Here is a 288,358-nt window from a genome sequence, read left to right on the forward strand (position 1 = left end):
CACCTCAACATTCTACACGAGGTCTCCCTCGCCAGGTCCACGGAGGGCACCAGAAGCCCTAGGTCCGGTAGCGCACCGGAAGAGGCAACACCTGTCTACTACCTAGACCCAGCCCGGAGCAGCGGCTCCAAGGTCCTACTGAAGGTGGTGAAGGTCCGACTTCACCACAACAACGCTGTGTACGACACGTACGCCGTTCTAGACGACGGGTCGGAACGGACCATCCTTCTCCAGGGGGCAGTGCGCCAGTTGGGGCTCCAAGGGACTGCGGAGAAGCTGACTCTGCGCACGATACGTCGCGACCTTAAAGAGGTCACCGGGGCGAGAATCAACTTCTCTATCTCCCCGGCGGGGCGGCCGTCGGACAGATATCGGCTTCGGAATGTCTTCACCGCAGACCAGCTAGCGCTCTCCCGCTACGACTACCCCCTGGAGAGATTACGCGCAAGATATTCCCACCTACGGCGAGTAGACCTACATCCGATAGAAGGAGCGGAGCCAACCCTTCTCATCGGCTCGGACAACGCTGAACTGATCGTGTCGCTCCGTCCTCCGCTGAGAGGACCACGAGGCTGCCCGATGGCTGTTAAGACTGCGCTTGGGTGGGCCCTCCAAGGCGCTACCGAGGGGAGAGATAGAGACGGGAGAGCTACGTCATCCCTCCATGTCCGAACCGAAGAAGCAAACCAACCAACCGGACCGCCTGGAGTGGAATCTATTGCTGCCAGTGCACCTGGAACAGTTAGTACCACAAATGGTTCACCACAGGATGACCAACCAAAGAAGAAGCCTCTGTGGACAGAGCATAAGTCTCTGGATGGGAAGACCTACTTCTACAACACAGAGACTAAACAGTCCTCATGGGAGAAACCAGACGACCTGAAATCTCCTGCTGAGCAAATGTTGTCTAAGTGCCCGTGGAAGGAGTACAAGTCTGACACGGGAAAGCCTTACTACTACAACTCCCAGACTAAGGAGTCCCGGTGGACCAAGCCCAAAGAGCTGGAAGATCTGGAAGCGATGATCAAAGCGGAGGAGAATGGGACGGTAGACGCTGCAGCTCCTGGCACCGCCCCCGTCCCCACTCTTCAGGTTGATCCTGCTGCTACCATGGCGACCATGATGGACATGGAGGCCATGGCGGCAACAGCTGTTGCCGAGGAACACCTGCAGGTGGCCATGCACCCTCACGTGGCCGAGGTCAGCATTGACGCACCCGTCAACTCCGTCGAGTACACGTCAGCCATGGAAGTCTCAGCCAGTATTGTAGACGCCTCCAAGGAGGAAAGGCCGGAGTTGGCGAAGAAAACGTACAAGTGGAACCCAAAAGAGGAGGCCAAGCAGGCCTTCAAAGAGCTTCTGAAGGAGAAGGGTGTTTCATCCAACGCGTCATGGGAGCAAGCCATGAGAATGATCATCAACGACCCACGCTACAGCGCCCTGCCCAAGCTGAGTGAGAAGAAGCAAGCGTTTAAGGCCTACAAGGCTAAGAAGGAGAAGGAACAAGCCAAGCAGCTCAGGAAGAGGAACTGGGAGGCGCTGAAGAGCATTCTGGACAACATGGCCAACGTCACCTACCGCACCACCTGGTCCGAGGCCCAGCAGTACCTGCTGGACAACCCCACCTTCGCTGAGTACGAGGAGCTGCAGAACATGGACAAGGAAGACGCTCTGATCTGCTTCGAGGAGCACATCCGCGCCCTGGAGAAGGAGGAGAAGCAGAAGACTCTGCTGAGGGAGAGAGACAACTTGTCCGAAGGTGCCGTGGTACTGGTGATCGACCAGTCCCTTCCACGCGCCGCCTGGCAGACAGGCAGAGTGACCAAGGTCCTGCCGGGTCCGGATGGAAGGGTGCGGACGGCCATCGTGGACGTTGGTGGTCGCACTTACACCCGACCTGTGGCACGCCTGATTGAGCTCCCTCAAAGTACGAAGGACACTATCACCTCCTACCTCACGCTGCTAGAGCAGCCTAGCCAGTGTGCCTTCCCTAGTTAACTGAAACCGAGGGTTTCATGGGGCGGCTGTTGTGAAGGCCCACAGTTTAGAGCCAGTTTAGTTTCCCCAAACCAGCCCTATTTTGCCCCAGTTATTTCCTTTGTTATTTTCTATACTATTCATATACGTTTCGTGAAGTGTATGTATTGTTATTGTAATGTTTATGTATATGTTTGATGACGTGGTATATCCGGGGTGTGTCCGTGACCCGGATGCTAGGTTCGGTGGTGTATATATAGGAACGGAAGTGCTCAGTGTGTCAGTGTGTGATGAGAATCAGAACGAGAGAGACCAAACGAGAGAGAGTAACGAGAAGTCAATCTAAGATGGCGGATTCAGTAACACGCACACCGTGCAGCAGCTGAAGACGCCAGGAAAGTGATTATTGCGTTTACCACTGTAGCCCAGTTTAGTTGTGTCCCCGTTAGACAGCCTTGCCAGCAGCCGGCTGTTAACGTTGGACCACGCGAGACGCCAAACTGGACAGAATCGTCGCCTCCACGAGCGGACTGCGACCGAACGCTGACTCCATCGGAGCTTCGACGTGGACCACCGGACCTGGGCCCTTCACCTCGTCGTGGACCACGAAGAAGGCCCTTTCCCTCCGCGTTGCTACGTCACCCCCCCCCTTTTGTCTGCTACCTTCCTCGACGCACATGCCATCCGACCAGGCCTCAACGCGCACCACAGTCCGGGACTATAAGCCTGTTCAGGCCAGATACTATGAGTGAGTGAGTGTGTGTGTGGCCGGCGGGGAGGGAGTGTATATATCGGGGGATGTATACATCAGTTATGTAAATAAATGTGTTTGTTCATATGTGATACCGTTACCGTGTGTTAGTTGTTTGTATGCTAATGCTAATTCCAAGGCTAATGCTAATGCTAATTCCAAGGCTAATGCTAATGCTAATTCCAAGGCTAATGCTAATGCTAATTCCAATGTTAATGCTAATGCTAATTCCCATGCTAATGCTAACGATAGTAACTGCTAGTCTAACGGTTTGCTGGCGCCCCCTGCCTGTATCCTCCTACACTGCCTATTTAGCTTAGAGTTAGTTAGATAACCAGCCCCTTCCTAAATTCTACAGTCCTTTTAGCTACTCCCTGGTTACACTAACTAAAAAATTGAAACATTTTAAAAATAACACCACACAGGCATTAATAAACACCTAATGGATCAGATTTTGACAGAAATTGAGATAGAACCTTATAATTCTAACGTCACGACTAGAGGATCCAGCAATGGGAAGCTTGTTCTGCCTCTTTCGAGAACTAATGCTTTACGGAGAACGTTTATTTATAGATCATCTGGAATAACCTGCCAACAAACCTCTGCTGCATTTATAGTAAAACACATTTTTTAAAAAGAAAGAATCTTAACCCTCTATGGCACGCATTATGAATCCAGTTGGGAAAAAAATGTTTGGAGTGTTTTTTTGTCTTAGAATAGACCAAATAAACATAATCTAAAGACATTTTCAATAAAGATTTTTTGGGGGGTACTTTTTGGTGTGCGTTGCCTTGAGGCAACACTGTGCCATAATGGTCAGTCAAAGTCAGTCAAAGTCAGCTTTATTGTTAATCTAATATATGTACAGACATACAGAGGGCTGAAATTGCATTTCCCTCTCATGCACGGTGCATAGTAAACAAAAACAATAAATAACAATATAATACGACAAGATTAGACATAACTATCTATACAAAACATACTAGATAAAAGATTTTAAATGTGCGGTACAATGTACAGGGGTGGAATACAATAGACAATAGTGCAATAGTGCAATAGTGGTAATTGGCTCAGTATAATAGAGTAAAGTGGCTAAAGTACATGCATGTAAGTAATGGTAAGTAATGGCATGGAGAGTGCCCCCGAGAGGCGCCCGAGAGGTGCCCCAAGAGAGGCACGCCTGCCCCCTGACAGGTGCGCCTGACCAGTGTCATGGTGTCATGGTGAATCCATAATGGTACGGTGTTGCCTCAAGGCAACATTTGCAACTTACCATAATGGTACGGTGTTGCCTCAAGGCAACATTTGCATTTTAACAAGTTTCCATTACTTAATTAGCAAATAAAGTAAATTAAACTATTAGAAAGTAAGCTTTACTTACCTATTATTGTGAATAATTTTTTTTCAAGGTTGAAAAAGGCCAGGAAAATATGTTTTTAATCGATTTTTGTGGACAGAAATGTCTAAGCTAATTCTTGTGGGAAGGTCTGGAAGAAAGGGATGCTGCATGGCCTCCAGAGAGACATGTGACAAATTCAAACACTGCTATTGGTTCCTTATGGTCCTGCCTATTTTTCTAAGTATTGCATCATAACTGGGGATGCATTGTGTGAATGTAAAAGGCCAATAATGGGTATGTTGCCTAGAGGCAACAAGGTGCCATAGAGGGTTAAATCCTGCTTCACTGGTTGTGCTGTTTTGTAAGGTGTGTTTTGTCTTACATGTCATTTTCGGCAAATACATATTACTGAACGGGCCTACCGGGCCCAGGCCCAGGGGCCACAGAGATCAGGGGGCCCTTTGCATTTCTTGTCGCAGGGATGCTGGTAGAAAATGTCCTACTGTAACTGGGACAAATGAGATTCCTTATATGAACGTAAAAAAACTATTTTGAATATACTTTTGAATATACTATTTTGAACAATTTTATAGGGGCCCACGTCTTGCAAAAAAAGAGAAGCTTGTGTGGGCTACATAGTTTCTATAGCCTACTCAGATTCTAATGCGAATACAGGCTACATTCCCATTATTAATGAGTAGGCTATAGAAACTAGACACTAGAGGGCGCCATTAAAGTTTGTGTACTGGGGACAGGTCACGAGGTCACACTGGTGCAGGTCGCGAGGTCAATGTCATTAACAATGAACTTGAGACTGACAACGCACAGGTAAAATGGAGCACCGTCACACATTAAGTGGAGCAGCTAAACGAAAGATAAAAAAAAGAAAAAGAAGCAAAACAATCTGATATTTTACATCATGTTCCTCGAATTTCAAATGTTTTCAAGAATATTAAAACAAATGAAGAGAACAACATTAGGGTTGCGGGGGAGGCTGACGAGCCCATCGTGGGAGATGAGCAACAGCCAGAGCCAGTCAGCAGCACTGCTAGTGCTAGCGCGAATGCTGCACCACCAGGGCAACTGTTGGCGCTGGCGAGTGAGGAAGAGGTGCAGGCCGGTGCTCAAGAGGCCAAACGGCAACGCGTGTCGCCTCCGCCGCCTGGTTTGAGGCTTGGTTTGAAACCGTAACTGACCCAAGCTTTGTGGGAGATCACTCAAAGTAAGCGGGCCAAGGTGGCCGGTTCTAATTGACAGAGGAGTTAAAGTGTTCCAGAATCGGCGTGCAAATGATCTAGCGTCTGTAAGGGATAGTGGGGGATTGGTGGCAAATCCAGAGTATTAACAAATGAACAGCTGAAATGCATTTTTTGCCCAATGGCCAAGTGGTTGACAGAGAGTGGATTACGTATTCCCCATCCACAGGAAATATGTATTGTTTTGCATGCAAGCTGTTGTCCACTAAGTCACATGCTGCATTCGTTACTGGCTATTGTGACTGTCTGGAAACACCCAGAGCGAATCGGCGAGCACGAGAGAAGTGAAGAACATCGAGCCTGCATGCTTGCCCTGCATCAGAGAATCACATGTGCCACCGTGGACGCCGACCTTATGAAGCAAATCGATGTTGAGAGGCAATATTGGAGAGAGGTGCTTAGGAGAGTTGTCTCCGTCATCGAGTTCTTAGGGGAGAGGGGTCTCGCATTTAGGGGGCGTGATGAATTGCTAGATTCCCCACACAATGGAAACTACTTGGGCATCTTAGAATTGTTTTCACAATTATGACCCGTTCTTGGCTGAGCATATAAGAAAGTTTGGACAAAAGGGAAGGGGCAGTGTTTCATATTTATCCTCAACAATTTGCGAACAATGTATAGAACAAATGGGAGAGAAAACTAAACAAGCCATTACAAAGGAATTACATGATGCTAAGTATTTCTCTGTAATAGTCGACTCGACGCCCGATTTATCCCATGTAGATCAGCTTACCTTTATATTCAGATTTGTGAGCAAAACAGGCCATGAAGTGGAACGCTTTCTAGGATTTGAAAGTTCACAGAAATATGAGCAAATGCCCTCAATTGCAATGTCACCATAGCTTTCAAATATTGCCTGTATTCATACATTCTGTAACACATTATGTTTATTTTACAGATAAACGGTTCAGTTATTTGTTGAGAGGTAGCAGTTTGATGTCTGTATTTGCTTAAATAAATCATTACATCTCTACAGTCATTATTATCCTTCATTCTCTAAAACAATATCTGTCTTAAAATCTATAAATAATTTCAACTTCATAATCTACCATACTTCTCTACATATCGCTACAGTACAAAATAACAGTGGTTTCCCTTCATTGCAAGTCAGCTGGCTCTGCAGAGTCTCCCTTTTCAATAATAATATACGCAAAATCACTATACGAAACCCTACAATGATGAACAACAAACATTTAAAAACACACAAGTGAAAGTCCAGCTTTGACAAATGCATTGTGCGTGCCGCTTTGCGACCTAGGAGTTGTCAAATGGCCGACTCCTCAAATCGGAATGTACCGGACTCTATATTAGCAAATGTCAGAGCACTTCGCTTGGCTACATCGGGTAAAGGCTTCAATAAGACACTGTGGATAGCCTGGCTACGATTTGTTAAAAGGGCATTTTACTTGCTGCACCCATGGTGGTAAGAGTACGGTTTGATTCCAATAGATAACTAGAGCATCCGGTTCCCTTGGTATCACAGTAGTGGAGTATCTGTGCTGCCTACTGTTGCTGCATTCGTAAATTCGCTCTGGAAATCTGATATGCACTCATGGAATGCCTCTTGTCCAAGCAAATTACCCCCTTTATGATGTTGAACCCAGTGTGCGCTTCGGTGCTCTCAGAGTGAATTTACGAACGCACCCTGAGTATAGTCCCATGAGATATGACGCAGGACGGTTGAGTGTCTTCTTCCCAAATCCTGTCAGGTCAAGCAGGTGCCATGCTACTACAGTAGGTGCCATGCTTCACCACCCAGGATGATGGACTGTGTTGCTGGTCAACAAGCCATGAATAGCCTCCTCAAAAAAGGGAGGCTGGTGGAGGCAGGAATCAGAGGACAAGCTCATTGTAATGCATGAAATGGAAAGAGGAATGGTATACAACACAGGAATGGTATCAAACACGTCTTTTAGGGGTGTGGGTGGAGGGGGTTGGTATCAAACATGTGTTCGATACCACTCCTCATTCCATACCATACACCACTCCTCATTCCATACATTACCATTTCCTCATTATTTCTACTTCTACCAGCCTCCCCTGCTCCTCAACCACAACTTGAAGTCTGAGTTCAAACTGAATTGATACAACTCGAGTTTTTAGAAAAACCAATGCCAGTGTGCCTCAATGCAAGTTCACATCTATAGTCCAGTGGAAAGTTGGATTCATGTACCTTCTTATCGAGACCTGAATGGGCATTGAGAAACCCATAGAAAGTTTCAGTAGGCTCTATATTCCTCTGTTAAAGCCTCAATGGATTCACACATGTACCATTATACCACCAACAACACACTCTGAAGCTGTTGAATTTACACTCTTGGGACTGCAGTACCATTCCAGATACACAAACAGACAGAGAGAGAGAGACACACAAACAATTCTAAAACCCACAAAGAGACCGTCCCCCAATTCTGTAACACCATGCATCAAATCTGACCCCGCCCCCAAAACCATGCCTGGCTGCAAGGGGAGAGTTATAAGCTGAGCTTTGTGGGATGTCTCAGGAGAAACAGTACAGGGGGGTAGTAGATGTCTCAGGAGAAACAGTACAGGGGGGTAGTAGATGTCTCAGGAGAAACAGTACAGGGGGGTAGTAGATATCTCAGGAGAAACAGTACAGGGGGGTAGTATGTCTCAGGAGAAACAGTACAGGGGGGTAGTAGATGTCTCAGGAGAAACAGTACAGGGGGGTAGTAGATGTCTCAGGAGAAACAGTACAGGGGGGTAGTAGATATCTCAGGAGAAACAGTACAGGGGGGTAGTAGATGTATCAGGAGGGACAGTTAAGGTTGTACCCTGAAGAGATGGGTCTTCAGTCTCCGGTGGAAGATTGGGAGTGATTCAATTAAGTTTTATTTTTGTTCACTAGACTTCACACATAACATTACAGAAGATAATAAATCAATATAAGAAGAAAATGCTGTGAGTCATCATACCCACAAGTATGGCCCTGTAACTACATTCACCTACAGGAAGACACCAAGATAAATAATGATTTTGATTATTCTGATCACAAAGACCATTACTTTTTAGGATTCTCTCTCTATGGACATTTGTTACCTATACTTTTTAAGAAATTATTTCTAAGAACTGAAACATTATTCGTCACCCATATTTGTATGACTCATACTAGACGTATGGTAATTGATACACATGAGTGAACTTTAAACTATGAAGGTAACTGTAGGGGTTTTAACTCTGCCAGAGACTTCTCTCCCTCTGTCTTTAATACTGAGAAATGCATAAGTGGTAAATAATCTGATCTAATCAGAAGCAGAGGAACAGGGGAACATGTACTTTAGTAGCCATGCTGCACATCTCAACAACCACAATGCATTGCGAGTAGCATAATAGATATAAACATTCCTTATGTTAGAAAGCACCCTTATAGGGGGCGGCTGTGGCGCAGGAGGTAGAGCCGCCGTCTAATGATCACAAGGTTGGCAGATTGGCGGGTCGAGCCCTGGCTACATGGCCACATGTCGAAGTGTCCTTGGGCAAGACACTGAACCCCAAAATTGCTCCCAGTGAGCGGGCCAGCGCCTTGCATGGCAGCTTGTCGCCATTGGTGTGTGAATGGGTGAATGAGAGTCTGTTGTAAAGCGCTTTGGAGCAGCAAAAAAAGGGTGTTTACCATTTATAGAATGGAATTACAGCAGGTAAACCACACGAATGCATTATACAGTAATCTAATGTAATAATGAAATAATTAATGCAACGCAATGGAATGAATGTATAAAGGTATGGATGGACACAACAATGGTGCATGGTCACAGTTGCTGTTCACAGAGCTGTAGACCTCTCATCCACACTGGTGGTCTGTGAGTAGACAGACCCAGTGGCTCTGTCCTGGGGCAGGTGGGTCGTCACGAGCTGACACACACTGCACGGTGCTCTGTTCAGCAGTCTTCTGAGGTGTCTTCTGAACTTCTGCCCTACAAACTCATAGATGACGGGGTTGAGGCAGCTGTGGAAGTAGGCGATGGCCTCTGTGGCCTGCAGCGCAACACTGATGGATTTGCTGGTCGCACAGCTTGAGTAGATGCCCCATAACTCCAAGGCCTTGAAAAATGCAGCCACATTGTACGGAATCCAACAGCAGAAAAATCAGTAGTTTTCCACTTCTGGCTGCTTTCATCGTAGTCAGGGGCACAAAATGTTTCATGGTCGTATGTCTGTGCTTTAAGATACAGTACCTCTGGTAATGAGGCCAGGAGACCAGCTACCCAGATCATGATGGATGCGACAAGCCCGTAAGTGCGTATTCTGGCTCTAATGGCAAACACAGCATGGACTATGGCCAGGTACCTATCTACACTCATCAGGGTTACGAAGAAGATCCCACTGTAGAAGCCAACATGATAGGCAGAGAGGACGGCTTTGCACATGAAGTCACCAAACACCCACTGGTCCCTGGCATGGTGAGCCAGGAAGGGGAGGGAACAGAGCAGGAGCATGTCAGAGACGGCCAGGTTCAGCAGACACACGTCCGTCATGCTACGCAGTCTCACCCCCACCAGGATGACCCAGAGAACTAGAGAGTTTCCCAGAGACCCCAGCACAAAGAACAGGGAGTACAACACAGGCAGAAATCGAGCTCCATGTTGTTCATAATCGCAATGTCCATTGTTGGTGGAATTGTCATAATAATCATAATTATCATAATTTTCAGTGGTTTCTCCATAGGTTCCTGTAGTATTTAAGCTGCAGAAGATACACAGTTGAGCATTAGCATAAGAAATGATGAATTAGTATTTATAGTGCAGTGATATCCCCAGTATGTCATAATGATGATCTGATACGCTGGTGATTCATAAGGATTGTGATCAGGATATTGCATCAGCGGCCTTCCCATACTGCAGTGTATGGGAACCATAATGATGTTAGTTCATGACATAATGGGATTTTCTAAAAGAAGCAGGTGGGTACCCTATTGTTTCCATGCTACAACACTCATTTCATTTTTATAGGCCTCATTCTGATTTTAATGATGAATACATTAGTGAAAAAATATATAATTATTCAAATATATTGAGAGAAAGGCCTCACCTTGCCATGTTGTGAGCTGGATAGTCAGTGGTATTCATCCTTGAAATTCTGCAATGATGAGATGGTAAATAACAGTAAATGGATCTGTTATGACAGCTCAACAGATGTGCATGACTGTATTGTTTCCATTGCAATATGGATGCCGAAGCCTGCAGAGATAGATTTTAATGAACCATTGAAATGACGCAAATTTGCGAAACTCTCCCCACCCCTAACCCATTTTAAGTCGGGACTGAGCTGTTTATGAGCCGTTCAACACTAGGTCTTTGGTTTGCCATTTCCTGGGGCACTGTCGAAGTATTTGATGTGTATTTGTGTGCGTGTGCTTGTGGGTAGACCACAGCTGCAGACTTGTGGACCATAGCCTACCGGATGTATAGTATGCCCTGTATCTGAGGGTCTGCATGCAAACGTGCCTAATGAGTGCTCAAATATAATGACAACTCCATGTTTTGCCTTGCAAGATTGTTCTTCATAATCTTAGCCATCTGGTATGACATGCTACTATGCATAGTTGTTGTTGATACAGTGAACCAAAATCCAATTATTATGTTATTATAACCTTCTGTACCACCAATTTCACATGAAATGTAACTGAGAGCATTTGTATTACTGCTGAATATAATGTATTGAGGGCTTTTCAATGGGACTGGCATTGGAATACACACTTGTATCAACGGCCACTTCCTATGTTTAATGTGGTTGTCATTGTATGTTGGTTGCAGACATAAAACATGAGGGAAATAGTTAAAAGTTCCATGTGAAGATGGTTGTTGTGTAGCTGAAGCTAGTAAGTATTAGCAATCAGACACAGAAGCAGAGGAACAGGGGAATAGGTACTTTAGTAGCCATGCTGTTGTTCGATTCTAGTAGGGTTAAATGCTATATTCTAATCAGCCTGGTTGTAAAGCAGGCCATGCTAACCCATCGCTAGTTCAAACAGACCGTAGTAGACTTTAAACAACAAAGAGACACGGATTCAATCATGATTATTATTTACTTGCAAGGAGGATGAATCTAAAGGCCTCTCCTGCGAGAGACCCCCAGATTCACACTAATCTCTCCTCCTGAGAGCCAGTCTTTTATTCTCATACAGAATGGAAAGGAGGAGGCAGTTTGTGATCCTATCAGTCACCTAGATGGTCAAGAGGGCCGTCCCCTGTGATGTCACTATGGCCTTAAGTCAGGGGGCTATTGCACAACATTGCACAACACTCAGGGGGCTATTGCACAACATTGCACAACACTCCCCTACAGCATATATACAGGCCCCTATCATATACAATCTATGCATCGAAGTGGACGCCCAGCTGGGACTGAAGATAAGGAGTGGACAATGGGTGAGGAAAAGTTCATACACAGAGCCCAGAGTACAGGCTGTACAAAGTTCACACAGTAATACACAGAGCCCAGAGTACAGGCTGTACAAAGTTCACACAGTGATACACAGAATTATACAGAGTATCCTCTTTACAACATTTAACATTATGAAAACATCGTCTTAACCCTAACAGCTGTACATTTCAACAACCACAATGCATTGCCTATAGCATATACTGTATAGCTTGTCAGATGATCATTATTAAATACTGCTGATATCACTGCACTATGAATACTAACTTATCATTTCTTATTGGCTAATGCTCAACTTTGTATCTTCTGCAGCTTAAATATTACAGAAACCTTCGGCAATACCACTGAAAATGATGATATAATTATATTATGACATTGATGGACTTTGCGTGTATGAACAATACGGAGAAAACAACATTTTTTTCTTATTATTATAAATCACTGTATTTTCCAAATTAGAAATCAAAACATTGTACAACTCTTTTTTTTTTTTTTTTTACACATTGAGAATCCTCTTCACTTCAAAACATAGTCAGACAGTCTACTGGGTGTTCGCTTGATCCTTTGCGGCCTGTCTGGCACGCCTGTCTGTATTTGTGTGTCATAGTTATGTTCGGCTTGTGGACTCTGATTATCAGTGGCGTGTGTGTGTTCTTCTGTTGCCTCTCTGATTTCTGTGTCCTCAGTTTCCTGTGTGTCCTCCTCTTCTTGGAATGTCCCTTGTTTCAGACCTTTTCCTTCGTATCTCTTAACAAAGGTGGTGTTCCTCGAATACTGTGCTCCTGTTGGCGATTCCACTACCACTTTGTTTCCGGCCCTACTGATGATCTTGTGTGGTGTTGCGTTGAATGTGGTAGAGAACTTGTCAGTTTTGTCCTGTTTCAGGAGAACAGTGTCACCGACACCGACCTCTGACTGTTGTGCTCCTCTGCGTGTATCAGCATACAGCTTACTCTTTGCCTTCTGCTCAGCGTCACGGTCACACACTTCCTGATCTGTGTTCACTTCAATCAGTTCCGGTAGCTTTCCTCTCATCTTTCGGTTGAAAAGCAGTTCGGCAGGGCTTTTACCTGTGGAGGGATGGATGATGCTCCTGTAGATTGTCACATATTTTCTCAGTTCCTTTTTCCAATCCAGTCCCTCTGATTGAGCAATCCGAATCCTCTTCATCAGTGACGCGTTCTGACGCTCAACTTCTCCGTTGGCCTGAGTGTATTTCGGTGTGGTTTTGATGTGTGTGATGCCGTTTTCCTCACAGTACAGTCTAAATTGTTCAGATCTGAACTGGGGTCCATTGTCAGTCTTGATTGTGACTGGCAGTCCATGTCGACTGAATATTGACTCCAGACTGTCTATGACCTTTTCTGATGTGGTTGTGGTCATGACGTCATATTCATAATACCGGCTGAAATAGTCTACTACCACTAAAATGGAGTGGTTGGACGGGAGAGGCCCCAGTAGGTCAATGGCGACATCCCGCCAGGGTCCATCAGGTAGCGGTGTGGGTCTCAGCGGTTCAGGTGGGTCAGGTCTAGCCACTATCTGACATCCGTGGCAGGCTTTACAGTGTCTCTCAGCAGCCCTATCCATGCCAGGCCACCACACTTTAGTCCTGAGATGCTGCTTTGTTCCCACTATACCCAGATGTCCTTCGTGGGCTAGTGCAAGTGCCCGCGTCCGCAAGGCCTGTGGCAACACTATGCGTGTGCCTCTCAGAACAAGGTATCCTACTGTGCATAGCTCGCCTGCAACGACAGCATATGGTTTGCACTTTTCAAAGTGTCCAGTCGCTATGGCTTCGCGTACCTCCTGAAGCTCAGGGTCAGCGGCGGATGCCTCCTCCACTTCTCAGGTGGTGAGTGCTCTCGGTGTTGCGTTCACCGCCACAAACCTCACATACTCATCGGCTCCATGCTTGTGCTTGGCCTGTTTCACACTGCTTGACAGGAGTCTTGATAGCGAATCAGCGATGTTGCTCTTCCCTGCTATGTGGACCATTTTGAATTCGTAAGGCTGTAGCCTAAGAACCCATCGTTCTATCCGCGCACAGGGTTTGGAACGGGGACCATAGATCACTTCTAGTGGTTTGTGATCTGTGACTAGATCAAACTGTCTCCCATACAGGTATGGATGAAGTCTCTCGCAGGCCCAAACTAGACCTAGTGCCTCTTGCTCTGTCTGCGAGTATCTCCGTTCACAGTCTGTCAGGCGGCGGCTCACGTAGCACACAGGAACGTTGATTCCTTTCTGGTTCTGCACCAGGACTGCACCTAATCCTACAGGGCTTGCATCAGCTATTACCTGCGTCGGCGCGTCCTTGTCGAAATAAGCAAGGGTGGTCGCTCTGGCGAGCGCTGTTTTAAGAGCACTGAATGCTTGCTTCTGGTCTGGCCCGAATATGAATGGCGTGTCCTTCCTTGTCAGGCGTCTCAGTGGCTCTGACATTGTAGCAAACTGAGGGATAAATCTGCTGCTGTATCCGACCAGCCCCAGGAAACTACGCACCTCCGTGTCGCTCTCTGGCTCCCGTGCTTCTGTCACAGCTCGCACCCTCTCTTCTGTTGGACCAATGCCCTTCTCTGACAACAGAATTCCCATGAAAATTAGTCTGTCCATGTTGAACTGACACTTCTCTGGATTTAGTGTCAATCCTGCTTCTCTGAGTCTCGCCATAACGGCGTGCAGTCGTTTGTCGTGCATGGCTTGGTCACGTGCATGTATGATCACGTCATCGGATATGTTTTCAACCCCTTCAATTCCAGCCAAGGTATTGGCTATCTCGTGCTGGTATTGCTCGCTAGCAGATGACACACAGAACAACAGTCTTTTGTACCTGTACACGCCGTTGTGCACAGCGAACGTGGTGATCTCACGCGATTCAGGAGTCAGTTCGAGTTGGTGGTAGCCCCACTTCAAGTCTAACTTGCTGAATATGGTCGAGCCATTCATCCCTTGGAGTAGCTCATCCACAGTGGGGATTGGGAAGCGTTCCCTCACTATGGCTTCGTTGGCCCGTCTCATATCCAGGCAGAGTCGGACATCGTTTCCAGGTTTTGGGACAATTACGACCGGATTCACCCACCCATTCAATAATGTCTAAATTCTCCAATTCTTTTATTCTGGACTCTACTGCCCCCCGGAGGTGAAATGGAATTCGCCTGAGTGGCTGGGCTACTGGTTTAACCTCTGGGTTAATGTGTAGACTAACTTGTCTTGTTTTTAGTTTCCCGACTCCACTGAACACTTCAGGGTATTGTTGTTGGAGTGTTTGCTTTGTCTCTGTGACAGCAGCAACGTCGGCACCTATTCTCAGGACGCCCAGTCTCATCGCTGTGTCTTTTCCCAGCAGTGGTTCACCTTTCCCCCTGATTACAATGAATTCTGCATGTTCAGTTTTGTTTCCTATTGACACATTACATGTAAAGGCACCCTTGACAGTTAATGGTTCACTGGAACAATATGAGTACAATTTCCTCTCTGTCTTAGGGACATAGGAATGATACTTAATGTGTTCTGCTTTCACATTTTCCCACACATTTTCTCCTATCACATTGATTGTTGCGCCAGAGTCAATGAGCATTTTCATATTCACTCCTCCCACACAGAAATCTAGTCTCTCTGATAGGGCTGCAACAACGAATCGATGAAATAGATAAAAATCGATAATGAAATTCGTTGGCGACGAATTCCATTATCGATTCGTCGGGTCTTGTTCCATAACAAACCTACTTCCTGTGTCTTGCGGAGCTGTCTCGTGAGTAACGTGCAGTACCGGAGTCCAACAGAGAGGCAGCAGCTGCGCGACATTAGCCTGCGTACTGCGTAGCCTGCCCTAAAGAAGAAGTGATCTCAATCAGTGCCAGGTGTGCCGCGGCGGCTCCATTTAAATCATGGCGGAGAAAACTGCTCGAACGAAGACGTCCAAGGTGTGGGAGCACTTCGCTTTAAAAGCTCCAGAAAAATGTGTTTGCTGCAACATATGCAAAACCGACCTTTAATGGCACGGGAGCACAACGGTGATGCGAGAATACCTCAAAAGAAAGCACGTGACAGTGATGGATGAAGACGGCTCAGCAGGGTAAGTTATATACGTTGCGTTTTGAAGTGAGGATCGTTCGTTTCACTGGCACAGCTGTAAGGCTGTTAGTTCTTCTCGTTTATCTAATAGATTCTCCCTCTTAATGACCTATTGTATTTTTAGCTTGCTATTCGCATTCTATGCCTTCAGCACCGGAGTATGCTCATAGTCACTTGTATTAGTAAGGAGGAGACGCACTTGTGAGGTCTGGCGAAGCGTCAGCTAAATGACTAATGTAATGCGATAGCCAGTGAGTGTTTGCTCGCATTCATGAATTCAACATTGCATGCTATACAACAAACTAAAACAATGCATGCATTGAGTTTTAAAATATGCTATATTATGCATACGCATACTGTCTCATTTCAGAAAAAACCAACTCCCCATGACTGGCTACTTGACTGGGAATAAAGCTCCATGCACACCACAGCAAGCAGCTTATTTGACACTATCTGTCCTCAAGATGATAGTGACTGACATGAGGCCACTATCAATGGTGGAAGATAACGGCTTCAGAGAAATGGTCAAGACCCTCCACCCTGGTTACACTACCCTCAAGGTAGGGTTTCTAACTTTTAACTTTTACATTTTTTCATTTTCAAATTTTTTCTCTGTAGCACTTTGAGATTTGTTTAGAATGTAAAGTGCATTACAAATACATTTATTATTATTATTATTTAGGACCCATTTTACCAAGCTGATGGAGAAGAAATATGAAGAGACATCCCAGGAAGTGAAGATTGCAATAAAGGCCAACAAAAGCAAAATTGCTCTCACCACTGATGTGTGGACAAGTGTAGCCACTGAAGCATACCTCGGCATCACATGTCATTACATCAAAGATGATTGGAAGATGGAGTCAATTTGCCTCACCACCATGCCACTGCATGACAGACACACTGCATCCAACATTGCAGAGTGGTTGGAGGAGGCAGTAACCACCAGGTTTGAAATTCCTCCTAGCAAAATCATCGCCATTGTGCATGACAATGGAGCCAATGTTGTGGCGGCAGCTAACATACTGGAGGAGAAGCATGGGTGGATGTCCGTACGGTGCACTGGCCATACCTTGCAACTCGTGATCAATTCTGCATTGAAGCACCCAAGCATTGACAAAGCTATTGGGGCTGCAAGGTGTCTGGTGGAGCATTTTAAAAGAAGCGAGCTAGCCTGCACTAACAGCGAACACGAAACAGCAACAAATGGCCGCACCTGAGCACAGGCTTGTCCAGGACATAAGCACAAGATGGAACTGCACGTTCTACATGATAAGCCGACTGCTTGAGCAAAGGTGGCCTGTCACAGCAACGCTGTCGGACTCATCTGTCACTCAGAGGGGCAAAAGGTACCTGGATTTGAAACCAGAACAGTGGAACCTGCTGGGAGAGCTTTCCACAGCCCTTGAGCCTTTTGAATGCGCCACAGTTTTCATGAGTGGGGAGAAGTACATCACCATCTCTGCAGTACCTCCACTTGTGAAGGGGTTGTTGAAGTCCACCCAGAGTGCAACCATCGAGTCAGCTCTGGTGCAGGCTTTCCAACGCACTGCTACAGAGCAGCTCCAACAGCGATGGCAGAGGGAGACTTCTTTCTCAGGCACGGCACCAAACACAGTGATCCTCTCCACTGCCCTGGACCCGAGGTTCAAGAGACTTACGTTTTTAACACCTGAAGAAGTCCTGAATGTGCAAAGCAAAGTCCAAACACTGGCACTCTTAGTGAGAAGGGAGATGATGGATGAGAAGCAGCAGCAGCAGGAGCAGCATGACAGTCTCAGCGACCAAACCCTCAGCGACCAAACCGCAACATAGCTTGAGCTAGTCTTAGCCAGGAGCATGTGGACATGCTAACCTTTCTGCATTGCAATGCAAAGTTCCTGTAGAAAGAGGAGAGTGGATTAGACAGACTTGAGGTTCAAGTTGTGCAGTTGAGACTGTTGAAATTGTTCGTTGAAAGCACTTTGAAAACCACTGAGACACAAGAACACTTTATTTTTATTTTTAAACTAGCATTTTCTTGTTCTAGCTAGAGTTCAACTACGTTCAACTACTTCTATTGAAACAATCTAGGTTGTTAAACCTATTTGATGTAGCAAAGCCTTTTTTATTTATATTTATTATTTTTTATTTATTTTGCACATAAAAGAAATCTGTTCTTTTCATTTTTGTCCGATTAATCGATTATTAAAATGATCGTTAGTTGCAGCCCTACTCTCTGACATGTGATTGTCATTAATGGCAAATGCAAAGTCTTCCTCTGCTTCTACATTGTTAACTTTCTGTTTCACTTTCTCGCCTTTAGTGCGGCACACCTTTGCAAAATGATCTTTACCCTGACACTTGTGGCATGTCACGGCGCGTGCGGGGCATTCTGGATCTCGGCCAATGTGATCAGAATTTCCACATCTGTAACACTTTCCATCACTTATTTTTTTATTTTTTTTCCCCCCCCCAGATTTTATCCCTTTTTCACCCAATTTGGTATCCAATTGAACCCAACCTAGCATCCAATTATCCCCTGCCTATTGCGTAGGATCCGCCGCACGACCCCGTGGCCGGCAGCCCCAGAGGAGACCGCCAGGCAGACTAGCTGACTGGCTCCTCGAGCCCAGCACCGTTATTCTGGCACCCCGGGGCGCTGTTGCGCGACGGATCCTTGTCCGGAAATAGTCCTATACCGCCCTCTGGAGCGGCCGCTCAATATGCCGCTCCCTGTGTGCCTCTGCCATATCCGGATCTGGCGAGACCGGGATTCGATCCCAGTCCCCGGTGGGCAGCTTGCACTAGTGGCTAGTGCTTAGACCGCTACGCCACCGCGGGGCCACTTTCTATTGTCTCTGTTCGGTTTACCTTTCTCGTTCCAGTTTTGCCATCCCTTTTTTCCATTGTGATCAACTCGGTTAACAGTCTCCGAAGTAGCTCTGGTCGTTGTGCATGACATGTCCGCCATTTGCTCCTCGATGCTCTCACAACGAGCAGCTATTTCCATTGAAACTGCTAATGTCAATCCACGACCCTCTTCCAAAAGCTTCCTACGCAGATACTCTGATGTTCCTTTGCTTAGAATTGCATCCCTTATCTGGTTATCAGAATCTCCCCCATATCCACAGTCTCTCACAGCTTGTCTCAGGCGTGTAGCAAATTGCTGCACTGTCTCACCTGGTTTCTGGTGCATCTTTTGAAACGCGTACCTTGCTAGCGCTGTGTTGACTTGGGGCACGAAGTAGGCGTTCAAAGCCTCGACCGTCTTCATGTAGTCCGTTGCATCACCGTTGTCCGGTAAAGTTGAAAAAACATCCTGAACGTCTGGTCCAGCTAGATGTAGTAATAGTGCACGTCTCCTTTGCTTTGTAGTATTAGGTGAATCGTCATCCAAGATGAGCCCTTTTCCGTCCGCATATAGCTCGAACAATGTTAGCCAACGCTTCCATCTCGGACCTAGCGTGGCTGGCTCTGTGTATAAGTACGAACAACATGCTGAACATAACACTATTAGCTTAATGTAACACAGTACAACCCTCTGGACTGGAACACAACAGCGCCTCCAACAGGCGGTCGGTGGCAGTGCAGGTAGATGGCTCCTCTCCCAGACACAACAACTTGTGGAACTGAGCCTTTGGAAGCCCACTCAAGATCCTGGAACACACACTGAGCTATTTCAACATTGTCCTCATTGTTGCTATTATCCTAGCTTATCCTAGCTTATCCCATGTTGAAGAAGTGGTGAGTAATGTCCTTAGGTATGATGGTCAGATAGTAGCAGTGTGTGTGTGACATAATACCACATCTGACAGGTGTGTGTGTGTTTAAATGAATGACAGCGTACCAGTCGTAGAAGTCTTCTGTCTTCTGGAGCGTTTGGACCCACTGACCGATGTACCACATTCTGACCACGTTGCCGGTAGCAACCGGCTCCTCACTGTCACCCTCGACGACGTTCCCCTCTATCGACTTCTCTGGGACGTCCTCGTAGCACAGGAAGTAGCTGCTCGGGAAACACACACGAGGTGAGAACCCGTCTGACTATTCTGAGATCTGAAGATCTTTCACATGCATGTGGTCCTAAAATATTCTTAACCCTAATATCATACACTGCCTAATACCACCATCTAATAATTACACTAGTCCAGCAAACTGAATTTAAACAGTTTGAGGTTTTAATCATGTCATTATTCTCTCTCTCTAAATGGAACTCTCCTTTGAGCTTCACTCACTAGTCTGTAGTGAACGCTCCCGCTTTCCCTGCCACTGGCATGTCCTCCATCTCTCTCTCCGTCTGTCCGACTGTCCCCCCTCCCTCTGTCTCCTGCTGCTGCTGCTGCTGCTGCGGTGGTCTCTCTTGGGGTCTCTTCACGTTCCAGCGCATGCGTTTGTACAGGCCGGTGTTCACCCCCGCCAGGTACAGGGTCGGCTGGCAGTAGCGGAATATGGAGATCGTCGTACTGCCTATCTGACATTGGCCTATGAAGAAGTATGAGATGCTGGAATGGACAGAGATGGAGAGAGGGATCAATAAATGGTTGATGAGGGATAGGGGAGGGATGAATGTGACGAAGGAGAAATTAAATGAGGTAATGATTATTGTTATTATTCATCTTTACATTGACAGTGAATGAATGAATGAATGAATGAATGAATGAATGAATGGTCTTTATTGTCATTGCTACAGTACAGGTACCAAACAACGAAATTTAGGAGGGGTGGCTCCCCTGGTGTTAGGAAAGAAAAAAAATAACTTTTTAAAAAAATCACAAGAAGGGAAGGAGCTGGTTTACATAAATAAAGGCTATGTACACTATCCACTATACTATACTGTACAGATAGACGACTAGGGTTGTCATATTGCACAATCGTGTTATTGCACATTTATTTAAAGTGTCGCAGTTTGCAGGCTTGAAATGTACACATTTGTGCCTCAGCACTGCACCTGATTTTTTCAGTCCAGCAGCTGCCATCAATGTGGCTCACTGAGACCAAGATGTCTTTTTCAGGGGTGCACTGCTTACTTAAGTAAGTGAGTGTGTGTGTGTGTGTGTGTGTGTGTGTGTGTGTACCTTTCTGGATGAGACTCATCCAGAGAGAAGACGTTGTAGCTGCCGTAGGTCAGTATAAGACGCTCCAGGCAAGTGCACAGCTTTTGAGAGAAGTCTAGCAGCTGCATGGACAACAAACATTCACCAGACACAAAATCACTCAATACAGAGCGCTTTCTCAGTAATTCTCTTTCGCTGCCTTAATCTCTCCCTATAAAGCTGTCAAACGTGTGTGTGTGTGTGTGTGTGTGTGTGTGTGTGTGTGTGTGTGTGTGTGTGTGTGTGTGTGTGTGTGTGTGTGTGTGTGAGTGTGTGAGTGTGTGTGTGTGTGTGTGTGTGTGTGGAGGGGGGGTTCAGTGGCAGTGGACGTAGAAATGTCTCATTGGAGGACAAGTTCATTGTAATGCACATCCGTGATTGATACCATTCCTTATTCAATCCCATGTGTTACAATGACCCGGTCCCGCGCATATTATGCCTCCACCAGCATCCAAAGGTGTGTAGTTTCTTACTCGAGAGCGTATGTAAGTGTGCTGGGGCAGGGAGCTGCGCGCGGTGGACTCCAGGTAGCTGAAGAGGGGCTTACAAACGTGCAGGAACGTAGGCACCACGCGGGCAAAGCACTCATTCTGCAGATAGTCACCTCTGTACACGGAACAGACGCACACGCACGCACACGCACGCACGCACACACACACACACACACACACACACACACACACTCACTTATTGTATTATGAATAGCCTTTCTGACAAATAAATAAAACATTTAAACAGTGGAGTATCATTATCTAACTTCCCCCCGTTCATTGACCCCCTACCTGCACACCAGGAGTCTCTGAAAGTTCTCAGCCTTATTCAGGAGGTACTTGAACAGCCGTTCGATGGATCGCAGTTCATCATCCATCATCTTCATCTTCTCCTGCCAGGAGTCACATGACTCCTCTTTGCAGACACAGGGTATATACAGGAATCTGGAGGTTAATAGGCTAGGTGCACGATCTCACTACTTCCTGAAAGGCAACTGGTATGAACATATCCTGTCTCACTCTATTGGTTTAATTGATTAATCAGCTGTGTGGTAAACCGTTGGAACACACAGTGCACAGCTGATTAATCAATTAAACCAATAGAGTGAGACAGGATATGTTCATACCAGTTGCCTTTCAGGAAGTAGTGAGATCGTGCACCTAGCCTATTTCAATACCTTTCTAAGACTTTTTAAAGACCTTGTCAATACTTTTCCAGACCTCACCGCCACTTGGAGCTGTAACCGTTGACATCAGTGACACCTTTAACTTAACAGTTTTAGTTTGCAATAGACTAGACCACTATCATACAACACAATGTCCGGTTCATCTTTGTTTTTTAATAAAACTAATACATTCACGAACTTTTACTAAAAGTTCAAACTCTTTGGACAGTCTAATTCAGAAAAATACCCACAAAATTCAAAAGACAAAATACTTTTTAAATACTTATTAAGGGTCTTGATTTTCCCAAAATTGATTTATCAACTTTTAATACTTTTCAAGACACCGCGGATACCCTGAGAGGATACCCTGCGCCAAAGCCACATGTCCACCTGGATAGCTACAAATGCATGTGGGCAGTTAGCTTTGCTCTCTCAAGCCACTTTCCCTGCTACGGAAATATGCAATAGGTGTTATCTACATTTGAAGGTTAATTAAAGCAGCTATGATTTTAGACTGATTCACCTGTTTTAATCACAATGTCTGGTAATACTTCAGACATTGTCAACGTGTCCTCCTGCGCCATGCTTTCCTCGGAGGCCTTCACTGTACGGTGGCCGACAAGGGCAAACGCGCTGCAAAGACCGAATGCATTCTCCTAAATGCATTCGGTATTTGTAGCGCGTTTGCCCTTGTCGGCCACCGTATCACTGACTTTGCGGTCAACTCCATCATCTCGGATGAGACCTCGATATCCATCTGCGTTTCTCAAAGCTAGCAGCAAGCCAGATACATTGCCGACAAAACAAGCCTACAATGTAAAAAAAAAAAAGGGAAAAAAGAGTTCTGCTGAATAGTTGAACCTACAGTGCACAGAATGTATAGTTAGTTAGCTACTTTAGGTTGTTTATAAATGATTTGCTCGCCAACAGTGCACGCGTTCGGTTGGTGTAACCATCTCGACAGTTTGAGCCAATCACCAGTCTTGGCCTGCGCCTGCGCCTTTCTCTATGGTACTCTATTCCACTCATTGCTGTGTTAGTGACTGATGATGGATAGATGATTCACTTACTTTGTCAAATGTATTTGCTATAAGTCGCTTTGGAATAAGGTTTGCTAAATGCCAAACATATAAATGTTAACTTAATTGAAAACATTTAATGTTAGGTTGCGCTGCTATGGCTTTTTAGGTCACTGAGGTAGCAATAGCTGTGGTTGCATGCAAAATAGCTTCTGCTCTCACTCTAAGGAAAGCACACAGGATTTCACACCTGATAAGACAGAGGATGTAGAACATGTATATATACATGTATACATACTGCATATCTACAGGATATTGCATCAGATACATACTGCATATCTACAGGATATTGCATCAATGGGCCTCTCATACTGAATCGTATGGGAATCATAATGATGTTAGTTCACGACATAATGGGGTTTTCTAAAAGAAGCAGTTGGCTACCTATTGTTTTCACATACTCAGTTCATTCTTCTAACTCTCATCAAAAAATGTATGATGAAAAAAAATATTATGAGAGGGTCAGTGTAATGGATCTGGTATGATACAGAGACCTCAACAGATGTTCCCTTCATTACAATGTGCAAACTGAATCCTGCAGATATTTTAGGGGCCTTTCAAGCCACAAAGAGTTTGGGTGGGGACTTTGGCTTGACACTTCGTGACGTTAGAATTATAAGGTTCTATCTCCATTTTTGTAAAAATTTAGTTTTTTACATAATCTGATCCATTAGGTGTTTATTAATGCCTGTGTGGTGTTATTTTTTAAATGTTGACATTGTTAGTAATTAATAAAATACAAAGGTTCCATCTCACAAAACATAATGGAATGGAATTTTGAAGCTCAATATCTCTGAACTGCCCTAAACGGAGATATAACCTTATAATTCTAAGCTCACGACTTCCTGATGCTCAAAGATTTTAATTAGGTATGGACAGAAACCAGGACCGCAGCTGCTGTCTTGTCCACTTTCAAGGACGCATGCCCTTTCCATGAGGGGATGCATGCAAATGTGCATGACTTGTGATCAAATAATGATGAAGAATTGTATTTTGTATTTTTCACACCACCAGCAAGATCTGGTTTAACATGCAACTGTCTAGCTGTTGTTAATTATTACATGAATGTCGTTTGGGATGTTTGTTTAGCCAAATCTTGCTTGTGCAACTTCATTCCTAGTCATAACAACAATTTTAGCAGAAGTGCAACAGGAAGCATAGAGGAGTAGTGGTGGTCTAGGGCAGTGGTTCTCAAAACCTCTCCACGGGGACCCCCAGCCGCTCCACGTATTTGATCTGTTCCACCACCAGCACACCTGATTCAACTAATCAAATACAAAGCAAGTATGTGTTGGTGGTGGAATAGATCAAATATGTGGAGCGGCTGGGGGTCCCAGAGGAGAGGTTTGAGAACCACTGGTCTAGTGGATAGAGAGTTGGACTGGTGTTCGGAAGGTTGTGAGTTCATATCCCGCCTGAAACACTACCACTCGTGTGCCCTTGACTAAGGCACTTAGCCCTCAGTTACTCCAGGGGGAATGTCCCTGTAATTCATTTGTAATTGTAAATCACTTTGGATTAAAAGCGTAAGAAATGTATATATAAAAAATAAAAAAACGAGCATTCATGACTGCTGATTTCTGTGTATTGAGTCTTTGCAATGGTATTGACACTGGGCTGGACTTTTAGGGTTACTGTTAGGGGCAGAGCACACGGTGTATGGTCTATGTGATGGATTATTCATCGTTCCGTCATTTAATAATAATAATAATAATAATAATACATTTTATTTGTAAAAGCACTTTACATAAGAAATCTCAAAGTGCTACAATTAAAAACAAGAAGATAAAACAATAAACATTAAAAGGCAAAAAAAGGCTCTATTAAAAAGGTAGGCTTTAAGGCCTCGTTTAAAAGCATCCACAGACTGTGATGCCCTTAGGTGGTCAGGGAGAGCATTCCACAGCCTGGGAGCAGCCGAGCAGAAGGCCCGATCTCCCATGGTGCGGAGCTTGGTCCTGGGGGTCTTGAGGAGGTTGGTGGCAGTAGAACGGAGGGTGCGTGAGGAGGTCTGAGGGGTATGGAGGAGTACCTTGAGGTAGGGGGGGGGGGGGGCAGTTCCATGAATGCACTGGTGGGTGAGGAGGGAGACCTTGAATTCAATTCTGAGGGAGACGGGGAGCCAGTGAAGTGATTTGAGGTTGGGGGTGATGTGTCTATTTAAAGAAAGGTGGATGTCCACACTTCAAACATTGGCGGTAGGATCAGGAGAACGCTGCTCCATTTGTCACTGCTCCTAGAAGCTACACGTGGTCACATGACTACCATGCTGGAGGCTGCTGAGGCACAGACAAGCAGGAAATCCTGTGCGTGCTGCACACTCGTGGTGTTTCTATGGCAACTCACCTTTACAGAGCAATGTGGTTACCGTAGCAATTGTATATGCCTCTGCATATGCATGACTGCATTCTTATTCTTAATGCCATATTCAGAGAATATGGTTATTACTGATTCAATTCACATTGTTTAACAAATGTAATATAATCTATGAAGATGAATGTCAGTCAGACAGTATATCAGGCCGACAGTATTGTCAGAAAGATCAAAGTCTCTTACAAAATGTTTTTTTGTGGACAGATGACATTCACTCTCTTGACTCTCATTACTCCTTTTAGATGTTGGGGTTTATCTGGGTCATTAGTTAGTGTTTTGTTTGTCTTGTAAGTCTGTGAAACAATGGCTTACAGAGATACCACATACTGTATTTCCTGTTTAAACTACAGACGTTCATATCTGAATGAATGAATGAATGGTCTTTATTGTCATTGATATAGTACAGGTACCAAACAACGAAATTTGGGAGGGGGGGCTCCTGTGGTGCTAGGAAAAAAAAAACTAAAAACAAGAAGGGAAAAGAGCTGGTTTACATAAATAAAGGCTATGTACACTATCCACTATACTATACTATACAAATAAAACACTGTGCTATACTCTATGCTATGCTATACCTATTCTAACATTTCCTATCTCTGAACCTTATGTACCCGAGGGTTGTCATATTGCACATAGTGTTATTGCACATTCATTTAAAGTGTCGCAGTTTGCAGGTTTGAAATGTTCACAGTTGTGTTTCAGTATTACACTTGATTTCAATCTAGTAGCTGCCATCAATGTGTCTAGATTGTCCAGGGCCTAGAAATATCTGAATGAAGTGTTCTTTCTCTAGTCTAGGGAAGAGGGCATGATCTTTTTGACAACATGTTTCTTGCAGTACTCACATGCAATTATAGTTGCACGTCAGGATATTTTCCATTAGAGACATTTGCAGGTTGGTGGTTCGTGCTGTATCATGATACCCCATTTGAATAAATTATAGTATCTTCTGAGCTGGATAGGTGAACACAGATTTCTATCTGTTAAAGCACCTGGTATTTTTGTCTCCAATTGTGATTTTGAGTGTGGACACCCCCAATGGTGTTGCCCTGCTGAATGTGCAGTGTGGAAAACAAACTGTCTGAATACTGGTCACAGCGACTCACAAGATATGCATACAAACATGTTGTCTCTGTTTACATTTACGTTTACATTTTTGGCATTTAGCAGACGACTTATTCCAAAGCGACTTACAATCAATACATTTGAATACTAAGCAAGTGAAACATCAATCCACCAGTCGTAGCAGGAAGAGTAATCCAGCTCAGGCCCGGGGCCATTGATAGAAGGAAAAACCTTCTTCTATCACCTTCTTCTAAACTTTTTTTTTCTTTCTTTCTTTTTTACACTGGAGAAACAGAGAAACAGTACAAGGGGGGAAATATACGTTTTTAGGGACACAGTAGAGGGGAAAGCGGGTGTCTTTAGGAGACGCAGTGCTGAGGGGCAGAAGATGTCTCAGGAGGAGCAGTTAAGGTGTAATCTGAAGAAATGGGTCTTCAGTCTACGACGGAAGATGGGTAGTGACTCTGCAGTTCTGACAGCCGTGGGAAGCTCATTCCACCAGCGGGGAGCCAGTGTTGTGAAGAGACGTGATCGGGCAGCACGACTGCCGTGTAGAGGTGGTGGGGCCAGTCACTGTGTGTGTATGTGTGTGTTTGTGGGTGTGGGTGTGTGATATGTATGCTTTTCTACTCACAATTAAAATAGGGAAAAAAGTACACTCAAAATTGTTTGTTACATTTTAATTTGTAAGCCATCATAGAGCAACTGCATTTGTTGCTTACATTTAAAGAATTGTTATGTCATGATGTTATGTGCAAAAGATCTATACAATAATGCGTGCATACAATTGGAATAGTCCCTCTGAAAAAGTAGAATGGGGAAGCTGTGACACCAGCCAGTGTTTTCATCAACCTGTTGCCTCAGTTTGTTTTACATATTCTGAAACTACAGATTGTAAGCTTTCAAATGATGTGTCATACATTGAAATCGGAAAGAAATTGAAGACGACAGGCATATTTGAATGTTGGTACACCTCAAACACAGAATGGGAGAAAAGTGACTAATGAAACCGCAGCAACAAGTATCTCAAATATTTGTTTGAGCAAGGCAGAAACAGCTCAACTCATCCTAAACACCAGGTGTTAAACCAAGTGATCTGTAAATGCTGTCTTCAGATTGAGTTTTGTAAGCAAAATGTTATCAGAAGTGTTATCAACACTGGAAGCATGTGTCCTTCAACAATACAATCACACAGTTGTGTTGGATGTCTCGTTTTCGGAAGTTCTGCTGTGGATTACTGCGTGTCTGTTGAGGTGTTTACAAAGTGAATACCTAGAGAACATATTGCTTAAACACTTCCTGAACTTTTCTCCTACAAAAGCGTAGATGACTGGGTTTATACAGCAGTGAGCCAGTGCAATGGACTCCGTCACGCCTAAAGCTGTGTCGACCTGCAGTGAAACCTCACAGTCGCTGTTGTTGATATCAAACATCTGCAGGGTCTTGAGGAAGACCACTATGTTGTAAGGCACCCAGCAGACTACAAACACACACACGATGGCCAGGATCAGTTTCATCGCCCTGTCCTTTTTGGAGTTCCTTGACCTCTGTAACACGGCAAGAATGCTGATGTAACAGTACCCCATGACGGGCAGACAGAGGAAGAGTCCCACTACATTCTCGCCGAAGTTCTGGAACAATTTCCATGTCCTCTCGGTGTTCTCGGGGTAGATCTTCTGGCAGCTCGTGCTGCCGTCCTCCTCCCACACACCTGCGAAGATGGCCTCGGGGAGCGCCGCTCCGATGGACCCCGCCCAGATGACGGCGCTCGCCACCGCTCCGTAACGCAGCGTCCTGGCCCTCCTGGCTGATATGGCGTGTACGATGGCCAGGTAGCGGTCCACACTCATGAGTGTCACAAAGAGAGTGCCGCTGTAGAAGCCCACCTGGTAGACAACAATCATCAACTTACACGGGCTGTCCCCCACCAGCTCATGCCCCTGGCTGTAGTAACCCCAGAGAGGCAAGGACAGGACCAAGAGCAGGTCAGAGAGAGCCAGGTTCAGGAGACACACATCTGTCATGCTCTTCAGTTTGATGTATTTGAGGAGGACCCAGAGCACCATGATGTTGCCTGGCAGCCCAAGGCAGAACAACAGATAGAAGAGTATAGGTTGGAAGCTGGAACCCTGTGATAAGCTGGTGCCTGTACTGCAGGGGCTGGTGGAGCTGTAGTCGTAATCATATTCTCTGCTGTCGTAGGCCTCGGTTGGGTTCATCTTGCTAAAAAAAAAATATATATATAATAATTAGTAACGAAAGGTGAGCACATCCTATAATGTTAAATGGTGAGGAAAGAAACTCACTTATTTTCTTCATAGATTAGATATACTGATCTATCCAATCCAATAGACAATGGATTGTTCTATTTCCCATAAATCTGTTCTGTACTTTTCCATCAATGCATCATACTGTGGTTTAATTACTGCTTTATGAAGGCACAATCTCTCAGTGGTAATCTGCATCCTACAGTATATCTTTTATGAATCTATGTTTCCATTGAATGGAATCCTTGAAACATCACAAGAAACTGAGAGAAAAAAACGTGTCATTCAACACGTCTAAACAGTCCGTGGGAATTCACCCAATTTGCATGTTATACCAATAACATTTTGAAATGCAGTATTCTTGGAAAAGGTTATATATGTCCTTATCACACAAAGATCTTTAGGATAAAAAAAAGTGATCCTATATGGTTATCTAGTCTTTATCATGTGTAATAACTTTCCAATTTTGAACTTATGAACTTGTATTAAAATCATGCTTAAATGTCTTTCTTTATTTTAAATTGCTTTAAGTTTCGGAACCCAGAATATCGAGTCTGACTACAATGAGTCTAGTATGCATTCATAGAAAACCTTATGCCCCAAACCTTTTATTCTAACCAGAATCAAACCATCAAGACCACATGTGTGATACACACCACCCGTTGTGAACATTGACACCCCTTCTTTCGACCCCTATTTCCTGTGACTGACACCCATTCACACAGTACACACAGTGTGAATGTGTGTGATGTCGTCGTCACAGGTACAGGTTTACAGGTTACAGATTTCAACGCAGATATAAAGAGAAAATGTACATTATTTACCCCAATCTTTAACACAACCTCTTCTCGTTATCTTCCTTCTGATGATATTGTATGTTGTCTCAACCCGAGGCCACTATACTTGTGCTTTCTCCTCTGTCTACTATTGGTGTCGCAATTCCTGTAACTCATTTCTTGTAAAGGTGTGCTGTGCAGAGATGAGCAGACTGAGGTGTGAGTGTGGTTTCCTGTCAGAAGCCCATATCTAATCATTCTGGAAGGGAATTAAGTGGGGGTTATACAGTAGTATTTCAATTGGTGGCATTCAACTAATATTGAACTCATTTTGAAAGATTAGCAGATAATGCAGGACTGTTATGTTTTCTCTTTTTCTCTGAGTGTCAAAAAGTGATACAATCTATAGGAGTCTGATAGCAGCATATTACTTGTATGAGTTTACACAAGCATCATCAGTATCTTAAGCAGTATATTACTATTTTATCGCACTGCATGGAGGTGTTGGAGGTATTGTTGTGGTCTAGTAAGTGCATGCTTCTCTCAATCAGATAAAGGTTTGCATCAACAACAAAAGACCGGGTTGTCTTCAGAGTAGTTCAAGCCACTACTTTTTTAGACAAGAAAAAAAAGCATTTCCTGTGATACTTGTCATATCGTGACGTTAGGATTATAAGGTTCTATCTCAATTTTTGTCAAAAAAAGTTTTTTACATAATCTGATCCATCAGGTGTTTATTAATGCCTGTGTGGTGTTATTTTTAAAAATGTTAAGTTTATGTTTAAAATTTTTGAGTTAGTAATTCATACAATATAAAGGTTCCATCTCACAAAACATAATGGAATGTAAAAACTTTGATGCTCAATATCTCTGAACTACCCTAAACGGATATAGAACCGTATAATTCTAAGCTCACGATATGTTGTATCAGTCCTATAACAGCATTAATTAGGCATTATGTCAGAATCAAGAGATACTGCATTGGTGATTGTAATTTAGTAATTTCCATGGTCATCTGAAACTCATTCCTTTATTTTAAGGTGGCTGTCAGTGTCAACAACATGAATCACATACTGGAAGTTACAGTATAAGATATGCTTATAATTTCAGTCATGATTTGTGGGAATGCCTGGTACCATTCATCATCAGGTCTCTAGTCATTCGGTGTATAGGACAAGTAAGAGTGAAAACATGTAGGTGACAGTTTTAGCAGCAGGCACCAGAGTTACAGTATAGGCTGTGTTTGGCTAACGCTAAGCAACAAAAGAAATGAGGAACAGCTAAGTTCATTTTGTGGTTCCACTGTCTCAAGACTATGTTTAATGAAACACTTATTATGAGGTCATTTTTTGAGATGTTTCTGTATTCATGTGCAAAAAGAAGAAGTTGTTGTTGTTTATTCAAAGGTGTGAAACTAGAACCTGAACCGTTACAAACAAAACTTCAGCTTGTTCCTAAGATATGAGAGTATTTGCGGCACATTATTGGGGTACAGGAAAAGGTATGTCACTGAAAAACAACTTTATTGCAATTTACAAATGAATGCACTTTGAATACAGAGAGTATCCCACAAACAAACAATTAAAGAAAAAAAAAAAGGGGGACAAATGGTGTGGCTATCACCATGACAACCCTCTCTAATGTGTTGTGTATTTTCATACCAGCAGTCTCAGCTTTAAAAGGTGTGAAACAGGAAGCAGCATATGACATTTCGTGAGCTTAGAATTCTAAGGTTCTATCTCCGTTTAGGGCAGTTCAGAGATATTGAGCGTCAAAGTTTTTACATTCCATTATGTTTTGTGAGTTGGAACCTTTGTATTTTATGAATTACTAACTCAAAAATGTCAACATTTTAAAAATAACACCACACAGGCATTAATAAACACCTAATGGATCAGATTATGTAAAAAACTAAATTTTGACAAAAATGGAGATAGAACCTTATAATTCTAACGTCACGATTTGCTCAGAAATCCAATGCAGCTTTGTTGTTATTTGTTAAATAGCAGAGGCCCAAGCAAGTGTCAATCACATTTTGAGAAGAAAACTATGTTAGCCTACATGCAAATTCAACAGATGAAAAGGTGAAGAATGTTTTCCTACCAGTTAAAACAGGTACACTGATATTTACATAATCATTCATTCTCTATGTCTTACACTATGCCTGAGATTACAGTAATATATTCTCAGGTACATCTGGCATTGAAGCATGCAAATATACAAAATGTCTACAAATAACTTTACAAATTAACTCTAAGCATTCATTAGCAGTAGCACTCATTGCTAGGGTGCAGCGCCATAATTGTTTCCTTTTGAGAATTCCCCCTGGCAACAACAGTCTTTCTCTTAAATGTTTTGTGATCTGTTTTAAATGGTCCTCAGAGTTTACTTATTTTTTTCCCTACAGGATGCTACAGGATTCTTGTAGAGGTTTTTTCAGAGGATCTGTTGGAATACGCTGAGCATCTTCGCTCAGACAACTCACTGGAAAGATGTCTGGGAAAGCACATAGGCATCCATTTCCTCAGTAGCTTCATGACGAGTGTCATGAATTTCTGTCCAGCAAAGGCATAGATAATTGGATTCAAGCAGCAGTGTGTAAATGCTATCACTTCTGTCCACTGCATAGCCAGATCTATCTTTTGTAATACCATACAGTCAGTGAAATACAACTGATATTGCAGATAACGTAGAAAAATGACAACATTGTATGGGGCCCAGAAGCAGAAAAAGACAGCTACTATAACCAATATCAGTTTGATGACCCTATGCTTCTTTGTGCTTTTGATATTCACTAAAGTCGAAATGATCCTGGAATAGCAAATCACCATGACGCAAAGCGGGAATAGGAGGCCCAAGACATTCATTTCCAAATACACAAACTCTCTCCACAAGGTATCAACAGGATACTCTTGTTTACATGTAAACCCAGATCCATTTTTCCCTTCATCGGTCAGTGTGAAGACGATTGTGGGAAGAGCGGCACCCATGCTGAGGGCCCACACAATCATAGACAGAGCTATCCCACACCGGACTGACCTGTGCCTGGCCATGGTATGAGTATGAATTATGACCACATAGCGGTCCAAAGTCATGATCACCATGAAGAAGATGCTGCCATAGAAACCCAGGACATACAATCCTGTCACCAGCCGGCACATGAAGTCCCCAAAGACCCATTCTGCTGTGGCGGCATAGTGAGACAAGAAAGGCAGAGAGATGACAAACAGAAGGTCTGACATGGACAGGTTGAAGAGGCATATGTCTGTCATGTTGCTCTTGTGGCGGTACTTCACCAGGACACACACCACCAGGCCATTACCGATGAACCCGATGATGAAGACCAAGCTGTAAAGAGTGGGGAGGAATACCCGTCCAAACTCCTTCACGTTACCATTGTTGCATAGTTGGCCTGCTTGGCCATCAAGCGTATCTTCATTATAGTAGTCTTCATAATTATATGTTGTACTCTCTGCAGAAAGTAAAAATAGTTGTATTATTTTTGTTTAGCCTTACAGGTGCATCTCAAAAAATGGGAATATTGTGGAAAAGTTCATTATTTTCCGTAATTTAATTCAAAAATTGAAACTTTTATATATTCTAGAATCTAGAATCTAGATTCATTACACATGAAGTGAAATATTAACTTTTTTGTTTTAATGTTGACGATTATGGCTAACAGCTCATGAAAATCCAATATCTCAAAATATTCGAATATTACATAAGACAAAAAAAGGATTTATAAAATATATACATACTAATATGTTGAGATACTGGATGTTTGACTTTCATGAGCTGTAAGCCGTAATCATCAACATTAAAACAAAAAAGGCTTGAAATATTTCATTTCATGTGTAATGAATCTAGAATATATTAAAGTTTCACTTTTTGAGTTAAATTACAGAAACTAATGCACTTTTCCATGATATTCAATTGGTTTGAGATGCACCTGTATTAAGTCATCTTTGTGTCCCTGGATCAATACTAGATGTATTTTACTAGCAAGTCAGCACAATAAATAAGTCATAAAGATTACTGGGCTGCTCTGACACCTACAGGTGTATGCAATATTTCTGCCTTCAGACATGAAAACAAGTCCTCACAAGTTAAGTATTAAAATCAGAATTGAAATTAAAAGGCTATACTTATACTACTCCATACATACAATAATTCATTGTTGTTCATCTTTCTACAGTATCATATCATTTGGACATGACTTGTTAAATCTATTCATAAATCAATATGTGTTTCTCTTAAGAGAAGAAGAATAGTAAAAGCCTAATAAGGATATATTTTAGAATTTAGTGTAGGTTTCCTCTTCTCCTGTTTTGTATCAGAATATGTACTCACCTGACATAGACATGATCAGTAATCAGTGGCTCTTTGGTGTTGTCTTTCTTAATGTAAGAATCGTCAACCCGGTTGTTGGATTTTGATTGGCTTAGGGGTGGAAAAAGTTTTATGTCTTTGTCTGCAACAAACCGAAAAACCTCAAACATTTCCTGTTTGGGGCTTTCTTTCTTCTTTTAGGAAATATCCCGCTGGGACCGTACTGAAACATATGCACTGACTGCAATGTAAGTCGCGTTGGATAAAAGCGTCAGTTAGATGGCATTATTATCATTATTATTATTATTATTATTGTTGTTATTATTATTGTTGTTGTTGTTACGAATGAACTACCTTCTGAGTATTACTATACTGTCGCTGCAAGTTCATAGATCATAAAAGTCACATTTCATACACATTTTCTCTAGACTCACGTGTTTCCCTCCACTACTGTATATATCCTGAAATGGTCATAGATATTAATCTCTCAGACAGCATCAATAGAGTTTGCACATGTAGCAATATTGTATTCATTCATGTGTTCCCTGTTTAAGTTTAATGAAGCAGCAGCTATGCCTGGGGTCCACAACACACATGACCCAGTCCAGAACATTACTGACTGGAAAGACCCAGTACAGAACATTACTGACTGTATAGACCCAGTACAGAACATTACTGACTGTATAGACAAGTGGACTCATTGACTTGTTTGTGCATGTGGGTGTGCAAAACAGATAATTTCCCCTTGGGGATGAATACAAGTATATCTTCTTCTTCAGATATAACCCTCTAATTGGCAGTGGTTTTACTCCATACTGTGAAGTGTGCGTAGTATGTGATGGATAGTAACAGAGTGACCCCTTGTGGTAAGAGATTAGTCCTATAACTTACTACTTTAAGTAACTTGACTTTTGAGTGATTACAGTAGTATGGCTGATGACTGGAATGCTGGAATGCATAGCGACAGGCTACAGATCACCCTGGACAAGGACGGGCACCTGGACAACTTTGTCATCCACCTTATTGAGGTCAAAGACACACAGGTGAGATTTGCTTTGTTTTAATTTTAACTACCAAGGACAAAACGACCCCCACCCCCGAGCAGAAGTTTGACTTTTATGGTTGTTGTTGAGAATTTCAAGTTCACCAAACACCCAACAAATGTGATGTGGTCTTCTTGTAAAGCATCTTCCCCAAACACTGGGGGAAAAGGAATAGCTTTTGCTCTTTAAAGCAATACTATGTGTGTTGTTATTTTATCAACTTATTATTTGCCAAACCTGTTACACTGTTTTTGTTACAACTGTAAGACTGTTCTTCACTTGGCTGGATGTTGTGAAGGGGTTTTTCTTTACTATGTAAACTAAAGGATCCTGTGATCATCCACCACTCTTGTCTTCCGTGGTGCCAAGCTCACCAGTGCGTTCTTTCTTTCTCAGAATGTACCAAACAGTTAATTTGGCCACTCCTAATGTTCCCTCTATCTCTCTGATGGATTTGTGGGTTGTTTTTGTAAGTATGGCCTGTTTCATTTGCATTGAGAGGTCCGTTGACTGCATGTTGTGCGTATACAGCAACGGCTTCCAAATGCAAATTCCACACTTGGAATCAACTCAGACCTTTTACCTGCTTAATTGATAAAGAAATAATGAAGGAATAGCCCACACTGGCCCATGAAACAGCTTTTGAGTCAATTGTCCAATTACTTTTGGTCCCTTGAAAAATAGGGAGCTACATATTAAAGAGCTGTAATTCCTAAACCCTTCCTTCAATTTGGATGTGAATACCCTTACCCTAAAGCTGAGAGTCTGCACTTTAAGCCCATATTAATTATCTAACTAGCTTGAAGATGTTTTGGTAAACAGTTAAAATAACACATATTCTGTCTGTGTCCAAATATATATGGACCTAACTGTATATACTCTCGCTTGTACAACTACATAAACTGGGCTAGTATCATCATAGCCAGGCTACTAGCAATTCCTATCTATTAGCCCAGCTAGCCAGAGCCCCAAATCCATAAATTCCATCCCTGAATATGCTTAGAGCTATTAATCTGGAATCTACAGTTGTCAGTAGTGATGTGAAAGCTTGCTCTATTGTGGTGAAATACATGAGATATGTTTAGCATGTGAAGTGTCATTTACTTAGAGATACAGAAAAGGATTTGGAATAACCAATTTCATAAATTGAAAGAGTCACAGCGAGAATCAATTGTAACCATATACAAAAAAAGTGATGTCCAATTTGCTTAGCACTCATCTGGGCTCACTATTCCTTTAAATGAAGTTCAATTGAACGCCACACCCACTGCACTGGATTGTTGAGGTTATGAATGCCACACCCACTGCACTGGATTGTTGAGGTTATGAACGCCACACCCACTGCACTGGATTGTTGAGGTTATGAATGCCACACCCACTGCAGCATTGAGGGCAGGTGACTGCCCTATATAATCAGCATAATTTACTCAGAAGGCATTATGTTCAAGGTGAGTAAGCTAGAATGTCTGTGTTGTGCTGTAGAATAATAAAAGCAAGTAGGCCATGCTGCTGTCACTAACACAACTGAATTACTCTTAAAAAATAGTTGACCTCATGTGATTTGTGTGACATTTGTTTCAGGGTGTTGTTTAGCAAACATTCATTTCAAAGAAGAACGTCCATTGCCAACTGCTGAACGATGGTAAGTATACCTCCTTGAACTGATTAATCTTTGTTTGAAATGTAAGGTGCATTTCTTTCTGAAGTTCTGCTTGCACACTAACACAGTATTTGGATCCTCAATTAATTCAGTTTTACATGGTGAGCCCCACCATGCCTATCACAGTAATCCTGTTGGTACACAATTTAGATAAATGGTAGCTGGTACAGAATGACAACGATTTGACTTGTTAGTCTAAGATTAAGTGTTTTTCTTAACAGAGGGAGTGCATCTCTGTACACATCGGCCAAGCAGGTGTCCAAATGGGCAATGCATGCTGGGAGTTGTATTGCCTGGAACATGGTATCCAGCCAGATGGGACAGTCCATGCAGGCTCTGGTGCTGTTGCATTGGCTGACTCATCATTTGGAACCTTCTTCAGTGAGACTGGAAGTGGGAAATATGTTCCCAGGTCTGTTTTTGTTGATCTGGAGCCTACAGTTGTTGGTAAGGATTTGCAATCTTGCCCTACACTGGTAGATGGTTCATAGACCTGAAATGACACTGCATTACATGTAGTCTGTGTTTGTAGCATGTGAAGCTTAACTTCTCTTGTGTGGTACTCCAATGACTAGTTGCCTTGATTTATTTTCTGCATATATTTCATTGTGACTGCTTTTCTAGATGAGATCCGGAATGGACCCTACCGTCAGCTATATCACCCTGAACAGCTCATCAATGGCAAGGAGGATGCTGCCAACAACTACGCCCGTGGCCATTACACCATCGGCAAGGAAATTGTGGACTCTGTGTTGGACAGAATGCGTAAAATGGTAAGGCTCTACAAAAGTGATGTGGTACATGTATCATTATTGCTAATCCATCTTCTTTAGCCATTTCTTTGGCGTCTCTGCAAGGAAGTAAACCTCTGTTGAATTGGGTGTGACTTGTTTCCAGTCTGACCAGTGCACCGGACTCCAAGGGTTCCTCATCTTCCGCAGCTTTGGCGGTGGGACGGGTTCTGGATTCGCTTCTCTGTTGATGGAGCGCCTGTCTGTGGACTATGGGAAGAAGTCCAAGCTGGAATTCTCAATCTATCCAGCTCCCCAGGTGTCCACAGCAGTGGTGGAGCCCTACAACTCCATCCTGACCACCCACACCACCCTGGAGCACTCCGACTGTGCCTTCATGGTGGACAATGAGGCCATCTTTGACATTTGCAAGCGTAACCTTGGAGTGGACCGGCCCTCTTATGGAAACCTCAACCGCCTCATCGCCCAGATTGTCTCCTCAATCACCGCCTCCCTACGTTTTGACGGAGCGCTGAATGTAGACTTGACCGAATTCCAGACTAATCTGGTGCCTTATCCCCGTATCCACTTCCCCTTGGTAACTTATGCTCCCATCATCTCGTCAGAAAAGGCCTACCATGAGCAGCTATCTGTCCCTGAGATCACCAATGCCTGCTTTGAGGTAGACAACCAGATGGTGAAGTGCGACCCTAGGCGGGGCAAGTACATGGCATGCTGCCTGCTGTACCGCGGTGACGTTGTGCCCAAGGATGTCAATGCCTCCATTGCTGCCATCAAGAACCGCCGCTCTATCCAGTTTGTGGACTGGTGCCCCACTGGGTTCAAGGTGGGCATCAACTACCAGCCGCCCACAGTGGTGCCAGGGGGAGACCTGGCCAAGGTGCAGAGGGCTGTGTGCATGCTGAGCAACACCACTGCCATAGCGGAGGCTTGGGCAAGACTGGACCATAAGTTTGACCTGATGTATGCCAAGAGGGCCTTCGTACACTGGTATGTGGGTGAGGGCATGGAGGAAGGGGAGTTCTCTGAGGCCAGAGAAGACATGGCTGCCCTGGAGAAGGACTATGAGGAGGTGGGGCTGGACTCTGGTGACGGCTGTGAAGATGATGAGGAAGAATATTAAACCCTGTCCCAGTGTTCAGTGTTTATACTTGTTCTCAGCAATCCCGTGTCTAAACCTTTTATTAATAAATCCAGAAGAATTTGCACTTCATTGGTTTGTTCATCCATTCAAAGCATACAAATGTTTGGTTGCATCTGTCCAAGTTTCCTTAAAAAACAACAACAACTAAAAGCTACGAAGCAGGGCTTACTTAAGATTGTGTAGCTACTAGGTTTTGTGGATTGACATGTACTGAATACATGTACTGACATGTACTGAATTGAACACCTTCTACGCCCGGTTCGACGAGGGGCGAACGGAGGTAACCACAACACAGACACCACTCTCTCCAGCTCTCAGCAGCCTCACCCTCACAGAGCACGAGGTGAGACGCGTACTGAAGGCGGTGGACCCCAGGAAAGCCTCGGGGCCGGATGGCGTCCTGGGACGGGTGCTGAGAGACTGCGCCGACCAGCTGGCCGGGGTTTTCACCAACATCTTTAACCAGTCCCTGTCCCAGGCCACCGTCCCACCCTGCCTGAAAACCTCAACTATCATCCCAGTCCCGAAGAAAAGCACGGTGAGCTGCCTAAACGACTACCGCCCGGTGGCACTCACACCAATCATCATGAAGTGCTTCGAGAAACTAGTCCGGGCCCACATACTCACACGCCTCCCGCCCAACCTGGATCCATACCAGTTCGCCTACAGAGCCCACAGGTCCACAGAGGACGCCATAGCGACGACTCTCCACGCCACTCTATCCCACCTGGAGAGGGGAAACAGCTACGCGAGACTGCTCTTCGTGGACTTCAGCTCCGCCTTTAACACCATCCTTCCAGACAGGCTAGTGACCAAACTACTAGACCTGGGTCTATCACACTCTATATGTGCGTGGATCAAGGACTTCCTGACCAACCGCCCCCAGAGGGTGCGGGTGGGCCCCCACACCTCCACAGCCCTCAGCCTCAGCACTGGGTCACCCCAGGGCTGCGTGCTAAGCCCCATCCTCTACAACCTCTACACCCACGACTTCACCCCCATCCACCCCAGCAACTACATCGTAAAGTTTGCAGACGACACCACCGTGGTGGGATGTATCTCGGGGGGGGACGAGGCGGCGTACAGGGATGAGGTAGAGCAATTGAGCAAGCTGTGCAAGGTAAACAACCTGCTGCTAAACAAGTCAAAGACCCAGGAACTCATCGTAGACTACAGGAGGAAAAAGTCCGAGATCCTGCCCCTGCTCATCGACGGAGAGAGCGTAGAGATGGTCTCAAACCTCCGTTTCCTGGGACACATCATACGGGATGACCTGGCCTGGAAGGACAACACTAAAGGCACCATCAAGAGGGCACAACAGCGGCTATACACCCTGAGATGCCTCAAGAAACAACACAGCAAGAAGGAGATGCTGGTGGCCTTCTACCACGGCGCAGTGGAGAGCATCCTCACCTTCGGCATCTCCAACTGGTACCACAGCTGCACGGCAGCGGAGAGAAACGATCTACAGAGAGTCGTGAGAACAGCACAGGGGATCACCGGCGCCACCCTCCCCTCTCTGGAGGAGCTGTACGAAACACGCTGTCTCAGGAGGGCCTCCAAGATCTCCAAGGACCCGACCCACCCTGGGCACGAACACTTTGTCAAGCTGCCCTCGAACAGGAGGTACAGGACCCCGGCCGCTAGGACAAACAGACTGAAGGACAGCTTCTACCACAGGGCCGTCAAGGCCCTGAACACAGAAAAGGCCTAAGTTCTGGGCCCAGGACAAGTCCGGACGGATTGTAATGGCAGCTAGTGCTGAGGCACAAACATGTACATTTTCAAGCCTGCAAACTGTGACACTTTAAAAAAATGTGAAAAAATACTTTCTTGTGCAATATGACAACCCTAGTTGACTATCTGTGCAGTATAGTACAGTGGATTGTGTACATAGCCTCTATTGATGTAAACCAGCTCCTTATCTTCTTGTGATTTTATGCATCTATGCTTTTTCCAAAATGTGTTTCTTTTTCCTTTCTTAAACACCAGGGGAGCCTCCCCTCCTAAATTTCGTTGTTTGGTACCTGTACTGTAACAATGACAAATAAAGTCTATCTATCTATCTATCTACTGTAGCACAAGACGGGTGTAGGTATTGACATGACTAGCATGACTGCAAGTAATCTAACCTTGTTGAGACACGGCTTTCTTTGTTTGGAAAGTCTGGCCAAGTCCTTGGCAGAAAGCAGCTACTAAAGGGTGGAGACACATTTTGAACAAAATATCTTGCATGAGTGACACTAAAAAAAAACAGGTTTTCTATCCTTCAATAGCAGAACATCAGATGTGCTAGAAATGCACCATACATTATTTATAAAAATAATTCTGAGTGGGACAGTCCCACTCATGTTTTTCATTTTATTGGACAGATATAGTGACACAGGAAAGTAAGGAGAGGGCATGTCAGCAGGGCATGGGCGTTCGAACCCAAGGCAAATGTGCACTGTAGACTGCGGTACTAGGCCACTACCATGTTTAAACAAAGATTGATCTGTTTTGTTCACTATATTTACCATAGTTCCGCAGTTGGGAATAGATGGGTTCTCTGTATTGGGGGGCTTAAACAGAACAGTTTGTCACAAAGTTTGACAAACGCAGATCAATGCAGTTATATTGGTAATGGTGGCATAGCCTACTTACTTACATTGAAGAAACATGCGTAAATTATGTTGACTATATATTGCCCTCACTATTGCCGCCGCAAGGTTTGGCGCCTCCCCTATGACATGCAGTATACTGTGCATTGAGTCAATTGCCCTGACTTTGACATGCCATGCACAGGGATAGTCTGTCTGTAGGTCTACCCCCTATCTGTCAATCTACATCCTGTCTGTAGATCTACCCCGTGTCTGTCAATCTCACTCCATTTATGGTTATGGGGACATATCTGTAGGAACACGCCCCATTGCTGCTTGCGGTTATATTTATTATTATTATTATTATTGTTGTTGTTGTTGTTGTTACGAATGAACTACCTTCTGAGTATTACTATACTGTTGCTGCAACTTCCTGTACTCACAGTAGGAGGTACTGTGAAATGATCATAAGTCACATTTCATACACATTTTCTCTAGACTCACGTGTTTCGAGGGAAATACACTACTGTATATATCCTGAAATGGTCATAGGAAAATAATCTCTCAGACAGCATCAATAGAGTTTGCACATGTAGCAATATTGTATTCATTAATTTGTTCCCTGTTTAAGTTGAATGAAGCATCGACGATGCCTGGGGTCCACAACACACATGACCCAGTCCAGAACATTACTGACTGTATAGACCCAGTACAGAACATGACTGACTGTATAGACCCAGTACAGAACATTACTGACTGTATATAGACCCACTCCCAGTACAGAACATTACTGACTGTATAGACCCAGTACAGAACATTACTGACTGTATAGACAAGTGGACTCATTGACTTGTTTGTGCATGTGGGTGTGCAAAACAGATCATTTCCCCTTGGGGATGAATACAAGTATATCTTCTTCTTCAGATATAACGCACTAATTGGCAGTGGTTTTACTCCATACTGTGAAGTGTGTGTGGTATGTGATGGATAGTAACAGAGTGACCTCTTGTGGTAAGAGATTAGTCCTATAACTTACTACTTTAAGTAACTTGACTTTTGAGTGATTACAGTAGTATGGCTGATGACTTGAATGCTGGAATGCATAGCAGTGCTTGAATTTTACTGAGATCATTCCAACAACTCATACTGTATGTATATATTCTCATGCTTGTTTGTTCGTGTGTCTACAGTCTCTGGACTTACCACTGGATAATAGGACTGTTTCACAGGACATCACGAAGCACTATTGTGAAAAATAAATAAATAAATAAAATAAAACTAAATAAAGCTGCTAGGAATGATGGCCACAACATGTGTATGGTAAACTGATTCTAGATCACCGCCTAGGAGTAATCTCACTTCGCTCCAGCGGTAAGGGCGAAGTTTTCCTGAATAATTATCGCAAAGTATGCTGGGAGCAGTAGTTTAAATTCAAATAGTGGAATTTCCAATAGGATAGAGCAATTTAAAGTGATTCGTTTGTTTAGATTCCTATTGTATTATTCCTATTTTATGTTCACGTATAGTTTAATGTAAAACGTATTTCATTTGATGCTAAACTCAACTGTCATCATACGTCGCTTTGTTGAGACTTCAATATTAGTAGCGATATTACGCCTTTGAATAAGTTTAAAATATGAGTCTATCACACATTTGTAATTTAGTGTTGTGTTCATGCAGTAATTTTCTGATACTGTGTATTTAAGGAATTATAATATTATATGTATACATTAATATTTCAGTCAAAAGCGGTCCTCTGTACCGCTCGCCAGCTGGTGCTGGCAATGAATTCCCAGGGTGCGTTCGTAAAATTGCACTAAGAGCGCCGGAGCGCACACTGGGTTCAAACGTAATAAAGAGACCAGGTAATTTGATTGGACAAGAGGCATTCCATGAGTGCTGATCAGATTTCCAGAACGTGTTTACGAACGCCCAATGTGCATGATTGACAGTAGGGTGCTGACGAAGGCGGGCTGGGACTGAAACAGGGACAACGGCAAACGCACGGATTATTCTGAAGTCTCCTCTTTGCAATACATGGGACTTGAGTAACTATGTTTGAGTCGACTAAGTAAGTAGTTATTTTAGCACTGTGCGTGACAGTTTATTTGGTCATTTGACATGACATTTAATTTCTCTGCGCTTTTTTGTTGTGAAGTAGACAACAGTTGTTAGGACATGCAAATGACAGTGTCAATTTGAGCAGTGCCATTTTCGTATGGACCTGTTATATCTATGTGAAATACAAATAAGACATTTATTGTTTTCCTAAATAATAAATCAATTATAATTAGTTTCATAATATAGGGAGTTATTGTAAGCACCGAAATACACATTTTGACCTGCTCCTACTTGATTTGGATATCAATGGGGTTAGATGTCAGTGGAGTCCTTGTTGACAGGACGAAAGGGAAATATCGAGGATAACATTTAAATACAAGGACAGAGCCGCATTCAGAGTATGATGGACTTCGGAGAAGTTAACGCCGCGACAAAGCCTCCAATAGGGTAAGTATGAGAAATCTCCCTGAATGCAATGTTGTTCACGAGTAATAAACTACTCAAACAATTCAGTAATGATCATGTTTTATTTGATCCGCGAATATGATTCGATAATAATCATGATGAATGAACGCAGATTATGTAAACATGACCTCAATGTTTATATAAAGATAAAGAGACATTGAAAATGCCTTATTGCCACCTGCCAAATGAAAATGTAAAATGTGTCATGAATTGTGTGCGTCTATTGAAAGTAGCCTTGCATTCTCACTTTTTTATGGAGCTGTCACTTCAAAAGCTGGAGCCTACTGTAGCCTACTGTATTGACAGGGAGAGAATTCCAGTGGAGTTGAATTCTATGGAAAAGACTTGCATGACCCCCGATGGGGAAACAACGGTGGGCCACTCCACAAAAGTAGCTTTTGTCCAGCGCCAGTAGCTGAATTTCTACTGTCTCTGTAGTTCTTTTGTCACCTCTATTGTTGACTCAATATGCTGCTGCTCCTTCCAGTTTACTGTCTCTGGCAGCTGGAAATGTCAGCTGTACAACTTAGTGGTGGTGAGATACACTGTTGTTGTACTGTACAGTGTTTCAGCACTTTCAAACTATTGACAGTCATGATAGTTTGCATTACAATGTGTCTTGTTGATGTGAATTGGAGGCTATCAATGTATCTTTCTTCCACATTGTCCTCTGGTAATATTATGATCTACAGAAATCATCAAACGTGAAAACGTCTCCCCAACGTGACATAGTAGTGGTATTATTCTCTCTTCCTGGTGCCATTGTTGAACATGTGGAATTGGTTTGGAAGTCCATGTGCCGTTATTACAATAAACAAAATCCTTTGTATTTTACACCAAGGCCATGCATCTCCTCCCTGGAGGCTTTTAATCACACCCTATGACATGCAGAAAGCACATGATGAATCAGGGTTATTTAAAGACAGCAGTTGCTGAACATTCTCTCTGCTATCTGCCTGTCCAACAGGAGCCCAACGCTACCATTTACTGTAGGTATCATTTCCTTGTTAAATCCACACTTCTAGCCTCTCCTAGCCTTTATCATGCTAGCCTATTATTGTTCACTTTAGTGCCTTCTGGCAATGGAACGCTCCAAAGCACCAGTTCGGGACATTTCTGCCCTGAAATTACTATGACAACAACTGCTATTGTCATGGGTGTTTCTTTTGTTAATAAGTCTGCGTCATCGCAGAGGGAGTAGTGGCTTTACTACCTGATGAGGTTAACATGAAACAGAGCTCATAAAACACTCCCAGTGAAGAAAGACCCCCCGCCTCTGAGGGGATAAAATGCTCACGTTTGTATCTGGGTGACCAGCTTTTGAAATCTGAGCAGGCAATTTTCAGGGAGCTACAAAAGCAGTATGTGGTTTCAAAGTGATGGTGGGCTTGGTGAAATGAAGCCTTGTTGCCACACTGGCAGTCTGTAATTAATGACTGAGACACCAACCTGCTTGTTAGTGTCGTGTATTCTTATTGATTATGAATCAAAGAACAGTTAGTTTAAGACACTTTAATTAGTTACAGGCAGATTCATACATTACATGCGTTCTCCATGGACATCAGGGTGGGAAGAGAGCGCTCTGCCTCTGTCTCTCCCCCTTCCCTTTCAGAGGGGAGGGGCCAGCGTGTGTGTGTGTCTTTGCCCAACCCCCAGGTCTCTGATAGCTGGTCATCTGTGTCCCTGCATGCCCTGGCATGTGTGTGTGTCTAAAACATACCACATATTCATACATAGATCATACATACTACAGAAATATACTACACATCCCCCCTCGGACCACCCAGAGGGTGTTCCGAAACTAAACTACCATAAAACAAAAACAAAAACACAAAACCCCACAAAACATCCCCAAAAAAAAAAAAAAAATTCTGTTTTTTTTTTTTTTTAAATAAAATTAAAAATTAAAAAATAAACAACAACAGACAGAAAAACTACACCAACACACAACACAAGAAGCACAATAACACAGACCAACCCAGGACCAGTATCAGGAACCAAAGATATCATAAACAAAAAATAGAAAACAACCAATAATAAAAAGAATTTTGAAAATAACAATCACAATTAAACTAAACACAGTTTATCATGCACAAATCAATACAGAAACTTCCAACGACCGATGTTTCCTTTGTCCTTGAAGCGTCGGGGTCAGAGGTTACTAGCACTTGTACCCAGTTGGAGAACAGCCTTTACCGCTGTCTCAGATTGATATCCTTTCCCAGTCAGGAGCTTTCCATTTTCGTTGCGCTAGGAACAGAACCTCTCTCCTAGCTTTGTATAACCCCCACATCACTTCTCAACTGACCTCAATCACACGATATAGAAACAAACAAACAATACACAAATAATGACATTCAGTTATCATAACACATAATTCTCCAACAGTAAGCATAGGACAAAGGGAATGCATTAATGCATAGATCTTCACCTCAGGTGAGGACTAGTCTTCTGAAAAGTTCATTAACGTGGACTGAGTGACTGATTTTCCAAAAACAGTCAATGAGGCCCTGCCTCCTAAGAAAGTCAAAAATCATGTCTGCTATAATAGGTGCTCCTATCTTGGCAAAATAAGTTTCCCATGCCCCTAAGACCGTTTCCAGCCATGCTATCATCTGCTGTCCATTCCCGTCGTTCCCTTTGATCTGCTGCTTCACTACCCTATTCATAGTCTTTAATCTTTTCCTAACTGGTCGTCGTCCGTCAGTGTCATTGAGGTTAAGGCAGCCGCCTGGTCCCCTCCCACGCTGATCAAGGTCTGGGGAGTCGCCCTCAGCATCATCTGAAGCATGGTGCAGGCACTCGCCAGCATCCCCAGTAGCACAGGTGTCCAGGCTTTGGACACCCCCAGGCTGGACCTCCAGACTGTCAACACTCTCTGCTTCGTTGGTTTCTGGTTCATTGGCATCTGGACAGCTTTCCGCTGTCCCCTCGGTTTCAGGCACTGCCGGTAATGTCACTGGCTGTAACACTGGCATTGCCACTGGCTCTGGCAACACCACAGCATCTCCTCGTAGCTCCTCCTTCTCAGGTTCTCTGGGGACCTCGGCACCTGTTGGCACAACATCCTGCCTACTCTGTACATCCACCCCCCTGTCCACCACCCGTGGCCCTATTGGGGTAGGGATATGCCCAGACACCACTGGTGTACCCACTCTGATGTTGTTTCTCCAACAGACCCCACATTGACCTAAAGCATGGTCAATCTGTTCCATCAAATATGGACTCCAAAACCCATATTTCTTGGTGATCTTGCGTCTTACCTCCCCCCTAGCCACATGTGCTAATCCATGAGCTTCCTGTATTAACATGCCTAATAAATCTGAGGGTGCTACAACCAACCCCTCATGATTCCTCCACAGACCTGTGTCATCCTGACTTGCCCCCCTTGCTAGCCAAACGCTCTTGTCTAACGTAGGTACTCTACTCTGTAACATCAATAAATCCTCAAGTGTGACCATGCCCTGTAATTGCTTTTCATGTGTGACCAGAAGACCTTTACCTGCCTTGTCTGCTCCTGTAATGGCTTTGGCTGCATCCTCTGCAGCCCTGTTACCTTGTGTGACATGTGATGAGTCAGACCTGTGTGTGGCACACTTCACTATAGCTAATTCCTTTGGCTTCATCATGGCTTGTAACAGCTTCATGATCTGTGCGTGATGCTGTATAGGCGTACCATCAGTTCTCTTAAAACCCCGCCCCCTCCATACAGCTCCATTAAAATGACAAACATTATGTGCATAGGCAGAGTCGGTGTACACTGTCACTCTCCGTCCGGTTCCCAAGTTGCATGCTTCCGTGAGGGCAATCAATTCAGCCAACTGAGCCGAGCAAGGCTGAGGAACTGCCTCAGCCTGTTCTACAATAAACTTTGAATTCTGTGCTTTAACTAAGGAATACCCAGCGCACAACGTTTCTCCTACCCCGTAACAAGACCCATCAACCCAATATTCTATATCAGCTCCCTTTAAAGGCAAAGCTTGTAGGTCTGTTCTATGCTTAATCACTTTGGCTGTCGATGGAACCTGAGCACCGCTGTCAGGTGTGCATTTTACTGTACAGTTCAATTGGCATAGAGCATCTCTCCCTAGCAGCCCTGTTGGCGTGTGTTCTGACACAAGTGTTGACAGAGTTGCTCTCTGTCCCTTGTACTCTAAGTCTACAAGCTCAGTTGTAGGAATCAGCTGTTTAATTCCCTCAAATCCGATTGTCTTCACATATTCTCTAGACATAGGGAGGTGCGTGGCGCCTTCAGGCTTCTTTGTCACCACCAGCTGGCACCTCCCACTCGGATCTTCCGGGCACCCCTATAGGCCAGCTGCTGGGCCTCCGTAAGGGTTCATCACTCCTGGAGCAGGTGTAGTAGGGGGCCAATATCCTCCTCCTTGGCTCCCCCCTGCGCCCCCCTGGGGCCTGTTGCAGCAGGCACAGGCTAGATGTCCATTCTGGTCGCATTGGCATAGTTCTAGCACCTCCTTCCCTGCTGCTGTCCATCCCCCTGGTGGTGGTCCTTGGCCAGGCTGTGTGTACATCTGGCATGGAACCGCTTGCACCCCTGGTGGCCCTTGTGGGTATGGATACCCCCCTTGTGGCCCCTGTGGGTAGGACTGGTAAGTAGCAGGATACCCCCCTTGTGGCCCCTGTGAGTAGGACTGGTAAGTAGCAGTCTGCACTCCAGGTGGCTGTTGCTGTGGGGCTAAAGCCTGCACTCCCTCTATGTTCCTCTCGTTTTCAGTCAATTGCAAATGAGTCAATATTCTGAGGGATTCTTCGTCTCGTGCCTTCTGTATCTGAATGTTCTTTCGATATAACTCAACTTGATGAGATACGTGGTCTATATAAACAGCTTTGTTCATGTGTCGTAGCCCCACCACTTCTGCTAGCTTATCCTTAACTGGGGTAGGAAGCCCTTCTTGTATTTTTTCCCTGATTATGGATTTTTCTAAGGGGTTATCTTCAGCGTCTTTCCCTGTCACACTTCTCCATTGAGAGTGCATACGGGCAATATAACCCCTGGGATTCTCATCCCCCCCCAGTGGCTTCACAATGATATTGTCTGGGTGAATGTGAGTAGGGTAGGTCTCTCTGATTGCTTTCCACAGCCTGCCTCTGTTTGCTGCGAAGAGCTCTGGATCATAAACTGATGTATTGATATATCTATGAAGTCCTGCCTTCATCAATATTTCCTGCATTGTATCCAATCCTGCAATAAAAGCTAAGAGTCTTTTCAGGTCTCCCATCGCGACCTGCGTTCCTATCAGTATCACATCGACCTCTCGCGTCCACGAATGTCCTCCCTCTTGAAGAACTGGGAGTTTCTCGATCACTTCAGACAAATCTGTATGATGCCACGGATGATATTCCATCTTGTTACCCCGAATCAGCACTGGACAGTTCTTTAATGTATTTGATGACATTCGGTGACAATCTCCCTCTTTCTCCGGGCGTCTTCTCCCACCTTTCCTTTCGGCTGTGGCTATCATCTTCCTGACCTGCGCGTGGTAGCCTCCATCTGCATTGTCGTCATCACTTGAGTCTGCACTGCCATCTTCGCTGTCATCTTCCTCGTCACTCCTGTCGTCCCCTTTTCCCCTTGGCTCCTTCTTCTTCTTCTGGGAATGATCCTCCAGTGCCTTAGCATATGGAGGGGGACTGGGGGCAGGACACTGAGCTATTTTCTGTCCCTCTACCTTAAATAGATCTAAAATAGCTAACTCTAACTTGCGTTTCTCTGATCTAATCTTTCCTCTTTGATGTGCTTTGTGCCCATTGATAAGTATTTCCAATGTTGCAATTAATTGTAAATTAATGCTGCCCTCTTTCGGCCACGGCTGTTCAATGTATGCCCAACGGCTATTCCATTTCGTAGACATTTTGCTAATTTCCCTAACAAGAGGATTCATTTTTTCCACTACAGCCATAGGGGATAACGTAGCCAACATTCCACGATGTTCACTAATATCTTTTAACAGCTTCGTGGAATTCGACCCCATTCTACTTGTTCAATATGCTGACAATATTCTATATTAGATAAGGTGTACGCTTCTTACAACCCACCTTATTTTGTCTTGTTTGCTAAACAAATGCTAGTCCAATATAACTGTATTGACCATCCCCACAAAAACCCTGCAACTTCAGAATAACAGACTTGCCTCTTGTGTATGTCAGTGCAGTATTAACTTAAATCTAATAGCTGTGTAAGTACTTTATACTTAAATGTGTTTCCTAATTGTTTATGAATGTGTCACTTAATTACTCATTCAATACTAATTACAGTTCTGGTCAACACAATTATTAAATCACAAAAGCTGGTCACACCTAAGTATTCACCGATCCACAAAAACCCTTTTACTGCTCAACTATCAAATATGTACTATTCTGCTATTCCTTAATCAAACACTGTGGAAATGACCTAACTAAAATAAAATATGTAAATTACAAATATTAATTACAACCTGTAAATAAATCGACTTGCTATTTGGAAAAGAATGAATGATTAGTTAGAATTATTCATTGACACTCCATTGATGCAAACCTGTGAAGTCATTCAGCTATTTATCAAAATATCAAAAAAGGAATGATTATCATTAGATTATCACAAAACAATTGATCAAAGTTCTGTGAAAACAGAGAAATAAAATGATCTGAATAATTAATTCAATCAATTTGTAATTAACTAAATTAATTAAATACATTACAATCATTCATAACCATCTATTTATTAATGTATCGGACTGTTTCATCGACCTCAGCTGTATCTCCCTGAGGATTTAGTGTTTTAAAATGTATTGTCGTATTTCGACCAGCAGATGGAGCTGTGCTCCGGCTAACGCGCATCGATTGCGCATGCGCCAACTCTTAGCCAAGGCTATGAATGTTTTAACCGTAACTCTAAACTATTTAAAACACCCCAATGATCAACTCACTATCCTTCTATCTCCAAATTACTACACAACCTATGTGAAATGATCCGTAAGAAATAAGGAATGTAATTAATCAGTCAGGTTCCTTTCCAAAGGAATGCTTTCCAAAGGAGTGCCTGTTTGCAGAGGCAAGAAGAGGGGGGCTACAACCCGTCTCCCCTGAAAAATCACCGCGTGTTTGTAGCCTGCTCCAAAACAATCTCTCCAACACAACTTGTTTTCATAAACGATTACTTTTCACGACACAGCAACATCAAGACTATCTTTCAATCCAGCCCAACTACTATTTATCTCATTCAAATATTCTACGTTCACGTTTCCCTCACAAAGATGGCCTCTGTGTGTGTCCCTTCTCAAGGACAAAGAAAAATGGCGTCTAAGAATGGACTCTCCGACACACTGCAAATGGCCGCCCACACAACGGCGTCCTCTCACACAGACAAAGAGTAATGGCGTCCACAGCTCTGCTCATATGTTCTTCACTGCTACAATAATGCTCTTTCACATATCTTACAAAATAGACTTCATAATCCACCCACACTCCAACACATAAACACAACCTCACCGAATCTTACACAGACACACACACGATATTCCAATACCGTACAAACAAATCACATACCATCAAACGCTATATTTTACAAAAAACGGGCTTCCAAGTCCGGCTCTCACCACCCACCCATCAGATTATGATTATGAAAAGTTTGCTTCTATTCCAACAAGATTACCGTTACACAGATTCTTTTGACTATAACTTATCTGAGATTTACAGTTTATTTTAAACACACCAATCGACTAGAGAGAGATTTCTGCAGAAAATCTACCTTTTCCGTCGAATTGAAGAGTCCGCACAATACTGTAAATTAAGTTATATTAAACTCCTGGCTAGCTCGCCATTTACTGTCGTGTATTCTTATTGATTATGAATCAAAGAACAGTTAGTTTAAGACACTTTAATTAGTTACAGGCAGATTCATACATTACATGCGTTCTCCATGGACATCAGGGTGGGAAGAGAGCGCTCTGCCTCTGTCTCTCCCCCTTCCCTTTCAGAGGGGAGGGGCCAGCGTGTGTGTGTGTCTTTGCCCAACCCCCAGGTCTCTGATAGCTGGTCATCTGTGTCCCTGCATGCCCTGGCATGTGTGTGTGTCTAAAACATACCACATATTCATACATAGATCATACATACTACAGAAATATACTACATTAGCTCATTTCTTTAACTCAAAGACCATAAAAGCTTCATAGAGTTTCATGTTATGTGTTAGTATACAGATGTCATGGCATTATTATGATTCGTTATTATATATAATATATATATATAATACAAAAATAGTCCCACTTTATCTTTTGGTATCATTTCAGATGTTATTGTCAACAATAAACATGTGCATGTCATAAACACCAGTATCTATTGACCTGCTGAACTATACTATAACTGCCTTGAGAAGTTGACTTCTCTATTTGCGTTTGCTCTTTTGTGTGAAATTGAACACTGTGTGTTTAGGGGCTTTGAGCAGTTGTAGTCCTGGATCTAAACGTCTGGAGTGTAGGGCAGTGTTAATTATCAGCCTGGTGTTTTTTTCCCCCTAGCCCATTTCTTTATTACACATGCCTGGACCTGTGGTTGTTAAAAGTGGGCTAAAGTGGCATCTATGGGTATAATCCATATTGTCTCCTCACTGATGTGGTGTCTATTCCCAGTTTCATTAGTCTGCCTCAGTTATATGTGAAAACCCAAATGCATAGACTGCTTAGATGAGGGCAAAATGCAACTCAAATAAACTGCTTTCGGTTTGTAGCTAAGTCGGTAGAGCATGGCACGAATTTAGGTTTTAGGAACACACAGGTCATGCCCTATAGATGCAGACAGTGTTGTCCAATTAGATTGCAGTATTCTACACATAAAGCGTGTGCGTCTAGGTCCTCGTCCACGTGAGTCCTCCTGACACAAGTATAGCCTACACATTTCGGGGACCTGTTTTTGCCTCACCAGTGCCAGGAAACTAGGTTAGAATTCTAGACATTTTAGAAATGTTCTGTTGAGTAACTTTAATGTATATGATATTGTAGGCCTACATATTTCTAAATAGAGTGTCGAATGTTTAAGTTTTAATTTTATTACAGCTTCTGTCAGCATGCTTGTTGTTCAGTTGCTCAAACAGGTGGCCTTTATTATGAAAAGCTTGGCGTCAGTGCCTTGAGTGTAGGTTACTCATGTACGAGCCACCATCTTTACTCGGTTTTCATGAACGGTCATTTGTTGTCTGACTGCGCACCTTATCACACCTTGTCCCCTTGCCTCTCTGTTTCTGTTCCTTGGTAATGTTACCTAAAATACGCTCATCTGATAGTGTTATCCATCTGCTCCACTCCTGCTTGTGTCGCAGGCAGAGGTTGAGGTGCCTCCCAGCCCCATCCTGGCCTCAGAGTCTGACACACCCATGCAGTTCACTGTATTTATGGCCTTGTTCAAGTTTGATGGTTTGTGGTCCATGATTACTGCTCACTTAGCAGTTGCGTTTGTGTGTTGGCCACTAGCCCTGCATAACTGAAAATATCAAATCTGAATTTAAATAATTCAAATTACTTTTTTCATGATAGAAACTATTCAAGCCTTGTGAAAGATGAGAGACACGGTATATATTATTGGCAGCAGTACGTATGGCTGAGAATATCTCTATGTTATTAGGGATCCAGTTTAAAAATACCTGCCTGCCTGACACTAGTCTTTAAAAATAGTTTTGCCACAAGCAGTAGCTCAAATGCTTCTGAACTCTTCAATGCAGCTCCACTCAATTTGGGATTATCTCCTTGTGTCACTATTTACACAACTAGAACTTAACTAAGCTTAGTTGTAGAGCAACACTTTGAGCATTTGGGTGGGTGAAAGTTTGAATGTACTCTGTGCTTAAGTCACATCATTTCTTCTAGAACCATCTGCTGTGTTTAAGGATGGTTGAGAAGTCAACGTGAAGTGCGACATGAACACATTTTGTAATGATTACTTCAGCAACCCCTCACTGCCACTCCATGTCCTGTCCTGGTGGAGCTGTGGGCCTGTTTGAACACATGTTGTGCAGAACCTATTTTTGAACGTCCGCTGTCGGACTGCTGTCTGAAGACTGTGGTATGTGGGTGTGTGGGTGAATACACACTGTGTACAGTTGAGACCAGCTCCAGTGATGAAACCTGTATTGGCAATGAGAATATTGGAGTCATTTTTGTATACTGGTTTAGATAGTGGTGAACGCTATTCCCTCTCACAGTCACGCAGTTAGTTCATATTCAGAAGAAGAAGAAACTCTCACAAATTCACATGATCTCCCATCTTGTCAGTGACACCAAGTATATCCAGACACGTCATTGCCTTCTTATTACATCTTTGTCCTTTGGTAATTAGGTTTGAATAAATGTGGCCTACATGGTGTGAGCATCTTTGAGATGTAGTCACAGTGGCAGTTGTACTGATGCCGAGCTTCTGCTAGAGGGGGAACAGTAATGGCACATGATAAGTGTTTCTCTGCCTCCTCTGCAGCTGGAGTTCTCTTAATTGATGGAACTGCTGAGGGAATATGGGACAAGCTAATTGTTTGTTTCCTGCTGTTCCCTCCCTACTGCTCTCTTAACCTGTGGGATTTTCTCCCATCTGGGATGCTCTGTGTATAGCTGGTGTATCGGGCAGGCTATGTACAGTACGGCTTAGTACTCCTGTGTGTTAACACACCTGCGACCAGCCAGAGATCCTCAGGTTATTGGATGGGAGATTGGGGACAACTGTTTTTAGTATTGAAAGTATGATCTATGACCAACCAGAGGGACACAGTCCAGTGCAAAGGTGGACAGGTCTTTTTGTGAAATGCTTGATTTAGGCTAGTGAGAGTTGGGATTAGACAGTAGACACACATGTTCCAAGCAGTCAGTGGATAGCTGCAGCGATATGTGATGCTAGGAATTAGCCTATTAACTGAGTGCAGGACCATCTGGCTTGAAAGACTTTTGGTCCCCTCAATCCCATGCATTTTTAAAGGTCAGGGGAGACCAAGTCCACGTGGGTTTGCTTTTCATATGAATACCTTTGAAATTGCTTTAGAATACTGTTGCTTTTCATGTGGTGTTTCTAATTGGTTCGTATACATGTTTTATGTTGAGGTTACGGTCTTTCATCATTTGAGTGAATATGGAGGCTGTTGGATCTGTTTGTGATCTTGACTGTCATCTAGACATTTCTCCTCCTCCTCAGTAAAACATGTGATTCAGAATATAAAGAACTCAAACCCTATGGGCCGGTTTCACAGACAAGGCTTAAGCCTAGTCCTGGACTAAATCACACTTTCAATGTAAAATCTCCATTGAAGATGCTTTTTAGTCCAGGATTAGGCTTAAGCCTTGTCTGTGAAACTGGCCCTATGAGTGTTACATTATGTATGTGTCATTGGTCACACTTAGACCGTTCCTGAGTCATCGAGCTAGCATGAGAAGATGAGTAGGCTGTCCCTGGCCTGCGGTGACGGGAGGAGGGGGTGGTTTGTTACAGTACGAGATGCCTCACTTAACTCTCCCTCAGGTGGGTGTTACAGAGAAGGCTTGTGGGATTCTCTTCATTTCTTTCTCTGTTGGAGCTCAGTAATTGGCCCCAGAAGGCTGTGTTCACTGGTTGAGACCAAGAAGAGCTGTGTTCACTGGTTTCCCTCAGATGTGACTGTGTGTGTGTGTGTGTGTCGCGGTGGTGGGTGCAGTAGTCCGGTCCCAGCAGCTTCTGGGCGGTCAGAGAGCGTAGAGTATTCTGAGCATGGCGTGCGGCGGGCATGTAATGCTAGAACGTGGCATTTGGGAAGAAGCGGGCCGGCCGCGGGGAGCGTCTGATGTTTGAGTCGGAGCGCTCTGGAACACCCTGGCACGCCCTCTAACCCACAGGCCCACTGGTGGCTCACTGGCTAAAATTAGTATCTAAAAGGGGACATTTTTTATATCTATACAAAAACCCACTTCTTAGACCATAAGCTCTAGTATAAACATTAGGAGAACCCCGCAAGGAAATGGAAACATATTTATGGGATTGACTTTTTTATTGACCTACTGTAGTGTATTACTGGTGTAACAGAGTTGGGAATGTATGTTGAGTTGTGGTGAATGTGGATGAGTTTCGCTGTGCTTGAGCAGCCCTGGTTGTTGTTAGAGCCCCCTTTGGAGTTTGGGTGTACTGCAGGTCTGCGCGTTCTTTTGTCCTTTTGTTGTTGCCATACCCAGAGTGGTAGCGCCAGAATACGACTACCATCTGAATAGATTTGCAAGAATTACAGACACCAGAGGAAGACTTGTGTTTTATATGTCTTCCATACAGATGAATAAAAGTGGTTGAAAGAAGTTTGCCTCCTGTTTGACCATCGTGACACTTGACTAAAACGTATTTGACTCTCCCTGTTTCTGTATGACTTTGCTGGTCAGAGAGGTAGGCTAGGCCTACGGATGAGAGTGTGTTGTTGTATCTCTCAGAGGGCAGGCGGAGCGTCAGAGGGCCCACCAAACCCCTGCCCTCTGAGCCGTAAAACAGGGTGGGGTTTACCAGTTGACTGGTTTGTAATGTGAGAGTGGAGGGGGCATATGCTGAATTAGGAAAGCTCATGCCTAGCAACTGCAAACAAAATGCCTGTGTGGGGTCGGATGTCCCTGGATACGACTTGGTCATTCACTTTTCGCTCTGTAACTTCTATCATAAATTTGCAGCTGCTACGAAATAGAAAGAAAGACTCTCTCTCCTGAAGGTGTAAATATAGGTTGCTATGAGAGCAGTAGGGCCCAGAGAGCACGCTGTGTTGTGGCTCTGGTGAGTGGCTGAGGGTCGGGGTATTCACGGTCTGTCCAACACACAATAGAGCGGACAATTCAAGTGACTACCGACAGGAATCACGTTGGTTCTAACGTGTGTGAGGGAGAAAGGAGGTCTCGAGAAGACGATTCGTTCTTTCAACTGGATTCTTTTAAACTCGAGGGGATGCACATTTGTGATGGCGGCTGGTGAAACCGGGAACAAGTCGGCAACCAATCAAATTGTTCAATTGCCAATTGTTTCACCCGCTGCTATCACATTTGTACGGAAGAGTATTAGGGCCACCAATTTGAGGTTTTTTTTTCTCCCGAAAGGGGGGGGGGTTGGGGTTATATTCTGAGTTTAAAGTCAGAATTTCTGAGATTAAAGTCAGAAATTCTGAGAAAAAAGTCTGAATTTCTGAGATAAAAAGTCAGAATTTCTGAGATTAAAGTCAGAGTTTCTGAGAAAAAAGTCAGAATTTCTGAGATGAAACGTCAGAATTTCTGAGATTAAAGTCAGAATTTCTGAGAAAAAAGTCAGAATTTCTGAGATAAAAAGTTTGAGGGCCGGTTTCAGAGACAAGGCTTAAGCCTAGTCCTGGACTAAATCACACTTTCAATGTAAAATCTCCATTGAAGATGTTTTTTAATCTAGGACTAGGCTTAAGCCTTGTCTGTGAAACCGGCCCTGAATGTATTAGTGTTTATTGGTCCTACTGGTTAAAATGAATGACATGAATGCTCTTATCAAGTTATACTTTGGAATTGGCTTTAGTAATAAGGACATTCTTTGTCTATTGGCACAAAATCACCTTATTATAACAAGTATTCGTACTTTGAAGCGACGTTGTCGCGAACTGGGTCTTTAGGCTACAGAAGGAGAAATCACTCAGATTTAAATGAGGTAATAGCCTTTGCCCTTTGTGCAGGAGGAACTATCAGGAAGTGGCCAAATCCAAGGCTATCGTTGGATGCATCTTCGTGCCATTCGAATGGGATTCGTGGTGCAACAAGATGTGATACGACAGATTATCAAATTAATTGACCCATGTTATGTGCCCCTATCAGTTCGCAGCCTCTCTGGACATCCTCCAACACAATGCTTTGAATATAATATCCAGCTATGACTTTCGGGGCGTTGTTTGTAGTGTACGCTTCCATCAATACCACATAACGACTATAGCCATCAATGCAACCATTGATCCCATTGATACCATTGATTCCATTGATTCCATACGGCTTCAGTTTGTCGTAAGAGTCCTATGAGTGCATTAGGACCTCAGGTAGAGTGCTGCCATCGCCGCAGACGATGTGTCCGTCCACACCTTGAGGGTCAATTAATTTGATAATCTGTCGTATCACATTTTGTTTCACCACGAATCCCATTCGAATGGCACGAAGATGCATCCAACGATAGCCTTGCATTTGGCCACTTCCTGAAAGTAAAAAAAAGTTCGTGGCCTTAATACTCTTCCGTACATTTGTTTAGTTTTTTTTTTTTTTTTTTTTAAATCTACATAGCAACTCTCTCAACAAGCAATGTCCATGTCCACTCACTTATGTTGGTGGGTTTTTTCGTAGTTGAATTGAATATTTATATCCGAATATTAGCTACTATTCATTGACACTATTGTGAGAAAAATGTTTTAGGCTAACATTTAACGGTGAGGGTAACTACAACCACGGTCAACAGAACGTAATAAATAATGACAGGATTTTCTTGTGGCCTGATAAAGGTGGGATTGTTTTGGGCTTTGGTGTTCAGTGCCAATGGTCTTTGCTGTGTGCAGTCATGTCACACTCTCCAGCACTGGGACACCTTCCAACTAAAGTTTTGATCAATAGTGGTTCTGTTGTGGGTTTAACGATCCCTAATGAGAGATGGCCAAAGATTTCCTTTCAGAGATTCTTAAAGCAGATCAAGTTGAGTTCTACTGAGAAAAGGGGCAATGTACAGGACAGTCAATCCTCTTGTATTCATTTGGAATCATTCTGAAGAAATGATTGGCTGTTGTGGGTTGACTGTATCTTGTTTTGGGGGATTGCTGCTAAATATTCTTTCTTAATATCCCGTACTATTCCTGTATGGTAGATAGATATACGTTGGATCCTAGTTCCTAGTAGTATGTTAGGTATACTACTATGTTAGCACACTACAGTGCAAATGACTGTTGGAGAAAAAAATAGGTCACTGTTAGTGTGCTATCTGTCAGTAGGAAATGCAAAGTGTCTGTTAGGTAGAGGATAGAGCTCCCATTGTCTCAGTAATCCCATTGTGTTTAATAGGACAAGGACAGGTGTCTCTCAGTCTCTAGATTCAACTCTTCACATGACATGGTGAACACTTATTTCCATGAGTTTAAAACCTCCTTCTTCCCCCCCCCCCCCCCATTTTTAAACAGCAGACTGTGATATACTCAGACCCAGACAGGAACATTCATTTTTCCATGACTTTTTTTGGGCCAGGAGAAATACCTCAATACCTCAAAACCCATTGCCACTCATCACTTTTTCCTTGCAGTTCCCTCTGTTTGCTGTCGACCGGCTAGCTAGCTTACCCTCTTTACTTTGTTGTTGCTGCTACACTACTATAGAGAGACTTATCGATACTGTGTGAACTTGAGAGGGTGGCAGAGCGCTGAGGGTTTGATTTATTCTAACTGGGTAGCAGCAGAGAGCACAGTCTTATTTGGGTCATGGAATGTGAAAAGCCCCATAGAGACACTAAGCTCTTAATCAGGCTAACACAAGCATAGGGCCTAAACAGCTAGGTTAGTGTTAACATAGTACTCCTCCCTAATTACTGTGTGTGTCTGTGGGGTGGGGTGGGGAGCAGGGGGTTAGGGACTTTCTTACCACAACACTGGCCTGTCTCCTGCCATTGCTGTGCGGGCGTGGATGCCGTGGTGTAAGTTTAGTCTCTGTGTCTGTCTGAATTACTCATCAAGCTCATGATTGAGGATGACACTGCAACTGTCACAGAGAGTGGGAGGAGTCCAGGTCTTTGCACAGCTCACACAAGGGGACTCAAATGCACGGTCCTGATGTGTTAATTTACAGTAGCTCTTTTAAGTCGGTCTCAGTGATGAAACCAGGAGTCATTGTGTATTGTTATACAGGTGAAGTAAAAAAAAAAACCTTCATGGAGTTAGCCTACATACTTTGAAGAGATAGGATCATCAAGGACTTGATTGTCATTGGTTAGAGAAAACTCAAGGATTTGTTTCAATTGTGAAAACAAAAAACATAATATCCCAAGTCGGGTCACAAACCATCCAATGAAGTGGAGAGAGCACGGAAAAAGGTCCATTTGTAACCCAGTCACTGTGGAAGCTGCTCTTACTGCCCTCCTGTGCCAGCTCAGTGACTGAGTTTTCACTCTCTTCTCTCTCTCTCTCTCTCTCTCTCTCTCTCTCTCTCTCTCTGGGAGACTGGGCCTTCCCTAAAGGCCTCTTTGTGTGAGGTGTGCTGGCTGACTGTCCTGGGACAGAGACACGGCCACACTACAGTCTCTGTCTGGACCGGAGGTGTACAAGCTGTCAGCAAATATCAAACACACAGCCAGCCACACAAGAGGAGTGCCCAGCCCCAACCATTCATACCATTCTGCCATACACCAGTTTTGATCTTGGATGGAAGTCCTTTCAGTTCCTTTTCTGCCTTTCTTCGCAGCGAATGGTTAGATATTAAAGAAACAGTTTTGTTTTTGCACTATTGCATAATGAGTCAATGACAGTATTGCTCTCGGTGGTAACGGATACCGGACTTTGCTGTTAATGATTAACCATGACAAGGTTAGAGTCCACACACTATGGTATGTGTCCCGTGCATTCCTGCTGTCTGCCGCACAGAACAAGGTGTCTTCAAGACTCCTAGACAATACACTGTCAGTGCGGCCCAGGCCTTGGAAGGATTTACAAAAACTGGTTGATATAATCAACACGCCAAGGACTGATTTGACGTGAGTGAGACAGTTTTACTCAAATGCTAATATTTGCTTGGAGGGAGAGAAAGGGTTCATTGAAAGGCTTTGAATAGAATAGCCATTAATCATTGTTAGCTGTATATTAAAGTCAACAATAGTGTGTGCTGAGACAGAGCTACGGTGTGTTTTGACACATGTCAAACGCATAAAGAGCCTGGGTTAGATGATTCACAATATTTTCTCAAAGGTTTTCAGGGTACTGCACAAAATATGTCAAAGTGACAATTATCTTTTAGAGTTGTTTAAAAATGAAAAGCTGAAATGTCTTGAGACGATAAGTATTCACCCCCTTTGCTGTTACACTCCAACGATTAGCTCAAAATGCAAAAACGTCTTCAACAGGTCACTGAAGTGTTGAATTGGGTCCATAATGAGTGCAAGGCTAATAGTTAAGACCATAGATAAGACAGAAGACACACACGTCTACATGGAGAGCATGCTGGTTATCTTTGTTGATGTTTGATAATGAAGGCTCATCGTTTGAGATTTGATTGGAACAAAGTCACAGTGTCACCCTGACAACCAATAAACAGCCTTTGCATATCTGCAGACTCTGTTATGTAATCCTGGAAGACAGAAAGGCGTTAATATTCTAGTTGACTTTGAGGTACGGAAGCAGTTGTTTGTTACTTTCCTAACATTTGTCTGACTGTCGCTGCCTCTTTGAATCACTGTGACCGGTCAACAGTCCAGTCAAGACCAGTCAAGAAAACAAACGCATCCTTCATTTCTCTGTTGGTCTCTGTCACACAGGAGGAGAATGAAGTCCCGAGCCCCTCCACCGCCCCCGGCCCCCGAGCCTGCCCCACGCAGGATCTTCCGTAACGCAGTGCCAGATGGAGGAGGGCAGGGCAGCATGGACACCAAGGAGAACATCCTGCGGCCCAACGTGGACCTCCACATCACTCTGCCACAGGGCTACCAGACCACCAGCACTGTGGATGGGAGGTGAGAGAGACCACACACACACACACACACACCTTCCTCCTTGCATCCCAGACTTTACAATTGAGTATATGCAATATTCAGAAGCATGTCTGGCTCTGCAAGACTCCAAGCTAACTAATATCTATGGGTTGGTTGCCTATTATTAGAAGTGGATACAACTTCCATGGAAACTCACTGCTCTGGTCATTCTTCACTGGATAATCAAATTCTCTGGATTTCGCCTGGTCCATGATGACTGGACGCTGGGGTTTGTTTGGCGAAGAGAAAAGTGCAAGTAGAGTGTTGTTGAATGGTTCATAACTGTTAAGGTACAAGGAATACATCCCAATCAATGATACATTGATATACTTTGCATTATGATGAAGAACCGGTGTCAATATCCTCTTTAGCTTACCAAGGAAGGAATGAAGTTGTCTATTGAAATATGCATTTTTCTCCCTACCGTTGCCATTTTATCTCAGAGTCTAGAGTCCCTCCAGGCAGACAGAGCCTTGGTGTTTTCGGGGTCTGTTTGGGTGTGTCAGGGGGGCCTTTTCAAGGTTCCCGCTCTCAGTCACTCAGCAGCAGCATTGTGTGTGTGTGTGTGTGTGTGTGTGTGTGTGTGTGTGTGTGTGTGCGTGTGTGTGTGTGTGTATGTGTGTGTATGTGTGTGTGTCTGTGTGTGTGTGTCTGTGTGTGTGTCTGTGTCTGTGTCTGTGTCTGTGTCTGTGTCTGTGTCTGTGTCTGTGTGTGTGTGTGTGTGTGTGTGTGTGTGTGTGTGTGTGTGTGTGTGTGTGTGTGTGTGTGTGAAGCTGACCTGTCGGCACTCTCTGGCCTTAATGAGTGTCTGTCTTGTTGGAGCAGAGAATCAAGGCCACCCCTCATGCAGCAGAACAAGGGGCTCTGTTAATGACCGGCATGTGGATAACTCACTTGTCTCTCTCGGCTCTCTCACAGTGAGGTCGGAACAGTAAGTACTAGTCAACCAAAAATAGGACGAGGGTCATCCCAGTTATCTTTTCCGTTCCCCCCCCAGAGCAATGAACATTGTTGGCGTTTGTCACTTGTTGTTTTATGGGACGACATTTCTGCTGCCTCAGTACCTGATAAAGCTGGAGAAGGTGTTATACAGCTCTGATAAACACCTGGTTGACGTATGCAGAGGACAGCTAGAAACCTTCCCCGTTCATCAAATTCATTGACCCTGATGCAGTGAAGTACAGATAAATGCTGTCGTCACAATTGTTTTAACGTTTATTCTCAATGTCAAAACGCCAAAAGCTTTGTCTCGAAAATCTCTTGTTGATGTGTTAGTCATGAGGTTTTAGAAGGCCTTTTCCCAGCAAGCAACAGAAGGAGGCAACCGTATAGGATGTATATATATATATATAATAGGTTTCTCTCAGGTTTGACAGTTGCCCCTCTTGCACCTGATCAGTTCTCATGCCATGTCACATGGGACTTCATACGATCCAAACACACAATACTAAGATATCATATCCTAGGATCCAACATTTTATTTCTATGATTAGACCAGAACAGTCTCAGCTGCACCTACATTTGCCATACTAGAAAAGAATGAATCCAAACATTTGTCACAGAGGTCAAACCGTTCAATTAGCTTCGATTTCAAAACTTGCCGGCGTATATCATTCCGTAAGCCGAGCGGTTCTCTGTGCGCCATGCAGTGTAATTACAGGTCTTCCTATTGGAGCTAAAGGAGGTAACCCTATCTGTCACTGTGTCGTGCTCTGACGAGCATGCCTGCCTGCCTGCCTCCTGACTGCTTTCTCCTCTCTCTCCTCTCTCTCCTTCTCCTACTCCTCTCAGCAAAGCGCTCATGGACCTGCTGGTGGACCTGTGCAGCCAGTACCACCTGAACCCGGCCTACAACACCCTGGAGCTGCTGTCCTCCGAGGGCTTGCCCTTACCCTTCAAGCCCAACGCCCTGCTGGGCACCCTGGACGTGGCCTGTGTCCTCATCAAGGAGAAAGTGTGGGAGGAGAAAGTGGTGCGCAAGCCGCCGCCTAAAGTGCCAGAGGTGAGTCCCTGGTCCTGGCTCTCTCTCTGTGTTCGTTTTTTTTTAAACGGTTTTGTTTTTGTCTTACTGACAATTGATAATGAATTGGGATTATTCAGAATAGAGAATTGGAGAATGTTATGTTTGCTGTGTGATTGTTGTGTGACATTTTTTTGGAAACATCAGTTTGATCTGGGCCTTTTGGCTACTGAGGTTGTGTGCAGGGTAGGGAGTGTTTTAGATCCAGTGATACTGTGTTCTGCATGCATTGAACCTTTGTTTGGTTGAATATGAAACACTATTTAACTGTGTCATGGCCCTTCTCTACATTTGGACACTGAATGACTGCAGCAGGAAAGGCCAGTAAAGCCTCAAAGGGCTAATGCTAAGGTAAGGCAGGTGTGGTAGCCTACGAGGCAGCGACAAGGCTGTTACAGGTTGCTGTCGGAGTGCCTTTTCTCTCTGTCTCCAGTGTCTCCTGGTCTCCTCCTCCTACGGTGTGAATTTTTCATGAGTGCCTTACCTTTAGTTACCATGCATTATTTCTACTCTATTCTCAGGGCTGACTGGCCTGTTTTCTCCCTTTGACCCCTGGAGGCTAGCCACCGTCTGACACAGTCTCACTCTGTTCTCTCTCTGCATTGACGTTGGACGTTCAACTTGAATAACTGACAATTCTGTACTGAGCTGTTAATGTGGCCGTAATATATATATATTATTTTTTTTTGGTATGGATATGTATAATTATTATTATAAAATACGTTTGCATTTGATCATTTGTTGATGGAACAAAAATGCAGTAAACTCGTATCAGTCCAGTGCAATGTCCTCGTAAGACGCTTCAGTAACTATCTGAATGCACTTCAAGGGCATTAAAAGCCTTCAGATTTGTACAGGACCCTTGATTCCTAAAGGGGTTGACATTTTCAGTCAAAGTTTATCGTGAAGCCTCCCGCATCCTGTATCAGTGTGGGACTACCGGGCCTCTGTGATAAGGGCAAGCAGAACAGAGTGGATGCTCTCTGTGTTCTTCATAACAAAACACCTCGGCCCCTCTTAACGCTGGCACTCTCCTGGTGATCCCTCTCCATGGGTACACCATACACCCTGGGACCGGCTGGGCTTTGGCTGCGCACACACAGGCTCTCTCTGTGAGGCCCCGAGCCTCAGTTACCTCAGAGTACAGTACCGTCTTCAATGCCCACACACCAGGTCTGCCCAGCCCTGTCCACAAATCGTGAGCTTAGAATTATAAGGTTCTATCTCCGTTTAGGGTAGTTCAGAGATATTGAGCGTCAACGTTTTTACATTCCATTATGTTTTGTGAGATGAAACCTTTGTATTTTATGAATTACTAACTAAACATTTTCAACATTTTAAAAATAACACCACACAGGCATTAATAAGCATCTAATGGATCAGATTATGTAAAAAAACTCAATTTTGACCAAAAAGACGTTCTTTTAGGGAAAAGATGAACTTAAAAAAAAAATGTAAGTGAAGGGGAAATAACTATGGTATTTACTAATAATGACTTAGTAATTAAAGTATCTTTTTTTTTTTTTTACAAATGTATTCGTCGCATGACCCTTTCTGTCTATATCTTGACCCTTTCTTTTTCCTTTACACCACTCTCATTTCTCAAGTCCCGTTTCATTCCGTCATTTCTTTGGGCCAGGAGATTTTCCTGATTCAGGTTAACTGACCAATTGACATGGTCCCCTAAAAAAATCCTCCTGGCCCTTATGTGATTGCCAATATCCACAGGCCCCTAAATGCCCTCTTTTCTCCCCATGAAAGAAAACGGTGCGTCTGGTGGTGAACTACCACAGGAGCCAGAAGACGGTGGTGAGGGTGAACCCCCTGGCGCCCCTGGAGAGCCTGGTGCCAGCCATCTGTGAGAAGTGTGAGTTTAAGTCTGCCCATGTCCTGCTGCTGAAGGACAACGTCAGCAACCACGAGCTGGAGCTGGACAAGTCTCTGACCCAGCTGGGCATCAGAGAGCTCTACGTGCTGGACCAGACGCTGGGTAAACGACGTCCTATACCTCTCACAACAACATAACTGTATGTTATCTTCCGTTGTTTCCTTCAACCTGTGTCATCATCGCCAAAGAAACTGTCAATTTCTCAATCGTTGCAATGAATGGTACTGCAAGAGGCTTCTTCTTTCTGTTACGCTGCCCTTGAAAAACGATAATAAGCACTCACACATGAGTGTGTTGTTGTTGGTTCAAAGTAACATTCACTTCACAAGGCATTACTGTATAAGTGTGTGCTGTACTGTTCTATCTGGAAATAGAAGTCAGTGAGGGACGGCATGCTCATTTTTATCAGGGGTGGTACTGCAGAATAATTAAAACGTGAGTTTGTGTTTACATTTTTGCTTAAATGAGCTTTGATAAGCACATGCCTTTCAGGGTGTGTACTCTGCCCAAGAGAGGCCATAATGGTTAACCATTAGAACATGATGTAACCTACTGAGATGTAACGATGCTTTAACTAGGGGGGCCACACCCCTCCCTTCTCTCCGGCTATTGTCATATATATGGTAGCGTTAGTTAAAGATATTCTATATCTTGATTTATGATTGACCTATGATCTACGAGGGCCCTTTCATTTAATGGTGTTGAAATGATGTGATTGTTTCCAGTTCTCCAACCTAAAATGGCTTCTGCACCCGCTCTTAATTACTCAGGTATTCCTCTGTCTGCAGCGGTCACCAGCGGCCATAGTGTCTCCACCCCGTAGTTTAACTTTTTGGTGTATTTATATTAACCCTGCTCCGTCCTCCCATCACTCCATCCCCCCCCCCGTGGGATATGCTTGCTTGCTTGTTTGTTTGTTTGTTAGCTACTTATCTTAGATTGTAAGATACATGGGTTGTTGTTGTTGTTGTTGTTGTTGTTGTTGCATTCTAATGTGTCATTTATCATTCTGACTCTTAGTTTCATTTCAATATAGGATATCTAAGCCCCATCTCAACATTTACTGTAAGCAAGAACTGCCTTAGTAAGTTCAGATTGTACATCTGTTTTGCCATAAGTGTGATGTAGAATACTGCTTACCAGTGATAACCTTCAGGCGTACAGTGTATTGTCAACAGGGGCTGTTCATTAAACCTATTTGGAGCTTCAATAACACAGTCGATGCAGTTATATTGGAAAAGTGTAGTTGTAGCGCCATCTACTGTTGGGATGATCGGCCATAGTGCATTCAGTACAGTAGGTCATAGAGGCTATGGTTTGTTGTTTTATGTGAGCGTTCTAGGTTTCACTGTATGCATGGGCTGCATCATTTATACCTTACATGACATGCGTAATATAATGTAGGTTTATAGTTGCTTGGTGTGGTGTTTAACCCATTGGTGCATCTGGCCAATAACTTGAATGAAACCTTTCATATGAATGAATTGATAGAGATCCAAATGTTTCACTTTGGAGTGAGCTGAAATGTCTTGCCCATGTCCGTTGGTAGAATCCATCCGTTCCCACTCGTCCAGCATCAGTGGGTCTGAGAAGAAAGGCCTCCTGGGATTCCTCAAGTTCAACAGAAGGAGATCAAAGGTAAGAGACACAATACACTGTCAGTATGTCTCCTTTTGGAGAATTTGACTTGGCTAATTGTGTGCTCGAAAAATACTAATAAGTTGAAATGCAGTAAAAGGCTCCGACTATATCTGTATATACCGGTAGTATACATACAGTATTACCTACATTATGGTAGGTATACATGGTACAGTAAGAATAATGCAAAATTGATGTGTTCTGTTATACCTTGGTATGAATGAGTAAAGGAAAGTTCCCATGTAAGATACACATGTAGTCCCTGGCCTCAACTAACTAACATCTGATGGCTTTCAATGAAAATGACCACTCACGTTACTGTTAGTCTCATACCATGCTAACGGGCTGTAATGATGCTGCTGAACTGTATACAGTCAGATAACTGCATGCTTTGTAGTTGCATTCTTCCATATTGCATGTTAGTTGTGCGTTCCATTTCAGACTGAAGAGCAGGACATGGATGATCTTGATGATAATGTAATACAAAATACTGAAAAGTGCTCAAATGTAAGTACTAACCCTCTTCTGAAATGGCAGGATGGTAATAATTGACATCTTGCATATTGATTTACTTTTTCTTTTAATACTCACCTCTCGCTTTTGAAAAAAATACAATAGAACGTTAAGAATAATAATCATCTTAGAAATCATGCTTTGCAACACATTTTTCTAATGGTATGTCAGATTTCATTCATAAATGTGTTCTTGATTAGAAATGAGCAACACCTCAGTTGATTATGTTGGTTGGACGGCTCACCTTCCACTAGATGGCAGAAGTGACAAACTGATTCTAGATAATTTGCCATCTAGAGAATGTAACGTTTTTGCAGTAAGCCAATCTGAGTTATTCATTATGTGTCCTTTTTTATCAGCTTTAAACAGTGACACTTGTTGGGAAATGTATCATTTAATGAAATACATAATAATAATGGAGCTGGAAAAAGTATGCAGTGGAATTCTTTTTTGTTTTATTTTGTTTTATGAAAAACATTGTGAAGAATTCCACTTATTCCAACATATATATATATATATATATATATATATATATATATATATATATATATATATATGTTACGGTACATGTGGGAATACGGTACATGTGGGAAAACTAGGGTTAGGGTTAGGTTCTACGTCCACTTGGTACATGCTGGCATGTCTAACCCTACCCCTAACCCTAACCCTACCCCTAATCCTAACCCTAACCTTAACCGTAGCACCCTAGCACCTAACCCTAACCCTAGTTTTCCCACATGTACCGTATTCCCACATGTACCGTATATGTTACGGTACATGTGGGAAAACGGTACATGTGGGAAAACTAGGGTACGGGTTAGGTGCTAGGGTTAAGGTTAGGGTTAGGGTTAGGGGTAGGGTTAGGGTTAGGGTTAAGGTTAGGGTTAGGGTTAGACATGCCAGCATGTACCAAGTCACCCTAGCACCTAACCCTAACCCTAGTTTTCCCACATGTACCGTATTCCCACATGTACCGTAACATATACAGTATATATATATTAATTGTGCTAATGCTAGAATAGATTTGATTTCCGGAGAGTATTTGACAGTATGGTAGACATTGTCCAGGACTACCTAGTAGAAATGTTATTATCTGTTTTACAAGATTACAGATTCATTTATTGCGGCCATCTGTGATTCCCTTCAAATCAGTATGGCTGTTTTATTGGATTTCCCTTCCCATGAGCCCTTGGTGGAGCTCTCCAGTTCATTTGAGTCCTCTCCCCTCCCTGCTCATGTGTCCTGGTGTCTCCTGCTCTTACCCGCCGCCTCATTTATCATGGTGAAACAGTGGCTGCCCGCAAGACTCTCACTCACTATCATCAAAGCACCGGGATCCTACCTGCCTCATTATGGCTCATACAGCTGGAAAGATAGGCAGAGGACGTATGTTAGGCCTTTCTGTTTATCTACAGTATTGCATTGACAAGCGAAAAGATGAAGTCTTGTGAGGAATTTGTATTTATCTCTTTCATATACTGAATCTGAGGTGCTTATGAAGCATCAGACATTACTGTTTTATCAGCTGAGTTTTGAGTAGGTTGCGGATCAACGCAAGAAGAGACAAGACTATCAGGCCTGCTGTGTACAAAGATGTTTGTACGTCTTGTCCTGAATGAACATATTTTAGGCATTGTACCAGATCACAAGAACTAGGTGGTGCCTATAATTCATCAGACAGTCATTTCGTTTTTGCTGAAATTCTCAAGTAGTAGTGAACTTCAGTCCATTTCCACCATGGATACACATGGGAGATTGATATTGCAGTTTCTTCTTGGAGTCAGGGTGCAATTGCTGAAGTTCAGGTGAACCTTTTCAAACTTTAGATAACAAAGAGCCAACAGCTTTTTTTTTGGGCTCCCCGCTGCGCGTGATTTCAGATTATATAATGCATTCTGGCAGTTCCTGCTTTGAACATTCCGTTCCAACAGCTGAGTAGAGAACACAGTCTCATTTAATTCTCCAATTGAAAAATCTCCCTCTAAATTTGGAACGTGTGTTAGTTTTGGTCTTTCAGAATTGAGCATACAGTGAGTGGATGAACAGAACCCTCTGAGAGAGTGATAATATTAACTGTTTACCCACGCTAATTTTCGTGTGAGAGGGTCGGCCACGAACACATGAGCGCAGTGTGAAAAGTTCATCAGGAAAGGCTGGCTCGCCGCCAAGAATCACTCCAGCTCAAGGCTGTCTGAGAGTGCTTTCTTTTAGTCAGCTCGGATTTTCTCAGCCCATGGCTTAGGACCAACCAGCAGAGGAGTGTTTGGAGTTGTTAGAGAGGAATGTTTGCTGACTGTACAGTTATATGTAGCCTACTATATATAGGAGCATCTTAGAAGGGAAGAGTGCAAAAGCTAACTAGTAAAAGTAAATGCTACTTTGACTGGTCATGTACAGTACTGTAGTGAGGTGCACATTATTCAAACCAATTAAGATACTTGTGAAAGGTCTTATCAGTAATATTGTTCGATTGTATTTTTGCTTTACAGTAGCTCTTTCTGCTTATTCAAGCTTAGGAAATCATTTGGCAACTCAAGTCCCCCTCAGAGCATCACTCTCCCCGGTAGGCAAGACTGGCCAGTCCCTGGTGTGCTCTGCACCCCTTCCCTGCCCTCTCACTGACCGTACTTCCATCCTCTGGCCTTCCTGCACATTGTTCCGTTCACTCGGAGATGAGCGCTTGCTTCTTCACAAATAAACTCTTAAGGACTAAAACTTAATGTTCACTTATTACTTGACCTCTTTCTTCGATTCCCATGCCCAGGAATGGTCTGCAACAATTAATCTGGCTTAATGCACACTCCTTTAGTCTTAATGCACACTCTTTTAGTCTTAATGCACACTCTTTTAGTCTTAATGCACACTCTTTTAGTCTTAATGCACACTCTTTTAGTTTTAATGCACACTCTTTCTTAAAGTTTCAGTAAAGTGAACCGTTATCTTTGCTGTACAGAGTTGTCAGGCTGAGAAGTCCAGGCAGTCCCAGTGGCTCCTTTAGATATTCAACTATACTTTGATCAGTCTTTGATCAGTCTTTGATCAGTTCCCATAACTCAGCATCCCCCCCCCCCCCCACAAACGCACACACACACACACACACACACACACACTCCCCACCCACCACCCCCTGCTCAGCCCGACATCATTGTATTTGCAAGCAATCTGGGCTGAATAGCAATTAGGATGACTGCAGCTGTCACAACGTGTCACAAAGCGTTCTGATTGGACTGTAGCCTTAAAGCTACTTCCTAACGACGTCCTCCTTCAAGACAGTCCACCTTTTCCAATGTCCCAATTCTCCCACTTTCATACTGTAACAAGAGAATGAGGATTGAGATTCAGCTGTGGGCAGAACCAAACCATGCCACCCTTCAGGAGGGACCCTTGACCTTTCCACTGTCAACCATATCCACCCCAATCAGCCATATCCACCATATCCACCGTATCCACCCCAATCAGCCATATCCACCATATCAACCATATCCACCCCAATCAACCATATCCACCATATCCACCCCAATCAACCATATCCACCATATCCACCATATCCACCATATCAACCATATCCACCATATCCACCCCAATCAACCATATCCACCCCAATCAACCATATCCACCATATCCACCATATCCACCATATCCACCATATCCACCATATCAACCATATCCACCATATCAACCATATCCACTCCAATCAAGGAGCGTGTTTCACCTCTTTCTGAGACCAGACTCAAATTAGTCAGTTACCTGACATTTAAATACCACATTTAAGCTCTGTTCTTTTGTTTGTGAGGGTGTTTTGAATGTGTGTGTGTGTGTGTGTTTGTGTGTGTCTGCATGTGTGTGTACACATGTGTACACATGTAAGGGGGTGGTGGTAGCCTAGAGGTTAGAGAGGCCGGCAAGCAATCGGAAGGTCGTTGGTTCGATCCCCACCTCAGGAGAGAGCTGCATGTGCCCTTGAGCAAGACACATAACCCCTAATTGTTCCAGGGGCGCCGACCAGGGCTGACCCTGTGCCTAGAGCAAAAAATACCACATTCCAACAATTGATTGACAAGTTGATTGCATGGGAAATAAAAAAAACATGATTATTATGACATGTGCGTGGTACTGTATCCCTTTATATGTGTGTGTGTGTGTGTGTGACATTAACCCTCCTCTGGTGTGTTTCCAGGGCCTGTCCACCGTGTCCATCTGTGCAGAGGACCGCCCTAGCACCCTGGGCCAGTCCCAGTCGGTCATGAACATCTCCAGGATGTCCCCCAAAGTGGAGCCCAAGAAGAGAAGGGCGCCAGCACCCCCAGCCCCCACCCCATACGGGACTCAGTACTCTGGGGAGGCCTACCAGGTGAGAAGGCTACAACACAATCAACAATGATGCTCTACTGTCTGACTACTCTCTCTCTCTCTCTCTCTCTCTCTGATTCAAATCCAAGCCTTTGGATCCAAGATGTTCTTGAATACTTAAGGGGGTAATGGTAAGCTTTGTTTGGATCAGCTATAAACCACATCAGAGAGAAGTGCATTGTAATCTAATTGTGGCGCTAATGAGGTAGAGGTGGATTATGGGCTATGTTGTTTTCTTGTGGACTTCCTTCCTACTGTAGATAATTTGGTTTGTTTTGAGCCGTGTGTTCCTAGTGACTGTTGCTAACCGGAAAACACTGGTTAATAGTCAGAGCTATGGGACCGTGTATACTGAAAAATGTATGCACTTACTGATTAGATTCAACTTTATTGTCATCGCAGAGTACAAGTACAACCCAACGAAATGCAGTTTAGCATCCAACCAGAAGTGCAAATAGTGATATAAGGTCATGATAGAAATAGAACAAGAGGTAGAAAGGTAACTATGTAATATACAGTATGTGCAGAGGTAGTATTGTAAACATCAGTATAGTTGAGAGGTATATACAGTTATGCGCTATATACAGTTATGAGATATGTAGTAGCTAGTAGTGAGGTAGTTTATGTACAGTATCTAATGAATGAATGAATGAATGAATGAATGAATGAATGGTCTTTATTGTCATTGCTATAGTACAGGTACCAAACAACGAAATTTAGGAGGGGTGGCTCCCCTGGTGCTAGGAAAGAAAAAAGAAACTAAAAAAACAAGAAGGGAAGGAGCTGGTTTACATAAATAAAGGCTATGTACACTATCCACTATACTATACTGTACAGATAGACGACTAGGGTTGTCATATTGCACATAGTGTTATTGCACATTCATTTAAAGTGTCGCAGTTTGCAGGCTTGAAATGTACATATTTGTGCCTCAGCACTACACCTGATTTTTTCAGTCCAGCAGCTGCCATCAATCCGTCCAGACTGTCCAGGGCCCAGAACCTAGGTCTTTTCTGTGTTCAGGGCCTGGATGGCCCTGGGGTAGTCTGTTTGTCCTTGTGGCCATGGTCCTGTACCGCCTTTTCGAGGGCAGCCGGGCAAAGTGTTCGTACCCAGGGTGGGTTGGGTCTCTGGAGATCTTGGAGGCCTTCCTGAGACAGCGTGTGTTGTACAGCTCTTCCAGAGAGGGGAGGGGGGCGCCGGTGATCTTCTGGGCTGTTCTCACGACTCTCTGTAGCGCATTTCTCTCCGCGGTTGTGCAGCTGGAGAACCAGAAGTATAAAAGAAGCTATGTCAGGAGACATGTGCAACGTGAAATATACAGTGTTTTACTGCAGTGTAAGTCGCTTTGGATAGAAGCATCAGCTAAATACCGTATATATATATATATATATATAATATTATTATAGAATGGTTCCAAATACCTGACTCAGTGCCTGCCCCCCCTCGTGTACTTCTCACTCTGTCACCTGATCGTGATTTGACGCGTGTATACATGTCGTGGCTCCCTCGTTCACCTCTCTGTTGTGATATCCCGGGGCGTTACACAGAGAGAGAGAGAGAGAGAGAGAGAGAGAGAGAGAGAGAGAGAGAGAGAGAGAGACGCTCTGTTCAGAAACATGACACTCAGGACACCTTTATCATTGGGGTTGACTTGATAAGCGCGCGGCGGCGTCTACACGGCGAGCAGCAGATGAGTCAGGGCGGACGTGTTTTGGAGAAGACCGCGTGTCGAGGCGCGTCGTGACGCCTACAGTCACAGTGACGGCGGCCTCGTGTGACCGGCGGGGGAGGAGGAGGTAGGTTCATCCTTCAGATGAGGACAGCTGCCCTGCCCTGAGGGGCTCGACTCTCTTATTTTTGGGCCTCCCTTTCTTGGAGCTGAGCTCTTTAAAGGGTTCGGTTAATGACGAGAGTACGATTGACCATTGTTGATAGAGCTTTGTCGTTGTGGCATATTCCAGCAGGCCTGGTTTACGGGGTAAGAACGAACAGCTACTATGCGCTCCGGGTTTAGACACAGTTTGATGCGACACCAAAAACAGAGCGCGAGTGACATGAAACGTAAGCGTGTGTAATGCTTTGAACCTAAACACGCTCTGTTGGCAGCCATGGAAGAATTTGGCTTTTTTCTCAACAAACCTCTGGTTACCTAGTGTGACCAGCTCTTTGTGTGTGTAGGTACAGCATCTGTAGGCCTACTCCTGGAAAAACTCTCACTTCAGAGCTCTGACAATGGAGTCATTGGCCTACCTGTACATTATGTATTGGGGTTATATAAAAGGTCATGTGTAAAAATGTCCTTTGTCATAACGTGTAGAGTAGTTCTGCACTTTCGTCTGTGTCAGTGTCCACCTGCGGACGCCTCGTTTCACCATGCAGGAGAGGGAAACATCAGGGCTCAGGCTGATGCATTCCTGCGTCGGATGTATTTTGGTGCGCTGCAACATCAAATATGTATTAGCGGAGTGTCATATTTCCAGATGCAGTCAGGCAGGAAATCTGCTTGACAGGCTCTTTTCTGCCAGTGTTACTGTAGCTGTAGAAGGATGGAGCCCAGCCCCCGGGTGAGGGTTCAACAAAGGACTGAAGAGATTGAAAAAAGTCAACATTCAAGTTCCGATCAATTATTGAACAGTGTCTCTCATAATAAGGGGACCATAAATAAACCATGACTGCTGCGGAGAGAGGGGAGCTTGCCCGGGGCGGGAAGAGAGAGCGTAGTGATCGGTTTACAAGACAGACGAATTAGGTGTTCCTGGGCTTTTCTCGATCATAACCGGTCTTCGTTACTGCCGATTAAACGCTCAATAAACGTGTCCGTCGTAGACAAGTGCGTCATTCCTCCCCCCTCCCCGCAGCTCCTCTCCTCCCCTTTATTCACTTTTATTCTGCTTATGTCCTCTTTGTCTGCTCCGTCCCCTAGCCCTGCAGCAGGGCTCACAGTGATGTATCGACTCCTGGCTCTGCTTTCAGGGTGAACCTGCCAAGTCGGTCCCTGAGCAGCGTACTCTCTCCGTCCTGTCGGGGGAATAGCAGCGCTACTAAAGATCTGTCCGGGGTCTCCCCCTGCCTCGGCGGAGAGGCCAGCGTCCGGCCGTGATTGATCGAGATGAGCTAGCATTAGGCCCTCATAAAGCATTCCTCAGGGGTATATGTAAGATTCAGCCGCACGAGGAGTTTTGTCTTTCAAAGCCATCCGTCATTGACGTCTCTCGTAACAGCAGTATATTCCATCCTCCTTAATGCATGCGGTAGTCAGTTTAGTCTGTATCGCAAAGACGCAGGTTGTCTGTTAACAGTCTCAGTAGGAGATGGATTCTTCGTACGGGACGGAACGTCGTTCCTGCATTGATTCACGTTAGTTTCAGTCGTCGTCGTGACCCCTTGTTCAACTGAACTAGGTTGTGTCTTCTTGGGAAACCTCCGGCTCCACTTTGAGGAGCAGTTTTGGGAGTACTTCACGTTCTGTAATGTCACACATTTCACACAACCACGTCTGTGCGGTGCCCTTTGATGGGGCAGCTCGTGACGGGAGTCCTATGTTTGCCATCTCCCCTCAGTGACCATGTCTCTGTACTTCCAGTCCACTCGATGACAAACCTCCACTTATTTTAATGACAGTAATGCCTGCTATAAATACCATATCACACCAGACCAGTAACAGGTTGTTATGTTTTCCTCACGCCGAAACTCGCTACTGAATTTACGACTGGGCAACGCTGCGGATGTTTAAACGAGACACGAGTCTATGGGAGAGCGCGCTAAAAATAAACGGGAAAACAAGGAAGCGCAGCCCTACTGGGAGGCGTGTGTGTGTGCAGAGGCAGGTTGTTTACAGGGAGGACATCTCTCCATCACACTCCTCTCTCCTTACCAAGAAAACATTGTGTTCTCAGGAACAAAGGAAGAGGCCCCCGCTGCCAAACAAACAGCCCTCTGAAACTGCGTAGGGTCTACTGAGTGTGTGTGTGTGTGTGTGTGTGTGTGTGTGTGTGTGTGTGTGTGTGTGTGCGTGCGTGCGTGCGTGCGTGTGTGTGTGTGTGTGAGTGTGTGTGTGAGTGTGTGTGTGTTTTAAATACATGGTATGAATGTACATTGTACGTGTATGATATACAGTATACTCTCATTTTGTTGTGGTGGATAACAGTTCAACAGAGGTCAACCACAGAACTCTTTTGTTTTTCTCCAACTGAGTTAGCCTCAGCACACATACTGCGTCTCAACATACTGATGGATCTGCATCCCGGCATTCTCTCTCTCTCTCTCTTGGAAAATATTTGGTTTTGTAGTTTTTTAAAATGTATTTGAACCTTAGTCCATTACCTAATGTGCACATCATAGTATATATTTAATTGGAATCACACTATCATTGTAATGATTTATAGAGAATGCCTTGTGTTGAAAGAAGGACTCAAAACATTGTGATGGTACTTTGTATGTGTGGAAATTCATCTCTCCTCTGCAGTCACAGTAACCTTACCACTACCACTGATTCTAGATTTGACTTTTGACTCATATTCACTACAACTGGCACAGTGTTCAGTTCATCCATGATCAGGTAGTTCATCATGATCAGGTAGTTCATCCATATTCACAGACAAAACCTCCTACTACTCTAGTCTACATAGTCAGTGTAGGACAGGTAGTTTTGCTTTGTGTGTGTGTGTGTGTGTGTGTGTGTGTGTGTGTTAGTGTGTCTGCGTTCTGTGTGTGTGTGTGTCTCTGTTCTGTGTGTGTGTGTGTGTGTGTGTGTGTGTGTGTCTCTGTTCTGTGTCTGTGTGTGTGTGTGTTTGCGCGCATGTGTGTGTTCGTGTGTGTGTTGCATGCGTGTGTGTGTGTGTGTGTGTGTGTCTCTGTTCTGTGTCTGTGTGTGTGTGTGTGTTTGCGCGCATGTGTGTGTTCGTGTGTGTGTTGCATGCGTGTGTGTGTGTGTGTGTGTGTGTGTGTGTGTGGTCCGACCCTAAAGAGTGAGTAAGTTGTGCCAGCTCCGGAGCCGTGTTCAGTGCTGCTTAGTAATTAAATAGCTGGAGCTTTGGCAGGGGACTACCTCAAATCCATTAGAGAGCCAGCATTCCTTCAAGATTAGGGGAAAAAACATATATAAATATTTTACTGAGTGATAGCATTGAGTGGGGAATCAGCGTATTTTGTGATTTGATGCAGTCTCTTAAGAGGAGCGAGATGCAGGAGAGGAGAAGGCTTGTGTAAGTGGCAGGCTAGACCGACTAGTCTGAGAGCAGCAGTTTGGGCATGGCTTACGGAAAATCACCCCAGGCTTGAAATCGCTATAAACGGAGCAACAAGCCATAACAAATGAATGTCAAATCCTTTTTTTGTATCTTAAAAGTAGGGGGGAATGTTCACACAATGTCCTCGCCCGAGAAGCGGAACTTGTTGTTTAAAAAAAAAAAAGGGGGGGGGGGGGATATAGTTTACTCTAATAACATTAAGCAATTGTCGGTTCGAGTCGTAAACACCAGGTACAATTCAATCAGGGAGCTCCTTGAACCGTTCATGCAACCCCGCCATTGTCCCTTCCCTTGTCTTCCCCTGGCATACCGTCGTATGTGGGGCAAAGTTGAAGCCGTAATGGATGACTGACTTGAGTATGAAGATGGATGTGTGTGTGTGACTGCTCCGCTGTGCAGTGAAACTCAACACTGCAGCCTAGTGCTGTGCCTCACACACACTGTAATTGGCCATTCTCTCTGTGCTCCGTGCTAGCCTGGTGTATTAGAGGGTTAACATACCATGTGAATTGATTGTGTCGCCCGGCGATGGATTACAGGTTATGGGGGTTAAGTGAGAGCAGTGTGCTGTGGGATTTAGCGGTGCGATGGGTCTGGGAACATAATATTACTGTACGCAGAAAAAATTAGACTGAAGCTTCCAATAGCGGATTTTTATAAGCTCTTGTCAATCAATCGCCCTCCTCATTATTCTCCTAGATTGGAGGCACCGCCAACAACAGAAACGTCAATTATACGAAGGCAAACTTTGGAGCGTGATGAACACTTATCACTATGACACGGGGCCCCTGGCATGGGCCGGACGCCCACCCAGGTCGCCTGTTATCCACCGCCGTGACTAATCATCAGTTGTTTTGACGGTAGTGATGGGACAGAGGGATTGTATCAGGTCACCCTTACTGCTCTAATGGGGGGACGCAAGAGGAAGCGGGGTCGGGGGGGAGGGGAGGGGGGCGGGGGGTCAAAATGTGTCAATGGAGATATCAATATGGGCACAGTAATAGCGGTGCAACTGTCCCTGCAGTTGGAGGTCAGAGGGCGTCACCATTTCAACAGTTGGGTGGAGGGGGACAGTACAGAACAGTACTTAGGGGGGCAAACGAGTGCCAAAACCAATAAGGATGCGTTGACCCAGTTACATTGTGCTCCAGCGCCACATACTCCGCTCCCCTTGAGTTCAATGTGTTTTTCACCTCTGTCCTACATTTGGCATGCGTGCAAACAACATACACACACACAGACACACACACACGAACAGTGATTTGGGCTGACGTAAACATATGCTCATCTGTTCGTCACGACTTCGCTTCGATCGTTGGTGTTTCATGCAGATGAGATGTTTTGACGAGTGCAAACAAGCACGTCCTTCCTTGCGCAGGTGTGAGGAGGTGAGACAGTCCAGGGGTGATGGGACACCCCCTCCCCAGACCCTCCTCAGGCGTCTTTAGATCCACGGAAGAAAAGTGTCTTTATTCTGTTCCCCTACACTTAACGCACAGTACAGTGCCAAGAAAAATATGATGAGTACCCCTGCAGTTTTCTGGGGGGATTTTGCATTGGAGTTTTTTTTGTTTTTGGGTTTTTTCCCGATCAATTCAGACAATGTTCCCAATACTTTGTGTAAGTGTAAATGTTGACAATAACAATAACAATAATAATTAAAAAAAATAAAAAGATGGCTGTGAATTAGTATGTGAACCCTTGAGTCAGGACTTGTTGAATGCTCCTTTGTGAGCAATTACTGCTCCGACTTTTCACAAGCCTCTACCAACATTGCACACCAGACTAGACAATATTCATCCTGTTTCCTTGGTGAATTGCCCAATCTTTATCTAGTTGGTTGGTGATTGTTGATGGACAGTAATCTTCTAGTATCTCCAAATGTTGGTTTATGGTTTATATCTTGGTTTATGTTTTAACTGTAAATGGGACACTCGCGCTCATTCAATCTCTTTGTGTTAAGCCATGGACTTGCTGCTTGTGTATTTGAAGTGTTCCCCGAGGTTTCTCTCTCAGTGGTTAACACCTTTCACCCCTTAGATTTTGTCGCTGCTTTGCTTTAGCCATTTCCCTCTCAATCCTGACCTCTTCAGTCCTGTGTGTGTGTGTGTGTGTGTGTGTGTGTGTGTGTGTGTGTGTGTGTGTGTGTGTGTGTGTGTGTGTGTGTGTGTGTGTGTGCGTGCGTGCGTGCGTGCGTGCGTGTGTGTGTGTGTGTGTGTTGACATGCATCCCCCTACCAGGACACTGCCATCATCCTTCTTGAAGTTAGGGTTGATGCTGACTGGGTGATGCACATTGTTAGATTTGCCTCTGATTTAAAGCTTTCAGAAGAAAATATGTTTAGTTTTTTTGGCAGTATCACTCAAATGATGTGTGGCAAACTCATTGCAGGAATGGGAAGAATTCTTATTTTTTTCAGTCATGGTTTAAATCTAGCTGCTGTCATATTATAGGCCAGTTTTGAGGAGTGACTGGGATGTTGTTTGACCAAAGAGCCACAGACCTCAAATATTAAGATGGGAGAAAGCTATCCATTAGTTTTAACATTTGAGGTCTGTGGCTCTTTCAAAGTCAGCATTGGTCTCACGGCAACACACCTACATGTTTATATTATTCTCCAGCTGTTCACCTGGGAGGAATGGCATGACCTAGTGTGCACTTTCCCCTTTTTAATGATAGACAGCCTTTCAGAAAGATTCGCATATATGAAGAAATAATGTGAAGCACTATTTTTGTCCACAGATGGAGACAGTCCAACTGTTCTGTAACTTGGTAGTTTAATTTGAGTGCTTTGTACTCATATTGGTTTGCCATTGCCAAGTGTTCACATACTTACTCACATTATAAGTGATCAGTTATTCATTTTTAACTATTTCTATACATGTTCTAACACCATTCTTGTTTCACTTTGAAACAGTGTGGAGTAGATTGTGTAGATCAGTTTAAAATAACACAATTAAACGCATTTACATTTTTCTACTGGATAGGGGTTCACATACATTTTTCTCAGCACGCAGTATATTAAAACAATTCAGTTACAGAGTGGATCACAGTACTGTAGTTTTCTTTGACTGATTCAATCTGACAGGCAAAGCCATACCGTATAATCCGCTGAAATGTTTGTGAACTGTCGGCAATCAAATAAAAAAATCACTTTGATCCAGGTTGGCATTTTCCAAGAAGGTAACAATGAGCCATATGAGCATCATATCATGAGTGTTCTTTTAGAACGTGTGTTCTATCTTTTATTGAATGTCAAGGGGCACAACGTGAGCAGCATCAAACATGTATGTAGGCCTATTCGGTTGTTAAGTCGTGATGTGTTTCCGGGTCCAAAGTTGGCTGAGGCGCTCTCTTCGAAATGCTTTTCCGAGGCTCAAAGACGCTGACAAATATGGGAAAAACGGGAAAGTGCTGTGTCCCTTCTTGTATGAATAGATCCCAGTCTAAAAAACGATTGAACTGTCATTCTACCGCTGTAGTACACTGGTACTTAACAACCGAATAGTGTTATACACAACTGTATTCACCTGTCTACTTCCTCTTTGTCTTTCAGGTGAGCCCTGGTTCCCCCAGATCAGACAGCCAGCTGAGGAAGAGGAAGGCTCCTGCACCCCCGCCTACCCCCACCTCCGTCACACCAGCCCCCGACACCCCGGACAGCACAGACGCTCCTGACACCCCCATCGCCAGCTCTCCGGCCCCCAGCACCACTGATCCCAGCCTCCCCGGCGCTGAGGACTCTGGCTCTGAGCTCAGCCACAGCACCGAGGACTCGGCCGGCTCCGTCTGCAGCAGCAGCAGCAGCAGTGTGGTCGCCACCACCGCCCCCTCCGCCCCCAGCAGCACGGCAGGGGAGGCAGAGGCTGCTGGGAGCACCACGTCCGAGGACACGGAGTCCGCCCTCGACCTGAAGCTGGAGGAGATGGAGAACAACCGACACAGCGCCATAGGTACTGTCACCTGTCACTATCAGTAGTATCCATAGGTACTGTCACGTGTCACTATCAGTAGTATCCATAGGTACTGTCACGTGTCACTATCAGTAGTATCCATAGGTACTGTCACGTGTCACTATCAGTAGTATCCATAGGTACTGTCACGTGTCACTATCAGTAGTATCCATAGGTACTGTAATGTGTCACTATCAGTAGAATCCATAGGTACTGTAATGTGTCACTATCAGTAGTATCCATAGGTACTGTCACGTGTCACTATCAGTAGTATCCATAGGTACTGTCACGTGTCACTATCAGTACGTAGTATCCATAGGTACTGTCACGTGTCACTATCAGTAGTATCCATAGGTACTGTAATGTGTCACACTATCAGTAGTATCCATAGGTACTGTAATGTGTCACTATCAGTAGTATCCATAGGTACTGTCACATGTCACTATCAGTAGTATCCATAGGTACTGTAATGTGTCACTATTAGTAGTATCCATAGCTGTATCATTTGTGTTCATGTCCATGTTTGAATCCGGAGGCAAGCCTATGCTATTTCCCCTTTTCGCTTTTTACCTTTCGATAGCCCCGTTATGTGACGAAAGTTGTTCATTTGACTGTGTGCTGTGGTTCAAATCCGCCATTCACCGTTTCATTCCAGATTCATCACTGAAAGCGTGAATGTTCTCTTCCCCCCACTGAGAGAAAATGGAAACGTTTGCCGCCCCATATATTTCTAAAAAGAACAAAAGGTTACCTGTAAATCGCTGGCCCCAAAGTCCTGAACCTTCTGAGCAGCGAGTGAGTGTGTTTCCCTCTGGCCGGAGCGCAGGTCGGCATTCACATGCCCTGACTCTCTCTGTCCTCATCACAGCAGCCTTAACACAACAGGCTCCCCTGAGAGCCTGAGCGGGGTCTAGCACTAGTGATGATACCCGCGTTGGACTGTTAGCCTAGCTGGTATGGACCACAACACAGCGTAAGCTAAAGAAAGTCTTTGGGCTGCTAGTACTAACAGCCTGCAGGGGAGCCTCTCTGCAGCACTGCAGTCCCTAATTGCATACCTTGCAATTTTGTAAAGTCATTCCTCAGAAGAACCAGGTGAAATAGCAAGGCCCCCTCTGAGCGTATCCAGTGTGTCACACCAGTATGGCAGACTGAACAAACACAACCCAGAGGCCTTGTGAAGGCCGGGGCCTCCCTGGGCCCCCCTGGCCCCCCCTAGCCCACAGATCACCTGTCAGACCCCCGCGCTGCTGCCTCACTCTCACTCCCCTGAACCTCAACCCCAATCAGAAGAGGATTGTGTGGAGTTAGAAGATTGTGTGTGTGTGTGTGTGTGTGTGTGTGTGTGTGTGCGTGTGTGCGTGTGTGTGTGCGTGTGTGTGTGTGTGTGTGTGTGTGCGTGCGTGTGTGTGTGTGTGTCTGGAGGCTGGGCCCTTCTCGTCAAACATTTCGAGGTTTTTTTTGCAGGGTGAAAGGAGTTGACACCCTCGGGTGAGAATTAGTAATTTTCTACCCCTACAGGTTGAAGCCCATCCTCAGTAGAAGTTCCTCTTCTGACAACAGTCTGCTTTTGTGGGTCAGATAATCACAGTAAAAAGGAGATTATTACCCAATAATCTCTTACCAAGCCTTTTTTTGGGGGGGGGCTTTTGCTCCATCCATTATGAGAGAATTCTTTGGGAGTGGAGTTAGGTTAGCCTAGGCTAGTTAGGTTAGCCTAGGTAGGTTAGGTTAGCCTAGGTAGGTTAGGTTAGCCTAGGCTAGTTAGGTTAGCCTGGTTAGGTTAGGTTAGCCTAGGCTAGTTAGGTTAGCCTAGGCTAGTTAGGTTAGCCTAGGCTAGTTAGGTTAGCCTAGCCTGGTTAGGTTAGCCTAGGCACCCAGACGTTGGTAGTGCAGAATAATATCAATCGAGCATGATCCTGAGAAAGGTGATTCCACTATCCGTATTTCACATTGTCCCCCCATTGATATAGATAATGTCAGTGCTTCACCCTACAGTAATCCACCCCACCCATCTAACCAGGGAAAGCTTCCACCAGAGCTGCATCGATTTCTTTACCCCTCAACATCGTTCTGGGACCGGGATGAAGTGGACACGATTTATTTCTCTGGGAGAGGATGAAAAAAGGCTGAGGGATGAAGTGGTTAGTGCAGTGGACACACTCTAGCAGACAGCAGAGGGGGGGGGGTGATTTACGACTGTGGGAGTGCCTCTGCTGCTCCCTAGACACTCTGCTGAACAAGGCTGCTTCTACTGCTGCTGGGGGAGACCTAGGCTGTACAACCACCAGGCAGAGGAACTAAAGCTACCCCAATACATTACGCAGTATATCTTGAACTGGAAGTTGCAGGCCAATATTTACCCACTGTCTTCCACATGTAAGATAGATAGCTTCTATTCAGATTGTATATGATAAGATAGAAGTCTACTTGGAATTGTAAGTAGTTCAAATGTCATTCATTGATGGGTTTGTATTAGATGGAAAATAGTTCCGTTATGATTTTATTGGCTATAAGAAATTAGTCATATTTCCCTTTGTGTGACATTAGAACCACACAGCTGATGACACTGTTAGTTCTGGGTCCAATATATTAATTAGTTACATGCTGCTGCTGAATCGATTCTTTTGATGTCTGACTTTCTATGTGGTTCCTCCCTTCTTAAAGCAGTGGGAATGAGATAAATCAATGTGTCATTGTTAATGAATGAGTAAAGAGAAGTTGAACTTTTGGTTGAACTATCGTCTAAAATTGTCCGAGACCACTAATGTATCATTTCTATGTAAAGCCACGGAGACAGACTATTGTATTGCATCATCAATTATGAACGATGCGCTATAGGGTTTTTTCAAATGCTAATAGGTAGACATAGTTAAAAACCCCCATGGTGTAAAAAAAATAAGCATTGTTTACGTTCTATAATGTATGTGAGAGCGGTTGTGGAGATCCTCTTGTAGCCCTGTTAGCAGGAGTGGCGCATACAAAGCCTGTCTCTTATCTTATCAGGCATCTCACGTGGTACAGTGCTCCTCTGTGCTCCTCTGAGCTCTCTCCTGAAAGAGATCTGGGCGTCTGCCGGCTCTGCTTCTCCTCTCTCACACCGTAGCGGAGAAAAACTGTTTCCTCAAAACTCTCAAATGTATATATATATATTTATTTATTTTTCTTTTGAGCCCTACTCGTTGTTTCGAGGTCTCTGTGACAGAGAGAAAGGCTGAAATGAAACCTTTCAACCCACTCAGCAGGGGCGTCTCAGACCATCACTGCAGCAGAGTGCATGTGCGTGTGTGTGTGTGTGTGTGTGTGTGTGTGTGTGTGTGTGTGTGTGTGTGCGTGTGTGTGTGTGTGCGTGTGTGTGTGTGTGTGTGTGTGTGTGTGTGTGTGTGCCCTAGAGGCAATATCAACAACGTTGTCCCTTTTTTCAACGACTGCAGTCCTCAGTGTTTCAAAATGATTCTTTTTTTCTTTTCTTTTTTTTTAATCCCTTCAGGTCGTCTGTCTATAAGCTTCTCCCAAGGCTTCTCTTACGGGCTGTGTTTTCTTATCATACGTCTTTGCCTTATCTGATGTGTGTGTTGACAATGGGGAATCTATCATCTTAATCTTGCTGTATTTAAGTCCCGTAGATACATCTTTCTATGGCGCTGTCATTCGCCGAGCCGTTCATCATCGAAGGGCCCCGGCTCTAGGCGTCACTCCCCCTCTCACACAGATCCATTCCATCACCTGCTGAGTAAGGGATGCACACTCTGACATATTACTCACATCGCTCAGACCCTTGTCATGACATCACCCTTTTACACCCACAGCCATTTGTCACCCAAAGGCGGCGGCGTTGTCAGCCTCAGAGTCTGGCCCTGTATACAGATGAAGCCTTGAAGTTGTTCTGACTTTACTGTTCAGCTTCGGTACACACAGTATGTGATCACCAACGGGAGACATAAAAAAACTAATCTCCAATAGGAAATTCAAGATGAGATGCTTTTTGAATAGCACAAAGCATTAGACATGGAGTTGTTGTTGTTGTTGTTGTTTGGGGAGGGGCAGGGTGAGATTGGATTGTCTACTGCTACGAAGTGATGATGGCATTTTGGCCAGTGGTGCCTGGAGCTTTGTGGAGGCCTCTTTACGCCCTCTCCTGCTCTGGCGTAGCTCTGATCTTATCTGGCCCTGCTCGCTGCCTAGATAAGCTTTTAAGGCTTTTACACAGGACTCTCTACAGTACGTGTCTGCTAAGTCACAACAGAAATAATACAACCAAATATTGGTATTGGATAGAAGAGAGAAAATGAAATACTCTCATCCATGTTATCACTGATATGCGATTGTATTCATATGTCCATGCAGGCCATTTTGTTGTTTGTTCATTGTTGTAATGTGTGTGTGTGTCGATGAACTGAAGCGAAAGTGATCCTGCATCGTTTTAGGTTTCGTTTCGCCTGCTCTCTGCAAAGTCAAGGTTGTGATTCATTTGTGGGATTTTTGTTTGTTTCAAGTGGCGATGAGGTTTCTCACTGCGTCACATGTTGTTGCTCAACAGAACTACTCATAACCCATGACTCATAACCCGTAACTCATAACCCTTTTGATCTCCCCTTCTAACTACCGTTGCCCAATGCATCCTTCTGTTTAGGTACTGATCGTCAAGTGCCACTCAAACCTCGCCGAACCCCGACACGGGAACCCCGACACCAGTTAGTCGTCCCCCCTCCCCCGTCGTCCCCTCCCCCTCCCTCAGCCCCAGATTCCCTGGATACGTCTCCAGAGAGCCACATGGAGGGGCCTCCTCCTCAGTGTAGGTCTCACAGACAGCCCACCTCCGCCACTCTGCAGCAGCTCTCCTTCTAACTCTTCCATCAACTCTTCGCCTTTTCCAGCAAAGTTTTTGTTTTTCTTTCTGAACTTCACAGTTGTTGAATGTTGAGATGTCTTTCTCTTAACTGGAGTGATGTGTGTGTGTGTGTGTGCGTGCGTCCGTGCGTGCGTGCATGCGTGTGTGTGTGTGTGCGTGTGCGTGCGTGCGTGCGTGTGTGTGTGTGCGTGTGTGCGTGTGTGTGTGTGTGTGTGTGTGTGTGTGCGTGCGTGCGTGTGTGTGTGTGTGTTACTGTGTTCCCTTCTTAATGTGTATTACTACTCATGTGGAAATTCTCTTCAAGCTTATCTCCTGCAGTCAGTTTGAACAGCGTGAGTGTGAGGGCACCTTTGTAGCAGACAGAGAGGCTGTCTGGGCTTGCTGGAACAGGTCAGGTCAGGTGTGGTGTGACGGCAGTGTTGATCAACATAAGAGACTTTTTTTCCCTCTCTTGATTTTCTCCCCAGCTGTCTGTAGGTGTTGAATTGTGTGTTTTCTACCGACAGGGATTTTGCTCCTTTTGTCTTGTAGTCTTTGGGCTCTAGGTCAAACCTCCTTTACCCTGTCTGTCGTATTCTCCTGTCATTCTCTCATGTCTTCCTCTCTCTCTGCCTCTCCCCTCCACAGTCTACTGCTGTGCCCCTGTCCGTCTACGTCCCAAGCGCAAGTGACAAGACTCCTCTGTGTCCAGCCCCTGGTCTGCCCTCCTCTCGCTGTTCCTCTACAGTGCTCATCTCCTCCTTCGCTTCTTCCATACCTCCATCTCCCCCATCTGGATCTCTACTCCTTTTCTACTTCTCCTCTCCTGTTTTTTCGGAGCTGACCCTTGAACTCTTGTCTCACTCTTCTACACTTTCAAATCCCCCTCTAACGTGAAATGTGTCGCCTAATTTTTTCTTTCTTTGTTGTTTAAGGTTGTTTTTATAAATGTCTGTATATAAGCCGTTTTGTATTTCAGCTTGATGTTAGTGGGCGTTGAGCAGAGAGGAAAGTGCTGGGCTGTAGCATGTGTGAGGGCTGAGGGGGACGGGATGTCCAAATGAGATAACCGTATAGATGTATTGAGTGTGGAATGATGGATGGGGACACTTAGAAAGAAGGGTATGAGGAAAGCCATATGATACTGTATCTACAAATCAATGATTTAATGGTATAGGTTCCTACGGTTGGTGTTTGGAAGGGTTAGAAACCAGAAACCTCTGCATGCTTCTGGTTTTCTCCATTAGGGAGTAGAGCAATCAATCAATGTCAGGTTTTATGTGGTGTTTCGCCCTTTTACAGTACATGTATATTAGATGAACTGTCTCCTGAGTGGCTAGGATCAGTGGTTTGGAGAAAAGCAGCTTCACTGCAACATTACGGATACAGTTTAAGGTAGAGAAAGATAGAAGGCACTTTTACTCTTGTTTACATTTGTTTTTAGCTTTGAAGCTTTAAATGTGAGGGGAAACTACCCTCTGTAGCAGTATTGACTAATGCAACCCTCTTAAGTGCCCTTGTCAATAGCAGCCTTCATATGGAAGTTTGTACCCACACAGATAGCACTTTGAATTACGTGCTAAATCGCTTTGGCCTCTAAGAATGGAAATTGATAGACCTACAGTATTATAATGTATCATTTGAAATTAAAGATTTTAAAGACCTTTTGGTGTTTTTTGGGGGGTGTTTTTTGACTTTCCATTGATGTGGAAATTGTTTGTGACCGGGGCTTTGTTTGTTTATTTGTTAAGTGTGATGTGACTAGATGTGTGTGTGAGAGTGACTAGATGTGATTTGTGTGGGAGAATATGAGGCACAAGCAAACAGTCACAGTCTGCCTGGGCCGGGAAGGAGTCTTTGATTTGGTTTGTGAATGAGTGTTTGTGATGGGGCAAGTATGAGTTCATGTTTGTGTAAGATTATGTTTTGGATAGGACAAGTGTGCATGGGATTGCGGTTATGTGTGAGAGTGTTTTTGGTATAGGGCGAGTGTTTGACTGTGATTAGGGTTCTGTGTGTGCTGGCTGTGGCTGCAGCTGGCATGACTAACCCAGTGCTGGGAAAGGGTTGGGAGGGCGGCCTGTGAGTCACTGGATCTCCAGGAACAGGCCTCTCCTCACCATTAGGGCTCTGCCGAAAGCTGACATGCCGTCAGAGAAGCACAGACACACACACACACACACACACACACACACACACACACACACACACATCCATCCTCTCACTGGAGACAGGGCCAAGGTTGCTCACGGGTTAGGTAGCTTTAAAGCATCTCTAATGACTTCTCTGTGATGTGCTCTGCATGCTGGCTGGAATACTGTAAGCCTAACAAATGGTACATTGACTTTTATTTTCCTTCTTTTGGCTTGGAGATGAGTGAGATCAGTGGGAAGTCATACAATCTAAATGTGCACTGCACTCTAAAGCTAAGGGTGGGCGACCAAAGATGAAGTTATATGATGATACATGTCAGAATCTGGGAAACGTTGAGTGCCGCATCATTACTGTAAACGTTTGTTTAAGTATGACCAATTCTGTACCCACATCAACAAAGCTGTTTCGTCTAGAAGGTTTGGGCGGTTTCCAATTTTTTATATCGTTAAACCGTCCCCAAATTGAAGCGCGGTTTACTGTTTTACCGTGGGATTCAAAATCACATTGTAGGGCTTTGACGGAGCTGACAATTTCAAACGATGAATTCAAATGATTTGATTGGCTAGTGAAAGGTGGACCGACGCCCTATCCTTTTACGCGAAACCTGCTCAAACACTTTCTACGAGCAGTGCTGAAAAATGCGCTGAAAATAAATCAATAAAAACAGTGCTCAAAACACATTCGGGCTCGTAATGAGACTGTCGGGACAAATTCGACTACGTATGGGAAACTGCACTCAGCCAAGTACAAAGTCCATATATATATAAGCAGACATTGCGCAGCAGATTTTTTTTTATGACGGTATTGACGGAATTGGTTTTGACACCGTGGCTATTTTCAAAGACCGCGGTTTACGGTATTGACGTAATACCGCCCAACCTTACGTGACACGTCCTTTTTTGACAGGTGATTTATCTGACAAATTACGTTGTTTACTAAAAGTCCTGTCATCACTTTCATAGCATCTTCAACCACACAGACAGTAGTGCTGGACAAACACTCTTAAGGCCTTTGTTATATATAGAAATTTAGGACGGTTTTATGATGGTATTGACAAAAGAAAAACGGTATACCGCATAACCGCCCAGACGCGAACTTCCTCACATACAGTTTGTGTTTTTGTGTGTGTGTGTGTGTGTGTGTGTGTGTGTGTGTGTGAGTGTCAGAATGAATATCGAAACTAATATTATATACTACATTTTCAATAACGCCACCTCTTCCTCGGCCTGCCTCCTTTCTTATTCCCTCTTTTCTTCCCTCTGTCTCTCACGCATGCCATCCTGTTTAACTATGATGCTTCCTTGTTTGAAAGTATATACTTTGATTAACAACAAGACAGAACGTTAACTCGTGTTAATGCTTCAGCTAATTTGACAACCATGTGACTATGTGTCAATGCTAACGATGATACTAATGTATCCCCCCCGCCTCCACTCTTGTTTGGCCTCAGCTTGGCTGCACTCTCCGAAGGAGTCGGAGGCCCGCCAGACCCCAGACCAGGAGGCGGAGACTCTGTCCACGGGGAGCAGCAGCAGCTTCCCTGACCAGGGTTACGCCGCCTCAGAGGGCATGGCGGAGGACTCAGGCCTGGTGGGCTCCCCCTCAGATGTCCCCCACCCCACCTCTCCTGACGGGAGCCTCTCTGCCCACCCCCTCACTCAGCCCAAGGACTGCTCCAGTGACAGCGACGAGGGCTGTGCCACCTGGGGCTCCGGACACAGGTACTACCTCCCCACACCCCTCCCTCCCACCTCCCTCCCTCCCTCCCTCCCTCCATCTCATTGGCTCACAGACCGCGGTCGCAGTTCAGACTTCATTCAAGTTCAAGTGAAAATGTAAGGCATTCATTCATTGGTTGTACTTCTTGGCTTTTGGTTGAAATCGACTACTCTGATGGTTGGGAACCCTGCGTATTGTGGTTTGCACATGCTTTAGTGATATAATGTCATTGGTGTTTTACATTATACTGCCGTGACATTACTGGCGGTATCTGTCATCATCCATTAGCTAGTGTAATTAAACAACTTCAACAACAATAATATTGTTAATTATTCTGTGGGTATGTGGTGCTGCTGTGTTGATCCTATTGAAGTACGTAAAAAAGAGTCTAGTCAAAGACTAGAGCACGGGTGGCCCAGTCAATCAATGAGGCTTGATCCTGCCTATGATTTACCAACTCTAACCTCACTCCCAGTCTGCATCACATTTCTCAGCATTCAGTCATCTATCTCACATCTCACACACACTACACACCGGCTGGTTTTTAAAGGCCCTATTTTATTGTGCCAAAAGTGCTAACTGACTGCAGTCCACATGTGTTTGAGCTGAGGGGCTGCCAACGCCTGCTGCGTCACGTAGAAGCTGGCCTCGTAGTGAGAGCTTAGGGACGCTTCTGGGTTCTCACGCTTCCAGGAAAAGCCATATTACCGTTTTTCCTCGAAATCATGTTAAAGAAAATAGCCTTGTCCAAGACTGTAGGATTCAAATCCTCTTCTAGTTGGTTTGACCTCTTTAGCAAGGATAAGCCATTCTTTTTTTTCCGATTTTGTCACAGAGTATGAGAATGCTCAGTTGAATTATGAATAAATATTTCAAGGACAGACTAAATTTAACTTTCAGGTAACTTAAAAGTTATCTTTTTAACAAAAGTTGTCTTTTTAAGTACAAGTACAGTACTCCAAGACTGATGCAGATGTATCCTCTTCTTTCTTAGACACAGCAGTGCTATCGACCTTAAGGACAAATCAGGCAAAGCACAGGACAGCTTTGAGGAGGACCCAGAGCTCACCGCTCAGCTCAATCAGACTCTTGCTGACCTGGAGGCTGATCTAGCAGGTAAGGTTTAGGTAGAAGGCTGGATAATACAATGCATACACAGTCACACTCCCCTGTGTTATAAAGCTCTTATTACCCTAGGAACAATACCCAAGGAACAATATTTCGGGTTATTAACACAGGAATAAGGACTGTTCCCTGTTCTATTTGTGTCACACTAATTACTCTTATGTACAATGTAATCACTAAATTACTATGTAACAACAGGTCAAATACCTTATTGTTAATATAGTAGTTACTGTGTTATTACACAGATATAAGGGCAACATAATGTAAAGTGTTAACAAATAGTGGTAAAAAAAATGTTGTATTATCAATAAACAGAATAACTCATAGTGATATTCACACATGGTATTCACATGTGTGATTGTTTATCCCTGTTCATTAGATATTAGTCACATAGATGCTGTCCCTGTGTCTGTGGTGGACATGGATGTGCCAGTGACTGCCATAGATGAAGTCCTGGACGACTATGGACAGAGCGTGACCGCTAATGAAGCAGCCCTACCGAGCAGCACTCCACCAACACACAGCAAACTGCAGAGCCGCGGTTCTTCGCCGAGCGGTGAGGTACCGAACCAGAACAACAACGCCCGCACGTCCGACGGCCAGAAGAAAGCCAGCGCGCATCGCCTCAGTTCACAAGAGAAGAAGAAGAAGCTTGCCAAAAGCACAGAGAAAGAGGAGAAACACACCACGGTCTCCCCAACAAAAACCAAGACCGAGACTAAACCCCTTCCTGTCCGCGGCACTCTCGGTGTCCCAGAACGCACCGGCTGCCCTCTGCCTACCAGCCACAGCACAGAGTCTGCAGAGGAAGAGGAGACCCCCGCATACAGAGGCCACACGCCGACGACACAAGGCAAAATCACCCACATTCCGGTCTCCCGATTCGGTACGAAGACGTTCACCGTTACCCCTCCCAAACCCGCCGTGACCCAGACACAGCCCCAGAAAGCAGCCATCCCTCCGACCACAGGTGCCATTAAAATCGACGAACAGGGTAACATGGTGAAAGTGGGCACCGCCCGGAATAAGTTTGGCGGTTCCTCCGAGTCTCTCGAGTCGCCGCTCCTGGGGAAAGCCAAAGCCTTCTGGAGCTCAACGGAGAAGCAGGACGCTCTTGCGTTCACCACCACCGCCCGAGGATCCGTCACCAAGGCCAGGGAGACCGAGGTCCCGAGAACCACTGCTCCTCCTGAACCTGCAGAGAAGGCCACACCTAAAGAAGCCGTTAAAGACGTTGTCGAAGTAACTAAGGTGGAACCCTTACAAGTAGAGAGCAAGGCTCCTGTTCCAGAGCCCACACAGCAGCCTATGAAACCCCTCCCTGTCTTCTCAGAGCAGAAGAGAGACCTGTCCTTCCTCAAGCCACAAAGGAGAACATCCAGTCAGTATGTGGCCTCTGCCATCACGAAATATGCTGTCAAGACCTCAGCCAAAGCTGATCATAACATTCAAGAGATACACGAGTCATCTGTCTCTATGAAAAAGGGATCTGGCAGCTATGGCTATCAAAGCGAGGGTCAATCCATACGTGTGCATCCATTCCAGTCATCTCACACATCTACAAGTGTGTCTGGGAAGAAGGAGAGCAGTTCTGGGTCTCATCCCGCTGGTCCTAAAAGGTCTATGAGTTACCCTGACTACATGACAGAGAAGCAGCTAGGCTCTGCTCAGTCGAAGCCACAAGGCAGAGGTGGCTGTGGTAGCACTCTGCAACCCGGCTCAAAGTCGTTCGACTCTGATACAGCCAATGCTAGGCACGCGCCCAGCAGCACCAGCCAGCCACAGAAGACCCTTCCACCTCCACACTCCCCTACGAAACAGGTACCTGTCTTGAAGCCCTCTCAGGATCTGCCTCCCGCACATAGTACTAGAGAGATGACCCGTCCGGCGCTGGCCAAGAAGCCAGAGCCAGCAGCAGTCACCAACGTCCTCCCCGAGCCCAACCAGGTCACGTTGTTCGGGCCCGTGAAGAAGTTCAAGCCTGTGATCCTGAAGTCGGTCAATAAGGAGACGACGCTGCATAGCACGCTGATGGAGGCCATTCAGTCTGGTGATCAGAAGAGGCTCAGAAAGGTGAGAGCACAGAGACGGTATATCTAGTAAAGTGTTCTTGTATGTCTACGGGGGAGAGTTTATCATGCAGTAGCTTCTAAGATTTCGTTTTTGACAAACGTTGTGGGAGGAGGTAGAGTCAGTGTCTTGTTTCTGATTTTTCTGGTTTATTCCCCCCCCCCTCCCCTAGACATCTGACTCAAGTGCAAGCACTTGGAAGAAACCATCCTTTGTTGAGGAGGAAAATGAACATTCTGCATTACTGTCAGCCATCAGAGCACAAAGTAACAAAGAAAGACTAAAGAAGGTAGGTTTAACCCAAGAGTCAGATAGGGTTATATAGTAGCTTCTCCAAGGTGATGTGTATGTTTTAAATGTATAGCTGTCGGCACAGAGAACCCGTTGCTTGAGTAAATAGCTCATTTCAGGAGGATGAGCATGCACTGTGTTTTGTAAGAATATTCTATTTTCATTCTCCTTGAATGTGATGTGGTTTGTTTTCATGTAAGGGCCCAAGTGAAATGAGAGAAGGAAATGTGCACTTGTATTGAGGCCCTACTGCGGTGAGCTCTAAAATGTCCCTGCCCAGCTCACCAGAAGGAATTTCAGGAATGTGCTTTACTAAATCAGGTTTTCTGTGTTAAAACTATTGAATTTGGTCTTATAAAAAAGATTGGTCTATCTCAGAATGATAAAGTCTGATAAAATTATCCATTCTATTCATATTACTAGCGGAGGTTAGATTTCAGGTTAGCTCGATTCAGGCTAGTCACAGCATATAGCTTAACTCACAGATGAAAAGCTTTTTTGAAATGCTTTAGACCTTTGTTATGCCGTCTAGTAAATCTGTGAGGTAATGGCATTAGATGAGTGATGTTGTAGGTGTCTGTATGGGTGTGAAAGCAAGCATGCCAGTGTCTGCGTGTCTGGTCTGCTATTGTTCCCCTGTGTACGCTCCGCAGACCAAATCCCAAGCCGCAGACGACCTTGAAAAGTGCAAGAAGATTGAAGTGGAGAGCAGTGCTCAGTGTGACACCATGCCTCCCCCTCCCTCATTTGTGCCGCCACTGCCACCTCTTCCACCCGCCATGGTCCCTCCACCTCCTCCCCCTCCCTCCACCCAGCCAAAGCCGACTGCAGTGCTTGGGTCTGGGGGGAACCCGGCTATGGCCCGGGAGGCTATGATGGAAGCCATCCGCTCTGGATCCGCAGCTGAGCGCCTGAAGAAGGTATATATATTGTACAGCATCCACACTTCCAAAGTATCAACACCCCCCAAAGAGTGCTGGTATTATTGTTTGGGGGTGTAGTCATCTTATTACATTACTGGTTGTTAATTCAGGTTCTCAAACCACAAAATATAGCAAATTGTATCTTTCAATTTCAATGTCTATACTGAGCATTGAGGAGACTAGAGACTACCAGAAATGCTCTTCCCTGCACCTACATGAGAACTGTGGAGCGTACCACCCATTTGCTTTCTGTCATAACATGTCTGTGACGGGACAAGACACTCCTGGGAAACACTCCAGTATTCTGTCACGTAGTTCAGCTACGCTAAGCTTGAGCAATTCAACTGAGCTGATAAAACAATCTTTAAAAGTATTCTACTGACATGACCTAAACTAAGTTAATAACATTGACAACATTATTATGGTATTAGCGGTTTTACGACTTAGCTTGGTGGTACAGTAGCATCACTGTAGGCGTTATGCATTGGTGTAAAAAAAATATATAATAAAAGAAAATAAAGATGGGAGCAAAATTAACACTTGTTTTCATGTCTTCTATTTTCTCAGGTCACTGCTGCACCAAAAACAATTCAAGTGAATGGCAGACTTGGTACTATACACGCAACATCATCATCACTCTCACAAGGACAATGAAGAGTCTTTCACAATGATGAACACATCCTGCAAACCATCTGATTGGAACCCAGTAGTAGCCAAACGACACATGTGTAATCGTTCACTTTAATTTATCACTGTTCTTATGTATCTTGTAATGTGTACTTGAATAGTTGTTATAACTGGAAAGAAAGAAATCTGTACAAAGCATGTGCCAATAATGTTTGTGTTGCTGTGCAATGAAAGCAATAATTTATTAGCTGCTCTTGCTTACAATGATCTGAAGAGATGAATGATGGTTATTCTTTTTTTGGTACTGTATGTTTTTTTTTTTTTTTTTTTTAACACTGTTCAATATGAAATTGATGCCTCATGCTGTCTTACTGTCAGTGTTATATTTGATTATTACACTTTTGCTGTATATATTCCATGTGATAGGGTGCAATCAGTTACCCCTGCCAATCATTACAACAACATTTGGCTGTAAGGGATTCCCTAGGTGGTGACTAGTTAATTTTGCTCAACTCTAGCCCTCATTTATGCTGCTGTTAAACATCTTTAGACCTTTATATTTTATTATATGATCTACCGCGCCTTTTAATATTATATTTCATATATTTACAGAGAGATTATGACTAACATATCATTACTGGACATTTCAAAGCATTTTTGAAGCATTGATGTTATATATCTGTTGGTGGATATCACCATGACTTATGAGATTAGTTTATTGATTCATATCTTTACGAGTAATAAACATTATTTGCTGTTGTACTCCATTTTCAGAAAAGTTTCTTAACAGTAGATCAATCAATGGACCACTATGATCTGAGCCTATAAAATGTCATGCCATTGTTAGAAGTAGTGAGTGAGACAAAAGAAGAGAACAGTTCAGAGTAGATATGATAATATATTTATTATTAATGAAGAAGTATCAATATTCTACTATTATAAGGACTGAATGACAGACCTAAAAAGCCCAAGTTCTAGGTGCGCATTCGCTGCTACGTTTTGGTAGCGTCTGATACTGTTAGCAGTAATAGTCATACTGATCAAAAGAGTGACTAGGACATTACCTATGCTATGGAGTGATCCACACAATGGTGAATCAATTTGATTTCCCAAGGCAAATATTGTACCTTAAAAGTGGGGCTGTAGGATTCTAGACTGGTCTCTCAAAAGATAGCTGTATGAATTGTATGGTTGTTTGTTGGCTGGCTTAATGTTCCTAGGTAGAAAGTTGTATATTTTGTAAACTACAGAGACATTTTTACAGTAATAGACTGTTCAAAATGGGAATTAATAGAATTATAGTAATCAAATAATTTTGTGTGAGTTTTATAAGCTATTGCCTTTTAAGTGCACATTGTTTTGGAAGCATTGCGCAACTATTTTATTTTATCTGCCTAATTTTTGGTCCAATAAATGATTTTTGTAATCATCTAAGAGTTCATTTTCCTTTTATGTGTCTCTATCCCACATTTATCTTGATGGATTATTTCTCTTATATGTGGTTGTTTACTGTGATTCTTGTTGTCCTTGAACATGGGAACACCACAGAGTTCGTTCTTATATGCCACCAGCACTCGTTAAGAGAGGATTGCCACATCAGAAGCTCTCAAACTATTCTGAGCTGACCTTGACCATGACTCACCCTGTGGTCATAGCATGTGTTCATATCTCACATAACTTCACTCTAACTGTATGCCTGACCGATTCAGTTCCCCCTCAGATGCCCTGTAAATGGCTCCATTGGTTCTGAAACTGGAAGCTTGAGCACAACATGTCTTATGTCACATTATTTCAGTCTCGCCAAAATGTGCTTTCCATTGATTGGCCTAGGCTCTCAAAGGCTGCACCCACATAAAGTGAGTGGATTTGGTGGTTCAGTTTCTGGGTATTTTTCTGTCTGCCCTTGGATTCAGATTGCTCCATATACAGAGGGTAATCCCCTCCACACTGAAGGGCTATAAATTCTTCTGGCCCACAGCCCTTCTGTTGGTCAGAATTCTTGCTCATTTGTGGGCATTCTGATCTGCGTTACGAAACTGCAGCAAGAGTGTTTGGTTCCAAACCATCGGAACCGTTCATGCAGAAAAACAAATCTCTGAATCAAGAATTACCAGCACATGTCACCACATAGTACAAGGTACTGAATTTACTATTTCAGCCCCGCCTTTACCCTAAATAGCCTATGAGAGGGAGGGTTGATACCTTTAGAGTATTTTCTTGTGTTTTGTTAGGATGGGTCCTGATACGTATGTTGCACATTCCTGTAATGAAGTGTAGATTAATACAGCTTTTCCTTATTCTATACTGCCGGGACTAAAGTTGTGATCATTTCTGAAACTACTTGCGAAGGTCTAGGCAGGCCTGATCACATTATCAACAGGTTCTAGTGGGAAAAGTAGGTGAAAGTCTTTGAAACAGAGTAAATAGATGTTAATAGCAGGAGGTATGTCTACATTGTCTATGCGTGATAATGTAGACACTCACTCAGAAAATCGATTCATATCAAACATGTGCTGCCTTGAATATCCAATGAGGTAAATCACCATATTTGTGCAATTCACATGTCCCCCTTCGAGTCAGAGAAACCATGTTCACATGGGACTAATGCATTAATAATGTCAAACGCAGGAGATTCTCCGTGTGACGTGATGAGTTTGTGCACAAAGCCCTTTTATACTATGGAAAGGCAGGCAGGGTCACAGTATGGAACCACTGTTGTTCTCAGCGTCCAGACACAGAAGGTTCAGGTTCTCACTATTAACAGACAGACTCACTCTCAACCCAGCTGGAGAAAGTTCCAGACTTATGACCTTTTGCACTTCAGACTCCAAATAGGCTTTTTCCCATGGGTTGAGTTAATTGAGTTAATATTTGAGGCATATAAAAAATTGTGAAATCAGATGTTCTCCCATGACACATATTTCAGGGCATACAGAAAGGTTATGACAAAGAGGTCTGGTGATGTGGTGATTCTCACATTTAGTCAGTATCATCATCAGTTGAATAATTATGTCTTACCCAAAATGAAACAAAGGCTTGCTCTCACTGTATAGGCTATGGTATGATAATGTCTCTCACTGTATATGGTATGATAACACTGTATAATATGGTATGATAATGACAATTCGAGAAGGTAAGAGCACCATCCAGAGATTCCACAAATCTGCAAAGATGGGTGCTTGGGGGCATGTAGTCCTATTGCCACATACTGCTCGTGTGTGTGTGTGTGTGTGTGTGTGTGTGTGTGTGTGTGTGTGTGTTTGTGTGTGTGTGTGTGTGTGTGTGTGGGGGGGGGGGGCAAGGTAACCATAGAGCATTGCACTCTTGGTTTGCACTCTTGGTTTAACCCTAAACAACAAAAACAACAACAACAGCTTGCTCACATTTGGTCATTGGTCAGGTACAAATATTGGCAATATTGAAATTATTTTTCAGGCATATAGTCGACTATGTGAATGCTTGCTTTATAGTTTCAAAGGGCAATTGGAACATTTAATCTCCATTAATACCTGCAATTATGGGTGGCTCTCTTGCCCAATAATACATTTGCCCCAGTTTCACAGCAGTGCAGGCTATTGAGAGAAATGGTTTTATGGCAGCATGGTGCTGTTATTGCAGGGATATCTTCCCTGCTCTGCTCAGCTGATCAGTCTGAGGACATTTGAGGTGGGCGGAGTCAGTGGAGAGGGAGGAGTCGTCCCGTGTGTGTGTTTGAGGAGTCAGCTGAGAGACGGGCTGTGGTGGTCGCTGCTGCTGAGAGACGGGCTGTGGTGGTCGTAGCTTGCTTGTCCTCCACGGGAATGTTGACCACTGGAGCCTGAGCAAGAAAAAAAGCAACGCTGTTGCGCTACAACAATAAGTCAAGCGTTTCCCCTCCTCGTGAGCAAGGTTGTCTTCGATACCGCTTTTTGGTTGATTTCCAGCAGCAGAAATCTGGACCTACGGTGAGTTAGTCTCCTATTCCAAAAACAAGATTAGCTGTGATTTGACCTGTGCTGTGGTTTAGAGATACTTTTAACATGACTCCACACAAGAGAGTAAAGAACGCAAAAGTTGAGTCTGGCTGTGTGGTTGTACTACTACTACTACTACTGCTGTGTGAGACTGGAACACAACACAACACATGGGGGGCTGGAGGGGGTCGCTCACCCCCAAAGTACAGGTTGGTAGATCTTGACGCGCGTTGTGAAGCGTAACTCTCCAATGATGAATCAAAACTGATTGATTCATATGAAATGTGATAGTTAGTTAGTGGGTAAAACAAGCGTGTTGATTAGCCACATGGCTGGGGAGTGCGTGCTCTGCTGCGGGGGTCTCTGGAGGACCAGAAGGAGTATGTTATTCTATAGTGGACCGGCCACGGGGATCTCCTAGTAGCCTACTACTTGAAGTACTAGTCCCTAAATAAATAAATGTTACGCATGTCAGACTTTGTCAGTTAGCCTAGGGCTATGTGGTACCTTGTGTACAAATATTGCATAACACTTTGACTTTCTATCCAACTATTATTCGACCCCCCCCCCCCACCACAAGACACCTCCTTTAAATGGTTCCAACATGCCGAATGCATGTTTTAAGTTGTAAGATTGTGTGAACTGCTTAAGAATTGCGCTGAATCTGCGCAAATCAACCTATCCATTATGTTCGATTTGTAGGTGCATATCAAATCCACAGCGTATGTATTTATTTTTATTCAATCCGTTTAACGTCCCTGTGATGAACAAGTGGACTGTTGGAAGTGGCACCGACCGGTCTTCGTGTCTCCCTCTCTCCCCCTGGCAGCGTTTGCTTTGGGGGTGGGGAAAGGCGTTTTCCCCCAGGCTACTCTCGACTCGTGTAGTGAACCGTGGAGATGGCTTAGATCACTAAGCTCAGAATGAATGGCGAAGGAAATCTTGATGTTGTATTATTTTATTTTTTTTTACCTGGATAGGGATGCGATAGAATAATTGATTTGCCCAGATTCAGCGCAATTCTTAAGCAGTTCACACACAATCTTACAACTTAAACATGCATTCGGCATGTTGGAACCATTTAAAAGGAGGTGTCTTGTGGTGATAATGATATGGGGCCTACTACATTAAACTATTTAGAAGTTGAGGGAATGTTTCAAGTGAAGTATTGCAACCTGAAACATTGCCAGGCACATTCATGGTAGCCTAGGCTGGGTACATGTATCCCCCTTCTGCTATTTCAAGGTCATGCTCTGTTGGCTCTGACATGATAGACAGAGGATGAGTTTAGGAATAAGACAGTCAGCCCAAAGAGCTGCTGAGTTCACATAATATCACAGAGAAACCAGCTCACTCGCCTATTAAAGCTGCATATATACATTAAACAACAACAAAGCACTTTGTTAACAGTAAAGAGTTGAGGGGTGGGGCTGGAGAAATGGAACCACTCTCAATGTCATAGAACTGTGGACACAAGGACCGTCCACCCATGAGTTCAACATTGCCATGTTTTGAAGCATGTTTGTTGGCAATTGCGTTGTTTACAAAGAATGGAGTAAAACAAGCTTATATTTTGGATTCTGATGAGGCACCGTAGTTATACTTGAAGCTCATGAGACATTAATATGTAATATACATTTGGGAACTTAGCAGTGGACTCACCTCTCTACATTCTGAGTAAGTAAGATTTCTAGTTAAGCCTGGACTACTGATAGTGGATACTGGATACCTGTATTGTTTATTAGTGATGGTGTTGTAACTGTCTGTTTTAAAAGACAAAGCCTTCAGAGTAATTCTAGTGAAACCATTAGTTTCTGGACCCAAGTAGGTGCTTTGCAAGTAGGAGGAGCCTTCTATCTCCTCTATATATTGAATAGACCAGGGGCCATTGGGCTAATACATTTGGGAACTTAGTATGTACCAATTACAGATTTCCCTTTTAAGAGACTGACTAACTATTAGTTTTGTGATCTTTTGGATTCTATCCCATCATCAGCTTTATATTTGTTGTACCAAGTAGTGTATGCTTGGTGGTTATCATTGGATCTGTGAATCGAGTTAACTGGTACATTATTATCTCTGTCCGAACTTTGTATCCTGAGAGACCCTCAGAACGAATAGAACATACTTCCACTTAAAATATGAGAAATGTAGCTAATGTTCATTGGCTAGTGGTAATTAATCTTTCTCAGGCCCTAAGCAGCATTCCATTCTGCCTTGCGTCAGTTTGCAGTCATTCAACACTCACCATACAGTACTAATACCCCCTCGCTGACGTCAGCTCCTGATGACGCCATTTACGCAAGGCTGGGATGATGCGGAGTTGAAGTCACAGTCACTGTCTTTTACCAATAGTGTTCTCTCCCTCCCAGGGGATGTCAAATAGCTATCTTATTCAGTCAATTCACTTTTAGGTTTACACAAAGTTGTCCGCTTCAGAAAACCCTCCTAGTCGTTTTAAAGGTGTTGAATGGTTCAGACCACTTACAACCAGAACCTTAGTGTGATTCCATGTAGGTTAACTAGTTCTACACATGAACAATTCTAGTTACACATTTCCTTTCATTACAATGCAATCAATGTTTTTTTTTAAAGTTGTTGTACATCATCTGAGGTTAGCATTTAAGTAAGTAAGTGAGTAATTACATTCTGGTTACTTAAGTAGTTATAGAGTAACTGTTTGGCATGCTTATGCGACACTCCCCACCTTCCTTCCACCCCTGACCTAGAATGCAGAGTGATGCAAGGATTGTCTAAACCACAGGCTGGTAGATTCAGTTTCTCAATGTCTGGAGCCGGTCCAAACTTGGCTGGAACCTAACACAGAGGAACAGAAATGCTGCCTTTATGAAGCAGGTAACCCAACACCCCTGGCTTTATGAAGCAGGTAACCCAACACCCCTGCCTTTATGAAGCTGGTAACCCAACACCCCTGGCTTTATGAAGCAGGTAACCCAACACCCCTGGCTTTATGAAGCAGGCCAGGTAACCCAACACCCCTGCCTTTTATGAAGCAGGTAACCCAACACCCCTGCCGTTATGAAGCAGGTAACCCAACACCCCTGCCTTTATGAAGCAGGTAACCCAACACCCCTGCCTTTATGAAGCAGGTAACCCAACACCCCTGGCTTTATGAAGCAGGTAACCCAACACCCCTGCCGGAATGGCTGTGTTGCAGGAGTGTGGTGCATGGCATGGCAATGGGCCAGAAATTCTCACTCAGTCACTACCAGCTGGAGTCTGTGTTGTAAAATGTAAAACAAACCAGTGTAAGTTGGCTTTGCAAGATGTGTTCACTAAAACAAAATGGTTTTGAGGGACGTATTCCCCGGGTGAAACTTCTGAACAATAGAGACATTTTGTGCGAATAGAGAATGTCTTTATTATGTCTTTATTGCCACCGGAACATCATTAGTATTCTGTCTTGAGAGTTTAATGAGACATTTAGCCATATCTGTATTTATCATTGTACCACCTTAGTGGTGAGTAGATTATCTTGGTGCTTAACAGGAATATTGTGTTAGTGTAAGTCTTTGGTAAAAAAATCATACTATTTCTGGTGGAGTGTGAGTATTATTATTATTTTTTTAAGCAAAAGAATACTGCCAAATGTTGAACAACGGTAATGTTAAGATTGTAAATCATCAGATGTGGGCTGTAATGAACACAATCAACAACTAGGCTACATCTTGACAAAAAAATTGCACATGAATGCCTAGGTACCTTCCTAAAAACATTTATACTGTTAGGGCTTTGATGTAGTCTCTGCTATACCGTTTGCCGCCACAAGGTGGCTGGCTGCAGTGCACTTCATTGATTTTTCATCTTATGTTAGATGAAGCACTCAGTGCATGCCTAATTTCTTTGTTGTAAATCACGTTGAGCTTCATTTCTTGTATGAAAGGTGCTATAATTTTAGTTTTATTTTTACTTTTTTTTTTACACAAAAGCTTACTATTATTATTATCAGATTATTTATTTTTTTACGACAGCAGCGTGGGGTTTTGAACTCGACGACATGTTTATCCTCACATCCGTTTGATGCTGAGATGGCCACGTACATTTGAAGTATTTCCATCTTTGGCTGTCACCTTTTTCATGCAAATCTTGCACACAGCCTGGTCAAGATTTGCTGGCTCTCCCTTGTTATTCCACCAGAACCCAAAATGCTACCAAATTGCAGCAGGAGTTGCTTTTTTTTAGGGACCATCTCGCTTCTGTTTTTTTAAAACTCTCCCTTCTGAGGAGAAGCTGTCACGTAACACGCGATTAGGATCGCTTCTAAATAGTTAGCCTAGTCTTTTTTTTACAGGTTATTTATTTGACAAATTACATTGTTTACAAAAAGTTCTGTCATCACTTTCATAGCATCTGCAGATAGCGATGCTGGAGAAACACTCTTAAGGCGTTTATTAGTACACACCAGAACTTCTTTTATGACTGTATTGAAACGGACACCGTTGCTATTTTCAGAAACCACGGTAGGCTATACGGTATTGCAGTATTATATCCAAACCCCTCTAGTTAATTTCCATCCAGCTTTATGGTCTTGTCTGTGCTTTGGTTGATGCTCATAGCCTTGGATTTTGACATGTTAATGTTGTGTCCTGCGGTGGTAGCCAGTTTCAAGGTTTGGTGTGTCTGTGTGTGTGTGTGTGTGCGTGAGTGCGTGTGTGTGTGTGTGACAGAGAGAGAGATATCAGGATTATGTCATCAGCAAAGTCTAGATCTTCTATTTAAGATCCGAGTGTCTGTACGTTTTGTATAGTTGTATTTTGCAATATTAATGTATGGTTGTATGGCACAAAATCACACACACCTAGACTTGCCCCACGGCACACCGTTTGGGAACCACTGGTCTACTGTATTCCAAGGTTTTGACCTTTTGTGGTTTCCGTCGTTATTGACTCAACTGTCATGAGAAAGAGGAAGGGGGACAGCAGGCAGCCCTGTTGAACCTCTGTGTTTAAAGCTGTTGGTGAGTTGTCCTCTATTACTTTGCTAGATGAATATAGGTATAGGAAAAACTAGGGATGCACTATATTATCGGCACCGATATTTATCGGCCCGATAATGGGAAATTAATGTTTATCGGTTTTTATCGGTTTTATAAAATTTTAGCTGATATAGAGCCGATAATATGAAGCCGGAAATATTTCTGCTTCCGGTTGTCGCGTTCATGCTGCTGCGCCTGCTTACAGCCACGCAGTGTATAGACGAGAGCGAAACATGAGAGCTTCCCCGGTGTGGACATTCTTCACAGTTTCTGAGGCAGATAGCGCGTTTGCAATTTGCAACACATGTTCGACAAAAGTTCGGAGAGGAGGGCAAAGGTCTACGAGTTACAACACAACGACACATCTTGTAGCGGGTAGATAGTAATATCCCTCCCCTGGCCCCTCTGTTTTCCCTTGATAGCTGACAAGCTAACGGGTGAAGTAGCGAGGCCTGCTAGCAGCTAGCCTACAACCCCTAGCCAGCAATGGCTAACGTTGAGGCTAGCGGACCTAGCACAGCTAGCGGACCTAGCACAGCTAGCGGACCTAGCACAGCCGATACGTCAATGGCTAGCTGGGACACCCACTCTAAGTGCGCAGCGTGTCTAGCGGACCTAGCACAGCTAGCGGACCTAGCACAGCTAGCGGACCTAGCACAGCCGAGACGTCAATGGCTAGCTGGGGCACCCACTCTAAGTGCGCAGCGTGTCTAGCGGACCTAGCACAGCTAGCGGACCTAGCACAGCCGAGACGTCAATGGCTAGCTGGGACACCCACTCTAAGTGCGCAGCGTGTCTGGGATTAATCCACGCCCAGGCCGCTGTTATCTCTACCGATGAGTGTATCCACTGTGCAGTGTTCCCCAAGAAACTTCTCCGCTGACGGCTAAGTCGCATGGCTAGCCTGTCGGGAGAAGATCCGCTTCTGTGGGGCAGCCGAAACGCTGCCATCACAGTCTAACGCGGACATGTCTCCAGGTTTACCGACACCATGCTGGGCGGACTTAGTGCCACATAGCCCTGACATCGGTTTCCCGGTACTGGGTGACAAAGGAATTGACAGCTTTACCGCTGCTCGCTATGACCCTAGGAGAGACTCGGACAATGATGAGGGAGGGTCGCACAACGCATCTAATTACTCTTAGGTGAGCCTTTTTTGTTTTCATAAAAGGAGGCCAGATCTTGGCTAAAAAAAGCATTGTGCACTGTCTATAACAGATTCTGTTTGTTAGAGGAAATAATAAATGAACATTTGAAGAGTCAGAAGTGTTCTCTTTGTTGTGTTAACAATAGTGATGTAAGTTAGATTTGGTGAGATCACTATGGAATATTAAATCATCAATCTTTGCTCACTACATAGCCTTTCTTACCTTCAGGTGTGCATGAACTACAGGTTATCAACTGTGAAATTATATCTGAATGGTCTTTATTGTCATTGATATAGTACAGGTACCAAACAACGACATTTGGGAGGGGGGGCTCCCCTGGTGCTAGGAAAAAATAATAATAATATCGGTTATCATATCGGTTATCGGCCACGAGAAGCGGGTAAATATCGGTATCGGTATCGGTTGGAAAAAATGCATATCGTGCATAGGGGTGGGACGATTAGAAAATGTCATGTCACGATTATCGTGGGCAAAATAATCGCGATCCACGATATTATCGCGAGAATAAAAAAATAATAATAAAAAAAATAAAATAATCTTGACAAAAATAAAAATCTTTAATAAAATCTTAAATAAGGTAATGATAAATTATAAGGTATCACTGCATAAATAAAGGAAAAAAATACTGTCAAACAAAACTTGAACACTGACACTTTTCTGTCATCAAACTGAGTGCTAGCCTTGTGGCTTAGAGACTTGAAAGCTTCAAGATAGGTTAAAGTGCAAAAATGTCAACATGTTCACTTTTTCTGCCTTTAGCTGTGCTCGGAGAGGTGTGAGTATGTGCCCACTGGCACTAAACACTCTCTCTGAAGGAACACTAGTTGCAGGTATGCATAGAAGCCTGCGTGCAACCCTGGAAAGGTGAGGCAATGGACACGGGGCCGATGCAGCCATGGTGAGAAGGCTAGCATACGTTAGTGACTGACTGACAAGGCTGACTTGACAGTCACGTTACCCATGCAGGCTGAACAATCGCACGAGACAAATTTCTGGGAGGATATTCGCGCGCGGCTCATGTGAGAAATCTCAATTATATTACTATTTATTTATAACATACGATTATTACATCCTCCCTCTCGCCAGTTTGGGGCAACATAGACTTCTCCCCTGGTGCCACGGATAGGGGTTTCAAGCGGTGGGACAGCAAAGGGATGGTTACTATCGGACATTTATATGATACGGAAATACTACTTTCATTTGACCAATTATGTAAGAAATATGACCTACCACGAAATGAGTTTTTCAGATACCTTCAGATACGAAGTTTTTTAAATAGCCAAAAAGACACTGGCCTCTGTCACCAACCCTCTCCGCTGGAGGAGATAGTCTCTGCTGGAAAGACGAGAGGCATTCTGGGGCTTGGGTATAGAGCACTTTCGAAATATGATAAAGGCAAACCTGCATTTACGCCCAAAGACTGGAATAATGACCTGAACATTAATACTGATGCAGCAACTTGGTCACTAATATGGCAATCGGCAAACGACATCTCAATCTGTAATAGGACGAAGGAAACGCAATTTAGACTACTACAACGTTTGCAGATTACTCCCCAACTTAGACATAAAATGGATCATAACAAATCGGAAATGTGTACAAAGTGTATTACCGAGGTTGGGAGCTTTGTTCATTGTGTTTGGACTTGTAGATATATAGATGATTACTGGAAAGGTATAGTGGATAAAATTCATCTAATTCTAGATGTTACATTGGATAAGGACCCCATGTGTCTATTGTTTGGGTTGCCAGACAAACAACTTAAAAGTATGCATTCCAAAAGACTTCTGTGTATCCTCACTTTTTGTGCAAGGAAAAATATATTGCTGAAATGGATAGACTGCAAACCGCCTACAATAGCTGGATGGCACAAGGTAATTTTTGATATGATTCCTATGGAATGTCTGACATATAGGTATAAGTGTAAGATAAAGACATTCTATAAGATTTGGTCTCCGTTCTTAGATTATATTGGTACCAGACTGGCTGCCATTGTAATGAAAGGTTTGGTGGATTACACTCAAGAAAGTACACAAGACTAATGTGTAACAGATCTACAATGTATAGGTCACAATATTATTTACTGTGCTGGTGTTGTGCTGCCGCTGTGTTTAGGACTGTAAGACATGGATGCTGTCTCCGATGGGGGTGATCCCCCCATATATTATGGCATTTGTTGTCATTTTCTTTTCTGTTTATTTCTGATATGTGACATGGCCTCCTCCCCCCCTGTTTTTTTGTTTTTGTTTTGTTTTGTTTGTCTTTGTTTTTTGTTTGTTAGTTTGTTTAAAAAAAAAAAAAGAGAAAGAACATTTTCTGTTATTGTTTATGGACAACTGCATAACAAAGTGCAAAACTAGTTTTCTACTATTAATGGGACAATAACCTCCCCCACGGATACTAGTTGTTGTTGTTATGTCCTGTTGTGTACATGTCTCTGTGAAACTCAATAAAAATATTAACAACAACCAAAAAAAACACACATAGGTCACATACATTAATACATACAATAAAAACAGACAGATCAAATCATGATACAGGTGATGGTACTCCTGCTGGGCATTGCTGCCTGACGCACCTCCAACAGTGCCTTTAGAACAGGTGTGCTGTGACACCTCACTGAACACCTATGTGGGCCTAACTGGGTCATCAGCTGGGGACCACCAGTCAGACAAAGCAGTGTTTATAAAATGTAGTGCCTAAAAAGTCCAGTCATTTAAAAATAATAATATAAAAAAAATAAAAAAACGATTATGACGATTATTCAACTAATTAAAATTCTCCACAATAAAGTTATCGCGGGTGTTTTTATCGCGATTAACGATAAACACGATAATCGTCCCATCCCTAAGATTCGTGCATCCCTAGGAAAAACTGTTGGGTGATGGTTATGAACTTCTTGGGAATGCCATAGTGTGCCATCAGTTTCCACAAGGTTTCATGGTCCAGACATTCAAATGCTTTTTGGAGGTCGGTGAGTAAGGTGTAGTACTGTGTTCCATTCCAGGGTCTGTTCAATGAGGTTGGCGATGTGGTCAGCGGATGATCTAACTTGTCGGAACCCTGCTTGTTGGTCTCTGAGTTCTTTGTCCAGTCCTTTTGAAAGCCTTTCCAGGATGATCAATAACATTATCTGACCCAGATAAATGCGTGATGCATAGTTGTTGCAATTTCTAAGGTTTCCTTTTTTGGGAAGCTTTAATCGTCTGTCCAAAGAGTTAGTCAGGGTTCCCACGGGTCCTTGAAATCCTTGAAAGTTTGTGAATTTGAGAAAAAGAAATCAAAGTCTTAAAAGTTTTAGAAAATAGACATGGGTCATTGAAGGTGCTTGAATTCCCCTCTCTCGCTCTCTCTCTCCAAAAAAATATGTATTCAAAAATGTTTTACTTAGCTCGTCAACTAAATAAGTCTCTGTATTGCTTAACCTTACACATATTTCACAATATATTGTTTTGCTGTGCTGTGGCAAGAGACCATCTAGTGTTCACACATTCAAGCCTCTCTTTTTAATTGTTGTCTGTGAGTGGATAGTTCCTATTATATAAATTCTCATCTAGATCTGTCTCAAACGATGCTGTATTGGGTCCTTGAATTTGAGGGAATTGAGTCTTGAAAGTCCTTGGAAGGTGCTTGAATTTGATGTTTCAGAAGGTGTGGGAACCATGGTTAGTGTATTATGTGGGTTACTTTCTCAAGGTCTGTCCTCCTGATGGATTCTGAAGGTGTTCCGTCAGGTCATGGGGCTTTGCAGGATCTGTGGTCTAGGGTTAGTTCCTCCACCAAATGGTTGGAACCTGTTTGAAAGATACATCTGGAATTGTTTTTGTATGTTTTGATCTTGGAGTAGGCTGACATTGTATCTTAAACCGATTTGTCGTTGCTGTGTCTGGGAATGTCTTGAGTGTTAACCTGGGTTTCCTGTTCAGCCTCTCTTGTAGGTGCATCACACTGGATGATGGTGATTTTTCTTTTTTTGTGAAAAACCTTCTGAGGCGAGTGAGTTTACTACCGTACTCCCCATTCCATTAGGGACTTGACTGCTTCCCTTGATAGTATTAGGCTATACCTACTTCTTGTGTGTGTGTGTGTGTGTGTGTGTGTGTGTGTGTGTGTGTGTGTGTGTGTGTACGTGTGTGTGTAAGGGTTGATTTGTTTGTGACCTGAATATTATTTGTCTCTCCTCTTTAAAGCTGTGTTTTCCTTGCTTGAGTCCATCTTCTGTCACTGAGCCCTGTCATTATGTAAGGTCTCCCTATGCCTTTACTGTTCTGATGGCTCCATGACAGTGGAAAAAACACAGAGGGGTTACCAACAATGACTATCACTCAATTATTGTAATGACATTATTATCTTTTAATTACATTATGAAGTAGGTCCAGTAGAAGTCTTAATAGAAGCTGAAATAGCGTAGCCCACCCTGGTAGCAAGCTTGTGCACAAGTACAACAGCTCCCAACCCATTCATTATGCAGATTGCATAAGGCCATTTCTTGCAGCCCAATGAAATCCTCATCCAATTAGTGATTGTCCATGTTTCCAAAAGACTTTCTCAGAGACTGCTGCTATTCAGCCTTCCCCATGACATCAGTCTCTCTACTTTACGCTGCTGCGCCCAAATAATGAAGCTGCCAATTAATGAATAATCAACATGTGCAACAAGCACATCCACTGAGGTGTGACCACAATTTGATCAAGTGATAAAATAGATTCATGACAGAGATGCAGTGTTCATTCATAGCGGCCCACAGACCAAAGCCATACTGTACTGTAGAAATTCAGTTTTTTTTCTTCTTTTTGAAATGTGATAGTTGTCTTTTTTTCTTGTCAATCTTTTGATATGCATTAATTTGCCTAATGAATGTTTGATGCAAACTTGCCCTGATTTCAGCCACTGTTTGTCTGTCCTAATATAGGTTTGCTTATACTGTGCACAACTAAATTAATCTCTCTACGAACTGCTCTCTCAATCCATTTTTGATATCCTTTCAGTGCTTCTCTAACACTAACCCTTTCAAAGAAAAAAAGAAAGATTTTTTTTTAGAGAGGCTGTCACAAACCAAAATCCTCGTGGTAGGATGAATGTTACTTGACAGACTGTGTCTTCCTTGACATAGCCTATAGCCTATGTTCTTCCTTGACATCGAAATTGAAGCAAATAGTGTTCCAAGAGCTTGATAGTCAAGAGAGACTTTGGCAACGCTGCTAAAGATCAGCCTGGCCACCATCGCTGCCGGCACCACAGCTCTGAATCTCTGTGTGTCTGTGCATGTAAGTGTCAGTTGGAGGTGACTTGTGTAAAAATTAAACACTTGGGTGTGGGAGCTGCTAGTATGTATGTATGTTTCTCTCACAGCTGCCATAAACATCATGCTTGGAGAATTGTAGCTGCTTTGACTCTGGCATTTTGTCAATTGGATTGGATACATACAGGGAGGACTGTAATTGATTAGGCTATGCTGGTTACTGCATGAATGTGTTAAAATAAACACGTTCAACAAGCATTATTCTGTATGGTATCCATGTTGTGTACCAAACATACTTCAACAACTCACACAAGCACTACCTGGTTCGTTTTTCTCCACCTTCATGGCCTGACAACAGTATCTGTCCTCCTGACTCCTGTCATGCACCTTTACCTTCACGGGGGTCAAGGTACGACACTTCAACCTGTCTTGCTAATGCCCGTAAGCCCATAGACTGCTGTGGGGAGATCCCTGCCGGCCTAGATTAACCTCCCTAAGCATCAGGCTGCAGAGGGAAGAATAATGCCCGAGAACTACACATTAACCACAGAGGTCACTCAAAAAGAAGCCCTCCTCTCTCTTTGTCAGTTGGCTGAACTTCAGTTAGGCCTAAGTGTTGTCAGTAAGTATTCTAGCTGGACCCTTACTCCAATGTATAGTCTAACAGCAGCCAGTTAGTTCAAATAGGCACCGTTGACATCCCTCTCACAGTTTGTGCCATGATCAGCACTTGTATGCACTTAACTGAACTCTCATCAGATCTCCAGCCTGTTGGATCTCTGCCACTTGTTGAAGTAGGACCCAGATTATGTTGGGAGGCTGGGCTGGAAAGAGGGGCATCGTCATGTCAGGCAGTGCTATTTCATGAGTCATGCCACCACTCCTATTTCAGCTGGACGTTTTATAGCCTAGACTACATAATGTGTTATCCTCCTTTAAATGCATCATTGTTTTCGATCACACAGCTATCCACAAACTGATGTCATTGCTGCTCTCGTAGCATTCGACAACCATTGGAATATAATTGTGCTGTCGGTTCCTAGTTGCCTCAGAACGGAGTCTAGAGACAACACAGAGGTCCCTGTATACACGGCCCTTAGAAGCAGAAGAAAGAGCCATTCTGATTCAGCATGAGGAGGAGGAGGCGGCGGCCCATGGTTAGGCTGGGACAGGGGGTGGTGTCTCGGGGAGCCTCTAGGAGAGGAACAGCCCATAAATATGCGTAGTGTTACTGCCCCGCTCCCTAGCTGCCGCCCGCCTGTCCCAATCTGGCCCAGCAGCACAGAGCTCCACAGCTGGACAGGACTGCACATTCCAGTGCCCCATGCACTGCCAGAAGGCCTTCTCATCATTGCTCTTTGGCCTACAAATCAATGCATGCCATTCAGGGCTTTCCCCCCCCCTTTTTTGCCCACTACCATATGTGGAAAAAATTTGCTCTCAGCATTCCAAAGAGGACTGTGCGCTTTGTCTAGTGATCATCTGTGGTATTGAGGATATGATCTGCAGGCCACACCAGGCTCAGAGACTGGCCTCTGTCTAATGCGCAACACAACAGGCCAGAACTCAAGTATCCAGCGTACAGTAAAAGGCTTTTAGTTTTATTTCAACACACTTATTGAACAACACACTTATTATGTTCAGCCACTTTGTTCTGATGGGTCGTGAGTTTGCCTCACTCTTGATTACCACAAGGAGTGTCTTTCAATGCATTGTACTCCACCTTGTATCTTTATCTCTTGTAGAGACCTTGAGATGATTGACTTAAAGGAGACCCTGAGGGTTTCTTCACTAACTGGATCTACTCGTGTCTTTTCCAGAGAAGACAATGAGAGCAGTTAGTCTGCAATTGATCTTCAGATAGCTCTTGGAGTCATGCTAGTTTCCCACTCAAGGCTCAGACTGCAAGAGACACCTGATATTGTGGTAATAGTTGATTGTATTTGGTCCATCTAAGAATATGTCAACTATACTCATTGCAACAATCATATCTTTACACCAATCATACCATGTTCATAGATACTTGAATCTATGAGCTCTACAAATCTGGAGCTTTTCGGCATGCTTCTCCCAGGGTAGGAGGAGACTGACTTGTCTATGAGTACGCTGCACAGGTTGCTGTTATGATTCTGGACGCCCAGAACTATAAATAACCAAACTATTTTGAAGTGTGCCCCAATTAGGAAGGGAGGAGAATTTATAGCTCTGTGAATGCTGTGCAGCTGGGCAGTGAAAGGAGGGACGATAGACAAGTCCAGAGAACCCACCCAATTCCGTTTCCAAGACACATTTGGCAGGACCCACAAGACATTTTTGATTTCTGCTTTAGTTGGCTCAGATATGTGAGGTTAAAAGTTTAATATTTCCACTTGCCACTTGCGCTGTCTTTGTGACATATTCTAGGAATGTATTATCAACGGAAACTCTTTATAATAACACATTTAATAGCTAATAGTGGATACGTATACGAAGTGTAACATTTAATAGATACAAAAACCATTAATAGAGGAGTACTCCAGAATGTATGTCTATAAACATCCCTAAGCGTTATTTACAACATTTACAGTCATTTTACATTTACAATGATAAAATGACTGTAAAGCTGTGGTAGAACCTAGCTTATGAACACTGATCAAGTGGTGTTGGCTTCTAAGGTCTGCTGCTTAACCCCAGTATTTGACCCCACGGCTTTATCCCCGACATGCAAAAGACAAGATCACTTCGGGGAACTGTTACAGTTTCAATTAGGATTTACTTTATATAGCCGGTGCTCATGGTGATCCCTGGCCTTTTGCCTCTTCACTGGTGTTAATCACACTGGGATATTAAAGCTGGCCCCTCGAGTGTAAGCACAGATGAACCTCTTACCACAATGACCAAGCAAGCCGGCCCTCCACAAGCGTGTTCAGTAGTTAAGTCAGCTCAGTAAGATCAACATGTTTGTGGTCACGTCATTATTGGGCTGTTGCTTTCTTTAACCAAGGTAAGGACAGGCCTTCTTTGGTAGCTGCCCTGTGACTATACAGTATGTTCAACTGTAGACAAGAAAGCAAGACCCACAGACATACTTTAACGGTAAAATGCAGGAAAACAAAAATTCCCAGTACTTTTTCTTTCAGCCCTGTTCACACAGGCCTTGATTTACTGTGATTGTCTATCATCATTCAAAGTAACTTGTTTACCAGATAAACAAGTCAGCTCTTACAGGAGCTAGTTAGTTGCTACTGTACTGAAGGGAAAAAACTAACGAAGACTGCTGGAAAGCTTGGAGGATGATTTACATTTGTACATTTTTGGCATTCACCAGACGCCTTTATCTAAAGTGACTTACAACAACAGACATTTGTCTAAGTGAATCATCTATCCATCAGTCATCACAAGAAGAAGTAATCTATGCTCGGGCCAGAGGCCATTGGCAATCAAAATGCTCTAAAAAATATTTATAGTAGAGAAACTCTACAAAGGAGTAGAGGGGACGGAGAGGTTCCAGGAGGGACAGTTAATGTGTAGCCTGAAGAGATGGGTCTTCAATCTACGGCGGAAGATAGGGAGTGACTAGGGAGCAGTCCTGACAGCAGTGGGAAACTCGCTTCACCAGCAGGGCACCATGACGGTGAAAAGTTGTGACCGGGTAGCACGACTAGTGATGCTCCGATCTGATCGGCGCCGATCGGTATCGGCCGATATGGCCTTGATCGGTTTTGATCGGAGTTCTCAAAACGGCCGATCAGTTTACAAAATAGCGTCGCCAGTCTGGAAATATTACACAGTGTCGGAAAGAGACAACAAATATGCCGTTTGTAATGTCTGCTCAAAATAAATACCTCGGGGAGGAACGCACGCAAGGTCTTTCAATACCACGAATATCATACGGCATTTGCTGCGTTCGTCGATTCGCTCAGAGAGCGCCGAAGCGCACACTGGGCTCGACGTCATAAAGGGACCGAGTGCTTTGATTGGACGAGAGGGGTTCCACGAGTGCTGGTCAGAGTTCCAGCGCGACTTCACGAGCGTAGTGTAGGTAGTGTTCAGCGACGTCATGTGACCCCGCGAGCAGGATGTCACTTGGCCCATAATAACAACTATTAGCGCGTGAGTTTTAGGTCTTCCTCTGTGCACCTTGCACAAGTGTAGATAGCGAGCGACTTTTCAGCAGAGCAGGACATATTTTAGATGATAAGAGGAACAGGCTGAGTGCCAAAAACGCTGAGATGCTTGTATTTCTCAAGGCTAATCTGCCAGTGATGCTGCTTAATCAGAAGTAAGGTTTGAGTCTGAAATCTCCTTAGGTGCAATTTTTTTTTTTTATTGATTATTGCTGACTTGCTGTCTTATCTCCTCCTAAATATGATTTGAAACTGACTGACTTGAAACAGTATTTTATATTTGGCTATAGCCTGTTTATGTTGCAGTTTAGTTTGGGTATGTTTATTGTTCCTCAGGAAAGCTACAGTATAAGCTCTCTAAGAGCCCCTAGTTCCTCTCATTCGAGTGGAATGTTGCACATTTGATGTGACAGTGTACATTTTATTTATTATGATTTTTATTTTCACATTTTATTTGTTTTTCCTGAAGTAAGCTACAGGTGGTTGTGAATTCAATAAAACAGATGGTCGTCAATTCATGATACTTTCTCATCTCCTAATTTCATTTGAATACTTAATATACAATGTCAATGGTGTTAAGAATAATTAAAAACATAAATAATGCTACACAATAAATAGAATGCTTCAATTGCCATTTTCGACGCTGTGATCGGTGATCGGTGATATCGGATCGGCAGATCACTGATTCCAGTGATCGGTGATCGGTGATCGGCACCAAAAACCCTGATCGGAGCATCTCTAAGCACGACTGCTGCATCCCTGTAGAGGCGGTGGTGCCAGTCGACAAGCAGAGGTGGAAGAGCGCAGTGAACAGGCAGGTGTTTGGGGGCTAACCATTACTAACATGTGGGAGGGGGCAGTTCCCTTTACTACCCAGTAGGTGAGCACCAGGGCCTGAATCCGATGCGAGCTGCTACTGGGAGCCAGTGAAGGGTGCGAAGGAAAAGGGTAACTTGGGAGAATCTACGGAGGTTGAACACCAGACAGGTGGCAGCATTCTAGATGAGCTGCAGAGGTCTGATGGAGGAGACGGGGAGCCCGACCATGAGTGCGTTACAGTAGTCAAGGCGGTAGATGACCAGTGTCTGGACGAAGAGTTGAGCTGCTTCTCTGGTGAGGAATGGACATATCCTTCTGCTGTTGTAGAGTAAGAATCTGCAGGAGCGTGCTGTCGCTGTGATGTCACTGTGATGTCACTGTGCTGTCACTGTGATGTTCGCCACACAGGATAAGTGGTTGTTGAGGATCACTCTAAGGTTCTTGGCTGTCTGGGAGGAGGTCACCGTAGAGTTCTCTACTGTGACGGAGAAGTCTTAGAGAGGGCAGGCTTTGCCAGGGAAGGAGAGTAGCTCAGTCTTGTTAAAGTTGAGCTTGAGGTGGTTGGCTGACATCCAAGCAGAAATGTCTGCAAGACACGCAGAGAGTCAGAGGGATGTCACCTGTGAGTCAGAGGGAGGGGAAAGACAGGAATTGTGAGTGTCGTCTGCGTAGCAGTGGTAGGAGAAACCATGTGAGGAAATTACTGAGCCAAGACATTTGGTATAGAGGGAGAACACTAAGCCCAATTTATACTTCTGCGTAAAATCGACAGCGTAGGCTACGGCGTAGGTTGACGCGCACCTCTCCAAAAATGTAACTACGCGGCAGTGCCTACGCAACCGTAAGCACTGTGATTGGTCCGCTTGGTAGCACATGATTCCGATATGATTCCGACTCTCTCGTCGGCCAAAATGCGGAAGCCATGACAGAAATGTCATTTACTATTTCTGTAATTACTTATTAATAAAGATTCGAAAAAATTATGACGACCATCGTATTATCTTAGTTTAATGTCATTTCAATGCATCATATAACTTTTATTTACAACAAGCATAAAAAAAAAAACTATTATGCCGCTTTGAGTACACCGTTCCAACGGAGCGCCCTATGGAAGCGTCAGGCACAGCCTTCCTATAAGGAGCGCGATTCACATTTATGAGATGTACAATCCTGTTTATTTAGAAATAAATGATTACCGGTAGTTACAGGGAGCCCCATGGTTGTTCGTTTGGTTTAAAATATATTTATGATAGACATATTTCAGTGTTTCCTCCAGGATTTTTCACATTAGTGGCGGGTGGTGAGTTTTCATGCATGGCGCGCATTTTTTTCGCGCTCAAAACAAAGACGTAATTTCACCAAAAACTAGAAGGTGGCAACATATTAAAATAGAGGTTAAGTCATTAAAGCCGAGCAGGTGATTTTATATAGAAGGTGATCAAATACCAAGATATCCTACAGCTGCAGCAGAACATGCGGAACGCGCATACAGCACTGAACATCGGTTACCGTATAATATATGTGACTGACAGATACGCCCAAGACACTGACACACACAGAAAGATCATCAGCTCATCGAATATGAGGTACACGAGAGATAATCAGCTCATCGAATATGAAGTACACAAGAGTAGAGTACACATGGAACCGGGAACGCGCATACAGCACTGAACAACATCCGTAGAATATAAACTTGTGACTGACAGTCACATACATACATACACACACACACACACACACACAATGAAAGATCATCAGCTCATCAATACGAAGTAGGCCTACATGAGAGTACACGCACAAAACCGACTAACGTTACTCACTAACTGTTTACACAAGTAAAATCACAGTGTGACAGATTCGGTAAACAACCAACAGCAAGGTAATGCATCAGCTGAGTTAAAGAAAACCAATTCTTACCTTTAATGACAGCGACATGAACCCTGTTTACCCGTACCTCCGCCGTTCTGTTCGTGATGATTTTAGAGGCAATAGATTATTTTTGCCCCGCGCATTTTGCCCTGTAATTAGACCATGCGACCACACCTTGTGTCTCTTATTGTCCAAATGTTCCCTGAATTTTAGCTGCATGTTTTTCCAGCATGTAAATCCGTTGTCAATAAAAATTCGACTCCCCTTCTTTCCCCCTGCCAATACTGTGTCGTTTATGACATTTACCAACGTTTATGCTATGAATAGTTCGAAGCTAGCGTTAGGTGCGAGGCTGCTCGGTTAACCCATTAGCGGGAACATTATTTGTTTCACAAAATAGGCTGATTTAGTTGACCATGAACATCAGAGACTACATTACGAATGTTCATTAAAATACTTGTATACTGAGCACTGGTATAAGAACATGAACCAGAGAACAGCAGTAAATGCAATAACCCACAGTCGTCGCTGATGATGTTGCATTTTTGATTAGGATACAGGATTAAAGGCACCGGCGATGGGCGGAGAGAGAGAGGAGAGTGATTTCCTGAAATCCAAATGTCCCGCGAAATTCGGACCAATCACAAAACTGTTTTGCAAGCGCGTTGCCTCGCGCCGCGCGCCTGTTGAGAGCGATTCAGTCTCGATTGCAGTGCGAACACAAACGACGAGGTTAATTGCAACATTGTAACATATATTTACTACACCCTAAATCATAACGAAATGTAGGTCTGGAAGCGGCCTAAATCTAGCTTCAATCTGCTTTTTTTCTGTTCTCCGGTCATAATAACTGAATGAATTAGTGGCGGAGAAAATTAATTTGTGGCGGCCCGCTACGAATTAATGCATATAGAGGAAACACTGTATTTAATGTAAAGTTATCTATAAGAACTATGATTGGTCCGCTTAGTTGCGTCACATTCCGAATGCGGAAGCCATGACAGAAATGTCATTTACCTTTTCTGTAATTACTTATTAATAAAGATTTGATTTTATATGTTAACCATCGTATTATCTTAGTTTAATGTCATTTCAATGCATTATGGACATTTTCTTTACAACAAGCATAACAAGAAAAATCGCGATTATGCCACTATGAGTACACCGATCAACGCGACGCAGAAGTATACATTGGGAGACCTCTTGCGTAGGCGTGCATAAATTCGACGCAGAAGTATAAATTGGGCTTTAGGGCCCTAGGACGGAGCCCAGGGGGACCCCAGTGGTGAGGGCTCGTGGGGATGACAGCGATCCTCTCCACATCACCTTGTAAGAGCGACCAGCCAGGTAGGATGCAAACCAGGAGAGTGCTGAGCCAGGTGGAAGGCAGCAGACAGGTCCAGGACAATGAGAACTGAGGAGAGGGAGGGAGCTCGAGCAGAGTGGAGGGCCTCCATGACAGCAAGGAGAGCAGTCTCAGTAGAGTGCCCAGTCTTAAAGCCAGATTGGTGAGGGTCAAGGAGGTTTTTCTGAAGGAGATAGTGAGGCAGTTGGTTAATACAGCTTTTTTAAGGGTTTTAGATGAGGAAGGAGAGAAGGGATACTGGTATGTAATGGGTCAGTTGGTTTCTTGAAGAGGCTTGACTCTGGCTCTGGGACGGGTGGTAGCAGTGTTGGCGAGAGGTGGAGAGAAGGAACTGCTCATGTCATCAACCCTCTTTTCAAAGTAGGTGACAAATGTAACTACGGTGATGCATGTTTATTTTGTTTAAGGAAAATATTCAATAATCACTCTCAGTGAAATGTTATTACTCTGAGAGTCCATGAGTGAGACACAAACAATCTGTATGGTGCTCTTAAGTGAGATCTGAACGTAAACATGTCACAGCCTTAGAATGTAGAGTAGGTGTTATTTTGTCCAATGTATTGGCTCAATTTACTGATCAACTTTTTACCGGGACCCCATGACTAGGTCTGCCACAAGATTTAGAGGTACGCCCAACCCCAGGTCAGTTTACCCAGACAACAGTAACAGTAAATGACTGGGACATGCCTCTGTGTAAACATGGCTTCTGAGAAAGAAACAGAGCTGAGCCTCAGGGAAGAGCCCTACCTCTACAAGCCACACTTTAGAAACGTTAGACTTGAAATCCCAGAGATAGATAGATAGAGGAAATACGTCTCCTTTAATGAGAGCAAAGTAGAAGACAATACCTTTTAATAGTAAAGCTACGTTCTCACAGGGCTGTAAATACAGTCTGTGATTAAGATGTCTATTGTTAAAGCTCCGTTTGAAGTTACATTCTCGTTCATGCAAGCTTGAGCAAATGTTCTCTTAATTAGTACAGATGCAGTGCCACTGGCACACTGTGTTCTAAAGTCCCCTTTTCTATTTGATCTATGCTTGGCTAATTGCACGGTTAGGGTCATAGGTCATTAAGTTTCACTATTCTGTTCAAGTGGAAGTAGTGAAATCAAAGGCTCTGTAATCCCTCTGTTGGAATTACTTTGATTCTGAGTGGGAATGATTAAACATAGGTATATGTTTTTCGTCAATATCTCATGTAATGCCAAACCCCCCCCCCAGGCACAGAATAAGAGCTTGACCTCCAAAGTATGCTATGCCTTTCCCACAACTCACAGCTAGGCCTACTTGCTGTGAGAAGTATTAAGCTCTGCCTGTGGCGTCTTTCCAAACAGATGAACTCAATTTGTGTTTTATCTTGTAATGTATGCATTCTGATTATTTGTTGTACACAATGCACAAGGTAACTGAACCGTACCCTCTCAATGCCAGTGAGGCTACACACACACACACACACACACACACACACACACACACACACACACACACACACACACACACAGACAGTAACAGACAAGAACACACACACACACACACACACACACACACACATATACTCACACACACACACACACACACACACACACACACACATACATACATACATACATACATACTTTAGGGTCGGGCGGTTTTACGATTAAACCGTAAACCGCGGTCTAAAAAAATAGCAACGCTTTGTCAATACAGTCATAAAACCGTCATAAATTGCTATATATAATAAACGCCTTAAGAGTGTTTGTCCAGCAACACTGTCTGTGTGGTTGAAGATGCTATGAAAGTGATGACAGAACCTTTTGTAAACAATGTCATTTGTCAAAAAAGTCATCCCTCCTTCCCTCCACTTCCTCTTCCATTCACACGTGGCTTCTGCTCAGAGCATGTGTGCATCGTGCGTGCCTGTTTACAACTGTCAATAAACCTTCCAAAACGTTAACGTTCTAGCTACGTTCTGTACACTGTAATTCTCTCCGATCTACGAGTGACATTGGATTACTATTTTGTCCTATTGTTTTACAATTGTTTTACAATTGTTTTACAATTGTTTTACATTTTACACCTGAGGACCTAACAACCAGTGAATTATACTAAACCTGAAGCAATGGAGACAGAGTCAAGTACTGTGACTATAACACAGCTGCGTGAGAAGAAAATGTTCTCTAAAGAGCTGTTGGAACAAGCTAGAAGAACTTTCTAAGCATAATGAGCGAGGCAAACAACAAGAGACTTTACCGTGCGTGGCCAGACCGTTACATTTCATTCCGTTTGGTTGACAGATGCCGGAGAATTAATGTCATGTCCTTGCACTATTCTTTTTCTCCCGCTGTATTTGCACTCAAGCTTTATATTTGTGGCTTTATAGATGTTGTTAACGTTTGCTATTCTGTGTCTGATGTTGATCCGAGAATAAAACTGGAACATGCATCACATTTTTGTTGTTGTAGGAAAATAATAATGATACAGTAATGATACCGTAAACCTTTAATTTGGGGACGGTTTAACGGTTTTTAAAAAATCGATACTGCCCAACCCTAACATACATAAATCCATACACTACCGTTCAAAAATTTGGGGTCACTTAGAAATGTCCTTATTTTTGAAAGAAAAGCACTGTTTTTTTTCAATGAAGATAACATTAAATTAATCAGAAATACACTCTATACATTGTTAATGTGGAAAATGACTATTCTAGCTGCAAACATCTGGTTTTTAATGGAATATCTACATAGGTGTATAGAGGCCCATTTCCAGCACCTGTCACTCCAGTGTTCTAATGGTACATTGTGTTTGCTAATCGCGTTAAAAAACTAATGGATGATTCGAAAACCTTGAAAACCCTTGTGCAATTACGTTAGCACAGCTGAAAACGAATTTGCTGGTTAGAGAAGTTGTACAAATGGCCTTCCTTTGAGCTAGTTCAGTATCTGGAGCATCACATTTGTGGGTTCAATTATACTCTCAAAATGGCCAGAAAAAGAGAACTTTCATATGAAACTTGACAGTCTATTCTTGTTCTTAGAAATGAAGGCTATTCCATGTGAGAAATTGCCAAGAAACTGAACATTTTACCTACAACGGTGGGTACTACTCCCTTCAGAGAACAGCACAAACAGGCTCTAACCAGAGTAGAAAGAGAAGTGGGAGGCCCCGGTGCACAACTGAGCAAGAAGACAAGTACATTAGAGTCTCTAGTTTGAGAAATAGACGCCTCATAGGTCCTGAACTGGCAGCTTCATTAAATGGTACCCGCAAAACGCCAGTGTCAACGTCTACAGTGAAGAGGCGACTCCGGGATGCTGGCCTTCTAGGCAGAGTGGCAAAGAAAAAGCCATATCTGAGACTGGCCAATAAAAGGAAAATATTAATATGGGCAAAAGAACACAGACATTGGACAGAGGAATTGAAGCAGAAGTGTTATGGACAGACAAATCGAAGTTTGAGGTGTTTGGATCACACAGAAGAACATTTGTGAGACGCAGAACAAGTGAAAAGACAGAGTGCCTGACGCCATCTGTCAAGCATGGTGGAGGTAATGTGATGGTCTGGGGCTGCTTTGGTGCTGGTAACGTGGGAGATTTGTACAAGGTAAAAGGGATTTTGAATAAGGAAGGCTATCACTAAATTTTGCAACGCCATGCCATACCCTGTGGACAGCGCTTGATGGGAGCCAATTTCCTCCTACAACAGGACAATGACCCAAAGCACACCTCCATATTATGCAAGAACTATTTAGGGAAGAAGCAGGCAGCTAGTATTCTGTCTAATGGAGTGGCCAGCGGAGTCACCAGATCTCAACCCCATTGAGCTGTGGTGGGAGCAGCTTGACCGTATGGTATGCACGAAGTGCCCATCAAGCCAATCCAACTTGTGGGAGGTGCTTCAGGAAGAGTGGGGTGACATTTCTTCAGATTACCTCAACAAATGAACAGCTAGAATGCCAAAGGTCTGCAATGCTGTAATTGCTGCAAAGGGAGCATTATTTGACGAAAGCAAAGTTTGAAGGACAACATTATTATTTCAAATAAAAATCATTATTTCTAACCTTGTTAATGTCTTGACTATATTTTCTATTCATTTTGCAACTCATTTGATAAATAAAAGTGTGAGTTTTCATGGAAAAACATGAAATTGTCTGGGTGACCCCAAACTTTTGAACGGTAGTGTACATACATACATTACACACACACCTCATTACAAGTCAGCCCATTCAGCAGCTCTATTGATCCAAGTGCCAAGCTCTTTGTCTTGGATACATTCATGACTGGATCATTATTTGCCAGGTCAATTTAGTAAAAGTTAAAAACCTTTTTCATGCGCTGCTTTCTCAACAAATTGGAACGACGACAGTTCCTAACGCCTTTGAATGCCATTTACTTCCAATCAGCTGTTACTATTAACCTCTTGTTTTATCGTAGTTTATTTACTATTTGTTTTTATGTTCAGCAATTTTGAGTTGCATCCAATGCCTGACTTGTGCTATATAAATAACGTTTGGTTGATTGTTTGATACTATTTTGAGGATAATGCATAGCTTATTACCAGCTTTGGCAGGCTGTGAAGCTGAAAAGGCACAGGTGCTCTTTTGAAGAAGCATTGTGAAATGCTATAGCCTATCATTGATCAGACTAGGTGTATGCTGTATCAATGGGCTGTAGTCAACAATGTCTCAACTAAAATGTTCAACTGTCAGCAGCTTTGCTTGGCCTGGTCCTTAAGAGGGTCATGAAGGATGAATGTCGAAGAAAAACACTATTTATTACTATGATCTGAGGACTTTGGTTTTCCATGTAAAAAGATCAGTTCGATGAATTTGATGATATCGGGGGGAAGGGCAGCATAGGGATGGTGTCATGAGGATCTGCCCACTTTCCCACTGATGCTAACGTGTACGACCCCCCATGGCTCAGTGAACGCCAGGCCTGGTGTTTTGAGGAACCCCTCTATTCAGAGCCCGCTCGGCAAGGCCCGGCTCTATCTGAAAGTGGAAAGCGGTGTGTGATGAATGAAAATGCTGTGTGCTACTGTATTTCCCTCTCCTGATAAATTAACAGCAGATACCTACTAACAAAAGGGGGGCTGTCTCACTGGCGTGGCTCTGACGATGATCACGTGATTCATGGCCATGACATCATCCCCCCCCCCATGCCTCCTCTTTTGTTGCGGCGGGGTTTAGTGGTGAGCAGGAAGAGAGTGGTGCTGCTGTGAGACTTGTGGGTTCTGCTCCATTATGTAATCGGGGAGGGGGACTGGAAATAGCACTATAAAAGTGCCAGGCTATCTGAAAGGCCTGAGAATTCCTGAAAATAGTAGCTACACAGCCATGGGACGTTTTCTGCTACTCCCAAACATCAGTTAATAGCCAGTCTGAATAGTTTTATACAATTAGCAACAGGGTTTCTGGAAGGGAGGCTATGGTGTATCAACGTTTAGCCAACCGAAAATGGATTTGGGCCTTACCTGCCTGAAGAAGACTGTGTAGCCTAATAATGTAGCCTTTTTCTGTTTTTACAGGTTTTGTTTGTTTGTTTTAAATAGGCCTAGTTGCACCAAGAGGTTAATATGACAGTCACTTTAAGATGTGCAAATATGTTAAGGTCCATCTTGTTGGAACTAGTGTGGTTATTTTGACCCAGAGATTGGACACGGGGAGGGAGGGAGATGGTGGTGATGAGTGAGAGAGGGTAGATGCCACGATAGGGTTGAAATGCTCTGTCTGACATGCCAAAACTTGCAGGAAGCACAACCAAGTATTCACTGATGGGCTCTGAATAACATCACCATTGTGTTTTCTATGACTTGAGCTGTGAACGGTAAACGTATACTGATAAGAATCTCAGACAGCGGTTACCATAAAATGCATGATATAAGCCAACTATTTATCTTGCATACCTTTGCATACCAATTTTTTTTAAATAAAAACCTCTATCAGAAAGAGATGTTTCTCTCTTGGAGAAACTGTTCATGAGGTGTACGGCCGTAGTCTAGTTAAAGAAAAGGAAAACACACTCTTGCTAGTTCTCCTGTGGTTATTTTGTATTCAGTCGTACATTAATTCATAGTGTTTCAGCATTCACCTCAACAAAAATATAAACGCAACACTTTCCTTTTTACTCCAATTTTCAGGAGTTGAAATCAAAGACCTAAGACTTTTTCTACAAAAGGCTTGTTTCTCTCAAATTATGTTCACAAATGTGTTTAAATCTGTGTTAGTGAGCACTTCTCCTTTGCCGAGATAATCCGTCCACCTGACCGGTGTGGCATATCCAGATGCTGATTAGACAGCATGATTATTGCACAGATTATGCCTTAGGCTGGTCACAATAAAAGGCCACTCTAAAATTTGCAGTTTTATCACTCAGCACAATGCCCCAGATGTCGTAAGTTTTGAGGGAGCGTGCAATTGGCAGGAATGTCCACCAGAGCTGTTGCCCGTGAATTGAATGTTCATTTCTCTACCGTAAGCCGTCTCCAAAGTCGTTTCAGAGAATTGGAATTGGGATGGCTTATGGTAGTGAAATGAACATTCAATTCACAGGCAACAGCTCTGGTGGACATTCCTGGAGTCAGCATGCCAATTGCACGCTCCCTCAAAACCTGCGACATCTGTGGCATTGTGCTGTGTGATAAAACACTAAATTGTTTTTAGACAATGTTTTTTTTATACTTTATTTTTATAGTCACATAAAAATACAACAAAACACAGTGGAACAAACAATTGGTCATCCATACATACAAATGTTATAGTAATAGTAGCCTAATACACATGTCAGGTCAAACAGTCACGACTCAGTAAACATCACCTAAGGTCTCAAACACAATACATTTTCCCCAATATTTCAAGACTTTCTTTGTGAAACGTTTATTCTCTCCATGCTTTGAATATTTGTCACAATCTATCCAGTCAGTCTTTGTTCCTAAATAACGTTTGGAGTGAGACGAGCACGCCATTCCCCCGTTCTATTGACCATAAGGATGTTTACTGACCTGCAGGCCTATGTGGGTTAAGATGAGCTCTGTGCTATATAGGCCAAGTCTTAACGTACAGTCGTCTCAGCTGGGAGACTTCCCTTTACCTCTGGAAGCCTTTGCTTTTCATTAACCTCCTATTCTCTCCTGCAGGTTCACCTATCAAAAGTGAATGTGATAACTGAATTGCAAAAACATAACATGGCTGTAGCCGGATGTCCGGATTATTTTCTACACCATCCAAATTATCAGGTAATACAATTCTCTTTATTTAGATCGTGTTTTAACTATAGATATTGCTGTACATATATAACAACTTACTTGATAACCCTTTAACTTGACCCTGTCCCAGTAATGGTAACATAGTTGTTATGTAGTAGTGAGGTGATTGCATGGTATATGGAGTTGAGTGGTTTGAGTCCTTATCCACTTGTTTGATGATAACAAACCGCTCAAGCCCATTACTATGCAATTAAAGTAATTAGCTACAGCACAATGTAACATGTTAATACAATGTTGTTACTGGAGTACCGATTACAGACTTACTACACAGATATAGAGACATCTTCATGTCAATTTGTCTCTATATCCACCTTTTGTCCCCCAAGTGTTTTATTTGTCTGTAGTTGCCTTGTGTAGATTTGAATTGTGCTTTTCAGTTCAAGAAAAACATTTCAAATAGCAATTAACGAGAGTTTAGCATTGGTTAGCTTAGAGTGATTGCCTGAGACTGTAGCTAACCACACCATGTACCTTTTATAGGCTGTGGTATTATTGTATGCTTTGCCTAAACAGCAGGATTGTGGATTTTTAGCTCCTCTACACAAACCATAAACTTGGATTCGAAAAGAAATAAGAAAAACACTTGATATGCGTCTAACATATGGTAGGCTATATAAAACTATAAATGGAGCACGGTAGCAATGTTTCCATTTGTCGCTAGAATATTATGTGGCTGGTTTTCTGATTTATGAGCAAAAAGCGTTTCCACTGCGAGTTGTTGCATAATCTATTTTACTGACATTCCCCCCCAAAAAATAAAATAAAAATTCACCTCTGTCGAATGCAAGAACTTTTTGTCAATCTTTACAAAAGTTAACTGACATTTGGTGTTTTCATGATGCCTGTCGTGAATTATTTCGATTTCACGAGGTTTGATCGAAAGCTGAGCAATAGCCTATATATTTCTGAGGAATTTGCTGTGTGGTTTTAACAGAATGGGCTGTTAAACATTCCCTACCTACAAACATGAGCGCCTCACTGCCTCAGCTGGCCGTGGAAAAAGCAACCTCTGTGTTTGAATGTACCTGTCATGGCCAATAGATTTAGGGGCAGAGCATGAATGAAAATGAAGAACCAATGAATGGCAGTGGCATGGACGCACATTCCTTTGGGCTGAACACATTGGATTCACTTGACGTAAGAGCGCCTAAACTGTGGCCTCTATCAAGGGATTATCTGGATTGTTTTGAGGGGCTTTTTTTGTCATTATTTGTTTCCACGTGCAGTGGTTCAAGCCCAGTGGGAAATGGCAATCAGCCCAGTCACCCTGTAGAGTTGAACCTAGCCTGCGTTATTTAGGACGGCTCTGTGGATTCTATCTGGTCATCCACCCTCTCATTTGAAAGAGGTGAAAGAATAGGTCAATTTTTTATAATCAAACACACTCAGTCATGCAGATGAACACAAAGTATCTTAAAAGTCTAGAATCATGCATACGATGTCCCCCCTTGATGGGCTCATTCACAGTGTCAGTCTTTAATGGTAAGTAATGGGCAGAAACGGCATCTTTATCCAGGGGATTATATAACTCTTGTAAATGTTATGGGATTCTGGGCCCAGTTCCAAGGAAGTGTTAGAGCAGGGTGACTGGACGCTTGCCACAGCACTCCAAGGAAGGCTTACCAACTACGTATGGAGTGGACTATTGAACTGGGTTTTATTTTAGTAGGCCTACTTGCAATTAGATTGTGCGTTGCAGATGAAGTTTGGGCTATTAAGAGTCAGTGTTTTTGGTCTTCTGTTCTAAAGAAGGGGAATGCCAGTGAAGTCATTAGGAATGCGCAAAGTAGCCATTGGACTTCATATCAGACTATATTCTGAGCCAATATTGCACTTGCATCTTGAAATATAGTCTGCCACTCAAGTTGTGCTTGGAAAAACACATTGCAAGTTGCTGACCGAAAATCTATTTACACACTGACAAGAAAATGACTGAAGTGGTCATTTCCAACATATGTCTTGCCATAGAAAATCCCATATCTATATTGGTATCGGCCGAAATGTTTGATGAAATTCTGATTTTTCACGACAGTGTATCCGTGGTCAGTGTTGCTGCTCTGTGTGTAGATGGGTCAGTGAAGGGGAATCAGTTCTAGGGCTCTACATTCAAGAATAATTGTTAGCTTGGATGGCAGTCTCTATATTCGCTGGTCTGTAATATGGATCTTTGAGTTCACAGTGCCTGTTAGTGTGCTCTCATCTCAGTAGGTGTGTGTTTATCCCTGCATATGATTCAGTTGGTCATTCCTCCATGGTAACATCTCTCAGCTGTGGTCTCTCAACAAGTGAAATCTCTAGAAACAGGATCATAGGATTTCCACTAATCCAGCCTTCTAGGAATCAACATCTCTCTCAGAGTGTGCAAACTTTGGTCAGTTCAACGTTTTCAGAATGATGCAAGTGTAGGCTAATTGTATAGGTATGTCAATATGATTCTCTGTCAACTGTGAGAAGGACAGTGTTTCACTCAAACCTCGGAAAATAATTCAAGGAATTTAACCAGCAAAATAAAACATTACAAGGAAAACTGGGTTTGAAATGAGGTGAATCACAACTTGGCACAGTGAAGCTACGTTTTACCTTTCCCCATATAGAGTGCTGCAGAAATATAGCTTCATCATCAGTGCAGCCGGCCGCTGATGTTGACTTTTCCCTCACACTGCTATCGCTATTAAAGCTCTGTATTCCCTTAAGTTCTCAGAAGTGTACAAGTTTTATAGATGTTTTCAGAGTGAATCAAGTGGGGATTGTTTTGGCAGCGTAGAGTTCCTGTTCGTGGAAGTCAATCTCTTCTCTTCTGGTTTTTCTTAGGAGAGGGAGATTCAAAAACATGTTTTTTTCTTCTTTTTGGGTCACATTAAAGGTTTGATTAAACTGCATTGGATTAGGCCTACATGTGTTTAAGCATCTAGTGGGTATGACAAATGAGAACCTGCTTGTAAAAGAAGGTCTGGTTCTGTGGTTCAAAACTCCATTCCGCCAAAAAAGCTTGGCAGAATGTTATCCAAATACATCTACAGAAATAATAGGTGGTCTATCCCGTTTGCTGTGGGATTTGAAATGTGATTTGCCCATATGGTTTTAAGACCATCCCATATGTATTTCTTGGTGACTGTGACTGTTGGGGCTACTAGGAGTTTTTTCTTTTTTAAACCATGTCTCCCAACATTATTTGACCTACTGTAGGCCAATTCATCTCCATCGATGCCAACCTGTCCATGCTTAATCTGTGAGGACAGGTTAGCATTGATTTAGCATTGACTTTCTCTTAAATGTTGTCATTTGGCATTGTCTTTCGCATTGTCTTTCTCTTAAATGTGATGGGGCATTTAAAGGATCCTTAGTAGTGTGGGGAGGATGAGGTTTGTTCTGGTCTTTCTAGAGCACACTACCTAAGAGCTGACATCCACAACAGGGATGCCTCGTGGCAATTTAAGGTCCACTGTGCATACACCACAACAACAGTCATACACCACAACAACAGTCATACACCACAACAACAGTCATACTGGACAACAACAGACATACAACATAAATCACAACAACAGTCATACAACATACAACAGTCATACACCACAACAACAGTCATACACCACAACAACAGTCATACACCACAACAACAGTCATACATCACAACAACAGTCATACACCACAACAACAGTCATACATCACAACAACAGTCATACACCACAACAACAGTCATACATCACAACAACAGTCATACACCACAACAACAGTCATACAACATACAACAGTCATACACCACAACAACAGTCATACATCACAACAACAGTCATACAACATACAACAGTCATACACCACAACAACAGTCATACATCACAACAACAGTCATACATCACAACAACAGTCATACAACATACAACAGTCATACACCACAACAACAGTCATACATCACAACAACAGTCATACATCACAACAACAGTCATACACCACAACAACAGTCATACATCACAACAACAGTCATAAATCACAACAACAGTCATACACCACAACAACTGTCATACACCACAACAACAGTCATACAACATACAACAGTCATACATCACAACAACAGTCATACACCACAACAACAGTCATACACCACAACAACAGTCATACAACATACAACAGTCATACATCACAACAACAGTCATACACCACAACAACAGTCATACACCACAACAACAGTCATACAACATACAACAGTCATACATCACAACAACAGTCATACACCACAACAACAGTCATACATCACAACAACAGTTATACATCACAACAACAGTCATACAACATACAACAGTCATACATCACAACAACAGTCATACACCACAACAACAGTCATACATCACAACAACAGTCAAACATCACAACAACAGTCATACACCACAACAACAGTCATACATCACAACAACAGTCATACACCACAACAACAGTCATACATCACAACAACAGTCATACATCACAACAACAGTCATACACCACAACAACAGTCATACACCACAACAACAGTCATACAACATACAACAGCCATACATCACAACAACAGTCATACACCACAACAACAGTCATACATCACAACAACAGTCATACATCACAACAACAGTCATACACCACAACAACAGTCATACATCACAACAACAGTCAAACATCACAACAACAGTCATACACCACAACAACAGACATACACCACAACAACAGGCATACATCACAACAACAGTCATACACCACAACAACAGTCATACATCACAACAACAGTCATACACCACAACAACAGTCATACATCACAACAACAGTCATACACCACAACAACAGTCATACACCACAACAACAGTCATACACCACAACAACAGTCATACACCACAACAACAGTCATACATCACAACAACAGTCATACACCACAACAACAGTCATACACCACAACAACAGTCATACATCACAACAACAGTCATACATCACAACAACAGTCATACAACACAACAACAGTCATACTGGACAACAACAGTCATACTTCACAACAACAGTCATACACCACAACAACAGTCATACATCACAACAACAGTCATACATCACAACAACAGTCATACAACACAACAACAGTCATACATCACAACAACAGTCATACATCACAACAACAGTCATACATCACAACAACAGTCATACACCACAACAACAGCCATACTGGACAACAACAGTCAAACATCACAACAACAGTCATACACCACAACAACAGTCATACACCACAACAACAGTCATACACCACAACAACAGTCATACATCACAACAACAGTCATACATCACAACAACAGTCATACACCACAACAACAGACATACATCACAACAACAGACATACTGGACAACAACAGTCAAACATCACAACAACAGTCATACATCACAACAACAGTCATACACCACAACAACAGTTATACATCACAACAACAGTCATACATCACAACAACAGACATACATCACAACAACAGACATACTGGACAACAACAGTCAAACATCACAACAACAGTCATACATCACAACAACAGTCATACACCACAACAACAGTCATACATCACAACAACAGTCATACACCACAACAACAGTTATACATCACAACAACAGTCATACATCACAACAACAGTCATACACCACAACAACAGTCATACTGGACAACAACAGTCAAACATCACAACAACAGTCATACACCACAACAACAGTCATACTGCACAACAACAGTCATACATCACAACAACAGTCATACATCACAACAACAGTCATACATCACAACAACAGACATACACCACAACAACAGTCATACTGCACAACAACAGTCATACATCACAACAACAGTCATACACCACAACAACAGTCATACACCACAACAACAGTCATACATCACAACAACAGTCATACACCACAACAACAGTCATACACCACAACAACAGACATACACCACAACAACAGTCATACATCACAACAACAGTCATACACCACAACAACAGTCATACAACATACAACAGTCATCCAGGAAGACTAGCTGTCGTCTTGGTGTCAGCTAATGGGGATCTTTGCTAATAAACAATAAACAGGACAACAGTCATACAGGACAACGGCAGTCGTACAGGGCAGTGAATCAGTGTTTATTATTATTATTATTATTATTATTATTAACAACCAAAACGTGACTACAGCCTCAAAGGACAATGCCAAAATATAATTTACTATCCACACACACAAACACCTCTTGCTCACATTTGCAAAAAAAAAAGAAACACCAAGATGTACGGATTAAAAATTAAAGCAATAACAAACTTCCTTCCATAAATAAAAGTGTTGCATTGTGTAGATATCCAATCATCTCAACATAACTTTCATTCCACTCTCTATGGATTTGTTTTAATTTATTTACAGAATGTTGGCACATAACAGTATGCATGATCATGGAGAAGTAACCCACAAATGCATCTCAGTTGGCTGTCTCCATTCAACTATAACATTTCTGCTTAACCCAGCTGTTGCTTCCGTTGTCATGGTAATCTTACTGTGATGCACCAGAGAAGGTGCAGTTATTCTAAAATACTTTTGAAAACTTTTGATATGAATGTCAAGTGTGTCTATTTCGGATCTGTAACAGTGACGCAGCATTTTTAATCTATTGCTCTTTATAGCCAAGTATTATCACCACCAAGGCTTGTTACAAGCACAAATTGCACATCGTTCTATTTTTTGCGATTACCGGTACTAGTTTATTAGTTTTTGGTTTTAATACCAGCCACACAATTGGAATTCTGAGGTGTTGTAAAGTATCATAGATGGCTGTGATTTCCACAGATAATTCTGAAAACTACAAATCATCTAACCTTCTCTCATCTCTCTGCCTATAGAGTAGGGAGAACCCTCTGGAGATATTTTATCCATTGGTCCATCCTACTATATGACTTCCTTTGAACTAGCCAGCTTTATCTATCTATCTATCTATCTATCTATCTATCGAACCTCTCGTCTATCTACAGTATCCATCTATCTATCATCCATCCAACCAACCACATGTTTAACTTTATCCACTGCTATAATAAGACTCTCACCTTCTTCAAATACCCAGCAAATCTATCTAACATCCAGACCATCTTTAATCGTTTTCTACTACTAAAATAAGACTTCGCAAGCCCACAGAGTTTCTTCTGGAATGTATTTTTCCTGTTTCCGTTCGAGTGTGTGAGAGAGAGAGTATGTTACAGTTTGTCTTGTTTCCATTTGACTGTGTGAGAGAGTGTGTTATAGTTTGTCTTGTTTCCATTTGACTGTGTGAGAGAGTGTGTTATAGTTTCTCTTGTTTCCATTTGACTGTGTGAGAGAGTGTGTTACAGTTTGTCTTCTGTCTCAACCTAAACTTGACCCTTGACCCCGTCAAGGTTATTCCTGGTCATTAGGTGGTTGATTCTATACCCTGTTAAGGTAGAATACTTAACAGGGTTGGTATGGTGGAGAATTATGCAAACTGGATCCATTTTTAGCGGTTAACATGGTTAACATTCAGTCAGTTGTTAAGCGGGTGTCAAAGGATGTCTGATAGTTGGGGTTTTTGTTGGCATTGTCCAGAACAACCCTAGGTATGCTTTAAAGGGCTGCTAGTTCCCGGAGAGTGGGCGTGTTTTCTAAACAGAGGAAGGGGGTAGACAATGCCCCCCAGCAGATGAGAGTCCCCCAGACAGCCGTATAAAGCAGCATTAAAGACCGCAGTGCGTCTGGAGCTGGGGAGCTGGGGCCGGGCTCACTGGAGCTGAACCCTCGGTGTGCACATGGCTGGCCCGTTTAGGAGGGAAATCAGGAGGGATTAGTCACAGTCGGGAAACTGGACCTTTAGCCCCGTCTGGTGATGACCATGTCCAGACGCTCTGCCCTGGGATCAGCTAGGAGTCAGGAGGAGACCCAAGAGGGCCACTACTTTTTCACAGTGAGTCGTTTTAAAAGTGACGTTTAAGTCGAGACGTTGCAGAGTTGGCCAAAGATCATATACTTTGGCTACATTTGAAATGAGGGTAGGCTACTCCATGCTTTTTTTGGGCAATGATGAGAGGCAGTATTTCTGACATTGATATGTAGAGTTCATTATTGAAGTCTTCTTCAAATATTGAATGGTGCACCAACATTTTTTAAAGAAAGAAGACAATTACAACAGCTCGACTAAAGTTTTTTCCCCCCAATTTAGCATTTCATCAATCATGTAAAATGGGGCGTTCGGTGGTAGACACAAGAAATGGAAACATCCTGTAGCCTGTACATTTCAGCATCTAGGCCTATAATCAGACTGAAATGGAGGACAATGGGGTCACGTACCCATGCACGCCCTCTCCAATTATGAAAAACCATCTGAATTTGTATCAACTGGGGGTCCACGTTTTTTCTCTCTCACTCGCCTCACCTGAAAAGTCCAGTTTGCATGGCCTGAGGCAGAAAACAGTCACAGCTTTTTTGCCTCTACAGAGGAGGTCCAAGGCTTGCGGTCCAGTTCTGAGAACCGTAGCCAAACACAGTAGTCCACCACAGAACATTCTGTTCTCTGGTCATGCTGCGAGTGCTCCAATCAGCACGGGCATTATGGATCTCCCACACTAGCTTTGTTTTGTTTTGTAGTGGTCAGAGGAAAGCTTATTGTTTTGTTTTTGTGCCTCCGAGAGGTCACAGTGTTCTCTGGAAGGAAGCATGTGTTCCTCTTGCAGAGCCTTGTTAATGCCTGTTAGTTTTTATATCCAAGAAAGTGGATGTATTCTACAAAAAATGGGGGACAAGCTCTGATGGGTATGCTCTGGCTCAGACAGCACGCGCACACACACACACACACACACACACACACACACACACACACACACACACACACACACACCCCAGATTATGCAATTAGACTTTTGGGGGGTTTGTGAATACCTTGATAGCAACTGCTGTATTGTCTATTATCTAAATGATTGTTTGTGTGCTTTAGATGGACTAAGATAAAACCAGCTGATGCTGAAGTTGTGGTTTAACGGTCTTGGCATGACTGCTCTGTTGGCTTTTTTCTCAGCAGGACAATGTAGACCGAGCCTCCAATCACAGACCAGCAGATCTAATTGGGCCAAGTTTCCAGCAGGAAACCAATCGGAACTCTCCTAACCATCAAGGTTGGTGTTCTTAGAATGTCAACATTCTATAGCTCTGCCTTCAAATTGGCATATATTACATTTCAATTCGATTTTGTGTTCCAGTTCAATGTAAAATTCTAGGCCTAGCCTAAAAGGCCTTTGGGCACATTTGTGACACGTTCTAGTCTTTTGGTCCGCATATCGGCAACCAATCAAAATGTTCAAACTTTTCTTTTGAAATACGGAACTATGTTTCAAAGTTGTTGAGAATCACAACACAAACTGGCTAGTCAGGCCAAAATGCTGCAACGCAATGGATTGGGTGAGTAATCCCCCACTGCTACCTAGTTAACTAGAACACTACTTTACATTGTTAGCAGGCTCACAAAACAAGCTGTGTTAGTTGACTAGCAATGTGTCATTGTTTTCAACAACGCAGAAATGTAATTCACATTTTTCGAAAGAAAAGTCAGATCATTACATCAGATCCCGATATGAGGACCGAAGCATTAGAACGTGTCACATTTCCCAGACACATACAGTGCCTTCAGTATGTATTCACCCCCCTGGACTTTTTCCACATTTTGGTGTTACAACCTGACTCACTAATCTACATAAACATTTTTTCCCCCACAAATTAATTCAAAATGAAAAGCTGAAATGTCTTGGGTCAATTAGTATTCACCCACTTTGCTATGACACTACTGAAATGAGCTCAAATGAATGAATGAATGAATGGACTTTATTGTCATTGCTACAGTACAGGTACCAAACAACGAAATTTAGAAAATGCGATGTCTTCAACAAGTTACTTAATAGATGCAAGCATAATAGTTCATGTGATTTTTTTTAATGAATATAGTAGTGTTTTTACACTGTGTGGATTAGGCTGTCACTACCAGCACAGCAAATGTAATCCATCTCCATCATTTCATCTTGATCCTGCCATCATGAACTCCCAGTCCCTGGCGGTGACGAGCACACCCATAACATGAGGCAGCTACCACTATTCTTCACATGAGGGATGGTGCAGAAACTGTATTCCATCATGTGCTGGAATTGCACTAAACTTAATGCTTTTCAAACACATTTTAAAACTTTATTTGCTTTATCACTTTAATTCATTGTCGCAAAATATGTGAAATAGATATTTTTTTCATTACGGGACTTTTTTGGCCACTGGTTTATATAGTACAGTGGATAGTGTACATAGCCTTTATTTATGTAAACCAGCTCCTTCCCTTCTTGTGATTTTTTTAAAAGTGTTTTTTTTTCTTTCCTAACACCAGGGGAGCCACCCCTCCTAAATGTCGTTGTTTGGTACCTGTACTGTAGCAATGACAAATAAAGACCATTCATTCATTCATTAATATGGGCCGATGTTGTAGTGGGATGATGGACTGTGCATCTTCCTCTCAGGCATTCAGCTTTGTATCCCCAGGCCTCAGGTAGCGTTCCTGAGCACTTCTGTTTGTGTCCACATGTAGTTGATTTCCAGGCAAAGCAGAGACACTATAAAAATACATTAATTCTGAACTTCTCATTAACTTACATTTACGTTTTTGGCATTTAGCGAACTTTATCCAAAGCGACTTAACTATTATCATTGCGCTCAGATGGACGCAATTTAACATATTTTGTGACTGTTCTGCATTTGAGCTAATTGGACCTATGTCATAGCAAAGGGGACAAACACTTATTGATTCAAGGCATTTCAGCCTTTCATTTTTAATTCATTTGTAAACATAAAAAAAGGAAGATAATCCCTTTGACATGGGGGGTTTTAAAACAATATTAAATACTAAAGCCACAACAAAATGTAGAAAAAGTCCACAGAGTTGAATACGTATGGAAGCCACTGTATGTAAATTTTTCATGCAACATTCAGTAGTTGATCCAGAAACAAATTAATGTTTTCATAGTAATTTAACAGTGATGCACAATATGGTGATAATGTCGCATTCATAAAGAATTCATCAAGCCTTTATATCAATGACAGTGCATAGAGTGTTTATATCACCATTTATACCTCTCCCCCGGCCCTACCTCTCCCTCAGCCCTGCCCCTGCCTCCCCCTCTCCCTCAGCCCTACCCCTGCCTCCCCCTGTCCCTCAGCCCTACCCCTGCCTCCCCCTCTGCTGCCATCGACCACTTCAAGTACGGTGTAATTTAATGCATGTCCTGTAACAGTGTTTACAACATTAGAAGCTCTCTAGGGACTGAACCTTATTTCCAGTTTTATGGTATTCTTGTAGTGTTGTAATCCACTATGATGCTTGATGGCTCATTTCCCTCAAAACCCACACTACTCTGCTTATGGGGTTTTAATATACTTGTCTGTCATACACCTCATTGTAGTTTTGGAAGAAAGAACAACAGGGCTTTGTTGAAATGGCATCCTGCAACTTATTATAGGTTTCAACTACATGTTTTACCTTTCTGTAAAATAAGGCCCAAATTATTTATCAACAAGCTTTCAAATTAACTGTATAAATTTACATGAGGGTTGTGTTGATGTCCGGTAACACTACAGAAACAGTGTATGCTAAACATGTTAACATTGTGGCATGCCTAAATCTCGCATATGCTGTCGTGAAAAATATTAATTTTCCATGAAAACCTTTGTCTTTTTCAACATACTTAAACATATGGACATTTGATCTTCATTTTAACAATATTGAGAGATGGAGGTAATATAACTAAACTAATAAAACAGAAAATAAATATGATTTGTAAAATGTAATTAATAGAAATGGACACCCCACATTTATTACTACATAAAATGTCTAAAATTAGAATCAAGTGTACCACATCAGGTGCAAATGATGAGAACATTGTTAGAGAGGATTTTGGAGGAGTCTGTCTTACTTAAACCTCAGACGTCTATTTGTAATCTGTCTTGATTGTTGAAGTGGTGTCACCATGGCCAGGTTAAAAACGCTCTCTGAGGCCTTCAGAAAGGAGGTTGTAGATGCGTATGAGTCTGGCAAGGGATTTAAAAATATCTCCAAACAATTAGAAAACAGCCATTCCACTGTCTGGAAAGTAATTTATTAGTGGAGAACATTTAAAACAACTGCCACGTGGCAGACAAGAGCAGACCGCAAGATTCCTAAAGAAGTCTCCAACAATCCTAAAATGTCATCATGGGACCTACAGGTAGCGCTTGCCACAGTTGATGTCAAAGTACATGCATCTACTATCAGAAAGAGACTGTAGAAGTTTGATTTTCATGGGAGGTGTGCAAGGACAAAACCCTTGCTGTGAAAAAAAAACCATCAGGGCAAGACTAAAGTTTGCCAGAGAACACCTAGATAAACATCAGGACTTCTGGAACAATGTGCTTTGGACATATTAATCCAGTTGAATTATTTGGGCACGGTAACGTAAGTAAGAAGACATGTTTGGCGCGAACCAAAGACAACCATTTGAGCACAAGAACCTCATACCAACTGTGAAACATGGAGGTGGAAATGGCATTGTTTTGGGCTGCTTTGCTGCAGCAGGGCCTGGCCAGCTCACCATCATAGAATCCACTATGAATTCTATATTGTATCAGAGGGTGTTTGAGGAAATGTGAGACCATCTGTCCAAAAATGTAAGCTGAAGTGGATGTGGACCATGCAACATGACAATGACCCAAAACATTCCAGTAAATCCATCAAGGAATGGCAAGGAAAACAAAGAAATTGAGTTCTGGAATGGCCAAGTCAAAGCCTGGATCTTAATACTATTGAGATGCTGTGGGGTGATTTGAGGGGGTGATTTCATTTTCAAACATCACACGTCTGAAAGAATTCTGCATGGAGGAGTGGGAAAAACTTTTTCCCAGTCGATGTCAGAGACTGGTAGACAGTTGTAGTAAATCTAGTCTAATTTATGTTATTTCAGCCAATGGGGGCAATCCCAGCTATTTGGAATTGGCATCTTTGTTAATTTTTAGTTAAATAAATGTTAAGTTACATTTTTGGTTTAATTACATCACTTTTATGTATAGATATTGTCTGAAAGAAGACCAAATATTGATATGTCCATATTCCTTAAACAAGAACTAAATATTTCATGGTGTCCTTATTTTTCCACATGACTATGTTCACTAGCAAATTATTCTGGTGCTGAGAGTTAGTTTGTCATGGGATTGGGCTTCTAACAGGGGTAACAGTTATGACAGGATTTCCACAGAGGCCTATGTAGTTGTCAAGCAGTGAGAATATCAGGTGGGAAATTAGCAGGAGAGATTAATGGCTGCTCCCCTGTCCTGTCCTCTGAGTGGACCAGGAAGGATCTTCATGTCCTCTGTGGGGACCAGGAAGGATCTTCATGAGGAGAAGTCATGGTGGAGGTGCCTGGAGGAGAGGCCAGAGATCTTGGGTTTGAGGCCCCTCCTCATGAATGTATCCAGAGATACTAGGGTGGGGCAGGCATCCCTCCCAGGTCCCTCCCCCCCCTAGACTTGTTGTTGATTTCTCTCTTTCTCTCACTGATATTTTAGACATGTATGTTCACTAGGGATGCACCGACATTTCGGTAAGTGAAATGAAAATAGCAAAAAGAAAGCACGTTCAGCTGAATGAGTGAAAAGACCGAATATTTACCGAATACGAGAGGTTTTTTGATGATGCGATCAAACAGTGCAAGCAACCCATGCTGTTCTGCGAATGAGACGAGCATTGAGTGATGACTGCCTACTAGCGCTTACTGCCAAGTCAGTTACAGCAAACATGTCGGCAGTTTGGCATCTGTTCTCTGAACGAGAGGCACGTTCCGACATTAAGACTTCCGTTTTCGTTTTAGCAACTTCAACTTCAAAACGCAAGCTACGTGATCACTGGAAACTGATGGGATTACATTTTACATGAATAAGCATACAAGCATGAATAAAAAGCAAAATTTATTTAATTTATGCAATGGTACAAAGATTCGGCCTTGGCTAAGGTCAAGAATTTTCATCCTTAATGTTCACATTACATTATTTAGTTTGAACATTAGTTGATCTTTTGCATTCGTTTTCAGTTAAGGTTAGTGTTTCCTAATTTTGCATGGGTGATATGTGGGCTTACCGCAAACGTCTGGGTTGACTTGCAGTAGTGATCCTCTAGTGTAGATGGTCCTGCTAGCCACTGGCCACTGGTGGTGTACGTTGCTCCCACACCCTCTTCCTCATGGCTGGACCCAGATGGTTGGCAGTGTGGGTGTGACCACCAATGCCTTCCCAGACTGGCACCAGTTGCTAGGTAATAAATCCTGGTACCAATGCACTCCTGTAATCCCATTTCCCCCAAAGTTAACTAGTATTTCAGTATTTTCCCCAAAGTTATTTCAGTTATGCTTTGTTGAGAGTCCCAGGCCCTGGCTCGTAGCCCTGCTTGGTTTTGATCAGATCTGGGAACAGCTATATCCAAGCACACGCATTCCACAGATGAAAGGGGGATTGTGGTGGGGGGGAGGGGGGCTCTTTTGAGATTATGGTAGGTGATGTAAATTAAATACTCTGATTAAAAATGATTAAGTGTTCCCCAAGAACCATGTCTCCTGCTAATCCTGATTGGTCTTTGATTTTTGCTTCTCTTTTTCCCTCTCTCTCTCCCTCCCTGCCTATTGCTGCCCTTGTGTTCTCTCCTTGCTAGCTGTACTCTGTTCATGCATGCACACTTCTCCTTCCTTGGCTTCCTATCAGCTGCATTACTCCAGACCAATACCTGCTCCAGCAGACGCCACCTCATTACTTTGATTAAAACGTCTTGACGAATGGCATTTATCACCACAATTAGCCACACATCTTTTTGTGTGTGACTATTATACCTAAATGATGAAGACCAGTCAGACAATAGACTATAGCACCAGTCAAACCATGAACACCACAACTTAAGTTATTGTGGTTAACCCCCCTCCCTCATTTCTAAATGCGTCGCTCTGGGGGCTGGGGGGGGGCTCTGTCGCTCTGGGGGCCTGCTTCCCTGTGGGTCTGTACTGGCACCCGGGGTATTGTCCCCTCCACATGGGAGCCACGCTTTACAGTTTAGAATGTATCTGTCAGAGAATGGCTCCACTGATCCCTTTCACATGTGAGCCTGTGCAGAGCTTGTTTTCAGCCCATGTTGGCCTGTGTGTTCCTGCGGTCCGGCTCCACTCCATCCACCATCTCCCCCCCACCCCCCCCAGATCCCCCTTCCTTTGTTTTCAACCAATTGGAATGCTAATTGACGGGGGCTGGATATAGGGAGGGCGGTTGGGTTAGTACCGTGGTAAACAAATAGCTTATTTTTTATTTATTTGATTTTTTACAAAAGTACACTTTGGAATTATTATCTCAAGCCACCTCCACAGAGTAAGTCTTTATAAATTATTATATTAATTATTAAATTAATTTAAATATGAAGACAATAATGAATGCGTACATTTCTGAGACTAGGGCTTGTTTTGGCGTTAGTCTCGCTCGTTAGTCTTCAGAAACATACAGAACCGTCTTGTTTTATTCACATTTTTGCCAGTCTTGTTTTTTAATTCAGATTATTGCCAGTCTTGTTTTTTTATTCAGATTATTTCCAGTCTTGTTTTATTCAAATTATTTCCAGTCTTGTTTTATTCAGATTATTGCCAGTCTTGTTTTGCGCCTCTAACAGTTGACAAATATGTCCAAGTGTGCAGACGATGGGGAGAAGCTTGGGCTTGGGAGTTAGATGCTGGATGGTGTGAGGGGGACACACAGAGGGAGCTATGGCCCCTGGTCCAGAGACATAGCTCACAAGGCCCTTACAAACACACAGCCCTCAGCCCTGAATAAGACACTATCCTTAGCAGGAGTCTGTGATATCCCAAAGAGGGACATACGTAGAGGGGCGTGGCCTAGTGGGGGGGTTCTCTGAGGCTGAGCGTAGGCTAGGCCTGTGTGTGATGGCACATCATAAGAAAGTCTCATGCAAATTGATTTTGAATCTTTCTCTTTGAAGCTGCTTCGCACCATCAGTAGATAATCGTAGTCAACTGCCTATTCTGTTTACATGGGACCCCAGACCCTGGTTCTAAACCTGTTTACATGTGACCTGGTTCTAAACCTGTTTACATGTGACCCTGGTTCTAAACCTGTTTACATGTGACCTGGTTCTAAACCGGTTTACATGTGACCCTGGTTCTAAACCTGTTTACATGTGACCTGGTTCTAAACCTGTTTACATGTGACCTGGTTCTAAACCTGTTTACATGTGACCCTGGTTCTAAACCTGTTTACATGTGACCCTGGTTCTAAACCTGTTTACATGTGACCTGGTTCTAAACCTGTTTACATGTGACCTGGTTCTAAACCTGTTTACATGTGACTCCAGACCCTGGCTCTAAACCTGTTTACATGTGACCCCAGACCCTGGTTCTAAACCTGTTTACATGTGACCCTGGTTCTAAACCTGTTTACATGTGACCCTGGTTCTAAACCTGTTTACATGTGACCTGGTTCTAAACCTGTTTACATGTGACCTGGTTCTAAACCTGTTTACATGTGACTCCAGACCCTGGCTCTAAACCTGTTTACATGTGACCCCAGACCCTGGTTCTAAACCTGTTTACATGTGACCCTGGTTCTAAACCTGTTTACATGTGACTCCAGACCCTGGTTCTAAACCTGGTTACATGCGACTACAGACCCTGGTTCTAAACCTGGTTACATGTGACTACAGACCCTGGTTCTAAACCTGTTTACATATGACTACAGACCCTGGTTCTAAACATGTTTACATGTGACCCTGGTTCTAAATCTGTTTACATGGGACTCCAGACCCTGGTTCTAAACCTGTTTATGAATGAATGAATGAATGAATGAATGGTCTTTATTGTCATTGATATAGTACAGGTACCATACAACGAAATTTGGGAGGGGGGGCTCCCCTGGTGCTAGGAAAAAAACAAAAAACAAGAAGGGAAAAGAGCTGGTTTACATAAATAAAGGCTATGTACACTATCCACTATACTATACTATACAAATAAAACACTGTGCTGTACTCTATGCTATGCTATACCTATTCTAACATTTCCTATCTCTGAACCTTATGTACCCGAGGGTGTCATATTGCACATAGTGTTATTGCACATTCATTTAAAGTGTCGCAATTTGCAGGTTTGAAATGTTCACAGTTGTGTTTCAGTATTGCACTTGATTACAATCTAGTAGCTGCCATCAAATTGTCTAGATTGTCCAGGGCCTAGAACCTAGGTCTTTGCTGTGTTCAGGGCCTGAATGGCCCTGGGGTAGAAGCTGAGCTTCAGTCTATTTGTCCTTGCGAACATGGTCCTGAACCGCCTGTCCGAGGGCAGCCGAACAAAGTGTTCGTTCCCAGGGTGGGATGGGTCTCTGGAGATCTTGGAGGCCTTCCTGAGGCAGCGTGTGTTGTACAGCTCTTCCAGAGAGGGGAGGGGGGCGCCGGTGATCTTCTGGGCCGATCTCACGACTCTCTGTAGCGCATTCCTCTCTGCGGCTGTGCAGCTGGAGAACCACACGCAGATGCAGTAGGTGAGGATGCTCTCCACTGTGCAGCGGTAGAAGGTCACAAGCAGCTCCTGTCTGATGTGGTTTTTCCTGAGGACTCTCAGGAAGTAGAGCCGCTGTTGTGCCTTCTTGATGATGGCTGCTGTGTTGGTCTTCCAGGACAGGTCATCCTGTATGTGCACCCCCAGGAATCGGAGGGTTGAGACTCTCTCCACGCTCCCTCCATCGATGAGCAGGGGCTGGACCTCAGATTTTTTTCCTCCTGAAGTCCACGATGATTTCCTGGGTCTTTGACTGGTTCAGCAGCAGGTTGTTAACCTTGCACAGCTTGCCCAGCTGCTCCACCTCATCCCTGTACGCCGCCTCTTCCCCCCCCCGAGATGCAGCCCACCACGGTGGTGTCGTCTGCAAACTTTACGATGGAGTTGCTGGGGTGGCACCAGCTGTCCTTCGTAGATATAATGAGGCCGCCTCCGCGCGTCTTCTCACTAAGCAGCGTCCGGTCCGCTCTGTGTAAAGTGCGGCCTTCTAGCGCGACCGCCGAGTCGATGATGGAGTCGTTGAGCCAGGTCTCTGTGAGAATAATCACACAGCTGTCCCCCACGGTGTTATTGGAAGCCACCTGCAGTCTCAGTTCGTCCATCTTGTTAGCCAGAGACCTTACGTTGGAGAGGAAGATACTCGGCAAAGCAGGCTTATCCGGGCTTCTCCTCAGCCTAGCTAGCAGGCCTCCTCTGCGGCCTCGGCGTTGCTTGCGATCTCGACGCCGACGCTTGCGCCTGAGGGTTGGGACCGTGTACCATTGTTCACCCGGGGTCCGAGCGATATCGTGTGGGATGTTTTGCTGTTTCAAGAATTCCGTTGTTACAGTCCTCTCGTTTTGCGCACCAACTTCTAGTAAGTCTAGTCTGCTGTAGGTACTATTTACACAACCGTTCCCTATAAGTACTGACATAAAAATGTACATACAAATGTGTTTAAAAACGCTAAAAAGCACCGACGTCTGTAGCCCCTCTAGCCTCACGTGTAATCGCGCCGCCATCTACACGTTTACATGTGACCCCAGACCCTGGTTCTAAACCTGTTTACATGTGACCCCAGACCCTGGTTCTAAACCCGTTTCCAGAGCTGATCATCCCGTCTCTGGCTCCGGTTGTTGATCCGTGTTCCCCAGAGCCAGATGCACTTGATGAACGGTTGCTGTCTGGCCCCAAGGTGTTTGTTTGATATTTTAAGAGCGTCTAATTTATGGCTGTAATATTGCAGGGACCGGCCTGCTGTGGCCACTGCTTGTTTGACGGGCATAAATAAAGGTGTTTATGTCCCCAAAACCCCAGCCAAGCCCCAGTAGTGCAATTTATATTTTCTGAACACAGTGTCAAAGACAAACAACTCTCCTGCTCGCCCCCATCCTGTGTGTGTTTTTGTATGTGTGCGTGTGTGTGTTTGTGTGTGTGTACATTGAGACATAGTCTAAATTGTTGACAACCTGATATTCGTTAGTTAGCCATAATTATGACTGTCGACTTTTCATGAGTTGAAAAGATTGGATCTTCAAGTTCTTGAGTTTTAGGACAATATATGAAGGCTAGGCCAAATGCCTAGATGGCATGTTAGAAAACAGCTGTTATCTTATCTTATCTAGCAGTATCGCAAAAAAAAAAAAAACGAACATTCTTTACCGTTCTATAATGCTACAGTTACAGTACCTTGTGATTGTCTGGTCTGTTTTTTTCACGAGCGGTAGGTATAAATGATATGCCTGTCCCCAAGTCTGCATGGATATTTTATAATGTGCACACTCAGCCAAAGCACTCTAAATCCGGCAGATATGGAACTTTTAAGTTATGACACGTCACATATATATCCCATCACACCGAGAGAGAGTTCAGCTGCTCAGTGTAGATAAAACCTGTATTCTAGTTGAATATATGATGCTCTATTTAAGTAAGACGGTTCAATTTCCTGCTAGGCCCAGCTCCACTGACATTGTCATTGTGACTCCTTATACTGTAAGAGGATTTGCTGAGGCAGCGACAGTATTGTAATCTACTATCTCGCCTCACACAATAATGATTCTTTTGGGTTATATGAAATTGTACTGTATCGGCATGGTAATGTAGTGTAATAGTAGTCTGTTCTACAGTATATGTGTGGTGGCCTGGGAAAACCCGTCGGATGTCGCTGGCGTTCGTTTGTGGCAAAGAGCAAATAGAAAGTACTTATTTTTATGTTTTTGTGGTGGGTAGTTTGCTAGCGAAACAACGTCACGTTGAACGTGTCTCATTCTCAGTTAAGCAACGCACGCACACATGAGCGAAAGGAGAGACGATACTTCCACCTGTGTTATTGCCAGTTTACTGATGCTCACAATAAGCATAAAGTAATAAAATCTTAACTAGAAGACACACAAATGGATCTGTCCCTCGCATACCGACGAGGTGAGCAGACTAACACTGCATCACAAGCAGACAAACGAGACCGGCCGATCTGCATAGGCTCCTCCCCCGACCCGAAGGAGAAAGGGGAGGATTTCTCCCCTTTCACTTTTTTTGACATGATACATTAAAATGCTCATAACTTTTTAAAATAAAGGGCTATGAATAGCTTATGGGGTAGCTTATAGGGTTATGAATAGCTGAGAACTTCTAATTTATGGAAATATAAAAAAATGAAAATGTCAAAATGCCACCATGTGAAGGGTTTTCCCAGGCCACCACACATATCTTCCGGTGGGCAGGGGTAAGCATGGTAGCTTAACAGGAGTTTGATGTACACATTGTGTGTATTGAACCGCATAACAAGCGTAATTCCTGGGGGCAGACTATTCAACTCTTCCACAGTTTCTGATAGAAGTGTTACAGAGTAAATGTTAGAATGACTTCTGTGTTCTGTCAGGTGTAAGAGATTCTGTCTGTCACCAAGTCATTGTCCCAAGTATTTCGAGCCCGAAAAATATATACTAGTACATGTACAGGTATGTCACTGGGCTGCAGGTATGGTATCGTGGGTGGAGGGAGAACAGTGGCCCGGGATCGGTGCAACCATTCTCTCCTCACATCTTTCCCCCGTGTCCTGACAAGCTCCTGCCAGGCCAGGAGGGAAGGGGAGGGAAGCTGATCCATGGAGGGACCAGTCGGACAGGTTGGACAGTATCCCCCCCCCCCCCCCTCAGAGAGGCTGAGCACCCAGTGGCACCCCCACAGACAGCAGCTCTGGGCTGGGGGAGTCCCCCCCCCAAGCCTTCGTGGCACTAAGATCATCTTTCGTCCGTAGCCTACAATGGGCTTAAGATCTTAGTGCCACAAAGCTTTTGGGAAAACTGTCCCCCCCCAACCCCCTCCGTTCAGCTCTATTCTCCCTGTGGCTGCTGTGGTGTGATGCTCTGCACCAGCCCACGGGGCCGCTCACCCAAGGCAGCCTGAGATAGCAGCCTTCCTCCCTCTGGCTGTGTGTGTGTGTGTGTGTGTGTGTGTGTGTGTGTGTGTGTGTGTTTGTGTGTGTGTGTGTGTCGTTAACGCTCCAGGATCTATAAGTGGCGGGAAGGGGCTTAACCTCTCTATTAATACTGGAGGATTAGTCACTTGTGATACAGCGGATGACCTGACACCGTTTTTTTCAGGAAAGGTTTATCAAAGGGTAGAGAGAGTGTTTGATACCGTCCTTTATCCCATTGCATGCATGGCAGCGAGCCCGTCTTTGTATGCCATGTACAAGCTCTGGACCTGGGGTGATGGGGTCAGCTCCGTCCCTCTGGAACACCCTCCCCAACCACATCAGACAGGCCAACACCCTGCCAACATTTAAACAGATCCTCAAAACCCACCTCTTCGCCTTCACCAGTTACCCCTCTCCCCCTCCCCTGCCCATGTGTCCCCAGCACTACCTTAATTCGGCCCCTATACTTTATTTTATTTTACCTTTTGTTTCTTTTTATTATTACTACTCTTTACTTTGTAAAGCGTCTTTGAGTGTCTCGAAAAGCGCTATATAAGTCTAATGTATTATGATTATTATTATGTATGCACAGTCAGTACCAGTCAAAGGTTTGGACACACTTCCCGCAGTCAATTGAATGGGAAAGTGTTGACTGGTACTGTCTGTCTGTCTATCTGTCTGTCAGTCTGTCCATCAGTTTGTCAATCAGCTGGGCTCTGCAGGCTAAAGGGACACCGCCACACTAGCTACTTTCAGACAAGTGAAAGGTTCACTATGATGTCACAATCGGATTACCTGACACATTATATTCTGGAACACCTAGATGGTGCTCAGGCATAAATCCATGCCCAAATGTTCTTCAAAATTAAACAGCATGGTATGCACTCGGATGCACATTATATCACGGACCGCCCCGATCAGCTAAAACATTAAATCGATGATGAGTAATGATTGTTTGTTGTTCTTGTAGTTACCTCAGGTAAACAATGTGTGTATGTGTGTTCTTGTAGTTACCTCAGGTAAACAATGTGTGTGTTTTTGTAGTTATCCCAGGTAAACAGTGTGTGTGTGTGTGTGTGTGTGTATGTGTGTGTTGTAGTTACCTCAGATAAACAATGTGTGTGTTCTTGTAGTTACCTCAGATAAACAATGTGTGTGTGTGTGTGTGTGTGTTCTTGTAGTTATCTCAGGTAAACAACGTGAGTGTTCTTGTAGTTATCTCAGGTAAACAACGTGTGTGTGTGCAGAATGGCCACCAGCAGCTCTGCCTTTACAATATTAGAGGTTGGGCAGCACCTCGTGGCTGTCATATGTTACTGCAGTACATCTAGTGGCTGTCGTATGTTACTGCAGTACGGTTATGAAGCAAAGAAGCACACAGGAAATGAATATACCTTCTGGGCAAATTGAGAAATGTCTGTTCTTGTGTATACCGACTGACGGCTGTCTCTCAGACGTCGACAGAGATTCTGATGAAGAGGTGTTTTGCCCTGCAGACACAGACCTAACATGGAACTTTGGTCTGCCATAGAATCTCACCGAGATGGTGTGACCTCTCTCTCGCCTGTTAACCAATGAGACGGCATCATCCTCCCTGCCTGAAGCCTCGGTGGTGATGGCGAAAGGCGGGCAGGTTCAGACTCGCCTGCTAAATCTCCCCCAGAGATAGGGCCTAGCAATATTAGCCTGTAGTCAGGGGAGCCTTCCAACAGCTGAGCCAGCCGTTCTTGTTTGTGTGTATGTGTGTGTGTGTGTGTGTGTGTGTGTGTGTGTATATGTGTGTGTGTGTGTGCGTGTGCGTGTGCGTGTCTGTCTCTGTGTGTGTGTGTGTGTCTCTCTCTGTGTATGTGTCTCTCTCTGTGTGTGTGTGTGTGTGTGTGTGTATGTGTGTGTGTGTCTCTGTGTCTCTCTGTCTGTGTGTGTGTGTGTGTGTGTGTGTGTGTCTCTCTCTCTCTCTCTCTGTGTGTGTGTGTGTGTGTGTGTGTGTGTGTGTCTGTCTCTCTCTCTCTCTCGGTGTGTGTGTGTCTCTCTCTCTCTCTCGGTGTGTGTGTGTGTGTGTGTGTGTGTGTGTGTCTCTCTCTCTCTCTCTCTCGATGTGTGTGTGTGTGTGTGTGTGTGTGTCTGTCTCTCTCTCTCTCTCTCGGTGTGTGTGTGTGTCTCTCTCTCTCTCTCGGTGTGTGTGTGTGTGTGTGTGTGTATGTGTGAAATGGAGAGAAGCGAATTATCATCTGCTGCAGATTATTCTAGAATGAATCAGAATCTAATGAAACAAGCTCTGGCCTCAGACGTGGTAGTGTGCTGACACCCCCTGGCCACGCCAAACCAACGTCAGCACTTTGTTCCGTCCAGCTCGCGTCAAACTGTCATCGTCTTCCTGGATCCGTTTGTTTTCTGCAGTTTCTAGATGCTGCAGAGACCCAGAGACTTGCTGCTGCCCAAACCCTCTGGTTAGAACGCACATCTCCTCTCCTAACCAGGGCCTTGTGAACGCCAGCCTCTCTGTGTGTGTGTGTGTGTGTGTGTGTGTGTGTGTGTGTGTCTGACTGTGTGTGTGTCTGACTGTGTGTGTGTGTGTGTGTCTGACTGTGTGTGTGTGTGTCTGACTGTGTGTGTGTGTGTGTGTAACACTGTGTGTGTGTGTGTGTGTGTGTCTGACTGACTGTGTGTGTGTGTGTGTGTGTGTGTGTGTGTGACTGTGTGTGTCTGAATGTGTGTGTGTCTGACTGTGTGTGTGTGTGTGTGTGAGTGTGTGTGTGTGTGTGACTGTGTGTCTGACCGAGTGTGACTGTGTGTCTGAATGTGTGTGTGTGTGACTGTGTGTGTCTGACTGTGTGTGTGTGTGTGTGTGTGTGTGACTGTGTGTGTCTGACTGTGTGTGTGTGTGTGTGTGTGTGTGTGTGACTGTGTGTGTGACTGTGTGTGTGTGAATGTGTGTGTGACTGTGTGTGTCTGACTGTGTCTGACCGAGTGTGACTGTGTGTCTGACTGTGTGTGTGTGTGTGTGTGTGACTGTGTGTGTGTGTGCCACTGTGACTGTGTGTGTGACTGTGTGTGTGAATGTGTGTGTGACTGTGTGTGTGTGTGTGTGTGACCGTGTGTGTCTGACTGTGTGTGTGTGTGACTGTGTGTGTCTGACTGTGTGTGTGTGTGTGTGTCTGACTGTGTGTGTGTGTGTGTGTGTGTGTGTGTGTGACTGTGTGTGTGAATATGTGTGTGACTGTGTGTGTGACTGTGTGTGTGTGTGTGTGACCGTGTGTGTCTGACTGTGTGTGTGTGACTGTGTGTGTGTGACTGTGTGTGTGTGTGTGTGTGACTGTGTGTGTGTTAGGGCTGCACGATTTGGGGAAAAAATCGAATTGCGATTATTTGGACAGATATCGCGATTGCGATTAATTTGCGATTATTATTTTTTTAAATAGCAAAAAAATAAAAAAAAATAAAAAAAAGGGAGTTTTTGTAAAGTGTGGCCATATCTCCGGCTAGGAAGGTCGTATCAACGTGCAGTTTGTTTGTACGTCTTCAGGGGACTTAGAGGCTCCCTCCTCTAGCACCCCCACAGCCCGAGCTACGAGTGAAAGAACTAAACTTACATTGGGTTGCTTTAAAGTTGGGTTGCTTTAAAATCAAGCTTCAGATTAAAACATGTGATGGAACATTACTAACCTGACTCAGGTGGTTTGTTTCACACAACCATCTAGGAAAGCATCTAAAGCCAGGGAAAGCTCCGGGGCCTGATTCCATCTGCCCGGAGCTTATTCTCCATGCCGCACCCGCCTTGAAGTCCTGGCTGAGAGCGTTCCTCACTTCCTGTTTGCGCCAACTCAAGATCCCCAAAATCTGGCGAAGAGCCCTAGTTGTTGCGATCCCTAAACCAAATAAGCCTGAAGGGGACCCTAAGAGTTACCGTCCCATCTCTCTGTTATGCATCCCCTTCAAGATCCTCGAGCGTCTCATGCCCGCATCGAACCAATTGTCGACCCGCTGCTCCCACGTGAGCAGGCCGGGTTCCGACGCGGGAGGTCGACCGTAGATCAAGTCACCCTTATGACTCAAGACATCGAGGATTGCTTTTCGGCAAAAAAGAAGGCCGGGGCCGTCTTTATAGACCTGACGGCTGCCTACGATACCGTATGGCATCGCGGCCTCTCCTGCAAGCTGCTCCGCCTGCTGCCGGACAGGCACATGGTCAGAATGATCATGGAGCTCATCCGTAACCGCAGTTTTACCCTCACCACCGGTCGCGGACAGCTAAGCAGGCTTCGACGCCTTAAGAACGGCGTCCCTCAGGGATCGGTCCTGGCCCCCCTCCTCTATAATATCTACACCTATGACCTGCCCAACACACTCTCGCGGAAGTACGCCTACGCAGACGACCTCGCAGTGGTGTACTCTGCTGGAAATTGGCAGTCTGTGGAGGGGATTCTGAGCCAGGACATGCAGACACTAGTGGCATACTTCCGGAAATGGAGATTGAAGCTTAGCGAGGCAAAGACGGTGTCGGCTGCCTTCCACCTTAACAACAGGGAGGCTAAACGTGAGCTTAGAGTACACCTAGATGGAACTCCCCTGCCATGTTCCGCTGAGCCAATCTATCTCGGCGTGACATTGGACAGGACGCTCACGTTTCGCCGACACCTCGAGTCACTGCGCAAGAAGTTAACAGCTCGTGTGGCGTTGATGAGGCGACTGGTTGGCTCGGGCTGGGGCGCCGGCGCAAGGACCTTGCGCACGGCAGCCCTAGCCCTCGTTTATTCAACTAGTGAATACTGCGCCCCAGTATGGTGTCGCAGTGCCCACACCCGCCTCATCGACTCGCCTATAAACGAAGCCTTGCGCATTGTGACAGGATGCCTGCGTCCTACCCCCGTGGACAACCTTCCCATCCTAGCAGGCATCCAGCCCGCAGGCCTCCGCCGCATGGGAGCCACAGCACGTCTCGCCTGCCGGGCCGTGGAGCTTAATAACCATCTGCTCCATGATAGGCTCACTATAACAGCGGAGCCCTCCCGGCGTCTCAAGTCGAGACACCCATTTGTGCCTGCCGCACAGGATCTCAGGCAGCAATGCAGAGATCTCAACATCAGTGCGGCAGGATGGGCGGATTATATGTGGCGCGCGGAGTGGGAGGCTAACACCTCCAAACTCCGCGACCACATCCCAGTCGCCGGCGCTGAGCCCCTCGGGATGGACTTGCCAAGGCTATCCTGGGTGAGGCTCAATCGTCTCCGGACCGGCGTCGGGCGTTTCCGCTCATCAATGCACAGATGGGGCTTGGCCCCAAATGCGTCGTGCGAGTGTGGCGCAGAGGACCAAACCGCAGACCATATTATCCTGGATTGCCCGGTGTACCACCCACCCAACGGGATGCATGGTCTGTCGGTATTAGATGACGAGACGATGACGTGGCTTCTGGAGGGGTGTCCAGAAATATAGCCCGGGTGAGCCCCTCAACCAGGTCTCGGGGTGGTAAAAGGGTAGCCCCTCGGCCCCGAGCCTGGTGGAGTGGAGAGGAAAAACAACTACCCATATGCCGAAGAAGAATCTAGGAAAGCTTAATTGGAAGCTGTTTGGAAAAGGGCAGGTACTTTCAAAAAATACTTGGCAGGTGATTGGATGAATATCACCTATTTTCAGAGAGCATTACCACATGATACCATCAAACTATTAACTGCTCTAATTCTAATGCAAGGATGAGAACTTAAAAGATATGAATTGTATATATGATAACCTCATCTCATCTAGACAGGTGGCTACTTTCTAAGATGATCCAGCTATTAAAATGATCATTTGGGGATACACTGTGACTATAACTGAAAGGACCACATCTAGATGACTCGGTCAACAGTCGAACTGATGAATGATAGAATGGTGGTCTCTGACTATTGAGCACAGACACACGTCACCTTGACTTAGGAATCTGTGACATACTTCAGCCCAAGGCTAGGCTAGGCTAACCTCTGCGTCTTTAAAGCCGGCTGGTATGAACGAATGGTATGAGGTTATGCATACAGGACACATTCATGTTTGACAACAGAACAGTTAACTTCCATGTATCCATAAGCCTGCTATACTATATAAACACCAACCCGCAGGTTGCTGAGACTGTCAACTCTGTGTCTGTACTTTAACGCCGGGTTAGCATGAGTAGCTAAGCTAAGCTACCGTCTCAAAGACTACAAGTTAGCTAAGCTAAGTTTAAGGCTGGACTAACAGCACCGACATGCACTTGGCTGGTACAGTTAGTATAGTGAAATTGTACACTTACCTGTCGCAATTATAACATACTAACGTTTATCATACGTCCAGTAAGCCATGTGGTGTCTAATTGTCTCCGTTACGTTAGCCCAAAGTCTCATAATAATTGGACTGACTGTCGTGACACAACCTATGCCTGCGTTCGTAAATTCGCTCTGAGAGCGCCGGGTTCAAAGTCATAAAGAGACCAAGTAATTTGATTGGACAAGAGGCATTTTATGAGTGCTGATCAAATTTCCAAAAGAGGTTTTAATCTCAATGTGACTTCCTGGTAAAATAAAGGTTTAAAAAAAAAAAAAAAAAAACGCAGGCAAATCGCAGGCTTTGCGATCATTTCAAATCGCGATTTCGATTTAAAATCGATTAATCGTGCAGCCCTAGTGTGTGTGACTGTGTGTGTGACTGTGTGTGTCTGACTGTGTGTGTGTGTGTGTGTGTGTGTGACTGTGTGTGTCTGACTGTGTGTGTGTGTGACTGTGTGTGTGTGACTGTGTGTGTGTCTGACTGTGTGTGTCTGACTGTGTGTGTGTGACTGTGTGTGTGTGACTGTGTGGTGTGTGAATGTGTGTCTGACTGTGTGTGTGTGTGTGTGTGTGTGTGTGTGATTGTGTGTGTGTGACTGTGTGTGTGTGACTGTGTGTGTGTGACTGTGTGTGTCTGACTGTGTGTGTCTGACTGTGTGTGTGTGACCGTGTGTGTCTGACTGTGTGTGTCTGACTGTGTGTGTCTGACTGTGTGTGTGTCTGTGTGTGTGTGTGTGTGTGACTGTGTGTGTGTGACTGTGTGTGTCTGACTGTGTGTGACTGTGTGTGTGACTGTGTGTCTCACTGTGTGTGTCTGACTGTGTGTGTGTGACTGTGTGTGTCTGACTGTGTGTGTGTGTGTGTGTGTGTGACTGTGTGTGTGACTGTGTGTGTCTGACTGTGTGTGTGTGACTGTGTGTGTCTCACTGCGTGTGTGTGACTGTGTGTGTCTGACTGTGTGTGTGTGACTGTGTGACTGTGTGTGACTGTGTGTGTCTCACTGTGTGTGTCTGACTGTGTGTGTGACTGTGACTGTGTGTGTGACTGTGTATGTGTGACTGTGTGTATGTGACTGTGTGTCTGACTGTGTGTGTCTGACTGTGTGTGTGTGACTGTGTGTGTCTGACCGTGTGTGTGTGACTGTGTGTGTGTGTGACTGTGTGTGTCTGACTGTGTGTGTCTGACTGTGTGTGTCTGACTGTGTGTGTGTGTGTGTGTGTGTGACTGTGTGTGTGTGTGTGTGTGTGACTGTGTGTGTGTGACTGTGTGTGTGACTGTGTGTGTGTGACTGTGTGTGTCTGACTGTGTGTGTGACTGACTGTGTGTGTCTGACTGTGTGTGTGTGACTGTGTGTGTCTGACTGACTGTGTGTGTGTGACTGTGTGTGTCTGACTGTGTGACTGTGTGTGTCTGACTGTGTGTGTGTGTGTGTGTGTGTCTGACTGTGTGACTGTGTGTGTGTGACTGTGTGTGTGTGTGTGTGTGACTGTGTGTGTCTGACTGACTGTGTGTGTGTGACTGTGTGTGTCTGACTGTGTGACTGTGTGTGTGTGACTGTGTGTGTCTGACTGTGTGTGTGTGTGTGTGTGACTGTGTGTGTCTGACTGTGTGTGTGGGACTGTGTGTGTCTCACTGTGTGTGTCTGACTGTGTGTGTGTGACTGTGTGTCTGACTGTGTGTGTCTGACTGTGTGTGTCTGACTGTGTGTGTGTGACTGTGTGTGTGTGTGACTGTGTTTGTGTGACCGTGTGTCTCTCTCCTCCCTTGCAGAAGATGATGTGGACCTGGAGGCACTGGTGAATGACATGAACTCCTCCTTCAAGAGCCTGTACTCCACATGCAGCCTGCAGTCCGAGACGGCCCCCCTCCTGCAGAACGGCCAGGTGCCCCCCCACCACACCGCCCAGCCCCCCCAACTCTCCGAGCCCTGCCCCCTCCGCCGCTCCCAGCCCATGCACATCCTCGCTGTCAGGTAATAACAATAATAATAATAATAATAATAATAATAGATTTTATTGAAAAGCGGCTTTCTCAAGAAGAGAAGCAGGACAATAAACAAGAAATTAAGAGACACAACAAACAAAAACAGAATAGCAAAACACACACACACACACACACACCTGCTCTCTTTCTCACGTACACACACGCACACTTAAACTCGTCCTCGACCGCTCCCTTAGCCCGAAGACACCGTCGGACGCTCGGGCACTACAGTCAAACGAAGCACCCGCGCCCTCGGATTGCCTCTCTGTGATACTCTGGTACCAGAGGTACGTGCTCATTTTCAGCTCGTTATAACCGGTGACCTCTGCGTGACCCCGCTCTCTACCTACCTGTCACTTCACCTAGCGCAGCGGAGGAGATGATACAGCTGAAATTCCCTTTGTTTCCAGCACTGGAGTACAGCCTGTTCCCATGAGGAACTTGTGAGGGGGAAGGCCTGCCCTCCTTAGGCATGTCTTAAAATCTTAGTCTCAACCGGTCTTGTCAGTGTTGAAGCAGCCATTAATGTTGTGGGTCTCTGGAGGATCGGTACTTCAGTGAGATGAGATGTATCGGCGCTTTCCCTCTCTGTGGATTCACACCGACGGGTTGTTATGATTCACTCCTGACCTCCAGATAACACTCTCGTCTCTTGCTTTAGATGTGACTACATCAAACGCCTCGACATATCTCCCAGGGTCAGAGAAAGTGCCGGTAAAACGGCTAATGGTTAGCGAGCGGCACGGCGCTTCAGACAGCAGTCGGGCCTGACAAAGAAAACCTCTGTTTCTTCTGGTCGACAGTTGAGCGGTTGTTGCTCATGCAAGGGTCATCGTGAAATGGGCACTCGCTCAAAACTGCTGGATAGCGGTTTGATGGATATTGCGCGTAATTAGTAGCCACCCCGGTCCGCCGCGGTGGCGATTCCCTCTGGCAGAGTGATTAGTTCACAGAGCCGTAATCAGAGAGAGACGGGAGTGTGAGCCTCAGTCTCTCTCGCTGTGAACCCATGGATTATTGCTTTTTTTCCCTTTTTTTACTATTATTATTCAGGAGATTCGTCTTCATGTTTTTATTCATCTTTACAAAAGTTTTTCAAAGTGATAAAAAGCCGCTTGATCATGTGTTTCGTAGGTCTGTCTGTCTTTCTGCCGTCTGTCTCTCTGTGTGTCTGTGGATCTAACGAGCCCTTGTTTGCCTTCCTCAGGAGACTGCAGGAAGAGGAGCAGCAGCTGCGGACGTCCTCTCTGCCAGCCATCCCTAACCCCTTCCCTGAGCTCTGCAGTCCGGCCAGCTCCCCGGTCCTCAGTCCCGGGTCCTTACCTCAGTGTCAGCCCTCAGGCGTACACGTAAGACTACCACTTCACTTCTTTTCTTTCCTGCAAACCAGCTTTACCTCGCCAACCTCTAAACCTCAACCTCAAACGTTCATGACAGGAATCCGGTCTTATTTGTCAGTCAGTACGGGGGCTTACAAGGCTGTCGTCTGTCAGTATCGCCTTACAAGGCTATAAAAAAGAGAAAAAAAGAGTGTGTGTGTCTTCCAGAAGTGACCGTGTTCTAAGCGAAATATCTTCAAAGTCCCATCGAGTGTTAGATCCCCCCAGTACTTCCAGTACATCCGTCCTCCTCCTTCCAGTTAGTCGTCGGGCTACCGGGTTAGTAGCGCACCAGCAGATCTGTCTCTGGCCCCGCCACGTGATGGCATTTGGAGATGAAAGAGATGGAGAGAGGCTGTGGCTTATTTTCCTGGAAGAGCAAGTCACTGTTAATCATGTTCATCTGGAGCTTCACGCGTTCCGGTAACAGTCCAGAGAGATTACCGTAAAACGGGACGGATATTTCGATCATAAATCGGCCTCGCTAATCCTCCTTTTTGACATTTATTGCGCTGTTGATCAGAGCACCGTTACTGGCTACGGCCTATACGAGGACATGGGTGAAGGAAAAAAAACCCACCATGTATGTATTTTTTGCATTGGCTTGCAAAAATCATGCAGTTGTAAAAGCAGGTATATAGAAAAGTATGGACTATTGGGGGGTTTTGATTGGACCACTAAAGCTGTTGCAATGAACAATGAACACACATGTTACTGAGTAGCTTTGGAAGAGTGGGAGGTGTTAAAAGGCTCAGGAGGTCGAGGGGTCGAGGTTCTGGAGGGGTCTGGGGAGGAGTGGCGGGGGGGGTTGTGGATTCTGGAGGGGTCTGGAGATATTGTAGGCGGGTGGGTTGGGTTTCTGGAGATGGCTGGGGGATGGGGGGGGGGGAGGCGTTGGGGATTCTAGAGGGGGCTGGAGATACTAGAAGCTGGGGAGGGGGGGTCAGGGTTAGAGGCTGGGGGGGGGGGCGTTGGAGATGCTAGAAGCTGGGGAGGGGGGGTTAGGGTTAGAGGCTGGGGGGGGGCGTTGGAGATACTAGAAGCTGGGGAGGGGGGGTCAGGGTTAGAGGCTGGGGGGGGGCGTTGGAGATGCTAGAAGCTGGGGAGGGGGGGTCAGGGTTAGAGGCTCGAGGAGGGGGGGGGGGGGCGTTTAGGGTTCTGGAGATGAGCCCTGCCATGTCTCTGTCTCCTCCGTCAGACCCGCTGGAGGGAGTGCAGATGTCTGGCTGCCTGCTGCCTCGCACACCGACCCTGCCTTCCCTTCCCTTCCCTTCCCTTCCCTGGCCGGGGCTGGTGAGAAGAAGTTTTTCTGCTGTTTACAGAAATTTTCCGACCTCCGGGCGCTTTTCTGACAGGCTCCCATTCCTCTTCCCCCTCAGCCCCCGCGCTGGGAGGCACGTGAACGCGGAGCAGCCGGCTGGCCGGGGTTGTCAGGGATCACCGCGCAATCTGTTACACATGGCCATATGATTTTCATTTGCCTTCCCATCACTCAGTACCCGTGCTCTCACCCCCATACTTAAAGGGGAATGCTAACAACCAGAACTCTCTGTTAGCTCTGTTCCTCACAAAAACGCTGACTGGGGCCTTACTGGGCCACTGAGAGAGGGGTGTAAACGGTCTTCTACCAGATCAGCCGTACAGATCTGGAGATCTGGAGGGTTTCTCTCGGCTAGTATGGAGCCGATGATCCTGGCCGCTGCAGGGTTTAAGGTTTTATCTGATCTATTATTAGATTAGATCTTGTGGAGACAACCCTAACCCAGTCCTTTTGGGATGGACGAGGGTCTTTCACCCGATCTGGACGCGCTGTTAGTGGTAACGGGCGGGGGCGGGGAGGTGTGCTGATCTGAGTTATGAGGGCTGGGTGTGTGTGTGTGTGTGCGTGCGTGTGTGCGTGCACTCAGTGTTGTGCCTGCATTAAGTCATCAGTCCAAAGAAGCACAGGACGCACCCACGTAACTGCCTCCTCTCACAGTACTCTCAAGGACGCCCAATGGCAGTCCCTTTGGCTTTCAGCCCACACCATCAGGGTTGAGGCTTAGCACACCACCACCACCACCACCACCGCCACATGTGCTGTAGCTGTGCCTATTGCAGGGTAAACTGCACGGTCATGCCAGCCTGTCTTCAACCTGTCCTCCTTGAGCTTCCCCCCCTACTGGGAGACCAACACAGGCCTCAGGGCCTCTGGCTCCTTGTGTGCAGCTTTTAATCCATTTAAAGCATTTTGTGGTGCAACTCAGGAACCGGCCCGCACTCTGAGAGGAGACAGGAGTATAGGGGACGAGCAATATGTCTAATAGCATCTGAGGCAGCACTGTAACGCGTCATTTCATATTTACACAGGGGGGTGAGGTAAGACGCTCGGAATAGAACACAGACGTCAGACACCGGTGGCACAGCGAGCCAAGCGGATGTACTGCGAAAAGGGAGAGACTCCGCTCTGCTTTTTGGGTCCGCACTTTTTGTTTTAAGATTCGGTGCCACGAAATGTAGTCGCCAATTAACATGTCAGCAGATTACCATTGGGTAAATGAACTATCCCTTCGGAGGTAACGTATCACTCCTCGAAAATTATACTCCCCTTGATTTGTTTGACAGCAGTGTTCTACACTGTTGTGCTTGGCAACGTCTGAATATCCATTTTTAGGGAGGCGACGGCTATGTGAGGCCGCTCAGCGACGCCACGGTAACTCAGCGTAGACGCAGACAGGCGGTGATGAGCAGCATTCTATCACCTCCCAGCATGCCTCTCCTCCTCCGGCTGCTCCGGAATGCTGTTTAGGGTCAAAGGTCTGTTTTTTTCCACTGTAAATAAAACGTTTGTGTTTTTTTTTCGCTGACGTCGGAGCTGTTGGGTTAATTGCGTTGGAACGCAGCCTCGTTTTTTGAAGTGTTCTGGAGCATTCAAGATCAAAGTGACCAGTGCCAGAAATATGCTGGCTCACTTGTAGAAGGGAGTCTTTTTAACTGGGTCTTAAACCACACAAAACACATCCCACAGTGGGTCCGTGTTAGCATCGTGTAATCACTGCTGGTAATTGTTCTTAGCCTGGGTGCATTGCTTATTGTTTCTTCCCAGAAAGAATGTTCCAGAATGAAGATTACATGGAATCAGTCCTAGAGGCTCTCTCTCTCTTTCTCCCTCGCTCTCTCTCTCTTCCTCTCTCTCTCTCTCTCTCTCAGCACTGTCCTACTCTGCCGCTGAAAGATAAAATTCCTCTGTTACTGCCTTTGTATGACTTTCAGCTGGCTCTCGCTGAAGATCTCTTTCAATCCTAAAAGATAGTTGTTTGGGGTTCAATCTTTATACACATGCACATCGCCAAGGAGGTTCTGCCTCAAGAGTCTTTTGCTTTTGTCCATTATCTGATCTCCTCCCCTCCTCGCTTTTTTAACTGATGGCCTTTTTTGGCCCGAGGTGAACAGTATACACGCAGGTCTTAAGTATTTGCGTGCCCGCGTGGAACGTGCATACGTGTCCGTGTGCACATACGTCACGTGCCGCCGGCTATAGCGAACCGGATTTGCACCGTTCAACTCGGAAGAGGAGATACACATTTGCAACTTCTGTTGTTAACAAAATGCTGGCTGGGGTGCTGGCCAGTGGAGAGAGGTTTAGTCTGGAACGTCTCATGTGTCAGGCCATATTTATCCCTCCACTTACCCAGCAAGCCTCGACCTGCTAGAGTTACTTGGCCGGTGCGCCGGTGTCAAAGACCTGGGACTGAACCGAGGTTTTTTAACCGCCAGGCCTTTGCCCTTTTAAAGTTGTGGGGAGCTGCAGGGAGATGCTGCTACAGGCTTAGATGCCGTGACGTAAGGAAGGAGGCTCGTTTGGAAAAAAACACGTTAATCCGGTTCCTCCGCTGGGAGAGGGGCCGTGGAACTCCCGGGGTCGGCCTGAGTCACGTCCCTGGGTTTCTCTGAGGTGACGAGGTCAAACCAGTACACAAGCTAGACACGCTAGACACACTAGACACACTAGACACGCTAGACACACTAGACACACTAGACACGCTAGACACGCTAGACACGCTAGACACGCTAGACACGCTAGACACGCTAGACACGCTAGACACACTAGACACACTAGACATGCTAGACACACTAGACACGGGCCATGTTGAAGTCTAGCTGTGATGTAGCCTACTGACCAAACAATAGGGTGTGTCTGATATGAAGGTTGTATTTATTTATTTATTTTCATCCAGAATCCCATCCCAGTTGTCGCGCAGCTCTTTTCATTAAGTAAACGAGGGCTGGAAATCGGCCGTCTATTCATCGTATTTCCACTGTGTTTTTTGCGGCCTCCTATTTCGAGCCGCGCTAAGTGATCCTCCGCTTGGCCACGTCGCGCTTGCTGATAGCGAGAGACAGAGAGAGAGAGAGCGCGAGTGCTTTAACAGGTGGGTACGGTTACAAGCTAGAACTTTCACCCACTTTAAGTACGAGCCTGTTCATCACTCTGGCAAAATGTGAATCCCAGACCCGTGTCCTGTGTTCTAGAGTTCTGTTGGCTTGTCACGGTCAGTACAGGATGACCCGAGGCTGGTGTATTAATTATGTAAGAGTATCATTTTCACCCTCCTTTAGGAAATTAATCCGTTATTCACAGTATAGTGTTTTAATTGTTTGTGTGTAAACAGCGACAGGCCATTCACGCAAGAAATAGATCATATCAGCGACAACCATAGCAAGCCCATGGATCCCAATGTCGGACGGGCCATATTTCAGTGCCAGTACATCATCCCATGTACAGTAGAGAAAAACATCTATTTATATTGAAAGCAACAACAACAACAAAGAAAAAAAGAATCACAGTTGATTTCCTGGCCGTTGCAGACTTCAGTGGAGGGAATGTGACGTGACCCTCTGTGTCTATCACGGACGCTTCACAGGGGGCGCAATGTGTTGCTGCAAGCTGTTCATCTGGCCTGGGCATCTCAGCGGCAGGCAGGGCCCGACTCATGTAGGTCACTGAGACTGCGTGGAATACTCCACTCCACTGCAGACCTCTCAGAAGAGGGCAGGTCAACCTCTCTCTCTCTCTCTCTCTCTCTCTCTCTCTCTCTCTCTCTCTCTCTCTCTCTCTCTCTCTCTCTCTCTCTCTCTCACACACAGGAAAGTAGGACAGCTCAGATTTCTCTCAAGTGGTGCTGTTCACTAAGAGGGAAGAGGGAGAAAAAAAGAAAGGGGGGAAAGAAATGAAAGAGGAAGAGAGATAAAGTGAGAGCGAGAGAAAGAGATAGAAGGGAGACTATTGGGGGGGGAAGAAATAAACAAGAGGCAACATATGAGAAGTGCTTACTGTATAAAATGTAAAAAAAAAAAAAAAGGAAAGTGGTAAAAAAAAATATTTTATTTTTTAAAGCAAGAGAAGCAACTATGCCCCTCAGCGTTAAAGTTCTAATGATCTCTAACAAGTTCCTTTTTTTTAAAAGGCAACCATTGGAGGAAATGAAGACAGACATCTAGCTTAATTCAAAGAGCTGTAATTATGTCCAGAGAAATCCAGAGCCTCTGGAGTGGGGGCCTGATCTTGGCGTCTCCCCAGAAACGCCTCATTATACCAGGACAGAATGTACAGCTGTCACGTTTGGAATCACTCTCTAGCTATCTGCCTGGCTGTCCGTTTTTTATTATTTTTTATTTTTTTATTTTACTAATGGGTGCATCTGAGTCTCCCAATCCAAGCCCAATGCCTGTGTTTATGAAAATGTTTCTCATTTCCGTTTTTCCGTTTGTTTTTTGTGTATTGCTGAGTGAGAGCTTCCCTTGAGCTCAGCTCACCTCTCCTATAGTTCACCTTAATGAAATTAGCCTGCTGCGGCTGAGCTCTTGTGTACCTCCTCTGTGGGGGAAAGGCTGGGTTCCATTGTGTCCGGGGCAGAGAGGAGGGATATGCGGAAACAAGAGGCTCAACTCCACCCCTTCTTCCGTCCCCGGGTGAAATCTGACGCTATGCAGACAAAGCTGTGTGTTCTTTGACTTGAAAGGCAATGGGACAGTGTCGCATTTTTTCTTCTCAACAAAAAATGATGATGTTCATTCATCACTTAGCCAAGGTACCTGCACTTTAACAACGCCTAGGTTGTTAGGAGTTATCCATCAAATCATGTCGCTAGTTTTGAGAAAAAAAAAGACTTTATATTGGTGTTGTGCCTGTTTGCACATGCGCCCTGTTTCAGTGGTTTCAACCGTCAATTATTAATGGTGTTTGATCTGGGGGTTTGTTCCCTGTATGCTAATAGCTAACTGTCGATGCTACGCCCTCTCTCAGCTGCAAACGGGAGACCGGGCCTGTGAAGATTGGGTAGCCAGGGACGGGCCAACAGTGCACGTACATACAGTGCAGCTTGTGCTGAAGCTCGGATCGCGTGGTTAAAAAACGTAACGATTCATTACACACTTTGTAATGATGTCATCCTTTGTGAGTGGCCCCCAATGGTAAACCCCAAACAGACAATGATCCTCAGCGGTCTGAAAGGGCGCTGTTCAGTCCTCCCCTGCTGTGCAATTAACCAGTCGCTCCTGTTGAAGAAATATTTGGCTCCTCTTTGGTTTGATCTCAGTAGGTAGCCACAGGGAAAAAAGAGCTCGGCCATTCAAAGCGGATTGTTAGAGCCGATGTGTGTGGCGGAGAGAAAATATGGGCTTGGCTGTGGGGTGGGGGGGGGAGGCGGGAGGGGTTGCCTGAGGAGTGCATACTGACGGATCATGCTCATTTGATCTATATATAGGCCCTAGACACTGAGGCTCTTCTGTGATTCTACAGGAATAGGATTTATTTCTTTTCTTTTTTTGGTACATTCCTCAATAGAAGTTTTTGGGACTTTCAGTTCCTTTCATTCTGCATATTCGATGCGACGGACTGGAAATAGTTGAAATAGTTGTACAGTCGTCAAAAAACTAATTTCCTGTTTGACCCCGAGACTCCCGTTTTTAGTCATGCTCTCTGAGCCAGATGGGACAGAGTCTTCTGACGTGGGGTGCTTTGTTACCGCTATGGTCGTCAGTGGGGGTAAGGTTGAGCTTTGTTACGGCTATGGTCGTCAGTGGGGGTACGGTTGAGCTTTGTTACCGCTATGGTTGTCAGTGGGGGTAAGGTTGAGCTTTGTTACCGCTATGGTCGTCAGTGGGGGTAAGGTTGAGCTTTGTTACCGCTATGGTTGTCAGTAAGGTTGAGCTTTGTTACTGCTATGATCATCAGTGGGGGTAAGGTTGAGCTTTCGCAATGAGCCGGGTGGTTAAGTGTGTGTGAGGTCGACGAGGATGAGTAGTCACTGTGGCCTGGAGGAAAGACCGCAGTCTGGCGCTAGTTCCTCCACATCTTTCTGGCATCTCGAGCAGTCTAACGTCTGCAGCATATATCTTCTGTATGGGAGGAGGGATCTGTCGTCGTTTCAGTTACTGGGCCTCCTTTTGATCGTCAATCACCTTAAAGTGTCGAGTGCTCCTGTCTCTCCCTGTGTGGCGCGGCATCCACAGGATCTACCGCTTCATTCCGACCGGAGCACTTCCAAAACCTTCAAAAAAAAGCCTCACTATCTCGGGTAATACTTTGGCTTTCAAAAAACCAACACAAACAAACAAAACAAAAAAACTTGTTTGTTTGTTGTTGTTGTTTTGTTTTTTTTACTCACTTGCGTCACTGTCACACATGCTCTTTGTTTTAGGACGCACCGCACATGACGTGTGTATCGATTGTAAATGTGCATCGCGATCTACCCCATTCTCTTCTCCGCCATAGTCCCGCAGTGTGTCTGGTTAAGCTCCTTTGGAAGCTTTAATTTGACATGATAATTAGACAACAAGGGCTGGTTCATGTCCACCTCGTGAGTCAGCAGAGTTGACACAGCGCTCTCTTTAGAGCGATCCAGCCCAGCGAGCGATCAGAGGTGGGCTCAGGACATCGCCTCTCTGAAAAAAACCCTGATTGTCTTTACTCATTGGGAGGTTTTTGTCTCACAATCTCATTAGACTACGTCAATGCCCCGGTACAGCACAGACCACACAGCACCGATACAGTTGGATTCATTAAAGAGGTACTTGTTAACAGGAGGGAGAGGGAGAGGGGGATGGTGGGGGGAGTAGAGACGAGGACACTGGCAAGCTAACTCGGTTCAGTTCATCCATGGCCGCTCTTCTTGGGAGGCACTTTTTGGGGTTTTAATAACCGGGTGAGATAACAGAGCAGAGTCGGGATCACGCAAGTTCTTTCTTTGAAATGTCGGCCCTGATTCCAATCAGGTTCTCCTTATAAGACTTGGGAGATGTTGCGATTTTGTTCTTGTTGAGATTTGTTCCACCCACTTAAGCCACCTACTTCTGATTGAACAGTGCGAGGCTGTTCTGAGTCTTAGTGCAGGATATGAAGTGTGTATCAGAGACACGGTCATATGTTTCCAACCAGAGGAAGCACTGGGCCAAACAGGTCACAGGATGGGCTAGCCTACCCAGCACTGAGGTGAGAGGTATTTAAGTTTCAAATGATTATTATATTATATACGGTAGTTATTGTTACGTCACATTACACAAGTGTAAGCGAGGACGATTCTTAGGCTGCTTCGGTTCCTGACATTGCAGCACAAGACAATAAGACAATAGGCAAGATAAATTAGATTGCCAATCGTACGTAAGACATACGTAACATTTGGACAAGTGACAAGTTGTGGGAGACATGTAGACAATAAGACCGGATACAATTAGCACTACAAATAGTCCAATAAATAAAATAGTACAAGTTTTCTGGAGAGCTAAAGGAGATGACCATCTTCCTTAAGTCCCATTTACAGTTCCAGTTTCTTGTTTTTCCCTTACTACACAGCGTTATTTCACCATCACTTCCCTCGTGGTGAAGAGGATGAACGTGGCAGTGCCTTGGGTGTGACATCCCTATTGATCTGACTGCAGGCCACATTAGCCTGTGTGGTTAATCATTGTTAAGAGGCTGTGTAGAGGGACTGCAGACCGGTAATCTGGTGTTTTCTAACACTCGCTGATGTAATTGTGTCGTGTGTGTGTGTTTTGTACACGCATCGGAGCGTGCGTTTACCCACCCCAACACCCCCCGCTCCTATCGATTGAAAGACTTGACCATTACCTTAAAAGGTTGCCGTGGAGAAAGCCGGTGACATTTCCTCCATTTCCTCTGTGTTGTGATGAGGAGAGGCGCTGAGGAGGAGTGACATGGCTGCTGGGCTTGGTGGGGCTCTCAGCCTCCCCCCCCCCGGGGGATTACATCACAAAGCAACAAGTCCTGAGTCATCTGGGCCCGCGGGCTCAATGAGACTAGTGTTTGGAGGACAGGAAGACAACCCAGTGTGCTTTCTCTTTCTCTCTCTCTCTCTCTTTCTTTCTCTTTCTCTCTCTCTCACTCCCCCTCTCTCTTTCTCTCCCTCCCTCTCTCTCTCTCACTCCCCCCCCTCCCTCTCTCTCTCTCTCTCTCTCTCTCTCTCTCATTCTAGCACGCACACACACACACACACACAACTGAAGTAGGTCAAGGGAGCTTGCGGTGCCCGAATGTCCGTCTCTGATCAGGTCGATAATGAAATTCTAAAACGCAGCGTATAATAAAGCCATATACATATATTTTGATTTTTTTGATTTTTTTGAAGAACTGTACTGTCAGTTCCACAAAATATTGGCAGTCTTTTACCTCCAGTCTCATTCTTTCCACATTAGAACTGTTGCTGCTGGCAGGAGTTGCAGGCCCTGTTGTACAGCATGTCGGGCATGTGACACAGGGGTTTTCCCCACTGAATGACTCTGTGACGTAGCGATAAGTCAACGAGGGAAGGGGTGTGGCTGCAGGGACAGCTGGGAGAGACTAGATACAGTAGGATGCAAAGTACACATTCTACCAAACCCAGCACACTCTCTTTTTGTCTCACTCTCTTTTTCCCCTGTCTTTCCTAGTCTTTGTCTTTCTTCTTTCTCTCTCTTGTGTGCTCGCTCTCTCTCTCTCTCTCTCTCTCTCTCTCTCTCTCTCTCTCTCTCTCTCTCTCTCTCTCTCCCCCTCGCACATGCACATGCACGCATGCACACTCACACAGATACATACACACACACACACTCTCTCTCTCTCTCTTTCTCTCTCTCCCTCCCTCCCTCCCCCTCTCTCTATCTCTTTCCTCTGTGTCATACTCTCTCCCCTCCCCCGCACTAAGAGTCGTGTTCTCTTAAAGGCTGTAGTGAATGATTGAATCATTCTCTCTTACCGCTATTACCGTTTCCTGGTTCCTTCCCTGGAACGTGAAGTTATTTCAGGGTCACAATGTTTGTATTTGCATTGTAATATTGACACGTCGTGGTCAGGGATCTCGTGTCCAGAACTGTTAAAAGGAGATAAATTGTTCTTCCAGACAGGGTGGGGCAGACCCTTTGTCAGTCCAGTGCCAGATTAAGCATATGAACCAAAGGGGGGGGGGGGGGGGCAAATGAAAACACTAAGTTTCCAGGTTTTGTTCTTTTGAGAGAAAGAATGTTGGCATCAAGCTAGACTCAAGGGAGGCCAATAAGAAGTTCAAGTACTCAGGTTTGTTTCATTTAGCCTGTAATGAGCCTTGCTCTGTCGTGAGAGAGATGTCTGACTGCCAAGTTCAAAGCTGAGCCACGGTGAAAGAGAGAGAGAGAGAGAGCGAGCAAAAAAAACAAGCCCTTACTTGAAACTTCAGAACACTTTTTTAAGACACTTTTCTTTTCTTTTTTTTTGCTGCCCCACAACCCGTCTTATATGATCCTTTTTTGCGCTTTTAGTCCAAAAGATTCAGAAACTATGCAGCAGTCCCCCCCCAAAAAAGAAAAAAGTTGGCTGTGTCTGTTCATGACTGTGCGTCTGTGTCTGTGTGTGTGTGTGTGTGTGTGTGTGTGTGTGTGTGTGTGTGTGTGTGTGTGTGCGCGCGTGTGTGTGCCTGCGCGCGTGCATGTGTTTGAGGGTGTGTGAGACTGGTGAGTGTGTGTCTGTCTGTGTGGGAATGATTACATCAGCCTGAGCGAGCCCTATGATTGGTTAGGGAAGTGTGGTTTGATTCACTACCTAAAAGCCCGTGGCTGTAACCCTTTGTGAGGGAAGCAGAGGGAAGTTGTCAGCCGCTCTGGATATAGTGCCATCTGCTTGCTCTGTCCTGCAGTATAGCTAGGCAGAGGAGGGATTATGTGACAGGTACCAGCACACAGGGCAGCCGTTGACAGAGGAGGAACTGGGATTCACACAGTCTCTTTCCCCCCCCCCCCAACCCAAGTTGTGGAGAGCAGAAAAGAAAAGGGTTGTTGGTCTGTGTGTGTGTGCGGAGGCAGGCTCACTCCAAATATGCCATCGTGCTCTCCGGACTGCTGCCTATTGCGGGCCGTAGAGGTAAGTTCTATTTCCACTCTTTCAGAAACCTTTTTTGGAACCTTTTTCGAGGGGCGGGAGGAGGGGGTGAGGGGGGGGGGGGGGGTGGGGTGGGTGAGAGTATAGGGTACAAAAACTGTGTGTCTTTTTCTTTTTCTTTTTTTAAGATGTGAGGAGCACAAGATGAATGCGTGAGAGGGTTTCCGAATGAATCCGAGCTCCCCTTTCGGGAAGAAGGAGAAATAGTTGTTGTTTTTTCTGTTCAGATCTGATGTTCAGTGCCCTGCGTATACTGTAATGTCGGAAGCCTTTTTGAATTGGTGGTTCGAAAAAGGGAAAAGAGAATTTGGAGATATTTTGTAGGAAGGCTAAAGAGAGGCTGAATTCCTAACCAAATCTCTTTGGGGGGGGAGCCCTAGGAAATGCGAGCTGTGCTCAGAGGGGGTTTGATTGGGGGGCTTTATCCATTGTTTCTGTTAATGCTCTACGTATATTGGTCTACACAGTATCTTTGTGTCTACTGTAGTTCTGTGAGAGCATAATCTCTGTGGAAGGAGAACGGGAACAGGTGGTCCGGATGGACTTAAACAACTATTTGAGCTCGAAGAATGATTCTGGTGAATGTCACATCTATGGGAATGTTCTTGAGAGGGTCAGAAAACCTTGTCGCTGTGACGACAAGTTGTAATCATCCGGTGTGTTTTATTAGACACAAACACTTTTCAGGGGGGGGGGGAAATACCGTCTATCCCAAACGCTATGTGACACTGTCTAATATTACGTCATGACAGTAAACGCTCTGATCTGTATGAAATGTCATACTATGTCTACCCCCCGCCTGATTTCAGGGAGGGGGGGGGGGGGGGGGGGGGGGAGTATTTTTAACGTTGAACGCCTTTTTTTTCTTCTTCTTCCATTATCAGATTATAAAGATCTTCAGCGAGGACGGCATGGGGAAAGTCGTGGAAATACCCGCCGACATGACGGCCCGAGACCTCTGCCAGCTCCTCGTGTACAAAAGCCATTGTGTGGACGACAACAGTTGGGTGCTTGTTGAACATCACCCCCTTCTCGGACTAGGTAAGTGGCAGCCTCGTGTGCTGGATGGGTGGGCTGGCAGGAGGACGACGACGATGGCGCTGGCTGCCCTCCCTCCCCCCCCGCCCCGCCCCGCCCCCTGTGAGAACCCTTTTCAACTGCTAAATCGCGTCCTTTCCCCCTCACGCTAAAGTCAATGAAGTCCTCTGTATGGAAATTAAGAGAGGAGCCTAATAGATATCTCTTTTTTTAACCTCATACCCCCCCACCACCACCACCACCACCGCTGGTCAATTCTGTCAGATTCCGTGCCTGTCCTCAACCTTCAGATGTTCAAAAGTTTGAGTTGTAAAAACATCAACCCCTTGGCTACAGGGGCGGCGGGGGGGGGGGGGGCTGCTCTGTGATCAGAAGACAGACACAGTGAAGTCAGAGGAGAGGCGGTGGCTGACTGCGACGAAAAAACAAGGTCTCTCCTAAGAGGCTCTTAGTGCACGGACGGGAATGTTGACATCACACATCACTCTTCCCCCAAACCTAGCTCCTAACCAACACCAGGGAGACGCTAGGTTAGTAACAGGTAGAGGTTAACAGAACTTAATCTCGGAAACCGTGTTCTGGACCGTCTCTCTTGAACGGGCAGAGTGGAGATGATTGGACGCAGGTGCTGTGTGCTGCAGCGTCCAGTTTGCTGTTAACACCAGTGCCTCTCGCCCACCCCCGCTGGTGAGCCTGCAGAGAGACCTCGCTTAGACCCCGACGTTACACTCTTTAAGGTGGTCGTTCCTTCTGAAAGTCAGCTGTCGTCAGTTTACAGTTGAGGTTCGACACTAAAACGTGACAGTCGTTTTGTGAGAGGCTAAGACGACTAGAGCATCCCAAACTTCAACCCCCCCCATGATCTAACACCCTGAAGCAGACTCGTTGTCGCCTTTCTATGTCTGTGTTTGAACAGAATGTGATTATGAGTGTGTATTTATTCAAATATTTGTAGTAACAAAAATGTAGGCCTAATATGTTAAACGGCAATCGAATTTACACTATTGCTCTCGATGTCATCAGCAGTACAAACAATGTGCTATTTGTGCTATTTGTATTTCGAAACCTCTTTTTCTTAGAACAGAAGCGTTAGAACAGAGCTGTGTTGTGCATTGGAAGCACCAGGGGCATCTTAAGCTATTAAAACGTCTTCATATGACCTGATCTGATTTGTTTGGTATCAAGCCACTGCCAAAAACCGTGCTAAGTGCAGTTCAGATAGCCCATGACATCATCCCCCTGCAATGCCCCGGCGCTCCTCGGCGGAGCCGGGGCTTCTGGGAGACTAGTCCACTAGAGACGAGGTCACTCACTCCTAACTGCTCCTTAATCTCACCAGGCCCTGTCCAGATGGGCCTTTGTTTCAGAAGAATGACAGCCAATTAGATTTTGAGACTTTCCCACCACAACCTGGCTGGCAATCCCTCCTCACCCAGCAGACTTAAACACACGGCTGTACCGTCGACTCCCAAAATGGAGGGGTATCTTGATTAAAGAGGGGCTACTCTTATGTCACGACTGAGTCATCTGATCAGAGTTTGAGTCTGATCAGAGCGGCTGCATGAGACTGTGAAGAGAACTGGACAACGGTGTCGTTTAACGTACAGCGCGGTTTCCGTAGGAGGGGGGAGTGAGCCACTGTCAGGGTCTCGGCGAATAGAACGACTCACTGACGGAAGTGACCGGAATGACCCCTTCCTCAGCTCCGAGCACAGACGTACAACCAGGGGCCTTTAGGTAGTGAATCAACCATGACTCATGGACAAGAGTGACTCACCGAAGAGAGAAACTCATGTCCAGGAAGGGGGAGAGAGAGAGAGAGAGAGAGAGAGAGAGAGAGAGAGAGAGAGAGAGAGAGAGAGAGAGAGAGAGAGAGAGAGAGAGAGAGAGAGAGAGAGAGAGAGAGAGAGAGAGAGAGAGAGAGAGAGAGAGAGAGAGAGAGAGAGAGAGAGAGAGAGAGAGAGAGAGAGAGAGAGAGAGAGAGAGAGAGAGAGAGAGAGAGAGAGAGAGAGAGAGAGAGAGAGAGAGAGAGAGAGAGAGACTCTCACTCACTCACAGCGGAACTCAATATTAGGTCAGCCTGGCTGAATTTTTCCCTGTTGCGACATCACCATGAATACCACTACACTACAGCTCCTGAACATTTCCACCATCTTCATTTCCTCTTTGAGAGTCACTCTCTTCTACTTCACAGACAGACAGACAGACAGACAGACAGGATAGCCCTGCCTTCCAGAATCCCCGGGACTTGCCAAAGTCTATTTGTGAATGTGATTCCACAGTTGGATGTGGAACATGTGTTCCTACAGAGTCTAGGGTCAGTGGTCTGACCGGGCCCTGCATAGCCCGGCTCTTTGTCTGAGAGGGGGAAGTGAATGTATGCTCAAGTCATCAACGGGGGAGAGAGGAATAAGTGAACATGCTGATTTGTCTGTCTCAGTGGTGGATAAGAGGGGGGGAGGGAGGGAGGGAGGGAGGGAGGGAGGGGAGGAAAGGAAAGGGAAAGAGTGGGCGGGAAGAGGGGGGATGGGTGAGGGGGGGATGTGTGGGGGGGGGGTTGTCTCTGAGGTTTGGTCTCTGTTTTCATAGGTTGAGCCGCTTGTTCTTTCACTTTTGGTTTACCTCACGGGCTTCACGCGAAGTTAACAGGAAACAAGGATTGTAAATTCCAACGTAAAGGAAAAGTATACGGATTTCTAGACGTGGGTGTGTATGTTGAGATGTACTGTATATCGTGTATCATTGTATTAATGACTTAATTGTATTAAAAAGTAGATGAGCAACTATGGTGTGATGGTTGTGTCCTTATACTGACACGGCCTGTCTCTGCAGAGAGGAGTTTGGAGGACCATGAGCTGGTGGTACAAGTGCAGGCGTCCATGACCAGCGAGAGCCGCTTTCTCTTCAGGAAGAACTATGCCAAATATGAATTCTTCAGAAATCCCTTGGTAGGTGTTTTTTTTTTTTTTGTTCCCAAAAATGCCATCGCCTGCCTGCGGACATGAATTATTGCTTTTCCTATTTATATTTTCTCTCTCTCTCTCTCTTTCTCTCTCTCTCTCTCGTTCGCTCTCTCTCTCTCTCTCTCTCTCTCTCTCTCTCTCTCTCCTCTCTCTCTCTCTCTCTCTCTCTCTCTGTGTGTATGTAAACAGTTAAGCTAGGTTGTCTCTTGAATTTGTTATTCAACTGTTTACAAGCAATGCATTTCTGAGATGAGTGGAGAACGTTTGGTTTGTGTTACACAGTGTACAGTACCCATCTTGTTGGCAGATGCCTGAAAAAAGAAGAGACATTGTTTTGACAAGTTTCTCTTGACAGCAGACAGTCATTTGCATTTGAAGATCTTATGTAAGAAGCCACTGTAGTAAGAAAAGCTATGAAACTATGTTTATAATACATACTATGTTTTTTCTTCATTTTCATTTGGGACATTGATCCAGTCTTTAGCATTCCACTGTTATCCTTCGGAGCTTTCTTCACCCACAGCTGTCTCAATGAACGCTCGCTCTTTCCATTTCCAACAGAATTTTTTCCCGGAGAATGTGGTCGCATGGTGCCAGGAAACCAACGGAACAATCCCACCGTCTCAACTTTTACAGGTACTATAAACTGAACGCTATAAACGGGTTCTACCTCAGCATGCGCCACATTCTGGACCATCTCCTCAAAACTGAACCTTTGGCCCCTGAACACGCACCATAACGGTCCATCATGTGTTTGACAAACGACCGTCTCTGCACACGTAAGGCACTCCTTTACGGACTCCTTTATGTACCTCGTGAAATTAGGCAATCAGGAGAGGAACATACTGAATGTTAACACATCAGGACACCCCCCGCCCCCCACCCCCCTTCGCCCTGCAGCATCAAGACTGGAGAGGCGTTGGACTTAAACGACCTGTAGTCTTAATGGAATGAAGTTTACATGTTCAGCCTGTCAAATATAATAGAGTGTCAGAAAAGCATCATTAACTGACACAACTGGAAACCCTCTGCTGGCAAAAGCTTTTAACATCACCGACATGGTCAAAATTGAGCAAGAATCCAGGAGAGACTTATCCTAAACAGAGGATCTTGGCACTCAATTAGTACCTTGTCAAAAGCAGGAGACCGTGTCTGAATATGGCTAAGCGCTGCATTAGTCTTGGGCTTTATAAGACTAGTTGCCAGAGCATGTTATAACCGGTCCCTCCTTATACTGAACAGTGCTTGAAACAGCTTGCTTAAAGAGCTGCTTTCTGAGATGTCTATTTGAAGTGTATGTTTGTCTTGGCAGATACGGTTACATAAGATACTGTGCTTCAAAAAAACGTTCTGCCATGTTTAATGTGTAGCATAAAAATTGGTATCGCAAAAATGCCAACAGTCTTGGTTATATAAATGTTCGTCTTGGCTTGGAGAGGGGACTGGGAATTTTTCCTCAGCCAAAGTCTTGAAAAGTCAATGTTTTTGTGAAGTGTTTGATTGATTGTGATAGCTGTGCTACAAAGGCTTCTTCTCTCTCCCCCCCCCCACCCAGAACTTCTTGAACTCTAGCAGTTGCCCTGAAATCCAGGGCTTTTTGTATGTGAAAGAGCTGGGCAGGAAATCCTGGAAGAAGCTCTACATGTTTCTCCGACGCTCAGGACTGTACTTTTCCATAAAAGGAACGTCAAAGGTAAGTTCGCTCGGTTGCCTACCCTCTGTAGTCTTTGTGCCGATGTCAAACTGATAAACTCCTCCGTACTTTTGGCTACTTGTTAGTCCACATGCCAGTTGCTACGGACATCAATGTGCGTACTTGGCGGTCAGAGTTGCCCGTCTCCTCTATCCCACACAACCACACAACCTGCTATTGATTTCAATGAGGTTCTGCTCTCTACCTCCAGGCTTAAGTTTCTTTGTGATGAAATGACATCGGGTATTGATTAATCCTCTGTAGGAGCCCAGGCATTTACAGTTACTAGCAGACCTGGAGGACAGCAATATCTTTACAGTAACAACAGGCAAGAAGCTACACAGTGCACCGACAGACTACGAGTTCTGTATCAAGGTAAGTTCCAGGGGAAATCCCTTTTATTGCATCGCATGTGTTTCTTTGAAAAATATTGACATCCTCAAATATATACGCTTGTCTGTTCTTCATCTGTCTTCCATCATAGACTTGCCGTATCCAATTACAGTTATTGAACAGTGTCGTGTCTAGACGGTATCTTGCTGGGACATGCCTGGCAAGGGACTAGCCTAGCTGCCATTGTGTGGTGACCCACTTTCAGGAATATCAAACGAATAAAGAACGAACCGAAAACCCAATGAAACGGCAGCTTTCATCTCACCAACACGGTTCCTTATCTGGGATTTTATTTGATACTCAGCCCCAGTGTACGGGGGAGGCGGCCTTTGTTAGAGCCGACATGATGTCGTCTAACTGAGGGATTGTTTGCTCGTTTTCTGATTGGTCGATGTGTGTTGACTGACAGCCCAACAAAGTGAGGAACGAGGTGAAGGAGCTGAGGATGTACTGTGCAGAGGACGAGCAGAGCAGGACATCCTGGATGACCGCCTTCCGACTCTTTAAGGTAGGAGCACCATGGCAACAGGCCCCCCCCCCCAATATTACGCCAAAGACATTTACATTTACATGTTTGCCATTTAGCAGACGCCTTTATCCAAAGCGACTTACAACAAATACATTTGACTAACTAAGTGAATCATCTATGCACCAGTCACAGCAGGATTAGTGCTATACTCGGGCCGGGATCCTTTCGCAGTCGTAGCGCTAGAAGAAGGACGATTTTTATTTTTATTTTTATTAACAATAGAGAGAACTGTACAGGGGGGTAGAGGGGAAGTAGGTGCCTCAGGAGGGACAGTTAAGGTGTAGCCTGAAGAGATGGGTCTTCAGTCTACGGCTGAAGATAGAGAGTGATTCAGTTTCAAGAACTATAACAGTCAAAAGTGTTTTTCACCTAAACTATTCTTTGACCTCACCTACAAGTTTTGGTTGGGCCATTATTTGGATAAGGAATCGTAGTTTTGTTTTGTATGCAAGCATTTGACATTATGATGGGTAAAAACATATTTATTCATATTTTGATTTAGTAGTAGTATAACTAGTTGAATGTTAGCGGTCTACACGCTCTGTTTAAGCTGACTCCATATCGACTGAATAACTAAACATCTTTTCATGTTTTTTAAGCATCTTTTCATTTATTGATGTTTTTTGTCTCTCATTGCAGTATGGAATTGTACTCTACCAGAACTACAAGGTCCCTCAGCAGAGAAAAACCTTACTGTCACACTTTTCGACGCCTGTGGTAAGCCTGTCTCCTTTGTAGCTCGGTAGTACACCCACACAGCCGGTGAAACATTCAGGAACAGTACATTACAGTTCCCTGACCCCGTACATCTGCTTGTGTACTAACCTCATTACCGCTGCTCTGTCGCCCCCTAGCGGAGTGTGTCGGAGAACTCTCTGGTGGCCATGGATTTCTCAGGGAGGATAGGCAGGGTGATTGATAATCCTGTGGAGGCGCAGAGTGCAGCCATGGAAGAGGGCCATGCCTGGAGGGTGAGTCTCTCTCTCTCCAACACTAGCAATATGAATCCTATTTGATGAACAATATTATCGGTAATGACGATAGTTCTGATGTTATGGTAATAATATTATGATCTTACTGTTCACAAAGCCCATTCTCATCTAGTTCCCCGTGTTCATGATCTCATCCCTGTGTTGTTTTGGACATTCTGCCCTGTATCAGAAGAGAAGTCAACGGATGAACATCCTCGGTAGCCCCAGCCCTCTGCACCCCTCCTTATTAAACTCAGGTACGTCACAGAGAGACAAAGAGAACCGGGTCGGAACGTTTGAGTCAGCATTTATGTCGGCTGTGTCTTTTGTGTAGATGAAGCTGTTCCCCGGGTTCTAAATGCCCTGTTTTTTTTGTTCTTCTGTCCAGTCATTCACAGAACACAGCTGTGGTTTCAGGGTCGGATAACACGAGAGGAGTCCCATAGGATAATCCACCAGCAAGGCCAGGTGGACGGGTAAGACTCCTCTGTAGCTGGAACCACAGCCAGAGTTGCCAGATGGGATTGTTTTCCAGGCTGACCACAGTCTAAAAGCCGCCCAGTGTGATCATAAGTAGCCCAATTGGGCGGGAATACGCCCAATCTGGCAACACTGACCACAGCCGAAGTTATGGGAACTACACATTTGCACTGTCAGAAGATGGGTGTTTTTATTTTATTTTATCAAAGCTTGATTTTTGTCCCCTTTTCTGATTTAGGTTATTTCTCTTGAGGGACAGTCAAAGCAACCCAAAGGCATTTGTTCTCACACTGTGCCATCACCAGAAAATCAAGCATTTCCAGATCTTACCGGTATGCTTGCTTTTGATCTCCCATGTCAACCGAGTGAACTTACAGTAGAGGTTCATGTTTGATTTGCTTGTCTGGTTTTGGATTTATGCAAAAATGTTACGAGATTCAAATTCTTCAAAAAAGCTTTTATATTCAAAATGTTTCAAATGCAAAGCAGTAAAAGATACAGTGACGTTATTCGGTTTGTCAATCAGAGTATCAAACAGATGGGATTCCTCTTTATTATGTTTATTTTAATGTTTTTTTTTCTGTTGCCAACAACAGTGTGAAGAGGACGGCCAGATCTTCTTCAGCCTCGACGACGGGTCCACCAAATTCACAGACCTGATCCAGCTGGTGGAGTTCTACCAGCTCAACAGAGGAGTCCTGCCTTGCAAACTCAAGCACCCCTGCACCATCGTGGCCTTATGACCTCTGACCTATGACTTGACCTGACTCTGCCTAAAAAAACAAACAAACTCTTTTTTTGGGGGGAGAAACAGATGAACTCATGTTGTTCTTTTTTGTTTATGAGCTGCCGAAGACTGCTGAGTGGTTCGGACGCTAAACGGGAGTTCCTCAGCGTTCTGCGTCTGGAAAAGGACGAGATAAAGACGAGATAAAGACGAGATAAAGACGAGATAAAGCAAAAAAACGAAATAATACGATGGACCACGTTAACTCTTTATCAAAACATATTCAAGTTTGTGTTCATAGTCGCCAATAAGCTCTGATCCACTGACAACGTTGTAGTGCAGTTTGTTAAGAGATCTAAAAGAAGTTGTTTCTTGTACAATCATCAGGAGACTATGTGTAGTCTGGGCCACTTTGAATACAGGATGAAAGTAGACTTGTTTTGGAATGGTCTAAAATAACAACTGCTAGATCGAAGGCGATTGTTTCTTAGTGATGCACTTGTGAACTGGGAACAGCCTTTTTCTTCATTGATTGAAGCAGAATTCCTCTACATGTCTTCTCATTATCAACTATGACAAATCCTTCTTGTGTTTGGAGGGCTGGATGGGCAGTCTGACACGGAAACAAAAGTCTGGTGTTGGGAGACTGGTCATGAGGAAAGCATTCTCCGGACACTGGAGCTGTATGGTTCACTCTGCAGCTGTCTCTGGAAAGCTGTTGGAAAGGCTGAAACTGGAAAGGAATGAGCTGGAGGAGACCCAGGATGACACGAGATCCATTCATTCTACTTTTCTCTCTCTCATAGGAGTTTTGTTTTCTGTTGTGACCACACAGGCTTTTTGTGTTCATTACATTTTAGTACTGTATCATCACATGTTCTTTCTCAGTTCTGTTGCTATTGTCTGGAGCATTGTAATTTCTAACATTCATGCAACAAACATAATAACTCTACTACCCATTCTGCCACCCTTGTCCCTTTTGACGTGTTATTATCAGTAATAAAGCTACTGTATGTGAAACACTTTTAAAAATCAGGCGGCCATTTTGTGGATTGTAATTCTGTGTCATAAGCTCTCTAAAGACATGGCCATGACAAATACTAAGACCGTAGAACATTGGGGAGGGTGCCGCCTACATGTTTGCGTTCCCCCATTAGAGCACAGGGAAAGATAACCACTACACCCTCAACTGATTCACTCCAGTGATCAGACAAGCTCAAAAGTGACAAGTGTACAAGCTCGGTCTGTTGTGCTTTGTAGATTGAAACTGGAATCTACTCATCTGCTGCGAGGCCCCCATCTTAATCCAAGTCCATTCATTTGTTTTTAACTTTTTGCTTTTCTTTCCATTATGTGTTTGAATGGTAATTATACTTTTTTTTTTTTTTTTTTTTTAGAACAGAGCATTGTGAAGCCCGAGCAATGGTGGCTCTGTAATGGAAGGGGTTTTACTGTCCAGCCTTGTCCAGGGTTGCAGTGGTCACACAGATTTTTGTAAAGATGTTTTACCCATGATGCAACATTAAGAAAGAGCCATCTTTTTTGTATTTACATGATGTCTTAAGCAAGATAGATTGAGATAAAGGCAGAGCCACACTATTAACACGCTCCGCACGATGACCATAATTTAAATGAGATGCAACGACTCAATCATTTTAAGTATTGTTTCAGCAAATGTATTTATTTATCTGGATGTGAGTGATTACTTGAAATTTAGTTATTTTTTTCTCAGCGCTGTTCAGTACAGTTTTTTCATGAACATGAAATGATTGAACTGCATTATATTATTGCATTACTATTGATAGCCTATTTTTTTTTTATTATCTTTTTTTATGTTTGAACGCTCAAACAAATTGTCACCAACACTTGATATGAAGTGATGTTTAAAGCACATGGGTGTTCCTAATATCATGGTCTTCATTCCAAATTGGTGTCACTAGAAGTGTGGGAAATGTTTAAATATGAAATATTTCATTCACAATGGGTTCCACATTAATAAAATGCCTTGCGTCCACGTATGTTAGATGTAGGAAAAACTTAAATTTCCCTTGAAAAAAATGTTTAATTAGATTCTATAACTTTTTAAATGCAATTCTTTGACACAATTTCTCTATTGACTTTGCTGTCTGCATATTTCATCTCTTGGCTAATGATTTGTTGGTTGAGCCCTTTTTTAGTTATTTGAACTGTTCTACTCTTGTTCTAGAACTGTCAGAACTGAACACTCTTGTTCTAGAACTGTCAGAAAGAACACTCTTGTTCAGCCGTGTAATACGTTCACAACCGTTGAGCCACACTTGCAAAAACAAAACCATAAGTAGCTAATCCTGAACCATGATATAGTGTTTTTGCATATTATCCTATGATGATGATTCTTGATGAGCCTTTAAATGGCTTAGGTGTGGTGTCACCACTAGACGCCAAGTGCAGCACCGTCGTCATGGAGATATGAGAGTTACTGTACTTCAGAGAGACTGTGTACTGTTTCTGCAGGGTGACATCATGACGAGCAGGGTACTGTAGGTGCCAAAGCTCAACACTTTTGTAACATGAGGTTTTGGTAACAAACCTTTGGTAACTCATTCCCACTGGTCATGATTATTTCAACAGTAATCAGTTAGGATCACCTCCTTCAAGCTATAACATGTGATATGCAACCCATGTAAAAGTCATGTATGGAGTAAATGTACCATATTAGTATATGAAACCATGGAAAATATGTAGATGCAACACTGTATGTAGGTTACAGATCACTATTTACTGCATTGGCTTACAATTAACTACTTATAAAATGAAGAAACTTGATTTATTTTAGTGTTTTTTTTATTTTTTATCATTTGGTTTAATGTGCATATTGAGTTCATTTCATGTTTGTTGTGTAAAAAGCCCTTCACAAATGTCTGTAATGTTGAAATGTTGCTGGTATGAAACTGGAGTTAGGGCATACATCTTTTCAAGTCACTTAAGTTAATTTTAGCTACATGGATATCATTGACTTTTCAATGCTAACATTTTAGGCCTCTTAGATCGGTTCTTTTCTTCTAAACTCAGTCCAGAGTTCTCTCACAGTGTCTTGCTATGAACTAGTACAACTGATAGTCACAGTGAATCACTTGCGAGTAGTGAACTGATTCAATTAAGTCAGTGAATAAAATGTACTTTTTTATATATTTTAAAAGAAATGAATGTAACTGGGTTGCTCAGGGTTGACAAGGAGCCTGTTGAAAACTGGTCCATCAGATGAGTGAGATGTTGTATGTCTGATGAATATGTTGTTAATTCCTTTGATCAAGCTGGGGTTGATAGTACACCAAACCGTTTAGCTGTCACTCAGTAGTTTGCTTTGGTGAATATTCTTGCAGCATACTAGTTCCTCCCAAATTAACAGTAGAGTTGATTCAAGGTGTCCTCACTTCTCTTGTTCAAGTTTGTCTCAAGAAGCCTAAAACGCAGCAGGTGCCTCTGACGACCTTTCTCTCTGCACTAAACTACACCTGACTTGGACCTTTCATGGGAACTTTTTTCCAATGATTGGTAATGACTCTTGTGCTTTGCATATATTGTCACAATACAAGATACAGTGACTGTACAAATGAGTAAAGTAAATATATCTATATAGATATATATATAATTATAAACTATTATGTATTTCAGGGAATGCAAAAAAGAAAAAGTTACTTGTATCTCTTTTTAAGAGAAACATCCTGTATTCGAAATGTGCTTTGCTTCGATCTGTAAATAGCTGAATGGCTTATAAATCTTAATTGTAACCTTTTCAGGTATTTTTGTACAAATAAGGGACTGATATATTCTGTTTATTGTAATTAGAATAAAACATTAATACATTGCTATACATGTAAGCTGTGCTGGTATTGTCTTGCTGGTAGGGACGTTTCACCATTTGTTTCAAGAACTACGTTTGGACAACACAAATGTTCTGGTTTCATTCAAAGACGAAATCTGCCACTATAACTGGCCACTAACTCAATATCACTCTGGAACTCACAAAAGCTGCCTACACTTTTTGCTGACTGTTAAATCTCTACCCTGCATTGCTATAATTGGTCAATTCTGTTAGATTAGCCCACAATCAAATTCTGATCCTATGTCTCTTGCTACTATGAAATTCACTTTCTCAGAGTTGGCTTTAAAGCCCCACTACAATTAACCATTAATTCAGAGGGAATCTGAAAAAGATTAGATTTGTCCTCAACATCCAATCAGTCTTGTGAGCTTGAAGCCTTGTGCTTCTCTTCCTTGGCCACTGGGTGGCAGACATTCACTCCAAACACAGTACTATAAGGGACCTTCACTACAAACACACTACTATATAAGGGACCTTCACTACAAACACACTACTATAAGGGACCTTCACTACAAACACAGTACTATATAAGGGACATTCACTACAAACACACTACTATATAAGGGACCTTCACTACAAACACAGTACTATATAAGGGGCAGAAAGCAATGCTCAAAGAATTAAGGCAGACAGATGTTAGTATTAGACATAGGTGAGCATACATTTTAACATATGATAGGTGGACATCATATATGAGCCATGGTTGCTATTATACCTAATGGAGTGTTTTCCATACAGTCATTAACTGTAATACTGTTAATATCAATGTTATTACAAATTACTTATTCAGGAATGATAGATGTATACATACACACAGGGTGGTTCCACAAGAGGATACTATACTATTAATGATTAAAAAAAATCATATCCTGTCTGAGTTGTTTGATCAGACGGAACAAAAAAGAAATATGTTGTCAGAGAGGTTAGGTTATTCGAAATTCGCTAGTTAACCTTATCTTGTATATTGGGTGGTTTTGTGTAGAGAGTTGAATCAGTAATGCATGCGGACTGTCTGAGAGTAGCTGTAAAGGTAGCTAGCTCATTCAGAGCTCTACATGTACAGTATATTATCTTCACTTTGCTTCCTCAGTTCAATCTGTACATTGGGCTTGTGTGGAGAGTAACAGACTCACTCTCTGGGTCTGGGTGTTGTATGTTGGGCTGTGTGGAAAGTGAGCATGATCTCATTAACTCCTTGTGAATCAGCCCTTCCTGCATGCAAACAGCCCTGGCCAGGAGCCACGCTCCCATTGGCTGACTGAAGGGGAGCACTCGGCAAATAAAAGCACTGTGCGTCTCTCCTGCTCTACCCCACTGTATGTGAAGACCGTTAGAAGAGAAGACCGCCTCGTCGTCTGTGCCCACACAACGTAAGTACTCCCACTGCCTCCCGTCGCCCAGCCACCCTACCCACCCACCCAGGCACCCACCCACCTCTCTAATCCTGTTAGAGATAAGACCCTCTCCACAGCAGGCGGCATCGGACACAGAGTGCAGGGAATATATAGTAGATGGAACACACTTGTTGCACGGTTAGGTTGTTAATGAGGAGGGAGGCAATGTTCATGCTGTACTGTATGTCTCTGGTCTGTTGCACATGTGATATTCAGGATGGAAATGACTACTGTTAAGTGTTAAGACTGTGGAACTGTCTGACAATGATTGTGTTGTTTTCTGTGTTTGCTGTAAATCTTCTACGATGCATTTATTGAGTAGTTATAATGTTATTATAGAATATAGAATCTGATTGATTTTATTTTTGCAGAGAAGCTTTCCTAAATCACAGTGAACAAACTGTATGTTACCACGTCGAAGACAAACCCTTGAATGGCTTCAGCACTAAGTCTTGGGTAATCACAAGTTTCAGATTATCAGCCGTGGAAACAGATTAAAAGTTGTTTTAGTCATGTTCAATAGTGCTAGATGGAAAGGCCACATACTAGACACTGTTTCATGTTAGATTGGAGGTGAACAATTTGGGAGCTGGAAACGACATGCAAGTTTGATCAGTGTATCTTTCACCACTCTCAGCAATACATACATGTACATATTACGTGCCTCTCTGGGGAGGCTGGTGGAGGTAGAAATCGGAGGACGGGCTCATTTAGTTTGATACCAGTCTACTTCTACCTCCACCAGCCTCCACTGCCTCTTCACAGTGACATGAAGCTTAGCACTTCTAATGGTATTTTCCTTCAAGCAATCAAATAGAGCATTGAGCGGGTCACACACACCTGCATTAGAGCAGATTACAGGGGATTAGCAGTAACAGGTAAGGCAGAACACCTCACCACATTAGCCAATGTTATCTATATGTATTACAGCTACGTTGTATTATGAATGACAACATTGTCTTGATATTTAAGGCTGTATGTATCATTGTGCTGTTTTAGTGTTGCACTTCTACGTTAATCGGTAACACACATCGGGCTGTTCTCCCAGACCCAGATTAAGCCTAATCCTAGACTAAAATGCATCTTTAATGGAGCAGCTCTATTGTGATGCAGCCTAGGACTTGGCTTAATATGTGTCTGGGTCATACAAATCCTCAGTGGTGTTTATACACGGCTGTAATCATGTGTATCTGTGTTAGCGCAGTAGTGATCTATCCGTCTGTCCCCAAACACCCATAACGACACATTTAGAACCTTGATTGAGATCTACTTATCATTGAGCTGTCGGGGTGTGTGTGGGGGTAGCTTCCAGCTGTGATAATGGAAATCTATATGAACACGTTGCTATGGTTTATCACAGAAGAATATGAATCGTGCACTAACTAACTACTCACTACTAAGTAGTGAGCACAGTAACAGGACTGATGACTTAAAAGAAAGTAGAACCTATACGCACTGTAATAGATGTTATTTGTGTCACGGTCCCGATTCATTGACTGGGGGAGCTGAACAGTTACGGTGGGCATTCCCCCTTTCGTTCATTTTCATTGACACGACTAGGAGTATCTGTTTGTGTTTCAGTTGAGTCATGGACGTCACAGAGTTCCGGAGGAGAGGGAAAGAGATGGTGGACTACATAGCAGACTACCTGGAGAACATAGAGCAGAGGCAGGTGTACCCTGACGTCGAGCCTGGCTACCTGAGGTCCCTCATCCCAGAGGAGGCCCCCCAGGATCCAGAGACCTACGAGGACGTCATTAAGGACATCGAGAGGGTCATCATGCCTGGGGTGAGTCGGCATTTCTGCTTGTCTTATCTAGGTCTATAGATAGTTCTAATAAGTAAGTTAATTTACAACTATGTGTTGATAACTATTGAGTATATTGGACTTTGTGGCTTTGTAACTGTTGCCAGACAAGCCCACACATGTTTAGTTCTATTGGCCATGCGGTTCACAGTTTTACATATTGTTGTTGTGGCTGCAACAGGGGACAGGTCGGCTGGGCCGGGTGTGCTGGTGGTGGGGCGGGCTGGGTGTTTTGGGGCGGCGGGGGCTCCCCGGGGGGGGGGGGGGGGGGGGTCCACCGCTGGGTGCTGGTAGTAGTCGCTCTATGAGTAGAGGGCTGCAAGGGAATTTTCCTGGCTACACAGTGTACAGGTTTTTACTTTTGCCTGCTTGCGGCTCTGTCAGTATGTAAAGCGCATTGAGTCGCATCTTGTGAGAAATGCGCTATACGAATAAAATTTGATTTGATTTGATTTTAAATATGATTTTTATCTTTGCAACTTTCCTTGAGGAGCTTCTCCAAACAGTCACCTGCTACCAGACACCATCTCTGTTCAAAGTCCTCAGCCAGCCATCCTACAGTTGTATCACCAAGTTCAAAGAGTTCAAAGAGTGTCAATGATTAATCGAACACGAATCGCCTTACAGATTTAAACTAATCAGCTCAAACCTTCCCTGCACGATCAGCACGATCGCTCACTAAGTTCCTTTTCCGCAGACGTAGAAGATTTATTCCATTTTTTGATTCCAAAGATTCCATTTCAGTCTGAACCCTCTGAAAATCATTTTTTCCTCTAACACCTCTGTTAACAGTCTGGAATAAGCCCAGATAGTCTAATTGATTACTCACTATGGGAAAACGATGTAGGGTTAAGGGAGACATGGACACCGACAGCCTCTGGCCTCATGCACCACACCCTCTCACAGAATGAACACATATTGCCTATTACAAATGACCAGTAATCGGTGATATTGTGTTGAAACGGATAGTTCCGTGACGATTTTACAAGTTAGTATTGTCCAGAACAGGCATGGTCTAGCGGTTTCATCCAGTGTGTCCGTCTCTGTTTGTAGATAACCCACTGGCACAGTCCCTACTTCTATGCCTACTTCCCCGCGGCTAGTTCATTCCCTGCCATGCTGGCGGACATGCTGTGTGGGGCTATTGGCTCCATTGGCTTTTCTTGGGTATGTATCACTTTCATGTCTGTCTGTCTGTCTTCTTTTTATTTATTTTTTACATTTAAAATTTAGCAGACGCCTTATTCCAAAGCGACTTACAATCAATACATTTGACTAAGCAAGTGAATCATCAATCCACCAGTCCTAGCAGGAAGAGTAATCTAGCTCAGGCCAGCGGCCATTGGCAGTCGTCGACTGTCTCTCTCTCTCTCTCTTTCTTTCTCTCTCTCTCTCTCTCTCTCTCTCTCTCTCTCTCTCTCTCTCTCTTTCTCTCTCTCTCTCTCTCTCTCTTTTTCTCTCTCTCTCTCTCTCTCCCTCTCTTTCTCTCTCTCTCTCTCTCTCTCTCTCTCTTTCTCTCTCTCTCTCTCTCTCTCTCTCTCTCTTTTTCTCTCTCTCTCTCTCTCTCTCCCTCTCTCTCTCTCTCTCTATGCACAGTCCAATGTACAAGACCAATGAGCTGTAAGAGTTGCTTTGGATAAAAGCATCTGCCACACCAACATCTGTGTTGAACATGAGTGACAGACTGTGTGTTGAACATGAGTGACAGCCTGTGTGTGTGTGTGTCTGTGTTGAACATGAGTGACAGCCTGTGTGTGTGTGTCTGTGTTGAACATGAGTGACAGCCTGTGTGTGTGTCTGTGTTGAACATGAGTGACAGCCTGTGTGTGTGTCCGTGGTGCTGCAGGCCGCCAGCCCAGCGTGTACAGAGTTGGAGACGGTCATGTTGGACTGGCTGGCGAAGATGCTGCACCTACCTGAGGACTTCATAGCTGGAACGAGCGGAAAAGGAGGAGGTGTCATCCAGGTATGTAAACATTACATCCTAACCCGAACCAATGAGAATCAAATGCTTTGGGATTATCCATCCATGAGTGTTGTTTTCTTACACACATTTCAAGAGTGCATTGTCACAATATACTGTATAGTACTCTTTTAATCTTTAGTAATGTTTTTGGTCTGTAGGTCATATTGACATCATTCACTTTACATTGTTAGAAACATAATCACAGTATATATACATTGCCCTGCTTAAGTAAAGGGACAGTGAAGCATGTTCTATTTCTTTTGGCCATACAATCCAAATCAAACGTTTTTTACTATGATGTTAAAGTAGACACACATTTTTTAATTGATGGTATTTCTGTACATATTGGTTTCTGGACTCAGAAATGACATTAAACACGTTTTATGTATAGGCAAGGTATGCAAGGCAAGTTTATTTGTATAGCACATTTCATACAACAGGGGCAATTCAAAGTGCTTTACATACATACATCATTAAAAATACAGCAAGCGGAGCATAGTAAGAAAATAAAATGACAACGAATAACAGCAAATATAAGAAGTAAATAGATAAAACATTAAATAAGACAATAGTTCATGGATAAAATACAGTGATAGAAGTGCTTGTGTTTAATCATAACTGCTGAAAAACATGACGTGACTGAAAGCTGCTGCACTGTGTTTAGTTTTCACTCTTGAAATGATTAGCTGATTAGTCTTCGGCTCCAGGGAGCTTTTTGTTTACCATAGATGTGTTTGGACCTTAAGGGTGCAATACCATTAATGGTTTTTGTGATTTTTAGGTTGGAATCGTTTAGAAGGTTGTTTACTGAGGTTGAAATAGAAGTTTTGGGTAGGGCTAGGGAAAAGGCCTCGATGAACAGTGCGTTAATGTTTTCATTTATATGCCGTTTGGAAATAGTTTCAGTCATAGTTTGAATAACAGGGGAAATAGATATGTAAAAGAATATGCAAAAATTGTAAGATTGTCAGTTACAATAATATTTGAAATATTTAGGCCTTTGGGGATGATAAGGTCTAGACTAGAGTATGACCTCGATTATGAGTTGAGAGTTTCACATGTTGTTGAAGTTCAAAAACATCTAAAAGGACAGATAGTTCTTTGGCTCTGGTGTCCTCTACATTATTTACATGAATATTGAAATCCCCAGCAATGATTAAACAGTTAAATTCAGTAGTAATGATGGAGAGAAGCTCCGTAAGTTCATTGAAAAAGGTAGTAGAGTATTGGGGTGGTCTGTATAAAATGATGAAGAGGATTCGAGGGGGGCATTTAAAAACAACTGAAAGATATTAAAATGATAACAATTCTCAGAATGCTGTCTGTTTGCAGCTAAAACTGTCCCTGAAAAAGGAGGCGATTCCACCTCCTTTCAACATCTAAGGTTCTAAAATTGGGGGGTGCTGACTCAGTAAGAATTGGGGTCTTGTTAGCTTTATCTAACCAGGTCTCAGTTATAAATAAAAAATCGAGTTCATAGGAGCTAATCAAATCGTTGTAGGTGGTAGGGCCAAAGGGTGAATTGGAATTGGGCCTTTATCTACACTGCACCTGGGTCCACGTACTATAATAAAATGTTACAATGTGGTGGTATGTTGGGCAGATTCTTTTTTCTCCAAACTTCCCTCTCGCAATCACTCTGGTCCATGAAAATCGTAATCTTATGTGTCCACAATACCTTTTTTCCAGACTGCAGGCCGTTTAGGTCCTTTTTAACAAACTGTAACCTGACCATCCGCTTTGAGTATAACTAGAGGAATGTCCCTTGCAGTGAAGCGTCTGTAGTTTGGCTGGTGACGTATTCTGCAGATGGTAGTCTCTGACAAATTGACGCCTACCTCCTGGAGAGTGTTCCTGATCTGTGGGACAGTTGTTTTGGGGGTTTTATTAATTATGGTGAGCATTCTTCGGTCGTCCACTGTGGAAGTCTTACTTGGCCTACCAGCCTGTTTGTGACTGCTGAGCTCAGGGGTGATTTTTTCTTCTTCTTTTTAGGGTATGTTCTCTCTAGAACATTTGCTTCACTTGGAATCAGAGTTTAGGATAACATTCGCTTTGCTCTGCGTCGTTTGGAGCTGTGAGAACGCGCATTCGAAGTCACTCCCGGACAGTGGTGTAGTCTACGTGATACGCAGGACTACGCCGTATACCCACTAGGAAAGGCCAAGGATTTGCGTATACCCACTAGGAACGGCCAAGGATTTGCGTGTCACCCACTAAAAAATGCGCGAGGATACGTAACGGCGTTTTGTGACAGAACTTTCACTTTCATTCATAAAATTCACCCCGTCTGTGTTACGAAGCACTTACTTCGAACTTTCTGACATGTTTGTTATCGCATAACCAGTCGTTCAGAATGTTAGTCTCAGTATTTCCCCTAAAGTGGGTAACATTAATATCACAAGAAAAGAGGATATTACATACCTGGGCTCCATCTTAGAGGCAAATCTTTCCGGAGATAAAATGGCAGCAAAAGTAATCAAAAAAGTGAACCATAGAACTAGATTCTTGTACAGGATATCCTCACTTGTCAGTAAAAACACACTGAGGACCCTATCAGGAGCTCTCATTCAATGTCACTTCGACTATGCCGTAACATCATGGTACTATAGAACCACAAAGGCCCATAAAACAAGACTCCAGACAGCCCAAAATAAACTGGTTAGGCTTCTGCTAGGCCTCAACCCTAGGACACATCTAACCGCTGCTCATTTTTTTAGCCTTGATTGGCTACGAGTAGTTGACAGAGTGCAGCAGCTTGCACTGGGCCTGGTCTTCAAGATACCTACACCACAAAGACACCCAAGTACCTGTCAACATACTTCCAAAAAGTGAACAACGTCCACACATACAACACCAGAGGAAGCTCCACGAACCACGTTCAACCGCGTTGCACCACAAACAAGGGGTTAAACTCGTTTGCAAACTATGCAGTAAAAATGTGGAACGCCCTTCCTATAATCTTAAAGGAGTGCAAAACACTGCCCACCTTCAAAACCACTCTCAAAAAACATTTACAGGAGGCTGCAATCCGTAACTGGACCCTCTAAATCAAAAATCAGATTAAAAGACCCGAACTACCCACTGTACATACTTTGTGTTTTGTCCCCCGCCCCCACCTGTGGTGTATGTCCCCACCTGTCCTACCCGCTGTACATACCTTATGTTTTGTTGTATTGTTCTTCCCATGATGGATGTATGTTTATCTTGTAGATAGTAATAGTTATTTGTCTGTATTATCTTGTATCTAGTTTTTTTGTCTGTCTTACATGTAACGATGAATTGAGAATCAAGGACCCCAATTGAAATAAGCCAGTGGCTTTCTTGGGTTTTTATCCTGTTAGTTGACCTTGTATGTAATATGTACTTTCGTGTACCTACTTCTGCAAATATTCTAATAAAGTTTTCAATCAATCAATCAAGAGCCTTGGGGTGGGCGGGCCGCGAATTTGCGAAACCTAGGATGGTAGGGGGAGTCTCGCTCGGCAATGAGGGAGTGCTTCGCCAACCAATCAGGTAGCGGTATTGCCCTGCCTCCCCTTACCATCCTAGGTTTCGCAAATTCGCGGGCGGGCCAGACCTCCACACACAGCTTCGTGCCGCGGGAGAATGGTTTGTTTTTGTTTTGTGTGCGCGTGCGACGCGAGAGAGTTTTTGCAGGGTGAAAGCTCTGCAGAAGAAAGTAAGCAAGTTGAAACGTTAGCAAATATAATTACTGTGTTCTGACAGAGAAAGTTGGTTCAAATTAGTCGTTATTATTGTGATTAGAAAGTGTCTGATTATAGTTTCATGGTGTGAATAATAGTGTCAAAGAACTAGCAAGCTAGCTAGCGTGCTCAGAGGTGATGAGATGAGCTAGTCTGCTGCACACATGCCAGTGTAAGGGTGATCAACTTCTCCAGTATCGATTTAATTGAGTCGTCACTTTACAAGCGAGTTCGTTTAATCTCAACGAGACGTCCTTGATATCACTTCTTAAGATGATATGATCCAATCAAATATTAGGCACCACTACTGAACTGTTCATTAAGATAATATTTATTCAAGCACATCAGCAAGCAATATCATTTCCATGGAAAAGTGGTCTCATCTAGTTTCACCTCTGCAGGCCCGTCTCAGCTAGCCGTCAACAAGTTAACTGCAAGAGTTCCACCAGACCAGACTCCCGTTTAGCCCTGGTACATAGTCTTTATACAATTCATCAAAACATTTTGGGCTGGGTGATGCCCCCCCCTCTATCTGGTAGTTTTCCAAGTGTCAGCACAAATCCGTTGCAGCTGCAGAAGGTCTTCTCGTTAGCGTTGGCCTTCAATTCTTCTGGTATGTGGGTGCGAGAGTGTATGTATGTTATCAGCTTGAGTGTCCTGCTAGCGTCTCGTTCCCATGGTGATATCATACTTTGTGAGCAGAGCTGTGAGTTGAGTTCTTATCAGTAGCTTGTGAAAACATTTGAAGTTGCACAGTAATATGAGTTAGGATTCGATTTACAAGTTAAAGTCTCAACTGACCGCATTCACATATTATTTAAATGAGCACATAGTACATGATTTATCACTTCTAGTGATTTTAATACAAATTCCCAACAAATCCCCCCTTTGGTCATTAAAACAAAATTATGACCATTACAGAGAATTTGTAGCCAGAAAGGTGAGATGGGTCGTAGACCGCAAATGCCTTTATTTACACCATTCCTTCACAAAACTCCATAATTACAACATATCTTCAACTCCTGTATCATGATCCATCTCCTCACCCTCCAACAGTGACTGCTGCTGCTCAGCAATAAGCATTTGTAAGTGCATCTGTGTTCCAGCATCAACCTTGGTTAGGGCCGTAGTAATCAGTCGCTGTGCCAGGCCTCTAATGCAAGGGACAATGCAGCAGCCAAACAGGATCAGCACTGTGGCAGAGATGAGGAGGGCAGAGAGCATAGACATAGCCAGATTTTTCCATTTACCAAAAACAGATTCGAACCACTCTCCAATAACATTGTTAACTCCAGCGTTTGCATACACCTCTGCACGGAGCATACGCAGACCCTTCAGTGCTCTTGTGACGGAGCCATCAGGAGCGGTGTTATTGGGTATGACCGTGCAGCAAGTGTCACCAAACATAGTGCACACACCTCCTGAGGAGGCTAGCAGAAAATCAAGCGCAATCCTGTTTTGATAAGCGGTAAGGGTGGTTGCATCTAACTGTGCCGCGAGCCCTGTAAGAGCATCCTCAGTAAAGTTAATAAATCTCTGTTGGTTATAGTATATGTAATTTATCCAGTCTACATTTTTATTAATAGTGCACCACCAGCACAGGACCGACTCAAACCCGGCGGCAATCTGATCCCGAGCCTTGAAGTCGTTCGGAACGCCGCGTGGCACTCCTATCGCATCAATGTATACCTGAGTGTCATATGACCCTTTAGGAGCGTCGCGTTTGTGTCTAGCAGTAGTGGGAGATGCGAGGGCCATAACAGTACTGCTATCCAGTATCTCCATCTTAACCACCATTACCACGCGTGTACATAATCCCTGCCAATCTAAAGGCAGATATCTATATAGCTGTGAACCCCCACATTTCCAAAACATGTCTGCTACAGGTTGTGTCTGATTCCCTGTCACCTGACCAGTCGGAATACCATAGCCATTAAAAGTACAAGTAGTGCTGTTACCGCTCTGGCACAAAGTCCTACAGAAGCGCGTAGCATTAAGGCGTCCCACATCGCCCCCCTTGCCCGTCCTGTCAAGGCAGTCGTAGGCTTTTTCTAAGTGTAAAGGGTGATGTCCCTCATATATCATGGGGCCTTTAGTGCTAGTCATACCGGGGCAGTTTTTCCTAGAGAGAGAGTGGCTGACAGGTAGGCCCATCAACAAATTGCAGTCGTACATACAGTATATCCCCCCTCTACCAATGTCAATTGAGAACTCGTCACTATCAGCTATTCGTTTTCCCCCTCGTCCCATCCCTACTCTATAACTTGAACAATCATCCGGTTTGTAGGGGGAGGGAAACAGTCTAGTATCTCTGGGTTGTTTCAAGCAGACTACACATGTCTCCTTAGAGATGGTGGACATTGTGTAGTTTACCCAGTTGTACCAAACATTATTTGAGGCTAAGTTATGAAATGCTTCGTCGGAACCCAACCCCCCCCCTGGGACCCCAGTAAACATCCCCATTGAAAGGAGGGTGCATGCTGACAGAATCGCCAGGAATTTGAAAATTTTACACATTGTCTAGGCGTTCTCTGATTTCAGCCAAAGTTCTATGTGGTGGGTCTGCTTTGGTGCAGTGTGACAGGTGATGCCAATCTGCACCTGGTTTACCTTTGACTTTGACTGCGTGTGAGGTGGTCAATACTACCTCCCACGGTCCTGTCCACCGTGGCTCGTTCCACTTCCTTTTGTGGACTCTGATTCTTACCCAGTCGCCTGGGTCTAGAATAGGAGTCTGTTTTTCGCCGGTGTCTGCTTTCTCCGCTGCATTCAGTACCTGTGAAGACAATACTCGATTTAGATTAGTTAGAGCCCTGACATATACATTCATTTCCATGGAGAGGAGGTCCAATCCTGGGCCCACCTCCCTCTGTCTCTGTATCATGCCTGTCGGCACCAACATCGGTCTACCAGTTATGATCTCATGGGGTGTCAAATGAGTCATTGAATTGGTCTTATTTCTCATTGCCATCAACACCATGGGCAATGCCCCCACCCACGACAGTCCTGTCGAGGCACAGGTTTTAGCAAGCTTTCTTTTAATAGATTGGTTAGCCCGTTCAACTAGCCCCTGTGATTGGGGGTGATAGACTGAACCAAATCGATGCTTAATCCCCATTGCTGTCTCAATTGCAGCCATATGGACATTTTTAAAATGTGACCCATTATCAGAGTGTATCATTGTAGGGAAGCCAAACCGTGGTATGAAATCCTGTAAAAGGCACTTTATTACAGACGCAGCATCCTCCCGTTTACACGGATATGCTTCAGGCCACCTTGAAAACCTATCAATCACCACCAACAAGTATCTCTTGCCTTGTACTCTATTGTCTAATCCCATGTCCGTGAAGTCAATACATATCTCTCGAAATGGGCAGGGAGGCACTGGATATGTGCCCATTGGGCATTTAAGTACTGTTTTTGGGTTGTGCTTATTGCACACATCACAGTCTGAGATGAAATTCTTAACCATCTCCAAACCATAAGGGGTCCACCAATCTCTCATTATCAGTGCCCAAGTGTCTCGCACCGACCCATGAGTGGGACCGTGTGCTTCAGCTATCAGCATATTCATTAGGCCTGCAGGGGCCACTAGTCTTCCGTCATGCGCTCTCCACAACCCGTAGCCCTTTTCAGAGGACCCGCCTCGCGTCGCCCCCCTTTTTACCCACACTGATTGTTCTTGGGGGGAGGCGGCCCCCTGTATTTCCTCTATAGTCTGCACAGAGCATTTAGGTTTGTCTAGCTGGATTGAAACCAGCTGGTGTTCTCTGGGGACATATCCCCCTGCTAATTTAGCGGCTGCATCTGCAGCATCATTTCCTTTGGCTTCGTCTGTGTCGGCTTTCGAGTGCCCCTTGCACTTTATAACCGACACCTGGAATGGCATCTGTACTGCTGCCATTAAATTTTTTAGAGCCATCTCATGTTTGACTGGATCACCATTCGAGGTCACCCATCCTCTCCTGACCCATTGGGGGCCGTCCATCATTAATGCCCCATGGGCATATGCTGAGTCAGTGTAAATATTGACACTGCGTCCTTTAGCATGGCGCAGTGCTTCCGTGAGCCCCACTACTTCTGCTTTTTGGGCTGACGCAGGCTGCGGAATTATTCCACTGACTACCGTGTTGTAAGAGCCATTGACCATTCTTTTCACTACTGCAAATGACGCAATATTACCATCCGGGCCTCTATAACAACATCCATCACAATACAGTGTCAGTTCAGCACATGAATTTGCCTGTGCTTCTAAGTCAGGTCGTATCTTGTGTTCTTTTCTTGCTCTCAACTCACAAATGTGTGTTACACTATTTGCGGGGAGTCCTTCTGCCATATTTACCCCTAGTGACGTATATGTGACATGTGGTTGAGTCAGTATTCGTTCTAGCTTTTCTTCTCTCGAGCTGGATAGAGAGAAGGCCTTAGATTCTAAAAATGCCACCACACCATGGTTGGTGTGGACTATTATGGGGTGACACATAGTCATTGATGCTGTCTTTTCTAGGGCCGTACTTATTGCTATCAGGTGTCGTGTACAAGTAGTCTGTCCCATTCCTACACTGTCCAGTCTGCTGCTGTGATAGAGTAACACTGCCCTTCCTTCTGGTCTTTTCTGAAATAGTACTGCATTTATCACTCCTTTATTCTCTCCTACATCTAAGTGAAAAGGTTCTTCATAATTTGGTACTGCCAACTGTTCAGCCTGTGCCAAGGCCTGCTTCATGTTTATGAATGCTTCCTCAGCGGCGATGTTCCAATCCAATGTTGCTTTTAGGTCTCGGTGGCCTGCTGTCGCCACTATGTCTCTTAATGCCGCTCCAGTCTCCACATAATGAGGTATGTATTGTCTGCTGTAGCCTGTCAGCCCTAAAAATCCCAACATGTCTTTCACCGTCACAGGCTTGGGGTAAGTCAACGCTGCTGATCTTTGGGATTCCACCACTTGCTTCGTGTTGGCTGCTATCACTCGTCCGAGGAAGATTACTTTTCTCCGGCAGCCTTGTACCTTTTCTTTCTTGACTTTGTATCCTGCCTCTTCTACTGTTCTCAGCACGGTTTCTGAGGCCATCAGGCAGTCCTGTGCATTTTCACTTGCTATCAAAATGTCGTCCACGTATTGAATTACTGTGGTTCCTTCTGGGAGAGTGATGTCTTGTAGGTCTTCTTTTAGTGCCTTATTGAACAGGCCAGGGCTCTGTTTGTAGCCCTGAGGCAAACGATTGTATGTATATTTGGACCCTTGATAGGAGAACCCAAATATTTCTTGACTGTTTGGGTGCAGAGGCAGGCAAAAGAAAGCATTAGCCAGGTCTATGACTGTGAATCTGACTTGTTTGGGGGTCAGGCAATTCAATGCAACGTACGGGTTTGGGACGGCGATGTCATGGCCTGCCACTGCGTCATTTATTCTTCTGAGATCATGGACCATCCTCCAGGTCCCGTTAGGTTTCTTTACTGGTAGTATTGGTGTGTTCCACGGGGAGCAGCTGGGCCGCAACACCCCCGTTGCAGTCAGTCCTCCAATGGTTTCTGATATCCCTTGGGTGGCCGCTGGGGAGATATTGTATTGTGGCTGCCAGATCACTGCTTGGCCTTCTTTTAGTTTTACTTCGATCTGGTGATGGGGCACCAGACCCACATCATGGTCTCCTTTGGACCAAAGTCTTGGGTTTATTCTGTTCACCATCCCATCCCAGTCCTGGTGATTGTCATTCTCTCGGCCATGGTCTCTTTCGAGATCTTGTCTCTCCCCGACGGTGTTTTCGTCCGTGCAATTCCCTATTCTCCACATCGTCAGGTCCTTGCTTCGCCAGAGGAGGGGGTTTACAGTCGACCTCCATTCCTGGACTTGTGCTCTTTTCATCATGGGTCCCAATTCCTTTGCTACTCCACCGTGAGTGATGGCCAGGGTTATGTGCGGCGCGCTCTCAGCTTGGAGGGCGTACCATTGGTGCTGCTCATCCGTGAGTGTGCATTCCGCTGCTACCCCTTCTGGCCCCACAATGATGTCTGTAGCCCTTAGCACGCTCTTCTTTCCTTCTTTACGGGTTTCCCAGGCTTCTTCATAGGACTCATCTGGTTCTCTGATGTAGTTAAAAGTGCAATGAAGAGGGTCTAGGGGAGGCCCATAGGGCCTTAGCTGTTGTATCCATGTCTTCCATTGATGATAGGTCTTAGTTACTCCCTCAGTGTTTTCCGAGAGTAGTCTAGCCCAGAACACAGCCGTGGTCTGGGCGGTGGCTCCTGGTTCCTCTCTCATCATTAGTATTCTGCATGGGGCTTCCCCGGTGACTTTCCTGCCGCCGGGAAGTGTTACTGTTAATCCGCCTGGTCCACAAGTTACCTCCGCGTTCAATTTACATAGCAGGTCCCTCCCCATTAAGTTTACGGGGCATTGGGGAGCGAACAGGTAGTTGTGTGACAATTTCTGGTGGCCTATTTCTGTTTCTAGGGGGATTGTGTATTTCTGTGTCTGTGCCTGCCCGGAGTAGCCTACTGTCGTCATGGCCAGATTTTTTGACAGAGGAGGAACTCTACCCTTGTGGTTTGTCATGGTGGACGCTGCTGCTCCAGTATCTACCATGAACTGTTTTTTCTCTCCTCCCACCAGTATTTCAATCATTGGTTCTTCGTTCGGGTGGAAGTGGTAGGTTCCTCTTTCGCCTCCTGGGCATCCCTATAGGCTTTGACCATAAGGAGCCCCTCCTTGTGGTTGATTCATCATGGGGGCCATCATGGTTGGTGCCGGTTGGCCTGGCATCGGGCCCCCCCACTGTTGCTGTGTGGGGGGTTGAAACTGCTGGGGCTGCCATTGCTGCTGCGATGTTGGTCCCGATGACTGCTGTTGGCCCTCTTGGTTAGGGCATTCATTCCTCCAGTGTCCTGTTCCTCCACATGTGTGGCAGGCACCTGCTCCTGGTGTTCTTGGTCCTCCACGGCCTCTCCCGCGGCCTCCTCGCCCACGTCCTCTCCCTCCGCCTCTCTGTTGATATTCGGGGAAGGATTGGTACTGAGCCGGGGGCTGTGGTGCTGCAGAGGCCTGTGGCACCTCTCCAAGCTGGACCAATATCTTGCCTTCTTTACATTCCTTCTTCCTTGCCGTAGCCACAGCGTCAGCTTCGGTCACCTGCATTTTCAACAACCTCTCACGCTGCACGGCCTGTTTCTCCTCGGTCTCGTCGGTTTTTCTTTCTTCCTGGTTGCTATGATGAGTGAGATTTTGTACCCATAGGCTCTCTCCCATAGAGCCCAGGCCTACTACCGTGCTCAGCCTTTCTTGGATTGCTTTGCCTAGGCCTCGGCCCACCTCTGCTCGGAACAACATTTCCGTCGCTTGGCTGTGATCATATCTGGCCCCAGTTCCTTCCTCCCATGCCTCAGCGGCCCTCTTGATGAACTTATGGATGTCTTCGTCCGGCTTCCGCTTTATCCCTGTCATGGCTGCTGTATCCGGGGTGTGGGGCCACAGTGTCCTGAGCGCGGTCCACAGGGCCGTCCTGTGTTGGTTCAGTGGTGTTTCTCCGGGGATATTTCCCATTCCCACCAGGTCTTCCACCTGGTTCCATTTTCCTTTTCCCTCCGTAGAGGCAATGAGGGCCTTCACATCCCCCCAGGCCACCCTATCTGCCATGGTTCGGGCCTCAAACGCTCGTATCCACGGGGCGGCCCCTCTGGGGAGGGAGGGGAGGCTGTTCTGGAGAGCCTCCATGTCCCGATGTCCCCATGGTTGGTAAAGTAATCCTCCTCCTGCTACGGCAACTAAAGGGAACATGCCTGGTCGCTGCTCTTTCTCTGTGGCAGGGGGCATGCCTCTTGTTTTCATATCACACGTCTGAAGGTGCTGCTGTGGTTGTTTCTTGACTCGTGTGGATCTTCTGGGGAGTGGGGTCCGTGCTTGTGCCTCGCTTGCCCTCTCCTCTTCTGTGTTTGACTCACCGCTGCAGCTATAGGTTTCCCACTCGCTGCTTTCTTCCTTTTCTCCTTCTGTCACCCCTGCCCTTTTAAACTCGCCCCTGAGTCTCAGCGTGAGTCCTTGTTTCCCCCTGTTCGCCTTCTTCTTTCGGCGTTTCTTTTTCTTCTCTTCCTCCTTCCATTCCTCTTGGCTCCGTTCGGGGTGCCTTCTGCGCAAGTCGTCTTCTTTTATTTGCACATTCAGTTCGTTCAGTCGGTCAGCCAGCTGTTTTTCTATGTCCTCCATCAAGTCACTTCTCCCTGGTGGGCCGTTTCCTCCGTGGGGCGTGCCGATGGTGTATGGCGATGCTCTTGGAAGGCCCATCGATCCTGACGTATTCCAAAGCAGGTCGTCGCATTGTCCTCCAGGGCTGTGATCCTGGGTAGAGTGGAGAGTGTTGTGCGCCTCCTCTGATCGTACTTGCACTGCCACTGTCCCACTCATAATGTCAAAGACTGGTGCCTGTATGGGGGTTGGCCCTGTCAGGTATTCTTTGGTAGGTTTCAGAGGGTTCACATCCCAGGCATATGGGGGAGGGGTTGAGCTCAGTCCCTTTCGTACCTCCAGGGGCCAGGTGCTTTTTAGGGGAAGGGGGTGTTTTTCTGCCTCCGACCCCCACCTTGCTGCTTGTAGCAATGCGGACAGGGGATACAGTTCTCTTGGAGGAACCACAGCGACTGAGGCCGTCTCCATGGGCACGTCGGCTGTCGGAGCCACAGTGTCTGTGCCTTTCTCCCCCGCCTGTGCTTCGACTGTCTGTTTGGCTTGGCGTTGAGAGTGTTCTGCTCCTCTGAGCCATCCGACCACTCGTCTTGTTCTCACCTCCTTTTCCTCCGCCTTCTTTGCCTCTCGTCGTGCTCCAGACCACCTTCCCTTGCCTACGGCAGCACTCTCCTTTTCTTTTGATTTTTCTATGGCCTCTTCAATGATCGCCAGTCTTTGCTCTGGGGTGGGTGGCCCTTCTGGGGGGAACAGACCTGCCTTCTTCCATTTAGCTACTGCTTTTACCATCTTCTTTTCCTCTTGCTCTCTTCCGTCATGGTCTGTCCTTCTATGCATTTCCTTCAGGGCCTGAAGCCACCACTGTGGAGTCTCTTTCATGGTCATATTGTTTCTTAACTATACCCCTTGGGGTGTCTTATTGCTGTGTCTTAATGCTGTGTCTGAGAAAAATAAAAATAAAATAAAGAAAGAAAGGAAAAAATAAAATAAAATAATAATAATAATAATAATGCCTTTGGTAGTATTCAGAGCCTTTCACTTTTGAAAAATGGATTCAATAAAATGTGCCATCAATCTAACACACAACACAGAGTCAGAATGACAGAGCGAAAACTTTTTTTTTTTTTTTTTGTAAATGTATTAACAATTAAATGCAATAGTTCATGTGTTTATTTTTCTTATTCTTTTGTATTTGTTTTTGTTAGTTTTTTTGAATTAATTAAGGTCTTATATTATATTTTATAGGGTCTCTGTGTGTATCTATCCTGTCGGTCCTCTATGTATTCTCTGAATTATGTGTTCTGTATTATCTGCTCATCTAGATAGTCATTCTACTGAAGGTCCACTGTATCGTGTGGCTATGCTGCCACCCTTATCATCAATATTATTATTGCCAACCAATACTAAACAAACTGAACAACTAAACAAAATCACCCTCACCCAATATGTCAATATCAGAACACACCAAAAATACTACTATTATACAACCCGTGAGACATACATCACCGTGCGTCAGAGGCACTCCTAGTGAGCTTTTTTTTTTTCTCCTGCTGTCTGCGCTTCAATGGTGGGTTACACCCGCAGCACAACACTTCTTTAAACACCTTGAACGAGGCATAACATATTTTATAAAGTTTGCAAGTGATATTTGAGTGATACCAAGCCAGGGAGCACTCAGCCTAGACCAGTTGCTCCTGGGCGCTTTACTCAACTATCCCTTTTAATAGTAATAATTACAATAATAATAACAATTCCAATTATTATTTACATACAATATTACGTAACACCTTTGCACGAGTTTAGAATTATAAGGTTCTATCTCCGTTTAGGGTAGTTCAGAGACACTGAGCGTCATGGTTTTTACATTCCATTATGTTTTGTGAGATGGAACCGTTGTATTTTATGAATCACCCACTCAAAATGTCAACATTTTAAAAATACCACCACACATTAATAAACCACTTAATGGATCAGATTATGCAAAAAACTCAATTTTGACTAAAATGATGATAGAACCATATAATCCTAACGTCACAATTATTTTAGCGCCCGCTGTGAGGGGAGGCACGCTAATACTAGGACCTTCACCGGACTGCAGTCCTGCCGTGAACGCTACCCTACTCGCAATGACCTCACTTCTCACTCGGTTTGCAAGGTATTTCAACCTTCGGGACACCGTCCTTTCATTAGACCTCGTCGGGTCTAAACTGGGGGCTGGTTACCTCTTAATATCCAGGACTGTCGTGTCTTTCCTTACCTTAGACCTCGGCGGGTCTATCCTGGGGACTGGTTACCCCTCTTTATTTCCAGGACTTAGCTACTGTCCCTTCTTTTAGACCTCGGCGGGTCTTATTACACGTTAATACAAGATGTGCTTAAATATCAGACAGTGGTGTTCAATAATGTATAGAATGTCAATTTAATTAATGATTATCCTTACTTTTGACGGATTCTTCACAGACACAGATCAGAATGGGTTTGACATACGATTCATGGCCCAGCACTTCCACCTAGAATACTATTGTCTACCTAAGCAGATTTCATTAAATGGCTCTGCTCACCTTTTTTGTGTTGGTACCGTGGAAGTGCTTAGTCCGAACCCAGCCTCGCCCACTCCTCCTTGCATCCCGTTGAAGATCACGTCGGGGTCACCAATTTTGTAAGGGTGATCAACTTCTCCAGTATCGATTTAATTGAGTCGTCACTTTACAAGCGAGTTCGTTTAATCTCAACGAGACGTCCTTGATATCACTTCTTAAGATGATATGATCCAATCAAATATTAGGCACCACTACTGAACTGTTCATTAAGATAATATTTATTCAAGCACATCAGCAAGCAATATCATTTCCATGGAAAAGTGGTCTCATCTAGTTTCACCTCTGCAGGCCCGTCTCAGCTAGCCGTCAACAAGTTAACTGCAAGAGTTCCACCAGACCAGACTCCCGTTTAGCCCTGGTACATAGTCTTTATACAATTCATCAAAACATTTTGGGCTGGGTGATGCCCCCCCCTCTATCTGGTAGTTTTCCAAGTGTCAGCACAAATCCGTTGCAGCTGCAGAAGGTCTTCTCGTTAGCGTTGGCCTTCAATTCTTCTGGTATGTGGGTGCGAGAGTGTATGTATGTTATCAGCTTGAGTGTCCTGCTAGCGTCTCGTTCCCATGGTGATATCATACTTTGTGAGCAGAGCTGTGAGTTGAGTTCTTATCAGTAGCTTGTGAAAACATTTGAAGTTGCACAGTAATATGAGTTAGGATTCGATTTACAAGTTAAAGTCTCAACTGACCGCATTCACATATTATTTAAATGAGCACATAGTACATGATTTATCACTTCTAGTGATTTTAATACAAATTCCCAACACCAGCTAAAGAGCTAACTGGAGGCACTTTATTATTTTACTTAAAGTAGATATACAATCTTTCTTATTCTGCTAGAATTGGGCTTTATGGTAATACCATAATGGTATATTTACAGTACATGGACAGTGGATTGAAGCATTGGAACAAACCCTCACTCATTGAAAATGTCTGTTTTTTGTAGTTGGACATACGATTTTCTTACAGGTGAGAGAGTAAGTAAAGACAGTATCTGACTGCATTGCCCACAGCAACCCAATATTCAATTAGAATGATGTTATGATTTGATATGAATTCAATGTATACCTCTTATTAAATTATAAATACTTTGGTTGTTATATTTGCCTTTTGGTTGACAGCAAAAGAGGGAGAGAGGAGGATAGAGAGGGAGAGAAGGAGAGAGAGCAGGATGGTGTCGGCACACCAGAGAGAGAGAGAGAGAGCAAGAACCAGGTGAGAAAGTGGACATGTAGTCAAGACCATGTCGTGTATTCTTATTGATTATGAATCAAAGAACAGTTAGTTTAAGACACTTTAATTAGTTACAGGCAGATTCATACATTACATGCGTTCTCCATGGACATCAGGGTGGGAAGAGGGCTCTCTGTGTCCCTCTCTCCCCTTTCCCCTCCAGAGGGGAGGGGCCAGCGTGCATGTGTGTCCCTGCTCAACCCCCAAAGGTCCCTGCTGGTCATCTGTGTCCCTGCATGCCCTGGCATGTGTGTGTGTCTAAAACATACCACATATTCATACATAGATCATACATACTACAGAAATATACTACACATCCCCCCTCGGACCACCCAGAGGGTGTTCCGAAACTAAACCACCATAAAACAAAAACAAAAACACAAAACCCCACAAAACATCCCAAAATTTTTTTTTTTAAAATAAAATTAAAAATTAAAAAATAAACAACAACAGACAGAAAAACTACACCAACACACAACACAAGAAGCACAATAACACAGACCAACCCAGGACCAGTATTAGGAACCAAAGATATCATAAACTAAAAAAAAAAAAAAAAAAAAAAAAAATTTGAAAATAACAATCACAATTAAACTAAACACAGTTTATCATGCACAAATCAATACAGAAACTTCCAACGACCGATGTTTTCTTTGTCCTTGAAGCGTCGGGGTCAGAGGTTACCAGCACTTGTACCCAGTTGGAGAACAGCCTTTACCGCTGTCTCAGATTGCTTCCATTTTCGTTGCGCTAGGAACAGAACCTCTTTCCTATCTTTGCATAACCACTACATCACTTCTCAACTGACATCAATCCCATACGATATAGAAATAAACAAACAATACACAAATAATGACATTCAGTTATCATAACACATAATTCTCCAACAGTAAGCATAGGACAAAGGGAATGCATTAATGCATAGATCTTCACCTCAGGTGAGGACTAGTCTTCTGAAAAGTTCATTAACGTGGACTGAGTGACTGATTTTCCAAAAACAGTCAATGAGGCCCTGTCTCCTAAGAAAGTCAAAAATCATGTCTGCTATAATAGGTGCTCCTGTCTTAGCAAAATAAGTTTCCCATGCCCCTAAGACCGTTTCCAGCCATGCTATCATCTGCTGTCCATTCCCGTCGTTCCCTTTGATCTGCTGCTTCACTCCCCTATTCATAGTCTTTAATCTTTTCCTAACTGGTCGTCGTCCGTCAGTGTCATTGAGGTTCAGGTAGCCGCCTGGTCCCCTCCCACGCTGATCAAGGTCTGGGGAGTCGCCCTCAGCATCATCTGAAGCATGGTGCAGGCACTCGCCAGCATCCCCAGTAGCCCAGGTGTCCAGGCTTTGGACACTCCCAGGCTGGACCTCCAGACTGTCAGCACTCTCTGCTTCGTTGGTTTCTGGTTCATTGGCATCTGGACAGCTTTCCACTGTCCCCTCGGTTTCAGGCACTGCCGGTAATGTCACTGGCTGTAACACTGGCATTGCCACTGGCTCTGGCAACACCACAGCATCTCCTCGTAGCTCCTCCTTCTCAGGTTCTCTGGGGACCTCGGCACCTGTTGGCACAACATCCTGCCTACTCTGTACATCCACCCCCCTGTCCACCACCCGTGGCCCTATTGGGGTAGGGATATGCCCAGACACCACTGGTGTACCCACTCTGATGTTGTTTCTCCAACAGACCCCACATTGACCTAAAGCATGGTCAATCTGTTCCATCAAATATGGACTCCAAAACCCATATTTCTTGGTGATCTTGCGTCTCACCTCCCCCCTAGCCACATGTGCTAATCCATGAGCTTCCTGTATTAACATGCCTAATAAATCTGAGGGTGCTACAACCAACCCCTCATGATTCCTCCATAGACCTGTGTCATCCTGACTTGCCCCCCTTGCTAGCCAAACGCTCTTGTCTAACGTAGTTACTCTACTCTGTAACATCAATAAATCCTCAAGTGTGACCATGCCCTGTAATTGCTTTTCATGTGTGACCAGAAGACCTTTACCTGCCTTGTCTGCTCCTGTAATGGCTTTGGCTGCATCCTCTGCAGCCCTGTTACCTTGTGTGACATGTGATGAGTCAGACCTGTGTGTGGCACACTTCACTATAGCTAATTCCTTTGGCTTCATCATGGCTTGTAACAGCTTCATGATCTGTGCGTGATGCTGTATAGGCGTACCATCAGTTCTCTTAAAACCCCGCCCCCTCCATACAGCTCCATTAAAATGACAAACATTATGTGCATAGGCAGAGTCGGTGTACACTGTCACTCTCCGTCCGGTTCCCAAGTTGCATGCTTCTGTGAGGGCAATCAATTCAGCCAACTGAGCCGAGCAAGGCTGAGGAACTGCCTCAGCCTGTTCTACAATAAACTTTGAATTCTGTGCTTTAACTAAGGAATACCCAGCGCACAAAGTTTCTCCTACCCCGTAACAAGACCCATCAACCCAATATTCTATATCAGCTCCCTTTAAAGGCAAAGCTTGTAGGTCTGTTCTATGCTTAATCACTCTGGCTGTCGATGGAATCTGAACACCGCTGTCAGGTGTGCATTTTACTGTACAGTTCAATTGGCATAGAGCATCTCTCCCTAGCAGCCCTGTTGGCGTGTGTTCTGACACAAGTGTTGACAGAGTTGCTCTCTGTCCCTTGTACTCTAAGTCTACAAGCTCAGTTGTAGGAATCAGCTGTTTAATTCCCTCAAATCCGATTGTCTTCACATATTCTCTAGACATAGGGAGGTGCGTGGCGCCTTCAGGCTTCTGTGTCACCACCAGCTGGCACCTCCCACTCGGATCTTCCGGGCACCCCTATAGGCCAGCTGCTGGGCCTCCGTAAGGGTTCATCACTCCTGGAGCAGGTGTAGTAGGGGGCCAATATCCTCCTCCTTGGCTCCCCCCTGCGCCCCCCTGGGGCCTGTTGCAGCAGGCACAGGCTAGATGTCCATTCTGGTCGCATTGGCATGGGTCTAGCATCTCCTTCCCTGCTGCTGTCCATCCCCCTGGTGGTGGTCCTTGGCCAGGCTGTGTGTACATCTGGTATGGAACCGCTTGCACCCCTGGTGGCCCTTGTGGGTATGGATACCCCCCTTGTGGCCCCTGTGGGTAGGACTGGTAAGTAGCAGGATACCCCCCTTGTGGCCCCTGTGAGTAGGACTGGTAAGTAGCAGTCTGCACTCCAGGTGGCTGTTGCTGTGGGGCTAAAGCCTGCACTCCCTCTATGTTTCTCTCGCTTTCAGTCAATTGCAACTGAGTCAATATTCTGAGGGATTCTTCGTCTCGTGCCTTCTGTATCTGAATGTTCTTTCGATATAACTCAACTTGATGAGCCACGTGGTCTATATAAACAGCTTTGTTCATGTGTCGTAGCCCCACCACTTCTGCTAGCTTATCCTTAACTGGGGTAGGAAGCCCTTCTTGTATTTTTTCCCTGATTATGGATTTTTCTAAGGGGTTATCTTCAGCGTCTTTCCCTGTCACACTTCTCCATTGAGAGTGCATACGGGCAATATAACCCCTGGGATTCTCATCCCCCCCCAGTGGCTTCACAATGATATTGTCTGGGTGAATGTGAGTAGGGTAGGTCTCTCTGATTGCTTTCCACAGCCTGCCTCTGTTTGCTGCGAAGAGCTCTGGATCATAAACTGATGTATTGATATATCTATGAAGTCCCGCCTTCATCAATATTTCCTGCATTGTATCCAATCCTGCAATAAAAGCTAAGAGTCTTTTCAGGTCTCCCATCGCGACCTGCGTTCCTGTCAGTATCACGTCGACCTGTCGCGTCCACGAATGTCCTCCCTCTTGAAGAACTGGGAGTTTCTCGATCACTTCAGACAAATCTGTATGATGCCACGGATGATATTCCATCTTGTTACCCCGAATCAGCACTGGACAGTTCTTTAATGTATTTGATGACATTCGGTGACAATCTCCCTCTTTCTCCGGGCGTCTTCTCCCACCTTTCCTTTCGGCTGTGGCTATCATCTTCCTGACCTGCGAGTTGTAGCCTCCATCTGCATTGTCGTCATCACTTGAGTCTGCACTGCCATCTTCGCTGTCATCTTCCTCGTCACTCCTGTCGTCCCCTTTTCCCCTTGGCTCCTTCTTCTTCTTCTGGGAATGATCCTCCAGTGCCTTAGCATATGGAGGGGGACTGGAGGCAGGACACTGAGCTATTTTCTGTCCCTCTACCTTAAATAGATCTAAAATAGCTAACTCTAACTTGCGTTTCTCTGATCTAATCTTTCCTCTTTGATGTGCTTTGTGCCCATTGATAAGTATCTCCAATGTTGCAATTAATTGTAAATTAATGCTGCCCTCTTTCGGCCACGGCTGTTCAATGTATGCCCAACGGCTATTCCATTTCGTAGACATTTTGCTAATTTCCCTAACAAGAGGATTCATTTTTTCCACTACAGCCATAGGGGATAACGTAGCCAACATTCCACGATGTTCACTAATATCTTTTAACAGCTTCGTGGAATTCGACCCCATTCTACTTCGCTCAATATGCTGACAATATTCTATATTAGATAAGGTGTACGCTTCTTACAACCCACCTTATTTTGTCTTGTTTGCTAAACAAATGCTAGTCCAATATAACTGTATTAACCATCCCCACAAAAACCCTGCAACTCCAGAATAACAGACTTGCCTCTTGTGTATGTCAGTGCAGTATTAACTTAAATCTAATCTCTGTGTAAGTACTTTATACTTAAATGTGTTTCCTAATTGTTTATGAATGTGTCACTTAATTATTCATTCAATACTAATTACAGTTCTGGTCAACACAATTATTAAATCACAAAAGCTGGTCACACCTAAGTATTCACCGATCCACAAAAACCCTTTTACTGCTCACCTATCAAATATGTACTATTCTGCTATTCCTTAATCAAACACTGTGGAAATGACCTAACTAAAATAAAAGATGTAAATTACAAATATTAATTATAACCTGTAGAGAAATCGACTTGTTATTTGGAAAAGAATGAATGATTAATTATTAATTACACACTTAAAGAAATCGACTTGTCATTTGGAAGGAATAAAATGATTAATTATTCATTACAATCTGTAAGGAAATCGACTTGTTATTTGAAAGGAATAAAATGATTAATTATTCATTACAATCTGTAAGGAAATCGACTTGTTATTTGAAAGGAATAAATGATTAGTTAGAATTATTCACTATATCATCATATACATTGATTTAAAACTTATGGAATCAATCAATTGTTTTGGGAAACAGAAAATGAATGATCTGAATAATTAATTCAACTGATAAGTAATTAATTAAATTAATTAAAGTAATTTAATATAGAACAATCATTTAACCATCTATTTATTAATGTATCGGACTGTTTCATCGACCTCAGCTGTATCTCCCTGAGGATTTAGTGTTTTAAAATGTATTGTCGTATTTCGACCAGCAGATGGAGCTGTGCTCCGGCTAACGCGCATCGATTGCGCATGCGCCAACTCTTAGCCAAGGCTATGAATGTTTTAACCGTAACTCTAAACTATTTAAAACACCCCGAGATCAATTCACTATATCTCTATCTTTTCTCTATCAATACTAGTCTATTTGTATGGTTTTATCGCTATCTTTAAGAGATGAGCACTGAAATCCATCAAACTCAGGCTCCCCTCTAAAGGAATGTTCCACTGTGTGTCTGCGCTTTTTGCAAAGCAGAAAGAGGGAAGGGCTTTATTGTTCTTGAAAGCCCACGGCCGTATTGGGGCCTGCTTAAAACAATCTCTTTAACCGATTACTTTTCACGACACAGCAATATCTTTCAATCCAGTTAAACCACTATTTATCTCATTCAAATATTCTACGTTCACGCTTCCCTCACAAAGATGGCCCCTGTGTGTGTCCTTCCCCAAGGACAAAGAAAAATGGCGTCTAAGAATGGACTCTCTGACACACTGCAAATGGCGTCACGTTTCCCTCATAAAAATGGCGTCTAAGAATGGACTCTCCGACACACTGCAAATGGCCGCCCACACAACGGCGTCCTCTCACACAGACAAAGAGTAATGGCGTCCACAGCTCTGCTCATATGTTCTTCACTGCTACAATACAAAACAGACTACCGAGTCCACCCACACTCCAACACATAAACACAACCTCACCGAATTTTACACAAACACACACGATATTCCAATACCGTACAAACAAACCTTACCATTAAACACTATATTTTACAAAAAACGGGCTTCCAAGTCCGGCTCTCACCACCCAGCGCCTCAAAGATTATGAAAAGTTTGCTTCTATTCCAACAAGATTACCGTTACACAGATTCTTTTGACTATAACTTATCTGAGATTTACAGCCTATTTTAAACACACCAATCGACTAGAGAGAGATTTCTGCAGAAAATCTGCCTTCTTCGTCGAATTGAAGAGTCCGCACAATACTGTAAATTAAGTTATATTAAACTCCTGGCTGGCTCGCCATTTACTGTCGTGTATTCTTATTGATTATGAATCAAAGAACAGTTAGTTTAAGACACTTTAATTAGTTACAGGCAGATTCATACATTACATGCGTTCTCCATGGACATCAGGGTGGGAAGAGGGCTCTCTGTGTCCCTCTCTCCCCTTTCCCCTCCAGAGGGGAGGGGCCAGCGTGCATGTGTGTCCCTGCTCAACCCCCAAAGGTCCCTGCTGGTCATCTGTGTCCCTGCATGCCCTGGCATGTGTGTGTGTCTAAAACATACCACATATTCATACATAGATCATACATACTACAGAAATATACTACAACCACATAAGTAAGTAGCCTTGAGAACCGATGGTTCTCGAGCCTAACGGCCCTTAGGGGGCAGGAGCCTATCTCCTGTTTCTGTAGCGTGAGGCAGCTTGATGTACAAGTACAGTCCATGCCACCCCCCCCCCCAAGGCAGCAAACACCGGTGTAGATGCATACTGTATGCATAAGTGAGTGTGGCTGTGGTGGTGCTTATGGGGTGTCGCTACGGGACAGGTGTCGCTCTGACTGGGAGTGCAAAATCACAGTATACCCACTAGAAAAAACTAGACTACACCACTGCTCCCGGAGCAAACAACCGACCGATGCTCCGCTGGTTTCGCTCCGGTTAGAAACGACGCATCCATCACTTTGCTTCGCTTCGCTTTTGGTGAGAACGCTGCTCGAGGCTGTCCATAGGAAAACAACAACGCATGCGTGTTGATCTGGATAAGAGTGGGACGAACAGGCAATTTTAAATTTTTCTGACCAATCAACTACCACGTCTGTTGCTTCGATTGCGTATGTTACTTTGTTTACATAAAGGGCTGTGAGAACGTAAATCAGAGAAATAATTTATGCAAAAATGTTGCAAACTCATCCACTTGCTCTGGGTCTTGATTCGGACTTTCACGTGAGAACATGAGCTTAAACTGTTGACTTTGGTCTAAGGTTTTTAGGCTATGTTTTGTTTAGTTTAGGCTATGTTGACAGACACCAATAGCAAACTCCAAAGGCAATTGCAAAGCCTAGAATCAATATTAGACATTGACAGCTGTTTTTATGCCTGTACAAAAAACATCACCAGAAACATCTGTCAAGCTAACTGTCCCATTGCACAGGGCACTGTAAATACACTATCTACCTATAACAAAGAGGCACAATTGTCAATTGTGTCATTGTCAATTCACTCTAGCCTACATACATTTATTTTATGTTTATTTAACCTTTATTTATCCAGGTGAAACGCACCGAGAACAAGGCATCTTTTGCAGGTGCACCCTGTCCATAATATTGACACAATAACAAAACAACACAAAATAATACGACACAGTTCAATGCATATAAAACCACAATGTTAGGAGAAACAATCATATCTTTCACCAAGGAGGTCCTCAATGAACACCCTAAATTAAACCCTAACCCTAAGCCAAGCAGCACCAGAACATCCAACTGAAAATGTTTCTGTGGAATGTTCCAGCAGTACACCATCATTTGGTGGAGACCTGGGGAATCTCCAATGAAACAATTGTGAGAACGGGTTAGGTCATTTATGTTATAGAATGTTAATAATGAGGTTAGGTAAGCCAGGAGTTTATGCAGTAGGGCTTTATACACAAAAAGGGAGTAATGAAGTAATCGACAGGATTTTAACGAGGTCCAGCCAACCTTTTTATAAAGTATGCAATGATGAGTAATTAAACGATCACCTGTGATTAAGCGAAGGGAACTATGGTAAATAGCATCCAAAGATTTAAAAGTAATGGTTGCTGCATTTTGGTACTGGCACGAAAGTTGATTGCACAGAAATCTGCTTTCTGTTGTTCAGGGAAAGGCACAATCTAATCCTATAAAAGAAGCCCACCCTAAATATTCCATGTATGGTTTCTGAATGTCAAGTATTGTCAAACCAACTGCCCAGGTATTTATAAACGGGGACACACTCAATAGGGGCAGCTCCCAAAGTACACAGTCATTATATTTTATAGGAAAACAATGCCGGTGTTTGGAAAAGCAATTGACCACTCTCTAGTCTACATTTGTCTGCAATTTGTCTGTCATTGATTTATTTATTTTTTCTTCTCTTTCACAACACCAGAAAAACGGGCAGGAAATTGCCTTTTAATATGTCACCCAGCGCTGGGCTGTGATGGTGGGGGAGGTGTTCCACGTTGAGTAGAGCTGAGTGTGGGGTTAGTTTGTGGAGGGAGCAAGGCGGCAGCTGAGGCAGCCGTGGGTGGGTGTGGGTGGTGGAGCATGAGAGAGCACGCTGATGACAGATCATTCCAGGCCCTTCCATTGAAGCCATGGAGGACTGAGGCTCATCCTTCTTTGTTGTTTTTGTTGCTGTGCTTTTTAAGTGCACCTCACTATGGCAACAAATGGGCCTCTCACTTGATGCAAGCCTAATGAGGGCAGGTTTACTGACACACATGCTCTGAGGGCAGTTAATTAATTAAATTCCCTCCTTCAATTAGAATGAATATTTTCAGTGTTTTGTATTGTGTTTAAAAAAAAAAATATATATATATTATTAGTAATATTATATATTTTTTACTATATTGTTATTATTAGCCATGAAAAGAAAAACCTTTTGATCCAGTGTCAGTGACACCTGCAGGCCTACCCTGCATACAGAATCAGCACACATTGATTGTCTCATCAAAGTCGATGTTTCCAATAGTTCAAAAGTCACGTTTCAATTTGGGCAGTCTCAACATTTGTTGTGCCACAAACCATCCTCTCGAACATTAGTGGTATCATGACTCATGGTTGTCTCGAGCCCATCTGATCTGGTTTTCAGTGATGAAGAGATATGGACATCTATTATCAGGCTTGCAGATGTGATCAAAGGGGATTCTAACAGCACAACAATCTGACTCAATAGGCTTTGCTGATGCACAAGAGGAGTGTGCATATGAATAGCCACAGCTAGGACAAGGGTCCTTTGAAAACCATCATCGAAGTGGCTCCAACATATTGTCAGGCAGACACTTTACATGTACATGAATGTGTTTTAGAATGAAAATGTACACTGCTAACATAACCAGTACACCTACAGAATGCAAAGACACATTGTCACAGAATCACCTTATGTAATACAGCATAAATAAAAGGCACACACTGTATCTATGGAAATGGGTGGTTTAAAGACTATGACACCAGAGGAGGTATATATACATTAGATTAGATTAGATTAGATTCAACTTTATTGTCATCACAGAGTACAAGTACAATACAACGAAATGCCGTTTATATACATGTACAGTAGATTAGATTGAACTTTATTCAACGTTATTGTCATTGCAGAGTACAAGTACTAGACAACGAAATGCAGTTTAGCATCTAACCAGAAGTGCAAATAGTGATATAAGAACATGACATAAAAACATGACAATGATAGTGATAGGTACAAAATGGCATGTACGGTAGTTTAGAGGTATATACAGTTATGAGCTATGCACAGTTAAGGTAGCTTATGTACAGTATGCAATGTACAGATGTATAAAAGAGGCTATATCAAAGAGGTATGTGCAACGTGCAATAATAAGGTATGTGCAAAGGTAGTATTGTATACATCAGCAGTGCAAAGGTTTCAGAGTGATCACATTGACCAGGGGTGCACAACCAGCAGTAGTGCAAAGGGCTAACTTGGCTTACAAACCCAGACTGATGTCTGGGGCGGCTGTAGCGCTGTAGCGCAGGAGGTAGAGCCGTCGTCTAATGATCGCAAGGTTGGCAGATCGGCGGTTCAAGCCCCGGCTGGCCACATGTCGAAGTGTCCTTGGGCAAGACACTGAACCCCAAATTGCTCCCAGTGAGCGGGCCGGTGCCTTGCACGGTAGCTTGCCGCCATTGGTGTGTGAATGGGTGAATGAGAGGCTGTTGCAGAGCGCTTTGGATAAAGGCGCTATATAAGTGCAGTCCAGTCCATGTCAAGAATGAACCCTGCTTACTGTTCTCCTTTTCTCCCGCAGGGCACGGCCAGTGAGGCAACTCTGGTGGCCCTCTTGGCTGCCCGCTGCAGGATCATCAGACAGGTCCATGCCACCTGCCCGGAGCGCCCAGAGGCAGACATCATGTCCAAACTAGTGGCCTACACCTCGGATCAGGTCAGCCTGCTGTGAAACCCCCCTCATCAGTCCTTCCAGATGTTTCCATTGAATTGATTATTATACAGGAAAAGATTAAAAGTAACATCGCAGATGTTCAAATGTGTTACAATTAGACTGACTCAGTTAAAACGTGGTTTGTAGCAGGTTCCTGTTCTGCAACATACAAGACAGAATCACATAAACAAGACAGAAGGTACAGTCAGGAACAATCACATAGGGAGGAGGACAGGAAAACATTCAACAGTTCCACAGCACTACAAGGAGAGGACAAGGGGGAGTGAGTAAGATGAGTCCATGGGGTCACAGGTGCTATTGCACCAGGTTTTCATCGAGATCATTCTACAGTACCTAGATCCTAAGACACCATCATCAGCGACTCCTGTGTTGGAGATGGAGCTCCTAGTGATGGAGCATGACGCAGGGTCTGTCAGGCACCAGAGCTATGCTAGCTCTGACCTGACTGGGATTAGGTTAAGGATTGGCCTGAGGGCGACACTGCCCTTTACAAGGAAAACAGATTTTTTTTTTCTCTCTCTTCATGAGCACCATGCCCAATGTCTGTCCTTTGATGTTGTACATCTGATTGGAATCTAACCATTACATTTCAACCTGAGGTCAATGTAAGTTACTGTTTGGCATGATAATAGGATCAAATAGAAACATTTAACATACTACAAGCATAACCGACTAGACCATTGTGATGATGTTATGCTATTTTGGAGTCACCTAGGTGTCTAAATCTACTACTTTTATTACAGGCTCATTCATCAGTTGAACGAGCGGGTTTGATTGGTGGAGTGTTAATGAAGAAGATTTCCACGGATGACAAGTTTGCCATGCGGGGAGAGATGCTCACGAAGATGCTGGAAGAAGACAAGGCAGCTGGACTCATCCCTTTTTTTGTAAGACATCGTATGGCTTTCACCGGTGTAAACGGGCAACATTGCATAGAGACAGACAAATACAGTAGCCTAGCTGTCCCCTTATCAGAAGTAATGATAATATTTATCCTGATTTCACACCATTTGTTTTACATTGTGAATTAGCTACATGGTTATCCAGGTTTTCCAAAATTGCATAGAACAAAAAGCAGTTCCAAATCCGCATAATGCATAGTACATACTCACCGTGGCAACAGTTGCAAGTGACATCCCCTCTGCTCTGTTGCTCATTACGAGCCCTGAGGCCTTTACAACTGTTAATGTTGTTTCTAATCGCCTCTTCTGACAAACCTAATAAAAATGGATCTCGTTAACAGATATCCCGTAAAGGCTTAGAGACATCAGTGTCAGTGAATAATTACAAGATACGGTAGTCTCCAAACCAACAATCATGTCACACTTAGAGGAGAAATTGTCATTTTCAGATATGATTACCATGAAACTATCATGTCCAGTTTTGTGCGATCTGCATGTAGACCAGAACACAGAAGACATTGTTTACATGGATTCCATGGTTTGTCGTTTTGTATTCCTTCTTTTAGGTTTGTGCTACTCTTGGGACCACTCCGTCGTGTGCATTTGATCACCTTACTGAACTTGGGCCCATATGTAAGTACGATTTTCAGCCCTTAAAGGCTGTAGGATTTTAACTGTGTATGTTTCTGTATGCTGATTCTAAAGTGACATGCGTTTGTTTGTTGTCCCAGGCAACGCAGAGAAAATCTGGATGCACGTTGATGCTGCGTATGCAGGAAGTGCCTTCATCTGCCCTGAATTCAGACCTTTATTAAATGGAATTGAGGTGAGTGAAACGACACGACATGCACGACAGCCCTCAGCCAACACACATGCTTGTTTGTCCCTGTTAAACAGTGGACACTTGCAGTTAAACTGGTCATATGATGCATCATTTGTGTTTGATAATACAGTAATTTAAAAGTCAACAGGGAAGTGTGCAAGAATGAGTAATATGCCAAACAATCAGTGCGAAATTAGAAAGCATCAATCGGCCTTTGAGACGTTACGGCTCTCCAGCGGAGCGGCTTGCCACGTACTGTAGAGAGCACCGATAAGGGTAAAGTAATTTCCTGAGGCATCGTCAGACCTTTAGATAAGCCTCTGCTCTCCCTTTCAAAGAAATACCACTGTTTATTAGAGACAAAAGTTCAAATAAGATGGGGGGGGGGGAATGGGCTCGGCTGTTAAGGAGGTCCGACCTTTATCCCCTATTCTGAATGACAGCCACGCCAGCTCCTCTCTGCTGCAGGGGTCTGTTGCTAGGTTATGACTGATTGGCAGGCCCCCAGCATCAGTCAGCATGGCAACTATTGTATTGGGCACGAGTCTCAGATTGATATTGTCTTCTATTGCTGGGCTTTTATTGCGTCTGTGAAGGCAGATGGGAAGGATATTAGAAAAGCAATAGTGGGCAAATAGATGAGACGAGATGTTTCCCTTTCATGAACCAAGGTGCTGGCTTAGAGTTATTGTGGGTCTTTATTGTGTACGCTCTCTTTTGCATTTCAAATGAAGGCTGTCAAGGTGGAGATATGCTGTGTTCAGTATGTTGCTATATATATCTCTTTGGTAATAATAATGACATTTTCGGTTGTGTTAGCCCAGCTGCAGTTTAAGAAATCCAGTGATGTTGGAGAGTGGCTTTATTCTGCTTTAGACTCCGAGGTAACTCTTATTGCTGTTATTCAGACAGGCAACTCTGATTTATTTCTAGCATGCAGACTCGTTCAATTTCAACCCGCACAAATGGCTGCTGGTCAACTTTGACTGCTCTACAATGTGGTAAGTTATCAAATTATCTTTCAGACTTTTGTGATTGACAGACACTGTGTACACATTTAGATATTACGAAGATCTATGTCAACACAAGCATGTGTTTATGAAAGTGTTCCATTCATTATATATAGCCCCCTTCAAGGTACTGGATAACAAAGTGTTTCCTGTTTGGGCACCGGATGGCTTCTTTTCAGACAGTTCTCCCAGGGATGTTTCATTGGAAAGTATTTATGGTAGTTACACAGATCAAGGGACATCCTCTCTAATCTCTCTGTCATGGGGTATGCCGATTCTGTGTGTACAATAACTCCCCTAACTCCATTCAAACACAGCCACCCCCTGTACCAACAGAACACCTGAATCATCCTTTAAATAAGGCCTCCCATCTGCCCTATCTCTCATCACACCACAAACAAACCCTACACTTCCTGTTGAGAGAGCGCTCACTATACACTGCTCCACTCCACACGGGGTTACCATGACAAAATCAGCTGACACACAGGAAATGGCTCATAGAAGTGGAGATATTGAGATGCTCTTAAATAGTCTTGCGCCTTTCTTGTAGCTGATGTGTTACATACTGTAGATAATTACGTGCTAATGTGTTGTCATATCACTTGAATAAATTACTATAACTATAATTCTGTCAGTTGATCAATCTAAATAAATTTGCCAGCTGTGTACATCAGTATATTGGTTTATTATAAACGTCATTTGATTTTGTCGGATGAAAATGTTACTGGGCTCACTTTTGATCTAATTTCCTTATTTCATGCTGGTTGAGTCCAATTGGATATCATATGCTGTGTTATTAGGATATTCTAAGAACCACTCCCACACCCCATTTCTTATTCGTTCATCAAGGAGTGATAAAACATCCTAACCCCAAAATGTCACTTCATTTTTTTGGTTGTAGTAATTGTGAAAACATAGGTATAGGCAAGTCATTCTCAGACCTATCTGGGGCCCAATGGCATTGTTTACAAACAGCCTTATCAGAGATGTGAGGCTGGGGAAAAGCCAGGCAGTGTTGGTGAAAGCCAGACCATTACCACTGTTGTGAGACTGCATAGCTACTGTATAAGAGAACCATGTTTATCAACAATGCAGTGCTGTTCCTTTTCATTTGTAGGCGACACTCATATAAATATGTATGAAAAGGAAAACTGTAAATATTGTTCTATCTGCAGGGTGAAGAAAAGAGCTGATATTATTGGAGCGTTCAAGATGGATCCTTTGTACCTTACGCATGATAATCAAGACTCAGGTAGATATGTTTACCCACTATGACTCATGGTCCATTTGTTGTACATTAGATTAGATTCAACTTTATTGTCATTGGTACAAGTACCAGACAATGAAATGCAGTTTAGCATCTAACCAGAAGTGCAAATAGTGGTAAAAGAACATGATATAAAAACATGATAGTGATCGTAATAGGTACAGGATGGCCAGTATGGTAGTTAGAGGTATATATAGTGGTGAATGTACATTAGGCTACAGTGTTTCATCTGACTAAGTGCAGATGAGTAAATGAGTTGAAATCCCTCTTGTCTGGAGTCCTGGTGCATGTTAACGTGAGAGCCCAGGTCACAGCAAGGCTCTGAGGATCTAAGGATCTGTCGACTTAAGTCACCCCCAATCCTGCTGTCTCTAAGCTCACGAAACAACGTGTGAGAACTAGATACATTCATTCTAACCTCTTACATCATGGGGCAAAGGTGTGTGTGTGTGTGTGTGTGTGTGTGTGTGTGTGTGTGTGTGTGTGTGTGTGTGCCTGTGTGTGTATGTGTGTGTGTGTGTGTGTGTGCCTGTGTGTGTGTGTGTGTGTGTGTGTGTGCCTGTGTGTGTGTGCCTGTGTGTGTGTGCCTGTGTGTGTGTGTGTGTGTCTGTGTGTCTGTGTCTGTGTGTGTGCCTGTGTGTGTGTGTGTGTGTGTGTGTGTGTGTGCCTGTGTGTGTGAGTGTGTGTGTGTGCCTGTGTGTGTGTGTGTGTCTGTGTGTCTGTGTCTGTGTGTGTGCCTGTGTGTGTGTGTGTGTGTGTGTGTGTGTGTGTGCCTGTGTGTGTGTGTGTGTGTGCGTGTGCGTGTGCGTGTGTGCGTGCGCGTGCGCGTGTGTGTGTGTGTGTGTACTGTAAGTCAGAGGGCAGCCACACCTGGTTATGGTTTTTCAGGGGTTTTTTGCAAATATTGTTAAGGGTCCAAAACTCACTCCTGTGCCTTCCCAACCCAATCACCTCTATACAGGTGAAGTCAGAAGTTTACATACACTTAGGTTGAAGTCCTTAAAACAAATGTTTTAACCACTCCACAGATGTCATGTTAACTACAGGTTTTGGCAAGTTGGTTAGGACATCTACTTTGTGCATTTTTCCAACAATTGTTTACAGACGGATTATTTCACTTATAATTCACTATATCACAATTCCAGTGGGTCAGATGTTTACATACACTAAGTTAACTGTGCCTAAATAGCTTGGAAAATTCCAGAAAATTATGTCATGGAGCTTCTGATAATAATTAATAATTAATAAATAATAAATAATTTGAGTCAATTGAAAGTGTACCTGTGGATTCATTTTTAGGCTGTCCTTCAAACTCAATGCCTCTTTGCTTGACATCATGGGAAAATCAGAAGAAGTCAGCCATGACCTCCACAAGTCTGGTTCATCCCTGTGAAGCACGGAGGTGGCAGCATCATGTTGTGGGGGTGCTTTGCTGCAGGAGGGACTGGTGCACTTCTCAAAATAGATGGCATCATGAGGAAGGAAAATGATATGTGGATATATTGAAGCAACATCTCAAGACATCAGCCAGGAAGTCTCCCCGAAAAGGTTGACCCAAGTTAAACAATTGAAAGGGAATTCTACCAAATACTACCTAAGCGTATGTAAACGTCTGACCCACTGGGAATGTGACGAAAGAAATAAAAGCTGAAAGAAATCATTCCCGCTACTATTATTCTGACATTTCACATTCTTAAAATAAAGTAGTGATCCTAACCTAAGACAGGGGAATGTTTAGTAGGATTAAATGTCAAGGGTTGTGAAAAACAGAGTTGAAATATATTTGGCAACGGTGTACATACAGTATGTCAACGTCTGACTTAAACTGTACTTCCAAACCGTTTGCCCTTTCTACCGATGGCTCCTTCCTACAGCCAGTCGTTTATCACCACCCATCTTCAGATGCACACGACCGTCCGCCTCTGCCTCTGCAGCCTGCAGCTGTGCCTGGAGCCACACCATAATTGGACTGACAGAAAGACAAAAGACAGTTCGACCTCACTGAGGCTGCCCTCGATGGCTCACCCAATCTGAAACGAGCTCAATTAAATTACAGGTTATTACCACAGCGCACGTCTTCTCTCTGTGGAGGCAACACCACACACACAGACAGAGAGGGGGCTTCTGGAGTGATAGGATACTGCTGCTGTGGTGTGTGGTAGAATTGATGTTAGAGATTAGTAGGCAGGACTCCATGGTGTGTCACAGTAAGCATACAATACAAATGATAGGTTATGTGAAGTCAAATGTTGACTGGGATAAATGTGCAATGAGTGCTACTGTATAATGTTTGGACTAATTACTCATCTGTTCATTCTCAGGACTGGTGACTGATTACCGGGTAAGAGGAATGATTATATCTGATATATGTGTGCTTTCTGATATTGTATTAATAAATGCCTCTGAATATTCCAAATTCAGACACAGTCAGACACAGCCCAGTTGTTCTGTCTTTGTCTCATTTTCTACATTTAATATCTATCATTACCATATGAGTTTTTCTGTTATCACTATATTCCATTAGAATATCATCATACTGTGGCGTGTCACATGTCACGTGTCACATGTCTAATGAGTTCTTGGTTCTCGTTCCCCTCGCCCCACAGCACTGGCAGATTCCACTGGGCCGAAGGTTCCGCTCTCTGAAGATGTGGTTTGTGTTCCGGATGTACGGGCTCAAAGGCCTGCAGGACTACATCCGCAAGGTACTGGAACTGGAGCAGCCTTCCCTTCCCTCCGCTCCCTCTCCGCTCCCTCTCCGCTCCCTCTCCCCTGTCAATCAAATCAGCCTGGCCTGTCTCTAGTCCTCACAGTAAATGAAGCAGCACGTATGACGCCTCCGGCCAGCGCCCTGGTCTGTGCCATGCTGCGTTCATCCACTTTATTACATAAAGCAATATCAAGAAAAGCCAAGATCGACATGATCCACTGACATTTCTCATCTTTCAAATCGTGTCGATTGTACTGTACGCTTTCTTTTTTCTTGTGCATAACAATGGTTTGGCTGTGGAGCGTATGACTTAGGTGACACAGAGAGGTTTGAGGCATTTCCCATCAGCATGGTCAGACAATCAACAGTTGCCAAATGAGCATAGCGAGCGGACACATACTGGACCTCCTCGGTGGTGGTGACATACTGGCTGGGAATGAGGAAGTGACGTGGTCTGCCAGTACTCACAGCTAGGGCCAGAGTTCTGGCCACTAATAAGGAGCTGGCACTAATAGTTCTGGCTGTATTACAGTACACCCATTCCTGTCTCATTTTGATTACCAATAGTACTTCCTGGTATAATTGGGGTTGCATGCAGTGATACACGTGGGATAGATTCTCACCAAGCATGCAGTGGCTCATTTGATGATTAGAAGATGAGTTACATATACTGTACATGTTTGGTCCTGTGGTGAGTGTGAGCTTGACCAGGCTGAAAAGAGAGGTTAATAGCTTTCCATCCAAAGGACCTGTACTGACATATTTGTGACAGGAATCGTGTTTGTAATTTCAATTTGAATACTAAAACAGAGATCATGTTTCGTGGCACTGGCTATACAACTACTAGAGTGCAACTACATGTGTATATAGAATGTAGTCAACATAAAAACACCTTAGTTTCAGCCAGAACCTTTATCAATGGAGAAAAAAGCATATTTGACATAGTATTCTGCATGCGTTTACAAAAAAATACAAAATCATATCCACAACAGCACCACTAACCCCTGCTGCTGCTTCCTTTTGCAAGGAACTGTTGTAGGATGGAGTCCAGATCTGTCAAATGCTGCCACCTAGAGACAACATAAAGAACTTCACTTTTCACCTGTTACCACCATCACCGTCCTAAGTCATAATACATACTCAGCCTTCCATTGAAGTCTGTCTCTCTGCCCATTACAGCAAGCGGGGTTGGCCAAAGAGTTTGAGAGGCTGGTTCGCTCCGACCAGCGGTTCGAGATCAGCGCCGATGTCGTCATGGGGCTGGTCTGCTTTCGACTAAAGGTAACGTGAGTCACCCAACCATCAATAACCCGTGTTCATGTTCACCACACCGTGGTGAAAAGTCTTTGTGCTCCAACAGACCCAAACATTCTGTCTCCTCCTCCCTCAAAGGGATCCAACATTCTGTCTCCTCCTCCCTCAAAGGGATCCAACATTCTGTCTCCTCCTCCCTCAAAGGGATCCAACATTCTGTCTCCTCCTCCCTCAAAGGGATCCAACATTCTGTCTCCTCCTCCCTAAAAGGGATCCAACATTCTGTCTCCTCCTCCCTCAAAGGGATCCAACCAGCTGACAGAGAGCCTGCTGAAGAAGATCAACGCCGCCCGCAAGATCCACCTGGTGCCTTGCCAGTTGGCGGAGAGCTTTGTGCTGCGCTTCGCCGTGTGCGCCCGCACCACCGAGTCCCGCCACATCCAGGAGGCCTGGAGACACATCGCCCACCTGGCCTCAGAGCTGCTGCAGGAGCTGCCTCACTGACCACACCCCGGGAGGGAGACTGACCCAGGGCCTGTCCTATGACCTCACCTGACCTCACCTCACTGTCGTTTACATACTGCACTCCTACTGCTCCTGTGAGATCTACTGTCCTGTCCTCTGTATTTATATGTGGCTGGTGTGTGTGTGTGTGTGTGTGTGTGTGTGTCTGTGAATGTATGTGTGTGTGTGTGTGTGGGGGGGGGGGGGGGGGGGGTGAATGAATATTTGTGGGTGAAGTAAATCATTTAAAGATGTCATGGTCTGGATTGATAAGACACCAGAGATGGAGGGTTTATGAAGAAGACGTTAAAGAACTCTACCTCTTCCCGTACATGTTGATGCCCCTTAACGGACACACAAAGTTCAGACGTTCAATCCGTAAGTTCAATAGTGCCAGGCTTCACGGCTGACCTCGGACCTCACACGGTACGTGGCCACAGTCTGACGAGCGCCGCGTGTGTTCCCTGTCCGCCTTACACTGACTGTGCTGTGGAGAGCCCCTAGAGTTCTGCTCAGCCTCAGCACGCCTGTGTTCTAAATGCAAGGTGACAGGCCTGTGACCACGCACCCCCTGGGGGGGTGGGGGTCTACGTCAGCACTGCCTGTCTGCCTGCCTGCCTGCCCCCCCAACCCTCGACACACCCCTGTCCCCCCTCAGTCTTAATACTGCTGTTCATCCAAATCCCCTTTCTGAGAAAGGCCAGCGTGCTAAAAATACAGACAGGGGATTTAGTATGAGTGGAGCTTTATCCTGTGTGTGAGGTTTATCCAAGGATCTGATCACTCAACTGTGTTTACCTGTACTTGTGGAGTGAGCTGTAGATGTAGTTAAACAGATGGTTTATGGTCCTGAAGGTCTGAAACAAGAGGGCACTGAGTATGCAGTAAAGGACAGGTCCTTAAAACATATATAATGTGTACTTTATAGCCCCCTTTGCTGTTTGTCATGAATCTAATGACTGCCCATATTCCTGCTGTTTCTCGTTGTGTAGCCTACATGAAGCCAAAAAAAAAAGATAAGATGCACAGCTGGTTGAGAATATGCCAAAGAGAGAAACAGGTTGTTGATTCCCATCTCTGTCCTACTGACTATTGTATTTGCAACCGACATGGGGCTACTGAGTGCTCTTAAGAGTTTAAAAGCATTTGCTGTCTGCCTTTTGCCCCCTGAAGTACATGAATAAAATATTCAATCAGAAGTTAATGTCTCACTTGATTAGAAGAGACACAAATACAATATGTCTCTTAATCGTAGCAGGTTATAGCCCAGTCAAAGCATACACTACGTAATGGCAATGCAGTGAACCCTCTTCTGAAGAGGTAACATGTAAACATGAGCTGGACTACAGTATCACATTACTTTTGTGTTTGGTTGTTCAATAAATGAATTAGTCTAATTTCATTAGACCATTAGACTGTGATTCCCAGAATCTCATGAAATAGATAAACAAAGCAAATCCCTCATTGTAATACGTCTCTGGTCCTGGGCTGCATTCGTAATGTGTGCCTTTTGTATGAGGAAGGGTACTGTTGTTGATGTGTGTCAAGTACTGTGTGTCGTGTGTGTGTGTGTGTGTGTGTGTGTGTGTGTGTGTGTGTGTGTGTGTGTGTGTGTGTGTGTGTGTTTGTGTGTGTGTGTGTGTGTGTGTGTGTGTAATGGTCACACTGTCTTTCCTGTGTTTTATTGACATAACCAGCAGTGTGCTGACTTGTTTTCTCTCACACTGGGTGGCGGGCGGGGGGGTATTGTTATCTTGGCTTTTACCTGTGATTAAGTGTAATCATATGTACTGGGATGAAAAGAACATGTGTTTATCAGGAGTAATTGTAATGCTTTGAGTGGCTGGTTGTGTGGCTTCTTCTGCTTATGGTGGCATAATTGTACTGGCTTCTTTACACTTGACCTAATAAACAAAGTATCACATGTGTATTTGTGTCATACTTTTTGAGGTAAACAGCAGGGACTGGAAATGGCCATTGCATTTCAAGTAGGGATACATCATGTTATTCCCGCTCTAACCACTAGATGGGGTTATTGTAACAGTCCAATGACTTCTGCAGCACTAAAACCCCTGGGCCCCTTCGCACTTTATCTCATCGGATTTCGGCAATGGATTAAATGGTAGTATTGGGTATTTTAAAACAGAAAAATCGAATTCTGATCATTCGGATAGTAATCCTGATTTGGTAATTCCATCTGATTAAATCAAAACTCAAAGGTATGTTACGGTACATGTGGGAACACGGTACATGTGGGAAAACTAGGGTTAGGGTTAGGTGCTAGGGTTAAGGTTAGGGGTAGGGGTAGGGTTAGACATGCCAGCATGTACCAAGTCGACGTAGCACCTAACCCTAACCCTAGTTTTCCCACATGTACCATATTCCCACATGTACCGTAATATATATATATATATATATATATATATATATATATATATATATAGTATTTAGTGTGTTATCCAGTGAGAAGTTGATTTTGTCAATGTGTTATATTATGAGTTATGCAGATAAGTGAATACATTGTTACTTACAAGTAGGCTAACCTTGTTGAGACCTTTTCCTAGTTCGGAAAGCCTGGTGAAATTATTTGCAGAAAGTAGGTATTTGGTCTATAGAGCACACTTCTGGCAAAACAGAAGTGTCCTTCAGGTTTTCTTAAATGTTCGTCAATGTTGCAACAAGTATCTAGCAACAACTATCCAAACGGTTCTGAAATTCAGCAAATTGAATTCACACCCCCAGAGATCAATAGGAGAACGGTGGTTACCTTTTTAATTAATATCTACAGATAATTTACATAATTTTCTTTTTGGTCTAGAATTCGCTATGATGAACGGTGCAGTGGTGCAGAATGCAACAAGACGGAGGGAGCTGACCTGACCGGATTTCGGCTTTATATGGTGCGTCCCAATTCTGCACCCTCTTCCTGAAGTATGCACTTGTACATTTCCCAAATGGATTTAGATCGATTAATCGATAGGTATGCCCAGAACAGTCCTAGGCTGTGAAGCCGTTTTAGGACGTGCATAATTGCATACTTCAAAAGAAGGCTGGAGAAATGGGACGTAGCAATAGTCATGACATTGACTTTGGCACATAGAGTCATGACATGGCACAGATGTGATCACCTTAGTTAACTCCTAAAGTATTATTGTGTTCGACCACATGGTGGCGCTATTAAGCGTTTTCGACTTGTAGCGGCCATGCTGTTTTAGCTAATGTAATAAAGAAGACCTTTGTCCATAGATCATGTAGGCCAGGGGTCACCAACTACATTTGTCCAAGGGCCAGAATTTTTCGAAGCTTACACTGTGGGGACCGGACTTGTTTTTATTTATTCTATTTAGGCATAATTAGCATATTATTGTTTAATATCTTCACTTTCTTACAAAATGTATGTTATTGATTTATTATCAGTGTTAACAGACTCCTGACACCTATACTGCAGCCAGCCACCAGGGGGCGATCAAGATATTTTGGCTTCACTTCATTGTAATCATTTTCAGTTATCAATCAAGCAAAATGTCACTCTCAAAGAACCTGAAGCGTAAAATTGATGTGGAAAAACGCAGCTTTAATGAGGAATGGACTGACAAGTACACATTCATCTGCCAACATTTAGTAACGCAAAACCTGTATTTCACATCATTATTTTGTTCACTGCAATAAAAACATTTTTTAAAATTATAATAATTATCACAACATACACAACCAGTACAGGCCCGCCAGTGACATCTCCGAGTTGTGCATCCAACCAACCAGCCACCCAGCCATGAATTAATTCATCAATTCATTCATGCCTTCATTAGTCTCGTTAATCTCTCTCTCTCTCTCTCTCTCTCTCTCTCTCTCTCTCTCTCTCTCTCTCTCTCTCTCTCTCTCTCTCTCTCTCTCTCTCTCTCTCTCTCTCTCTCTCTCTCTCTCTCTCTCTCTCTCTCGTATTATTAAGCAATATATAAACATATTTTGTTTAGCCCATTTTTACTCGGAACATTCCATTCAATAGAATTTAAACAATGTGGGCTTGTAGTCAAATGGCATGCAATTATAAATATAGCAATTATAGATAGCATCGCCTACGTATTTATACAGAGAAAATGCAACTGACTAGAATTAAATTTTTTACATTTAGCATGAATTTCAGAATTATGTGAACATATTACTGAAATCCTGTATTGCTTATTGGTTACATGGTGCATGAGTACCGTAGAATTAGTCTCAATTCGGCTATCGAAGCCTATGCTCCTGGCACATCATGTATCTGAAAAGGTTGGAGATAAAGCCACAAGTTAATAGCTTTGCATTGCCCTCTAAAAGGTTAAATGTAATCATTTGGCACTGGCCAAGAAATATCGCATTCTACTCCATAACACACTAGTTGATCCACGCAGGACGTTCATATAGTTTTGCCAAACAGGTGGCTCAAAATTGTAAACGTTTATTCACACCGTAGCGCTGAATATGATATTTCAGTCCATCCCTTTCCTGATATAGTATGCTTCTGTAAAGGGATAGTACAAGCAAAATTCAATTAAAAGTTTGTGGGGTGTTATGTTATGTTATGTTATGTTATGTTATGTTAAGTTATGTCCAGCAGTGGTTCTATATATGTTTTAAAATGCATTTTATTTTTGTAAATAACAACCGTACCTCTCTATTGCCTATCATCTCTATATATTTCAACACCCACAAAATAATAACGATTGATATTTTTCCTTTTTTCAATATTATAATATATATATTCTATTTTTTCATTAATTAAATATATTAATTAATTAAATATATATATATTTTATATTTTATATCTTTTATATCTTTTTTGTTTATAAAAACGTTAGCAACGTGACATTTGGACACCTAGACCATTGGTCCATTCAGATTTGTGGTGCAATGAAAAAAATGTGTTTTCCTCAAAATGTCATACAATTGTGCCCTCTAGTGGTTAAATCTACTAAAACTCTAGACCAGTCAGACTTCAATCATCTTGTCCCAGTAAGCGGCTATTCCGATCTCCTATTGATTGATTGATTGATTGTACTTTATTGTCCCCGAGGGGAAATTTGTCTTGGGCATGGTACTTTCATGCTTCAAGTGCAACAGTGACGATACATACAACATACAGTAGACAAAGTAAACAACAGGACAGCAACAAACATTGAGTGACATTGGCAGCAGTTTCCACCTGGACATGGCATCATTTGGTATAAATATATATTGCACATAACCCTTCAAGTGGTGTTTTCGAATATTGCACATGGCCCTTCAGGTGGTGTCTAAGATAAAGTGCAGGTGCTGGTGATCATGTCCTAATCATCGTTTCTGCTTGAGAGAATTGATTAGTTTAATGGAGAATGGGACAAATGATAGTTTTAAGAGCTTATAGTTACATCTTGGCATGCGAAGCCTTCTACCTAGGGGGAGAACTTCGTATTCTGTGGAGAGCGGATGTTGGGGGTCTGCGATTATCTTGTTAGCCTTGTCCAGGACAGCTTTTTCATATAGTTTATTTAGGATCACATAGTCTCTTTCACCTACAATTTTCATAGCTGTTTTGTGAATGCTAACTAGTCTGTTTTTTTGTTGTACAGTTAAGTTGCCAAACCACACAATTATTCCATATCTGATTACACTTTCAACAATGGACTGATAGAAAATTCTCATGATCTGCTTTCTCACCCCATAAAGTCTGAGTCGCCTCAGGTGATAAAGCCTCTGCTGTAGTTTGTTACATAAGCTGTCTAAGTGTGTATTCCAGCAGAGATGGTTGTCTAACTGAATACCTAAGTACTTATAAGAGGGCACCTGGATGATTGTTTGGTCTTTAACGACCACAGGCTCATGGTCAGTTACCTGCCTTGGGTCTAACACAACCTCCTGAGTTTTGGTGGGGTTTAAGATGAGATGGTTGCTGTCGCACCATTTAATGAATATATATAAGGCTAGGTGCACGATCTCCACTACTTCCTGAAAGGCACCTTGCATGAACATATCCTGTCTCACTCTATTGGTTTAATTTATTACTACATGAATCATGTAGATGTTCAGTAGATCAGTCAAAACTATCTTTTTGGGAGTTTACAAATATTAACAAACAAAAAAGTAACCCTACATTATGCTGGCTGGCTGTGATGTCATAATGGGTGATCATAGTGGAGTTAGAGTCTTGGGTGTGCCAACATTCTGGAAGACAGGCAGTTGCAGAAAGATGGCACCTTGGTAAGTACTGCATCAACTTGTCTTCCTTATATATATATATATATATATATATATTTATATATATATATATTTATATATATATAAAATAACATCTGTGACCAAGCCATTGATTGGATGTTTTTTGGGGAAAAATACAATTCTATCTATTTTGACACTAAACAGAGAATATTCAAGTTGTTCTGTCGGTGTAAATTAACATTCCCAAGACCAAATAATTGGTAAACATGAGTTTCTCATGAGACTTTCCTTAACTTAGGTGGCTGATAAGGTTCAAATGGATAGCTATGTTTTCAGGTTATTTATTATCTGATATGGCCCATACGCAACATTTAGTTTTACTTTGGGCTGACTAGGTAGGATAAGGAGAAGTTTGTATAATTGTTTGGTTACACATGAGTGGATTACTTGAATACTCTTGTTGGCCTCTAATAGTATTTTTTCAACACTGAAAATGTTTATGTATGTAAAGCCTACTGTAGTTGTACTACATAAGCGTCTTTGAGTGTCTAGAAAAGGGCTATTTAAGTCTAATGTATTATTATTATTATTATTATTATTATTATTATTATTATCAAGTCAAGTCAAGTCAAAAGTCACTTTATTGTCCCAATCACTGGGAAATGTGTATTGGGCTTGCACCCCACAGCAGCCAACAAAGAGCAACAGACAATACAGAATGTTAACACACAAACAGAAGGCAGTCCTGATTAAAACAAGAGTGGAAATAAAATGATAAGCAAGATATGTTCACATTCATCTGGTGCAGTTTAAAAGTTTAACAGAAACGGGAATAAAAGATTTTTAAAATCTATTTAATCTAGCGTGGGGGACTCTGAACCTCCTCCCAGAGGGCAGCAGTTCATACTCTGCATGTAGGACATGGGAGGGATTCATGAGAATTCTATTAGCCTGTCTGAGAGTAGCCTGTTCAAAAATAGACTGCAGGGATGAGTGGTTTTTCACCCCTATGATCTTCCATGCAGTCTGTATCAGTCGGACCAGTTTGGACCTTAGTTGTACAGATAGGTTACCAAACCAAGACATAATGCCGTATCTGATGAGACTCTCTAAGACAGACTGGTAGAAGAGTAGCATACATTTTTGGTCAACACCATGAACTCTAAGGCGGCGTAGGAAGTGTAGTCGTTGTTGTAATCTGCTACAAAGGCTGTCTACATGAGTGCTCCAGGTGAGTGAGTTGTCAATGAAAACCCCAAGATACTTGTAAGAGGCGACCTGAGAGATGGATTGTTTGTGGATGACCACAGGCCTGTGGTTCCCAACACCTCTGGGGTCGAACACCATCTCCTCAGTCTTCTTAACATTTAAAACCAGGCAGTTAACATCACACCATTTAACAAACCTCTGGATTTCAGAATAATAGTCAATTAGGTCACTGTCCTTTTTAATTAAAGCAAGGATGGCAGTGTCATCCGAACATTTTATGATGCGATTGCTAGGGTAGGTGCTTCTGCACTCGTTTGTGTATAAAGTAAAGAGCACAGGGGAACTGACTACACCCTGTGGAGCACCAGTGCTTATGGTTCTGGGTTCCGAAAGAGTGCCATTAACACTGACCCGCTGTGTGCGGTTAGTTAAAAAGGAGTGATACCATTTTATAATGAGGGGGGGGGACATTAAGCCCATTTAACTTCTCAATTAAAAGGTGCGGCTGTATCGTGTTAAAAGCAGAACTGAAATCAACAAATAGGAGTCAGACATAGGAGGTAGGGTCCTCTAAGTGCTTAGATATGAAGTAGATAGATATTATTATTACAATGAATTTGAGGAACTTGTTGCAGTTATGACACTTCCTCCATCTTTTAGCAATAATAACCATGTCATTTTGACAACCCAGAAAATTATAAATTGTGTTTACATTTTGCTGGGTTGTCATGGTAACATTAGGCTACATGTCAGAGTGACATCATTGGAGGGTTCCAAGGGTGCATTGGGTGCAGGAAGGTCCTGACAGAGTGATGATGTCATAATGGGGTTGCCAGGTGATATTCTAGAAGGTGAGAGTAGAACAACAGATGGTTTTAGCAGTTGGTACAGAGACACTGAAGAGGTTACGTGAGTACGATATCTTTGGATAATGATTATGTAACAGGTTATAAATAGGCGAACTAGTTTGGTGATGGTGAAATTCCTGCTAAAAATGTGAATGTTAGTCTCAGGAATGTGTTCAAACAGCGACATCTACTGGTAGTAGAACATCTATGAAGTGATTTATAAATTGTTCAGTTGTTCAAGATTATGCTGTGGTAAGTCTAACCAAAAATGTATAAGTACATTTACTTATGTTTCATAGACTATCAGTAGCTGCTACCAATGTTATTTGTTGTACTGAACACATTCCTGCAGGTGAGATAAAAAAAAATGTAATACCTCGTGTTGAACTGCTAGTGTGAGAGGTCTGTTGTATTTTTCTATTACCACTAGATGGCGTTGTTTAGTTCGATTAATAATTGCATTTATTTATTTATTTTTACAAACGATGTACTTTATTTTCTATAGGTTCTATATGTTCTATTTCTTATATATATATATATATACAGTACAGGCCAAAAGTTTGGACACACCTTCTCATTCAATGTGTTTCCTTTATTTTCATGACTATTTATATTGTAGATTCTCACTGAAGGCATCAAAACTATGAATGAACACATGTGGAATGATGTACTTAAGCAGGCAAATCCTGCTAGGCTGAAGGAGGACAGCCCTACTGTAAGTGTAATCATCACTATTAGCACACACATTCCTGCAGTTATACCAGTGTTGTGTAACCATGTAGCCATGAATGATGCCACACCTCCTCTGTTCTGCTCCTGCAGGCCTCTGTGGCCACGGCTGCCCCCATCACGGCTGCCCCCATCGCAGCCGCACCCGGGGGCAACGACCAGGACTGGACGACTGGTCCGTAAATTACCGGAGAGTCTTGAGTTAGAGATTTGCGCATTAGAATTTTTCCTTGACTAGTAAAAGTCTGTCCCGCAATCTCAATACTTTTGCAGCTGAAACAGCCTCACAGTCATCCGTGAACTCATAGGGGACAAGTAATTATATAATAATATATAAATATACGTCATTTTCACATTCGCTTCCTTGTTTTTCATATTGTAGCAACGAACAGGAGGAAGGCAAAGAAGCAAGAGAAGCAAGAGGTCCAGAGAGAAGCCTTCCAGGAACAGAGAGCAGCCTTCCAGGAACAGAGAGCAGCCTGGGCTCAGACAGCAGCCCGCCGGGCCCAGAGAGCAGCCCGCCTGGCCCAGACAGCACCCCAGGACCATAGAGCAGCCTTGGTTCAGAAAGCAGCCGACCTGGCTCGGAGAGCAGCCTGGGCTCAGAAAGTAGCCTGCCAGGCCCAGGGAGCAGTGCCCCAGAGAGCAGCACCACAGAGAGCAGCGCCCCAGGCCCAGAGAGCAGCGCCACAGGTCCACAGGTCCACAGGCCTCCTCCGTGACCACAAGAAGGATAGGCGCCAGGCCCTCACTGCCCAGCAAAAGACTGAGGAGAGCCTGGCCGAGGTCAGGGCGACCCTCGCCAACACCACCAGGGAGGCAGTGGACAAGATCAGGGTCCTGGAGAGTGACAAGGCAGCAGCTGAGGAGGCTCAGGTGCGTTGCAGGGAGGAGATGAAGGAGGAGAGCGGGCTCCAAGAGACTGAGGGGAGCCTGGCTGAGGTCAGGGCGACCCTCGCCAACACCACCAGGGAGGCAGAGGACACGATCAGGGTCCTGGAGAGTGAGGCCCTGGTGGCCAAGGCAGCAGCTGAGGAGGCTCTGGAGCTTTGCAGGGAGGAGGTGAAGGAGGTACAGGTGAAGGAGAGCGACCTTCACCAAAAGCTCCATGATATGGAGCAGGAGAAGAAGAGCCTCCTCCACGACAACTCCAACCTGGAGAAGGAGAGGCGCCAGGCCCTCGCTACACAGGGAGAAAGGGAGGGGAGCCTGGCCGAGGTCAGGGCGACCCTCGCCAACGCCACCAGGGAGGCAGAGGACAAGATCAGGGTCCTGGAGAGTGAGGCCCTGGTGGCCAAGGCAGCAGCTGAGGAGGCTCTGGAGCTTTGCAGGGAGGAGGTGAAGGAGGTACAGGTGAAGGAGAGCGACCTTCACCAAAAGCTCCATGATATGGAGCAGGAGAAGAAGAGTCTCCTCCACGACAACTCCAACCTTGAGAAGGAGAGGTACCAGGCCCTCGCTGCACTCCTGGACCTGGAGAAGAGCAGGGACGAGGCCCGCACCAAGCTCCAGGAGGACAAAGACCAGTGGGGGAAGGAGAAGGCCTCCCTCACAGCCGCCCATCTGCAGGCCCTAGCTGACGCCAAGAAGCTGGAGGAGAAGGAGAGAGCTTTCGCCCTAAACTCCCATCAGGTGCAGATGGAGCAGCGCACCGCTGAGGCTGAGGAGAGAAGCAGGGCGCAGGTCGAGGTGCAGAAGATGGTCACCATCGACCTGGTCACCTGTCGTCAGCAGCTCTCCCTCTCCCAGACCAAGCTGCAGCAGGAGGAGGTCCAGAGCACGGAGCTGAAGCTGCAGTTGGAGGTCATGAGGGAAGAGTCAGAAAAGAAAGAGGAGAAGAAGAAATCCATAGTTCCCTACTTTAAGTGGTTAGGGTTAGGGTTAGGGTTAGGGTTAGGGTTAGGGTTTGGGTTAGCACATTTACACCGTGTTTGAAAAAAGAAAGAAAAAGACTCAGAAAAGAGAGGAGAAGTTCCCTACTAAAGGGTTTGGGTTAGCACACCGTGTTTGAAAAAAGAAAGAAAAGGACTCAGAAAAGAGAGGAGAAAAAAATAAAAAATAAATCAAATTCAAATAAAATTTTATTTGTATAGCGCATTTCTTACAAGATGCAACTCAATGCGCTTCACATAATGAACATTCTCAGTCAATCAATCAATCAATCAATACTGACAGAGCCGCAAGCAGGCAAAAGTAAAAACCTTAAATCCATTAATAATAATAATAATAATAATAATAATAATAATAATAATTACAATTTACAATACAAATACAACAATTGGGGGTCCCTCAAAAAAATGTGTACTGTATAACATGATAGCCATCTACCGGTATGAGCAATGCACTGTATATAAGATGATGACCGAGGGTCTTTCTGCTGCTGACCATGAGTCCTGTTGATGGAGCCCAATTTTCTTTTAGAGTCTGTAGGCTACTGTATTTGTTTATTAACATTCATAAATATGATATATTGTCTGAATTTTTGTCTTCTTTTATAAAATGTAAATTATTTTAATTTCTTGTGCTGGTTTATTATGAACAACATGTAAAATTGCAGGAAACTAGTACAAATAATTGGGTGGGAGAGAGGGGCCGCCGCTGCCAAACGTGTACAGTTTTGGGTCGCTCCACCGCTAAAAAATCTCACTCCAAACTTTTGGTGAAACTTGGCAGCCCTGCCTGTATGCCTCATCTGCACTGAAGCTATTGAAAAACAATACAATCTTCGCCGTTACAATTATACAAGGCATGCAGCTTTCAGAGAATCATACCCTGAGAAGTCATACCCTGAGACCCGTCACAGAAAAATAGACTTAAAAGCAACTTAAAAGCTGGATATGGACATGCCAGTGGAATTATTAGCAGAACGTTATCTGAACGAGAGGGCAACTCGTGCATCTCTCCGGGCTGTCTGGGTTCTACAATCATAACAAGCCATTTACCTCATTCATGTTTTGACTGAAGTTATTTGTTATTTAAGTCACTATAATGTGCATGTGTAAAAAGAGCCTATAACACGAAATGTTAAACAAGAGCATGTGAGAAAAAAACGAAATGTTAAATGAGTATGTGAGAAGAAAAAAAACACACTAAATGTTAAATGAGATCTATGAGTGTGTCCCCATTCTTGCATGCGAATAGGCGCTACGTCTGCCAAATTCCATTTAAAAGACGGGAATTAGTTTCAGCTTTGCTACTGCTATTTAGATGCAAGGTTGCAGCTTTGTGAATGAGTTAGGTCTGAATCGTCCTGCATTGGAAGAACGATATGAATCTATGCTATGGCCGCGTTCGTAAATTCGCTCTGAGAGAATCAGAGCGTCCACGTGACTGCCTCTAGTCCAATCAAATTACTTGGTTCCATGACGACGTTGAATCCAGTGTGCGCTCCGACGAATTTACGAACGCGCCCTATATGTTCTAAACGGTATTTCCCTCCTCACATTTTCTGAATTCATTAATATTTTAAAAAACATAAATATTCCACGGGCCCGATGGGAAGCTTTGGTGGGCCGCATTCGGCCCGCGGGCCGCCTGTTGGTGACCCATGTAGGCCTATACCAAATGTCATGCAGATCCTTTAAGCATTACAAGAGCATTACAAAACGTTAACACATCGTGGTCATGATTTTTCCAAGTATTCTGTTGGTGCCCTGTAAAATATGCCATACTGTGCCATATAGCGTAAACCCTGGCGATATTATTATACAGCAATTATTCATTAATTAAGCATGTACTATACACCCTTGCAGCATCTCCAGTGTTTCATAACAGAAGGAACAAAACAGCTATGTGATTACAAATGCTTATAGTTTCCCCAATAAAATATCATTACAAAAATATGATCATAAAAAAAGATAATAAAACAAAATAGAAACCTTATTTTAATTCAGCATGACCACATACTCATTCATAACACTCAGAGGTTGTTGAATGTGGTGAACACTGTCACAGACCTCTCATCTGAGAGGCGTTCAATGGAGAAAAAAACATAGAAGTCATCCAATCTAATTCAAAGCCACAGCTAAGTCCTAGACTAGCATATCATGTTCCAGAGTTCACATGTAATTCTTATGTTTAACTGCTTTGATTTCTGTAGCACCACATAGAATAAGATTAGGATCGAGTTCCCTAGTAATTCAATGCTAATGAATGCTATTTCACAATTTTTCATGCAAAGGCTGTGTTATATTACATTCATTCGATTCGATTACCAGTAGGCTACTGCACTGGATTGTGAATTCAACATGAGTGTAGTGTTAACAATGGGAGGACTGTTAGCTACAGTGATGTACTGGAACAGCTGATAAACAGTAAAGGATTAAATCATTTTTTCCATAGGTTTTGAGTGGATGATCTCCAGATGTGAGATGCTAACATTATCTACTTCAGATGTCATTATTGTCTAAAAGGGTCCAACCAAAACAGGCTTACATGTCAAGGAATGTTAGCCTATATTGTATACAAACAGACTATTCTAAGTGACATTTCTGAGGGGTGAGGTAGTTCAGGGAACATACAATGTTCCTTTTCATATAAACCAGATATTCAGTGCTTCACAAATAATGCTCTCTTTGTATAAGGTCAAGATAAAGGCAGAAATGTCAAGTAACTTTGGTCACATGACATTGATGTATAGTAGCCCTACGTTCCCGAGGGAATTCAAGTAAAGTTGGTAAAGTAACTATTGAACACATGACACGTCAACACACAACATGATTTCTGACGGGTTTTTAAAAATGTTACAGATGGATAAGTAAGTCTATTTTATTATACATATCTTGGACGAACATTAAATGTTTTTTTTTACTAAGATTTTTTTTATTAATATTGCATGGAGAAAGGAACTCATTTTATAATTAGATCCAGATGCTGTGGGCTGTTGACTATTATATGGAGCACATATTGATTTCAGCCGCGTGATCATGATTAATGCTGCAGCAGCAGAGACCCATTAACTGCCACTTCTCTAATCGTATAGTTTGATTAGCTTGTCTTTCTGTAAATTATATGGATCCAAAGAGCTTTTTTTCTTCTAATTGGTCTGCCAACAAGAAAAGCCACACACTTCCGTCAGATGTCATCTAAGAGATTTAGTGGGGAGTTAGTGAGAATCTGAGAGCACTGGGTCATGCTGCACGCAATTAACATCAACTTTTGGGATGATTCCTCAGAGGATTACACAGTGTCGTAATGCAGTTGGTAATGGAGTGAGGTTGAAGGAAATTGACAAGCTCCTCTATGAGTCTGAATATATTATACACAGAAGATCAGTGGATACAGTTGGCTATCTTTTCTGTTTTAACAGATTAAACAGATACTGTTTTAACCGATTAAACAGATACTGTTTTAACCGATTAAACAGATACTGTTTTAACCGATTAAACAGATACTGTTTAAACAGATTCATTCATCAATAATCAAGTTCAAGTTTCCTAAAGCTTGGTCATGTACACTTAATTTGGGAAATCTGTTAGGGCCCTATAAAATGTGTTTTGCATTAAATTATACTATGTATTATTTCAAATCAAGTGTTTCATATACACTTTAAATGCAAAGTCTGTGAATAAGAGAATATTGATAAAGAAAATGTGCAACATAGGCCCAAGCTCTTCAACTGCAACCCTGAAGTCATTCTGACAGCTTTTTTTCTATCACGCGGCAATGTCAAGGGAGTGCTCCCAGACTGAGCAGCAAGCCACAGGCCCTAAGTGACAGGCCAAGCGTTCCTCCTGTTTCTTACTGCATGTGCACAAGCTGAATCTAGTGGCTTATTCAATTAACAAAATCAATCGAGGTAGTATTCTAGTCATTTGCTTTGCAGTTATGGTTGAATTCGATTTTGAAAAGCTGTATTACCTACATTAAGGCTAGTCACTGCATTGTTCGCTAATGGCTACACATAAAGAAAGCTCTGCAGTTGGTGCACACTGCACACAGATGCATACACAGACGGGATATTTCTGCAAAATGATTGGGGTGTTGCAGAGTCAAATAGCATCACGAATAATGCACTCTTCATGAAATATGATTGCTTGCCGGGTAGCAAATTAAGTTATTTTCTCATCATTTCAATTCATTCCTTGCTCTGTGATTTACGAAAGGTAGTACATAACCAGTTGACCTTCTCCCGAATGAATGCATCAGACTAACAGACACACACACACACACACACACACACACACACACACACACACACACACACACACACACACACACTGTATTGAGTCTAAATGGAATGGACACAAAAGCCCTATAATGTAAATTTATTTTTGCATAATTATATAGATTTCAAATTGCAAAATGAATTAAAGTGCGCAATTCAAAAGAGAAACATGTTGACAAGAGCTGTTGTTGTGTGCAAATCAATGAAACGGGATCATGCAACTTCATTAGATTCAATAAAAAAAGCTTCAGTGAGGGAGACTATAGCCATGCTGGCTTCCCTGCATCTATCTCTAAATCTAATTTTGAGGGTCCGCCTTTCCGCTTTCCTCAGACCAATAGGTGTCAGATCGCACTCCCAGCAGCTTATGGTACTCCTTGAATTACAAATCAAATTCTGTTTTGATAGCGCATGCCTTTGTATTCACACTCGGACCACACACAAGGCCCCCAGCAGATGTTCAGTAGCAGCGGTACTTTTCACTTCTTGTGGTCTCCTTGTGGCATATTCAGACTGCGTGTTGCACTGTCTGAGAAGGGCAGTCCATTTGAGTGCTGCTGTTTGGGGTTGTTTTTTCTCATTGATCTGCACATATCCTGCTAATGACAGCACTCCTCTGATGTGGTCTATACAGTACATTTCCCAGAACATCAGAATGCAGCAAAAGCCTGTCTCAGGTTTCCACAGTGTGCTTTAACACACACAACTGTTTAACACATCAAAAACTGTTTCTGGCTGACTTTGAAAGCAAAACAAACACTATATAGATGATATACAGAGCAATTGTAACATCATCCTATTTCATGTATTGCTCACTTTGTTGGATCAGCACTTGTTAGGACATGTTCACAAATCATAAACCTGCCATCCAACCTGTCACTCAAAGTTGTCTTAGCTTCAGGTGTGAAACCGAATTTCTTGGAAAGATATTGACGTGTTCACTGTATCCTCTCTGTAAAGAAGAAGAAGATACTTCTACAAAAAATATATATGAACACGGCGTTACCATCCTGCAGAGGTGAACTTCAACCCTAATTATTTGTCGCATACCAATCCTGTGATATCCTGAGACAAAATAAGGAGCATGCACAAACAGAGTCTTCACACTGGTGTGTTCTGCATTTACATTACATTTTAATGAGCTTTATGTTTTTCTCCCCCACTCTGGCTTGCTTTTTGGGGGGGTCAACAGTTAGGTATTAGTTAATATAGTTTGTATTGTGTCATTGTTTATATTGTCTGTATTATTCTTATTGTAAAGCACTTTGTAAAGAAAACGCTATACAAATACATTTGATTGATTGAGTGAGTGATTGACCATGATAACATCAATCCCAATCAGACACTTCAAATCCACTTGCATTTCATCACTGTTCATGGCAATGATCAACCAGCCCTAACAGTTGATTTCTAACTCTGATAGAGACAGATTATCTTAGAGTTCTTTCCACAATATGCAGTAATTCAATAACATGGATAATGACATCAGATCATTGAGTGGGCGGGATTTCCACAGGGTGTGTGTGAGGCTAGCCCCTCCCTCGGTAAGTACACTACTCCGGTCCTGGCAGGCTGATCAATGACCAGCTGCATTCTTCAGAAGACTTATACGTGCTCCGGTGCTCTCTGAGAGACGTACACACTCTGAGGTAAGCAAACAGACTTCTCTTTCATTCAGGAAAACACCAAGGGGCTACAGTAGGTATCCTTCTGTGTATGTGGGCAGTCCATTCCCTAACCCTAACCCTAAACCAAAATACCATAACTGGAGGTTAAATTCAATATGCAATGATGTGCAGAATATACATGCATGCATTTGTTTACTGTATATATACTATATAATCTCATCTCATGAAGTTGGCATGATATGCATTGTAAAACATGTTGCAAAACATGTTGGGCTAGGTCAATGCCCTGAGGCACTGAGAGCTGAGGCACTGAGAGCTACAGGATGTTGTGGGTGGGAACAGGAGGATAGGATGCACTTTCACTATCTACTACAGGATGTTCAGCATTGGTGAATTAAACAAATAGTGGATGCATTGTTTTATTTATTTTTGATTTATTGTGGATTATGCAGAACAAACATATATACATGCATTGAAATAGTTTGTGATGAATGTATGTATAGGTTTTTTCGTGGGTGAAAGTATTGTTACTTTGTTGTAATCCTTAAATATATAGATATAGGTGTTATGTAATATTATTGTCAATATTAACCATTGACAGCACACAATTTCACTTAACACTTATAAAGGCCTCCAGTATCCTGGGAGCTTGGAAAAACATTTCAAACACATGGATTGATGGTTTACTGCTCGGGCACCTGTGAAAAGAGTCTTTAACCTCACAACTGACAAGCATGACTTGTTCAAAGTGGTGAAAGGTGGTAGTTACTTGTTTAAAGCTATCAGATCTAACAACTGTTCTGTGGGTGATAACATAGTACTTTCAACAGAGAAGACATAGCAATGTAATTGCTATATCTGACTGCAAACGCAGAGATAATGACTATGTCGTATCTGTTTATAACCACATGTGATAACCACAGTGACACAGCATTTGCTATTAGACTGGGTGACAATGCTAAAAGGGCAAACATGTTGTCCTCTTGTCTGCACAGGTCATGGCATCGAAGCTTTGGGCGGCCCTTGCCCTGTTCTTCCTCTTGGCTAGCGTGGCAGTCATCACTGCTATCGCTATAATCCAGGGTCATACAGGGATCTATGAGTCACCAGGCCTCAAGGTAAAAACAACCACATGCTTCTCTACTCAAACAAGCACATATGTATTCACCCTGGCAAGAAAGCAGCTGTGTGTGTGTGTGTGTGGGGGGGGGGGGGGGGTTGGGGTGGAAAGTGAGTATAAACATTAACCTCGCTGGGCTTATGGCTCGTGGGGCTTATGACTATATCATCATCAAACAATTTAGCAGCCTTGCTTGTCTGACCTGAGGACAGACAAGAAGCAGACAAAGGTTTCAAGGGCAAAACATTTCTCCGGCTTTCCCTTAGGTCTGATGATTGACTGTGTGGTTTCCCTGTGGTTAGAGAGTAGCTGCATTTTCTTTTTTATGTCTCTGTATTGTGCCAGGGTTCTTGGCTTCTTGTGGGGGGCAGCAATAACCATATAAGTGCAATGCATCTAGCTACTGTCATCAGAGATGCACCCACCAGGGACCAACTACAAACTTTCATGATGACACAATGATGACACAATGATTTTTATGACACAATGATTAATGATCTCCATTAGCTTTATGCAAAGCATCAGCTACTCTTCCTGGGGTCCACACACAACGAGCAGTCATGCCTCTTTGATTTGATGTCATCGCCTGTATTCAGTGGTGGTAGAAGCTGACTTTATATGACGATGCACTTCTCTCCTCTCTCTGTGCAGTATGGCATCGTGATTGACTCGGGATCCTCTCGTTCTACCATGTATCTTTACCAATGGCCAGCAGAGAAAGAGAACAACACAGGGGTGGTGAGCGAGAAGCACAAATGTCAGGTGTCTGGTGAGTGTTTATGGTTTTTCATTTATGATGTGACATCATGTGACATGTCCTGTCAAAGCCAACACCTGCTTTAATAAGCTCAGATAACGGTTGTGTCATCATCTCTCCTTTAGGTCTATGTAACATTTCAGTCTTTGTATGGAAGACTTGCATGCACGACGCCCTGCGACCTCATACAGCCAATTACTGTATCACTGTGTTAAAGGTCCCATAGTGAAGTCTCTGGGGTCCCCAAAACATGTCTTTGAAGTTTTTTTGCTGAAAATACCACTCAGATGAACACTAGAACAGCCATGGGTGGGGTCATTTGAGAGTGTCAAAAGAATGTTATATCTTTGCACTCTATCAAATTTCAGGACCCTCCTTTCATGACTTTTCCTAGATATGTGCGTTCTACCACCCAGTATCCTTACATTTTCTACATGTAGCAGGCTAATTTACAAGCCGGCCAACTAGTGGTCGTTGTGTGTAAATACAGCTTTCCATTGTAAAGGCTATGGACCATTTGACCCCTGAGGCAGCTCTTATAGAAGGTAAAAAAGACATAATACCTCTAATACCGCACACCTCTATACCCCCTTTTTTCAGTCCTGTTCTCAACGGACCGTTTCCATGTCTGTAGCTTTAAATGCTAATGAGCTGCTGCTTCCTACGCCCCCCCACTACGGAACTGGTTATGGCTTTCCGGCCGTGCCCCCTTGATACCATAGTTATGGTTAATTTATTCAATTGTCAATTTTTGAAGAAGATGGTCATTATACAGAACATCTTCCTTAGTGTAACTTGTGTTGAGACATACCTCAAGCATAAAACGATCATAAATACAATATGAGGTGCCGGTGTAAAAAGCGACATTTAGCTAGTGAGTCTCAGTGTTATACAATGCAAGATTACACCGCAACAGGAGAGACAGAGGGCCTGTTGACAGTGTTCATATTCATACTGGAACTGCAATGGAGCTGCAGTAGTGTCACTAACACTGTACAGTAACACTGACTGTGGATCAGAATGGTCGTATTAGCCTGGGCTTCACTTCACACACACTGCCTAGCTAATATAGCTTTATGATCTGAGGAATCAGCTGGGTGCTAATCAAAGTAACACAACGTTTATGCAGTTTGACCATTTCTTTTTTCACACGTGTATCGTTAAACTAACACTGGCGTAGACGTTACTGTGGATCCTCCAGCCGTGGGCAGAGATACTCAGATGGGGGGGGGGGGGGGGCGGGGATCTAATTCTAACGAGACCCCACGTTACGTAGGATGGGGCAGCAAATGTGGACGGCTTGTTGAATCGCATGTTTTCTGAAATAGGCAGCCCACAAAAAACGGACTGGGTTGTTTTATTTGACAGTGTGTGTGTTAGTAGGCCCATCTTTTTTTTTCCCTTTCCTAACACCAGGGGAGCCACCCCTCCTAAATTTCGTTGTTTGGTACCTGTACTGTAGCAATGACAATAAAGTCCATTCATTCATTCATTCATTCATTCATCAGAGACCCACATGTATGCGCACAAGCACTGAAAAGGTGTGTTTTTCATAACATGGGACCTTTAAAGTAGTGCAGGGTTCTGAGCGCAGTCTGACATGCATCTGCAGGCCCAGGTATCTCTGATATGGGGGTTAACAAAACACGGGATGACGAGTCGTGGAAATCCATCCGAGCCTGTATGGATAACATCACAAAACTCATCCCCCCTTCCCTGCACAATGCCACACCTGTCTTCCTTGGTGCAACAGCAGGGATGAGGCTACTACAGTGAGTCTTTGTGCGTCCCCCTCTTTCAGTTTCAGCCTCACCAGTTCCAGAATGGGACTCTCCTGTTAGCTAATTCGTGACGTTAGAATTATAAGGTTCTATCTCCATTTTTGGTCAAAATTTAGTTGTTTACATAACCTAATCCATTAGGTGTTTATTAATGCCTGTGTGGTGTTATTTTTAAAATGTTGACATTTTTGAGTTAGTAATTCATCAAATACAAAGGTTCCATGTCACAAAACATAATGTAATGTAAAGACTTTGACGCTCAATATCTCTGAACTACCCCAAACGGAGATAGAACCTTATAATTCTAACCTCACGAATTGTTGAACTTCAGTGAGTTGTACAGTACAAACAACACAACTGTAATAGTTACCATACATATGCCATAATGCAGTTCTTGTGTAATACAGTGCTCGGTGTAGATCCATCCAAGATGATCCCTCTATGAGCGGGTGACTTTTGAAGTGGTAATGGCTTGTTTCAGGTGTAAAGTCTACATACTGGTTTGTACCTCTGCTGGACTGTGGATATGATCTCAACATTACTTTATGTTTACTTAAAGTTCACAGAATGAAGCGGCCTCAAACAAGATCTTATCAGACCTGCAGAGCTACCTCATGTCTTTGCCTTTCAATTTCCAAAACGCCTCCATCATCTCAGGAGAGGAGGAAGGGCTATATGGATGGATCACTGTCAACTACCTGATGGGCAATTTCCTGGAGGTTCACTAAACTTGTAACTTAATCAAAACAGTCACATGTAATTAAATCATACCCGTATGTAAGGGTGTTTGCTTAGTTTTTCCAAGCATCAGAAGAGAAACACAAATAATGACAACACATTATGAATTATGAATGAAATGACTCGACATGACTTAATATTACACATTCTCAACATGAACCCTTTCAATCTGTGTCGCAGAAAAACCTATGGAATGCCTGGGTGCGTCCTCACGGTTCTAGAACGGTTGGGTCCATGGATTTAGGAGGTGCGTCCACCCAGATCGCCTTCACTGTTCCGGAAGAGTCTAGAGGACAAGACTATTTGAAAGTGTCGCTGTACGGCTACGAGTACACCATCTACACCCACAGCTTCCTGTGTTATGGAAAGAACGAGGCGGAGAAGAGAGTCATGGCTTCTATTGTAGAGGTACAGTGTCATCTCTGGTTTAGTCATGGCAGCTTTCTACAGCTACACCACTTGACCCTTCCTGACCCCCCGTAGCCCCCCCGTGTACCCACTTCCTTTCCTGTTGTGTGAGGTCAGCAGTGTGCTTGTCACTTCACAACCCTGCACCTCCCTCCCCCTCTCCTCCACTACCCTGCTCCTCCCTCCCCCTCTCCTCCACTACCCTGCTCCTCCCTCCCCCTCTCCTCCACTACCCTGCACCTCCCTCCCCCTCTCCTCCACTACCCTGCTCCTCCCTCCCCCTCTCCTCCACTACCCTGCACCTCCCTCCCTCCCCCTCTCCTCCACTACCCTGCTCCTCCCTCCCCCTCTCCTCCACTACTCTGCTCCTCCCTCCCCCTCTCCTCCACTACCCTGCACCTCCCTCCCCCTCTCCTCCACTACCCTGCACCTCCCTCACCCTCTCCTCCACTACCCTGCTCCTCCCTCCCTCCCCCTCTCCTCCACTACCCTGCACCTCCCTCCCCCTCTCCTCCACTACCCTGCTCCTCCCTCTCCCTCTCCTCCACTACCCTGCACCTCCCTCCCCCTCTCCTCCACTACCCTGCTCCTCCCTCCCCCTCTCCTCCACTACCCTGCACCTCCCTCCCCCTCTCCTCCACTAACCTGCACCTCCCTCACTCACCCTCTCCTCCACTACCCTGCTCCTCCCTCCCTCCCCCTCTCCTCCACTACCCTGCACCTCCCTCACCCTCTCCTCCACTACCCTGCACCTCCCTCCCTCACCCTCTCCTCCACTACCCTGCACCTCCCTCCCTCACCCTCTCCTCCACTACCCTGCTCCTCCCTCCCTCCCCCTCTCCTCCACTACCCTGCACCTCCCTCACCCTCTCCTCCACTACCCTGCACCTCCCTCCCTCACCCTCTCCTCCACTACCCTGCACCTCCCTCCCTCACCCTCTCCTCCACTACCCTGCACCTCCCTCACTCACCCTCTCCTCCACTACCCTGCTCCTCCCTCACCCTCTCCTCCACTACCCTGCACCTCCCTCCCCCTCTCCTCCACTACCCTGCTCCTCCCTCTCCCTCTCCTCCACTACCCTGCTCCTCCCTCTCCCTCTCCTCCACTACCCTGCTCCTCCCTCCCCCTCTCCTCCACTACCCTGCACCTCCCTCCCCCTCTCCTCCACTACCCTGCACCTCCCTCCCCCTCTCCTCCACTACCCTGCACCTCCCTCCCCCTCTCCTCCACTACCCTGCTCCTCCCTCACCCTCTCCTCCACTACCCTGCACCTCCCTCCCCCTCTCCTCCACTACCCTGCTCCTCCCTCTCCCTCTCCTCCACTACCCTGCTCCTCCCTCCCCCTCTCCTCCACTACCCTGCACCTCCCTCCCCCTCTCCTCCACTACCCTGCACCTCCCTCCCCCTCTCCTCCACTACCCTGCACCTCCCTCCCCCTCTCCTCCACTACCCTGCTCCTCCCTCACCCTCTCCTCCACTACCCTGCACCTCCCTCCCTCACCCTCTCCTGCACTACCCTGCTCCTCCCTCCCCCTCTCCTCCACTACCCTGCACCTCCCTCACCCTCTCCTCCACTACTCTGCACCTCCCTCCCTCACCCTCTCCTGCACTACCCTGCTCCTCCCTCCCTCACCCTCTCCTGCACTACCCTGCTCCTCCCTCCCCCTCTCCTCCACTACCCTGCACCTCCCTCCCCCTCTCCTCCACTATCCTGCACCTCCCTCCCTCTCCCTCTCCTCCACTACCCTGCACCTCCCTCCCTCCCCCTCTCCTCCACTACCCTGCACCTCCCTCACCCTCTCCTCCACTACCCTGCTCCTCCCTCACCCTCTCCTGCACTACCCTGCACCTCCCTCCCCCTCTCCTCCACTACCCTGCACCTCCCTCTCCCTCTCCTCCACTACCCTGCTCCTCCCTCACCCTCTCCTCCACTACCCTGCTCCTCCCTCTCCCTCTCCTCCACTACCCTGCACCTCCCTCACCCTCTCCTCCACTACCCTGCTCCTCCCTCCCCCTCTCCTCCACTACCCTGCTCCTCCCTCACCCTCTCCTGCACTACCCTGCACCTCCCTCCCCCTCTCCTCCACTACCCTGCACCTCCCTCCCCCTCTCCTCCACTACCCTGCACCTCCCTCCCCCTCTCCTCCACTACTCTGCTCCTCCCTCCCCCTCTCCTCCACTACCCTGCACCTCCCTCCCCCTCTCCTCCACTACCCTGCTCCTCCCTCACCCTCTCCTGCACTACCCTGCTCCTCCCTCCCTCACCCTCTCCTCCACTACCCTGCTCCTCCCTCCCTCTCTCCTCCACTACCCTGCACCTCCCTCACCCTCTCCTCCACTACCCTGCACCTCCCTCCCCCTCTCCTGCACTACCCTGCACCTCCCTCATCCTCTCCTCCACTACCCTGCACCTCCCTCACCCTCTCCTGCACTACCCTGCACCTCCCTCCCCCTCTCCTCCACTACCCTGCACCTCCCTCACCCTCTCCTCCACTACCCTGCTCCTCCCTCTCCCTCTCCTCCACTACCCTGCACCTCCCTCACCCTCTCCTCCACTACCCTGCACCTCCCTCACCCTCTCCTGCACTACCCTGCACCTCCCTCCCCCTCTCCTCCACTACCCTGCACCTCCCTCACCCTCTCCTGCACTACCCTGCGCCTCCCTCCCTCACCCTCTCCTCCACTACCCTGCTCCTCCCTCACCCTCTCCTGCACTACCCTGCACCTCCCTCACCCTCTCCGCTTCTCAACCAGTTTTATTCGTTAACTGTTCTATTTACCACCTCATTGGTCTTATGGTCCCTGAAATCAGAGGGTTAACGGGTTCGTTACCTGTCCGAGTAACACCAAACACATGACCCAATGCCTCTCTGATAATCACATAGCATTAAAGGAGATGGTTTGGGGCCAGGTGACAGGCTGCGTCTTGTCCAGTGGACACAATACATCAAGCTGCCTCACGCCACAAAAACAGGGATCGACTCCTGCCCTGTTAACCCTTCTGGCTCCTACCTTATGGGCTGATCTGGCACAAGGCTTACTTCCTCATTGAGTTTATTCAATCAATCAATCAAACTTTATTTATATAGCACAAGTCATACATTGAATGCCACTCCAAGTGCTGAACATAAAAACACAATCAAACCAGGAAATAGGAGATAAGAAATAGGAGTAAAAATGCAAGTTGAGATAAACACTAGATAAAAGCCAGGCAAAGGCTAGGTGTGTTTAAAGCTTTCTTTTAAGGATATCCACTCTTTGCCTCCATCACGTCCTCCGGCAAGCCGTTCCATAGTCTGGGGCCGTAGTGGCAAAAAGCCGCCTCGCCATGGGTCTTAGACCGGACCCCTGGAACAACCAAGAGACCAGTACCAGAGGACCTGAGGGATCTAGTGGGTACATTATCTTAAAACCATGTCAGACATGTAGTCGGGAGCGAGAGCATTAGTGCTTTGTAAACCAATAATCTTAAAATCAATTCTACAACTAACCGATAGCCAGTGCAGCGATTTTATTGTGTTTTCATGTTAAATTTGTTGAGACCTACAGTACGGTAAGTGAAAGTTGCATTTTAAATGTGACTTGATTGAACTTCATTGATTGGCTCTGAGAGCTTAGGCAGGATACAGTACATAATGGTATTAACGTATTGATCAAACCATTTCAGTTATTTTGCTTGGTAGGAAATGTACTGTTAAGCTAGCTTTGTAGAAAATGCTTTTCGAACTCATGCCATTAATTAGGAAAGAAACAACAGTAGCAAAAGCATTGACATCTAGAGAATAAGTTTGCAGCCTAACTACAGCTAATGGTGCTGAAATATCTATGCTAACTAACCTGGGTTGGGGTGAATTCCTTTTCAATTCCTTCAATTCAGGAAGTATGTTAAAACTCCAATACAATTCCAAATTCAAAAATGTTTCTTTTCAATTTACAGAAGAATGTAAAGAACACACACAGTTAAAGATTGTGAGATTGAGATTGTGATTGTTTCAATGTATTGAAAATGTATTGGAAATGAAGGCCCTTTTTTTGATCGCCGAATTTAATTCAATTCACTTATGGCATTGATGGAATTTTAAAGGAAATCTCCCCAACCCTGCTCCTAAAGTCACTAAACAAGCTAATCCGATATTAATCCTTCAGATTGTCTTTTTTTATGAGAAACTGTCCCAATCATTGAACATATTGTACTGTATGCAATATATTGTACTGTATGCGGTACATATTGTAAATGGACTGACTTATATAGCGCCTTGTTCCAAAGCGCTTTACAATGGCCTCTCATTCACCCATTCACACACACATTCACACACCAATGGCAGCAAGCTACCATGCGAGGCGCCGACCCGTTCATTGGGTGCAATTTGGGGTTCAGTGTCTTCCCCAAGGACACTTCGACATGTGGCCAGCCGGGGCTCGAACCGCCGATCTGCCAACTGTAGGAGAAAATTATTATTTCAATAAGAATTTTTTTCTACATTTAAGACTAAAAACTCACAACAGTAAAATGACTGTCTAGAGCAAGTTCTAGGAACTGATTTTCTTTCCTTCATCCCTCTTCATCTTCCTCAAAGTACAATACCACACCCCTTGTTAGTGATTGGTTTGACCTCACCTAAGGGCGGATTTGTAATCTAAGTGGATAAAAAGTGATGTGACCAGGTATCTCGACTTTCTGGTGAGAACATTTTTCACTGTTACGTTTGCTCTGACATGCTTGTAAAACGGTTCTCCTCTTGCAAGAGTACGTATATTATTAAATACCTTTTTCCTATGCAATTTGAAATGAAGCAGGCTGCCTTTTGATTCTATATTTAGATATTTTCACCACACAACCTTGCGATCATTAGACGCCGGCTCTAACCCCTGCGCCACAACCGCCCCAGTACCTGTACTGTATGTGGTATCTTACATACTCTCTCCTCTCAGAAATCCATGGACCACACAGCGGTGTCTTATCCCTGCTACCCTCGTGGTTTCAACTCCACTGTGACGGCCCAGTTCATCTATGGGACTGAGTGTACAAAGACCCCTGCCAGCTACGACCCTGAGAAGACCTTCACCCTGGTGGGGACGTCAGACGCAGCTCTCTGTAGGGACGCCGTACACAGCTTATTTAACCTGACGTGCAAAGGAAACATCTCCTTTAACTGTGTCCACCAACCACCTGTCTCTGGGGACTTTATGGTAATGCACCACACCACCCAACTCATCCATCCACCCACACACACACCTACACTACACATGCACGCACACACACACACACACACACACACACACACACACACACACACACACACACAAGCACGTACGTGTGTTGAGCAATGTCTTGCATGGCAAAATAAAGTGATTGTGTGTTTGTGATCAGAAACCCTGATAAAGCACATGTTGTCCCCTCAGGCCTACGCTGGATTCTATTACTCCTCTGCAGCTCTCTACCTGAAAGGCAGGTCCACCCTTCAGCAGTGGAGGAACCACACGGACCAATTCTGCTCATGGGACTGGCCAACGGTGAGCAGACAGTGAGCTAGACTGGTGCACAAACAGATGACAGCAGTATTTCGTGACGTTAGAATTATAAGGTTCTATCTCCATGTTTGTCAAAATTTTGTTTTTTACATAATCTGATCCATTAGGTGTTTATTAATGCCTGTGTGGTGTTATTTTTAAAATGTTGAAATGTTTTTGTTAGTAATTAATAAAATACAAAGGTTCCATCTCACAAAACATAATGGAATGTAAAAACTTTTACGCTCAATATCTCTGAACTCCCCTAAACGGAGATAGAACCGTATAATTCTAAGCTCACGATTTGATGTCAGCTAAGATAGATGTACACTCTGTACTCATCAGCTACTTAACCACAGAAGCAGGGGCTACGCGGCACTGCACAGTACACAGTGCAGGTGTATAAAAAGAATAGGATCTGCAGGTACAGTATATAAAAATAATATGAACTGGTAAACTGTATACTGTGATGTGAGGTTCTGACTCTGATCTCTGTTGTGTTGTCTTCCACGTTTTAAATGGATGTACAGTCTACACAGACAGATCCATCGTTAGACATGGATGCTTTCAACAGATTGCATCTATTCATATTCGGGATTAACCTCAACAAGACAATCAAATGTGACAAGTGACATGTTTTCCAAGGGACAATCTGGGATTGGTACCATATTGGACCTTTAAATTAATTATAGCCATCGATTATTGAAGAATGTAATTTAGAAATGCCTCATGAGCTTAGTTTAACTCTCTTAGCCTATCAGAACTCAAAATATAAGATTGTTTTACTCCATTGTTAGTAAACAATGCAATTGTAAACAAACGTTGTATCGGTTCAAAACATGGTTAAAACTATCATTTTGATCTCACGGATGGTCAATCCTTCCATCCATAGATACATTATGTCAATGAAATTGAGACAGGATCTGGTGAAAAAGTCCCCAAGTAGGGCAAGGTAATTCTTCTGGGGGGTTTTCAGATTAGGAGTGAGAGAAAAAGTGTAGATTGTAAGTTTTCAAATGATAAGTCATACATTGATACAATCTGAAAATAGTTGAAGATATTCTTATTTGAATGTTGGTACCCCTCAAACCAAATACTGGAGAAAAACGCTCTGAATCGCATTTGCTATCATCACATTGGTAGCTGAGTAGGAGCTAAGAAATAACATCGCTATCAACATCTAACTGCATGTTTAGCACGTCACAACATGCTGAGAGAACATCAACATGCAATAAACACATAACTACACATAACTAGATGATCACATAGTCCTTTCTTTTGAACACGTCCTAAAACGTTTGTTTGTACAAGCCATGTATCACTTACCCAGTAGCCTACGGCAGACTATACAGTGAATCCAATTCACAAATGATAAGTATTTAGAGATCCTAAAACTGTTGTTTGTTATATTGAGTGAGCTCTTCAACACTTCAACTTTCGTAATTATGCAAAAAGATGTAAAACACTTCATTTGCGCGACATCCAGACCTTTTCAACAGACTGTGTCTGTGGCGCGGAGAGTGCTTTGTTGTTGTTTGAATTGCAGATTTTCTGACCTTTAATGCAATTATGTTTTTTTTCTTTTTTTTAGCTGAAGAAAGAAAGGACCTGGATACGTGATCAATTCTTGAAGGCTTACTGCTATTCAGCACTTTATGTTCAGTCTATTCTTGTGGAAGGCTATAACTTCGATGATGAGACATGGAAAAACATCATGTTCCAAAAAGAGGTAGGTGCATCGAAGTGCATCACGATTCATAACATTTAGACTGTATCATAGTTACATATTTGCAATGATAAAAAAGGGGGAAAAGACATCCAAATCAAATTTGTTTGAAAAAAGAAAAGAGCACGGACACATTCTGAGTCTGCCAGACCTCATGAGACATGATCTAATGATCAAGATCAAAACACAGAAAAGGCCAAACCCTCCCTGACAACAGGATATGGAACTCATTTTGGTTTACAGAAAGGATCTTCCTAAGCACCGAGACTGTGGTTAGCCTTTTAAAAATTATGAAAAATAGGGGATTTCTCTCGCATGGTGACGAATCGTCCATACCATCAACAAGTGACCTACTGTCTGTCATCTGCCTGGTGGCTGGTGTCAAACTGGTGCTCTCAGAGTTGGCCTCTCCCATGGAAGACATGCAAGACGGATTCAACTGCCGTGGGGCCAGTTTGCCTCAATTATTTATTATATAACCACAGTTCTTTACAACTTTGTCTCAACTTGAAAATGCATTGTGCATTGTAGTCTGTATGCACTGTAGCCTATTCACATTGATATTCATTTGATGTTGTAAACTGTGTAAAGATGTCCAAAAGATGCACAGTACAGTAATGTTGATGTAAAGTAAGATGGAATGTAGGGGAAGGATGTTCTAGTGACCTCATACTGTACCACGGGCAGGGGTTTGATTCTACATGTGGGGGGGGACAGTAATGCTGAGATGCACAATCCTTGGGCAGAGGCTGTGTGCATGAGGAAATCTTCGAAGGAAATGGTTGCTTTTTGGAAGCGTATTTTGTGGAATTCTGTGTAGTTTCAACATTTTGTATCAAAAGGTTGCTTGACCAATACCTAGCCACATCATTGGAGAAAAAAATATGTTATTTTAAAATGTGGAAGCCCCGAGCCTAGTGAAACCTCCAGCCATGCGTCATACTGCCTCTTGACCTTCTTTCTAGGTGAACAACACCTCCATAGGCTGGAGTCTGGGCTACATGCTGGATCTCTCCAACATGATTCCTGCTGACGCCAAGCTGGTCGTTCTCCCCATGGCCAACTCCGTGTTCGGTGGTCTCATCTTCTTGTTCTCAGCCGTGACCATCGTCAGCGTCATGTTCCTGCTCGTCGCGTTAGTGCGTGTTTGCTACTGATCGCCACTAGAGGGCAGTGTGGTCCTGTACACCCCTAAGGAGGCCATGCTTGAGGCCGCCACACAGACACGGGGACAGGCAACAGAACACAGACATGAGCGACGTTATTATCACCAGATATTGTCATGATCAGGATGAAGGATCTCCATTTAAAGCATGTGAGTTGAAGTGAGAGGGTACACTTTAGACTAAGGGTCTATGATGCATGAGATCTTGTTCTGTGCCTTGGGTTCTGTAGATAAACCAAAGACATTTCCGATAGATTCAGCAACACATTGAAGTATAAGTCGGGTCTGAAAGGGAGGTACCTGCTAGAGTGATCCACTTTTGCACTACTAATAAACTCCTGCAGCATTGCTTAATCATTACATTGATTGAAGGCAGCATGGTAGACATGCGATCATAACTCATATGTTTTGTTAGATGGCGTTAACAATAATGTGATCGACCTCTGATAGTTTGCATGTTTTCCATCTAATGGTTGTATGTAAATCTTTGTCTAACTGCATATTTTGTTGTGTGAATGGTCAATGTATTCCAAATAAACAGAATATCATTTACACATTAACCATCTTCAGCTGTAGTTGCTGTGTCCTACCTCTTAACTAGAACAGCCGTGCCTTTTTTTACCTACGATACCTACTCTTTACAATGCTCAAGCTGCGATTTACACACAACGACCACTAGTTGGCCGTTTGTAAATTAGCCTGCTTCCTACACAGAAAAACGGCAAAATAGCTTTATATTAGCTTATCCTGATGTGATTTTGAAAATGTAAGGATACTGGCTAGTGGAAGGCACATATCTAGGAAAATTCATGAAAGGAGGTTCCTGAAATTTGTAGTGCAAAGATATAAAATGTTTCTTTACTCACAAATGACCCCTCATGGCTGTTCTAGTGTTAACTCTTAACATTACAAGTCAGCTCACCAAAAAGGACTTAAAACCCTTTTAGACCTAATTTTATATTCATATTTTCATATGTTCATATTCCGGAATATGGCATTCCGATACAAGAACATTTTTGGTGTTTTCATATTACATCACAGAGCCAAAAATGATATGACCATTTTAAAGAGAAGAGCTAGTACTTTTAAATGGTATCAATGTTTATTTTATTATTTGAGAATAAATATCCTTTATCCAGCAGATTTCACACAGCAATCTTTACAAAAATCTTCTCCGGCTGCCATACTCCATCAGAAAACTGCATTAAACCATTTTACTTACAAGCTTGAAGGAAAGTTAGAGGGTATGAGGCATGCACAATTCTGTTGGCAATTCAGAATAGAAGACAGGTTAGAAATATCTTATATTGTTCAAGAGTAATGACCATTCTAGTGATTAGTGACATGGAGGAAAAAGAAAATCGGAATTGGGTTTTATAGGTTTTTATTCAAGAATAAAAGTATTTTGTAATGTTTTGGCTGTAAAAATGTCAGATAATGTCCTGTGAGTAAATGCCTTTGCTCCTTTTGTCAGGATTACTTCAGCTTTCAATATATGACATTACTGAAATGTTTTGAGGGGAAAAAAACACAAAAACGGAATTGATTTTAGAGGGTTTTTAGTGAAATATTAAATTGACTATATACAAATAATTAAGAACAGACTATATACAAATGATTTAGAACAGACTATATACAAATAATTAAGAACAGACTATATACACAAGCTATGCCTCACAAGCAAGATCCAGGTGTTAGTCAACAAATGCCTGCGGTCCATCCTCAAGCTGTGGTGGCCCATCAGAATCACAAATGAAGAGCTGTGGAGAATAACAAACCAGGACAGCATAGCTACCACCATCAAAAGGAGAAAGTGGAGCTGGATAGGGCACACCCTTAGGAAGGACTCCAACAACATCACTAGACAGGCCTTGGACTACAACCCGCAGGGGAAGAGGAAAGCTGGAAGGCCGAAAAACACCTGGAGACGTTCCACACTCCAAGACCTGAAGAACATCGGGGTGAGCTGGCAAGAAACAAAGGCCCAGGCCCAAAAGAGAGTGAGATGGAGAGCTCTGGTGGACGCCCTATGCCCCTCAACGGGGTGAAGAGGACTAACTAACTAACTATATACAGACAGGCCTACTGTACTCAGTCGTGGTACAGAGTGAAACAGTTCCTGTCGAGTTGAAGGCAGAGGCCCACACCACACTCTCTACATCTCCAAGGAGTGTTTCTTTTGCACAGAGTGCACCTCTTTCTCCCCAGGGTGGCTCTCACAGTCTTGCCCTTCCCCTGACCGTCGCTCACAGGGACAGGGAAATGGCCCTGGCTGGGGGTCCTCTCCAGCCTGCCATGCAGTGGCACTCCCAGGAGCTGGGCAGTCAGCTGCTCCTGGAAGTCCTGGCGTGTCATGTGTCCCTGAAACAAAATCAGAATCAGATTTACTCTTGCCGGGGGTTTTCACACATACATGTAATTTGCTTTGGAATGTTGGTGCATAACAATAAGTAGACAAGCATACAAAAGGTGCAAGGACAAGACAGGACAGTGCAAAATACAGAAGAGTACAATTACATACCTCCTGCTTGCTTTTACATAGCTCCTTGTGGACTATGTAGCTGTTTGTCAAACTAATGTCCACAAAGTGCTGGAACACAGTAATAGGCCACCGCCTGGTTTTGCGGTGGACAGAGTTTGTCCCCAGCATCTGGTCAGATGTATCAACACCCCCCATGTACTTATTATACTCCCCGACAGCTGTGGGCCTGGGGATGGGGACCCTCTCATTTTGTCCATCAGCTAGATAGATAGGAGAGAAAAGGAGGGTGCACATTGTCACAATGGTAATTCAATGTGTTTTGTTGTAATATGCATGTATAGTGTGTTGTAATATGCATGTATAGTGTGTTGTAACATGCATGTATAGTGTGTTGTAATATGCATGTATAGTGTGTTGTAACATGCATGTATAGTGTGTTGTAATATGCATGTATAGTGTGTTGTAATATGCATGTATAGTGTGTTGTAATATGCATGTATAGTGTGTTGTAATATGCATGTATAGTGTGTTGTAATATGCATGTATAGTGTGTTGTAACATGCATGTATAGTGTGTTGTAATATGCATGTATAGTGTGTTGTAATATGCATGTATAGTGTGTTGTAACATGCATTTATTCATCAACTGACAAAAGGTTACATTACAGCATATGTCAATACCTGTCTTCTGCCAGCGCAGTACCGTCTCGCCAGTGTAGACTGGATGGACATTACAAAAGTAATGTAGATAATATAACAATAATATAACTTCATCCCGAAGGAAAATATTATGCAAGTTACCCAAAAAGTTAGGCTACAATGTGTTAGGCTATAACATACAAAAGTTACTCACGTTGATGATGAATGATGTATTCACTTCCGTGTTCACTGTCGTCCTGACTCCTCGATAAATCGAGATGGAGGTTTTGACACCCTCAATGATTTCCGAGACATTTTTAATAATAATAATAATAATACTTGTTTACCCTCGAGAGATAGCAAAGACTATTTCATCGTTTCCAAAGCTTCAGAATAGGTTAGGGAACAATTGTTACGATAGAAAACATTTTGTAAAACCTCCTCCATTTTGTAAAACGCCTCCTCCGCCTTCACTGTTGTGTATGGACTCTGAGAATGTCGTCACGTCACATTTTACCGTAATACCCTATATGTTGGTTGAAGTGCAACATCTCAGCTTTCAGGGACAGTTGGAATTTTTTCGATTGCACAAACCGTTTAGAAATTACGGTAATTTCAATGTTGTGTGCGGATTTGTGCCGGCGGCGGCACATTTCGGTGCAGAAGGGAAATATAATGGAAATATAATGCATAATATACATTAATTATTATTATTATTATTAATAATAATATACATTAGGGAAATATAATGTTTATTGGTGACTCTGAAAGTCAGCTGTTCTCCATGTTTGGGGATGCCATAGTAAACAGCTCAACCCTAAGAGACGACAAAGTAAGGACATACATCAATACATCAGTACATCAATGAACTCATCTAGGGCTGATACAGTGCGCTGGAAACTTGTTGTTGCAACTTGTTGTTTGGCATAATAAGATTGATGAAAATACCTCAAAATGAAACTACAAAACGTATGAACTCACCTGGTTTATGTCCTTCGCTTTTTGATCACTGTCGGGTCTTCCATCTGACGGGTCTGTGATACTTTCAGACAAAACATTACAATAGATTAGTGATTAGACTTTGAAATGACACAAAAGTCTCTACAGGAAGCAATTAGTTTTTTTGTTTTTTTATTAAAAAACACATCTGTACTTAGTTATGCATGTTTGTTCATATTGTTTAGTAATCTCTAAGCCAGTGTCAGATCCCCCTGTGGTATAAACATGACAGTGATGTTAGATCAAGTCAGAGTCATAATGATGACACTTTCATTCCAGTTCAAGGCCCAGGGGGCAACACTCACCTGGGGAATGTGGCTGGTAGTTGTAGAGACATGACTGCCCCTTCTCCCTCTGGCCTGGCCAGTGGGTTGACTGCAGGAGGGTGGTCTTCAGGAGGGTGGTCTTCAGCGTCTCAAGGACAGCTGAGGCAAAGCCGTGGCATTGCTGTGGTGCTGGGACCATCAGGGCATACTTAAGAGGGGGAAGAGGTAAGGACATGCATCAGAGAACTGATTCAAAGAACCAAGAGTGAGCTGTGAATGGCAGCTTGCTGTGTGGCGGATTGATTTATAAGTACAATATATCGCCACCTTCTTAAAATAATGGCTTAATAGGCAATAGGCAAGTTCATAAGTGCCTAAATAATGACTGAAGTCATATTTTCATATTAAGTCCTATTTTCAAGTTTTGCAAAACACAGAATAAACTGAACCATATATAGAATATATGATATTTAGGTAAAAACATAATTTTCCTCAAAAGTGACTTAAGCCATTATTTTAAGAAGGTGACGATAAGTTGGATTTGGGGCAACCAAACACAAACACTGGCACATGTCTGACAAGACTGATAGTGAAAAGAAAACCCTCACCTCGTTCTCTGTGGAGTGATCAGAGAGTCCAATCATTTTTGGCCGATGGTTGTTGGCCCTTCTGACTCTCTCCTTCAGAGGAGACCGGTGGGTTGGCTGAAGTGGCCTTGTGACCTCTGGGACAACAGCAGGAGGAGGTGGTGCATCTCTAGGCCCACTGGCCACCTGCCTGGCCTGGTCCCCTGGGGCCTGCAGCGTCTCAAAGACATCTGAGGCAAAGCCGTGTTATTGCTGTGGTGCTGGGACCATCAGGGCATACTTAAGAGAGGGAAGAGGTAAGGACATGCATCAGAGAACTGATTCAAAGAACCAAGAGTGAGCTGTGAATGGCAGCTTGCTGTGTGGCGGATTGATTTATAAGTACAATATATCGCCACCTTCTTAAAATAATGGCTTAATAGGCAATAGGCAAGTTCATAAGTGCCTAAATAATGACTGAAGTCATATTTTCATATTAAGTCCTATTTTCAAGTTTTGCAAAACGCAGAATAAACTGAACCATATATAGAATATATGATATTTAGGTAAAAACATAATTTTCCTCAAAAGTGACTTAAGCCATTATTTTAAGAAGGTGACGATAAGTTGGATTTGGGGCAACCAAACACAAACACTGGCACATGTCTGACAAGACTGATAGTGAAAAGAAAACCCTCACCTCGTTCTCTGTGGAGTGATCAGAGAGTCCAATCATTTTTGGCCGATGGTTGTTGGCCCTTCTGACTCTCTTCTTCAGAGGAGACCGGTGGGTTGGCTGAAGTGGCCTTGTGACCTCTGGGACAACAGCAGGAGGAGGTGGTGCATCTCTAGGCCCACTGGCCACCTGCCTGGCCTGGTCCCCTGGGGCCTGCAGCGTCTCAAAGACATCTGAGGCAAAGCCGTGGCATTGCTGTGGTGCTGGGACCATCAGGGCATACTTAAGAGAGGGAAGAGGTAAGGACATGCATCAGAGAACTGATTCAAAGAACCAAGAGTGAGCTGTGAATGGCAGCTTGCTGTGTGGCGGATTGATTTATAAGTACAATATATCGCCACCTTCTTAAAATAATGGCTTAATAGGCAATAGGCAAGTTCATAAGTGCCTAAATAATGACTTAGGTCATATTTTCATATTAAGTCCTATTTTCAAGTTTTGCAAAACACAGAATAAACTGAACCATATATAGAATATATGATATTTAGGTAAAAACATAATTTTCCTCAAAAGTGACTTAAGCCATTATTTTAAGAAGGTGACGGTTGGATAAGTTGGATTTGGGCCTCACCCTGGGATCCATTTCTCTAGTGAGAACTGACGCTCCCACCTCATCCTCATCATCAGTAGAACTCCAGAGGAGCGTCATGCTGCTGAGCATTGGCTCAGGCAGCAGTCCACTCACTACCTGAGGACCGACAGGGAGGGGAGCAGGGGGACGGGGACGGGGAGCATCTGCACATTGCTGGTCCTCTGAGCTGGATCCGCCGCAGTCACTTTTGTCTGTATGGGTAAGGTTATTCACAGTGTCTATGTCTTACACACCTGTTAATTTCTTCTCCAGGTAAATGTGTTTTGCAATCACCTGCAAAGGCCAACTTCCTTTTATCTGCCCATCAAAACACCATTTAAATAATTAATTGGACCTTTTCATTAAGCCATTCTTCTGACACTGTTTTGGACCGAGGCCATTTCCCACTTTCTGATGAGCAAACAAGGTACCTGGTGTGGTCGGTGTGTCTTTCTCAGCCAACTTCTCTTCAAGAGAGAGGCACAACGCCTTCCTGGCCTCAGCTTCAGCCTTAAGGAGCTTCCTTTCAGCTCTCAAGCTCTTCACCTGGGACTTCCTTAGATTAAGCCTCTTTTTGGTGCCTTTGTTCTGTTGAATCTTCTCAGCCAAATGAGTCTGCAGGTTTGTTATCAGCGTCTGCTGTCCATTTAGACTGCTGAGAAGTTCTTCAATTCGCTGTTTCTGATTCAAAGAGGAAAAGCAACATTATCTGCAACCATAAGCAAACTGCAGACTTTCTCCCAATTCATTCAAGAGTATACTACTAATAATAATTCCTTATATTTATATATACTCACCATTGAGAGGACATCAGGGCACTCTCCATTCTGACTGCCTTCCTCTGCATAATAGATCCTGAGCTTCAGGTTGAAGTTCTCCTTCTTCAGTTCAGAAATTAGCTGAAAGTTAAATGAATATGCTTATGCTGTTGAGTTTACAGAGTTTATCAAACATTTATACAACAGTTAGTTCCGACCAAGTAATTTGATTGGACAAGAGGCATTCCATGAGTTACGATTATACAGTATAACAGTACTGGGACTTTTAACTATATGTATCACTCCGCCGCTTAAATGACCGTTAATTAGACTACATTGTAGAGCGCACCTGCGCCATCGTACTGCTGTTCTAACCTCCGGACATTTGTAAGTGAGAGTTCAAGAGGCGCGTCTGATTCAATTGCTTGTGCTAGAATAGACTGTGTACTACTGGATACCTCACCGTATTCATTGTTAGAGAGTTGACTCATGTTGATATTTAAGCAATATCACACGAGAGGGAGTGTGTTATACTGAATATCAGCACAGGTACGGCCTCGTACCTACGACGAATCACAGCCTTGCTGATATTCAGTATAACAGCACGACCTCGAGTGTGATATTGCTTTTATACAACAGCTCTACAGCGCAATTTATTAGTTAACAGTAATAAGTGACAACAGATTCGTTTGTTTATTTAATCATTTATTTTGGCTCCGTCAACAAAAAATAGTTCCACAACTGGACTGTTGCCTAGTAACCTGAATACAAACATCTGCAGGCTAGCTACTTTGAATTAACGGTCATTTCGGAGTGATACATATAGTTAAAAGTCCCAGTGCTGTTATACTGTATATCAGCACTCATGGAATGCCTTTTGTCCAATCAAATTACTTGGTCGGAACTAACTGTTGTATAATTAAGCAATATCACACGAGAGGGAGTGTGTTATACTGAATATCAGCACGGCTGTGATTCGGTCGTAGGTACGAGGCCGCAGTATAACACACGACGAGGCCGCAGTATAACACACGACCTCGAGTGTGATATTGCTTTTATACAACAGTTCTACAGCGCAATTGATTAATTAACAGTAATAAGTGACAACAGATTATTATTTGTTTGTTTATTTAATCATTTATTTTGGCTCCGTCAAGAAAAAATTGTTCCGCAACGGGACTGTTCAACTGGACTGTTGCCTAGTAACCAAACCAAACAAACTAGCTACTTTGTATCGTGTACATTTATTTGTACATTTCCATGTATTGTGCAACCAGTGAAATATGACTCGGTTGACAGTCGCTTTGGTGGCATGTGTGAATGTGATTCAGAGTCAGACCAGTTGACATCAGACAGCACGCTGCTCCATCGTTTTCTAGTGTGCACATTATAGTCAATTCATAGCTTTCAGTCACGTGGTTTCTTCCCTAGCAACCACCAACCTGACGGGCAAAAAGTATCATAGCAACATCGCTCAAAATGGCGAGTGGACGCAATTTACCGGCTGCCTACTATTTAGACCACCTCACCCATGAAGAACTATCAAGATACATGACGGTGATAGGAGAGTAGGATTGACACCATTCAAATGGTTTTGAATTCCCTGGCTTCTCCTCTATCCGGACACGTTGGAATTATTTTCCTAACCCCCGGAGAATCAAAGTTATTAACCCGCAAAAGGTGCTTCCTTGACCGGCTTTGTCCGTGAATAACACCGGTTATGGAGGTGGTACAACCACAAGACTATTATTGCTAAATTCACCATCATTATACGGTCATTTTGAGCCCTTAACCACCTCGCTGACACCCCGAGAAGATATACTTTTAATATGAAACTCGATCAACCGGGAGTTCTACCGCTGCTGGACGAAACTCCCAACTCCCGCTGTTCGCAGGGCGAGGGAATATTTATATCCGGGAATTCGCTCCTTGCTGTGTCCACGGTGATAGGAGTGGAGGATCGACTCCATTCAAAAACTTTTGGATTCCCTGGCTTCTCCTCTTTCCGGACACGTTGGAATTATTTTCCTAAGCCACGGGAAATCAAAGTTATTAACCCGCAAAAAGTGGGTTTTGCCCGCAAAAAGTGCCTTTTGCCCGTCAGGTGGGCGTTTCCACTATGCTGTGACGTCACATGAAAGCTATGAATAGGCTGCATTTTCCGCGTTTCTCTCTCAGTCGGCCTTCTATGAGACGGAGAGAGGTACGTGTCTACAGCAGTGCAATGTAAACTTATAACATACCTATCATAACTTTAATTTGAGTGCACATGAGAAGTTGTACATGCATTAAAGGATGAGTGCACATAAATGCTGTCATGTTGTATCAAAAACATTGGTGTTTTGAGCGTTTTAGAGACTTTAATTTAGCTAACCTCGTGGTTCATTTTTCTGTATGCTAGCGCTCATCACTGTGTCGGCTAGCGTTCGTCACTGTTCTCTGTGTCAGTTAGCTGAAATGTTTCTTTTGTGCTAGGTTGACTCGTGCTGAGAAGACACCTACATGTTTTGATGTTTCATTCCAACATTATTTTTGTGTGCATTGTACACAGGGACGCGGGAAGGGGGGTGCTGAGGGTGCTGCAGCACCCCCTAGCGGCAGGCAGAAGGAGCTCCTCCTGCCTGAATTTAAAAAATAAAAATATTATTCAAACAATAATTTAAAACAATATAATAACTATTGTTGCTTTTGGGAATACAAATAAATGTGTTTTTTGTAATAAATGTAAAAATGTGTTTGTTCGTTTTAATGTTAGTGATCACATGGTCATATCTCGCTAGGGAATCTCTGAGTTCTTTAGCAAAAATGCTAAATCAGCCAGAACAATTGAAGTGGAGTTGGAAGAAGATGCTGAGCTTAACAACACTCCCATTAATGCTCTACTGTCGGACGTTGTTGAGAAAGAGCAACAGACGGCCAGAAACGTATTAGAACTGATATTCCGATCCATCCGATTCTTCGGCAGCGAAGGGCTTCCGTTAAGAGGCAATAACAATCGACATGGAGTGCTGTCTGTAATAATGGTCAACATCATGTTTGTGGACATTGTGGGACACTGTGAGCTGAGTGGAAATTACTGTAAATTCCAACACATTGTTGGTAAAATATTTAACGTTACGTCTTTGTAGTGTGCGGGTGCGTGCGTGCTTAACTATTATTGCCCGTGCATTGGGGCCCGTCGTTATGCCACTGTGTGCGTGTGAGCGAACGAGCAATCAGCGAGAGGGAGGGAGGGAGGGAGGGAGAGAAATGTATAGTTATACTTTTTCCCCTGGCAATTTTTTTCCCTGTAGCGTATATAGACAGCACCTCAGCACCCCCAGTCAAAATACCTTCCCGCGTGCCTGACAGGTATGTTGCTACTCCCAATACCAGGTTCAAAATGTAATGTGTTGAGGTGTTTTCTTTTGTTCGATGTTCAGTGGCACTGAGCTGCTATAGATGTGGGGCGGGCATTTTGTATCATGCATGTCACTGTATGCGAGGGGAAGGTGATTGGTGAAGAGAGGGTGGTTTATTTGGTGTTGTAAAGTGTAATAGCCCAAATCTAAATATTTTCGGTTTATTATTATTACTATTAGAGCTCGGTCTGCATTCTATGAGACGGAGAGAGGTTGACTCGTGCTGAGAAGACACCTACATGTTTTGATGTTTCATTCCAACATTATTTTTGTGTGCATTGTACAGATTAAAAGTGCCTAAAGTACACATCAGCGTCCTGTCATCGGTCAGCACAGAACACAACGCAGGTAGTCGACTCGAGACAGACCGAGCCGGTTACAGTGGTGCCGTGATCCGGATATCTTCGCTCCAGATCATCGCCAGGGTGATCGCCGGTGGTTGCTGTGAAAAGTTGGAACCTCTTCGGAACGTTGATGAGTACTTGGCCCACTGTTGATGTGTATATCGTGTAACTCTTAAAAGCCTCTATCTCACTTAGTATAATTTCACATTGTGATTTTTTTTATTTTTATATTAGCATTTGTTAGTAATTCCTATATTATTACCATAGTCTAATATATCACAACTTTTACAAAAATGACTGATGGTAAGGATGTGCAGACACCTCTTAGCCGTGGAAACGCTGCTCTGGTAACCCTAGGAAGGGGCAGGCTAATGAGTCGGTTGGAGTGCACACCAGTTAAAGGTGCTGGTGCACTAGGCAAACCTGTACTCTCGTCCACACACTTACACACTGACGCACCGCACATGCCTAGGTTAGAGGATTTTCCAGACATTGGGAGCGGTGTTAGTCCAGTGCGCGGCCCTGTATCCTCATACACTCACACGCACACAGATGAACATTCTCCACATCAGCCAATGTCTAGTCCTGATGCGAGTTCCTCAGACCTAGGGAATCTCATTACACAATTAGCATATGAAAGGACAGAACAATGCTAGTCAACTAAACAGGTCTATTGGTAGCGCAGATAGCCAAACAACTCCTACTCCTACACCTAGCCTGAATTTAGGACATAGACATTCTGACTTGAACATGACTGGAGTAAAGTTAGTGATGAAGACAGATGTCAGAGACCCACCGTACTTCAGGGGAGATGGAACAGACAAACACACAGTACATGAGTGGGAAGAAATGATGAGCGTCTACCTGAATAAGAGGGGTGTCCCCCCACAAGAGTACTCCCAGGAGATAATGTCAAGACTAATGGGAAAGGCTAGAGACGTTGTTAAAGTTACCCTGCGTAGCATGCCATCGCTGCGGCCAGCTGAAAACACCGAGCTCATCTTTGATATCCTGAAACAACATTTCAGTGAGATAACCTACTCCTCAATGCCTCTAGCAGATTTTTATAACACTCTTCCTCTAGCTGGAGAAAGTCCCATGGACTACTGGATACGCTTGAATAAGGCTGTGGATGTCGCGGATGAGTGTCTGAGAAGGCAGGGGTGAAACATTGAGGACCCCTCTCATGAAGTCACAATGATGCTGGTGAAACACTGCCCTGACCCCGCTCTTGCAAGTGTCCTAAAGTACAAAACGTCAGAGAAGTGGACAGCAAATGAGGTTCAGGAACACCTCATCGAACATCAGAGAGAGGTCAGAACAAAGTCCCAAGCCAAATCTTACCAGCCAAAGAACATTGGTGCACATGCTCAGACTTCAGCGATAGAGACAGTCACTGCTAACACAACCGACCTTATCTGCTACCCGAAGTCAATGGGGCCCTCATCCTCTCCACAGGCCGAGAGCGTCTGCGTCCAGTCTCTCATTGGCTTGTTGAACCGTGTGCTGGAGCAGAAGGCCCAGACAGAAGCAGTCGCTCCACCCAGCAGGGGGCCAGTAGCCATTGTTCAGAGTAGATGCAGAGTCTGTCAGTCTGCGGAACACTCAACTACTGTGCACTGTAGACAGGCAAACCTCTGTATGGGCTGTTACCAACCCGGCCACTGGAAGAGGGAGTGCCAACAGCGCCGGCCAAGATTTAACACTCATCCACAACCATAGCCACAGCTAGCTCAAGCACGGCCTGAACAAGAGCGAAGTGGAGCAGGTTTAAACTAGATGGCTCACATATGGAGAGGGGATGTGTGAGCGTTAAAGAATCGACCCTTGAAGAAGGTGAAGAATTAAAGGAGATGTATGTAAATGTTTGTAAAGCAAGGTCTGATGATTGTACAGTAATTGTTCAGAATATTCACACAGTTGAGATCTTCAGTGAGTTATTCAACGCACCAGTGACAGTTAATGGCCGCTCTCAGTTGCAAGGGCTCCTCGATACAGGGTCAATGGCCTGCACCATAAGTGAAGAGGCAGAGGAGAGACTGTTGTCAGACAGCGTCCTGACCCAACAGCAAGAACTCCCACAGCGCATCATCCTTGTTGGCTGTGGAGGAGTACAGGTGAGCCCTAAGTGCATGTTCGACATGGAATTTATGCTATATGGGGTGAAGTGCACGGTCCCAGTCCTCGTGGTCGCTGGCCAGAAAGACGATATCATCGTAGGCACCAACATGCTGAAATATGTGCTGCACCAGCTGAAAAATGAGAACAACTACTGGACACTTATCTCGCGAAACACACAGGAGTCTTCAGATGGCGAACAGTTTTTGGAGATGATGGCAAGTCTCACGAGATGGAGGGGTGAAGATGTGCCGGAAAAAGTAGGGACAGTGAAGCTAACCCAGGCGGTGACTCTCCTCCCCAAACAAGAGTACCTACTGTGGGGTAGACTGCCGAGTAATGTGCCCAAATCACCTGGGAGCACGGTTATTGTGGAGCCTACCACCTCCAGGTGTGTGCCTCGGGGCATTATGGTGGGGAGAGTGGTCACACCAATGTGGGGAGATGGCTGGACCCCGATGAAAATCACGAACATCTCCGACAAACCACTCACCCTTAGAAGGAACAGCAAGCTGGCAGACGTCTCTCCTTGTGTCGCGGCTGAAGACTTCACACTGTTCCAGGGTTCCTCTCAGATTGACAATGGCTCTGTCAAAGTAACTGATGTGAAGAAGGACAACAACACTGACCTGAAAGACAGGCTGCAAAAGTCTGGGCTTGGAAACGTCGACATTGACAAATGTGAAGCGAGCCCCACCACCAAGCTCCAACTCGTGGCATTGCTTGAGAAGTATCAAGATATATTCTCAAAGCACAATCTAGACTGTGGAGAAGCCAAGGGATTTGTGCATAGAATCCACCTCACTGACGACCGTCCCTTTCGTCTTCCGTATCGTAGAGTGCCGCCGGCACACTATCAAAAGCTGCGCCAAGTTCTCACAGAGATGGAAGAGCAGGGAATCATACGGAAATCAATGAGCGAATATGCTTCCCCACTCGTGATGGTTTGGAAGAAGAATGGAGATCTTCGTATATGCACAGATTTTCGATGGCTGAATGCGAGAACCACCAAGGATGCTCATCCTTTGCCTCATCAATCGGACTGCTTGGCTGCCCTTAGCGGTAACGCTGTTTTCAGCACCATGGACCTCACATCGGGTTTTTATAACATGTCCATGCACGAGGAGGACAAGAAATATACTGCCTTCACAACACCGCTAGGCCTGCACGAGTATAATAGAATGCCACAGGGACTTTGCAACAGTCCGGCGTCTTTCATGAGGATGATGCTGAGTATTTTTGGTGATCTAAACTTTAGTAGTCTCTTGTGCTACTTGGATGACCTCCTGATTTTTGCCCCCGATGAACAGCAGGCCCTCAGCAGGTTGGAAGTTGTTTTCCAGAGATTGCGGGAGCACAACCTGAAGTTGAGTCCGAAGAAGTGCCATCTGTTAAGGAAGTCCGTGAAGTTCCTCAGACACATTGTTGGCGGCGACGGTGTTGCAGTTGACCCGGAGAAGGTTGAGCTCATCGCCAACATGTCGAAGGGGGCTTTGATGGAAGATGATTGCTGCACTCCTTCAGTTCGCAGAGTGAAGTCGTTCCTGGGAATGGTATTTTATTACCAGCACTTCATACCAAATTGCTCCTCCATCGCAAAACCCCTGTTCGCCCTCACAGCTGGGCAGAAACGGAGAGGAAAGGCCGGAAAGTACAATCAGAATCCAGGAGTCTACAGAAAGCTCAGACCTGCAGACTGGACCCCTGACTGCGACTCTGCCTTCGCCAGCCTTAAGGAGAAGCTCCTGAACTGTGCGGTCCTCACCCATCCAGACTTCTCTAAGCCCCTGGTTCTGTCCATTGATGCGTCTCTTGACGGCCTTGGGGCAGTTCTGTCGCAGATACCAGAAGGGGAGACGAAGGCACGCCCGATCGCCTTTGCGAGCAAGACCCTTTCTGGCTCACAAAAAAGGTATCCTGCCCACCGCCTAGAATTCTTGGCACTCAAGTTGAGTGTCTGTGAAAAATTCAGCCACTGGTTAAAGGGCCACACTTTTACAGTGTGGACCGACAATAATCCTTTAACTTATATAATGACAAAACCAAAACGTGACGCTTGCGAACAAAGGTGGGTGGCAAAGCTTTCCCCATACACATTCTGTATCAAACACATTCCTGGAGTGAAGAACATTGTGGCGGATGCCCTAAGTAGAGATCCTTTTGCTAAGTCAGTGAGCCAAAGGCTGATCAGTGAGCCGTATGAAGGTCTTTTGGCTGAAGCAGAGGGAACAAAGGAGGAGAAAGTCCAGGATCTCTTCCGTTTAAAGGTCCAGTGTCTCCGGGCAGAAGATGCAGGTTGCTGTGTGACCAAGGACACCACTCAAGATGGGCTGACCGGCAGTCAAGAGCCATCGCATGTGAGATCTGCGTGTGAAGCTCACATAGAGTGGGAAAAGGGAGCAGAGATAAGAGCGACGCAGTTTCTCAAGGCTTTTCCCCAGGCGGTGCCCTCAGAACAGGACACACTTCCAGCCCTCTCCATCGGCGAGCTTAGGCAAAGCCAGGAAATGGATCCAGTCATCAAGGAGGTCCTGCCGCTCATTCAGAGGGGTGAGCCACAACCTAGGCGAGGGAGAAGTAGGTTAGCTCCTACAGCCCAGACACTGTGCAAGCAGTGGCATCACCTAAAGGTCCAGGACGGAGTTTTATATAGGGTGACCAAAGAACCATTAAGCGGAGAAAAGAGGTTTCAGTTTGTGCTGCCTAATAGCTTGAAGGTCAAGGCTCTCGCTGGTGTGCATGATCTTGCTGGGCATCAAGGGCAAGCTAGAACAGCACATCTCGCCCGACAGCGCTTCTTCTGGCCGCAGATGGGAAGAGACATCAAGGAGTATGTGAAATGCTGCCAACGCTGTATCCTTGCAAAGACCCCTGAACCAGCTGCCCGGGCTCCCTTGGAGAGCATTCGCACATCGGCACCCATGGAACTAGTGTGCATTGATTTTTGGAGTGCTGAGGACAGTAAACAAAGATCTGTAGATGTGTTGGTAATAACAGACCACTTCACAAAATTGGCTCATGCGTTCCCCTGCGTCAACCAAACTGCGAAGCAAATAGCGAAGAAGTTATGGGATAATGTGTTCTGCATCTACGGTTTTCCAGAGCGAATACATTCCGATCAGGGAGCCAATTTTGAAAGTAAACTCATTGCCGAACTCCTCAGCCTCACAGGGATTACAAAGACACACACAACAGCATACCATCCCATGGGAAATGGGCAAACCGAAAGGTTCAATAGGACGCTTGGCAGTATGCTGCGTGCCCTACCGCTAGCAGCCAAACAACACTGGGCCCAACAGATACAGACCTTGACCTTTGCTTACAACGCCACCATTCATGAAACGACTGGATATCCTCCATTCTACTTGATGTACGGTCGAGTCCCTAGACTCCCGGTAGATATGGTCTTTAAACAAGTCCTGAAAGATCCAGTCGTGGTGAATTACAAGACTTATGCAGAGAAGCTGATGGCGAACCTCCATGTGGCTGCCGGCATAGCTCAGCAGCATGCGAGGAAAGAACAGCAACATCAAGCTGATGGCTACAACAAGAGAGTCCGTGGAACCCACTTGAACGTTGGCGACCGAGTTTTGTTGGCCAATAAAACGGAGAGAGGGAAGAGGAAACTAGCGGACAAGTGGGAGCCCACCATGTATACCATCATAGACCGGAAGCCTCAGACTCACGTTTAACTGAAGTGCAATGCTGACTCCCACCAAGATCACTGATGCACCCTGCCCAAAGACTTACAAGCTGTCTTTTTAACTTGCAATCAGTCTAGTCCACTTCAGTGCTGTCCAATGTTGAAATGTGTGTCTTTCAAACATGATTGTATTATAATACTTTCTATTCCCCTTGTAGCCACGCAGCTGTTCAAGCTGGCTCACAAGTACAGGCCTGAGACTAAGCAGGAGAAGAAGCAGAGACTGCTGGCCCGTGCTGAGCAGAAGGCTGCTGGGAAGGGAGACACCCCAACCAAGAGGCCACCTGTCCTCCGTGCAGGTGAGGCATGCTGGGAAATATGTGGCCTGTTTGGATTAAGTATACATTTCATGGCAAGAAATTTTTGGCCCTGGTGCAATGATGTTTGAATTTCTTCACCTGAAACAAATCATGTCGTTTTTGAGCTTTTTAACCCTGAGCATCAGCCATGGGCATTGTTAGGAGTACCATGGAAGAGTTGGCCAATTGTAATGGGAGCCGTGGTGTTTTCCTAAAGGTGTGAACACAGTCACCACTCTGGTGGAGAGCAAGAAGGCCCAACTGGTGATCATCGCTCATGATGTGGACCCCATCGAGGTAAGTCTAAAGACTAGCAAAGTCCTGAATACTACCTGTGATGTCAACTCCCCTTAATGAACCTGATCTATGTCTGAATCATGTCAAGTGTCAGAACGTCTATTAATGGGCAAATATGAGGTCAATTGCAATGATGTTTGAATTTCTTCACCTGAATCAACTGTGTGGATGAAAACACAAGCTTTTTAATTCTGAGCAGAGACCACAGCCATTTTATGTATTTGAAATGAGATCAAGCACAACCAATATGACATATTTGTATCCCAAAAACATGTATTGATGCTTCCTGTCATTTCCCCCCCCACCCCCTATAGCTGGTGGTCTTCCTGCCGTCTTTGTGCCGTAAGATGGGTGTCCCTTACTGCATCGTGAAGGGCCAGGCTGGGCAGACTGGTGCACAGAAACACCTGCACTTCAGTTGCCATCACACAGACAAACCCGCAATCCCTGAAGACGAAACATGGGCTGTGTTCCAAAATGCCTTCTTAAACTCAGTCTAGAGTGTGCACCAAGTACAGTATAAGCACTAGATAGGGTGCAAGACTGCATTTTTGGATCACAGCCATGGTGTAGGAACAGTCTGGGTAGAATGGTAAAGATGCATGTCAACAGTTACATTTATTAATACCTGTAGAAACTAGAAGCTAACTCAACCCTCTGGCAATGATGTTTGAATTTCTTCAACTGAACAACCATGTGGTTCCATGAGCTTTTTAACCCTGAGCCAAAGGTTTGAGTGTAAATCAGTGATGTGTCGGTGCCAAGTTGGTGATAATGGACTGAACATATTTGTCCTTTTTCAGTGAGGACAAAGGTGCACTTGCCAAGCTGGTGGAAGCCATCAAGACCAACTACAACGACAGATACGAGGAGATGAGTTCCCAGCTTTGGTTGTTACTAGTTAGTCATGGTGGTGGTCGTCTGGAGAGCCGCTTTTCACCGTCTGTCGTTTGCTTCAGTTGTCCTGTTTGCACTCAAGTCTCCCTCACTCCACAAACGGACTTCTCCTAATGTCCCATTTTCCACTGTATTGACTCCTGACTTTATCTTCCAGACCCGTCGTCACTAGGGAGGTGGTATCATGGGCCCCAAGTCCACAGCCCGCATCACAAAGCTTGAGAAGGCCAAGGAGCTGGCTACCAAGCTTGGTTGAACACCACCCAGTTTCATGTAATAAAAAAGAAAATGTACCCTCAAACATGCCTGGATTTGTCATTTGATAAATCGGGAAATCCTGATATTGTGACCTATAGCAGGGTTCCCACGGGTCCTTGAAATCCTTGAATGTTTGTGAATTTGAGACGGCTACGTTATGCTGTCTGCGTGTCTCCCACCAGCTGAGTCGCGCCACTTGCCTCAAGAAAGTTCCGGTGAAGTTGCAGGTTAAACGGCAGCAAGCAGCTGTAACTAGCTTAAATGAACCTTCAGATATGTCTGGCAAATGGAAATGTCAGGATGTGTGGCTCAGAGATCTACAAAGAATGGGTTCTTAAAGATTTACTGGGCATCCATATGGCCCTATGCCTTGCCTGCAGCAAGTCAATAAAACCCCACGCCACGGGCGAAGCTGCGGTGACAAGCCATGCCGCTGGAGCGTCACACAGGACGGCAGATACGGGTCCTACCCCTACTAGGGGTGTAACGGATCACCCTCCACGGTTCGGCACGCATGTGTACCGCGTATCAATTGCAATATTTAACTAAGTAATAATATTACTTAATATTAGTTAATATCTCTTGTAAATCACAATGTAGAGTTGCCATGAAAAGATAGACGCGATAGTTGCGTGCTTTGTTTTACTTATTTTAAACATTTAAATCCGTTTACTCACTACAATCCATAGCAACAAGTGTATTATGGCGAGTGCTAGTAGTAACGTTGGCGGCGCAGAAGAACTCGAAAGGCCTCCCTCGTCATTTAAATCCCACTTCTCACTGGATGGGGTTAGTGCTGTTGACTCATCAGAAAGTAAAGACTAATTCACAGAGTGTATGAAGATTCCAGTAAGGGTTTTGTGAAGGAGCCCTAGTGCTGTTGACTCATCAGAAATATAATGTTTTATTTAGCTCATCAGTGGGCACTCAGCACCATGGACACCTCCAGCCCAGCACCTTGCACCACGGTTCCTGCCCTGCTCCATGGATTACAACGATGATCGCCTGACCCTTGCCTGACTCTACCAAGTCCTTTGCCTGACCCCTCAAACCTGTTTGACCTAATAAAGTCCCACACCTGGGTTCATTGACATTCATTTATTTATATACAGTTAGGTCCGGAAGTATTTGGACAGTGACACAATTTCCATAATTTTGGCTCTGTATGCCACCACAATGGATTTGAAATGAGACAATCAAGATGAAATTGAAGTGCATACTTTCAGCTTTAATTCAAGGGGTTGAACAAAATATTGTATGAAACGTTTAGGAATTGCAACCATTTTTATACACAGTCCCCTATTTTCAGGAGCTCAAAAGTAATTGGACAAATTAACATAATCATAAATAAAATGTTCATTTTTAATACTTTGTCAAGAATCCTTTGCAGGCAATGACTGCCTGAAGTCTGGAACACATGGACATCACCAAATGCTGGGTTTCCTCCTTTGTGATGCCAGGGGCCTCATTCATAACGGGTGCTTAGATCAAATGTTGATCTTACCCGTGTCGTACGTAGAAAACCACGTCAACATAGTGATTTATACAATTTCAACGTGAGTCAATTTGATCGTGGAAACGATCGTAGCTCGACGTCGAGTATTCAACTTGCTTACGCACATTACCTACTGGTTATGCGGAGTTATTACAGGCATGTGAGCCGCACTGCCTAGTGTAATTCATGCAAGTGGCTCGTAATAAAATTAACGATGTTGTTATCAGCCGAGAAAATGAGTTTAATTCAAGATTTAAAAGGAACTGATGTTTCTGATTGTATTTTAGTCTTCCTTTATATCCCTCCGGAGCTGTCTATCTCCCCTTCAACATGCCTAGTGCGTTCCACAACGGACCTTGCCCGGCCAAGCTCTAAATTATACTGGATTTTCTCTGGTGTCAGGGAGTGAGCAGCCATATAAGAATAAGACCACCTGATAAGAATAAGACCATTATATTATTACAGTATAAGCAGCACTCGAGTTGAGGGGGGATGGTATCCCCCCTGAAATAAAAACAGTCAAAATCACCCCCCTCTTTCCATACTTAATGTCATTTTATCAATGAACGTGGTATTACTGCTAATTCAAGGTGCGAGGGGGCACGCACACATGCAATGACAGTTACTGACACTGAAGTCACTGGCGAGGGGATGCTAAAATTGTCCTCTTATAAAATCCACCACCTCCCCTGATTTTCTTTTACAACTTGAGTAGAGTATAAGCATGTGCCTGTGTGCCTGGTTAGTTGTCATGATCAAACGTTATAAATGCAACTTACAGAGAAGCCACCCTTCTCTGCCCTCTCCCACTTCCAGACGAACGCCTACCCTATATTATAGCACTTGTCTTAATTCAGCCGCTATAATTCAGCCTCTATCACAGGGTGTTAATACAAACCTCATTCACCTGCGTTCATTTTTACCTGCGTTGGTATTTATAGAAGGAAGCACGTACGCAACTTTAAACCATCTCAGCCCGTTTTATAAATAATGCTTACGTCCGTTTAGAAAACTGTGCTTACGTGAAAGTCAAAGATGACGTTCAAGTACTTCTTTATGAATGAGGCCCCAGGCCTTTACTGCAGCTGTCTTCAGTTGTTGTTTGTTCGTGGGTCTTTCTGCCTTTAGTTTTGTCTTCAGCAAGTGAAATGCATGCTCGATTGGGTTGAGATCAGGGGCCTCATTTATAGAGAGTACTCAGATCAAATGTTGATCTTACCCGTGTCGTACGTAGAAAACCACGTCAACGTAGTGATTTATACAATTTCAACTTGAGTCAATTTGACCGTGGAAACGATCGTAGCTCTACGTCGAGTATTACCTTGCGTACGCGCATTACCTACTGGTTATGCGGAGTTATTACAGGCATGTGAGCCGCACTGGAAAAACGTTGCCTAGTGTAATTCATGCCAAGTGAACGTGACTCGTAATAAAATTAACGATGTTGTTATCAGCCGAGAAAATGACTTTAATTCAAGATTTCAAGAGTACTGATGTTTATGATTGTATTTCAGTCTTCCTTTATATTCCTCCGGAGCTGTCAAGGCAACGCCATCTCCCCTTCAACATGCCTAGTGCGCTAAATTATACTGGATTTTTCTCCGGTGTCTAGGAGTGAGCAGCCATATTTTCAATGTCACCTGATAAGAATAAGACCATTATATTATTACAGTATAAGCATTTGCTGGTTAGTTGTCATCAGCACTCAAGTTGAGGGGGGATGGCATCCCCCCTGAAATAAAAACAGTCCAAATCATCCCCCTTCTAAAACTGCCATCCCCCCTTTCCATCCCTTATGTCATTTTATCAATGAACGTGGTATTACTGCTATTTCAACATTTAGTTCTGCGCATATTGAGTAAAATACTGTGGGGAGAGGGGGGAACACACTGACATTTTTACCAAGTCACTGACACTGTGGGGATGCTAAAATTGTCCTCATAAGATAAAATCCACCATCCCCCCCTGATTTTCTTTTACAACTTGAGTACTGAGGCCTCATTTATAAAAAAAAAGTACTTGAACGTCATCTTTGACTTTCACGTAAGCACATTTTTCTAAACGGACGTAAGCATTATTTATAAAACGGGCTGAGATGGTTTAAAGTTGCGTACGTGCTTCCTTCTATAAATACCAAACATACTTGGAATTGAATGCAGGTGAATGAGGTTTGTATTAACGCCCTGTGATAGCGGCTCAATTATAGCGGCTGAATGAAGCCAAGTGCTATAATATAATATAATACAGACAATATTATGTAGGCCTACTGTCTGTATTATATTATATTATAGCACTTGGCTTCATTCAGCCGCTATTTGAGCCGCTATCACAGGGCGTTAATACTATATTATAGGGTAGGCGTGCGCCTGGAAGCGGGAGAGGGCAGTAATACCACGTTCATTGATACAATGACATAAGGGATGGAAAGGGGGGATGGCAGTTTTAGAAGGGGGATGATTTGGACTGTTTTTATTTCAGGGGGGGGGTGCCATTCCCCCTCATCCCGACTCAACTCGAAATCCAGTATCATTTAGCGCGTGGCCGGGCAAGGTCCGTTGTGGAGCGCACTATAGTGTTATATAATATATCATATCCTATATTATATTAAATTATTATAGTGCTAATATATAGGCATGTTGAAGAGAGATAGACAGCTCCGGAGGGATATAAAGAAAGACTGAAATACAATCATAAACATCAGTTCCTTTTAAATCTTGAATTAAACTCATTTTCTCGGCTGATAACAACATCGTTAATTTTATTACGAGCCACTTGCATGAATTACACTAGGCAGTGCGGCTCACATGCCTGTAATAACTCCGCATAACCAGTAGGTAATGTGCGTACGCAAGTCGAAAACATGACGTAGAGATTTAATTGTTTCCAAGTTCAAATTGACTCACGTTGAAATTGTATAAATCACTACGTTGACGTGGATTTCTGCGTACGACACGGGTAAGATCAAAATTTGATCCAAGCACGTTCTATAAATGAGGCCCCTGTACTATCAACCCACTTCTGTTCTCTCTCCATCTGTCCTCTTTTCACTCTGTGTCTTGTCTTGCTGTCTGTGTTTTGTCTGTTTCTGACTGTGACATGGCTGTTACTGTCTTCATTGTCTGCGTGTTTGTACTGTCCGTGTCTCTCTCCATGATCTACTCTTCTGTTTGCATGGCTCCCTTGTAAAAGAGACCTTGGTCACAGCTCCCCAGGCTAGACAGTAAAAAAAAGTACATACATACATGAAAGCGCACACACACACACACATAGACACACACAGACACACGCGCACATGCACACACAGACACACGCACACACGCACACACACACACATGTCCAGACACGATATCCAAACCCAGAAGCAAAGGGGAAAACAAATGTAGTGAAGAAGATATATAAGTCAGAAAATATGCAACCGTGGCCTGTGGTGGTCCAGTGGTCTGGCACCGCTGTCTACAGTGCACACATGTGCCCATGTTGGCATGGGTTCGAGTCTGGCCCATGCCCTGCTAACATGTCCTCTCTCCTTACTTTCCTGTCTGTCTTTACTATATCTGTCCAATAAAATGAAATGTGAGTGGGACAATATGCAACCGCCTTGAACCGACCTGAAAATGTGTGCGTAAAATGACACCAGGACACCGGACGCCCCGCTACAGGTTAACTCTGGCACATCTGAGCTCTAATCCAAGAGATCAGAGATTAGAAAGACTTTACACACAAACACAGGAGGCTAATTCCCCATGTCAGACATGTGTGTGTGTGTGTGTGTGTGTGTGTGTGTGTATTGAGTGCCCCAGTCCTACTCGCTGCGATAGTGGACATAAAGTTTAGAACCTATAGACACACTTCGTTGCATAAATGCATTTCATGAAGTCCAGAGAAGCTTTGCAGAAGCTTTATTTTGATCCATGCCATGATGGTAATTGTGTAGCATATATCTGATAGCATATCCGATGAGGTTCCGTGGAAAGCTCTTGGAATACCTCTCAGGCTCACTATCAGGTAAATATATCTATCAGGATGTCAGCATCCTATTTCACCTGTGTACACACACCGACTCCAAAAGAGCTTGTCATATAGCCAAGTTAGGTGTCTTTAGTGCGATAGGTGTATTTGGGGCAAACAATAAGTCAATAGGAGAGAATCTCAATTTAAATAATTTTATTGTGTCTTCTGTGTATTGTGTGACTGTCTGTGTGTGTGACTGTGTGTGTGTGTGTGTGTGTGTGTGTGTTTGGCCATGAGAGTCCAATCCAACCCCTCACACACTTCTCAGTGTCTGGGCCTTAGGGATGCAGAATGGCGTGGCGTGGGCGCTGGCCGTCCTCTGTATGCACTGGCTAGTGGTGAGGGCCTGGCTCGCCCTGCGCTGGCTGGTGGTGAGGGCCTTGCTCTCTCCCTGCCATTGTCCAGAGCCACTGACAGCGGCTTGGTGGCCACGATGCGGCCGTTCATGCCAGCCATGGCTTTGGTGGCCGCCTCAGGGGAGGAGAAGCACACAAAGCCATAGCCCTGGCTGCGTCCGCCCTCCATCGCCACCGTTGCACTGGTGATTGTTCCGAAGGGGGCGAACACCTTGCGCAGGGCCTCGTCATCCATGCTGTCGTCCAGGTTCTTCACATACAGATTTACACCCTGGTAGAGAGAGACCCTGTTTAGTGAGATGATTTTTCAACCCCTCAAATACATAGACAATAATTACAAAGTACATCAACTTCTATGTTAGTATTAATAAATTCACAAACCTTGTCTCTGGTCATGCGGTCCAGCTTCTCGCTGTCAAACTGGCGCTTCAGCTCAGTCTGGCGCTCTCCTCTCTTCTGGGCGCGGCCCACATAGACCCGCCTCCCATTGACTGTTTTACCATTCATGTCATCAACGGCCTTCTGGGCGTCCTCGTGCCTTTGGAAGTCGACAAAGCCGAAACCTTTGGACTTCCCGCTGTCATCAGTCATGACCTTGACTCTCAGGATCGGGCCATATTTCTCGAACCTCTTCGCCAGCCTGCGGTTGTCCATGTCCTCTCCAAAGTTCTTGATGTAGACGTTAGTGAACTTTTCAACAAAAACGTCCTTGTCATTGAGCGTGCCGTTCATGAGGTGGGGGGCAGCACAGGTCTGGGCCTTGGGGATGCAGAATGGCAGAGCTGCAGGCTGTTTGGGGTTGATGACTGGGTTTGGCACGGCGTCAATGCTGTCCGTCCTCTGCATGCACTGGCTGGAGGTGAGGGCCTGGCTGGGGGTGAGGGCCTGGCTGGAGGTGAGGGCCTGGCTGCTGCGGAGAGAGGAAATGTCCTGCTCCAGCCTTGACTGTACAGCTAGGAGGTCCATTTTCTCCTTAGCCAGGGAGGAGGCCTCTTTGCCAAGCTCTTCCAGCTTGGTAGACAGACACTCTTTTTCTCCAGCCAAGTCCCCCTTTGCCTGGTCTCTCTGCTTCAGTTCAGACTTCAGGAGAGTAGTCCTTTCATGTGTCACAGTTGACAGTTTTGTCTGTAAGTCCTGTACTTCTTTAGAGAGGGCATCCTTAGCAGAGGTCAGTGTATTTTGCTCATTGGCTTTAGCCTGCAGCTGAGATTCAAGAAGCTTCTTTGCCTCTGCAGATGATTCTGCCTGGCCTTTGAGCTCCTTAACCTGCAGAAGTAGATCATCTTTGCCCTTCTGCAGGAGCTGTAGGCTCTTGTGAAGCTCTGCCTGCTGGGACAGCAGGAGCTCCCTCTCTTTTGTTAGGTTATTCCTCTGTTGAACAAGCTCCAAACTTACAGATTCAGCTTCAACTTTTAGTTTGCTGTGCTCCTCTGCAAGATCGGTTTTGTCTTTTTCAAGCTCCTCCCTCTTAGTTTTTGATAGCTCCTCCCTCTTAGTCTCCTGCTGCTGAATCTCTTGCTGGTACTTCAGGAGGACCTCATTCTTCTCTGTATTGACCTTTTGAAGCTCTTCAATTTGGGCTTGGTGCTCAGCTTCAGCATTCTTCAGGCTTGTGTTTTTGACCTGTGCCTCCTGAACAACAGCTCTCAGATTCTCCACCTCTTTGGACAGTGAAGCCTTCTCTCTATCTAACTGCTGGTTGCAAACACAATTATTGATTTGCATTTGAGCCACAGCGAGGGGGGTCTTTTACAAACAGGTATTTTTTTTATTTTTTTTTATAAATTACTACTACAAATATTTAGAATTTGTATTTCTGTATTGCTGTCTAGATCAGTGAAACAAAGACAATAAAATCAGATTCCAGGCTCTGAGGCAACAAAATGTGAACATCCTGTATGTCTATAGCCACTACATGTGGGAATCACAGTTTGCATTACAACAATCAAACATCACTTAACAGCACAAAACATGGCCATTGCAGTGTTTCCTCGAGGATTTTTCATATTAGTGGCAGAGCGCTCATTTTTCGCGCGCGGTGCGCACTGGCGCTCAAAACAAAGACGTAATTTCACCAAAAACTAGAAGGTGGCAACAATTATAATTTCTTAAATAGCGGTTAAGTCATTAAAGCCGAGCAGGTGATTTTATATAGAAGGTGATCAAATACCAATATATCCTACAGCTGCAGCGGAACATGCAGAAGGCGCATTACACACACACACACACACAGAGAAAGATCAATACGAAGTAGGCCTACCTGAGAGTACACGCACAAAACCGGCTAACGTTACTCATTAACTGTTTACACAAGTAAAATCACAGTGTGACAGTCAGATGGAGCATTCGGTAAACAACAACAGCAAGGTAATGCTATCAGTTGAGTTAAAGAAAACCAACTCTTACCTTTGAGGACACCAACATGAGCCCTGCTTACCCGTACCTCCGCCGTTCTGTTCGTGGTGATTTTAGAGGCAATAGATTATTTTTGCCCCGCGCATATTACTATGAATAGTTCGAAGCTAGGTGCTTGCACGTTAGATGCGAGAATGCTCGGTTAACCCATTAGCGGGAACATTATTTGTTTCACAAAATAGGCTGATTTAGTTGACCATGAACATCAGAGACATACATTACGAATGTTCATTTAAAATACTCTATACTGAGCACTGGTATAAGAACATGAACCAGAGAACAGCAGTAAATGCAATAACCCACAGTCGTCGCTGATGATGTTGCATTTTCGATTAGGATACGGGATTAAAGGCACCGGCGACGGGCTAAAAGAGAAATCCAAATGTCCCGCTAAATTCGGACCAATCACAAAACTGTTTTGAAAGCGCGTCGCCTCGCGCCGCGCGCCTGTTGAGAGCGATTCAGTCTCGATTGCAGTGCGAACACAAACGACGAGGTTAATTGCAACATTGTAACATATTGTAACTAACTACGCCCTAAATCGTAACGAAATGTAGGTCTGGAAGCGGCCTAAATCTAGCTTCAATCTGCTTTTTTTCTGTTCTCCGGTCATAATAACTCGCTGCCTTTCTGCGCAGCCTGAATCAAAGTGGACTGTCTGAATCAATTAGTGGCGGAGGAAATTCATTCGTGGCGGCCCGCCACGAATAAATGCATATAGAGGAAACACTGCATTGGTGGATATTTGGTACTAAAAGGCAGCACCTCCACAGAATCTGTGATTCTAATACACTGGAGACAAACAATATGATGCTATGATAAGTTGGTGCTTACCTGGGCCTTCTCCTTATAAGATTGCAAGTCAGATACCAGCCTCTCCAGCTCCTGGGTTTTCTCCCTGGAGATGCTCAGTTCCTGCCTCGCCTTGTTAGCTTGACCCTGAAGCTCCTGTGCATGGCGCTCTGAGGCCTCAGACAGGCCCTTCTCCTGAGAGACCTCAAGCTCCTTGGCCTGGGTCTCACACTGCTGCACATGCTTTTCCTATACAATGCATAAGAAGAGAGACATTTTAACTAATTACATCACCAATTGTTAGGAAAGGGACAGGGAGGGAGAGAATGATCAGGAAAAGGTCTGGTCAAGTCCCTATAATTTATGTGTTATAGGTTAATATGTGGCAGCACTCAAGAAAAGGCATTTCTAATAACATTCAAAGCCATTTCGGTAGTCTTCACCAACCTCTTATTGTCCCTGACTTTCAATGTTTTATCCAGATCATCACTCACCAGGTCAACAATTTTCTTCTGCAGGCTGTTTAGCTGACCCTGATGTTTGTCTGTGATCTCCTTCAGCTCCTGGACCTTCCGGCCCAGTTCCTGCTGTTGTTGCTCTTCAGAACGTGCCATCCGTTCCTTCTCCTCTGCCAGTTGGGTCTGTAACTCCTCTAACTGCCTAGGAAAAGGAGGGGGAGAGGGGGATAACTAAACTACTACTACAAACTAGAGGCTCATTCTATGGGACAGTTTTAAAGAATGATAGACTGAATATTGATCATATCGATCATATCGATGGCCGAAACGCAAAACCTCCTATCTGCAAAATGTTCTGATTTGCGGTTTTCACTTTAAATTAAAGTAAAGGCCGATTTAAAGTTCTGCGTCGAATTTACGTGCGTAGCTTACGTAATCTACGTAAGGGGTCTCGCACTTTACACTTCTGCGTAGGCCGCGCTGCAATTACACCATCACATCGCTAGGTGGCAGTGTGTTTTCTATGCCCCTGTGCTGTGCCTCTTCCGGTTAGGAACTCAACGGAGCTCAAAGCTCAAAGCGGCATAATAGCGATCTTTTTGTTGTTATGCTTGTTGTAAATAAAAGTTCTATGATCCATTGAAATGACACTAAACTAAGATAATACGATGGTTATCATAATTTTTCAAATCTTTATTAATGAGTAATTACAGAAAAAGTAATTGACATTTCTGTCATGGCTTCCGCATTTTGGCCGACGAGAGAGTCGGAATCATGTGCTACCAAGCGGACCAATCACAGAGCTTATGGTTGCGTAGAAACTGACGCGTTCTTAAATTTTTTGAGACGTGCGCGTCAAGCCTCTCCGTAGGCAAGGCGGGCCCACGCGGGCCGACGCAAGGCTACAGCGACGATTTTACGCAGAAGTTTAAATCGGCCTTCAGGCTGCACATGATAAGTCTGTCTGTGAAAAAGTGAATTTTGCAGATAGAAGGTCTGAAGTGTTGAAAAACCCACTCAATATAACAAATAACAGTTTTAGAATCACTAAATACTTATAATTTATGAATTGGATTCACTGTATCGCCAGCCGTCCTGTTCCTAGGCTACTGGGTTAGAGATACATGGCTTTTAAACAAACATGTTTTAAAATGTTCATGTTCAAAAGCAAGGACTGTGTGATCATCTAATTATGTGTAGTTATGTTGATGTTCTATCAGCGTGTTCTGAAACATGCAGTTACATGTCAGTATAGCGATGTTTTCTTTTTAGCTGCTAGGTAGCTCAACGAGATGATACCAACATTCAAATAAGCAAATCTTCTTCAACTATTTTTCAATGTATGACACATCCTTTGAAAGCTTACAATCTGCACTTTCATAATCTCTGAACTGAAAAATTACCTTGCCCTACTTGGGGACTTTTTCACCAGACCATGTCACATATGGAGACAAAATTAACCTCAGTAAGACCTGATAAACCAAGATAGAAATATGGTGAGACCTACTTTAATATAGCAACTATCCTGCCCAGCACATCCTCCATCTCCACCGGGTGCTGCTCCTCAGCGCTCTCCACACTGGTCCGCAGAGACTCATCCAGATGCTCCTTCTCTTCTGACACAATCAGCAGCTGTGATTTTAGCTCCTCTGTCTCCTGTGCCAAGACTGCAGCCCCTGCCCTGTGCCTGGCCCCTGCCTCCTCCAGCGCTAACTTGTGGTCCACCTTCAGCCTCTCCAAGGCACTCTTGGTCTCTACTAGCTCTGTCGCCTGGGCACCTTCCCCTTTGCTGAAGGACACCTTCAACCCCTCCATTGCTTGTTGGTGAGAGGCAATGGCAGATTCCAGCTTAGAGCGCCACAACTCTATGATGTCTGCATTTTCCTTCTCACCTTGGCTCAGGCGCATTCGCAACTGCTCGTTGTCACCGGAGAGCCTCCCGGATGAAGCCTGAAGCTGGGCCAGTGCTTCACGGTGGGCTTTCTCTTCAGCCCCCATCCTCTCCTTTAGCTCAGTCAGCTCACCCTGTTGATTGGCTTCCTGAGAGGCCAGCTGAGCTCTTAGTGTGATCACCTCCTCAAGAAGAGGTGAGGCAGTGGAGTCAGCACCCTCAGAGACCTGTTGGGACTCCAGACGCAGCCGCAAGTCGGCCACTTCCCTTGTCCGCAGAGAGAGGTCCCTCTCCAGCTCCATGATGCGGGACTTCTCGGACACCGTGGCAACCTATAGGACAGGACAACTCTGGCTCAAAAAGAGTGTGTTCTGTATACACTTGCAAGACAAGGTAACTGCTGAATATCCCTGGCATCGCGCAAGTCTTTGAGGAAGGGTCTGTATTGAGTTTAGATAGGGCCCTATACAAACACGTGGCAGAGAGGTCCATCATAGCAGTAGTATAAGTACATCAAATGACACTCTAATCCCACATTTGTAATATAGGATGCCTGTTCCTAATGTATTGCGCTGCCCTCTAGTGGATATAGTTTGGTGGTACCATATCAGTTCTCACACAGCACACCTCTGGTGTTTTGAACTTCACCCCCCAGGAGCTGCAGTGTCTCCTGGTTTTCATACTTCGAATTAGATCTGGAAACCCAGACGTGTACACTCTCAGTGATTCATTACATCAATTGAAAAAAGAAAACCAGCAGAGACTGTGGCCCTTAAGGATTGCAGTTGAATGCCCTTACCATATTGGTTGTGATACACCTAAGGGAGGAACACATTGGCTAGGAATAGGAGCAGGAGAAAGACTTGCAAGAGATGGGGAACCCCAGATAAGCAGGCTGGGAGGGTCAGGTGTCTGAGACACAGGATAACTGGGAACAAGGGGGGGTTGGGGATAGGGAAACTGACTGGCTACTCAGCAGCACCAGCATCAGGGCTTAAAATGGGGGAAAATGCTGCGCCTGAAACTTTTTCTTGGGGAGGGGGGGTCACAGTTTGAGATATTGGGAGAGCGGGTACAAAAGACAGCTTCTTGTCTCAATGTTTAAATGCATTAATACTATTTTATAGTCTTTTAAGGTCCTAAGGTCCATTAGGCTCAAGGATCATCGGTTGTCAAGGCTACGTACCTTGTGTACAGTGGGATGTCCATGTCCGCCCTCCTGTAGTAGCTGGATCCAGAGAGTTGACTTTACCACGGAGCTGTTCTGCTCTGCGTTCGGGCCTCCCTCATCTGTGCTGGGATCCAACGCAGCAGCATCGTCCTTTGACACAATGACAGATACAATATTTTTGTTTGTTTGTTTCTTTTTATTATTAGTACTAGATCTTTTCAGTTTGTGTAGTAGAGGTTATCTGCCGGGTCAGGAAGGTCCCGTGGGGGGGGCAGTATAGCTTCCGGGTTAGTCTAATGTGGGGAACGGCCATGCTCTGTAATGCTCTGCATTTATTAATATAAACCAGTTAATGTTTACCCGCTGTCCGCTCATCATGATTATATTAGGAAGATATCACAGTTTGTAAAGCATCTTTGAGTGTCTAGAAAAGCGCTATCTAAGTCTAATGTATTATTATGATTATTATTCTTATGATTGCATTTTTTATATTGCCTTTAAATGACTAAATAATTAAATTATGATTCTATAATGATTGGAGCACTTTGAGTTGCAACGTTTGCAGGAAAAACGCTATACAAATAAAAGTTATTTGTAAAAAAAAAAAAAAAGTTATTATTATTATTATTAGGTAACTAAAAGGTATTTAAATACTCACAGGTGTATAGGTATCCATTAATACTCTCTCTTGTCTTGGGCCTGTGTAATGAGACGGTAGTAGTTTTCTATTTAAACTGTTAGCAATAGTCAACATTGAATGTTCGAGTTATTCACAAGAATGATCACAGCATGTGTGTAGGCTACAATATAACAAAAATATGATTCTAATTCTAAAATGTGTCATAATCCAGTTTGGTCAACAATTGAACTGTCATTACCGCTGTAGTACACTGGTACTCTGGTCCAGGGAATTTCTGGTTTGGACCCGGACATTTCTAAACGTCACGTTTGACGTCAGACAAATAAAGTTTAAAACAATTCAGATTCCTCTAACCAGTTTGTCATGCATTTCTTTATTCCGACATTCTCTCCCCCAAAATACAAGTAAATACTCGTATTTTAAGGCAGTCTCTCTCACACACACATGCACAAACCTCTCTCACACACACACTCTTACACACACATACACACACACCTCTCTCCCTCCCTATATGTGTGGGTGACCCCCTTTAACCTTTGACCCCTGTCCCTCCCTCCAGAGTACCCTACCTGTGTGGGTGACCCCCTTTAACCTTTGACCCCTGTCCCTCCCTCCAGAGTACCCTACCTGTGTGGGTGACCCCCTTTAACCTTTGACCCCTGTCCCTCCCTCCAGAGTACCCTACCTGTGTGGGTGACCCCTTTAACCTTTGACCCCTGTCCCTCCCTCCAGAGTAGCCTACCTGTGTGACGAGGACAGGCTTACCCCAGTAAGACACATTCTATCATGTTCTACTAGTGTCTTTTTGATACCAACCTACTATTTTACCTCTGTCAGTCATTGTATCGGTAACTGAATAAAATCACAGCACGTGAATAGAACATTTAAATGAATCACATTTTAACTCATGCATATGTAACAGGTTAAGGAAGGAGTCATATTTTTGTAACCTTTCATTTTATATTTTGTGGTTAGGTAAGTTTTATTTAACCAAAATCTGGTATTGTTCATTGTAATGTGTAGGTATTGGGAGATTTGTGTGTAATTGCGCCCCTAGAGGACAGTGGTGGCATACAACAGTTAGTTCCGACCAAGTAATTTGATTGGACAAAAGGCATTCCATGAGTGCTGATATACAGTATAACAGCACTGGGACTTTTAACTATATGTATCACTCCGAAATGACCGTTAATTCAAAGTAGCTAGCCTGCAGATGTTTGTGTTCAGGTTACTAGGCAACAGTCCAGTTGCGGAACTATTTTTTGTTGACGGAGCCAAAATAAATGATTAAATAAACAAACTAATAATAATCTGTTGTCACTTATTACTGTTAATTAATCAATTGCGCTGTAGAACTGTTGTATAAAAGCAATATCACACTCGAGGTCATGTGTTATACTGCGGCCTCGTCGTGTAAATGTACACGATACAAAGTAGCTAGTTTGTTTGGTTTGGTTACTAGGCAACAGTCCAGTTGAACAGTCCCGTTGCGGAACTATTTTTTGTTGACGGAGCCAAAATAAATGATTAAATAAACAAACTAATAATAATCTGTTGTCACTTATTACTGTTAATTAATCAATTGCGCTGTAGAACTGTTGTATAAAAGCAATATCACACTCGAGGTCATGTGTTATACTGCGGCCTCGTCGTGTAAATGTACACGATACAAAGTAGCTAGTTTGTTTGGTTTGGTTACTAGGCAACAGTCCAGTTGAACAGTCCCGTTGCGGAACAATTTTTTCTTGACGGAGCCAAAATAAATGATTACATAAACAAACAAATAATAATCTGTTGTCACTTATTACTGTTAATTAATCAATTGCGCTGTAGAACTGTTGTATAAAAGCAATATCACACTCGAGGTCGTGTGTTATACTGCGGCCTCGTCGTGTGTTATACTGCGGCCTCGTACCTACGACCGAATCACAGCCGTGTCATCCCTCTCGTGTGATATTGCTTAATTAAATCTGAAGAGAAAAAGAAGACATTTCTGATGTGACCTACATTTCTGCTATCGATCCAGTGACGACTGGAAAAAGGATCCATGCTGTGTCCTTGAGGCCGAAGAACCTTGTATGAAATACAATATCAGACAAAACAATCCTTGTATATCTCATCCTGTATCTTACAGTAAAATGTCATTTTTAAATGTCATTTAACAAACACTGACTGAATGAATATGAGTAAATGAGATAGAACACATACTTATCACGTATATCTTATTTACTCTCCTGGTTACTCTCCAATGTACTCTCCAGCTGCTCTGCTCAAAGAATCGCTTGACAATGACTTGAACACCTTGGTTAATGGAATCTTCAGCTTCAGGAGAACATTGTGACATCACATTCCATGAGAGAACCGTTCTGAAAGTTCTGTCTCATCTCACAGGAAGTCTTGCAGGGTCTGTTTATCTTGTGTGTTTGTTTATTTACACCCACATACAGTAGCAGTCAACAACTGAAATCAATGACAAATGGCAGCATAGGTAGCATGAATGAATGAATGAATGAATGAATGAATGAATGGTCTTTATTGTCATTGATATAGTACAGGTACCAAACAACGAAATTTGGGAGGGGGGGCTCCCCTGGTGCTAGGAAAAAAAACAAAAAACAAGAAGGGAAAAGATCTGGTTTACATAAATAAAGGCTATGTACACTATCCACTATACTATACTATACAAATAAAACACTGTGCTGTACTCTATGCTATGCTATACCTATTCTAACATTTCCTATTCTCTGAACCTTATGTACCCTAGGGTTGTCATATTGCACATAGTGTTATTGCACATTCATTTAAAGTGTCGCAGTTTGCAGGTTTGAAATGTTCACAGTTGTGTTTCAGTATTACACTTGATTTCAATCTAGTAGCTGCCATCAATTTGTCTAGATTGTCCAGGGCCTAGAACCTAGGTCTTTGCTGTGTTCAGGGCCTGAATGACCCTGGGGTAGAAGCTACACACAATAGCATTGATAAATTGATACAAGTCCAAATAAAGGAATACATACAGTACATTCATAAAGTTAATAATTCCACATTAACAACATTTGCCTGGTTATAAGATATACTCTCTGGATATATTCAATGAAATCTAGATTCTCTTAACTGTTTAGTCTGTTCGTCTATATTAGAATGATTCACTGTTATTGTAATTTTGTAATACAATTCAACTGTGTGCCTGTGTAGACAGCTGCCAAAAGAGGGCAGTCTTGACCCGCATAATTTAGCCAAAAATTGACAGAGCAAGTTCTATAGTCTATGGAAATCCGCTGCCTTCAGCTATGAACACAATAGAATAGGACATCTGGAGTAACTTGACAACTAAGGGGGTAAAATAAAAAATATTGACTATATCTTAGGGTGGATGTAGGACACCTTAAACCAGACCCAAGGGAAAAGAAAACATCCGTTGAAGACTAGTTCTATCCATCTGCCATTTCAAGGTGTCTTCATTATTTGGTGAGCTTAGAATGATAAGGTTCTATCTCCGTTTAGGGAGGTTCAGAGATATTGAGCGTCAAAGTTTTTACATTCCATTATGTTTTGTGAGATGGAACCTTTGTAATTTATGAATTACTAACAAAAAAATGTCAACATTTAAAAAAATAACACCACACAGGCATTAATAAACACCTAATGGATCAGATCATGTAAAAAAACTCAATTTTGACAAAAATGGAGATAGAACCTTATAATTCTAACGTCACGATTTGGCATCTGTATACCACGTTAGGAAGCGCGCCGACTGCTCTCCTATTTCAGTGCATTCCTTCGGTCTACTACCCAATACCCATCCAGCCCAACACGAGAGGACTTTTACTGTGAAATAAACTTTCCCAAACGCATGGTCCCTCGGGAGGGACGGCTGCATAGGATGGAGGCTACTTACTTTGCGGTATAGCAAACTTTATTTCCTCGGATGAAGTTAGAGAGGCTACTATATATGAGAATATCGTTGCGCTTGATAGTTTTATCTATCAAGGGGCAAAATACATCATCAAAGTATGGATTTAAATGTCACAGAAATTCAAATGCGCAAGTGACAGGACAAATCATATTGTTCACACCTCTTCAGGACCATTGCTGTCCAGTCTTTGATCGGACCTGATACCATCTAAATCAGCCTACGTGGTGTCTGATCTGCGGGAAACTTACACAATAAGAAACTGTCAAGCTTCCTTGTGGAATGCACCCGAATGGGATAAACGATGGTGAGTGTGGCTCGTTTTTTCTAAACCAACATTCACACTTTTTACGCAGCAGGATAAGGGCAGTTTAACTTTATGTCAAGCGTCCACAAGAAAGTGCTGAATTTTCTAAAGAATACAGCCAGACTGCGGATGCATTCACACTTTTCTGTGCTGAACACGCTGTGTTGTTTTTCCAATTGCACTATTGTTTCCACTCTTAAGTATCTGCAACAACGCGCGGATCTGCGATCAAATAAGACCTCATTCGACTTTGATCTACTCTATTCACACAAAGGGATACAGTGATATCACTAGAATGAATGGAAAGTCTTGACTACTAGAAGAAATACATCAACCATCTGCTACCAGATGAGAAATTATGAGAACTTCAAGTTGAGTATTAAACTGATTGAAATTATGTACAGTAGGTATGCATTTTTATTTAAGGCAAACGTAATATAAGTTAAGAAAGGAAGTCAAAAGACTGCTTCAAGACATAATCTGTTTTCCACCTAGTCCCTACAGTCTCACATTCCTTAACTGGTTCCATACTGTATGTCAACTGCTCTTTGAACTACTACTACTGCTGCATGGAGGCCAATAATAACTGCAACCAACCTACTTTCTTTTTTTTCTGGATATGTTGAATGATATGAATTAAAGCCTGTGGTAGTGTAGTGTGTTTTGCACCTCCCTCCCTCACCCTCTCCTCCACTACCCTGCTCCTCCCTCCCCCTCTCCTCCACTACCCTGCACCTCCCTCCCCCTCTCCTCCACTACCCTGCACCTCCCTCCCCCTCTCCTCCACTACCCTGCACCTCCCTCCCTCACCCTCTCCTCCACTACCCTGCTCCTCCCTCCCTCTCTCCTCCACTACCCTGCACCTCCCTCCCCCTCTCCTCCACTACCCTGCACCTCCCTCCCCCTCTCCTCCACTACCCTGCTCCTCCCTCCCCCTCTCCTCCACTACCCTGCACCTCCCTCACCCTCTCCTCCACTACCCTGCACCTCCCTCTCCCTCTCCTCCACTACCCTGCTCCTCCCTCCCCCTCTCCTCCACTACCCTGCTCCTCCCTCCCTCCCCCACTACCCTGCACCTCCCTCCCCCTCTCCTCCACTACCCTGCTCCTCCCTCCCCCTCTCCTCCACTACCCTGCACCTCCCTCCCTCACCCTCTCCTCCACTACCCTGCACCTCCCTCACCCTCTCCTCCACTACCCTGCTCCTCCCTCACCCTCTCCTCCACTACCCTGCACCTCCCTCCCCCTCTCCTCCACTACCCTGCACCTCCCTCCCCCTCTCCTCCACTACCCTGCTCCTCCCTCACCCTCTCCTCCACTACCCTGCACCTCCCTCCCTCCCCCTCTCCTCCACTACCCTGCTCCTCCCTCACCCTCTCCTCCACTACCCTGCTCCTCCCTCCCCCTCTCCTCCACTACCCTGCACCTCCCTCCCCCTCTCCTCCACTACCCTGCTCCTCCCTCACCCTCTCCTCCACTACCCTGCACCTCCCTCACCCTCTCCTCCACTACCCTGCTCCTCCCTCACCCTCTCCTCCACTACCCTGCACCTCCCTCCCCCTCTCCTCCACTACCCTGCACCTCCCTCCCCCTCTCCTCCACTACCCTGCTCCTCCCTCTCCCTCTCCTCCACTACCCTGCACCTCCCTCCCCCTCTCCTCCACTACCCTGCACCTCCCTCCCCCTCTCCTCCACTACCCTGCACCTCCCTCCCCCTCTCCTCCACTACTCTGCACCTCCCTCACCCTCTCCTCCACTACCCTGCACCTCCCTCCCTCCCCCTCTCCTCCACTACCCTGCTCCTCCCTCCCCCTCTCCTCCACTACCCTGCACCTCCCTCCCCCTCTCCTCCACTACTCTGCACCTCCCTCCCCCTCTCCTCCACTACTCTGCACCTCCCTCCCCCTCTCCTCCACTACCCTGCTCCTCCCTCACCCTCTCCTCCACTACCCTGCTCCTCCCTCCCTCACCCTCTCCTCCACTACCCTGCTCCTCCCTCCCTCCCCCTCTCCTCCACTACCCTGCACCTCCCTCCCTCCCCCTCTCCTCCACTACCCTGCTCCTCCCTCCCTCCCCCTCTCCTCCACTACCCTGCTCCTCCCTCCCCCTCTCCTCCACTACCCTGCACCTCCCTCACCCTCTCCTCCACTACCCTGCACCTCCCTCCCCCTCTCCTCCACTACCCTGCACCTCCCTCCCCCTCTCCTCCACTACCCTGCACCTCCCTCCCCCTCTCCTCCACTACCCTGCACCTCCCTCACCCTCTCCTCCACTACCCTGCTCCTCCCTCACCCTCTCCTCCACTACCCTGCACCTCCCTCCCCCTCTCCTCCACTACCCTGCTCCTCCCTCCCCCTCTCCTCCACTACCCTGCTCCTCCCTCCCCCTCTCCTCCACTACCCTGCACCTCCCTCACCCTCTCCTGCACTACCCTGCACCTCCCTCCCCCTCTCCTCCACTACCCTGCACCTCCCTCCCCCTCTCCTCCACTACCCTGCTCCTCCCTCCCCCTCTCCTCCACTACCCTG

At 44.2% G+C, this 288,358-nt stretch overlaps 9 protein-coding genes and 1 long non-coding RNA gene across 10 annotated transcripts in view; 5 read left to right on the forward strand and 5 right to left on the reverse strand.

Annotated features, from left to right (window-relative positions):
• Window positions 1-6,953, forward strand: part of LOC308166732 (pre-mRNA-processing factor 40 homolog A-like) — a gene marked incomplete at both ends in the record, with an annotated part of 13,347 nt that extends 6,394 nt beyond the window's left edge. Inside the window, 2 exons of the mRNA XM_080541059.1 lie at window positions 680-1,759; window positions 6,949-6,953. Coding sequence (XP_080397185.1) covers window positions 680-1,759; window positions 6,949-6,953 — 1,085 coding nt within the window. The remainder of the gene's footprint in view (window positions 1-679; window positions 1,760-6,948) is intronic.
• Window positions 6,954-9,106: 2,153 nt separating this feature from the next.
• ccr8.2 (chemokine (C-C motif) receptor 8.2) lies at window positions 9,107-9,930 on the reverse strand (the record flags this gene model as incomplete). Its single annotated transcript, XM_080541060.1, has 2 exons — window positions 9,520-9,930; window positions 9,107-9,430 (listed from the first exon to the last, which is right to left on the reverse strand). Exons 1-2 carry the CDS (start codon window positions 9,817-9,819, stop codon window positions 9,107-9,109), a joined length of 624 nt encoding a protein of 207 aa, XP_080397186.1. The 5' UTR covers window positions 9,820-9,930.
• A 9,369-nt stretch (window positions 9,931-19,299) lies between these two features.
• On the reverse strand, window positions 19,300-22,614 carry cUnh19orf67 (chromosome Un C19orf67 homolog; the record flags this gene model as incomplete). Its single annotated transcript, XM_080541061.1, has 7 exons — window positions 19,300-19,438; window positions 19,629-19,787; window positions 20,017-20,283; window positions 20,857-20,957; window positions 21,348-21,480; window positions 21,657-21,780; window positions 22,554-22,614. The coding sequence occupies 7 exons, from the start codon at window positions 22,612-22,614 to the stop codon at window positions 19,300-19,302; spliced, it is 984 nt and encodes a 327-aa protein (XP_080397187.1).
• Window positions 22,615-27,734: 5,120 nt separating this feature from the next.
• LOC308166735 (C-C chemokine receptor type 4) lies at window positions 27,735-28,766 on the reverse strand (the record flags this gene model as incomplete). Its single annotated transcript, XM_080541062.1, has 1 exon — window positions 27,735-28,766. One exon carries the CDS (start codon window positions 28,764-28,766, stop codon window positions 27,735-27,737), a length of 1,032 nt encoding a protein of 343 aa, XP_080397188.1.
• A 3,235-nt stretch (window positions 28,767-32,001) lies between these two features.
• LOC308166736 (C-C chemokine receptor type 2-like) lies at window positions 32,002-33,953 on the reverse strand (the record flags this gene model as incomplete). The annotated part of the gene is made up of 2 exons (XM_080541063.1): window positions 32,002-33,002; window positions 33,941-33,953. The coding sequence occupies 2 exons, from the start codon at window positions 33,951-33,953 to the stop codon at window positions 32,002-32,004; spliced, it is 1,014 nt and encodes a 337-aa protein (XP_080397189.1).
• A 2,893-nt stretch (window positions 33,954-36,846) lies between these two features.
• Window positions 36,847-38,497, forward strand: LOC308166540 (tubulin alpha chain-like; the record flags this gene model as incomplete). Its single annotated transcript, XM_080540866.1, has 3 exons — window positions 36,847-37,069; window positions 37,247-37,395; window positions 37,520-38,497. Exons 1-3 carry the CDS (start codon window positions 36,886-36,888, stop codon window positions 38,495-38,497), a joined length of 1,311 nt encoding a protein of 436 aa, XP_080396992.1. The 5' UTR covers window positions 36,847-36,885.
• Window positions 38,498-43,490: 4,993 nt separating this feature from the next.
• cobl (cordon-bleu WH2 repeat protein) lies at window positions 43,491-96,087 on the forward strand. Its single transcript, XM_080540865.1, has 16 exons — window positions 43,491-43,605; window positions 61,096-61,290; window positions 63,100-63,310; window positions 65,090-65,318; window positions 65,942-65,986; window positions 66,766-66,854; window positions 67,296-67,361; window positions 71,545-71,718; window positions 80,526-80,922; window positions 85,556-85,717; window positions 89,358-89,628; window positions 90,621-90,742; window positions 91,131-92,824; window positions 92,994-93,110; window positions 93,766-94,032; window positions 94,603-96,087. The coding sequence occupies exons 1-16, from the start codon at window positions 43,559-43,561 to the stop codon at window positions 94,687-94,689; spliced, it is 4,173 nt and encodes a 1,390-aa protein (XP_080396991.1). The 5' UTR covers window positions 43,491-43,558; the 3' UTR covers window positions 94,690-96,087.
• A 2,396-nt stretch (window positions 96,088-98,483) lies between these two features.
• Window positions 98,484-176,488, forward strand: grb10b (growth factor receptor-bound protein 10b). Its single transcript, XM_080540867.1, has 17 exons — window positions 98,484-98,606; window positions 125,302-125,400; window positions 134,480-134,576; window positions 154,500-154,701; window positions 155,920-156,061; window positions 168,359-168,515; window positions 171,345-171,460; window positions 172,037-172,111; window positions 173,031-173,168; window positions 173,433-173,543; window positions 173,971-174,069; window positions 174,730-174,807; window positions 174,945-175,061; window positions 175,252-175,318; window positions 175,450-175,537; window positions 175,780-175,873; window positions 176,138-176,488. The coding sequence occupies exons 2-17, from the start codon at window positions 125,350-125,352 to the stop codon at window positions 176,282-176,284; spliced, it is 1,779 nt and encodes a 592-aa protein (XP_080396993.1). The 5' UTR covers window positions 98,484-98,606; window positions 125,302-125,349; the 3' UTR covers window positions 176,285-176,488.
• A 4,972-nt stretch (window positions 176,489-181,460) lies between these two features.
• ddc (dopa decarboxylase) lies at window positions 181,461-221,885 on the forward strand. The gene is made up of 14 exons (XM_080540332.1): window positions 181,461-181,503; window positions 183,109-183,316; window positions 184,388-184,501; window positions 185,181-185,300; window positions 211,469-211,603; window positions 212,365-212,508; window positions 213,090-213,156; window positions 213,255-213,349; window positions 214,280-214,347; window positions 215,532-215,608; window positions 217,945-217,964; window positions 218,230-218,328; window positions 219,513-219,614; window positions 219,891-221,885. Exons 2-14 carry the CDS (start codon window positions 183,116-183,118, stop codon window positions 220,089-220,091), a joined length of 1,443 nt encoding a protein of 480 aa, XP_080396458.1. The 5' UTR covers window positions 181,461-181,503; window positions 183,109-183,115; the 3' UTR covers window positions 220,092-221,885.
• Window positions 221,886-251,474: 29,589 nt separating this feature from the next.
• Window positions 251,475-253,604, reverse strand: LOC308165837. Its single transcript, XR_013937681.1, has 3 exons — window positions 253,387-253,604; window positions 252,574-252,794; window positions 251,475-252,413 (listed from the first exon to the last, which is right to left on the reverse strand). It is a non-coding gene; the product is annotated as an uncharacterized lncRNA (long non-coding RNA).
• Window positions 253,605-288,358: the final 34,754 nt, after the last annotated feature.

Source organism: Nansenia antarctica (genome assembly GCF_963989245.1).
Source record: "Nansenia antarctica genome assembly, chromosome: 10".
In the NCBI taxonomy this organism is placed as follows: Eukaryota; Metazoa; Chordata; class Actinopteri; order Argentiniformes; family Microstomatidae; genus Nansenia; species Nansenia antarctica.

Coding starts and splice junctions, on each gene's coding strand:
- cobl (XM_080540865.1), top strand. CDS start 43,559: ATGATGGACTTCGGAGAAGTTAACGCCGCGACAAAGCCTCCAATAGG. Junction 89,629..90,620: donor ACCTGGGGCTCCGGACACAG/GTACTACCTCCC, acceptor CTTCTTTCTTAG/ACACAGCAGTGCTATCGACC. Junction 94,033..94,602: donor CAGCTGAGCGCCTGAAGAAG/GTATATATATTG, acceptor CTATTTTCTCAG/GTCACTGCTGCACCAAAAAC.
- grb10b (XM_080540867.1), top strand. CDS start 125,350: ATGGCTGTAGCCGGATGTCCGGATTATTTTCTACACCATCCAAATTAT. Junction 168,516..171,344: donor TCACCCCCTTCTCGGACTAG/GTAAGTGGCAGC, acceptor CTGTCTCTGCAG/AGAGGAGTTTGGAGGACCAT. Junction 171,461..172,036: donor AATTCTTCAGAAATCCCTTG/GTAGGTGTTTTT, acceptor CATTTCCAACAG/AATTTTTTCCCGGAGAATGT.
- ddc (XM_080540332.1), top strand. CDS start 183,116: ATGGACGTCACAGAGTTCCGGAGGAGAGGGAAAGAGATGGTGGACTAC. Junction 211,604..212,364: donor TGGCCTACACCTCGGATCAG/GTCAGCCTGCTG, acceptor CTTTTATTACAG/GCTCATTCATCAGTTGAACG. Junction 213,350..214,279: donor CTTTATTAAATGGAATTGAG/GTGAGTGAAACG, acceptor ATTTATTTCTAG/CATGCAGACTCGTTCAATTT.